The 262,748-nt window shown below is 42.3% G+C and overlaps 4 protein-coding genes and 1 non-coding gene across 9 annotated transcripts in view; 3 read left to right on the forward strand and 2 right to left on the reverse strand.

The window, feature by feature from the left end:
• Lysmd2 (LysM domain containing 2) overlaps positions 1–3,230 on the forward strand; it is a 7,386-nt gene extending 4,156 nt beyond the window's left edge. Inside the window, exons 2-3 of the mRNA XM_090358409.1 lie at positions 496–809; positions 2,398–3,230. Coding sequence (XP_090214535.1) covers positions 496–809; positions 2,398–2,440 — 357 coding nt within the window. The 3' untranslated portion in view covers positions 2,441–3,230. The remainder of the gene's footprint in view (positions 1–495; positions 810–2,397) is intronic.
• Positions 3,231–3,773: 543 nt separating this feature from the next.
• On the reverse strand, positions 3,774–23,545 carry Scg3 (secretogranin III). Of its 2 annotated transcripts, XM_090358408.1 has the most exons (13): positions 23,436–23,544; positions 23,160–23,306; positions 22,403–22,455; positions 21,858–21,903; positions 21,537–21,752; positions 18,231–18,373; positions 17,003–17,152; positions 14,596–14,776; positions 11,975–12,091; positions 10,525–10,608; positions 9,536–9,673; positions 7,192–7,272; positions 3,774–4,113 (listed from the first exon to the last, which is right to left on the reverse strand). In XM_090358408.1, the coding sequence occupies exons 2-13, from the start codon at positions 23,248–23,250 to the stop codon at positions 3,995–3,997; spliced, it is 1,419 nt and encodes a 472-aa protein (XP_090214534.1). In that variant the 5' UTR covers positions 23,251–23,306; positions 23,436–23,544; the 3' UTR covers positions 3,774–3,994. The 2 variants fall into 2 exon arrangements, with proteins under 2 accessions (XP_090214534.1, XP_090214532.1); XM_090358406.1 differs by having other exon boundaries at positions 23,160–23,545.
• A 16,408-nt stretch (positions 23,546–39,953) lies between these two features.
• On the forward strand, positions 39,954–142,206 carry Dmxl2 (Dmx like 2). 2 transcript variants are annotated; one of them, XM_090358411.1, is made up of 44 exons: positions 39,954–40,153; positions 54,286–54,411; positions 55,569–55,640; positions 57,307–57,385; positions 58,858–58,990; positions 60,928–60,994; positions 69,790–69,968; positions 72,520–72,703; positions 73,595–73,769; positions 77,788–78,027; positions 79,051–79,322; positions 80,817–81,513; positions 82,199–82,320; positions 88,484–88,573; positions 92,717–92,834; positions 93,723–93,842; positions 97,305–97,532; positions 98,002–99,678; positions 103,402–103,512; positions 104,037–104,206; positions 105,186–105,283; positions 106,598–106,763; positions 108,158–108,422; positions 110,219–111,288; positions 111,607–111,798; positions 113,505–113,581; positions 116,500–116,630; positions 119,935–120,183; positions 123,477–123,655; positions 125,133–125,263; positions 126,821–126,906; positions 127,963–128,164; positions 128,787–128,904; positions 130,531–130,593; positions 131,290–131,376; positions 131,455–131,576; positions 132,876–133,008; positions 133,453–133,513; positions 133,588–133,715; positions 134,149–134,226; positions 135,258–135,349; positions 135,958–136,010; positions 137,417–137,634; positions 140,922–142,206. In XM_090358411.1, the coding sequence occupies exons 1-44, from the start codon at positions 40,067–40,069 to the stop codon at positions 141,132–141,134; spliced, it is 9,159 nt and encodes a 3,052-aa protein (XP_090214537.1). In that variant the 5' UTR covers positions 39,954–40,066; the 3' UTR covers positions 141,135–142,206. The 2 variants fall into 2 exon arrangements, with proteins under 2 accessions (XP_090214537.1, XP_090214536.1); XM_090358410.1 differs by lacking the exons at positions 39,954–40,153; positions 54,286–54,411; positions 55,569–55,640; ... (4 more) ...; positions 72,520–72,703; positions 73,595–73,769 and having other exon boundaries at positions 77,940–78,027; positions 79,067–79,322.
• Positions 142,207–155,195: 12,989 nt separating this feature from the next.
• Gldn (gliomedin) lies at positions 155,196–218,997 on the reverse strand. 3 transcript variants are annotated; one of them, XM_090358412.1, is made up of 12 exons: positions 218,563–218,997; positions 215,071–215,187; positions 208,670–208,808; positions 174,597–174,648; positions 169,026–169,043; positions 168,515–168,622; positions 163,894–164,040; positions 163,267–163,395; positions 160,719–160,799; positions 160,383–160,508; positions 159,442–159,592; positions 155,196–157,342 (listed from the first exon to the last, which is right to left on the reverse strand). In XM_090358412.1, the coding sequence occupies exons 4-12, from the start codon at positions 174,637–174,639 to the stop codon at positions 156,865–156,867; spliced, it is 1,281 nt and encodes a 426-aa protein (XP_090214538.1). In that variant the 5' UTR covers positions 174,640–174,648; positions 208,670–208,808; positions 215,071–215,187; positions 218,563–218,997; the 3' UTR covers positions 155,196–156,864. The 3 variants fall into 3 exon arrangements, with proteins under 3 accessions (XP_090214538.1, XP_090214539.1, XP_090214540.1); XM_090358413.1 differs by lacking the exons at positions 208,670–208,808; positions 215,071–215,187; positions 218,563–218,997 and adding an exon at positions 196,181–196,237; XM_090358414.1 differs by lacking the exons at positions 208,670–208,808; positions 215,071–215,187; positions 218,563–218,997 and adding an exon at positions 184,404–184,781.
• On the forward strand, positions 179,889–179,995 carry LOC150046477 (U6 spliceosomal RNA). Its single transcript, XR_016532655.1, has one exon. It is a non-coding gene; the product is annotated as a U6 spliceosomal RNA (small nuclear RNA).
• Positions 218,998–262,748: the final 43,751 nt, after the last annotated feature.

The following is a 262,748-nucleotide window of genomic DNA, read 5'->3' on the forward strand; positions in this document are numbered from 1 at the left end:
TATAATTCTAGCTACTCAGGAGAGTGAGATCTGAGGATCACGGTTCAAAGTCAGCCTGAGCAGGAAAGTTCATGAGACTCTTATCTCTAATAAATTTAAAAAAAAGAAAGAAAGAAAGAAAAGAGCCAGAAATGGAGCTGTGGCTCAAGTGGTAGAGTGCTAGCCTTGAGCAAAAGAAGCTCAGGGCCAGTACCCAGGCCCTGAGCTCAAGCCCCAGGACTGGCAAAACAGAAATAACTAAAACAAAAAGTGGGAGTGCAGAAGAGACTGGTTCAAAGGGTAGAACACCTGTCTAGCAAATTTTGAAGGCCTTCAATTTACACTTCAGTACCAAAAACAAAACAAAACAAAACCCACTGAGTTGAAAACTGCCTTCCAGGGGAAATAGCAGTGTGAACATGAGTCAGTGAAGAGTTGTAATTCTGGGTTTTGTAGATGACTCTAGTGTTGGATGGGGTAATACGTAACTGTTTCCTTTTTTTTAATGTATTTTAGATAGAGCAGATTAAAAGGGCCAATAAACTGTTTACCAATGACTGTATATTTCTGAAGAAGACTTTGAACATCCCAGTTATAGCTGAGAAGCCCTTGTTGTTTAATGGACTGAACTCCATGGATTCTCCAGAGAGTGAAGTGGTAGATAACCCTGAAGAGAAACCCGAGGAGGAGTCTGGGATACAACTCTCTCCTCCCAGCCAGGACCTGCTCCCTGTCCAGCCCCAGGAAGTGTCAGCCAGTGATTTCCTGCAGAGACTTGACTTACAGATTAAGATTTCAACTCAGGCAGCCAAGAAACTAAAAGAAAGCAGGTAAACATTCCTTGGTATCACTGGGTGTTGTTCATACCTGTAATCCAGGTTTCTCAGCGGGATGAGGTCTGGAGGATCCTGCTTCATATCCAGCAGATATGGACAGGAAAATCTGTGAGACTCTTATTTCCAATTAGCCAGAAGGTAAAGCTGTGACTCAAGTGGTAGAAAACTGGCCTTAGATGAAAAGAGCCTAAAGGGTAGTTGCTCAAGCCCTAAGTTCAAGCTCCAGCATTAAAAAAAACAAGGCGGTGGGGGGGGGGGGCAAAAACATAAGAAGGGATATCCATGTGTGAGAAGTAATGTACCCACTATCTGGCGAATGTAACTGCAACCCCCATACATTACCTTGATAATCAAAACTAAAATGAAACAACAACAACAAGGGGCAGGGAGTAGAGTGTTTACCTACCACGCATGCAACACTGGGTTTGATTCCTCGGTACCAAATACACAGAAAAAGCCAAAAGTGGTGCTGTGGCTCAAGTGGTACAGTGCTAGTCTTGAGCAAAAGAAATTCAGGGACAATGCACAGGCCCTAAGTTCAAACCCCAAGACTGGCAAAACAACAACAAAACATCAACAACAAAAATCTGTACTTTGTTTTGATAGGATCATTGTCTGGCTTGCAGTTCTGGAAAGCAGCCAAGTTCAAGGCTATGTGGACACCTTCAAAGGCTGTCATATAAAATTCATTCTTTTCTTTTTTTTTATTATCACTTGTTTTTGTGTGTGCCAGTCCTGGGACTTGACTTTAGGGCCTGGGTACTATTGTACCTGAGATTTTTTTTTTTTGTTGGTCAAGGGTAGTGTTCTACAACTTGAGCCACATCTCTACTTTTGGTTTTTTGGTGGTTGATAGGAGATAAATCTCATGGACTTTTTTTTTTTTTTGGTCAGTCCTGGGGCTTGAACTTAAGGCTTGGACTTTGTCCCTGAGCCTCTCTGTGCTCAAGGCTAGTGCTGTTGAGCCACAGTACCACTTCTGCCTTTTTCTGTGTATGTGATACTGAGGAATTGAACCCAGGGCTTCATGCATATTAGGCAAACACTCTACCACTAAGCCACATTCCCAGCTCTCATGAACTTTCTTGCATGGGCTGGCTTTGAACCACAATCTTCATCCTTCTGAGTAACTTGGATTACAGATGTGAGCAATCAGTGCCCAGCTTGATTTGATTTTTGAAACACGTTCTTGCTAAGTGTCCTAGGCTAGCCTAGAACTCAAGATCCTTCTACCTTAACTTCCAAAGTACTGTGATTATATAGTATGGTAAAGTGGCATGAACCATTATACCATTGACAATTAACAAGTAGAATTTTATTCTAATAATTGAGGCACTAATAGGGAACAATAAGCTGAAACTTAATAATTTACCTTTCATGTAACATTAATTTTTAAATTTTTTCTTTAAGTAATTGAACAAAAGTCATGCAACTTTTGAGATATGCCCAACTTTTCAAGTTGATATAACTTCTTTTTTTAAGAAACTGAATGTTAATTATAATCTGTGTATGTTTTAATTTTCTGAATGCACTTTTAAACACAAATGTATGATCTGTTTTTTTTTTTCTTTTATTTTTTCAGAGATGAAGAAAATCCCTACGTGGCCTCACTCTACCACAGTTAGGTGATTCGCAGGCATAACTCTAATCCAAGAGAGATTTGAACCTGACAGGTGAAGATTTTGGATTCCCATAACATCATTGTAAAACTCTAATTCAGTAGTTCTGTAATTTTAAGTCTTTATTATGGCCTAACAGCAAAACTGTATTCTCAAACTCTCACTTTTTTTTTTCTTATGCCCACTTCTGGGTCTTGAACTCAGGACCTGGGCACTGTCCCTGAGTCTCTGTACTCAAGGCTAGCTCCCTACCACCTGAGCCACACCACCACTTCTAGCTTTTTTCTGAGTAATTTTTTGGCTATAAGAGTCTCTTGGGGACTGTTCTGCCAGAGTTAGCTTTGAACCATAATCCTCAGATCTCAGCCTCTCGAGTAGCTAGGATTACAGGTGTGAGGCACCAGTTCTAGGCTCGATGCTGTCACGTTTGTAGGTGGTTTTAGATTTGCTTTTGTAAATACTGGTTGACATAAAGTATCAGAGACTATTTCTATATTTAAGCTGAAGACTTCTTTTGCTGTACTGGGAATTAAACCCAAGGGCCTTGTGCTTTGAGCCACCTCCCCTGCCACTTGAGCCATGCTCCTATCCCTCGCCCGAAAAGTTTATCTCCTGTGGAAAACACCATGGCTGTTTAAGTGATGCTGAATTTGTTGTGTCTTTATAACTGAAATGCTATAAATATATATTTCAATATGTATTGCATATTCTATATTAATAAGAAACTAAATCTTGTTTTCTATTTTGTAATAAAAGAAAAAAAACTACCTAAGTATGAATGAGAAAAATAAAGAATGTTTTCACATAGGAGTGGCTTGTTTTTGTTTTCTTTTTCATGGGAAAATAAAATAGATTTTGAAATTCTATACTTTGAAATGCCCGGGCTAGCTTTGAACTGCAATCCTCAGATCTCAACATCCTGAGTAGCTAGGATTGCAAATGTGAGCCACTGGCACCTGGCTACTGCTTTGTGATTCTGAGTTCCTTTTTGTGTGCTGTTGGACCTAACACAGATCCAGGTATACAGCAGCTGAAACAGCACATGGTGCTCTAGCTAGCAAGGCCTTGAGGCAGCATGAGTTGCTTTCATCTCCCTGATAATAGGCCATGTTCTTCAAGGGGGATTGGCCTGAAAAAACAGAACCCATGACTTAAAAACAGAACCCATTTAATTCTTCCAGAATGTGCATGCATGTGTGAGATGGAGAAGAAAGGATTCTGTTTTCTATTTAGGTCACAGGCTCTTCTACACACACACACACACAGACACACACACACACACAGAGTTATAAACTGCAAGTCGAGGCTGAAATAAGAATTGTATATACAGAACAAAATCTCAGCTTGCTACAACTTTACTTCTCAGATCATGTCTGTGATGAGCAAGAAAGCTATGTTTACCCCTTCTAAAAGGTTAGCTATGTAAGTGCACGTTCTAATAATCCTTGCAGCCAAAAAAAAAAACAGCTTTAATTGTAGAATTAGAAGTGTTTTGAAGCTACATGATATTTTCTGGAATAGTCCAGAGACGGCTGGAACCTTGACAGCAGTCCTCCCCCTTTACAGGCTGCTGTAAATGCGCTTGATAGCATTGGCCTCTTCACGATCAAGGATGCCTTTCTCCACGTAAGCGTCCGCCTGTTGGTTGATGAAATCCCTCATCTTCGAAAGATCATAATCTGGAAACATATTGTTAGAGTATCATGAGCCAAGATGGGGAAGAAACAATCTCCTTAGGGTGAGGAGCATTAAAAAGCATTTTGATAGTAGGAGGATGGGAGATACTGAGATTTGAACTCAGGACCTCACGCTTGTAAGGCAGATACTCATCACTTGGGCCATGTTCCTAGCCACCTCCTCCCCCTCCCCCTTCCTCCTCCCTCCCTCCCCCCTCCTCTCCCCCTTCCTCCTCCCCTTCTCTTCATTATTATTTTGTGTGTGTATACCAGTTCTAAGGCTTGAACTCAGGGTCTGGGTGCTTTCTCTTAGCTTTTTCAATCAAGACTGGTGATGCGCCACTTGTGCTACAGCCCCACTTTTGGCTTTTAAGCAGGTTAATTGGAGGTAATAACAAGATTATGGAAGGTACTGAGGTTTGAACTCAAGGCTTTAACACTTGGTAGGCAGACACTCTACCCACTTGAGCCATGTTCTCAACCTTTTTTGCTTTTAATTTTTAAATTTTTATTTATTTGTTTATTTTGTGTTGGTTGTAGGGCTTGAACTCAGGGCTTGGGCGCTGTCCCTGAGCCCTTTTGCTCCGGGCTAGCACTCCACCACTTTGAACCACATCTCCACTTCCAGTTTTCTGGTGGTTACCTGGTGAGAAGCGTCTCTTTCCTGCCCAGGCTGGCTTTGAACTGCGAACCTCAGATCTCAGCCTCCTGAGTAACTTGGATTGTAGGCATGAACTACCAGAATCAGGCTAATATTTTGTTGTTGTAAAGGTGATGTATAGAGGGGCGATAGTTACATATGTCAGGCAGAGTATATTTCTTTCTGGACAATGTCATCTTTTGCCTGGCTCTGTCTATTATTATTATTATCATTATTATTATTGTGTGTGTATGTGTGTATGTGCCTGTACTGGGGCTTGAACTTAGGGTCTGGGTGCTGTCCCTGAGCTTTTTCACTCAAAGCTGGCACTGGAGGAAGTAAATACTATCTAATTAATTCCAGCTCTGAACCCAGGTCTGTCCGGTGTTGCTTTGACCACTGGAGAGGTTCTGCATGAAAAACATCTGACAGGTACAGGGCTCATGCAGAATCAATGCTCATTTCTATCCTTACCTTCTTCCTTTCTGTCACAAAGCGGAGCATGCATTAGCTGAGCATCTGTTTTGTGTGTAGCTCACAAGATGATTCCTGACTCAGAGGACACAAAAGGATGTTTCTGAGCCCTAGTTCACTAATCCTAGCTGCCCAGGACGCTGAGGTCTGGAGGGTCACAGTTCAAAGCTACACTGGGCAGAAAATTCCAGGAAACTGATCTTGAATGAATCACCAAAACAAACAAAAAACACAACCAAACAAGCAAAAATTCCCGTGGCTCAAGTGGTAGAACACTAGAATTGAGCACAAAAGCTAAGCTAAGGAACAGGGACAAAGCCCTGAGTTCAAGCCCCAGGCCCAGAAAAAAAAAAAAGATTATATATAATGGAGCTGAAAAATTCCCATTGCCTAGTGACATCAGTTGTCCCCTGCTGACAAAATGGCAAGATGGTTTAGGTATTTATGGCACTGTAGTGGAAAATAAAGCTTCCAGTCACAAAACAGTAAAGCACAGTCAGGTGCCAGTAGCTCTCAGGCCTGTAATCCACTACTCCGGAAGCTGAGATCTGAGGATTACAGTTCAAAGGCAGCCAGGGAAGAAAAGTTACCCACTCAAAAAACTAGAAGTAGCCTGTAGCACAAAGTGGTAAAGTGCTAGCTTTGAGCAAAAAGAGCTCAGGGGCAGTGCCCCTGTCCTAAGTTTAAGCCCCATGACCAACTACAACAGCAATAGCAACAACAACAACAAAACAAAGAAAAAAGAAAAAGGAAGGAAGGAAGGAAGGAAAGAAGGAAGGAAGCAGGGAAGGAGGGAAGGAAGGAGGGGAAAAAACACTGTTGGTTAAAAATATCCCAAGAAAGGGTGGAAGTAGCCAACATAAGGATGCCAAATGTTGACTATTATTAAAGATGGGGACTGGGGATTTAGCTCAAGTGGTAGAGTACATGCCTGAGCAAATGTGAGGCCCTGAGTTCAAGTTCGAGTACAGCAAAAAGTAAAAATTAAAAAAAAAATTATATAGGGACAAAAACATGAGAAGTGGTATCAATGTGTGAGAAGTAATGCACCTACTACCTGGCAAATGTAACTGTAACCCCTCTATACATTACCCCAACAGTAAAAATAAAATAAAACAAAATAGTGTGGTACTTATATACAATGGAATGCTATGCTGTCATCAGAAAGAATGACATTACCCCATTCGTAAGGAAATGGAACGACTTGGAAAAAATCATTAAGTGAAGTAAGCCAGACTCAAAGGAACATAGGCTCCATGGTTTCCCTCATTTGTAATAATTAGTACAAACCTTGGACTCTCCTAGCAGAGGATTACAATAGCTCAAAACCTAGATACACAAGGTCATACAGGATGAGACTAAATGAAAGGACTTCTAGGATATGGAAACAAGAGCTTTATCTTGTGTGATTGTTGTTCTTAATGTACTATGTTATTTCTCTTCTCTTTCTTTTGCCCTTTGGTTAATCTCATATTGTTATTGAATCTGACTTTGTTACGTGGTATATTGTATATAGTTTATTTGTTTTTTGAAATAGGAAAGGGAAGGGAGGAAAACAAGATGATTGGGAGAGGGAGGTGGAGGGGAATGGGGACAAAAACATGAGAAGGGGTATCAATGTGTGAGCAGTAATGCATCTACTACCTGGCGAATGTAACTGTAACCCCTCTATACAATACCCTGACAATAAAAAAGTAAGAAGTAAATAACAATAATAATAATAATAATAATCAGAAGAAGAAGAAGAAGAAGAAGAAGAAGAAGAAGAAGAAGAAGAAGAAGAAGAAGAAGAAGAAGAAGAAGAATGGTTGTGGTTCACTGTTTCCTCTACATTTCATATGAAAGAAGTTGATAAGAGAAATGGGTTGCTTTTCCCCCTGGCACCTGAGAGACAGCTGTTGTGCTTGTGGGTCTGAGGAGATAGCAATGCTTGGAACTTTGGCAAACAGAATCCACAGTAATCCTACCTTCTTTGTTGCCTTTTTTGTTGTGTTTCTTCAACCATTCAATATTTTTCCTTATGGCTTCCAAATAGGCTTCTGTTTTCCCTGGAAAAGACAAGTAGAGGCTCTCATAAAAACTCTCTCCTTGGGCTGGGAGTTTGGCCTAGTGGTAGAGTGCTTGCCTAGCATGCACGAAGACCCGGGTTCAATTCCTCGGTACCACATGCATAGCAAAAAAAGCCGGAAGTGGTGCTGAGGCTCAAGTGGTAGAGCTCTAGCCTTGAGAAAGTCCAAGGACAGTGCTCAGGCCCTGAGCCCAAGCCCAGGGCCGGCAAAAAAAAAAAAAAAAAAAAAAAAAAAAACCTCTCTCCTTCACCGGGCATGGTGGCTCATGCCTGTAATCCTGGCTACTCAGGAGGCTGAGATCTGAGGATCAAGGTTCAAAGCCAGCCCAGACACAAAAGAACCTGAGACTCTTATCTCCAATTAACCTCTACAAAATGGGAAGTAGGGGTTGGCTCAATAGGGCAGTAGCCTGAACTGAAGAGCTCAAGGACAGTGCCCAGGTTGAGTTCAAGTCCTATGCTACCAAAATAAATCAAGATACATCATTTTTTTTCTTTCAATCACTCACTCATAGGAGAAGAACAGCCATGAAATTTATTTTTGGACATTTCTAGAAGAATGCCTGTTTTTATTTAGGTGAAACAAGAATATCCACATACACTAGTCAATGATTATTAATTGCATAGGGAGACTTCTTGTCTAAAAATGATAAAGGTGGATAAGCTATTTAAGAAGGGAAAGTTAGCCCCAGGATTACTTTGGGTAGTTTAATTCCACTATCTGGCCATCGATATGACATGACCACACTGCGGTGATTTCATGAATGTTACTACACTGACCTCACCCTTTAGCTGATTTAAAAAAAAAAAAAAAAAGATTTCCAGTGACTCACACAGCACAGTGAACAAGTAAACATCCATCTGGTAACAGAAGCCACACTTAGATAATGGAATAAAGTTTTAATGTAATTTTCTTTGGTCTCTAGAGAGTAATTTGCTTTCAAAAAATGGAGCAAGTTAATAGACAGGGCTGGAATAGATTTTGTTTTTATGGCATATTCCTAAATTTTAGAAATGGGCTTTGAGTCATTCAAATAACTGCACTAATTAGAAATCAATGTTTAAGAGGAGAATAAAGGAAGGGGTGGCATGTTTTTTCAAGACTCATAGTACTCATAATCTGATACTTTTGAACAAATTACTTGAAATAAAAAAAATGCCAAAGAGTGAGGCCCATACAAAAGATACTACGCTTTTAGTAGAGTGGAAAAATTTAGATTAAATTGAAACTAGGGAAAAGTTATCCTCTTGAAGTAATCGAAAATTGTGAATATTATGAGTGCCTTTATGTTGTTTACTAGTTGACTGATTGATTTTGCAATACTGGAGATCAAATCCTGGACCTCTCACTAGGTAATTCAGACTCCAGTCTGAATTGGTTCATTGTTTGAGAAGTTTCATATACCAGAATATGGCCCAGAATTCCCAATCAAGTTTTAGATTGTGAAAGATAAGTGGTCTGGACCATAAATGTAGGGAGGGATATTCAAATAAACTCCTCCCTTCCTTCCTTCCTTCCTTCCTGCCTGCCTGCCTGCCTGCCTCTCTGCCTGTCTTGCCTGCCTTCCCTCTCTCACTTCCTCCCTCCCTCTCTTCTTTTTTTTCTTTCTTCCTTTTGTACATTTTTTTTGCCAGTCCTGGGTCTTGAACTCAGAGCCTGAGCACTGCCCTTGGGCTTTCTCAAGGCTAGAGCTCTGCCACTTAAGCCACAGCACCACTTACACCTTTTTTTATGTATGTGGTATTAAGGAATCGAACCCAGGTCTTCTTGCATGCTAGGCAAGCACTCTACCACTACACCAAAACTCCTGGCCCATTCCTTTCATTCTTTGTGCTATTCCTGGACTTTGCATTCAGGGCCCAAGTGCTGTCTCTGAACTTTTTTGCTTAAGGCTAGCACTCTAGCACTTGAGCCACAGGTCTACTTGTGTGTGTGTGCTACGTGTGTGTGTGTGTGTGTGTGTGTGTGTGTGTGTGTGTGTGTGTGTGTGCACGTGCATAACTGGAAAGAAGAGTCTCATGGATTTTCCTGCCCAGACTGGCTTCAAACTTCAAGCCTCGGATCTCAGACTCCTAAACAGCTAAGATTCTGGGTGTGAGCCCCGGCACCTGCCCGATAGTCTTTTTTAATGCCCCATTGGCCTGGATTGTGATCATCCTATTTGTGCATCATGTTTTGGGATCCTCTTTGTGTGTTGCAAGCTTTTACTCTTTCTGGCCACCCAAATCTGTCACTTCCATACCTTTTGGTTCCTCTGTCTTTCTGCCTGGGCTCGAGTTCTTGTCTTTTGTGGAATCCTTCAAGGTCCCATACTCCTTCTCCATCTTTGCAGCTTCTTCCTTGGTGCTATCTGTTTCTTCAAGAGTCTTCTCTGATGGTGCTATAATCAGATTACATGATGTTATTTCTTATCTAGGGTATTTCTTATCTGCATTCATCTTGAACTCAGGGTCTTGGGCTTGCTCAGCTTTCTTACCTAAAGGCTGATGCTGTATCACTTGAGCTACACCTCCAGCTCAGGTTTTTGCTGGTTAATTGGAAATCGAGTCCCTTGGACTTTCTATAAAATTAGCTTTAAACCATGACCTTCTAGGTTTCAACCTCCTGACTAGGTAGAATTACAGGTGCCGAGCAGCTAACAAGGACTTTGAAGATGGATTATTGGGTTTTGTGAGGTAGCCATTTTGTCTTTCCTATGAGCCACCTCATAAAAATCTCTGTAGAAACCTATACTAGCCAGCTGCTGGTGGTTCACACCTGTAATCCTAGCTACATAGGAACCTGAGATCTGAGGATCATGGTTCAAAACTAGCCTGGGCAGAGAAGTCCATGAGACTCTTATCTCCAATTGACCAGCAAAAAGCCAGATGTAGTGATGTGGCTCAAATGGTAGATCAGCCTTGATCACAAACGCTCATAGACAACACCAAGCCCCTGTGTTCAAGCCCCAGGAATGACACAGAAAGAAGGAGGAGGAGGAGAAAGAGGAGGAGGAGGAAAAAGAGGAGAAGGAGGAAGAAACACATTACTTTCAGTGCTTTTGGTTGGTTAAATTTCTATGCTGTAACTGGCCAAGAAACAGCTAAGGTTAATTCTATTCCTATGATTGAATTTGAAGTTTAAAAGTTTGTTTAAACCTGTATTTCTTTACTCAAGTCCCCCAAAGCTCATTATTCACTACTCAAGAGTTATTTTACTGAAAACTAGAATGAATAAGGCAGTAAATCTTACCTGGAGAAAGCTTGCTTTTATTGTCAGTAGCATTTTTTTCTAGCTTACTTCTAGTCTGAAGAGCAATTGTTTCATCCAAGTTTTCTACAGGGAGGAAGAGAAGAAAATATGATTTCATTTCCTGAGAGATGATATCATACTTTTTTACTAAAAATATTTAATCCTCACCAGAAATATCACATCAACAATTCCAAAATATTAACACTGCCAGTAAGAAGCTTCAACCTAAATTTTTATTCCTGTGAACCACAGGCTCTCGAGAGTGAAGACCTTCGTGTTTCACATTACATGCAGAACTCTCTTTTGCCTCCCATGTCTATTGCTCAGAGCATCTGTGGGTTTCACCTATATAACACTTCCTTATGGTTACTGCATCTGGTTTTTGCTTTGGGGAACCCTGCTTCCTCCTCTCCCACTCAGAAAATTTGAATCCAGTGGTAGTTGAACAGCTCAAGCCTGATAATCAGGAGTCTCCCATGGCCCTAGGTTTGGTCCATGGGGGAAGGGGGAGGGTTTGAGAATCATTTGACTGAGCAATAGTGATTGGTTTGAGGAGGAACGTGTGACTGAATCTCAGTCAATGAGATTTCATACTAGGACCATAGGAAGAAAGAAGCTCTCTTCCTGCTATCTGGTGTAGAGATGATATTAGGGCAGTTACACCATTACTGGTTTCCACAAGGGAACAGCCAGACTGGAATGAATCAACACACAGAATCCAGGGACAGACTAATTCTTCACATTACTGGTTGACTTCACAAGCTCAAAGCCAGGCTATCCACTACCTCTCTAAACAGTCTCCTCTTAGTTACACAAGGTCATTAATTTCCTTTTGCTTTTCTTTTTGTGTAAGCTAAACTAGGCTTAAACACAACAGGGATTTCACTTAGTTAAATTGTAATGAAATGTAGAGAAAACTACTATAGAAAAGCTTTTTCATTCAATGTCAATTTATGAAATCTTAAGAAAACAATTATTTTTTTGAGATAGGGCCAGTTCAAGGCTAGCCTTGAACTCCTGGGCTGAAGTTAACTTTCTGCCTCTGCTTCTTGAGTAGCTGGGACAATAAACATGCTGCCACAGGGCCACACCTGGCTATAGGAAATTAGTTTTAAAAAATCATACCTCTGCTCAGAGTAATTTCAGTAGGATTGGCGCACACACACACACACACACACACACACACACACACACACACACACACACAAAGTCTGTCTGGAGATTAGGAAATGCTAGCAAGATTGCATATAACAAAGGGGACATTTTTAAATTTAAGATGGCTCTCTAAAGAATTGAAGACATCTGGTTAATTAGACTTGTGTATATTACTGAGTAGGTTAATCTGGACTGTTCTGGCCTACATCAAAGTAGTGGGGTCAGGATTACCAAATGGCTAGTTTACATCACAATGAAAACCATCTCAGCAAAGTAGAGTGGGCAGGATTCTTACCCAGGTAGGAAACCCCTTCCTCTGGTGATACTGTGCCATACTTTACCATCATTTTCACAAAGTCAATCAAGGTTTTCATGATGGTGATCAATGTTTCTTTCTCTTTCGCCTCTTTTTCTGCATAAAAAGATTAAATAATTTAAAGAAAACTAGTACAAAAGGGTTTCGTTCCTTTCTTCTCTTCTTTACTGCCTCTTTCTTTTCCTTTCCCCATTCCTTCTCTTCTAGCCTTTCTTTTTCTTTTTTTTTTTTTTGTGATGGTACCGGGTTTGAACTCAGGGCCTCATGCTCTTGTGTGGCATTTTCACTCAAGGTTGTCACCCTGTCCCTTGAGTCACAGCTCCATTTCCAGCTTTTTTTTTTTTCCTTTCTTTTCTTTTTTTTTTTTGTGGTTAATTAGAGATTAGAGTGTCATGATCTTCAGATTTTAGCCTCCTGAGTAGCTAAGACCACAGGAATGAGTAAGCTACTAGCACCTGGCTTAATTTTCTATTTGCTTTCTTTTTTTTTCTTTTTATTTTGACAGTTCTAGGAGTTGAACTCAGGGTTTTGTGCTTGCTAAGCAGGTGTTCTACCACTTGAACCAAGCCCCCTCTTCTTTTTCCTCTTCTACTTCCTCCTCCTTCTCCTCCTCCTCCTTCTCCTCTTCCTCCTCATCCTCCTGTTTCTTTTTTTCCTCCTTTTCCTCCTCCTCCTTTTTTTTTTTTATTTTTGCCAGTCCTGGGGCTTGAGCTCAGGGCCTGAGCGCTGTCCTTGGACTTTTCTCAAGGTTAGAGCTCTACCACGTGAGCCACAGCACCACTTTCAGCATTTTTCTATGAATGTGGTACTGAGGAATCGAACCCTGGCCTCCATGCATGCTACACAAGCACTCTACCACTATGCCAAACTCCCAGCCCCTCCTTCCTTTTTTTATGCTAGTCTTAGGGCTTAAAATGAGGGGCTGGGTGCTATCCCTGAGCTTTTTCCACTCAAGGATAGTGCTCTACCACTTTGAGCCATAGGTTCACTTCCTGTTTTCTAGTGATTAATTGGAGTTAAGAGTCTCATGGGCTTTTCTGCCTCAGCTGGCTTCAAGCCTCAGATCTAAGCCTCCTGAGAAGCTAGGACTACAGCTGAGACCACCAGTGCTCAGCTCTCTCCCTGCCTTTAATTTCTCATTTGGTTCAGTCTTTGGGAGTAAAAGACATGTATCAACGAAGACTTCAATAGAGGTCATTAAAATGAAAGATAAAGGCAATAAGGATGGGACGTAGTGGTAGAGTGCTTGTCTAGCAAGCATGAAGCCCTGGGTTAAATTCCTCAGAACCACATAAACAGTAAAAACCAGAAGTGGGTCGGTGGCTCAAGTGATAGAACACTATCCTTGAACATAGACAGGCTCAGGGATAGAGCCTAGGCTCCCCCCCTCACCAAAAAAAGAGAAAAGTCATGGGTTGAATGAAGGCAAGGTGGGGAGAAGAGGTCCTGAGAAATAACAGAGAAATGACTCCCCTCATCACTTTGTTAAAGGTCGCAGCCATGAACTTGATATCCTGCTGATGCTCTCCTCTGATGAGGAGTGACTCCCTGGCATCGCAGCAGTGGTTCTGAGCTGGGCATCTGCCATCCACTGGGGCAAGATGACTCAGAACAGATCCTCTAGATATACAAGCCCTGCAGATACCAGCAGAGGGTTGGCACCACCTGGTCACTGTTGGGGACTTGAAGGACAACAGGATATTATCCAGAAATGAAAGCTCTCTCAGGCCGCTTCCTGAAGGTCATAGACTATCATTACAGAAAATCATATTTAAGATTTGCTCTAGGGCTGTGTCTTTGAACAGGGAGAAGAAAGCGCTATCTAAGGCAGTGCAGGACATCTGTCCTAACAATACCAATAAAGACAATTAACCAAAAGTAAACATGAACTGAAATCCTTCAGTTAACATAGTGCATCTGTGAGAGAGAAGAGCACATGTTAAGGTGTTGGTTTTTGTTTTCTTTATTTGTGTGTGTGTGTATGTGGCTTGAACCTAGGGCCTGGGCACTGTTCCTGAGCAGTTTTTGCTCAAGGCTGGTGCCCTTGAACTTGAGCTACATCTCCACTTCTGTTTTATATTTGGTTAATTGGAGATGAGCATCTCATGGATTTTCCTGCCTGGCCTGGCTTATTGAACCATGATCTTCAGATCTCAGACTCTTGAGTAGCTAGGATGACAGGCCCAAGCCACTGGCCACCTGACAAAGTCTTGGCTTCCCGGTGTGGTTTGGACTTCCTGGCTTCTCTTCATGTAGGGTGCATTTTGACTCATTTAGAAAGCTGAAAGTAGAAGTGTCTATGAGCCATTGGTGCCCAGGTAATCCAGGCTTTTTGAAAATAGCAATGATGTGAACTTTTCCCCTTGAAGTCCCTGTGGGCTCCTTGAGGGTTGTATTTGGAAACCGAAAACAGGAAGAGAAAACTCCACACAATTTCCTAGAGTCACTATTTCTAGTCTACATGGTAAGACAAAAGAAAAGCATGCGCGCGTACGCGTGCGCGCGCACACACACACACACACACACACACACACATACACACACACACACACACACACACACACACACACACACACACACACACACAAAACAGAGGTTACCTGAATCGATACTTTTCAGAAGTGCATAGAAGTTCGGGAAATACTGGAGTTCCTCAAAGCTGTCCTCAGCGTAGGTTTTAGTTCTCCTTTCCAAGCCATTTGTCAAAGTCAAGGCATTTGATACCGTTTCATCATCATCTCCATTACTGAAGCCATCTTGAACTGCTGCCATCGGAGGAGTCTCCAGCCAGGAAAGAGATCAATTACAAAGAAAAGTAAGTATGTGGACTTGGCTGTTGGTGGCTTGCTCATTCCTGTAGTCTTAGCTACCAAGGAGGCTGAGATCTGAGGATCAAGGTTAAAAGCTAGCCCAGGCAGGAAAGTCTGGGAGACTATTATCTCCAGTGATCCATCAAAAAGCTGGAAGTGGAGATGTGGCTCAAGTGGTAGAGCTCTTGCCCTGAGCGCAAAAAGCTTAGAGGGCCAGGAGTTTGGCCTAGTGGTAGAGTGCTTGCCTAGCATGCACGAAGACTGGGGATCCATTCCCCAGTACCACATACATAGTAAAAGCTGGAAGTGGTGGTGTGGTTCAAGTGGTAGAGCTCTAGCCTTGAGAAAGTCCAGGGCTCAGGCTCTGAATTCAAGCCCCAAGACTGGTAGAGACCCTACTCAGATCCTGAGTTCAAATCCCCCAGTACCAGCACCCAAAATTAAAAACAAAATAGTAAGCATTTGGTTAGAAGGAAAGCTTTGCTTATGTATTTGGAAGGCAAGGAATCTTCCTATTTTGCAAGTTTTGGGAGGATTTTTTCTGGACTGGCGTGTACCTAATGACTAAGATCACTGGGACTTAGAGAAAGATGCTCTATCTTTGCAAGACCCTGCCTAAAGTTTATGACATGATCCTAGGCTCTTAGCCTTCTGAGTGGCTAGGATTACAGGCATGAGCCACTGTGCCCAGCCATCACAAATTTTAAAGAGAAGTCAAGACAAGGGGCAAGGGGGAGAATTTCAGATCTTGGTTGATACTAAGAGGAAAAATAATGAAGAGTTGAAGAGTCCAGATACGAGAAGAAAGGATCAATGACCAGGGTGAATGAAAGATGATAGACAGGGGCAGGGGCAGGTGGAAGAACACAACCTGGAATTGAAATATATATATAGACATATTTGGCCAGTCCTGAGGCTTGAACTCAGGGCCTCGGCACTGTCCTTGAGCACTTTTGCTCAAGGCTAGCACTCTGCCATTTGAGCCACAGTAAAAGTTACGGCTTTTTCTTTTCTTTTTTCTTTCTCTTTCTTCTTTCTTTCTTTCTTTTCTTCCTTCCTTCCTTCTTTTTTTTTTTTTTTTTTGTTGTTGGCTGTGGGACTTGAACTTTTGGCATTCTCCCTGAACTTTTCAGTTCAAGACTACCGCCCTACCCCTTATGAGATCAGACGAAATCGGGCGCATTCAGAGTGGTATGACTGTAGACCGCCCTATCCCTTGAAACACAGTGCTACTTCTGGTTTTCTGGTGATTAATTGGAGCTAAGAGTCTCATGGACTTTTTAGTGACTGGGCTGGCTTTGAACGGCAATCCTCAGATTTCAGCCTCCTGAGTAGGTAGGATTACTGGTGTGAGCTACCTCGCCGGGCAGTTCTGGCTTATTCTGTGTATATGGTACTGAGGAATCAAATCCAAGGCATTGCGCATGCTAGACAAGCACTGTGCCACTAGGTCATGCTCCTGACTATGGAATAAGAATTTTTTTAAAAAATTGGGCTAAGTATAGAGATTCCCTTCTTGAATACTTGTTTGTTAAACACATCGTTTATGGTGGAGGGTGTGGGGGGGAGGGTAATGGGTACCAAGACATGTGAAAGGGTATCAATGTATGTGAATTAATGCACCTTCTATCTGGCAAATATCATGTAACCCTTTTACTAATTACAATAAAAAAAATCCCCTCCCCTCAAAAAAAACCACATCATTTGAGATATGATGTAAAAATCAATGTTAATAAATTCTTTATTAAAAAAATTGGGCTAGGAATCTTTTATTAGCTGTGGAGTGACTGCCCCCCATTATGGGGATAGTGGAGAGCAGACTGGAATAAGATTTTTAAAAAACATTTTTACTAAATTATTTTTATTTATTTATTTTTTTACTAAATTATTTTTAATAATTTAATTATTTTCCAAGCCAAGATCACTTATATCTTTGATCTTAATGGTATCTTGTGAATATACATTTTAAGTGGACTAAAAATGCTGCTATTCCAAGTTTCCTTTTCTTGTTCTTTTTCTCCCATCCCCACTCCCCGTCTTTCTCCCTTTCATTTTTGGTGGTACCAAGGTTCAAACTCAGGGCTTTGCACTTGCTCTCCAAGAGTTCTACCATTTAAGCCTACCTCCAGCTCTCCAAGTTTCCTTAAGTAAGGTAACAATTATGTACACACCATGTGCATCACACACATGTACATACCACTTTCTCTGGTATTTTTCCAGCTTGGTTCTCAGTCCTGCTTATGGATTTATTGAGCTCCTCCTCATAATTGGTGGCTTCCTTTGAAATTAATTGTTGTAGAGCTTCTGCAACTTCATCTTCCAGGGTGTGGGCCTGGCTTTCTGTGATCTATTAGAAAGAGGCAAAGCCATTATGGCTAGTATTCTCATTCTTGTGATTTAAAAAATCTACATTAAACTATGTTGTTGAACAGATTTTTTTTTTCTTGTCCCGGTAATGGAACTTGAATTCCGAGAATAGATGCTTTCCCTTAGCCATTTTTACTCAAGGCTGACATTGAACCACTTGAGCCACAGTTCCACTTCTAGCTTTTTGCTGGTTAATTAGAGATAAGAATCTCAGGGACTTTCCTTCCCGGGCTGGTTTTGAAGCATGATCCTCAGATTTCAGGCTAGTGAGTAGCTAGAATTACAGTGTGAGCCACTGCTGTCTGGCTCCTGAACACATATTTTTAGGAGGCATTCAGAGTGTTCTTTCTACGTTATCCTTCCTGCTATAAATTAAAGTAATTGTTTAGTCCCTTGGGAAGAAGTAACTTTGGGTCAGCCATGGTAAGCTATCAGTTCGACCATGTGAAGACCCATGGATTGGGTATTGTTGTTGTTGTTGTTGTTGTTGTTTTTGCTTGTCCTGGGGCTTGAACTCAGAGCCTGGACACTGTCCCTGAGCTCCTTTTGCTCAAGGCTAGCACTCTACCACTTGAGCCACGGGGCCACTTCTGGCTTTTTCTGTTTATGTGGCACTGAAGAATCAAACCCATGGCTTCATGAATGCAAAGCAAGCACTGTACCACTAAGCCATATTCCCAGCCCTCATGGAGTGTTTTAGAAATATCTTTAAAGTTGCTCCCTTTCGTCTGTGGGTCATGGTGGGGGAACCACTCTCCTCTATCCTCCTCCAGCTCTCTGTTTATATCCTCCCTGCCCTCCTAAGCTCACTCCAACATGTCTTCCTCTGAGGTCCCTTTCCTCCTCCTTCCTTCCAAATGGAGACAAGCCATTTTCCAGCCTGACTCATAAATGTGTGTGTGGGGGGGGGTCTGATAGATTATAAACTCCCCAAGGGAACCCTAGGACTCAAGACAAAGGAGATGAATTGTAAATACTTGGCTACTGGAATCAAGTGACTTAGTTTCATGTGGTTCTCCAAAGGGAGAATTTGGTTTCTTCTCATAAATACAATTTACCAGGCCAAGATTCAGAAGCTTGGAAACAATCTTGTCAAAGACTCCTCTGTCATTCTCCTCATAAATCCTGGTGGCAATTTTATGGACAATGTCTTCAGCCGTCAGAGGTGTTCCATCCAGTTGATGAAGGCCATCAGGATCATCTAGAAGAAGCAACCATGATTTCATAGCACAGTGGTCACAGACTCATTGCATAGATCACGTTGTAGTTATCTATATTTCACTTGTCTATATTCAGACGCGTCTGAGGCATGGTACAGTGGTGTTTGATTTTATATAAACTCTTGTTTGGAAATAAAATTAGGAGTTGAGAACTGGTGGCTCACACCTGTAATTGTAGCTAGTCAGGAGGCTGAGATCTAAGGATCACAGTTCAAAGCCAACTCAGGCAGGAAAGTTCATGAGACTTTTATCTCTAAAGCCAGCATGGGTTACATAATAAAATATTCTCTCAAAATATTTGTCACTAGTAATAGAAACAATGCTATACTTTTTTTACATAGTATGCAGTGTGCATATAGGATGTCATATTATTCAAAGCATTCTTTTATACATTGAATATCTTGATGATACATTTCTGCATTAGTTACAGATTGGTATTATCCCTATATGTCCTGTTTTTGCAAGAACATTTTTTGGGACAGGGGTGGAGGAACCTATCATATACCTGGAATCAGGTGAACTAAAGAGCTTTATGACTTACCTAGAATTAGTACTTTTAAATTTTAATTTAGTTTTTGGGTGATCATGGGGCTTGAACTCAAGGCCTAGGCACTGTCTCTGGTTTTTTTTTTTTTTTTTTTTTGATCAAAGCTAGTGCTCTATCACATTTGAGCCACAACATTACTTCTGGTTTTCTGGTAGTTAATTGGATATGAGTCTTAGAGGGACTTTTCTGCCTGTGCTGGCTTCCAACCACAATCCTCAGATCTCAGCCTCCTGAGTAGCTATGATTACAGGTGTGAGCCACTGATGCCTGGCTCCTGTTTGATATATTTTTTAAATTTCATTATATTAAATGGTCAGTTCAAAGTGATTAAATTTGTTTAAATTCAGTTATCCTAATGTTAGTCTATTTCTAGTCAAATTATTTTAGGTTAAAAAATAGAATTCAAGTTAATTTTTTTTTCTGAATAGCAAAATGCAAAACCTAAGCCTTCATCTCCAAACATGAACATTCCTGAACTCTCCTCTGGCTGTAATGTTCAATGAAAATCCAATTTAATTGGCAGTTATTTTCCAGCAGAGATAATTAGCGTAATTCTCTTGTTGCCATGGAACAAAATCAGGCATAGAAGAAAGCCTAAGCTCTGTCCTAAGCACTGGTCTGCAGAATGGAAAATACTCTCTCTTCCTCAATGCCTGGCTACAGCAATTCATTTGTTTCCTCGTGTTCTTTCGTTAGTTTATTCATTTAATTCATAAAGTCATTCACTGAATTCATGAGCATTCACTGGAACTGTAGTTTCTCTGTTCTTGTTTAATTCTCAATTTAGTTTGGAGAAAGACCTTCATCATTCACTTACACATGTAAAAATACAGTCTGCATTAAGAATCATGAAGGGAAAGGCCAAGATTTTTAAAAATCATATCTTGTGCCTTGGATGGACATATAACTATAGCCAGGAATCATGTTAAGGATTTTAGCTTTTATCCCAAGAGAAGTGGGAATTTACTAAAGGTTTTTATGAGAAGAATTGGCAGTTCAAACAGGCATGGTAGTGCATACCTGTAATCCCAACACTCAGGAGGTAGAAGCACAAGAATCCCAACGTTTGAAATCAGACAGGATTATTATGAAGTGAGGAAAAAGCCAAGGGATAGGGATATAGATCAGTGGTAGAACACTTGCACACACACACACACACACACACACACACACACACACACACAGAGAATGAGAGAGAGAGAGAGAGAGAATGAAAGAGAGAGAGAGAGAGAGAGAGAGAGAGAGAGAGAGAGAGAGAGAGAGGTAGAAGAAAGGCATATATTCTGGCTGCCCCATTAAAATAAGTTGGAGAAGGTAGGCCATTGGTGGCTCACACCTGTAGTCATAGCTACTCAGAAGGCTGAGATCTGAGAATCATGGTCCTTACTCAGCCTGGGACAGAAAGTCCATGAAATTCTTATTTTCTTTAACTGGTGACCATGACCTGAGTTTAAGTTCAAGGACAAAAAAAATGTTGAATAGAGACAAAAAAAGAAGAGGGCTTGGAGCCAGGAGTTTGGCCTAGTGGTAGAGCGTTTGCTTAGCATGCATAAAGACTGGGGTTCAATTTCTCAGTACCACATACACAGAAAAAAGCTGGAAGTGATGCTATGGCTTAAGTGGTAGAGCACTAGCCTTAAGAAAAAAAAGTCCAAGGACAGTGCTCAGGCCCTGAGTTCAAGCCCCACAATTGGCAAAAAAAAAAGAGAGAAAAAGAAAAAGAATAAGAGGGCTGCAAGAAGATGTGTAGATTTGGCAGTAGCTCAAGTGAGGTTTGATTGATATCAGAGAAGAATGATGAGTCTGAGGATAGGTTTTTTTTTTTGTTTGTTTGGTTTTTTTTTTTTTGTGCCAGATCTGGGAATTGAACTCAGGGCCTTGGCACTGTCCTTAGATACTTTTTGTTCAAGGCTAGAGCCTTGCCACTTGAGCCACAGCACCACTTCTGGCTTTTCCTGTGTATGTGGAATTGAGGAATCAAACCCAGGACTTTGTGCATGTTGGACAAGCACTCTACCACTAGGCTATGCTCCTGGCCTATATACTTTTTTTTTTTAAGAGAAGACTTGTTAAAATAAACCTGTAAGGCCGAGAGTTTGGCCTAGTGTTAGAGTGCTTGCCTAGCATGCACGAAGACCCAGGTTCGATTCCTTGGTACCACATACATAGAAAAAAGCCAGAAATGATGCTGAGGCTCAAGTGGTAGAGCTCTAGCCTTGAGAAAGTTCAAGGACAGTGCTCAGGACCTGAGCTCAAGCCCAGGACTGGCAATAAATAAATAAATAAAAACCTGTAGCCGGTACAGTGGCTCACGCCTATAATCCTAGCTATTCAGGAGGATTGAGATCTGAGGATCATGGTTCAAAGCCAGCCCAGGCACTAAAGAACATGAGACTCTTATCTCCAATTAATCACTAGAAAATGGGATGTGGGGCTGTGGCTCAAAGGGTAGAGCAGTAGCCTTGAGCTGAAGAGCTCAGGGACAGTGCCCAGGCCCAGAGTTCAAGCCTCATGACCCACAACAAACAAAAGGCAACCTGTAATGAAAAACTTCAAATCGGAGAAAATCAGTATTAAAATTATTTTTAATAATTTACCTTGAAATTTCTGCTCCAATCCACTCTTAGTAGAGTCATAATCATCAACCATTTTTCGATTCTTGGTTGAATCAACATCTTCCATATTCAGTTTATTAGCCAATAAAGAACTTCTTATGGACTGTCTGTTTTTCTCAGTTTTTTCCTTTTCTGTTATTGCTTTTAGTAGATTCAGATTATCAGAAACAGAATAATTGCTTTCACCTAGTTTGTTTTCTGTAAAAACAACAAAAAAAGCCCAAACTCAACACAACCACTTTAGTTATTAATGTTCTCACAGCTAACATTACATATTTTAGTATCAGTCAGATTCTTTTTTACCTGGAGGGGATGTTTTTTTAATCTTGTCTGCTTCCGCTTCAGCAATCTGTAATAAGAACACAGATTCTGGCTTTAAATCATCATTTCATGACTTACCAAGTACAAGAGCCAAATGGTTTAATCTCCATGAGATTTAGCTTTCCTGTTCATACAACATATCTAATAATGCTTATCAAAAGGCACTGTTATAAGGATTAAATAAGATTTAAAAGGGGCTGATGTGTTATAATTTCTTTCTACTATCATATTGGTTTAAAAAACTTTTGTAAAATTAAAAAATCAGGATAAATATTCTGTTGAACTTACTGGGTTATTTATATTGTCAATGCTATATATTATGCAAACCTCAATGTGCAGACTGTCAGGCATAGAAATGACCAAAACTTATTTTTTCATTCTCATTTCTATTTATTATTAGTTCCCCTGAAGTTTGTAAATTTGAAATAGATAAAAGGTCACAATACAATTACATTAATGAAAGAATTGCAATTACATTAATGAAAAGAAGGATGAAATGGATAATTATCATTTTAATTCAGACTTACCTGTTCATTCAAAGGCCTTTCTGCACTCAGTTCTCTATTATGTAAAGATTGGTCTAGAATCAATAGATACAAATAGCTATAATTATTTATTGGAAAGATACCTATAGACTTAAAATGTTCAAAAAACAACTTAAAATATTGAGAGAAATAATTCGGAATGCCTGTTAACAAAGATTGTTAATAGTGTACAATGGAGATGGAGATCCACTTTGTTTTAATATATTCTCTTGTCTCTGGGTATTTCAGGAGTTAACAGAACTATCTCTTTTTTGTTTTCTAGCCAGACATTAAATATAGAATCTTCATGCTTGACTTACCAGCTTTTCCTCAACTCAGAATAGCATAACTTGGGTTAGCATTGTTGGCAACAAACTACAAGCCCTGTCATCATATAGTCTATTATAAATAGAGTGGAGTGTCTGAGAAAGGTTATAAAACCTTTAAAAAGAATGAAAGACATTCCAAGCCACTTTAGGAGGAAGAGGCACCCTGGTCCCCCTTTCAAGATAAGATCTCAGAAAAAGAAAAACAACAAATAAACCCAAACGAAAACAGCCCGTGTTTAGAAATGCAAAGGGGAGAAAAAAATCCTGTCTCTTAATTCCAGCTGACTCTTGGTCAATACGCACAGATAGAATCTAATTGGAGAACTGGAGAACAAGGCAGGGTGATTAACAGCTCACAGCTTGTGTGGAGCATTTCCCTGTTCCTGGCAAAAAGGAAAGGGAGAGAGGCAGAAGAAAAGTGTGCACCTTACCTTGACTGCCTCCGGGTTTAGGGAAAGCTTGAATTGGGCTACTGTGGAATATCAACACCAAAATCCAAGTGCCTGTCCAAAGGAACCCCATTCTTTCACACTGGGCTTCAGAAAAAGAGCCTGGTGCCAAGACTCTGGGAGCTGTAGCTTTTGTTATGAATGAAAAGGGGACGGTGGAGTTGGGGGGGGGGAAGAAAAAAACACAAAGCAATCAACAAAACAAAACAAGAAGGACCAAGAGAATTGAGGTGCAGGGAGGGAGTGCAACAAGGATACCCGGCGGCCCGCAGGTTTAAGGAAGATGTCCCGGCTGGCAGGTCTGCAGGTGCAGGCGAGCGCTGTCCACCCCGCGGGTGCTGAAGTTCCTGTGACGCGGGCCCGGCCAGGGCGTAGCTTTATTCTTGCTCCCTCCTGGAGAGGAAGTGAGGAGAGAGCCCGCATGCGCTCTGCAAGCCAGAGGCGGGAAGGGATGGCGTCAGCGACTCCAATGTCATTTCCCATCCCCTGGCAATGGACAGGGCAGAAGGGAGGGGGCGAGCCTGTCTTGCCTGCCCCAGTCTTAGGTGGGTGGAAGGGGAGGGCGAGGAACCTTGACTTGAAGGACTAAGTGGCTATTTTATCCAAGCACCTGTCAGGGAATTAGATAACCTTGTGCAAGAGGTGTTTTGTTTTTCTGTGGTGTTTGTTTTGCATTGGAATGCTTGTTCTGCTATTTTTGCTCCAAAATCTCTTCCCTACCGAATCTACTCCAAAGGTAGATACAGTACTATGATCCTGACTTTCATCTTGTGGGATGATATATCAGCCATCCCTCAATGCTCTTTATTTGTCAGCTATGGACAGGAGAAATTGCATTTTTTCCTCCTCCTCCTCCTCCTCCTCCTCCTCCTCCTCCTCCTCCTTCTTTTGCCAGTCCTGCAGACTGAACTCAGGGCCTATGCACTGTCCTTGGGCTTTCCTCAAGGCTAATGCTCTACCACTTGAGCCACAGTACCACTTCTGGCTTTTTTATGTATGTGGTACCGAGGAATTGAACCCAGGTCTTCCTGCACGCTAGGCAAGCATGCTACACTAGGCCAAACTCCCGGCCAAACGTTCTTTCAAATAGTCCCATTGGGCCAACAACCCCAAATCATTGCCAGAAACAAGCACCAGTAGCTCACATATGTAATCATAGTAAGTCAAGAAGCTGTGGGGCCAAGAGTTTGGCCTAGTGGTAGAGTGCTTGCCTAGCATGCACGAAGACCTACATACATAGGTCTTTTGCTTCAGGCTAGTGCTTTACCACTTTGAGCCACAGCTCTCCTTCCAGTTTGGGGGTGGTTAATTGGATTCTCAAAGGCTTTACTGCCGGGGCAGACTATGAATCTCAATCCTCAGATCTCAGCCTCCTGAGTAGCTAGTTAGGATTACAGGCATAAGCTACCAGAACCTTGAGTTCAAGTTATAAGTACAGTTCAAATTATAACTACAATTCAAGTTATAAGTACCAAGTCTTTTTGGACCATGTCATCTTTTTCTTCACTTTTTCCCCAGTTTGTCCCACCAGTCCCTGCCTTCACATTGTGTAGCATATTTTCTACATAGTGTATACTGAATATCAGAGCTTTCATTTCTGTGTCCCCATTTTGACCCTACTTAAAAAAAACCCAAAATGAAAAACGAACATCACCAATACCATCACCATCATCAACAACAACAAAAATCCCATGTCTCCATTTCCTGGAATTCATGTAGATAAATAGTATTTTAATATTCAGATGTGTTATGCCTTTGAGTTCCTTCCCTAAGACTATTCTCCTTTGATCTCACTGTGTGTGAATGCGTCGAGCCCTGTGTAAGTGATCATGTCCAGTAGATCTAGCTTCAAAAAGCAGTTGATCATAGCAGGGGTATTGCACACAAGCTGCTAACCAAAGACTTCTTAAGTGGTAAATACAAGGAACATAATAATGTGAGCTGAGTGCTGAGTAAGCTCTTTAGTCCTGATTTTTAAACAGAACTTGGATCTTTTTCTTTGAGCTACAGCTTGCTGGGAACCAGTTTGTATAATGACCAAAGAGAAGGCTGGAGCACAATGCCGCCTTTGATTTCCGTGCCCCTCCTTTTGGAGGAGCAAGTTTGTTATTGAAATATCGAAAAACAAACAAACAAGCAAGCCTCAAGAAAACTGTTTTCACCCTGGAGGTTTGGAGGTCACGCAAACATCCCCTTTAAGAACCTAAAATGTACTTCTTGTTTGTTTGTTTGGATTGAGTTCTTTTTTTTTTTTGAATATTCATACAAAATTATGTTGGCTTGTGGAGTTATAGAGTACTTCCAAATGTAACCACCACTTCAAGATAAATAGCTCATTCTTGGCAGTAATAATGTAGTATTATTCCAGTATATGCTGTTCTTTTTTTTCTTTTTTTGCCAGCACTTGGGCTTGAACTCAAGGCCTGGCTGCCATCCATTAGCTTTTTTGCTCAAGGATTGCACTCTGTCACTTGAACCACAGCTCCATTTTCCACTTTTTGGTGGTTCATTAAAGATAAGATTCTCACACTTTCCTTTCCTGGGCTGGCTTCAAATTGTGCTCCTCAGATCTTAGCCTCCTGAATAACTAGGATTATATATGCAAGCTACCAGCTCTTGGCTGTAATACCTTTAACATATTTAACAATATGGACATTGTATGATCAAACATCCTGTCAGAGCTTCAGCTTTCCCATCCCCCTGGTAAATATATTTTCTGCATTATTAGGTGATTTTGTCACTGTGTGATCAGCACTGGGTCACTGGGGTGGTATCATCCCATGGGACCACCATCATACATGTAATTCATCTTTGTTCAAAATGGTGTCACACAACCCAGTATTTATTCCTGGTGGACTTCACAAGTATTGGTCATGCTTCATACGTTCCGTCTGTGTTAAGTTAAAACCATTCTTGCTACGTGCCGGTGGCTCATGCCTGGAATCCTAGCTACTCAGGAGGCTGAATTTCGAGGATTGGGATTCGAAGCCAGGCTGAGAAGGAAAGTCCCTGAGAATCTTATCTTCAATTAACCACCAGAAAACTGGAAGTAGTACTGTGGCTCAAGTGGTAGAATGCTAACCTTGAGCTGAAGAGTTCAGGGACAGCTCCCAGGTCCAGAGTTCAAGCCCCATGACTGACAGAAAAAAAAAATCTTGACTTCCTTAGCTAATATGGTGATTAAGCTATCCCTGAGTGGGACTACTCCAATTCCTTACAATTGTTGATGAGGATTATGTGTATTTCCAGAGAGGTGCTCTACTACTGGAGCCATATTCCCACCCCTTGTATGCATTTATTTTTTTTGGGGGGGGGCGTTGATCATGGGGCTTGAACTCTGGACCTGGGTGCTGTCCCCAAGCTCTTTCACTCAAGGTTAGCCCTCTATGGCTTTGCATCACAGCGTCACTTGTGGTTTTTTGATGGTTAGTTGGACATAAGAGTCTAATGGTCTTTCCTACCTGAGTTGTCTTTGAACTGTGATCCTCAGACCTCAACCTCTTGAGTAGCTAGGATTACGGGCAGGAGCCACTGGTACCTGGCTCTCTTGTGTGTTTTATTTTTTAATTATCTATTTATTTTTTATTGTTGGAATAATGTATAGAGGGATTACAATTACATTTGTCAGGTAGCAGGTGCATTATTTCTCACACATTGATACCCCCTCTGTGTTTTTGTCCCCATTTCCTTCCCTCCACCCATTTTCTTTCCCTCTCCCTCTCCCTCTCCCTCTCCCTCTCCCTCTCCCTCTCCCTCTCCCTCTCCCTCTCCCTCTCCCTCTCCCTCTCTCTCTCTCTCTCTCTCTCTCTCTCTCTCTCTCTCTCTCTCTCTCTCTCTTTCTTTCTGCCAGACCTCGGGCTTAAACTCAGGGCCTGGGCACCATCCCTGAGCTTGTTTTGCTCAAGGTTAGCACTCTACCACTTGAACCACAGCACCATTTCTGGCTTTTTCTGTGTATGTGGTACTAAGGAATGGAACCCAGGGCTCCATGCATGCTAGGCAAGCACTCTACCACTAAGCCACATCCCCAGCCCCTCATATGTATTTCTGAGCAGATGAGAGAGAATGTATTAGAGGCTGATTACTAGCTGCTGGAAGGCCCCCATCTTGGGTGTGTACAAAGACAGTGGGCCTTAGGTACAGTAGGCATTTTTCCTGGCCTCCTAAGGAAAGTTAGAGGGCAAAGGAGACAGGACATGAATTCCACTTACCTGTCCAGCAGGTCAGACAGGATGCCGCTTTGTAGCACAGGAGTGTGGAAGGGTCAGAAGAGTTGGTAACTCTGGCCCAGGAAAGTGCTTCATGAAACCACCATGGTTTAAGCCTCAAGTGACAGGAACCATGATTCCTTCTCTTACTACATGTGAGAGACTTGGAGCAGGAATTGTTTCTCACTCTTGGTCAATGTGAGTGAAAAGGACAGGTACCAGAGTCATATTCTAAAGGCCGTCACAAGTGGACTGGTGGAAGATAGTATAAAGTAGGTAAGCACACCAGGGGAGTCCCAAATTATGAGCCAAAGCTCAGGCTAAAAGCAGGAGAGAAACTGGGGCCCTAGGGAGCAGGAAGGAAGCTGGTCTGGAAGAATCTCTGAAATGTTCTGCAAAAAACTACAGTGTTATTGTTGTTTAATTTGATTTTTTATTTATTTTTTAATGTACTTCATTTTCTGGCTTGTGTGGTTGAGCTAGGCTCATTAAAGGAACTAAAACAGACTGGTCAGGAATGAGAAAAATGGGCATTAGTCTTAAGTGTTACCATGCGTGCGTGCACAAACCACACACACGCAGAAGCTGGAGACATGGTTTAGAAGGAGACCTCCAAACCTGAGGTCAAAGGTCACCTTCATATTGATATATTATTTAGAATTGCATCTTACTCTTCTGCCCCCTATTCTTCACACCCCTTATTCTTATACATCTGGGCCATTATTCTGGGGCCTTTTGTATCATAGAATACTATCCAGTTTAATCTGGCTCTTCTGAATTCTTGGGATGGTTGCCTATCATGTAAACACTTACTGAAAAAGTTGAAATGAATGCTCAGAGTCCTGTGTTTCTCAGCATCTTGTAGTCAAGGTTTTTCAAGCCCATCCTGATTTTAACTACAGTGCTTTCAAACTCTTGTCCTCTTGACCTATAATTCCATCCCCTTCGGCTCATGGTTTAAAGTAACCAGTAAGATAGGTACCAGTTTCCATGTAGGGGTGGAAGTGTTGGATTATATTGGATAAAAATGCAATCAAGTATAATTTTTAGAACCTTTTGTTAAATTTAAAGTAGAAAGTAAAAAAAAAACATTAAAATAAATGACAATCACAGGAAACCACCTCTCCCAAGAATAAGCACATTTGATGAGTATATATGTATATATATATATATATATATATATATTTCTTTTTTTTTTGTGAGTCCTAGGGCTTGACACATTTTGCTTAATGTGTCCTTGGACACATTTTGCTTAAGGCTAGCGCTCTATCACTTCAGCCACAGTACCATTTCTAGCTTTTGCTGTGTACGTGGTACTGAGGAATCAAACTCAGGGCTTTGCACATGCTAAGTGAGCACTCTACCAATAGGCTATGCTCCTGGCCCCATATTTTCATATATTTTGAATATATAAACACAAACATGTTTCATAGGCACATATTGCATATCAATATTTTAGTCTTTCAGTGTGATTGATGCTAGGAGGAAAATAGGAATCCATTTTATGTACAATTTGATTACATCTGTAAAAATGAATTCAGAGGAAAAAAGTAGGAAGGAATATAAAAAATATGCTAATAGGGTCTGTAAATACGTGAGTGAGTATGCTCATGTATTTGTGAGATATGCTAATGTTTGTAAAGGCATAAAAAAAAACCTATTTCCAATCTGATAAACAACATCTTAACAAGAAAAACATTACAAGCTTTAAGGAAAAAAAAAAAAACAACAAGCATTTGTTGTGGCCACCTTTAAAGGAAAGTTCTAGAATTACAAAGCCACTGTACTGACCCAGTATTAGTGGGAACAGTCCTACTTATTTTTCCATTCATGGGACATTGCCCATCGCTCTAAAGGATTGGATTTACATGGAAAGTAAATAACAGATGGTCCTAATTGCCTCCCAAACATTTAGAAAACACTAGGAAATATCGCCACCAGGTGGCTACTAGAAAGTTCATTTGGGTTCCAGTTTCTTTTTTTTTTTTTTTTTTGCCAGTCCTGGGCTTGAGCTCAGGGCCTGAGCACTGTCCTTGGACTTTCTCAAGGCTAGAGCTCTAGCACTTGAGCCTAAGCACCACTTCCGGCTTTTTTCTATGTATGTGGTATCGAGGAATCAAACCCGGGTCTTCATGCATGCTAGGCAAGCACTTTAACCACTAGGCCAAACTCCCAGCCAGGTTCCAATTTCTTCTAGACTGAAAGTCTCATGAGGCAGGGACCTGGTTGTTTATTGGGTCTCTCATCATTGTGATAATCACTCCTACAAAGGAAACATTCAGATATTTATTGAGTGAATAAATGATTGCTACTCATTTTGTAATCTCTTTGAAACTGTGGTGCCTAAAATGGCAAATGACTCCCCAGATGTTCCAGATCAATGCAGAATTTAAAAACAAACAAACTAAACAACCTTCTGTTACTACAGTAATATTGCCTATTTTTCTTTGTTTTGAGTGCCAGTTATGGGGCTTGAACTCAAAGGCTTAGATTACCGCTTGACTTTTTCTGTTCAAGGCTAGTGTTTTACGCACAACTAGTCCTATTTTGAACCACTTCTGGTTTGTGGTGATTAATTGCAGATAAGGGTCTTTAAAAAAAAAAATACGTGGGCTGGGGCTGGGAGTATGCACAAAGACCGGGGTTAAAGCCCTCAGCACCACATACATAGAAAAAAGCCAGAAGTGGTGCTGAGGCTCAAGTGGTCGAGACCTACCCTTGAGAAAGTCCAAGGACAGTGCTCAGGCCCTGAGCTCAAGCCCAGGACTGGCAAAAACAAAAACAAACAAACAACAACAACAAAAAAAACCTGGGCTGGCTTTGAACCATGATACTCGGATCTCAGCCTCCTATGTAGCTAAGATTACAGGTGTGAGCCCTTTCACCTCCTTTGAAGACCTGTGCTGTTGGAACATTCAGTCCTCTGACCATGTGATCTTAGTCCTTGTTGTTGATCTTAAGGTCGGTTGGTTGGTACGGTTAGTTTTTCTCTCAACAACCCAGAAAAAACATAGCGAGCTCATTTTGCTAAGTCTAGGACAAATTAGTGTCTTGAAAATGATATATTTTGGCTCCAGCTCCACAAAATTAGTCATTTCTCTAGAGGTATAAAACGGTCAGTTGATTAGTTATCAGGCCACAGGGAATGTAGTAACAATTTTCAACTTTTGTTCCGTTTTTACTCCCTAACTTCAATGCTCCCCCAAACTACCTTCTCTTTCTACAACTACCATCTGCCCTCACAACAAGATGAGGCCTTAGGAAGTTATGTGAGCTGTGAACTATTTGTGACATATTTACTAACTCAATTTCCATAATATATCCCTTGTACAGTTAATAAGTACTTAGCCTTGCCTAATAAATATTTTTTTTGAGTTCTTACTGTGGTCCAGGCACTTTGCCAAGCCTCAAGAAGTAAAACAACAATAACAATTGCTCAGAACATCAGGATTAGAAACTGACTTTAGTAGACACAGGATAATAGTGGCTTAAACAAGGCAAATGTATTTATCTCTCATGTAGTAGCCCAAGGCTGATAAGGGGGCTCCAGAGTTATCTTGAATATCTTAGTCTCCCTAAGTGTGTGTGTGTGTGTGTGTGTGCTGTCCCTGAGGTCCCCCCCTGCTCAGGGTTAGCATCTTATCACTTGAGTCACACCCCCATTTCTAATTTTTCCGTGGTTAATTGGAGATAAGTGTCTCATGAACTTTCCTGCCCCGTCTGCCTTTTAATTAGGACCCTCAGATCTCAGCCTTCAAAGTAGCTAGAATTATAGGCCTGAGCCACCAGCATTGAGCAGAGTTGTATCTTTATCCTCATGTTGCAAGGTTGAGTGTGTTGGGGAGAGAAATGAAGATCTAATAACAGATGTATTAAAGATCAGTATTAGGGGCTGGAGGCATGGCTCAGCTGGGTAGAATGTTAGCCAGTGTGCAAAAGCAGCAGGTACTCAGTTCAAGTTCCAGTCTTGGATTTTTTTTTTTTTGTGGGTCATGGGGCTTGAACTCTGGGCCTGGGAACTGCCCCTGAGCCTGAGCTCTTCAGCTCAAGGCTATTGCCCTACCCTAGGCCTGGGCATTGTCCCTGAGCTCTTCAACTCAAGGCTACTGTCTTACCTCTGGAGCCACAGCTCTACTTCCCATTTTCTAGTGATTAATTGGAGATAAGAGTCTTGGGTTCTATAGTGCCCAGCCTGGTTTAGGACTGTGATCCTTAGATCTCAGCCTCCTGAGTACCTAGGATTACAGGTGTGAGCCACTGTGCCGGTGGACATTATTTTTTTTTTTTCCGCCAGTCCTGGGCTTGAGCTCAGGGCCTGAGCACTGTCCTTGGACTTTTTCAAGGATAGACCTCTACCACTTGAGCCTCAGCACCACTTCCAGCTTTTTTCTATGTGAGTGGTACTGAGGGATTGCACCCCGGTCTTCGTGCATGCTAGTCAAGCACTCTACCAACAGGCCAAACTCCTGGTCCTCTTTTTTTTTTTTTTAAAGATCAAACATTATAGTATTTTAAGACTTATGAGCAGAAATGTTATCATTATTATTATTATTATTTTAAATTTTTACTGGTTCTGGGGCTGGAACTCTGGGCCTGGGCACTATCCCTGAGCTCCTTTTTCTCTAACATTCTACCACTTGAGCCACAGCTCCACTTCCCAGAAATTCTATCTATAGCCATAGTAAGAAAAAGAATCACACAGACAATTTCCCTTTGACTCTTGTAGAGAGCCCTATGGTGTGATAGACTCAAATGTGGTGCCCTGTATCACTTACTGAAACTCTTTCTCTTGAGAAATACTCTCCCACACTAAATTATGGCTACCTGTGTATCTGATAAAATATGGTGAATGTGATAGTCCTGACTTCTGAAGTGACGGTATAAAGGATATTGCAAATTCCTCCCTGACCTATCTCTTTTGCCTCCCTTTCTCTATAGGCTTAGCATCCATGACTTGAGGACACACAGGTATGTAGAGAAGATCACCAGGTAACAAGCTATGCGCTCCATTCAACTGCCAAGACCAACTTGCCTACCATGACAGTGTACTTTCTTGGAAGGTTCTTTATTTTTCAGTCAAACTTTTAGATGACTCTAGCCTTGGTAGACATTTCCTTTTTTTTATTTTAGACAACTTTACAGAGATAATAATTTATTTACTACAAAACTTACCAATCTGATATGTTTAATCAATGACTTCTAGTAAATTTACAGAGGCACATGACCACAATGCAGTTTTAGAATTTTATCTGGTGCCAAAATGCAACCTTATATCCATTAGTAGCTTCTTTCTGTTCTACTTTTGGATGTAGGAAACCATCCATTTATCTTCTGTAACTGGAGATTTGACTTTTTAGAAAAATGACATCATACAGTATATGGGGGTTTTGTGTGTGTGTGTGTGTGTGTGTGTGTGTGTGTGTGTCAGTCTTGAAGTTCGAACTTGGGGCATTGTCTTGAGTGTTTTTGATCAAGGCTAGTACTCTACCATTTGAGCCACAGCTCTACTTCTAGCTTTTTTTTGGTGATTAATTGGAGAAAAGAGTCTCACAGACTTTTCTGCTGGGTTTTTCTTGTTTTGTTTTCGGTAGGTTGTGGGTCTTGAATTCTGGGCCTGGGCATGGTCCCTGAGCTCTTCAACTCAAGGCTATTGCCCTTGAGCCACTGAGCCACTTCTGGTTTTCTGATGGTTCACTGGAGTTAAGAGTCTCATGGACTTGGAGCCAGGAGTGTAGCCTAGTGGTAGAGTGCTTGCCTAGAATGCACAAAGCCCTGGGTTCAATTCCTTGGTACCACATACATAGAAAGAGCTGAAAGTACTGCTGTGGTTCAAGTGGCAGAGTGCTAGTCTTGAGCTAAAGTGCCCAAGAACAGTGCCCAGAGTCTCACAGACTTTAGTGCCCTGGCTAGCTTTGAACCACGATCTTCAGATCTCAGACTCCTGAGTAGCTAGATTACAGGTGGGAGCCACCACACCTAGCCTCCTACTGATTTTGAACCATGATCTTCAGATTTCTTCCCCCTGCTTAGCTAAGATTACAGGCATGAGCTACCACTACAGCTGATGTTTAGATGGCAAGTTTATGGGAAACTCTGAACCACAACCTCTCAACTAAGCTACTACTGAAAATCCTTGACTCCTTCAGGAATTGTAAGATATTGGATTTATACTTATTTTCAGCTGCTTAGTTTTGGGATTTTTTTTTTGGTGCCATTCCTGGGGCTTGAACTCAGGGCCTTGAACTTTCTCAAGGCTAGTACTGTACCCTGGAGCCACAGCACCACTTCTGCCTTTTTCTGTGTATGTGGTACCAAGGAATGAAACCCAGAACTTTGGGTATGCTAGGCAAGCACTCAACCACTAGGCCACACTCATGGTCCTAGTTTTGGGATTAAGAAAAAATTATTTCATCAAGGCCTGGTAGAGTGCTTGCCTAGTATGCCTGAAGACCCGGGTTCGATTCCTCAGTACCACATATATAGGAAAAAGCTGGGAGTGGTGCTGAGGCTCAAGTGGTAGCTTGAGAAAGTCCAAGGACAGTGCTCAGGCCCTGAGCTCAAGCCCAGGATTGGCAAAAAAAAAAAAAAAAAAGCACAGTGTGGCTCATGCCTGTAATCCTAGCTACTCAGGAGGCTGAGATCTGAGAATCATGGCTCAAAGCCATCCTGGGCACTAAAGAACCTGAGACTCTTATCTCCAATTAATCACTAGAAAATAGGAAGTGGGGCTGTGGATACAGGGGTAGGGTGGAAGCCTTGAACTGAAGAGCTTAGGGACAGTGCCCAGGCCCAGAGTTCAAGCCCCATGATGCCCCCCCATATATATATATATGCATATATATATATATATATATATATAATTTTATTTAGTCAGTCATTGGGCTTGAACTCAGGATCTGGAAAGCTGTCCCTGAGCTCTTTCACTAAAGGCTAATGGTCTACCACTTTGCACCACAGTACCACTTCTGATTTTCTGGTGGTTAATTGGAAATGAGTATTATGGACTTTCCTGCCTAGCCTGGCTTCAAACTGTTATCCTAAGATCTCAGCCTCTTGAGTAGGTAGGATTACAAGCGTGGGCCACCAGTACCTGGCTAGGAGATAATTTGTATACATGGCTTTTGGATTTCTTTTGGAGAAATACATACTTCTGATATTTAATGTGCCCTTATATTTAGCCCAAATATTATGCCCTAAAGGTACTATTTCTGAACCAGAAGAGCTTTTAATTTTTTTTGATGTCCATACAAAAGGTTGGATGGATGAAGAAGAGATGAACTTTTGGAGTGTCAAAAAGTGGTTCTTGCTCAGTAGTAGAGTGCTTCTGAGCAAGCATGAAGCCCTGGATTCAATTTATTAGTACCACATAAACAGAAAAAGACTGAAGTGGTGCTGTGGCTCAAGTGGTAGAGGGCTAGCCTTGAGCAAAAAGAAGGTCAGGGACAGTATTTTTTTTTTAAATTATTCAGTGTCTCGAAAGGCAGGAAATGTGTCATATTATCTGATCAGAGCACCTGGACAGTAAAAGGCTCAACTAGTCAGTTGCAACTTTGAAATGTAGTCATTTGAGCTATGGGGCATCAGTAGTTCATGCTTGTAATCTTAGGTATTCAGGCTGAGCTGAATGGTTCAAAGCCATTTTGGGCAGACAGATTATAGGTACTCTTATCTCCAATTAATTAGCAAAAAGTCAGAAGTAAAGGGGTGGTCTAAGTAGTAGAGCACTAGTCTTGAGCAAACAAGCTAAATGAGAGTGGGAGATTCTGTGTTAAAGCCTCAATACCAGCACCCCACTCACCCTCAGAGTCACTTAGGGACACAGAAGGAAGCAAAGAACTGGTATATGCAGGCTTCCGATTTTGAGTTGCTACTCAGAGGAACAAGGAAGAAAAGGAGTTCCCTTGCTATGTGAATGAGTCAAAAACCTCATGGAATGCTACAAAACAAGAACTAGTTGTGAAATGGTTTAAATAATGTAGAATTAGCAATGTTCTTGGCAAGTTAATGGTTTTGTCTAATGTAGTGAAGGCTACAGATTAAGAGATTCATCCAGAACCCAGTGTTATCAATGTTTTTCCGGCTTCAAGACAGAGATTAAAAATCTGTATAAGGTTAATTTCTTGTTATATAGCTTGTTGTTGTTATTTTGTAGCTAAAGCACTAGTTCTACAATACACATTAAATTTTTCTCCTGTTATTTGGTACGTATTAACATATTGCCTTTATGTATGAATATTGTGTTGGAATTGCTCCCACTTTAATACTTCACTGTAAGTTTTTTCGTCTGAAGGAATTAAGCCTACTTATAAAGGAATTTATTAAATTTATTGTATTTTGCTGCTTGCTTTATATATATGATCAATGAGTTGCTCTGTGTCTTTATGTACATTCAGAATTTACAGATATGGTTTTTCCGTGATTTCCATGCATAGCACAGGGCCTCATGGTCTAGTGATCATTTTTCTCGCTTTTTATTGCTTGCTACATTTTCAGTATATTTCTTTTTAGCTATGTAGCTTAGTACATTTGTTCACAGTAGTAAGTCATCAAATATAACTACTGATTTCTCAGAATTCAGTACATTGAACATAGTGCAAAAAAGACAGAAATGAAAACATATTTAATTTAGGGAGCTTAATTGCCTTTTGCATTTGATTCTAAAAATCAGATAATGTCTCGTTCTATAAAATGGAATAGATTTTTTTTTTTTTGTGATTCATGATGCTTGAACTCAGCTTGTGCACTGTCCCTGAGCTCTTCAGCTCAAGTCTACCACCCTACCCTTGAGCCAAGCCTCACTTCCCATTTTCTAGAGGTTAATTGGAGATGAGTCTCAGGTCCTTTTGTGCCTGGGCTGGTTTTGAACTTTGATCCTCAGATCTCAGCCTCCTGCATGGCTAGGATTACAGGCTAGGTAGGATTATAGGCATGAGCCATCAGTAGCAGCTTGGAATGGATATTCTGATGTGATTGTCAGAGAATGATGGGCTCATAGAAAGAGGCTTAATGATTTAGAGCATGGGTCAAGTGGCAGAATGCTTGTCTAGCAAGTACAAGGCCCTGAGTTCTTTTCCTAGTAACACACACAGACAGACACACACACACACAGACACACACACACACACACACACACACACACACACACACACACACACACAGCCACACAAGGTTCTTTAGCATCAGTAACTGTTTTCAAAAATATTTTTTGGGCTGGGAATGTGGCTTAGTGCTTGCTTAGCATGCATGAAGCCCTGGGTTTGATTTCACTGTATCCATAAACAGAAAAACCCAAAAGTTGGGCCTGGAGTTTGGCCTAGTGGTTAAAGTGCTTGCCTAGCATGCACGAAGACCCAGGTTCGATTCCTCGGTACCACATACATAGAAAAAAGCCGGAAGTGGTGCTGAGGCTCAAGTGGTAGAGCTCTAGCCTTGAGAGAGTCCAAGGACAGTGCTCAGGCCCTGAGCTCAAGCCCAGGACTGGCAAAAACAAAAAAAAAACAAAAAAAAAAAAACAAAAAAAAACAAAAGTTGCAACTGTGGCTCAAGTGGTAGAGTGCTAGCCCTTAACAAAAGAAGCTCAGGGACAGTGCCCAGGCCCAAGCTCAAACCCCAGGACTGGCAAAATAAACAACAAAAGACACATTGTATGTGTTATATATATGCATGAGCCAGTACTAGGGGCTTGAATTAAGTGCCTGGGCACTGACTCAGTTTTTTCAGTTCAAGGCTGGTATGCCACAGCTCCATTTTTGGCTTTTTGCTTGTTAATTGGCAATGAGAATCTGAGACTCTCCTGCTAGCTTTGAAGTGCAATTCTCAGATCTCAGTCTCCTGAGTAGAACAAATACATTCTTTTTAGGATAAGTGTGTGTTACACAGGAGGAATCACAGGGTGTTAGGGGATAGTCAAGGAAGGTTTTTATTGACTTTTGAGCTAAAATATAGTTTGTTAGTCTAACAATGGGGGGAGAACATTCCCAACTGAGCAAAAAGATGTTAGCACAGCAGGCTGAAAGAACAGCCTGAGATAAAACTGGAAGATTAGGCAGAAGCCAGACTGAATGTGTTTGTCAGCCAAGCTAAGGAATTTGGACAGACAGGGAGTGGGAGCCACTGTAGGACTTAACATAGAGGAATTTTCCTTAAAAAAAAAAAATCTGGGGGTGATATAGCTCTGTAGCTGAGAGCTTGCCTAGCATGTGCAGAGCTCTGGGTTCAATTCCCAGCATGGCCAAAATAAAACATTTTATCAACAAGCCATATTTTTCTCTGAGTGGACTGAGAGTGGAGAGATTAAATCCTGTAAAACAAGTTGGAGGCTATTTATGGTAGGTAAGTGAGAAATAAAGACGGTAAATGACAGTGGAGAGGATGAGGGAGTGGATTGGACCCTTGAGCAGGGCGCGGTGGCTCACGCCTGTAATCCCAGCTACTCAGAAGGCTGAGATCTGAGGATCAAGGTTCAAAGTCCGCCCAGGCAAAAAAAAAAAAAAAAAAAAAAAAAAAAAAAAAAGACCTGAGACTCTTATCTCCAATTAACCTCCAGAAAACAGGAAGTGGGGCTTGGCTCAAGGGTAGGGTGGTAGCCTTGAGCTGAAGAGCTCAGGGACAGTGCCCAGACAGGTTCAAGCCCCATGACCCACCAAAACAAAACAAAACAAAAACCCAAGCCACATGACCCACAAATAAACAAACACACAAAATGGACTCTTGGGGTAGGGGGGGTATACAGAGAGCAAATGCCTTGGGCGGTTGGGAATTACCTTGGATTTCTCCTGCTGCTTTTCCCTGAGCTGATTACAGGGAAGTTATTTCTTGTTTGTCTTTCCTTGGTTTAATGCCTCAATGTGCTCCAAAGTTATTTTTCCTAGAGTAGTTCTGATTTTTATGGATTCATGCTCTGAAACATCTAACCTCCAATCCTCCCCCTCTCCCCCATGCAGAATGAAATCTAGACTGGGTAGAGATTTAAAACTCTCCATGTCTGGCGAAATAAGACAGACCTTCTGGTTATCTTTACTCCTTTCCCATTACTGTTTCCCATTCTAATCATCTGCCTCAAACCTTTAAAATTTGTGACTTTAGTTCATCTATTTAGCTTCTCTAAGCTAAAAGGGCAGGGCTCTTGCTAAATTCCCTATGAGACTGTAGCTTGCTTTCTTTCTTTCTTTCTTTTTTTTTTTGGTCTAAGCTTATTCAAAATTCTACCCGGTGTTATGTATCCACAACATTTCGTCCATCTCCAGGCAGTATTATTCCTCTTCTGCGACGCATGGTTGTTTAGCTGGCATTATCTTGGTACCCCCCCTTTTTTTTTTTTTGCCTCTGTGTCATACACAGCACAAGCTAAAAATAAAATAAAATAAAATGCGACGCATTGGCCTGCAGCAAAGATCTAATCTTTGTATTTAACCACTCAAAATTTTAGCAGATGGTCTGTGGAGAAAAAAAAAAAAATCAGGCGATTCTGCCACTCCATGACATCACCCATGAAAAAGTAGAGGAATCGCCTGTCTTTTTTGGGGGGAGTGTGTGTGAGGATTTTTTATACATTTAAAGCAAGCATGCCATAAGGTGGGAGCAAAATAATTTTCCGTCAAGGTGGCACAGCTTGTCTAACTCACTGCAAGAAGTAAGGAAAATACAACTGTACGCGCGGTCCTTTCTATTGGAAAAAAACCCTGAAAGGCTCTAAAATGTCCCCTACGTGGAATTTCGCAGTGACAGCAGTGTCCTTCTCCGGAGGTCGGCTGCACGGACCATCAGCACCCACGCGAGGAGATGAAACCCGCAGCCAAACAGGCGAGCACGGTGTCCCCGAGTCTGGAGCTGCGGCGCGGCCCCGCGCGCTCCCGGCCCCGCCCTGGCCCAAAGGCTCTGCTCCAGAGTCTCCCGGGGAACTCCCGCCTGCGCGCGCAACCCCGCTGGAGGGGAGGGGGGGAAAGGCGGAGAGGGGAGTGCGGCGCGCGCAGTTACCCTGGTAACCACAGCGTACGCATGCGCGCACGCGTAGCCGGCGCTGTCGGGTGAACCCGAGAGGACTGAGCGGAGAAGCTCCCCGAGCGGAGCGGGGTAGGGGGAGGGGAGGGGGGAAAAAGGAGGAGAAAGGCGTCAGGCCCCGCCCATTCGCCCTGCGCTTCACGGCGGCGGACGGGCGGGTGCCCGCGCGCTCGGACCCGTCGCTTCTCGGCACGCGCCGGGCTCGCGCGCACGCGCGCGCTTCCCCTCCCTGTCACGCCTCACCTCACGCCTCAGCACCTCCTCCCTCCCCCCCCCACCCCAACCCGGTCCGCGCGCCTCCCCCACCTCACACGCACCGGTGCTCTCCTCCTCCCGCATTTGTGCGCCGGTGCAGCTGGCTGTGGGAGCATCCGGGCATTTGCGCAGCCGAGCGGCGACCGGGCGGCGGCGGCGGCGGCGGCGGCGGCGGCGGCGGCGGCGGCGGCGGCGGCGGCGGCGGCGGCGGCGGCGGCGGTGGCGGCTGCGCCGCGGTAGTGGTAGCGGCCGCGGTTGACGAGGACCTTTCCCATGGCCGGGCGGAGGCGTTGAACCGGAGCCTGCCTCGGGGGTCGGGGGAGGGGGGCGGTGGGGAAACGGCTGTGGGGGCCGGAGGAGGGCCGGGACACGGGAAAGGTCCGTCGCCCCTCCGGCACCTTCCTCGGTCCAGCCGGGGCTCCGGAGATGCATCTGCACCAGGTCCTCACCGGGGCTGTCAACCCCGGAGACAACTGCTACTCGGTGGGCAGCGTCGGAGACGTCCCGTTCACGGTGAGCGGCGGGGTGGGGCGCCGGGCCTGGGACTCCCCCGTCCTGAGTGGGAGGCCCACGCCGCCTCCCTTCGCCCGGTTCCCCGCCCGGGCAGCCTCGGGGACGCGTGGGACGGTGCGTCCTGCGGCAGACAGGCTGGGGTGGCGGGACTGGAAGGTTCCTCGGGAGGGCGGCCCTCGCCTGGGGTGGGGCGGTGGGGGGGCTTGCGGTGGAGGAAGGTGGGCGGCAGCGGCTGAAAGCCCCCGAGCGTCGGGTTGGCATTTGCCCTGCGCTGCGGGGAGAGGGTGGGAGGGTGTGGGGGTGTCGTGGGGGGGGGCGACGCGGCGCGCCTTGGTTTCCCTAGGCGGGTTGAGCTCCTGTGGCCTTCTGGGGGGTGCCTAGGGCTTCCAATCCGGAATCTCCTGATAATGCTGGGTGTTGTTAGCTTCTGATTCTAGGACTTTTTATCCTTCTAAATCACCACCAAGAAAATAGAAAAAGAAAAAAAAAAATCAAGGTGTGTGTGTGTGTGGGGGGAGATTTCCGGCACGATTTAGGATAGAAAGGGTTAGGGTTTCACAGTGGCCAGGACTGGCTATCGTGTAACCCCTTTTAAGTTAATATTTTAAAAACCTTTGCAAGATAGTCTTTTTTTTTTTTCTTGGCGTGTGTGTTGTAACATACAAAAGTGTGTGTTAAATTATAACAGCAGCCCTGATTGTCCAAGAGGAAACAGACATGTTTCTTACTGAGATTGGGATCATCAGTCTTTAAAAAAAAAAAATTGGTTAAAGAATGTGCGATGAAAACGTAATGCAAACCTCTAAGGGTCTAGAGGAAACGGAATCATCAGTCTTTTTTGAGACTGAGATGTTCAAAACAAGCCCCAGAGAATCTTCTTTTTTAATCACACTCCCATGGTATAACATGAATTAAAACCAAATTATACAGGTTTCTCCTTATAAGGATGTATGGGCAGAGAAAGACTTTTATTAAATACACATTGTATTGATAATCAACCTTTCTGATCAAGTCAGAAATAATACATTTTTTTAGACTAGAGGAAACACTTTGATCAGATGTCTCCTCCTCACAGTGTGAAAACTGCAGAAACAGAAAACTCTGCAAAACTGCAGAATCATGTAGCAGTGCACACAGGAACAGACTATCTGCCTTTTAATATTTTGTGAATCATTAAGTAACCCTCACAGGTTGTTTCTGGTTTTATTAAATTTTTTTGTGGGTCATGGGGCTTGAACTCTGGACCTGGGCTCTGTTCTGAGCTCCTCAAGGCTACTTACTTAACGTTAGCTACCGTCCCACTTTCCCTTATCTAGTGCTTAATTGGAGATAAGAGTCTCACAGCCCTTCAGTGCCCCGGCTGCCTTTGAACCACAATCCTCAGATCGCAACCTTCTGAGTAGCTAGGATGACAGGCGTGAGCCACTGTGCCTGACTAAAATTTAAATTTAGCCAATTTGTTTTGGTTCTGGTTTAGAATGAATCTTTTAAAAACAGGATTTTCCTGACATTGTTACACATACCATTTTCTGTGGCTTTATCTGTTTTTTGGTGTACACATGACAACAGGCCCGTAGAGAAGTAAGCTTGGACTTGTAGTATGCAGAAACTCTTTTGGGGAACTAAGAAAAAAATTATTTTTAGTGTTACCTTGATATGTAGAGAGAACTCTTGATTAAAAGGGCAGGCTTTCTCCATTAAGAAATCTGTAGGGTTTGGCCATGGGGGTATTTCCCCACTGACAGGTGGAACGTTATTTCACCGTAGGGCTGGACTTCAATGCTTGGCAGGTGAGATTAGGCCCTAGGCCATTTGTCTCCAGATCCTGGAAATCATTGTGAAATCCTTCTCCACCTTCCTAATTCATTGTGTCATCAAATCTGGCTGACTTCGATTCTTACCACATTTACCCATTTTCATCTCTACTACCTCTTTTCATTTCCACTGTCACCACCACGGACTGTTGGAGAAACTTCTTTGTATTGCTTCACATAAAAAACTTCTAAATGGATTTCCTTTCACTCAGCCTTGATCACTTCAGTTAATCCTCCACAGCTGCTAGGATAATTTTCTTAAAGCACCATTTTAACATCTCTCTTGGTTTAAGAATGTAGTTTTCCTAATAGCTAAATTAAGACATTTAAACTGGTTGAATATTCTCCTGATGTCTGACTTAAGTTAGAATTCACGGACTCCTTTACTTAGCCCCTCTGCTCCATACTGGTCTTACTAAAGCCTCCATGTTTATGAAGTCAGAAGGTTTATTTTTCCTTTTTTCTTTCTTTTTTGGTGGGTCATGGAACTTGAACTTGACCAGGGCACTGTCCCTGAGCTCTTCAGCTCAAGGCTATCATCCTATCCTTGAGCCAAGCCCCACTTCCCATTTTCTTTTTCTTTTTATTGTAATTAATAGAAGGGTTACATTATATTCACCAGATGAAGATGCATTTCTTTATAAACACCATTTCCCATTTTCTAGATGTTATTTGGAGATGAGTCTCAAGTCCTTTTGGGCCCCGGGCTGGCTTTTAACCTGCTCCTCAGATCTCAGCCTCCTGAGTAGCTAGGATTACAAGTGTGAGCCACTGCTGGCTCTTTGTTTTTTGTTTTTTTTTTGAGGGTCATGGGGCTTGAACTATGGACCTTAGCTCTGTCCCCGAGCTCTTCAGCTCAAGGCCACTGCCCTACCCCTGAGCCACAGCCCCACTTCCTATATTCTAGTTATTAATTAGATATAAGAATCTAACGGACTTTTTAGTGCCCAGGTTGGCTTTGAGCCATGATCCTCAGATCTCAGCCTATGGAGTAGCTAGGATTATAGGTGTGAATCACTTCCTCTGGCAGATTTATTTGTCATTCCTGAAATATATTTGCCGGTTTCAGGATGCTTCATCTCGACTGTTATACTGTACCTTTGGCATATTCAAATACAAGCCCATTTGCACACCACCTCATTTTAATACCTCAGTATGAATGCACTAACCCAGTTATAAATTTGCTGTGAACTAGAAGTGACCTTTTGGACTTTATGAAAATAGATTTGCTTAAAACATGAGAGCAGGCTGTTTTCAAGTACTCTATAATCAACAAATTTAAAGACTAGTATTTGTGTAGTAAAAAAAAAATGGAACTCATTTACATAGAGCTTGCCATTTGCTTTTTATAGCAATCAGAAAGAAACAAAAATTAGTTCTAGATCAGATGACTGACAGGGGACCAGGCAGGACTGGAATGAGTCTTGTGACTACTCATCTGGTGGCTTTTTTTCAGTGGTGTATTTCCTTCTAAACAGAGTTCCCTCTCTGAACCCCTTCTGTGTCTGTGTGTATGATCTTACAGACACGGTTGGTATAAAAAGAAAAACTGGAGGCTAGGAGTATGGCCTAGTGGTAGAGTGCTTGCTTTAGTATGCATGAAGCCCTGGGTTCAATTCCTTAGCATATACGCAGAAAAAGCTTGAAGTGGCACTGTGGTTCAAGTGGTAGAATGCTAGCCTTGAGAAACTCAAGGACAGTGCCCAGACCCTGAGTTCAAGCTCTAGTACTGGCAAAACAAACAAACAAAAAAAACAAAGCACAAAAGTAAAACTGTTTTGTAGTGAGCCAGTTAATTCTTAGTTGATATATTTCCTGATAACTTGAGAAGCTTTTCAGAATAGGTTCATGTATCTCAAAGTGTATAAACTGGAAAGCATGGAATTGTTCCTTGTAATAGTTGGAAACATTGTGTCATATATTTAACTGTACTTAGTGGGTAGCACTCTTGGCTGGGTTGTAAATGACTTGTTTCTCGTGGTGTCATGTTGTCGCAGTTTGCACTGTATTGATATGATGCTGTTTGTAGCAGACAGGCTCAGTGGTGCCTGCAGTTTGAGTGGCAAAAGGTTAGCTATAAGCTATAATCATTTTTACGTGTGTTTTGGCATTTAACAATAGTTTTAAAGATACATCTAGTTGTGCTTTTGAAAGTAGTTGTATATTCGGTGTTAAAGCATCATTAAAGTTATGATTTTTCACTTGTTTTAATAGCTTTTTTTTTTTGGTTCAAGATTGGTACTTGAACTTTGTATCTGATGCTTTTGCTCATTGGCAGGCACCCTACCACTTGAGTTTTTGCTTTTTTAAAACATTCAATTGTGCCTGAAACCCCAATGGTTCAATCTGTAATCCTTCCTACTCAGGAGGCTGAAGTCTAGAGGATCATAGCTTGAAGGTAACCCATGCTGAAAAGTCCTGGAGACTCCATCTCCAATTATTGTTGGCAAGTGTGAAAACCTGTTGCACTTGTCTAGGAAGCAGGGAGGGAGGTAAAGGAGAATGGTAGCCTGGAGATTGGTTGTAATACATTGTAAACATACATGGATATGTCACAAAGAAATTCCTCTTGTATACCTAATGTATGTTAATCATTGTCCTTGAACTTTCTCAAGGCTAGAGCTCTACCACTTGAGCTTCAGCACCATTTCCAGTTTTTTTTCTATGTACATGGTACCGGAGGAATCAAACCCGGGTCTTTGTGCATGCTAGGCAAGCACTCTACCACTAGGCCAAACTCCCGGCCCAATAATCATTTTTTTAAATGTGAGATCTAAGTTTTGGAAATATTGTTTGTTGCTCTGAAATAAATCAGATCTTGGGTAGGCCAAGTTGATGATCTACTATGTCTAAAATTTATTATACTTTATTTTTTTTCTTTAAGCTATTTCTACTCTTTAAATAAGTGAATGATGTGTGAGGCTTTATGCAACAGGTAGTGTCAGTTTCTCATTTGCATTGACTATCACTTTCTTGAAGAATAATCCTTAAGATTTTTTGCTTTTCTATAAATATAAGATTACGTTTGGCCAGAGGTATCAGGGAGTTGGACAGAAGAGTGCTTTCACACTGCATGGTTATTTATATGTGACTCATACATGTGTTGAGGGCCTATACATAGGAAGGAGTTTAGAAGGGATTTGTCCAAGAGACATTGGCTCATTTACTCATGGAGGGTAGTTTCTTTTTCATTTAAACTGATACACAGTACTTCAAACTTCGTGTAAATTCTTACCTTCTTATAGATTAGTTAAGCCTTCCTGCTAATGGTGGAAAACAAACCCTGGTAAGGTCCTGAATACCTTTCCCAGATCAGAGTTTGAGTTTGTGAATCTCTTAAACATCTGCAATTGAAATTCTTAAGCTGGATGCTCTCTTAGTGTTTAGATCTTGAATAGCTGGATGTGGACTCCTTTAGATGTTTCTGGGGACCAAAAGAAAACGGAGCAGAAACAACGTGGTTGTGAAGTAGGACTGGAGACTATGTCAACTTGAGCCCCTCATTTGTGACTTCACCTGATCTCAGTCATCCACACCCACTGCACTTTCTGCCCCCTAAAGAAGTCAGTTCAGAGCATTTGTAAAGAGCAGTGAATCTCTGGGTGCTCAGCTGAGGAGGGGCTCTTCATGGGATAGGTTTTGTTTGCCTGGCACTGTCATAGGCAGTATAGGACAGAAAATAGAGCCATAGGGTAGGAAGGTACCCTACCTGATACCTTTACCTCTTAGTGGTATTTCCTTATAATTTTGGATAAAAATATTTTTTTAAAGAAATTATAATCAGTTTATCTTTTAGAACAAATCAGAGTCTCAGAATTCAGTCAACAAAAAGACCACAGGATGTTGGTTAATAACCACAGGCCATAGTGAAAAAATATGTCATGCCTGATCAGTTAAATTTCTGTGATACAGAGAAAAGCGTTTTTTTTTTTTTTTTTTTTTTTGCCAGTCCATGGGCTTGAACTCAGGGCCTGATAACTGTCCTTGGGCTTTCTCAAGACTGGAGCTGTACCACTTGAGCCACAGCACCACTTCAGGCTTTTTCTATGTATGGTACAGAGGAATCAAACCCATTTCTTTGTGTATGCTAGGCAAGCACTCTACCACTAGGTCAAACTCCTGGCCCCTAATTCACAATTTTTATCTTACATTGTTAGTGGTACAGGAGTCAGTAGGTGTAAAGGAGTTTGCCGAACAGAGCCGACTTCTCTTAATATTGGACATAGGAATTTGGTGGGGGAATTGGAAGGGGATAAACCAGATGCCTTTGTTAATTTAAGTTTTCTTCATTTCCTCTAAATACTGATTCCTCTTGGGAGTAGTCCATTTAATTATACTAAGTCATCAGTGAGGTTTTCCTACAATGACTTTGGGAGAAACCCAGGAAATGTGAGATCATAAAACCATTTTGCAAGCGGGTAGAGATAGGCACAAAAACACACACAGCAGGGCTTGGGGATTTAGCTCAGTGGAATAGCACTTGCCTGGCAAATGTGAGAACCTGAGTTCGGTCCTCAGCTCTACAATATAAAACAAAAGACCACACATGTAAACAACATTATTAGCTTACACTGAGTTCACAGATAACAGTGAGCTCCTGTGGTAGTTGTCAAGATTAAGGGTCTTGAGTTTTTCTTGGGTGTAGCATGTAGTGATGTGCTAGCAGTGCTAGCAGTTTTTCCCTATCAGCTCTGACCTTGACTCTATGTACATTTAAGAGAATCTAGTCAGCAGAAGGTATTCAAGCCAGTATGTACTCCTGTACCATGTTGTATCACTCTTTTTATGTATATGAATGTTGATCTAAACTGGAGGGATTTTGCCCCCAGGAGAGATTTGGTAAAGGTACATTTTTTTTTTTCACGTTACTACAGACTAAAGGCCTCACTCATCAAGGCAGGTGCAATACCACTTGGGCCACACCTCCAGCTCCTTTTTCCTTTGGTTATTTTTGAGAAGAGTCTTGAAATATGCTTAGGTCAGCATAGGCTTCTGTTCTGGTATTTGTGCTTGCCCGTGTGGTGGGTATGACAGGTGTACATGACTGGTCGCAGTCATTGTGCTTTCTCTGTACCTGGGATAACAGATACTACTGCCATAAGAAGCCTTATGAACTACTTTTTCTTCTTTTTACTTCCATCCCTGGATCTCCTGCTGAGTAGCTAGGATTACAGGCTTGAATTACCTTGCCTGGTTGACAGAATGATCTTAAATGATATCCCTGCCTTTTCCCCTTTACTCTATTTTCATTTACTTTATTCTCTTCATAGATCTAGTTAAAATGTAAACCTAATCTGGGGAATATTGTCATTGTGTTTGTGCTTGTGTATAATTTGTGTGTGCGTGCCCGCATGAATGTGTGCCCACTAGAACCATAGTGCTACTTACAGTTTTTTCTGTGATTAATTATAGATAAGAATTTTAGGAGCTGGGTGTGGTGGCTCATGCCTATAATCCTAGCTACTCAGGAGGCTGAGATGTGAGGATCAGGGTTCAAAGCCATCTTGGGCACTAAAGTGCACTAAAGTCCCTGAGACTCTTATCTCCAGTGAATCACCAGAAAACAGGAAGTGGGACTGTGGCTCAAGGAGTAGGGCAGTAGCCTTGTGCTGAAAGCTCAGGGAGAGTACGCAGGTCCAGAGCGGAAGCTCCAAGACCCACAAAACAAAAACACCTCAGGGACCCTCCTGCCTGGCTGGATTGCTTTTTTTATGAGTTTATTTTCCTTTTTTTTTGTAGATTTTTTTAAATACATTTTTTATTGTAATTAATAGAAGGGTTACATGATATTTGCCAGATAAATGGTGCCTTAATTCCCACACATTGATACCCTTTCACATGTCATGGTCCCCATTTCCCTTCCCCCCTCCCCCACCCCTCATCTTGCCCCCCCCCCCCCGTTCCCTATCCAATTTCAGATTTTTTTGTAGATTTTTAAACTTATTAGTCTGAAGTTGTTAATAGCTGCACTTGTCTGCCTCTTTAAAGTCTATAGCTTTTGTAGTACTGCCTCTTATCACTGCAGTTGGTTCTCTACACATTTATCAGCTTCTTTAATCTTTACAGAACCCCCAGGCTCATGCCTCTTATCCTAGCTAAGACCTAGAGGACTGCTGAAAAACTTTTTTTGGCAGTCCTTGGGCTTTAACTCAGGCCCTGAGTACTGTCCTTGGACTTCTCAAGGCTAGCACTCGACCACTTGAGCCACAGCACCACTTCTGCCTTTTTCTGAATCAAACCAAGGGCTTGATGCAGGTTTGGCAAGCATTCTACTACTAGGCTATACTTCTGACAATGCTGAATTTGTGTGTGTGTGTGTGTGTGTGTGTGTGTGTGTGTGTGTGTGTGTGTGTGTGAGTGTGAGTGAGATGAGGCTTGAACTCAGCCTGGGTGCTATCCCTGAGCTCTTCAGCTCAAGGCTACTGCACTACCCCTAGGCCTGGACACTGTCCTTGAGCTCTAAAGCTCCAGGCTACCAACCTACCCTTGGCCCCAAGCCCCACTTCCCATTTTCCAGAAGTTAATTGGAGATAAGAGTCTCAGGTCCTTTTGTGCCCAGGGTGGCTTTGAACCTTGAGTCTCAGATCTCAGCTTCCTGAGTTGCTAGGATTATAAGTGTGAGTCACCACTCCTGGCCCAATGTTGAAAATTTTTTAAAACATAAAGCGATCTTAATGATCATCTCTTGCTTTTCCTGTATTGATTATTAAAATTATAGATAACTGATTTGTGAAAGTAGAATCAGTCTTCTATTTATTTTTTCCCAGTTCTGGGACTTGAACTTGGGTTCTGAGCACTGTCCCTGAGTTTCTTTTGTACAAGGCTAGCATTCTACCACTTGAGCCACAGTGCCACTTCTAGCTTTTTCTGTTTATGTGGTACTGAGGAAGCATACCCAGGGCTTCAAGCATGCAGAGTTTCATGAATGCTAGGTAAGCACTCTATCACTAAGCCACATTCCCAGCTCAGCCTTACATTATTAGTATAAGTCCCACTTTTTATGGTACATATTTAAAATATTAAGTAGTTATACGAAATGGTTTCAGTTCCAGAAGTCAGGTTATGAGTACAATGCACTGTGACTAATGTCATCCCATTCTTCTTTCTCCTCCTCCTTTCCCCATTCCATCTCTACCATCAAGTTACATTGTTCAGCTTTTATATAGTGTACATCAAATATAATGCCTGTATTTGCTTATACTTTCTTCCTCCATATGCACCCTTGTTGCCCTTTCTCCGCAACTGAACATGTTTCGGTTTTCTAATATTTAGTTGAGCAGTTTTCAAAAGTTACACCATTGGACTCCTTCTAGGAATATACCATCCTGAAGTCAATTTATTTGTGTACATTTGCATTTAACCCTGTATATGTTATTAAATATATTTGTGTATTAGGTCTAACTTTCACAGTATGAGAGAAAATAAGTGCGGTGTGTCTCTGTGATCCTGGTTTACTTTTCTCTACATAATATTTTTTAAGCCTATCCATTCCCTAAAAGTACAATTCTAATCAATCAATATACCTATCTATATCAAATTTTCTTGGTCCACTCATCTGTTGTAGGGCATTTGGGCTCTTTCCATGTTATGGCTATTGTGAATAGTGTAGCTGTGAACACTGATAAATGATAGTAGAATTTGCCAGCAAAACCATTTGGGTCTAGAGTTTTCTTTTTAGAAGGTTTTAGAAACTTATGTGTCTGAAATGTGAAAACACAGTCATATAGTTGATCTTGGGTGTTTTGTGGTTTGTGACATTGCATTATTATTATTATTATTTATTTATTTATTTATTTTTGGCAGGGCCTGAGCACTGTCCTTGGACTTTCTCAAGGCTGGAGCTCTACCACTTGAGCCTCAGCAGCACTTCCAGCTTTTTTCTATGTACGTGGTACTGAGGAATCGAACCCGGGTATTTGTGCATGGTAGGCAAGCACTCCTAGGCCAAACTCCCGGCCCCTGCATTATTATTTTTTTAGTATCTACAGGGTATTGCCATCCCTGCTTCTGATCTGTTTTTCCTGACCATGTCCCCACCAAACAAATGAACAGCATTAAAAAAAAATTTAACTAGTAGGGCCAGGAGTTTGGCCTAGAGGTAGAGTGCTTGCCCAGCATGAACAAAGACCTGGGTTTGATTCCTTGGTACCACATACATAGAAAAAGCTGGAAGTGGTGCTGTGGCTCCAGGGGTAGAGAGCTATCCTTGAGAAAGCCCAAGGACAGTGCTCAGGTCCTGAGTTCAATCCCTTGGACTGGCAAAAAAATTAACTAGCATATATCAATAGTGCATTTTGTCAGGGTGCTGGTGGTCAATGTGTGTAATGCCAGCTACTCAAGGGGGTTGAGATTTGAGGATCATTCCACTGTGTTCCCTATCCTGATAACATGGCCAGTCTATAGAGGGCTGTTCAGAATATCTCCAATCTTTATATCAGTATTGGTTCTGGTCAGCACAAGCATAGAAGCTCTCTGAAGTAAAGGAAAAATCTAAACCAGGTCCAACCACTCAGGAGGCATATGCAGGATGATTGTGGAACTTCGGCTATATAAGGAGACCCTGTCTCAAAACAAAACACACTGAACAAATTAAGAAATGGGTTGGAGGCATGGTTCAGATGGTGGAGGGCTAGCCTGTAAAAAAAAGTGGCAGGTACTGAGCTTGAGTCCTGGTCTTGGACCTAAAAAAACCCCGTGTGTGTGTGTGTGTGTGTGTGTGTGTGTGTGTGTGTGTGTGTGTGTGTTTTGGTGGGTCATGGGGCTTGAACTCTGGGAGTGGGCGCTGTCCCTGAGCTCTTCAGCTTAAGGCTACCGCCCTATCCCTGGGCCTGGGTGTTATCCCTGAGCTTGTCAGCTTAAGACAAGAGGCCCTACCTCTTGAGCCACAGCCTTACTTCCTGTTTTCTAGTAATTAATTGGAGATAAGAGTCTCACAGTCTTTTAGTGCCTGGGCTGGCTTTGAATCTTGATCCTCAGATCTCAGCCTCCTGAGTAGCTAGGATTAGAGGCGTGAGCCACCATGCTGCTAAAAAAACCTATGTTTTGGGGGAGCAAAGCACTTTATTTTTAATAATTATGTGACAAAGTTTATTTCATATTTGTTGTCATTTTAAATGTTCTCTTTTGTCTAAATGTATTGTCTTTTATTAAAAACTAATAGCAATTATTAGTGCCTATTGGCTAAATATTGATGGCTTCATTGTGACATTTCTATAATGCACATACCATTCCTTAATCATATCCTCCCTCCCAACTTCCCTTTCTGACCCTTGCATTCCCTCTGCTAAGTAGTAGTCATTTTAAAAAGCAAGATATTGCTGCTGCTTCCTCTCCCTCCCCCTCCCTCCCTCCCTCCTTCTTCCTCATCCTCCTCTTGGTGAGGCAAATATTATATACCTCAAGCTTTAGACAACAAATTTAACATCAGAAGGTGATTCCAACTTTTTATACATGCTGGGCAGCTCCTGGGGCTGATACTTTTACTCATATTATTGTGATTTCCTTTAGAAAATTTTGATAATTAAGCTTTGGTTTATTTTTAGCACTGACACAAAATAGTTGCTTATAAGAAATGGCTTTTGTTTTCTTGTTAGGTCTACCTTTTAATGAGAGTATAGGCTAGTGGGAGACAGTTGTTTTTGTCATGGCTAATTAGAACAGATGAATTAATTACTGCACATTTGCTTTTCAGGGCTTCATTTTCCTTCCAGATGTTGCTAACATCAGTAAACAAATGATTTTCTGTTTGGGAGTGTGGAAGTAGGCTTAGTTTATACTGCCTTTTTTCTTTAATATAGTGTTTTGAAATTTGTTATAGCTCTATTTTGTTAGTAAATTATCATAACTTTTGACTAATATTGAACGTTGTTTTCTTACACTTTAATTAGTGCTCTTCACTTTTAACTTCCTGTATCTCTCTATTTTATCTTTTTATTTATGTGTATGTTTGTTCAATCAGCTATAACCCTAATTTAGGATTTCTTTGAAGATCAGTGCTTAATCACACATACAATATTTTCTTAATTTTTTTCTTTCCATTTCCCTGACAAAAGATTTTGTATATGTGTGTTTTTGTGTGTGTGCCTGTATGCCAGTACTGGGGCTTGAATTGAGGGTCTTGAATTCTTGCTTGGCATTTTTGTTCATAGCTTGCACACTATTACTTAGCCACACCTCTAGTACCGCTTTTTGCTGATTGAAATTTGTTTGCCTACTCACTCCAAATCTCAGTCTTTATTTGTGAGCTTTCTGAGTGGTTAGGGTTTATTGGCATGACCACTGTAACTCATACTGACAATAGATTTTTATTCTATGTATTTGTATTCAAAGAGCCTGGAGTTTGACCTAGTGGTAGAATGCTTTCCTAGTATGCACAAAGACCTGGGTTTGATTCCTTGGTACCACATACATAGAAAAAGCAGGAAGTGGTGCTGTGGCTCCAGGTAGAGCACTAGCCTTGAGAAAGCCCAAGGACAGTGCTCAGGTGCTGAGTTCAAGCCCTAGGACTGGCAAAACCAAATCAAAACAAAAGACACCATATTTATATTCAAGCTTTATCCTTTTTATTCAGTATATCACTAGCAGCTTTACTTTATTCTATGGTAACTTGTAAGTGTTCTATTAATCTCCACTATCCTGAGGTGAGGAGATTTTAAAAGGGCTGTCTCTTTGCTTACCACACAGTTGCCATGCCTCATTGGTCTTTACGTGTGTTGTTGTTTTTTTTCTATATGATTTGTGCATACTCTTTAGTTTCTCATTTGTTTGCTCGCTCAGCACTCTTGAGTGGACTCTAGGCTGTTAGTGTAACTATTCTTAGTCATGCAGAAAGAAGAGCTTATTTTCAGATTTGGTCTTTCAGCTTTCTTTTTTGGGGGGGGGGGAGTAAGGGTGGGTCATGGGGCTTGAACTAAGCCTGGGCCCTGTCCCAAGCTTTTCCGCTCAAGGCTACTCTGCTCTACCCCTGGGCCTGGCAACTGTCCCTAAGCTCTTCAGCTCAAGGCTACCACCCTACACTTGAGCCAAGCCCCACTTCCTATTTTCTAGAGGTTAATTGGAGATAAGGATCTCAGGTCCTTTTTTCCCCACATGGCTTTGAACCTTGATCCTCAAATCTCAGCCTCCTGAGTAGCTAGGATTACAGGTGTGAGCCACTGTGCCTGGCTTAGCTTTCTTAACTATACTGAGAAAGATTTATTTTGTGGGTGGTGGTGGCAGGCATTAGTTGACATTATGCAAGTGGTTCAGTCATACCAATTGTCAGTTTACAGAGAAAAAGTTTAAAGAATGATGAATACATGAACGGACACTTGTTTCCTTTCCATAAGAATAATAAAACAGGGGCTGGGAGTTTGGCCTAGTGGTTAAAGTGCTTGCCTAGCATGCATGAAGACCCGGGTTCGATTCCTCGGTACCACATACATAGAAAAAAGCCAGAAGTGGTGCTGAGGCTTAAGTGATAGAGCTCTAGCCTTGAGAAAGTCCAAGGACAGTGCTCAGGCCCTGAGCTCAAGCCCAGGACTGGCAAAAAAAAAAAAAAAAAAAAAGAATAATAAAACAACAGGAAAGTGCCTGGGCTACAAAGAGAGACCTTGTTTCAGACAAACAAAACCTGCCACCACCAACAGAATATAATGGAAAGCTTTTCAGTCATTACAGAGGCGTTTTTGTTTTTGTTTTTGTTTTTGTTTTGTGGGTCATGGGGCTTGAACCTGTCTGGGCATTGTCCCTGAGCTCTTCACAAGGCTACCATTCTACCCTTGAGCCAAGCCCTACTTCCTGCTTTCTAGAAGTTAATTGGAGATAAAGAGTCTCAGGTCCTTTCTCTAGGCTAGAACTCTACCACTTGAGCCAAAGCATCACTTCTGGCTTTTTCTGTGTATGTGGTACTGAGGAATTGAACCCAGGTCTTAGTGCATGCTAGGCAAGCACTCTACCACTGGGCCTTGCTCCCCGCCCTAAATTTTGAAAAAAAAAATTTTTTTTTTCCTGTGGGTCATGGGTACTGTCACTGAGCTCTTTAGCTCAAGGCTACCACCTTACCCTTGAGCCAAGCCCCACTTCCCTTCTTCTAGAGGTTAATTGGAGATAAATCTCAGGTCCTTTTGTGCCTGGGCTGGCTTTGAACCTTCATCCTCAGATCTCAGCCTCCAGAGTAGCTAGGATTCAAGGCATGAGCCACTGTGCCTGGTGTGCCTGGCTGAATCTTGAAAGTCTTACTTGGAAATATGTAAAAATGTGTCCAAGTATACCTCTTAGAACTAGCAACAAATTCCAAGATAAATGTCTTACATGCCCCCCCTTTTTTTTTCTTTCTAGGCATATGGCTCAGGCTGTGATATTGTTATTTTGGCAAGTGACTTTGAATGTGTACAGATCATTCCTGGTGCTAAGCACGGGAACATCCAGGTCAGCTGTGTGGAGTGTTCTCACCAGCAAGGACGGGTAAGAGATTTAATTCCTTACTGAATGTCATTTTAATGAACTTACCTTCTCAGGATATTCTTACCCTTTAAAAAAACTTGTCTACTCTTTTCTATAATGTAGCTTGCTTAGCTGTTGATAAGAGTTGGTCAAGTTGTGAGTGGTTATTAAAATTGTGAAGTGCCGTTTCCTGATACCTAATGGTTCTGTATTGAAAGACTTTGTTTGTTAAATGAAGTCTCACTGTATTGTTCAAGTTAGCATTAAGCTGGCCACTCCGGTGATATTCAGTGAATACATTTCTTGGAGTAAAGATTTTTGAAATATCTAAGATGAAGCTGGATACAGAATTACAATCTGTAATCTTGGGCAGAAAACGCTAAAGAGCTGTGCCTCTACCTATAAATTCCTACAGGAGGATAATTTTTCTTTTTCTTTTTTCTTTTTTGTGTGCTGATTCTTAAGGCCTGAATTCAGGGCCTACATACTGTCCCTGAGGGTTTTTGCTCAAGGCTAGCCCTATACCACTAGAATAATTCTCTGTTTCCAGCTTTTTGGTGGCTAATTGGAGATAAATGTTTCATGGACTTTCCTTCCTGAGCTAGCTGAATAGCTAGGGTTATAGTTTTAAGGTACCAGCACTAGACATGATAATTTCTTTGAAGAAGTAAGCATTATACTTATAAAGTTTGCTGCATTTTCACATAGAGAAGAAATTAGTTAATAGATTATTTAACTAATTTATTATTAATTAATAGATTATTATTACTTCCAGGTTTATTTATGGAAAAAATAACTGGAGTCATGTTAATTGGAGATAAGAGTCTCAGGTCCTTTTGTACCCTGCCCCCCCCCCTTTTTTTTTTTTGCCAGTCCTGGGCTTGAGCTCAGGGCCTGAGCACTGTCCTTGGACTTTCTCAAGGCTAGAGCTCTACCACTTGAGCCTCAGCACCACTTCTGGCTTTTATCTATGTATGTGGTATCAAGGAATCGAACCCGGGTCTTCATGCATGCTCGGCAAGCACTTTAACCACTAGGCCAAACTCCCGGCCAGCCTGCCTGGCTTTGAAGTGAACCTCAGATCTCAGTCTCCTGAGTAGCTAGGATTATAGGCAGGAGCCATTGCTCCATCTTATTTTCTGAATACTAATGCTGTGTTTACTATTAATATTTTTCAGGTTGCAGCTTCATATGGTAATGCTGTTTGTATTTTTGAGCCCCTGGGTATAAATTCTCATAAAAGAAATAGTGTAAGTATTAACCGACTTTAGAACTCTTGCAGAATCTTTTAGTTTCAATATTTTTAGTATTGGCATATTTTCACTTGACTAGTTAAATTTATAGAGTTTCATGATATCAATAAAAAGACTCCATAGTATCAGTGAGGTAGAATACCTGTAAAGTTGGTAAAGGCCTTTTAAAAAACGAGGTTTCTAGAATATTACTGTCTGCCATTTCCTGTGGTCACTAAAGTGTTAGGGAGTGTAGTCTGAACTACTTTTCATGGTTACTAGTCTGTATCTTATATTTAATATCTTGCTCTAATCCTTCTCAGAGAAGATGAGGATATTTCTCTTAAAACCTTTTTAAAAACTTGCATATTTCTCTCGGATTCAGTGTTAAAATGCTTTAAAATATGCCAGTCTCCCTCCCTCCACATTGTACTTAGAGTAACACATCATGTTGCTGTCCTCTGTGACTCATGCCAGGCATACTAACATTTCTACTGCCCCCTGTCACTTTTCCATTTTAGGAATTTCTTCTGTGTCCCTCTTGGGCTAGGTATTTTAAGTCTTTGCAATTTAAACTTTTTTTTTCTCACAAAAATATTTACCTGTTTGTTTTCTATTTAGAATGTAAGCTCCAAGGGTTTGTTTACTTTGTTTGCTGAAGTTCCCCAAGTATCTTAGAATAGTATCTGGGACATGGAGCTCCTAAATACAGATTTATTGGTCTAGCACACCACATTGAGAACCATTTTCATTTATACTGAATGTTGTATTTTCTTTTAGGTAATATTCAGAAAATGATATGGTTAGGATTATCAACTCTTAAAAATGACTATGAGCTTTTAATCTCAAGGTCTTGTTTCATTTGGCTTGCTTACACAAGGCGGCTTGTGCTCTTCTGCTTGAGTATTTTGCTGAGTAATTGGAGATGAATTCTCTTAGACTTTTCTGAATGGGCTAGCTTTGAACCTTGATTTTCTGATCTCAGCCTCCTGAGTAGCTAGGATTACTCTGGTGCCATGCTTATTTTTTTGAGACCAGTATCACTTAGTTGCCTAGTCTGGCCTTTAACTACTGGGTTTAAGTCAGAAAGGATCGCTTGGGAGGTATATCCAGTGTTCTTTTGGACCACGAGCCCTTAGATTATGACAATTTACATTTGTTTCTAATGTATACTTCCTTTGTTTTTATGAAATATTTTGACCATTGATATAGCAAGTACTGCAAATGCTGAAGATAAAAAGATTGTTATGACATTGTTTTTAATCCTTAAATTAAGAGTTACAGTTTAATAAGAGTCTCAGACATATCCACAAAGAACCCTGTGTGATGTACTTGTGATGCAGAATGAGAGAAGCTTCGGTGCTAGCATCATGTCAGAGAAGGTTTCTTAGCAGAGGTGATAATTGAGCTAGATCTTTGTGAAGCCTGGGGATTGGCTAATGGGGAAGGGAGGAAAGTAGGAAAACAGGGCAGGAGGGCTGAGAGAGTGTGCACACTAGTTTAGGCGTTGCCAAGACCCTCAGACTGGTAGAATGTGACCATTTTAAGTTACTTATACAGTATTTGAAAATAATTGTGAAGCATTTATATTTTATTTTAGATCATATGGTCAATTAAATAAAATGGTCAAGATTTTGGATATTTTAAAAGCATATTTTTTTTTCTTCCTCTCTGCCTGTTTTAGCAACTCAAGTGTCAGTGGCTTAAAACTGGGCAGTTTTTTTTGAGTTCTGTGACTTACAACTTAGCCTGGGATCCTCAAGGTATGTAGCAGTTATACTTAGAAATTATACAAATGAAAGCTCTGTTTTAAACGTGTGATTACTATGTGATTTCTTTTGAATAAGCAAATGATGAATGTTAAGTTTTCCTTTTGTTGTTGTTGTTTGCCAGTCCTTGGGCTTGAACTCAGGGCCTCAGCCCTGTCCTTGGGTTTTCTCAAGGCTAGAGCTCTACCACTTGAGCCACAGCATCACTTCTGACTTTTTTTTTCTATTTATGTGATACCGAGGAATCAAACCTGGGTCTTTGTGCATGCTAGGCAAGCACTATTACCACTAGGCCAAACTCCTGAAAAAAATTTTTATGGGGGCTGGGAATGTGCCTTAGTGGTTGAGTGATTGGCCTCACATGCACGAAGCCCTGAGTTAGATTCTTTAGTAGCACAGAAAGAGAAAAAGCCAGAAGTGGGACAGTTCCCAGGCCTTGAGTTCAAGTCCCAGGACTGGCAAAAAAAATTTGAGTTCTTTTTTAGTTATATCTTTTGTATATACTGAACTGCCAGAGTTTGGAGGATTTGCTATTTTGCTTTCTCTCCCTCCCTCCCTCCTTTCCTTTTTCTGTTATCTATCTCCTCTCTTCCTTTTTCTAGTCAGTTTCTCTGACTCAAAATTTTCTTACCTCTCTATCCCAAGTGCTGGGATAACTGATGCATACCACCATACCAGCTCCAATTTTATTTACTCTTTCATTCACTACTCATTGAAACTTGAACTCAGGACTTCAGGTTCTTGCTTAGCTTAGCCTTTTTGGCTCTGTCACTTAAACCACATCTCGGTTATTTTGAAATAAAAGTCTCATAGATTTGCCTGTCCAGACTGGGTCCAAACCATGATGGTCAGATCTCATTTTTTTGAGCAGGAGCAGGCAGATGTTTTGGGTTTTTTTTTGTTTTTTTTTGCCAGTCCTGGCCTTGAGCTCAGGGCCTGAGCACTGTCCTTGGACTTTCTCAAGGCTAGAGCTCTACCACTTGAGCCTTAGCACCACTTCCAGCTTTTTTTTTTTTTTTTTCCCCCCAGTCCTGGGCTTGAGCTCAGGGCCTGAGCACTGTCCTTGGACTTTCTCAAGGCTAGAGCTCTACCACTTGAGCCTCAGCACCAGTTCCGGCTTTTTTTCTATGTATGTGGTACCAAGCAATTGAACTTGGGCCTTCCTGCATGCTAGGCCAAACTCCCGGCAGATGTTTTGTTTTATACAAAAAAAAAAGTTTGATTGGATCAAAGGACAATCACTTTTTGCCTTGTAAGCTTTTCTTTTTACCTTGTAAGACTTTGCCCGAGTCTTTTTTTTTTTTTTTTTTTTTGCCAGTCCTGGGGTTTGAACTCTGGGTCTGAGCACCATGTGTTTCTCATAGACAGTATCGTGTGTTTTTTGCATAATAGTTCTCATACTTGAACAAAAGCATTTCTTTCCAAATAATCTTTATTTATTTATCTGAATGTTCTTTAATTTTCAGATAACAGATTGTTGACAGCAACTGATTCTATTCAGTTGTGGGCTCCTCCAGGAGGCGATATTTTGGAAGAGGAGGAAGAAATTGAGAACAAAATTCCTGTTTTAAATGATTGGAAGTGCATCTGGCAGTGCAAGTTAGTATTTATATCTTGTTATGTTCATTAGTTTGACACTTTCTTAAGTTATATTTCCTTTTATAAAGCTTGTAATTTTTGACAGTTCCATTGTATTTAGAAGCATAGAAAGTGGATTTTTTTTTTTAGCTCAAACCCATTATGCTGTCACTCCTCAATCTATGCTACAGATGATTGTTCACAAAAAAGGACAACAGGGTTTGAGCTAACAAGGTGAGCATAGGAATTGCTTCATGAATGAGATAATGAGTGGAAGAAGAAGTGTGAAGTTTTTAGTAGAAGGATGCAGATTTCCCAGCATTAGGAAGACTATTGAACTTTTTTTTTTTCTTTCTTTCTTTCTGGGCTTGGAGCTTGAACTCAGAGAGCTTGGGTGCTGTATGAGGTTTTTTTTTTTTTTTTTTTTTTTTTTTTTGCCAATCCTGGGGCTGGGGCTCAGGGCCTGGGCACTGTCCTTGGGCTTTGTCAAGGCTAGTGTTCTTCCATTTGAGCCATAGTGCCACCTCTGGCTTTTCTATGTATGTGGTACTAAGGAATCAAACCTGGATCTTTATGTGTGCTAGGTAAGCACTCTGGCACTAGGCCATGCTCCCATCCTGCCTTGAGCTTTTTTGTTCTAGCACTCGAATCACAACTCCACTTTGGGCATTTTTTTTTTTTTTTTTTAGTCCTGTGGCTTGAATTCAGGGCTTGAGCACTGCCCTTGGGCTTTTCCCTCAAGTCTAGTGCTTTACCACTTGAAACAGAGCACCACTTCTGGCTTTTCTATGTTTCTACCAAGGAATCTAACTTGGGTCTTTGTGCATTCTAGGCAAGCACACTACCACTAGGCCAAACTCCCCGCCTTGCACTTCTGGCTTTTTGGTGGTTAACTCGAGATAAGCATCTCATAAAGATCAGGGAATGTGGCTTAGTGGTAGAGTGCTTGTCCTGTGTTCAAGAATCCCTAGGTTAGATTCCCCAGTACCACATAAACAGAAAAAGCTGGAAGTGGCACTGTGGCTCAAATGGTAGAGTAGTAGCCTTTAGCAAAAAGAAAGAAGCTCAGGGATAGTGCCCAGGCGTTGAATTCAAGCCCCAGCATTGGCAAAAAAACAAAAACAAAAAATCTCATGGACTTTCCTGTCTAGGCTGACTTCAAACGTCAATCCTCAGAATTTAGCCTCCTGAGTAGCTAGGTTTGTAGACATGAACCTGAGTGCCTGGCTTGAGCTGGTTTTTTTTTTTTTTTGCTAGTCCTGGGCTTGAGCTCAGGGCCTGAGCACTGTCCTTGGACTTTCTCAAGGCTAGAGCTCTACCACTTGAGCCTCAGCACCACTTCCAGCTTTTTTTTTTTTTCTATGTATGTGGTACCGAGGAATTGAACCCGGGTCCTCGTGCATGCTAGGCAAGCACTCTATCACTAGGCCAAACTCCCGGCCCCGCTTGAGCTGTTTTTAATATGTTGTACTTAGGGTATTGGTGAGAGGTAGCTGGTGGTATCAGTGTCTGTATACTACATACATTCTTTTCTGAATGTATGTATACTATATACATTCAGTCCTGGGGCTGAGCACTGTCCTTAGGTTTTCTCAAGGCTAGGGCTCTACTATTTGAGCCACAGTGCCACTTCCGGCTTTTTTTTCTATGAATGTAGTACTGAGGAATCAAACCTGGGTCTTTGTGCATGCTAGGCAAGCATTCAACCATGAGGCTAAATTCCCGGCCCCCATTCTTATTTTTGTAAAGTGAATTTTGTATTAGTTTTGATTAATTTGATTAGCTGGTTTTTAATTAGTTTCCATTCTGGTAAAATATTTTGTTTGTATTTGAAGGAGGCAGTAACATCTTTGTTCTGATCATTGTGACTTGAATGTTCTGAAAATCTTGATCATTACTGACATATGTACTGTCAATTTAAAAAATGCTTTTTTATTTTTTAATCTTACTGCTTTTAGAACTTCAGTGTCTGTACATCTGATGGAATGGTCTCCTGATGGTGAATATTTTGCTACTGCTGGAAAGGTAAAGGGCCAGATAAAATCCAAAGGGGGGAAAAAAAACCACAACTGTTCCTTTATCGTTGTGTCCATTTCCTCTTCTGCAAAGCTTACCTGGGGAATAATAAAGATGTTTATGAGGCTGGGAATATGGCTCAGTGGTAGAATGCTTCCTGGCATGTGAAGATGATGGGTTTGATGCCAGCATCTGCCAAAAAGAAAAAGTAATTTATAATTCCTGGTATGTTCTCTTCAGATAGAAGGCACATGTAGTGGATACTGGTACTAGTAACATTAATGATGCTTTCTATTCTGATCAGTAGTTGTAGTAGGATTACTACTTTATCCTAGCTCATTTACATGAAATAACTAATTTGATATTTACAAATAGCATATATAGTTCTATTTAAAAAGTAGAATTGTATTACTGATTCTCCGTGGAAAGATGCTTCTCTGCCTCTTTCTTCCTACCTTTAAATGCTGTTTTGAAGTTTTATTTTTGAGGTATGAATCCCTTCGGAAATTTAGTGAAGCCAAGTCTATACTGTGATGCTTTTAAGACCATAGTGTACATAACAAATTATTAAAATAGATTTTCAGGGCTGGGAGTTTGGCCTAGTGGTTAAAGTGCTTGCCTAGCATGCATGAAGACCCAGGTTCGATTCCTTGGTACCACATATAGAAAAAAGCCGGAAGTGGTGCTGAGGCTCAAGTGGTAGAGCTCTAGCCTTGAGAAAGTCCAAAGACAGTGCTCAGGCCCTGAGCTCAAGCACAGACTGGCAAAAAAAAAATAGATTTTCAAAGTACTAAACATGTAGAATAATAGACATTCTTGTGTTTGTGGCTGTATGTGAATGCGTGTATACTGGTACTGGGGGTTGAAATCAGGGCTTTTATTTTTTTTTTTTGGCCAGTCTTGGAGCTTGAACCCTGGGCCTGGGCACTGTCCTTGCATATTTCTTTTTTTTTTTTTTGCCAGTCCTGGGCTTGAGCTCAGGGCTTGAGCACTGTCCTTGGACTTTCTCAAGGCTAGAGCTCTACCACTTGAGCCTCAGCACCACTTCTGGCTTTTTTTCTATGTATGTGGTACCAAGGAATCGAACCCAGGTCTTCGTGCATGCTAGGCGAGCACTCTACCACTAGGCCAAACTCCTGGCCCTGTCCTTGCATATTTTTTGCTCAAGGCTAGTGCTCTGCCACTTGAGCCACAGCACCACTTATGGCTTTTTTCTGAGTATGTGCTACCGAGGAATCAAACCCAGGGCTTCATGCATGGTAGTTGAGCAGTTTGCCATTAGGCTATGCTCCTGGCCCTGAAAGCAGGGCTTCTTACTTAGTGTTCTTATCATTTGAGCCATGCTTCCAATTCCAACATTTAAAAAAAGTTTCTTGTACAGAGGTTTTAACTCAGTGTGTCAACTCAGGCTTGCTAGTCTTTTTTTCTTTTTCTTCTTTTCTTTCTTTCTTTTTTTTTTTTTTGGCCAATCCTGGGGATTGAACTCTAGGCCTGAGCACTGTCCTTGGGCTTTCCTCAAGGTTAGTGCTTTACCGCTTGAGCCACAGCACCAGTTCTGGCTTTTTCTAGATATGTGGTCCCGAGAAATCAAACCCTGGTCTTCGTGCATGCTAGGCAAGCACTCTACCAGTAGGCCAAACTCCCAGCCCTTTTTTCTCTTTTTAAGGTACCATACCATTACTGAATTTACTATGTATGCACGACAAAAAAGTGTTAACTTTGAGAAAGAAATATAAATAGACATCCTGTCCAATGTCTGTCCTGTCCAGTTCAAATTTTCCTGGCTAATTGGAGATAAGCTTCTTAAGGATTTTGACTTAAGACTTTGAGTTAACCTTAAGCTTAACGTGGCTTTGAACCTTGATCCTCAGATTTTAGCCTCCTAGTAGCTAGGATTATAAGCATGAGCCACTGGTGCCTGGTTGTGTATTTGTTTGTTTGCTTAGTGCTGGTCCTGGGGCTTGAATTCAGGGCTTGGGTCCTGTCCTTGAGCACTTTTTTTGCTCCGGGATAGACTTCTACCACTTAAGCTACAGCTGTACTTTGAGCTTTTTAGTGGTTAATTGGAGATAGAAGTCATGGACTTTCCTTCTTGGGCTAACTTTGAACCTAGGTCCTCAGGTCTCAGCCTCTTTAGAAGCTAGGATTATAGACATGAGCCACTGGCACCTAGCACATTGTGCACGTTTTAGTAAAAGCATTTGGTAACAACAAAAAAATCCCATTTAAAATATGGACAAATATTGTGTGTAGAATTAAAATGTCCTTATCTCAGTTTACAAGCTGGATTTTTCCAGGATCAGTAGAATCCACCCATGGCTTTTTGCATTAATCTCTAGTTGTGAAAACACTGAACTGTACTTGTAATTGGCTAATTAGTGGGTATAGAGGTAATTGCTCAATGGTTGCATGAGCTCATAGACAGGAAAACTGCACAACATTGTAGACAGGAGGTTGCAATCATGTGCAGTTTAGTATTTCCAGTAGGTATCTATTTCCAAGTAAAGATGAGTATAAAAATACTTTATTTAGGGCCTGGAGTTTGGCCTAGTGGTAAAAGTGCTTGTGTAGCATGCAGGAAGACCCGGGTTTGATTCCTCGGTACCACATACATACAAAAAAGCCGGAAGTGGTGCTGAGGCTCAAATGGTAGAGCTCTAGCCTTGAGAAAGCCCAAGGACTATGCTCAGACCCTGAGCTGAAGGACCAGGACTGGCAAAAAAAAAAAAAAAGTTTTTAGCATCAGCCGGTAGTGTGGTCTACTGGTAGAATGCTTGCTTACTATGCACGAAGCCCTAGGTTCGATTCCTTGATACCATATATACAGAGAACGCCAGAAGTGGCTCAAGTGGAGGAGTGATAACCTTGAGTGCTTAGTGTCCAAGGACAGTGCCAAGCCCTGAATTCAAGCCCCAGGACTAGCAAAAAAAAGTTATTTAGTATTGTTGGTCCTCAGTTTTCCTCCCTCGTTAACATTTCTCACATATGTTCATCATAGTAACTGTTGAGAGCTGGTGAGGGCAGAGCATGGGTTCTCATCACTAAGCCTGCTCCTCACAAACTGCAGACAGAAGAGGGAAATGTTTCCAAGTTTTAAGTGGTATGACCAGAATGGTAAGGTCTGATGGAGTACAACTGATGTAGCCGAAGGATTCTACCCCTGAGGCCCTTGAGCCAGAGAATCTCAGCTAAGAAACCTGGTCTAGAACCTAGTCATTTTGTTTCCTTTTTTACCTGTCCCTAGAGCTATGTGAAATCTTAGATAGAGGTAAGATGAGGGAAAAGTTTATTTTTTTTCCATTCCTAGGGCTTGAACTGAGGGCCTGAGCACTGTCCTTGGGCTTTCCTCAAGGCTAGCACTCTACCATTTGAGCCACCAACACCATTTCCAGTATTTTCTCTGTATGTGATACTGAGAAACAGAACCCAGGGCTTCATGCATGCTAGGTGAGCACTCTACCACTAGGTTATGCTCTCGGCCCCAGTTTATTTATTTTTTAAATGGGTTTCTACTTGTTTTGAACAGTACATTGAACAGTCTCTTTTTTCTCCATTGCTGTTAGTCTGTTTGTTTGTTTGTTTTTTGGTCATAGGGCTTGGACTCAGGGCCTGGGTGCTGACCCTGAGCTTTTTGTGCTCAAGGCTAGCATTCTACCACATGAGCCAAACCTCCATTTCTGGCTTTTTATGGTTAATTGGAGATAAGAGTCTCACAGACTTTCTTGCTCAGGCTAGCTTCTAACCACAACCCTCACATTTTAACCTCCTGAGTAGTTAGAATTATGCACGTAACCACTGGTGCCCTGGCCCCACTTCCTGGTTTTTGAGTGATTAATTGGAGATAAGAATCTTACTGGGACTTTTATGCCTGGGGTGGCTGAGAACTGTGATCTTTGGATCTTAGCCTCCTGAGTAGCTAGGATTACAGGTGTGAGCCACCAGCGCCCCGCACTGCTCTTTGATTTTTGTTCTAATATACAGTTGAAACAAGCTCTGTGGGTTCCCCTGTGACAATCTAGTCATTGCTTCAATATTTATTTACTATGGATATTTGCCTGAGAAAACAAATGGAATTAGAAAGAACTTTCATATGTTCTTTTCAACAGGCTACTTCAGTTCACTTCCCTGTATTTGTGTATATACATTCTGTCCTCCCTTGTTTTACTGTGGATGAACACATAGGTCAATTCTTTGACTTGGGGGTATTCATAGATACTAGATCCTGTTCACTTTTGCTTACCAAGGGATATCAAGGCTGTGTTTGCCCCTGTAGGCCAGTTGCAGCTTTTCCACTGGGTCATCATCACACTAGCATATACTTACTCACTGATTGTGTTTCCTCCATATTCACTCATAGAAGCTCTAACCCACATTGTAGTAATCTTTGGAGATGGTCTGACAAGGTCATGAGGACAGGGCCTTCATGGAGGCACGTGTGAGATTCCTGTAACTGCCATGTGAGGGAGGCCATCTGTAAGCCAGAAAGAAGCCCTCCTCAGAATTTCACAAAATTGGCACTCTGATGTTGGATTTTCAACCTCCAGAACTGTGAAGAAAGACACTTTAGATGTTTCAACAATCATTATTGTATGGCATTTTGTTTGTTCTGCCTAATTTGACTCATACAGCATAACATATAAAATGTGCTGTAGCATCATCCGTTGTAAAACAAGTATCAGCAATCAGAGATATTTTTCTCCTAGCTTCTGCCACATTGCCTGGTCCTCTGGAACTTAGAAAGGGTTGTTTTGGGTTGTTGTCTCCATGTCCTTTTCTTCATTTTCAACTAGTCCATACAGTAGTAGTCTTCTCTGTCTTGAGAGACTTCCTGTTACTGAATCCTGTGGTTCTTAACCTGTCAACATGATTTAATGTAACTGGTTACTTCTGCCTTTTTTTTAAAGCCTTAATTTTAAGAGCAGTTTTAGATTGGCAGCAGAATTGAGAAGGATCAGAGAAATCTTACACCAATTCCTCTATCCCCAAATACACATAGCCTACCCCATATTTCCCTCAGAGCTCCCTTCTTCAATAGTATGATTCATTGACATTTGCAAAGTCAGTATTTTATATTAGGGTTCACTCTTGATCTACACTCTGCCTACTTTTAATTCTAGCTGCCTCTCAGTGTTTTGGTTATCACCTCATCTCTACTACTTGTAAAGGCTGGTACAGTATGCCCAGGGCTCATTTCTTGGACTATTCCTTAGCTAGTAATTATTCCCTTGGTCATCATATCTCAAATGGCAGTTTTATGTGCTGATGACATTCAGATTTTCATCTTTTTGTCTGAACCTCCCCCAATTACCAGTCCTGTTCCCACTATTCCTCTTATAAGGCTGAATGTTTACTTCTTTACCACTAGCATATTATCATGGTGATGCCATGATAATATTATATGGAACACCTTAATTTATCACTTGAACTATTGCATTGTTACAATAAGAATTCTCCCAGTTTGTGCTGTGCTGTTCTGGAAAGCTTTGGAACGTTTTTTTTTTTTTTTTTTTTTTTTTAAATGTAAGTCACACTGAGTCACTGTAAAGATGTCCATCGAGTTTCTGACTCTAAGCTATTGTGGGATATTTTTGCCACCCATGTGTTACGCTGCCTAAACTTTGTGTGATCTTTCTGATAGAGTCAGTACTTTAAAAACTAATAAAGACCCATGTGAGATAATCAGTATTCATTGTATAAATGTCTTCTGACTATTGAAATTCTCATCTGTAATGGATCTGAAAGATACTTTTAGATATCAAAAATATATATAAGACCAATAGCATATCTCATAGTGGGCACTAGTTTTCAGCTCTCAGTTCCCTTGATACATTCTAAATTCTTGTTTTCTTTCTTTGACTTTTTAATGCACATAATTTTAGCAGCCTTTTGAGTCTCCCTGAACTGCTTATGTCTAGTTGTTTCATAATTTTTATGGAAAGATAAAACTGCTTCATTGGTAAAAATCCTTTTAAGGTTGAGAAAAGTATCTTGGATTTAAGAAGCTTATTTTCTAGGTTTTTGATAAGCGATGCAAGCAATTAAGATTCTTTTGATGAAAAGGACAGAACTAATGGTGGAATGTTAGGCACTTTTTGTCTCCTCATCTGTTGTGCTGCGTTAATAAATCAAATTTGTCTGATTTGATTAAACAGATGGTTACTGTGTAGATCTCCCACTAGAAGGCCTTTCCACGCCTCTGCTGCTCATGACAGGATTTCATTTCAGGTGGTATGGGACTCAAATCCAATTATGGTCAGGAGTTTAAAAATTACAGTTAAACCCTTTTGCTGGTAAGATCCAGTTTTTAAAAATGTGGTAAATTTTTCTTGGGCTTAGGAGTATTTGGAATTTTTAATCTGGCCTTAAAGGAAAATCTTATATACTAAAGAGCCATTTCTTGCTAGACAAGCACTCTACCACTAGGCCAAACTCCCGGGCCATCATCTTCACAGATTTAAGAACTTGAATTAAAGCTGACCAAGAAACCCCTTTTTTGCCTGACTCTCCTTCCCCCTTTAACACACACACACACACACACACACACACACACACACACACACGCACACACACATGCACTCACGCACGCACATATATATTCTACCATAGATCACTGAGCCTGGGCCTATAATTTTCTAGTAAGAACCATTAGCAAGTATGAGGATTGGATTCCACTGGGACAAAATCCCCAGCATCTGGGCTGAACCCCAGCAGGTTTGTAGGTCTTCAGCTAGGAGCCACCTGCACGCAGCTACTTTTTTTTTTGTGGGTTATGAGGCTTGAACTGGGCCTGAGCTCTATCCCTGAGCTCTTCAGTTTAAGGCTACCACCCTACTCTTGAGCCAAGCCCCACTTTCTGTTTTCTAGAGGTTAATTGGAGGTAAGAGTCTCAGGTCCTTTTGTGCCTAGGCTGGCTTTGAACCTTGAGCCTCAGCCTCCTGAGTAGCTAGGATTACAGGGGTGAGTCCCTGTGCCTGGCTCCTATTTCATTTTTGATTAAAAGGTAATTTTTGGTGTTATATAAACGTTTTTAGTCCCAAGGTGCTCATACCTATAATTCTAGCTATTCAGGAGGCTGTGGATCATAGTTTGAAGCCCCAGTCCATGCAGGAAAGTCCTTGAGACTCTTATCTCTAGTTAAACAACAAAAAGCCAGAAATGGAAGTTTGGCTCAAGTGGTAGCTTTGAACAAAAAAGTTTAGAAACAGCAACCAGGACTGGAACACACCTAGGAAAAATCCTTTAGCAGTGTTACTAGTTTTGCTGATCTTTTAAACATAGCTTAGCCACTAATTTCTTTTGATTTTTGTATTTCATTTTTATTCATATTTCTATATTCAGTGAGTTCACAATGAGGTGTTTTTTTTTTTACTTTCTACAACATTGACTGTAGGCCTTTCTTTTCTCACATAAGTATTTAAAGCTATTCATTTCCTTATACACACCAGTGTACTTGCATCTGAGATGTACAATGTCTTTTCTTTTTTTTTTCAGTGTAACATCTTTAAAATTTCCCTTGCAAATTAGGAGTACTTTGTGTAGCTTAGAGCATAATTTAAAATTTTCTAGAAATTTTTTTCTTAATTGAGATTGAGTAATTACATATATAATCATTTTATATTCTAAACCTTTTTGGGTTTTTTTAAATTTTTTTTTCTTATCTTTCTGTCTTTAGATTCTATTAGTTTTTTTTTTTTTTTTTTTTTTGCCAGTTCTGGGCTTCAGCTCAGGGCCTGAGCACTGTCCTTGGACTTTCTCAAGGCTACCATTTGAGCCTCAGCACCACTTCCAGCTTTTTTCTATGTATGTGGTACCGAGGAATCGAACCCGGGTCTTTGGGCATGCAAGGCAAGTACTCTACCACTAAGCCAAACTCTCAGTGCCACCTTTTTTTTTTTTTTTGATTCCTAATTTCATTCTGCGATGGTTTTGTGGTTCAGACAGTATTAGGGAAGTGGAATGACTTCCTTGGGGGGAACTGATGTGGATGAGAGGAGGAAAAGGACTTCTTGTTTGTTGACTCTTTGCCTTTGCTTTGTGACTTCTGTGCGACTCTTAGGTACTATGGGATTTGGGATTACATGTTCTGAAACCATAGCCATAGATGGCACTGTGAATTTGGTTACATGAAAGTGATGCTAAGAAGAGGGTACTTAGGAAAAGCAAGCAGTACATTGTGTAGGAAGGCAAGCAGAGCAGTAAACTGTTAGGTAGTTGTTTCAGAATAATCACTTCAAAAGACATAACTGTGTAGAGTTAAAATACCCAGCTGAGTGCGGCATCATTGGCAAATACATGTCATTTAAGGCTTAATACAGTTGTCAACTAAGTAAATAATAAAATGTACGTATGGCTATATCTACACATAGTTTGTTGTTGTTGTTGGTCTTAGAGCTTGAATTCAGGGCCTGGGTGCTGTCACTGAGCATCTTTAGCTCAAGTGTAATCCTCTACCACTTGAGCCCCAGTGCTACTTCTGACTTTTTTGAATTGTTTATTGGAGATAAGAGTCTCAAAGTGGGCTGGGAATGTGGCTTAGTGGTAGAGTGCTTGCTTAGCATGCATGAAGCTCTGGGTTTGATTCCTCAGTACCACAGAAACAAAAAGCTGTAAGTGGCACTGTGTTTCAAGTTGTAGAGTGCTAGCCTTGAGCAGAAGAAGCTCAGGTGTTCCTGAGGCCAAAATAAGAGAGTCTCACTTAGCTGCCCCAGGCTGGCTTTGAACTGCAATCCTCAGCTCCTCAGCTTTACACCACTTTAATTTTGAATAGTATATGTACATATTTTATTGACCTATGTATTTTGCAGGATGATTGTCTTTTGAAAGTATGGTATCCTATGACTGGTTGGAAATCTTCAATTATACCTCAGGATCATCATGAAGTGAAAAAGAGACAAGCCTCTACTCAGTTTTCATTTGTTTACTTGGCACATCCTCGAGCAGTGACAGGTTTTTCATGGCGTAAAACAAGCAAGTATATGCCCAGGTTAGATAAATGTACCTTGTAATTTTGGTGTGTATTCTTAATGGGTGTATAAAAAATGACAATAAATCATTGTATTGGTATGCTAGATATTTAACAGAATCAATTCTGAATTGAGCTGTCTGAACTAAAGTACCACTGTTATCACAGCTTTATGCATTTGTGACTTCAATTCCCAAGCTCTCTATACCTCTAGGAGAAAAAGGGTCAGTGAGGAACAGGAAGGATGTTTGCACATAAACAGGAAAGCATACATTCAGGGTAATAACATGGTAATAAGCTGACAGTAACCTACATGATAAAGTGGCTCAAGTGGCTAAGTTGTGCCTTTTTTTTTTTTTTTTTTTAATCTGTCATCGGACTTGAACTCTGGGTCTGGGCATTGTCCCTGAACTCTTCAGCTCAAGGCTACTGCCCTACCCCTTGAGCCATAGCTTCAAAATGCTTTTAAAACTTTGAGGAGCTGGGAATGTGGCTTAGTGGTAGAGTGCTTGCCTAGCATGCATGAAGCCCTGGGTTTGATTCCTCAGTACCACATAAATAGAAAAAGCCAGAAGTAGCGCTGTGGCTCAAGTGGTAGAAAGCTAGCCTTGAGCAAAAGAGGACTGGCAAAAATAAAAATTTGATTACAGTGATTTGTCAGTATCTATAGGAGGTTGTTTCTGTGATGTCTCATACACACTGAACTGCAAATGTACTATTCCTTCATATAAAATGATGTGGTTTTTCCCACTAACTACACACATCGTTATACTTCAAAGCATCTCTAGGTTCCTTTAATACTTACTGCAATGTAAAGACCATGTAAATAGTTTTTACATTGTGTTTAGGGGATGATGACCAAAAAAATCTTTTATTTAGTAGGATTGTAAATCTTTTTTCTCACTAGTAATTTTGATCTGTGGTTGGTTGAATCTACAGATACGGAACCACGGATAACAGCATGTTGACTACTGAGGGTTTTCTGTCATTATTATGATGTCTCTTATAGGCATTTAGAAAAGTAAATATACTAGAAAACAGCTCACACAAATGATTCTTGCCTATTTTTCTGTTTGTGTTTTTTCCCCCATTGCTGGGGCTTGAACTCAGTGCCTCAGTACTCTTGCTTGCTTATCTTACTTGTTCATAGCTGATATTTAACCGTTTGACCCCACCCACCCTGACTCTTACATTTTCAACCAGATATATCTGTGGAGTGTTGTTTCCCCTCTTAAATACATGTGGAAATAGTTCATACTTGACAGAAAACAGCATACGTTATAAAGATAACATAGAAACAATTTACAAATTTTTAAAGTTCATGTATAAGGCCTTGCCTTCAAATTATGTGCATAGGTTGAAAATATTTTTCAAGCTTGCTGTCCAACTTTATGTAATTTTTTTTTTTTGGTGCCAGTTCTGGGGCTTGAGCTCAGGGTCTAGATTCTGTCCCTGAGCTTCTTTTGCTCAAGATTAGTGTTTTACTACTTGAGCCATAGCTCCACTCCTGGCTTTTTTTTTTTTTTTTTTTTTTTTGTAGTTTAGGTACAATAAGAATCTCACAAACTTTCCTGCCCAGGTTGGCTTTGAACCGTAATCCTCAGATCTCAGCCTCCTGAGTAGTTGGGATTACAGGTATGAGCCACCAGCACCTGCCCATGTAAGCATTTTATTTTTTAAGAAAAATAGTTCTATACAACTTGGGGGAGGGTTAATGGGAGGGGAAAAATGGTAGAAGATGAGGGGGGGGGTTACACTGTTTACAAAGAAATGTATACATTACCTGAATTATGTAACTGTAACCCCTCACTATGTCACCTTTACAATAAAAATAAAATAAAAAATAGTTAATATCTCCAACAAAAAGAAAACAAACTTTTCTTTTATGATAAGATTGATTATTTTATTTATTTTAATGGGAATTGATGTATACTTTTTTTTTTTTTTTTGCCAGTCCTGAGCTTGGGCTCGGGGCCTGAGCACTGTCCTTGGACTTTCTCAAGGCTAGAGCTCTACCACTTGAGCCTCAGCACCACTTCCAGCTTTTTTCTATTTATGTGGTACTGAGGAATCGAACCCGGGTCTTCGTGCATGCTAGGCAAGCACTTTAACCACTAGGCCAAACTCCCGGCTGATGTATACTTCTATACGTGTACTTTGTAAGGTTTTATTATGAAATAATAAAGTTACGCATTTCTATTTGGATTTTAAGAAGGATCAGGCAAACTGATAAAGCTACTACCATCAACTAGATAGTTTAACTACATTTATTTTATTAAGGTCATCCTATAATTGATAATATTAGATTTTCTCTTGCTGTTGAATTTGTTTTGTTTAGAAGGCACTAATGTTTCTTCAGAGCCTTTCCAGAGCACATGAATAGTCAGACACTCCTTTCTGTGGCTTTCATCAAGACTCTCCTAGTTTTTTATGATGTTCACAATGGTACTTTAATTACTTTTTTCCATATAATGTGTTTTATTCTAAGGTTATATTTATAGTAGCAAATAGTAGTTTTTAATTAACCAGAGGATATTGATGTTGGTAACTTTGTTTTTCTTTTTGTTGTTAGGGGTTCTGTGTGTAATGTTTTACTAACTTCATGCCATGATGGTGTATGTCGGCTCTGGGCAGAAACTTTATTACCAGAAGACTGTCTTTTGGGTGAGCAGATTTGTGAGACTACTACCTCCAGCGTTGCCAGTACCCTTTCCCATGCTGGAAGACATAAAGATAGAATACAGCATGCTCTTGAGGTATTGTACTACTTAAGATGCTGAATGAATTCTTCTGCTAGCAGTTCATAAGCTGAGGTGTAGATGGAGCACATGACGCATGCAGTAATGATATAACAATGATAAGTTCTCACTTTATATTTACAAGATTTCATTTTTTTCCAGTGAAGCTAGATAGAAAATAATCTTAGATTTGTAGTCTAGGTAAATAACGTAATTTTCACTTTTTCTTTTGCATATCAAATGTCAAGATCTGTGGGAATAAATAGCTATGATTACTAAAATACGTAAAAGTTCTTGAACTTTGTTATAGTTGACTGTCTTATTTTTGTATTTTGAGGATTAAGTTGTACTTTTATTATTCTGACTAAAAAGGACTATTCAGTTCCTAGAAATATATTGTTTAATAAGATTTAGTGGAACAAAGTACTGAAATATTAACTAGTTTATAACAGGTTTTACATACTTATGCCCCATATTTTTTTCCTTTTTTTTTTTTTTTTTGCCAGTCTTGGGCTTAAGCTCAGGGCCTGAGGACTGTCCTTGGATTTTTCTCAAGGCTAAAACTCTACCACTTGAGCCACAGCACCACTTTTGGCTTTTTCTAACTATGCGGTACCAAGGAATCAAACCTGGGTCTTTTATGCATGCTGGGCAAGCACTCTACCACTAGGCCAAACTCCGGGCCCACCATATTTTTTTATCTTTAAATTACATCTAAGCCTCTGGTAATAAAGGGCTTTTAGAGGTCTTTGTACCTTGTGGTGTGTAGTGCTTTGCCTAGTATGTACGAGGTATGGGTTTAATCCCCAGCATTGAAGAAAAAGAGAGGGGCCTTTTTTTTTTCTTTTTGACATTTATTAGCTATTCCAGAGTTGGGTTCAGCAGTTCTTTTTTTAAATTTTATTTTAGACAATACACCATTTGAAAAATCTAAGGAAAGGACAAAGGAGATCTTCTGTTCTCGTAACTCACACTGAATTAATGCATGACCAGATGGCAACACATGAAGTTCAAAGACACATTTCCCACCATGCCAATGCACTGTGTCATTTTCATATCGCAGCCAGCATCCACCCCGCTGCAGGTAAAGACTTGTAAGGATTTCTTTCTTACTAATATGTTGGAATAATGTAAATAAATTTGAAAAGTGACTGATTTTATAACCTTTTAAAAATTTTGTATTTTTTAAAAATATTTTTTATTATAATTAATAGAAGGGTTACATTATATTTACCAGATAGAAGGTGCATAACTTCACAAACATTGATACCCTTTCTCATGACGTGGTCCCCATTTCCTTCCCACCCTCCCCCAAAATTTTGTATTTTTAAAATAATTCCTAATTGGAATAGGAATATAAGGTACCCTTTCTTGCGCTGGGACTAAGATTCATAGGGTATATATAATTTCCATAGGTATTTTGGGGCATCTTTGTCTAAAATGTAGCAAGGGTTCCAAATCAGTAGACCTTTAGATGAGCATGTGAACACAAATGGCCCTTATTAGTGTAATTTTTCTCAATATTTTTACAATTCTTCACAGCACTTCTTTGCAACCTTATCTAAATAAACTTTTTATAAGCATTTCTTGTTTTCTACTCCTGTAGACATCATTGGCCTAAGTTAAGGGAAAGATATATTTCTGTGTAACCTTGATAGTTTCTTTCATCTTATCTTCCCATGTGACTGAGAAGTAATAGGAAGCATGTTCTATGTTGGCAAAAGCATATTATAGACTCGTGCCTATAATCCTAGCTACTCAGGAGGCTGAGATCTGAGGATCGCAGTTCAAAGTCAGCCCTGGCGCCAGAAAACATGACATTCTTATCTCTAACCACTAAAAAAGAGGAAGTAGGGCTGTGGCTCAGGGGTAGGGTGGTAGCCTTGAGCTGGAGAGCTCAGGGACAGCGCCCAGGGCCAGAGTTCAAGCCCCATGACTGACAAAACCTATTTAGGAGCATCTTTTAGAAAATATTTTCGTTTTGGGTGAAAATGTAGGAGAAAGGTTGTAAATTTCTTTTGATGTTGCTGGTAGAAATAATGCTGTTTATAACAGTTACTTTATTGAAGCAGAGGTCTGTTGCTTCAAGGTAAAGAAGGTTTTCACTTCTTTACCAATTGTATTCATAACATCCTGCTGTACCTACATGCTATTTAAAAAGTAATTTTGTTGCTATGTGCTAGTGATTCACACCTGCAATCCTAGCTACTCAGAAAGCTGAGATATGAGGATCATGATTTGAAGCCAGCAGGCAAGAAGGCTATTGAGACTCTTACTTCCAATTAACCAAAAAAAAAAGCCTGAAGTGGGGCTATAGCTCAAGTGATAGAGCACTAGCCTTGAGCACAAAAGTTCTGGGGCAGTGCCCAGTCCCCAGGCTTAAGCCCTATGTATGGTGGGGGTGTATCAGCATACACACATGTGCGCGTATACACACACACACACACACACACACACAGACACACAAATGTTAAAAAAAAATTTAACTATGTATTTATAGGCACTACATTATAAACAGAACTTTTCCATTTTTTGAGGAAAAATTTGAACTTATAGTATACCCAAAAGAATAGTACAAGGCACACCATACCCTTTGTGCTAATTTACCATGTGTTAGCATACCTGCTATACCTGCTTTTGTTCTCTCCCCTCAGTGTGCATATATACATATATGTATACATATAGACACAAACACTATGTCTTTACTCCTTCTTTGAATGGTTATATTATTTAATATTACTCTTTACTTGCCCAGTATTACCTAAATATTTGAGGATATACTTCCAAACAAAAAGAGAATTGGTCTCCATAATCATAATACTGTTAACTACATGCAAGGAACATGGATAAGGTCATATATACTTCATATTCAAATTCTGATATAATAAAATGACATTTTTCATTTTTCTTTGCTTTGCTAGTCATCCATCCCCACAGATGTCAAAATAAGTATTTGGATCTTAAAAAATACCTCTCATTTTTCTTTTAGAATGCTTCGCAATTTGACTGGACATTGATGGCCCATGTCTATAATCTTAGCTATTCAGGAGGCAGAGATCTGAAAATTGAGGTTCAGAGCCAGTAAGGGCAGACAATTAAGAGACTCTTCAATTACGCAGAAAAAAAAATCTGGAAGTTGAAGTGTGGGTTAAAGATCACAAGGCCAGAGTTCAAGTCCAAACACCAAGCACCATTACTCCCCTTAAATTGTTTTGCAATCTGGACTGTTGGTGTATTGTACTACATAGGGTCAATATTTTTAGCAAGAGAGCACATAGGCATATAGGTTCTGTAATGTTTTATGGAAGTATTAATCTTTATTTTTATCATAAAGCCATGAAGTTCTGTCATCTCGGAACTGGAAAAAGGTAATTTAGAGTATAAAATAATGATATTTAAGTAAGGTACTTCATTTTTTTAAAGTATATTTTACCTTTAGGTTTTTTGTTTTTGTTTTTTTTGGTTGGTCCTGGGGCGTGGACTCTGGGCCTGGGCACTGTCCCTGAACTCTTTAGCTCAAGTCTACTGCCTTATCCCCAAGCCAGGCGTTGTCCCTGACCACCCTACTCTTGGAGCTACAGTGCCAATTCCCATTTTCTAGTGATTAATTGGACGTAAGAGTCTCACAGTCTTTAGTGCCTGGGCTGGCTTTGAACTTGATCCTCAGATCTCAGGCTCCTAAGTAGCTAGGAGTACAGGCTTGAGCCACTGCACCTTGTCCACTTTTTTTTTTTTGTGGGATAAATTACTAGGTGAAGGTATTTTTCTGTTTTTCTGCTTCCATTATTTTTCCTTGGCATTATTTCTCCTTAACCTTACTAAAATGTTTCAGTATTCAGAAGAGTTGGAAGAACAGTATATTGAGATAATGAACACTTTTGTATTACATCTTCCAGTTGTTAGCATTGACAGTTGGCTTTGTTCTGTGTGAATATACCTGTATGTACGCATGTTCAAAATATGCATGCGTATGAGTGGAATTTTCCTCATCTTTTCAAAGCTGACTGTACTTAGGAGCTCTAAGAATAGAAAATTTAATCACAATTCATATATAGGAAAATTACCCGAGGTCTTGCTCATGTTTTTAGTTAATCATTCTTAATTTTTTTTTTTGCCAGTCTTGGGACTTGAACTCAGGGTTTGAGCACTGTCCTTGGGCTTTCCTCAAGACTAGTGCTCTACCACTTGAGTCATAGCACCACTTCTGGCTTTTTTTTTTTTTTTTTTTTTTTTGCCAGTCCTGGGCTTGAGTTCAGGGCCTGAGCACTGTCCTTGGACTTTCTCAAGGCTAGAGCTCTACCACTTGAGCCTCAGCACCACTTCCAGCTTTTTTTTGTATGTATGTGGTACTGAGGAATGGAACCTGGGTCATTGTGCATGCTAGGCAAACACTCTACCACTAGACCAAACTCTCAGCCCCTCGGTTTTTTTTTTTTTTTTCTATAATGGCATTTCTGCTTTATTTTTCCATTTCCCTTCTCTAAACCAGGATTTAATCAAGGTTTGTTCATTGATATATTTGGTTTTGCAATTAATACTATAATTTGGAACTGTGTACTATTCTTTTTTTTTTTTTTTTCTATGTATGTGGTTCTGGGGAATTGAACCCAGGTCTTCATGCTTGCTAGGCAAGCTCTCTACCACCAGGCCAACTCCCAGCCCTCAAGTGTGTACTATTCTTAACATTTATGTTTCCTATTAAATTTAGTTAAGATTGGAAGCAACGTTAAATCTTCTTTGTCAGTAGTAGGACCACCTTTTGTAGAAGTATTATAAATTTTGTAGAAGTCATTATAAATGTTTGTCTTTTTTTTTTTTGGCTCAGTCATGGGGCTTGAACTCTGGGCCTGGGTGTTGTCCCCGAGCTCTCCATCTAAAGTCTACCTCCCTACCCCTTGAGCCTCAGCCCCACTTCCCATTTTCTAGTGGTTACTTAGAGATAAGAGTCTCATGGACTTTAGTGCTTGGGTTGGCTTTGAACCTCAATCATCAGATCTCAGTCACCAGAGTAGCTAGGATTACAGGTGTGAGCCACTCCTGGCTACTTGTCATGTTTTTAAAGAATTAAGACTATCAAAATGTCACCTGTTTTGTTTGCACAGATATTCCAAATGCCCTAGTTGGCACTGCATTCAACATTGATGATGGAAATGGGGGCTTTGTGGTTCATTGGCTGAACAATAAGGAATTCCACTTTACATCATCGACTGAAATATTTATGCACCAATTAAGAAAACTCTCGGAGAAACAGTTAGATCATGAAAGCAATGATGCAGATAGAGAAGATGAGGCGCGTTCACAGGAGGAAAAAGAGAGGGGTTTACGTATGAAGCTGGACCATGGTTAGTATGCAGTATTTGATCTTTCTCTCTAAAAATACAAACTTTTTTCTGGTACTTCTTATAGTTTGAAATTCTGTTCTTTTTTTTTTTTTTTTTTTTTACTTTTCTACTGTTTACTGATCATCTTCCATAGACCAGAAACTGTGCTAGGTCCTGGAAATAGCATTTCACTATTTAGCATTTTTTGTTTTGTTCTTTTTTTTTTTTTTGTGGTGTTGTTTCAAACTTGGGGCCTTCTGCATGCTAGACAAATGCTGTATCACTGAGATACAACCCTATTTTTTTCCATATTACATTGAGACAAAGTGTTGCTAAGTTGCCCAGTCTGGCCTCAAACTTAGAACCTTTCTGCCTCAATAGTTGGGATTATAGATGTGTGCCCCCATGTTTGGCAAACAGTCTTATTATTATTGTTTTTGTTTTATCCCTTTTGCTTTTGGGCTTGAACTCAGGGCATAGATGCTGACCCTGAGATTTTTCACTCAAGGCTCTACAAGTTTGAGCCGCAGTACTACTCCTCCAGTTTTCTGGTGGTTAATTGGAGGTAAGATTCTCATGGACTTTCCTGCCTGGGTTGGCTTTGTACCAAGATCTTCAGATTTTAGCCTCTTTAGCAGCTAGGATTACAGATGTGAGCTACTGGTATCCAGCTCATTTTATGTTTTGTGACATGTTATAACATGTTTTGAGGGCCATTTTGAAGTCCATATCTTTTTTTTGGAAAGTAGCTTTTTCTAATTGTAATAATAAGTGAAGGCTTGGTTTATCTACAAGTCCTACAGTCCTTTTTTTTTTTTTTTTTTTAGTGCTGGTACTGAGACTTGGACTCAGAGTTTCAAGATCCCCCTGGGATTTTTCACTCAGGCCAATGCTCTACTATGTGACTTCACTCCAGGTCCCTAAATAGAGTAATTTTCAATTCAGACAAGAAAATAATTTGCATAAATTGGAAAAGGGATTTATAGTTTGTAAAGGAATTTTGTAGTATTAAGTATATTCTGATAAACATGTTTTCTGATTCAGAATTATCCCTGGATAGAGAATCTGAGGCAGGTACAGGATCATCAGAACATGAAGATGGAGAAAGAGAAGGAAGTCCTAGAACCTGCTCACAACCTAGCATCCCAATGCCACTGCCTACAGTCCTGCTCGACCGGAAGATTGAAATGCTATTAACAGAATGGAATAAGAATCCTGACATGCTTTTTACAATTCACCCTGTGGATGGTACCTTTCTAGTGTGGCATGTAAAGTATTTGGATGAATATAATCCTGGAATATTCAGACAAGTCCAGGTACAGTTTCCTGACTAAAACAATTACTATGTTTCTTTGCAAAAAACATGGATAGCTGTGTAGACTTTGAAGATTTTCAGAATTACATACTAAAAAATGTGTTTTGAGAAGTCACTGATAAAGAATACTTGCTTTTGCTTTCAAAGATGACCAGTGGCCATATATTTGCAAAAAAATGAACTTTGGCTTTTGTTAGCAATACTGAATTTTGGTTTTTCTGAAAATTGCTAGCCTTTCAGTAAAGATAAGAAACTACCTTAACAGTATGACTCAAAATGAGGCCCTCTTTGCTGTGTTTCTTTGAGCGATTCTGTCCAGTCTGACAGCTTGGGAGATGGGAGGTACTATATGTCTGGGTTGATATATGAGCCAGAGCCTGTTCCCACCCTTCTGCTCCAGCCTGGGACAGCCAGCCCTCCTGTCAGACCCGGAGCTTGCCCAGGGTCCTCGTGATCACCCACTACCCTCAGTCTTATGGTGTTCGTCTAGGCTGTCCATGCACAAGCCATGCAACTGCTGGGTGGAGCTGCCCGCCTGCTTCTCTCCCAGAGCACTCCAATTGTGTCTAAGCCAGCGCCTGAGTCTGTTATTTATGGTGTGACCCCCTACCCCCACCCCGCAGGGCACCCTCTCCTGCTGAGGCTATTTGTTGCCTAATTTATTCATTGAGGTTACTTCCTCTGAGTGGTGAGCTTGTGCAGTGACTGAGGGGAGGGGCTGCCCTGCCACCCTGCCAAAGCACTCTGCACAGGGCAGGGTTTAAGTTATTGACCTGTACAATCTGCTTGCTGGCTCTGAAAGCTGGGTGGGACAGAGTCTCAAGCCCTTAATTTATTTTAGCAGCTGTTCCTGACCCTGGTGTGATTAGGCACTGATGTGGGATTCTTTCAGTTCAGAATAGTGGGATGTCTGGAGATCATACATATATATATTTTTCCCCCAGTCCTGGGCTTGAGCTCAGGGCCTGAGCACTGTCCTTGGACTTTCTCAAGGCTTGAGCTCTACCACTTGAGCCTCAGCACCACTTCCAGCTTTTTTCTATGTATGTGGTACTGAGGAATTGAACCCGCGACTTCGTGCATGCTAGGCAAACACTCTACCACTAGGCCAAACTCCCAACTTGAGATCATATTTTTTATATAAGTATTTCATTATATTTCTTTCTTTTTTTGTAAAAAAAAAATAAGCCCCTTTTTCTCTAGTTTTATTTCTAAATTAAGGCACTTCTATCTGTTATTTTTCTTCAGCTTTATTGCCATTTGCAGGCATGATTATGTTTGTTTTGATATGGAAGCAGTGCATTTGAAACTTCTTTCTTCTCTTAAGAAATTACTAGTAATACACTATTTCCTCAGTTTAAGAAAGGAATTAGATCATAAAGAGATTGCTAGAGAGCTGGGATTTGGAGTTTTGAAAAATAGAAGTGTCTTTGGAAGATGATTTTTGAGAAGAAAGCAAACTCCTTACACTGAGTCCTATGTTTGTGTTTTCTAGGTTTCTTTTTCTTCTCGGATTCCTGTTGCATTTCCCTCCGGTGATGCCAGCTCTCTTAGTAAAAACATCATGATGTATGCTTGTATAAATGCCATGAAAGAGTCCCACCACACTCCATCATACCAAGAGCTGATGCCGGAAGACAGTCTGCAGGGTCCACAGCTGCACTCTAGATCACACAGTACAAATATGAACATTTTAGCTCCTACAGTCATGATGGTCTCTAAGCACATAGATGGATCTTTAAATCAGTGGGCGGTCACTTTTGCAGATAAGTCTGCTTTCACCACTGTTCTAACTGTGTCCCACAAGTTTCGATACTGTGGTCATCGATTTCATCTCAATGACTTGGCATGCCATTCAGTTTTACCACTGTTACTGACGTCCTCCCATCATAATGCTTTGTTGACTCCTGAATCAGATTGTCAGTGGGAATCAGATAGTAATTTAAATCGATTAATAGATCCTGTGAAACATACAAAAGGTTTGTCTAAACAACCTATTAGAAATGCAGCAACTCGAACGTTTCATGACCCGAATGCCATCTACAGTGAACTTATTCTATGGCGTGTAGACCCAATAGGACCTTTGTCATATACTGGAGGAGTGTCGGAATTGGCTAGAATAAACTCTTTACATACCTCTGCTTTCTCTAATGTGGCATGGCTTCCAACTCTTATTCCCAGTTATTGCCTTGGTAAGTGTTCATTTTTTAGTTGCAAAATTAATAAAAGTATTGAAGCTATTCTTATGCACAGAATGGGTTATAATTACCATAATAAGTGTTCAAATGTCAATGTCAGACTTTTAGAATTTATTTATTTATTTTTTTGTGGGTCATGGGGCTTGAACTCAGCCTGAGTGCTGTCCCTGAGCTCTTCAGCTCAAGCTACTATTCTACCTTTGAGCCAAGCCCCACTTCCTGGTTTCTAGAGGTTAATTGGAGATAAGAGTCTCTGGTACTTTTGTGCCCTGGCTGGCTTTGAACCTTGATCCTCAGATCTCAGCCTCCTGAGTAGCTAGGATTATAGGCCTGAGCCACAGGGCCTAGCTAGAATTTATATTTTTGTAATCTATTTTTTATTGAGTTTTTGGCTTAATAATTTTATATTCATCAATTGTATCTATTAGGATTTAGGCATAGTTATGCCTAAAAAGAAAAGAGTAAATATTAGTTTTTTTTCTTTTTATTGTGTGGATAATATGCAGAGGGATTACGGTTACATACATATGTTCATTTCTTGTCAAACGTTTTTAACTCTTCCCCTGTTTTTCTCCCATTTTCCTCTCCCCACCCCACTTCCAAATATTTGTTTCTTATACTTCAATTAGTAATAAAATAAGCTATGATTATAACCAGAATTTTTCTTTTCCTTTGTCAGGCACATACTGCAATTCTGCAAGTGCTTGCTTTGTTGCATCTGATGGCAAAAATCTGAGACTTTATCAAGCTGTAGTAGATGCAAGAAAATTACTAGATGAGCTGTCAGATCCAGAAGCTTCTGTAAGTACTTGCTAATCTTTATTAGTATGTTAGTATTGATATGGACATACTCGTTACTTTATCTGGGGCTTTTGTTAGTGGTATTCAGGGAATGCTAGAGTAAGAATATGTTCTTGGCTCAAGATGGCAAACTTGGCAATTTTTTTTTTTGTCTGTCATGGGGCTTGAATTCTGGGCCTGGGTTTTATCCTTTTTTTTTTTTTTTTGGCCGGTCCTGGGCTTAAGCTCAGGGCCTGAGGACTATCCTTGGATTTTTCTCAAGGCTAGAACTCTACCACTTGAGCCTTAGCACCATTTCTGGTTTTTTTCTAAGTATGTGGTACCAAGGAATCGAACCTGGGTCTTCGTGCATGCTAGGCAAGCACTCTACCACTAGGCCAAACTCCTGGCCCTGAGCTCTTCAGCTAAAGGCTACTGCCCTACCCCTTGAGCCACAGTACCACTTCCAGTTCTATAGTGGTTAATAGAAGATAAGAGTTCCAGGGTCTTTAGTGCCCAGGCTGGCTTTGAACCTTCATCCGTCTGCCTCCTGAGTAGCCAGGATTACAGCTGTGAGCCACTGTGGCTGGCTGTGGCAGTTTTGTGTGTGTGTGAGTGTGAGAGAGAGTGTGCACGCGCACGCGTGCCATTCCTGTGGTTTGAACTCGGGGCCTGGGTGTTGTTTCTCAGCTTTTGTGCTCAAGGCTAGCATTTTACCATTTGAGCCACACAGCTCTATTCCAGCTTTTTGGGGGTAGTTAGCTGATCTAAGAGTCTCAGTGGACTTTCCTGCCCAGGCTGGCTTTGAGTTATGAGTCTCAGATATCCTGAAAGGTATGAGCTGCCAGTGCCCAGCATAGTTTTTAAAAACACGGATCCCAAGACAGAAATTAAAATGTTAGTGACATACTGCATATTAGTATATATAACATACGAAAAAACAAATGTAATATCTTTAAACTATTATTTATTCTTAACATTTTTAAGATTCTTTGTTCCTTTAGTTTTGCTGTTAAGACATCCTTACCAAACTATATATTGTTACTGGAACACTTGAACTCCTGCAAGCTTGACCCTCCTTTGAAACAAAGGCCAGGCACACAACTTGTGCTTATAATTCTAGGTACTTGAGAAGCAGAGATGAGGAAGATTGTAGTTCAAGGCCAACCTGGGCAAAAAGTTAATGAGAGTCCATCTCTACTAATAAAAGCTGGGTATAACTCATCTCTCGGCTTCATGGAATGTGTAAAGGGGTAACTCATGGTCCAGCCTTGCCTAGGCATATTTGCAAGACTATCCAAAACGTTAAGTCCTGGTGTGGTGGTGGTGTTTAAGTGGGTAGAATACCTGCTTAGTAAGAGGAAAATCCTGAGTTCAAACCCCAATACTACCAGAAAAATATTTCCTGCTGAACTGAAACTTAGGGATTTGAACAGTGAATTTTTCATTTACATATCTCTTTATAAAACAATTATTCTAATGAAGATGTTTCCAGTATTGGACACCCAATAATGTTCTGGTGTATCTGTGAATTTCTTCTCTAAGTTTTAGTGTCTTCCTTTAAGAAGCTTTAGGGGCTGGGAGATTGGCCTAGTGGTAGAGTGCTTGCCTAGCATGCACGAAGACCAGGGTTCAATTCCTCGGTACCACATACATAGAAAAAAGCTGGAAGTGGTGCTGTGGCTCAAGTAGTAGAGCTCTAGCCTTAAAAAAGTCCAAGGACAGTGCTCAGGCCCTGAGCTCAAGCCCAGGACTGGCCAAAAAAGAAGCTTTAAATTTGACTGAAAAGAGAAATTGATTTAATGTTAAGTAATCATTTAAGACAGAAGATATAGCTAGAGGTGTTTTGTAGTTAATCACTACAGTATGGCTCTCAATGTGTTTTATAATTTAGAGAAGTGAGAGATCAGATTAGGGTAGGAATTCTTATTAATGCCAGCTACTATCTTTATAATTATGGGCAGCATTTTGGTTTGTTCTTGATGAATAGGTAAGATTTAGAACTTAGTTTCCAAGTGTTTAGAAACTCTCCAGTCGTTGATGCCTAGTTAGAATCCACTGTGAGCCCACTATGATCTCTCAGTCCTTTAAATTTCATTGAGGTTTGTGTTATTACTCAAAATACTGTTTTAGGGTGTGTTTCATAAGGGCTAGAAAGGAGCTGTTGAATTGTGCTGTTCTTGGCTAGAGAGCTCTGTAAGTGCCCGATAGACCCTATCATCAGTTCATCCTGTGTTGTTGACCTCTTAGATATCTTTACTGGTTTTCTGTTGAATCGTTCTGTCTGATATCATGAGGGGTGTTGAAGTTTCCATTGGTAATTGTGAAGGTGTCTTATTTTTTTCCTCAGTTCTTTTTTTGGGTGGGGGGAGGGGGAGAGGGGAGGTCTTGGGGCTTGAACTCTGGGCCTGGGTGTTGTCCCTGAGCTCTTCAGCTCAAGGCTACTGCCCTACCCTTGATCAGAGTCCCACCTCCCTTTTCTAGAGGTTAATTGGAGGTAAGAGTCACTGGTCCTTTTGTGTGGGGGCTGGCTTTGAACCTTGATCTCAGATCTCAGCCTCCTGAGTAGCTAGGATTAGAGGCATGAGCCCCCTCACCCAGCTTCTCTCCATTTTTAACAGTAGGAACATAGCATTTTCTTCTCCCCATTTTTAATAGTAGGAATATAGCATTTTCAAGTCTCTTGCCTCTGCGTTTGCTGTCACATCAGTTTCTTTGAATCTGACCCCACTGTTTCCAATAAGCAATTTTATGATTATATTGGAGTCCATCGTAATAATCCAGAATTTTCACCCACCTCAAGATTCTGAATTTATTCAGAGCTCTTGGATTGGAGCTTTGAGGGTGGGCCTGTTATCCAGGCTATCATGGTAGGATACTTGCACACGTGAAATGGAGATACAAGAAGTGAATAGCTGACCATGGGGGCTCACATCTGTAATCCTACCTACTTGGGAAGTGGACATAGTAGGTTGAGGTCTAAGACCACTAGGAACAAAATTAGTGTCTCTGCCTCAGAAATATAAGCGGTATAAAAATATAAGTGGTATAAAAATATAAGTGGTAGCACAATCCTAGAATGTGGCCTATGTCCCTGCCTAAAAAACAAACAAAGCCAAAAGGCCAAAGGCATGCCTCTAGTGGTAAATCCCTGCCTAGTGAACTTAGGCCCTGGGTTAGCAAAACATTAGCCTATATTAAAATTTTTATTTTATTTTTTTGTGGGTCATGGGGCTTGAACTCTGGGCCTGGGTGTTGTCCCTGAGCTCTTCAGCTCAAGGCTACTGCCCTAACCCCTTGAGTCTCAGCCCCACTTCCCATTTTCTAGTGGCTGATTGGAGATAAGAGTCCCACATTCTTTAGTGTCTGGGCTGGCTTTGAACTGTGATCCTTAGATCTCAGCCTTCTGAGTAGCTAGGATTACAGGTGTGAGCCACTGTGCCTGGCTTAGCTGATATTTAAATTTTTAATATTAGATTTAATTTAGATTTTTTGCAATATTTTTTGAGTTCCTAAAAAAATACTGCTTTAAACTGTTGTCTAGATTTTTTTTTTTTTTTTTTGCCAGTCCTGGGCTTGAGCTCAGGGCCTGAGCACTGTCCTTGGACTTTCTCAAGGCTAGAGCTCTACCACTTGAACCTCAGCACCACTTCTGGCTTTTTTTTTTTTCTATGTATGTGGTACTGAGGAATCGAACCCGGGTCTTCGTGCATGCTAGGCAAGCACTTTAACCACTAGGCCAAACTCCTGGCCCCCCCCACTTTTTTTTTTTAAGGTGTGTCTGTGTCTGCATCTGCTGGTGTCCCTGAAATTTTGTGCCTAAGGTGCATGCTCCATGCACTTAATTTTGGTGTTATCCAAAGTGCTTGGTAAATCCACTAGTTCTATCTATTTGTCTGTCTGTCTGTCTGTCTGTCTGTCTGTCTGTCTGTCTGTCTATCTGTCTATCTATCTATCTATCTGTCTGTCTATCTATATCTATGATGCTAGCCCAGAGTTAAGAGTTGTGAGCACGCAAGGTAATCATATTACACACTGTAGCTGGAATTTGTATCTATTCCTGTGAATGTATCTTAGTCTTGGCTTCATATTGGAAAAACTTTAAAATTTTCTTGTGATCAAATTGTACTGTAGACTAGTAAACGAATGTGCAGTTGAAATTGAGAATCAGTGGGTCTACAGCAATACTTAAACTTTCATATACCCATGAATGTGGAGATGATATTGAGTTGTAGGTGTATTACTTCAAGGCTGGAGTGTGCTTTTTTCCCCCCACTTTTTTTTTTTTTTGCTAGTCGCCTGAGCACTGTCCTTGGGCTTTTCTCAAGGTTAGCACTCTGCCACTTGAGCCACTTCACCACTTCCAGCTTTTTCTATGTATGTGGTACTGAGAAATTGAACCCGGGCCTTCGCGCACTCTACCAGTAGGCTAAACTCCCGGCCCTTCCCCCACTTTTTTGAAGACTGTGTTTGTTTGTTTGCCAGTCCTAGGGCTTGAACTCAAGGCCTGAGCACAGTCCTTGGGTTTTCTCAAGGCTAGTGCTGCTCTACCATTTGAGCCACAGCCCCACTTCCAGCTTTTTTCTAGGAATCGAACCTGGGTCTTCGTGCATGCTAGGCAAGCACTCTATACTAGGCCAAACTTCTGGCTCCTGGAGTGTGCTTTTAGAAAGCTTCCTGTTGCTGTTGGAATGTTCCATTGATGGCAGAGAATTGTGGTCAGACAAGGTGATAATGTTGCATATTGTAGCTGGAATTTGTATCCATATATCTATTGTATTAAATGTTCATTGATATAGCAGAACTTTACTATGTGTTGTGGAAATCTTAACATTTCAGTTTTAGAAACTATAGGTCATAGTTGAATCGAGATTTCAGTGAATGAACTCAGAAGACTGTCAACACTTTAAATTCTGAATTTTGGGTGAATGGCTTATAGCCATAGAGTTAGCTCTTCCCAGCCACTTATCTTCTTTCTTGATTTAATAACTTTAAAATCTGTTCCCATAGTACTCTCTGGCATACTGCTTATACAAAATGGAAAAATTCTACAATTCCATTGTACATGCTATTTCCTCTTAGAGCTGACAACCTAAGGGCTAAACTGAGAGTTATGCCCTGTTGTATTTTGAAGGTATGGATAAATAGTAGAGCCTTGTGCTGAGGGGAAATCTTTCAGGCATTTACTTTAGGTAAACTCATGGAAAGGTTTTTATATAAGAGTTCCTTGGAAGGTGGCAGAGGGAGGACTGCTTTTCTTTTTCAGCAGAAACTTCTGGGAACTTGAGGGATTCAGAGTTTGGCTTCATATGTGAGTTTAAATGTCCTTGTCCCAAGTGACTTCCACTTCCTGGTATGACTGCATTCAGTCTGGTCTAGATGTACTTCTCCCTTGGCACATTGAACAGATGCACATCGCATATTTAGGCATTGGACCTGATGAGCTAGATCCTCAGCTTTTGTCTGTCCTGGGCTTTAACCTGTAAAAATTAGATGCCTTGAAATTGTGTAGCATTTATTTATGTAAACATTGTCAATTTTTCTAAGGTCTTAGTTAACTTTTTTCTTTTTTTGGTCAGTTCTGGGGATTGAACTCGGGTCTGGACATTGTCCTTGGGCATTTTTTGCTCAAGGCTAGCACTCTGTTGTTTGAGCCACAGTACCACTTCAGGCCTTTTCTGTGTAAGTGGTATTGAAGAATCCAACCCAGGGCTTTAACCATGCTAGGCAAGCCCTCTACCACTAGGCTATACTCCCAGCCCTGTCTTAGTTAACTTTAAGAATGAGATACCATAGAAAGTTGGACTTTTTTTTTTTTTTTTTGGTTGTTGTTGTTAATCATGGGGCTTGAACTCAGGGCCTTGATGCTGTCCCTGAACTCTTTAGCTCAGGGCTAGCACTCAGCCACTTTGAGCCATAGCTGCACTTTTGGTTTTCTGGTACTTAATTGAAGAGTCTCATGGACTTTTCTGCTTGGGCTGGCTTTGAATCTCGACCCTCAGCTCTCAGCCATCTGAGTAGCTAGGATTACAGGCCTGAACCACTAGTGCCCAGTGAACTGTTTCTTTTGCATGTATTGCTATTATCAGCCCTTGAATATTTGAGGGACTTTTAATGTCTTAAGGGTACTATATTAGAGTGATAACAAAGTCATTAATTGGTTCTTTCTCTTTTTGTTTTTCAGAAACTTATTGGAGAAGTATTTAACATCGTGAGTCAACAGTCTACTGCTCGACCTGGCTGCATTATTGAACTTGATGCAATAACTGATCAAGTAAAATCATGCTTGTGAATTAATGGTGTTAACATACCCTATCCCATTTTTTTTTGTCGGTCATGGGACCTGAACTCTGGGCCTGGGTGCTGTCCCTGAGCTCTCTATTCCAAAATGGTTTTTTTTCTTTTTTTTTTTTTGCCAGTCTTGGGCTTGAGCTCAGGGCCTGAGCACTGTCCTTGGACTTTCTCAAGGCTAGAGGTCTACCACTTGAGCCTCAGCACCACTTCTGGCTTTTTTCTATGTTTGTGGTAATGAGAATCGAACCTGGGTCTTGGTACATGCTAGCCAAGCACTCTACCACTAGGCCAAACTCCCAGCCCCTCTATCCCAAAATGTTTTATGTACACAGGATATATTTCAGTCTCAGAATAATTCTTGCTTGGTACTAAATACTTCTGTTGATTCTCAGAATGAAAAATCTAGTGATTTAAGATTATTCTTTGGTCAAATAGTGTCTGTATCTTTCTTCTTTAAAGAAATCAATGCAGTCAAGGGCACTGTGACCCTGTTCTTGAGATGTAGAGGAAGAATATAGTGCAGCTGTGTGTAGGCTGGAGCTGAGGTTTCTTCTTTTATGCTATGGTTTCATCTCGGTGACCTCAGAGGTAGTTGCTTGTGTAGGCCTTAGTGGTTTTCTTGGTAGTTAACTGGAGATGAGAATCTCACAGATTTTCATGCCTGGCCTGGCTTTGAACTATAATCCTCAGGTCTCAGCCTCTTAATAAGCTAGAATTACAGATATAAGCCACTGGTGCCTGGCCTGTGTGGGTATTTTTATGAGGTCCATTACAGTGCACGTGAGATAACATATAAGTACACATTATCTCCTAATCACACTTTCATATAGTTAAGATTCCTTCTTAGCTCATACCTAGGAAAGAAAGGGATCCATTCTCTCTCTCATGATCATGTCTATGAACCACAGAATAAAACTAGCATAATTATTTCAATATTAAGAAAAAGATTACTTTGAGGAAGTAAAGAATTTTTTTAAGTAATGAAAAAAGGACTGGCTGTATTTCAAAGAAAGCACAGAGTTATGTAATATATTTTCCATGGTGTCACAAACACTACTAATGTAGAAAAATTACAGCATTGAGAAAAATGTAATAAATTCCAGTAATGCAGAAAAATTGCGACAGCAGTTCTTAGTAACTGAAGTAGAGCTACCAGACTTAGATTACTACTACCTCCTAGGAAGGCCTTTTTTTTGAGTGCTGGGGCTTAAACTCTGGGCCTGGGCTCTGTCCCTCAGGTTTTTATGTGGAAACCAGTTCTCTGCCCCCCTGATCCGCAGTACGACTTCCAGCTTTTTCTGAGTAGTTTATTGAAGATAAGCGTCTCGCAGACTTTCCTGCCCAGGCTGACTTCAAGCTGTGATCCTCAGATCTCAGCTAAGACTGAGTAGCTAGGACTACAGGTTTATTACAGGTTTGAGCCACCAGTGCCTGGCTACGGCCTTCATTTTCTTTTTACCCTCAGGCTTCATGCTTTTGTGTTCTGGAAGAGTAGTGTGTTGGCTCTTATCTGTAGACACCTTCATTTTTCTTTTTCACTTTTAAAGAATTTATTAATGTTGATTTTTACATCATATTTTAAATGACAAGTTTAACATACAAGTGTTCAAGGAGGGAATCTCTATTTACAAAAATAATTACTGGGACTTAGTATTTAGAACTTAATCACAACACCTTAATTTTTAATGGACTGGATATTAAGTTCATCCCTCATTTTGGTCCCATCTGTACCCTTCACACCAGATGTTATTATAGTCTACTCAGCATTCTTCCATTTCACATTTCTTCCACATTTTTCTTACTTCTATGTGGCTGTCTAATGCAAGGGCTGTAAACTATAAGCATTGTAAGTGACAGGCTTCATAAATGACAGTCTAGAACTCACTGTAGATTTGTTCCTATGTTCTCTATTTTTTTTCTTGTTATGGGGGAAGTATGTGGACAGAACTTGCAAGGCAAGCAAGGTTGTGTTATGTACCCCAGGCTGGCTTTTGAACTCATGATCTTCCTTCACCACCCTCTCAGGTGCTGAATTATAGGTGTGTACTACCATGCTTCTGTTCTCTGCTTTCTGTGTTCATAAAGATGTTACCCTTAATCCCTTCATTTATTCTTTTTCTTCTCGTGAAGAGGTAACCTCCTTCACTATGAATGTCTCTACCTGGACAAACATTTAAATTACTCTAACTTCCATAAAAACTCAGTGACTTAACCTAATATTTTAGTTCTTTTAGTTCCTTCTAAGTAGGAGCTGGCTCTCCTTTATTTTCTTAAGATTATAGATTATGTTCTTTTAGTGCCAAGATAATTATAGCTGCTTCTTTTCTTCATTTTCCTTTTTTTTTTTTTTCCCGTTGGTCGTGGGGCTTGAACTCTGGGAGTGGGTGCTATCCCTGAGCTCTTCAGCTCAAGGCTACTGCCTTTTCCCCTTGAGCCATGCAGCACCACTTCCTGTTTTCTAGTGGTTAATTGGATTTAAGAGTCTCACAGTCTTTAGTGCCTGGGCTGGCTTTGAACTTCAGTCTTCAGATCTCAGCCTCCTGAGTAGCTAGGATTGCAGCTGTAAGCCACCACACCCAGCTGTTATCTTTTCTTAAAATCTGTGTGGCAGTCATCTTGCTATCTTGACACACTTGCATAATAAACTTACGTTTGGATCTGTATTTTTCCTTGAATTTCATCTCTGTGTGTTTTTAAAATATGATCATAAAGCATAGCCCCTAACAGTGATGTTTCATGCTGCTTCTAGAGATCTGCCTTATTTCTATGTACATATATTTCTCTGGAGATGTCATATGAGTGGCTTAATAGAATGTCATATAATTAATGTTACATTGGTCTAGTAGGTAATTTTGAGCCAGTATTTCTGAGGTTTTGATTTTTCTGTTGTCCTCAACTGGAGTTGGAAAAATTACTTGTATAGCCATAGCCCTCCCCAGTCAGTCATAAGACGCGGCGTTACTTTGGGGTTGAAAGTCAGTAGCTCATTTTATTAACCATAGTTTTTGTAGCAGGGAGAGGTGGGCAAGGTTGATGGTCTTGGGGTTTGAAGTCAGGCCTTAAACTTGTTGGGCCACCATTTTCCAACTTGAGCTATTTTACCACTCCTTTTGGCATTGATGATGATGATGATTGCCAGTCCTGAGACTTGAACTCAGGGCTTGGGCACTATCTTTGAACTTTGTCAAGGCGAGAGCTCTACCACTTGCACCGCTTTTGGGCTATTGCACCACTTTGGGCTTTTTTTGTGTATGTGGTACCAAGGAATCGGACCCAGGGCTTATTAGCAGGCTAGGCAAGCACTCTACATCTAGGCCACACCCCCGGCTTGGCATTGATTGTTTTTGAAATAAGGTATCAATTTCTACTTGGGATGACCTGGACTGTGATCCTCTTTATTTGTGCTTTCTCATGAAGCTGGGATGACAGATGTGTTGCATCTAGCCAATGGTTGATACACTGTCTCTTGAACTTTTTTGATCAGGCTGATCTCAAATTCTGATCTTGTGATTTCTTCTTCCCAAATAGCTAGAGTTAAAAGCAGAGCCAATGTTCTGCCTTTTCTTTTCTTTCTTTTTTTTTTGTGGGTCATGGGGCTTGAACTCAGCCTGGGCGCTGTCCCTAAGCTCTTCAGCTCAAGGCTACCACCCTACCCTTGAGCCAAGCTCAAAGGAAGTAAGAGTCTCAGGTCGTTTTGTGCCTGGGCTGGCTTTGAACCTTGATCCTCAGATCTCAATCTCCTGAGTAGCCACCACGCCCAGCTTGCCTTATCTTTTTATCTGTCTGTCTGTCTTCCCTCACTTCCTTCCATCCTTTCTTCCTTACTCTTTTTTGTGGGTTGAGGAAGCGTTGGTATTGTTTGTTGTTTTGTTTTTTCTATTTTTAAAGAACCTGATTTTCTGTTTGTACTGGAGCTCCTCTGCTCTTGGCTTTGATGACATTGAAGTAATTTTTTTTTCTGAAATAGTTTTAATTTTTCTGCTACTTTGTGTTCTAGTTAGTGGACTAATAGAAAATTGTTTGATTCGTTTTTCTCTTCTCTGCCAATGTTGAGGAGGTGGTGGGCAGGAAATAAGAAATTTTCAAAGATGAAAACTTCATTTTTTTTTGGTGGTATTTATAGTGTGGCTCAAATACACAGTTACTTCATGTGTTTCAAGAAGACTTCATTATAGGATATAAACCACATAAGGAAGATCTGGACACAAAGGAAACAGAAGTATTTTTTCAGCCATCACAAGGTATGTTTTAAAATGAGTCTGAGTTTGCTTATTTTATTTAATTTTGTTGTGGGTCATAGGGCTTGAACTTGGACTAGGTGCTGTCTCTGAGCTCTTCAGCTCAAGGCTACCCCCCTACCCCTGGGCCTGGGCCTGGGCCTTGTCCCTGAGCTCTCCAGTTCAAGGCTACTACCCTATCCTTGAGCCAAGCCCCACTTCTCATTTTCTAGTGGTTAATTGGAGATAAGAGTCTCAGGTCCTTTTGTGCCTGGGGTGACTTTGAACCTTGATTCTCAGATCTCAGCCTCCTGGGTAGCTAGGATCACAGGCGTGAGCCAGCACACCTGGCAAGTTTGCTTATTTTAATCTTAAAAAATATTGCTAAAAATTATTGCTAAGCATTCCTTGAGCATGAACTGTCCAAAGTCGTGTTCTTATAACTCTTGGTTGAGAAGTCAGTTAATTCTGTCAGTTGTTTATAGATGAAGAAGGCATGTGGATGAAAATTACAGTTTGAAAGACAGCTCACTGGCATCAGACTTTTACCTAGAAAGGATATTTAAGAAACTTAGTTTTGAAAAGTAAGTGTATGTAATACTATAATTATTTTGATTGGCACTGAGACTCCTATTTTATATTGAGGAGAGGTTTTGAAAAGTTCCCAGTCAGTTGTCCCAGACCAGTGATAAGTATAGGAAGGAAGGTGTTACTTTATGGTGGTAGAGAATTAAAGGTCCGTCTCAGTTTTTCACTCTGAAGTATGGCTTTTTTGTTGTTGTTGTTTTGTTTTTTCTTTTTCATATTACACAGTATTCCCCTCCCAACCGTGGAACACATTAATGAGTATGTCTAGTGTTCATTTTTTAAATTTCAGTAGTAACACAGGTATTCTTTCCCTTTGAACAATAGGATATCGACCACCACCATTTTCAGAAAAGTTCTTTCTAGTAGTAATTGAAAAGGACAGGAACAATTATTCTATTGTTCATATGTGGCACCTTCATCTTAAATCTGTGCAAGCATGTTTAGGTAAGTAATTACATAATTTCATACAAAAATAAGAAATAGGGGCTAGCAGTTTATCCTAGTGGTAGAATGCTTATTCAGCATGAACAAAGACCCAGGTTCGATTCCTTGGTGGCACATACATAGAAAAAAGCTGGAAGTAATACTGTGGCTCAAGTAGTAGAGCTCTAGCCTCGAGAAAAAGTCCAGGGACAGTGCTCGGGCCCTGAGTTCAAGCCCTGCGACTGGTTTGAAAGAAAGAAAAAAAATTTTTTTTGTGGGTTATGGGGCTTGAACTCTGGGCCTGGGCCTGGGTGTTGTCAGTGAACTCTTCAGCTCAAGACTACAGCCCTACCCTGGAGCCAAGCTCCACTTCCTATTTTCTAGAGGTTAATTGGAAATAAGAGTTTCAGGTCCTTAAAAGCCAGGGCTGGCTTTGAACCTGGATCCTCAGATCTCAGCCTCTTGAGTAGATAGGATTATAGATGTGAGCCATGGAGCCTGGCTGTTGAGACTTAAAAAAAAATTATTGTAAATGTGACATACAAAGAGGTTTACAGTTACCTAAGTAAGATAAGTACTTTTCTTTTTTTCCCCCTTCTACAAAACATTTTTTTTATTGTAATTAGTAAAAGGGTTACATGATATTTGCCAGATAGAAGGTGCATTAATTCACATACATTGATACCCTTTCACATGTCTTGGTACCCATTACCCTCCCCCCCACACCCCCAGATAAGTACTTTTCTTTTTTTGCCAGTCCTGGGCTTGAGCTCAGGACTTGAGCACTGTCCTGGGACTTTCTCAAGGCTAGAGCTGTATCATTTGAGCCTCAACACCACTTCCAGCTTTTTTTCTATGTATGTGGTACTGAGGAATTGAACTCGGGTCTTCATGCATGCTACGCAAAGCACTCTACCACTAGGCCAAACTCATGTCCCCAGATGAGCACATTTCTTGTCAGTTTTACCCCCCTATCTCATATTCTTCCACTTTCCCTCCCCCTGATTCTCCACCCCCTAAGTTGTGAAATTTTACAGTGTGTTGTGAGTATTGCTGCTGGCACTGGTTCATCCTTTGTCCTTATAAATTGAGTTGCTGAATTGAAATATGTCTCTGCCAAACCATTATTCAAGATAATAAGCTTTGTGTATTCTTACCTTTAAAATATATACATTTCTCTCCTTCCTTCCCTCCTTCCCTCCCTCACTCCCCCTCTCCCTTCTCTCTCCCTTCCTTCCTTTTTTTTTTTTTTTGGCCATAGGCTTCAACTCTGGGACTAGGTTCTGTCTCTGAGCTCTTCGGCTCAAGGTTAGCGCTCTACCCCTTGAGCCACAGCACCATTTTCAGTTTTTTGGTGGCTAATTGGAGTTAAGAGTGTCATGGACTTTTGTGCTCAGGGCTGGCTTTGAATCTCAATCTTCAGATCTCAGCCTCCTGAGTAGCCAGGATTACCGATGTGAGCCACTAGCACCTGGCTTATTTTTATTTTTCTATGCTAGTATTGGGGCTTGAATTCTGGGCCCAGGCACTATCCCTGAGCTTTTTATGCTGGCTATTTCTTTATTTTTATTTATTTTTGGTGCTGATATTGTGTTTTGAACTCAGGGCCTGGTTGCTTGTCCCTGAGCTTCTTTGCTCAAGGCTAGTGCTATACTGCAGCTTGAACCACAGCTCCACTTCTGGCTTTCTTGGTGTTTAATTGGAGATAAGAATCTCTTGGACTTACCTGCCTGAGCTACCTTTGAACTGGGATCTTCAGATCTTAGCTTACAGAGTAGCTTGAATTACAGGCGTGAGCCACCTGTGCCTAACAGACTCCCCCCAACCCCATTATTTTAGGCCCAATTTCATGTTTACTTGTCATTTATCATCTTTGATGAGGAGTCTGTTTAATCTTTTGCCTTTATCATGGTTATGTTTTTGTTGCTAAGTATAAAGACTCTTCACTCATCTTTTTCAGATGATATGCTACATATGAAAACTGCAGATTATTGTGATATATCTCAAATAAACATAATTTTCTTTTGAGTTAGCCTTGGAATTTATATGTTATCACATTTCTCAAGCAGTCCTCCCCGCCCCCCCATCCCCAGTGGTGATACTGAGGTTTGAGCTTAGGGCTTTGCACTTGGTAGGTGGCTACTCTCTTATCTTTGCTTGAGCCATTTCACAACTTCTCAAAATCTAATGTGTATTAAGGGTTAACATTGACTGACATAACTGAAGTTTTCTTTCTAGTGATGTTAGTTTTTCAGTTTCCAGCGAAAGCGTTAGTCATGCTAAAAAGGGATGTAATAGGTTTAAAAATAGCTAACCAAGCAAGTCTGAAAATGGATCTTGCTTTCTAAAATGACATATATTTTATTAAAAGGTTTTATTAGCCCGATATTTTTACATCATATCTCAAATGTCAAGTATTCAAGAATGGAATCTCTGTATGCAATCACTGGCACATAATTTTTTTTTTTTTTTTTTGCCAGTCCTGGGCTTGAGCTCAGGGCCTGAGCACTGACCTTGGACTTTCTCAAGGCTAGAGCTCTACCACTTGAGCCTCAGTACCACTTCTGGCTTTTTTCCATGTATGTGGTACCGAGGAATTGAACCGGGGTCTTCGTGCATGCTAGACAAGCACTCCAACCACTAGGCCACACTCCCGGCCCCACTGGCCCATAAATTTAAGAACAAAATTAAAATTAAGCTGAGGCTTTGTATGTCCGAGATGCATATCAATCTATATATCAGTATGTCTATAGAGTATCCCAGCATAGATTTATATGTCTGCATAGTTATATTTATATCTCCAAGTTCATGTCAATGACTTTGAGTACCTGAGTATTGAGTCATCGCTCTTGTACTGTTTGCATCTAATATCCACATATCAAGACCATGCACCTTCTGTTCCTTTGGTCCTGACTTACTCAACATGATTTGCTCTAGTTGCATCCACTTCCTAGTGAATGCCATTCTTTTATCTTGGCTATGTAGAATTCCATTGTATATATGTACCACATTTTTTGTATCCATTCATCTGTAGTGGGGCATCTGTGTTGTTTCCATCGCTTGGCTATTGTGAGTAGTGCAGAGATGAACATGGCTGTACAGGTGCCTTATCATACCCTGGGTTATGATGCTCAGGGTAGATGGGAGTGGTATGACTGGATTGTAGGGAAAGTCTATTTTTAGTTATTTCAGGAACCTCCAAACTGCCTTCCAGAATAGTTGTATTGGTTTACATTCCCACCAGCAGTGCACTAGGATTCCTCTTTTTCCATGTTCCTGCCAGCATTTGTTGTTGTCCGAGTTTAGAATATTGGCCATTCTGATTGAGGTAAGGTAGTATCTTAGGATTGTTTTTATTTGCATTTCCTTTGTGTCCTTGGATGATGAGAATAAAATGCCATGCTTTAAAAATATTAATAAATTCATTTTAGCTTATTTGTATAGCTTATATGTGTATCATAATTTAGTAATTTCTTTTCAAAGCAAAATCTTCAGACAGTGTCCCATCTGAGAATCTCCTGTCAGTTCCTGGACAGAGGAATGTGGAGTCTTCTCCAGAAACCTCCCCTATTGTGAGCCCGATGCCACATTCTTCATCAATTGCCAATCTTCAGACAGCTAGCAAACTAATTCTGAGTTCTCGACTAGTATACAGCCAACCTCTGGATCTCCCAGAAGCGGTTGAAGTAATAAGAGCAACACCTTCAGCAGGTATAGGGTCTTAAGACGGAGCAGTTGTAGCTCTGAGGGATAAAATAGAATCTTCGGAAATGTGTTCTACATTGACATAAAGATTCATATTCTAGAAATGTATTTGTTTAGCAGCATATCTTTGTAACAATTTTTTATTTTATTTTTTGCCAGTCCTGGGGCTTGAACTCAGGGCCTGAGCACTGTTCTTATACACTTCTTGCTCAAGGCTAGCACTCTGCCACTTGAGCCACAGCACCACTTCTGGCTTTTTCTGTGTATGTAGTACTGAGGAATTGAACGCAGGGCTTTGGGCATGCTAGGCAAGCACTCTACCACTGGCCCATAAAGCATAGTTTTTGAAGGAGGGGACTGCAGTATTATTCCGATGAAGCTTATAATGGCTTTAAGTGATCATTACATAGTTTGGTGATTAGTATGTTAATTGTGCAGATACCTTATTGTAACAATCTGTTCTTTCTTTCTGAAGGCCATTTGAGTTCTTCTTCGATCTATCCTGTGTGCCTTGCACCTTATTTAGTGGTCACAACTTGTTCTGACAATAAAGTACGATTCTGGAAATGTTGTATGGAAACAAACCCACAGTGCAATTCAAGTGATGGGAAAGAAACCTATCATTGGAGAAGATGGCCCCTGATGAATGATGAAGGAGAAGATAACAGCAGTACAGTGAGCATTGTCGGAAGACCAGTTGCTGTGAGCTGTTCATACACAGGTCGCCTCGCAGTGGCTTACAAGCAGCCTATGCACCACAATGGTTTTGTTTCTAAAGAATTTTCCATGCACGTTTGTATATTCGAATGTGAATCCACTGGAGGGTCAGAATGGGTTTTGGAACAAACTATTCATCTTGATGATTTGGTTAAGGTTGGCAGTGTGCTTGACTCACGGGTTAGCGTTGACAGCAATCTGTTTGTATACAGCAAGTCAGATGCACTCTTAAGCAAGGATAGATATCTTATACCAAATATCAAGCACTTAGTACATTTAGACTGGGTGTCAAAAGAAGATGGCTCCCACATTCTCACAGTGGGGGTTGGTGCTAATATCTTCATGTATGGGAGGCTTTCAGGAATTGTAACTGAGCAGACCAACAGTAAGGATGGGGTCGCTGTCATTACTTTGCCACTAGGTGGTAGTATTAAGCAGGGAGTTAGGTCAAGATGGGTTCTTCTTAGATCTATAGACTTGGTGTCCTCTGTGGATGGTACACCTTCACTACCTGTTTCTCTCTCTTGGGTAAGAGATGGGATCTTGGTGGTAGGAATGGATTGTGAAATGCATGTGTATGCCCAGTGGAAGCATGCTATGAAATTTGGGGACACAGAATCTGACAGTCCCAGTGCAGAAGAGACATTACAAGATCATTCAGTCTTTAAGTCTGGCATGTTGGCAAGAAAAAGCATTGCTGAAGGGACAGCTATTGCCGACGACGTGTTTTGCTCACCAACTGTAGTTCAAGATGGTGGCTTATTTGAGGCTGCCCATGTCCTTTCTCCTACTCTCCCACAGTATCATCCAACACAGTTGTTGGAATTGATGGATTTAGGGAAAGTTCGGAGGGCCAAAGCCATTCTCTCTCATTTAGTGAAATGCATTGCGGGTGAAGTTGCAATAGTTAGAGACACTGATGCTGGAGAAGGAACTAAGCGACATCTTTCTCGAACCATTAGTGTAAGCGGCAGTACAGCAAAAGATACAGTAACGATAGGAAAAGACGGTACTCGAGATTACACTGAGATAGATTCTATTCCCCCATTGCCACTATATGCATTACTTGCTGCAGATCAGGATGCATCCTACAGAATTTCAGAAGAGAGTACAAAGATGCCTCCAAGCTATGAAGATCATACTGAAAATCAGCCAGAGGATCAATATTCAGAGCTGTTTCAAATCCAGGATATAACAACGGATGATATTGACTTAGAGCCAGAAAAGAGAGAAAATAAATCAAAAGTAATAAATCTTTCTCAGTATGGGCCAGCTTACTTTGGGCAGGAACATGCCAGGGTACTTTCAAGTCACCTCATGCACTCAAGTTTACCAGGCCTCACCCGCTTGGAGCAGATGTTCCTTGTTGCGCTGGCAGATACAGTGGCTACCACTAGTACCGAGCTTGATGAAAACAGAGATAAGAATTACTCAGGTAAATAGTCTCACTAAAAGTACATAAAGTTACTACTAGAAATGTTGTATGTTCTGCATAATTCACCTGTGCAATTGTGTTTTTTCTTTCAAATCTTGCAAGGAGAAACCCGCCCTCGTGGACAGTCGCTGCTTGTGATATACTTAGTTATAAAAGGACAGATGATTGAAACAAGCTGTCACCTGCACATATGATGCCACAGATTTGTGATAATCTGTGTGCATGCTCATTTGAGTTCTTACAGTGAAATCTTTGTGTGTTTTTTTTCAAACATTTATTTCTGTAGGGATTTTGAATAGTAATAATGGCTCATTTGTTATCATGAGACTTAACAGAGACCTCATGGGTTCAAATTACCGACTTCCCATTTCTAGACATAAATAACTTTTTACTATTTTATACATACACACACATATACACACACACATTTTTGGATCATGAGGCTTGAACTCTGGGTCTGGGTACTATCCCTCAGCTCTTCAGCTTGAGGCTTCCACCCTACCCCTTGAGCCATAGCCCCACTTTCCAATTTTTTTTTTTTTTTTTTTTTGCCATTCTTGGAGTTTGAACTCAGCAGATCCTGGGCACTGTCCTTGGACACTTTTTGCTGGAGGCTAGCACTCTGCTCCTTGAGCCACAGCACCACTTGCAGCATTTTCTATGTATGTGGTACTGAGGAATCGAACCCAGGGCTTTGTGCACTTGAGGCGCGCACTCTATCACTAGGCTAGACTCCCAGCCACCCCCCCTTCCCATTTTCTAGTGGTTCACTAGAGATAAGAGTGTCACGTTCTCTAGTGCCAGGGCTGGCTTTGAACCGAGATCCTCAGATCTCAGCCTCTTGAGTAGGATTAATTATAGGCATGAGCCACCGTACCTGGCTATAATTTTTTTCCCCCAGTCCTGGGCTTGAGCTCAGGGCCTGAGCCCCGTCCTTGGACTTTCTCAAGGCTAGAGCTCCACCACTTGAACCTCACCACCACTTCTGGCTTTTTTCTATGTATGTGGTGCCGAGGAATTGAACCCTGGTCTTTGTGCATGCTAGGCAAGCACTCTACCTCTAGGCTAAGCTCTTGGCCTATATAATTTTTTTTTAAACAAAAGTTCTGTCAAGTTTTCAGCATTTAATGTGTGTCTTGCCTAATTCATTCTATAACTAAAAAGATTTTGGCTGTCTTCTGAAACTGGATTTCATTCTCTTCTATGCAGAAAGTTGAAGGTAATGGTGTTGATTGTAAACAATGGCATTAGCAAAGGAAACCAAAAAATAATTGATCTTTCATTCATTCATTCAATAAATATTGTGGAAGAGTGAAGAATTACTGTGTGCCAGGCACTTTATGTACTTTATCCCATTTAATTATAACAATCTTCTAGTAGGTAGGTAGCCATTATTATATTTTTTTTTATAGATGAAGACACTGGTCCTTAGGAAATTAAGTGGCTCCTGTAAGAGTACATGGGCATTAAGTGTACAGAATGGGGTTCATATGTGGAAAAATTGCTGCTCTTAGTCTATCCTCCTTTTAAATGTTCAAAAGACTTCCAAATTTGGGGGTGGGGGGGAAATGTTCCTCAAAGCCAATTTGAAAATTTCTCTCTTTTATAGGTTTACATCTTTGCATTATATTCCTGACATATCCTATCTGTAGACTAAAATAACAAGGTCTTAGAGGGTTTTACCTTTGACCTATTTTCTAACTATATTAACGAGGGAAAAAGAAAAAAACAAAAATCCTCACAATTTCAAGGCTGTATATAATAGAACAAAAATTTCCCCAGAATAACCTTAATCCTTTTTTTTTTGCATACTTAACATATATTCAGTTTGTACCCTGAAATGTTAAGAAAGTGGGCATGCTAGCTGGGTGTGGTGGCTCACACCTGTAATCCTAGCTACTGAGGAGGCTAAGATCTGAGGATTGAGGTTCAAAGACCTGGAGACTCTTATCTCCACTTAACCACTAGAAACCAGGTAGTGCTGTGGCTCAAGGGGTAGCGCAGTAACCTTGAGCTGAAGAGCTCAGGGATAACACCTAGGTCCAGGGGTAGGGCGGTAGGTAGCCTTAAGCTAAAGAGCTCAAGGGGCAGCATAGTGCCCAAGCCTAGTTCAAGCCCCATGACTGACAAAAAAGAAAGAAAGTTGGCATGCTATAATCCATGAAAAATAAGTGTTATGATATAAACTATCATTAGCTGATAGTATAAAAACATTCATGAAATAGATAAGGCAGGAATGAATGTTTGCATTTCACAGGTAGAAACGGAAGCTCAGACATTAAGAGTTGCACATCTATAAGTTAAAGGAGCCTTAAATAAATCAGTTCTTCCATTTGTTCAGGTGAGACAACTTATAGGCATTCTTGGCTCTGCTTTCTCTCATACTTCATACTCACTCCACTGGTAAATGCTGTCATGTCTAGAATTATTTCCCATTACCTCTACAGTTCCTACCCTGGCTCAAGTGACTGGTGCTTCATGCCTAATTATGGACCCAGCCCCCCTCACTGCTTTGTTTGTTCATGGGAACTCAAATCTGTCTTCACATAGGAACCATGGCTCATATTAAATTCTCCTCTGCTCAGCACATACCCTGGCTTCCCATGTTACTTTGGGTAAAAAGCCCATGTGTTGACAATGGCCTGTGATCAGTTCTACTCCCATTGACTGCTTTGCTATCTTTTCTCTGAGTCTTTGCACTTATTTTTCCATTGCATGCAGTATTCTTTAGGTTTATACATGGCTCATTTCTTGCTGAAATTGCACTGTTCTGTGAAGTTATTTCCTGGCCACACTATATATAGTAGATAACTCTTACTTCAGCATATACTGTACAACCTCCATAGTATCATTTTCATATAATTTCTGTTGTTTCTCACTTTGTCCTAAAAAAAAAAACCTCATGACAGTGTTAACTCTGCCTTTTTCACTGCCAAATTCCCAGGACTTAAACTGTAGTAGATTGTAAATTTGTTGGGTGAATGAATGGATGAATGATTATAGGTAACTGGAAATATGGTGGAATTTAAGCTTGTCAATGGAAAATTTTGTTTTGTTTTTTGAAGGTGGGTTTTTTTTTGTCTGTGGAAAATACTCTGCTCTTTATATTATTTGTCATTTATTTAGTTGGATGCTATCAGTACTTTCCCCAATACTGTTACTCCAAAGTGCTTATAGTTTTGAGTAAGCTTCCTGTACTTTCAACTTTTGGCTAAGTGGAATAAAATTTGCAAAAGTAAATTTATGGAATCAAGGTTGAGGTTCAGTATAACATGTATCACTAGCTTTCAAGTGATAGTATTTTATTTCATTAAAACTAAACAACTAGATGGTGCTGTGTGCTTAATTTTTGTAACAAATGATTAAACATTAGTTACTTTAGTTATGTAATTCCTGCCTTTAAGTGTTTTCTCAATTCATATAGGAAATATTTTTAAGAATTATACCTGATTTACTACCGTGAATACCTATATTGTCAAATTTCAAGATTTCTTTCACTTGTTACAAGTAAATATAAATGCTATTGTTATCTGTCATAATGAGTAACTTAATTTTCTAAAAAAATTTCTATTTAAGGGTTTTAACATTTGCACAAAGTACTACATGAGAAGTAGTTATTTTGTGTAAATTGTTATTAAAGAATTTAGTGTTTATTTTATAACATATCAGTTTGTGGCCTGTTGAATTCCTTCTTGATAAACGTATTTCTGCTTAAAATTACAGGAAGAGATACCTTAGACGAGTGTGGTCTGAGATACTTGTTAGCTATGCGCTTGCACACGTGCCTTTTAACATCCCTGCCTCCTTTATACCGAGTACAGCTACTTCATCAAGGTATTCTAGTCCCCTCATTTGTATCTTTTTGCAGTTACTGTTTAGTATTGAAGCATGTGTGTGGGTGTGGGGGGGTAGTATTCCAGGTGTATATGAGCAGTTAAGTGAATCCTAGGCATACCGGTCTACACATTAAGACCTTCCTATCACATAGTGTCCTCACAATTTTGGGGGGGGGGAGGAAGTCCTGGGACTTGAACTCAGGGCCTGAGCATTGTCCTTGGGTTTTTTTTTTCCTCAAGGCTTGAACTCTACCCCTTGAGCCATAGCACCGTTTCTGGTTTTTTCTATGTACATGGTACTGAGGAATCAAACCTGGGTCTTCGTCCATGCTAGGCAAGCATTCTACCAGTAGGCCAAACTCCCAGGCTGAGTGTCCACACATTTTCTTGTGTATCCTTATAGTACAAAGTAACAATGACAGGTTTCACATTCCCCTTTCTACTTGAAAATTCCTTTCAGAATAAATATGTAACTATGCAAAAGATAGTTCCAAAGGTTATGAATTCATGTTTCCTGTCCAGGTGTGTCCACCTGCCATTTTGCCTGGGCTTTTCATTCTGAGGCTGAGGAAGAACTGATTAATATGATCCCAGCAATTCAGCGCGGGGACCCTCAGTGGTCAGAATTAAGAGCTATGGGAATAGGTTGGTGGGTGAGGAATATTAACACTCTTCGAAGATGCATCGAGAAGGTAACAAAATCTATCCTGAAGAAATAGTTTATATAGATTAAAATCTTGAAAACTGGTTAAATGAAATTTTTTGGAGATTCCGAAAACTCCTACAAAATTTTCATGGTAAATTTTTTTTTTTTTACTATACACTTCAGCATCTTTCAGGAATAAAGATTTGGTCTTCATGTAATAGTATTCAAAATATGATTAATAGAATGGTGATGCTTTATATTTGAACTTATAGAATTGGCTTATTCTGTACAACCTTAGTAATTTTAGCTCTATGATTCAAAGGATGTTACCATGTTCAAAGGAACAAACTATGGAAAATTGTATACTCATTAAAACTTTTATAGCCATGGATTATAGGGTGTAGCCCAGTGTCAAGGACATACTTAACATGTATAAAGCCCTGATTCAACCCTCAGCATTGTTAAAAAAGGGCAAAAGAAAGTAAATTTATAATTCCTTTAAAATAAAAAATTTTATATCATCTGTATTTTATTTACGTGCCAAAAAGAACAAGTTAGTCCTTTAGCATTAGCAAATTTTGATTGAAATATATCAGAATGTTTTAATTTTTTGTACAGAGTTGAAGTCAGAGTCTCAAGTTCTTACCTCTTTTGCTAACAGTTCTTGAGCCATGTCACCAGCCCCTCTTTTTATTGGTAAATTGGAGATACAGTCTCATGGACTTTTCTGCCTCAGCTGGTTTTGACCAGTCTTCACATCTTAGTTTCCTGAGTAGTGAGGATTACAGATGTGAGTCACTAGCACCCAGCTATATTTTCTTAAAATAACAATAACTAAAAACAAAAATGTTGTAATTTTATAGATGTGTTATAAATTCAGTTTGTATAGCAGAAAAAATGGTATTACACCACATAGAAAATATCCCATTCCCATGATTTTAGCCAGTCATGCATATAACTAGAAATCATTAGTTGATTAATTGTAATTATTTTGTCAAATACAATACTATTTTATTTACCACTAGGTTGCCAAGGCTTCTTTTCAAAGGAACAATGATGCCTTAGATGCTGCATTATTCTACCTTTCCATGAAGAAGAAAGCAGTGGTGTGGGGTCTGTTTAGGTAAGTTACCTCTACATTCATTGTGATTAGTAGATAAGGATTGTGTGTCAGATCAGAAACCTAATTGTGAAAATGATTAGCTATATGCGCTTGGACAAGTCAGTTTACCTCTTTATGCCTTGGTTCCTTTATCTGTAAAAATGATCAGAATATGTATTTCCAAATTAACTTAAAGGGTTGTTGTTGTCATCAGTCGTGGGGCCTGGGTGCTGTCCCTGGGCTTTTCCTCTCAAGACAAGCACTCTACCAGTTTGAACCATAGCACTCCACTTACAGTTTTCTGGTGGCTCATTGGAGATGAAGCTCTCTGACTTGGCTGGGCTGGCTTTGAACAATGATCCTCTGGTCTCAACCTCCTTATTTGTTTGTTTTTTTCTGTTGTGGGGCTTGTACTCAGGGCCTGGGCACTGTCCTTGAGCTTTCTCAGGTCTAGTGTTCTACCACTTGAGTTATAGTACCATCACCAGCATTTCTTTGTATATGGTACTAGGAATGAAACCCAGGGCTTTGTGCATGGGAGGCAAGCACTGTACCACTAGGCTACACTTCTCACCCCTCAGCCTCCTAAGTAAGTAGGATTACAGATGTGAGCCACTGGTGCCCAGCTGTGTTTTTGTTTTGTTTTGTTGTTTAAGTTTGATTTTTCCCCTCTCATCATGGTGTGCTGGAAACTGAGTGGCTGACACAGTTGGAGGAGGTTGATAAGGTCAGTGGGAAGCTCCCACTAGAAAGAGGATCTTACTCCTTTTAACTCCATTGATAAAGACTGTTTTTCCTCACAAGCTGAAGTTAATGCTTTGAACTTTTATACTTCTCATAGCAAAAATTTATTCATATGATGAACAAATGCCGAATACGGTACAGGCACATTGCTGAGCAATGAGAGCTTACTAGGAATAAAATAGACTCTTATTGTCCTGAATCTGTAATAAGTATCTCTACAAACAATTCTGTAGTTATTCTGCTAGCATCTCCATGATTAAACTTAGGAAACCCTGAAACTATATAATAGAAACTCCTTCACCTGACTTAGGCAAGAATTAGGAAAATTTGACCTAGAAAAGTGACATTCACTATAGATCAAAACAAGTTGGGATTAACTTAGGTAAGTCATTTCTAAGCAAAGAAGAGATTTTGGATATCATTCAAGGCTTTATATTTATATCCCAAATAATTTTATTTTCTTAGCCTACTCTTCAGAACTAGTGATCCTAATGATGACTGTTCACATTTGACTTGGTTTGAGCTTTTTCTATCCTTTCATGTTCTGTAGAGAATTAAAATGCTGTAATTTTAAATCACTCTGGTTCCTAGGTCACAACATGATGAAAAAATGACAACATTTTTCAGCCACAACTTTAATGAAGACAGATGGCGTAAAGCTGCTTTGAAGAATGCTTTCTCTTTGCTTGGAAAACAACGCTTTGAACAATCTGCTGCTTTTTTTTTATTGGCTGGCTCACTGAAAGATGCCATTGAGGTATACAGATCAATAAGAAGACATGCTATTAAATAAAACTGCAAGAGAGATTGCAGGTTTTGTCATGTTTGCAAGGACAGATAATAGCTATAGAAGTTGCCACACCTCTGATAGTGGAACCATGCTCAATGAAATTATAAGTAAATTAAGGGGAGATGTATAATTTTATATGTGCCGTGATGCATATCAAGATAATATAGAAACCTATTAAAAACAGTGAAGATAGTTTATGAAATGATTTTATTGGCTGTATTTGAATTCTGAGCCATTCGAGAAGCATAGGTCATAACAACCTTACTCTGTGCAGAAAGATATTTTAAGTTCTTTCTCTTCCAAATGAAATTTATAGACAAGACACTAAGATATGATTTATGTTGTTCTGTACTATCTTTGTCTTAGGTACTTGAAAATCAATGTTAAGAGGTAAAGGTTTTGTGTTTTTGTAATCCTATCAGGTGATCATGAAAGTAACGAATATTTTCATTTATATCTCCCTGTTAGGTTACTAGTATACTGGCATTATAAATAAACCACCAGGTGAGGGGAAAATGAGATTAAAAAATAATAAATGATAGAGCAGTCAGGAAATAGCTAACAGCAAAAATGCTGCAAGTTGGGCTGGGAATTTGGCCTAGTGGTTAAAGTGCTTGCCTAGCATGCATGAAGACCCGGGTTCGATTCCTCGGTACCACATACATAGAAAAAAGCCAGAAGTGGTGCTGAGGCTCAAGTGGTAGAGCTCTAGCCTTGAGAAAGCCCAAGGACAGTGCTCAGGCCCTGAGCTCAAGCCCAGGACTGGCAAAAAAAAAATGCTGCAAATTTAAAATTGTTTCACATTTATCTCAGGAATATTTGGTTTTTAAAATTATATGTTTTCACATTCTGAAATGAAAAATTTAGCTTTGAAGGTAAGCAAAGAAGAGAAATGTTGCTTGATGGCAAATTGCTTATATTGTATGACTGATATCATGTTCTCAGAATCCATAGTTGCAACTGAATAAAGGCTTCCAAAGAGTTAGAGAATACTTACTTGCTACATAAAAATGATTGTGTTTATATAAAATATATTTGGGAATTAAGAGGAACTGATATATTAATTAAAATGTCTTAAGTAGTTAATTTTGCAACGAATATAATTAAACTGATGTTAAGTTTGAGATAGTATCATACTTTGTTTTATGCCCATTTATAAGTGATTTTCTAGGCTAGAAGCTGTTAAGTTCTAGTGTTTTCTTCCTCTTCTCAATCTCTTACGTTCTCTACCATGCACTTACCTGCCTTTCACTGTTGCAACCTCCAGAGCCCCTCCGTCTGCTTCTAACTGTAGTTTCAGATGACCAGTGGGATTTTTCATGCCACTCAATAAAATTAGTACTTCCTGTTTACATTTGCAGGTATGTCTTGAAAAGATGGAAGACATTCAGCTAGCCATGGTTATTGCCCGTTTATATGAATCTGAATTTGAAACTTCATCTACTTACATATCCATCTTGAACCAGAAGATTTTGGGTTGCCAAAAGGATGGCTCAGGATTCAATTGCACACAGTTACATCCTGACCCTTTTCTGCGTAGTCTTGCCTACTGGGTAATGAAAGATTACACTCGGGCCTTGGACACATTACTGGAACAAACGCCAAAAGAGGATTCTGAATATCCAGGTAGGCCATTTTATGAGTTTCTCCTTGTGTTCTTTAAAGGAAGATAGTTTTTGACCTTCATTTTATTCAGATTAATAACATGATTACCAAATTTGCTTTTCAGCTTTGAGAAATAAAAGTAAAATTGTCTTGTGTCGCTAAGATTAGGCACTTAGGCATTTGTAATAAAATCTAGTTTTCTAACATAATTTGATGTCCACTGGGAAGTTCTTCAAGTTTCTGATCCTTTTGGCTAATAGCTCTCTTGACTTCTGATATGGTCCTATGTTTCCTGCCCTGGACCAGGACAGAATTGCTCCTTTCTGTTTAGACCCAGGAATATGTGGTACTCCTGACCTGGTCATTATTTCTAGGCTGTGTTAGTGAATGCAGTTAGCCTGGGAATTAAAGGCATCATACCATAGTCTGAATAGATTTTAATTGTTTCAGATTTGTGTCTTAGAATGGAAGATGTGGGTTCTTATGGAATTAACATGGCTACCTACTATCTCATATGCATGGGTATAATTTCAGAATAAGAATACAAATACATATTTACTAACAACATGATGACTAAGCTCTTTTTGGGGGCAGATATTTTTATATTTATGCAACATTCTACTAAGGATAGACAGTAAAATTCTTGTTTTAAAGTCACTTCTCACAATTAGCTCTTTGTGGTTATATTGTCGACTTGATATAAACATTCATTTTGTTAAGTTTTCACTTAACAAAAATCAAATTTTCTTTTTAAAGTTACATAAAATATTGACATGATTTTGAAATAATTTCCATAAAACCAGGATATTTTCAGAGAACTCTAGCTTTTTCCCCTGTTCACCTTTCCCCCAGTTACATTTTTTGTGTATACTGGTCCTGGGACTTAGCCCAGCCCAGGGCCTTGGTGCTTTTCCTGAGCTGCTTTTGCACAAGTCTAGCACTCTGACACTCAACCACAGCATTACTTCTGGCTTTTTCTGAGCTTTTTTTTGAGGTAAGAAGTTCATGACCTTTTCTACCCAGGCAGGTTTTGTTTTTTTTTTAAGCAAGATCTTCAGATCTTAACCTCCTTGAGTAGCTAGGACTTACAGGCGTGAGCCATTAGCACCTGGCTTGTATTTTCATTTATGTTAAAAAAAAAATATCTGAGCAAGCTGAGTCTGATGGTATCTGCCTATAATCCCAGTACTTTAGGAGATAAAGGAAGGAGGATTAGGGGTTGAAGGCCATTCTAGGCTAGATCCTATCTCAAAGAGAAAAACAAGGCCTGGGACTACCTCTCTATGTTAGAGCACTTGGTCGAGCATGAATAAGACTCTGCATTCAGGGCCGGAAGTTTAGCCTAGTGGTAGAGTGCTTGCCTAGCATGTAAAAAGACCCACGTTCGATTCCTCGGTACCACATACATAGAAAAAAGCCGGAAGTGGTGCTGAGGCTCAAGTGGTAGAGCTCTGGCCTTGAGAAAGTCCAAGGACAGTGCTCAGGCCCTGAGCTCAAGCCCAGGATTGGGGGGGCGGGGGGGAGACTCTTCATTCACTCCCATTACACACACACACACACACACACACACACACACAGTGAGTTTTATTCTCACTCTACTTTCTTAATGGAAAGGTAGTTATTATTTATTCTGGTCAACACATTGTAGGAAATAGGGGACTTCTTTTTATTTCGGCTGTATGGTTTTCATGATTATACGTATACACCATAGTTTAACCTCTGCCAGGTTAATATTTGTCTTTATTCTAACATTTCATTCTTTTGAAATGTAAGTACAGATTAACATAGTAACTTGTGCTTTTACCTGCTTTTTATAGTTATCGTCAAATCTTGTAACCCTGTGGTGTTCAGTTTTTACAACTATCTTCGAACACATCCTTTGCTTCTTCGAAGAAATCTTGCTTCTCCTGAAGGAACTTTGGCCACATTAGGTCTTAAAACAGAAAAAAACATTGCTGATAAGATTAATCTTATAGAAAGAAAATTATTCTTTACCACTGCAAATGCTCATTTTAAAGTTGGATGCCCTGTTTTAGCATTAGAGGTACTTTCCAAAATTCCCAAAGTAACCAAAATACCTTCCTTACCTGAAAAAAAAGATCAGCCTGAGTTCTTTTCTAAAAAGATAGATGATGGACCTTCAGGATCAGTAACTCTGAGTGATGGCCCAGGAAGTTCTGGTACTGACTGGTCAGCTCTAACTTCCTCACAGTTTGACTGGAGCCAGCCAATTGTTAAAGTTGATGAGGAGCCTCTTAATCTTGATTGGGGTGAAGACCATGATGATGAAGAGGATGAAGATACCGCTGGTTTAGTTATGAAAAGCCCAGATACCATGGGGAAAGATGGACAAGATCAGAAGGCGTCAGATCCTAACATGTTATTGACCCCTCAGGAAGAGGGTTATCCAGGCCATGAGACAGAGGTGGATGTGATCGCAGAACAGTTAAAATTCAGAGCTTGCTTAAAGATCCTAATGACTGAACTGAGAACTTTGGCCACAGGCTATGAAGTGGATGGAGGAAAGCTCAGATTTCAACTCTACAACTGGCTTGAAAAGGAAATTGCTGCCCTGCATGACATATGTAATCATGAGGCAGTTATTAAAGAATATTCTAGTGAAATGTATTCCAAACTGGAGAGTGATCTTTTGGATCAGGAAGAAATGGTGGACAAACCAGACATTGGTTCCTATGAGCGCCACCAAATAGAGAGACGGAGATTGCAAGCTAAACGAGAGCATGCAGAACGGCGAAAGCTGTGGCTGCAGAAGAACCAGGACCTTTTAAGAGTGTTTCTTAGTTATTGCAGCCTTCATGGGGCCCAAGGTGGTGGGCTGGCCTCAGTAAGAATGGAACTGAAATTTTTGTTACAAGAATCACAGCAGGTGAGGATAACACGTTTCTTTTTGCTAGAGGTTAGCTTATTAATTTCAGTAGCTCTTTCCAGTTAGGACTAGGTTGAGTTAGCTCCTGTTCCTTCCAGGCAGATAATAGTTAGAAGTACACTTAAAACTGGAGAACACAGATCTCATTTTTACACCTTCTGTATCCAGTGGGTGCATGATAAGTTCTTGTAGAATGAGTGAAAAAGCAAATGAACATACTGCTTATACAAGTGTTTATCCACTAATGTTTTATCAGATAACGTTTGTTTCTCCTTCATGTTAACTACTTTGAAAGAATTAATTCACTGTTACCTGCAGGAAACTACAGTAAAACAGCTCCAGTCTCCACTGCCATTGCCGACTACTCTACCTCTGCTTTCAGCAAGTATCGCTTCAACAAAAACAGTCATTGCGAATCCTGTCTTATACTTAAATAACCACATCCATGATATTCTCTACACTATTGTTCAGATGAAAACACCACCTCATCCCACTGTGGAAGACATGAAGGTAATAACAAAGTTCATGACCATTTGAGATCTGTACATACTGAGAAGTAAATATATTATGCTTGTATGTCCTGTACTTTGAACTTGTATTTCCCTTTTTACTTTTCATCAGTTCAAGACTATTTAAGAGTCTGTTGCTAGGAAAATTACTGCTTTCCTTTAAGGCAAGTAAATGCTTTTTGGTAACAAAACATTTTGTAGACAGAGGAAAATATTCCTTAGAGTCACCATTGCCTTAAAGGAACCACAGAGTTAGAAGTATTCATGACTGTTCACATGCCAAGGTATTGTGAAGCTGGAAGTGGAGGAGGGGAGGACCTGAGAGAGAACCATGTTGGGTCAGAAATGCTTCCAGAAGAAAAATCATTGTTACTTTTTCCTGTTTGCTGAAGGTGGGCAGTAGTTTGGGACAAACTGTGTTGGCAGAGTCACTACTCCAGATGAACCTATACCCTGTGCTGAAAACTTTAAAAATGATGGCTTCCAAGAAACACTAGCAAACTTGCAGGGAGTAGAGCATTGACCTGCTGTCCCTGCACCAGCAGGAGTATCTGACTCTGTGTGTGTGTGCGCGCGCGCGTGTGCGTGCGTGTGTGCGCGTGTGCGTGCGTGTGCGTGCGTGTACAGGGCCTTTTCTAATTTCAGGGGCATTACAGGTCTACAATTTTAATGAGTGGATATATTCAGGTTTGACAGGAATGCCTCATTGAGTCTTGTGAGAGGCCTATGATTTACGGGCCATGTTGTCTTTCTAGAGAATTCTAATGCATAGGGTGAATTCATGTGCATCATAATTTAAGTAGAACTTACTTAAATGACTAGTTAGGCAAAAATATAGAAAAAAAATGAAACATACAAGTTCTAGATAAATGTTTGAGTTCCTAGAAATCTAGATAAGCCATTCAAAGATTCTAAAACTTTCTAAAATCCCTTTAAATTTTAATGAGTATGAACTGGGCACTGGTGACTCATACCAGTAATCCTAGCTACTATGGAGGCTGAGATCTGAGGATCATGGTTCAAAGCCAGCCCATGAAAGTCTGTGAGACTCTTTATCTCCAATTAACTACCAGAAAACCAGAAATGGGGGTGCTGTGGCTCAACGTGGTAGAGCGCTAGCCTTGAACTGAAGAGGTCAGGGACAGTGCCCAGGTCCAGAGTTCAAGCCCCATGGCTGACCAAAAAGAAAAAAAAAATAATGAGTGTAAAAATACTGTTTTAGTGTTACATTTCAGATGTTTAGTGTGACATGTTGGCATTTTGTATTAATGTGAAGAAATTAAATTTCCAAAGTGCAAAAGTGTGTTTTCTGGATATCAGCCATTTCATATGGTGATTTATATTTTATTGATAAAATCAAATCCTATTTTCATCAAAGAAATTTCATAAGACAAGCTTAAATGGAAGTTGTAAAAATTCTCTGCTTTGTTTCATAGCACTATTGAAGCTAATGGTCTGAACTTTCCTTGGGCTGCTAAAGGGCAGGGTCACAGGGGGTGAATGTTAGATAAAGATCAGGAGCAGCCAGCGTTCTTATGGCACATAAAACGGAGGAAGGTTGCTAGAGAAGTTTTAAAGTAGTCTGTAATCTCACGCAGGATCTAGTCTTAATGGTAATGCTTGATGCATGACTAGTTCTGATTTTAAACTATTACTATTGTGTAGTTTTGTTAGTACAGAATGTAATTGTGGCTGCTTTGGTTTTAGGTTCACACACTTCATTCTCTAGCAGCATCACTCTCTGCGTCCATTTACCAAGCGTTATGTGACAGTCACAGCTACAGGTAAAGAAAACTCATCCAAATAGTATTCCTTGGTACCACATACATAGAAAAACCTGGAAGTGGTGCTGTGACTCAAGTGGTAGAGCTCTAGCTTTGAGAAAGCCTAAGGACAGTGCTCAGACCTTCAGTTCAAGCCCCAGGACTGGCCAAAAAAAAAAAAGAAAAAATTGCATTCTTAAAATGGAATTATTAAAATATAATTTCCATACCCATTTATGTATGATGAAGAAATGTTTGAATTTTTCTAAATGTCCAGTTGTCTATGTCAGTATGTACTTTGCATCTTCATTACTTGCTGGGCGCCATGGCTTAACCCTGTAATCCTAGCTACTCAGGAGGCTGAGATCTGAGGATCAAGGTTCAAAGCCAGCCTGGGCAGAAAAGGACATGAGACTCTTTTCTCCAATTAACCTCTAGAAAATGGCAAGAGGGGCCTGGGTCAAGGGTAGGATGGTAGCTTTGAGCTGAAGAGTTCAGGGACAGTGCCTAGGCTGAGTTCAAGCCCCATGACCCACAAAAACAAAAAAAAATTAAAAAAAAAGAAAAAGAAAAAAAAGAAAATCACTTGGGAAAACGTGACTCAGCTTTAAATAAAATATATTAGTAATGATGAAAGAGGTGATTATGATGCATTGTTCTTATAAACTGACATTGAATGGTGACCCCTTTGTATAACTACTTAAAGATAATTAAAAAGTCATATGAAATTTATCTTAAATTTATGCCTGAATAAATTTTTTTCATCAGTTGTGGGGCTTAAACTCTGGGCCTGAGCGCTATCCTTGAGGTCTTTAGCTCAAGGCTAGCGACCACTTGAGCCACAGTGCCACTTCCTTAGCAGGCTTTTGTGGGATCATTTGATGATATTAAATAAGAAGTTATTCTCAAAATGGACTGTGCTATAATATCTGCCTAATTAGGCCATGTCTAACTCAAAAGACTTGGCCGTGTATATAAGGATAAAAGCTCATGTAGCTGACATGATTATCTAAATGATAGAAAACTTGTTTGATATCAGTCACTAAAGTGGGACAAAGTTAGAGTTCAAATGCATTGTTTTCAGGTAATATTTAAGGACATTCGTTTTTGATGTTCATAAAATATGATTCTCCAAGTTTTGGTTCCTATTTTTAATTCAAAGTTAAACTTACACAACAACTTTACAACATTAAGAAAGAAGGCCGGGGAATGTGGCCTAGTGGTAGAGTGCTTGCCTAGCATACACAAAACCCTGGGTTTGATTCCTCCATACATACACAGAGAAAGCTGGAGTGGTGCAGTAGCTCAAGTGGTAGAGTGCTAGCCTTGAGATAGCCCAGTGACAGTGCTCACGCCCTGTGTTCAAGCCCTAGGACTGATTTAAAAAAAAGAAAAGAAAAAGAACACTTTGAAACTAACTATATCTTAGACCAAAAATAGTCTCTTGACCTCAGACTTGTATGTAAGTGCAAATAGAAGACCTGATACAAAGTGGTTACTAGAAAAGAATTTAAGAGATCTCTCAGCTTCTCAGAAGGCTGAGATTTTAGCATTGAGATTCATAGCCAGCCCAGACAGACAAGTATGAGAGATTATTTCTTCCAATGAACCAGTAGAAAGACAGCAGAGGGGCAGCTCAAGTGGTAGAGAGTGAGCCTTGATTGAAAACGCTAGAGGTAAAAGAAACAAAAATGGCCTATATGAAGAAATGCTCAACATCTCTGGTCATAAAAGAAATGCAAATCAAAACAACTCACTCCACCTCACTCCAGTTAGAATGGCCAGGATCAGGAAAACGAATAACAACAGATGCTGGAGGGGATGTGGCCAGGAGGGATCACTACTACACTATTGGTGGGAATGCAAACTCATTCAACCACTATGGAAAGCAGTGTGGCAGTTCCTCAAAAGGCTAAATATAGAACTCCCCTATGACCCAGCAATTCCACTACTTGGCATTTACCCAACCATCCAGAATCTAGGGCATACTAAATCCACTAGCACAACAATGTTCATTGCAGCATTATTCACCATAGCAAAGATATGGAACCAACCTAGATGTCCCTCAGTTGATGAGTGGATCAACAAGTTGTGGTATTTGTACACAATGGAATTCTATGCTGCTGTCAGAAAAAAATGACATCGACCCATTTGTTAGGAAATGGAAAGACTTAGAAAAAATCATATTAAGTGAAGTAAGCCAGACTCAAAGGAACTTAGGCTCAATGGTTTCCCTCATTTGTCATAAACAGTAGAAACCTTGGGCTCTACTAGCAGAGATCTGCAATAGAGCAAAACCTTGATACATAAGGCCATATAGTATGAAACTAATTGAAAGGACCTCCAGGATATTGAAACAAAAGCCATATAATGAATGATTGTTGTCCTTAATGTACTATATTATCTCTCATCTCCTTTGCTGTCCCTTGGGTATCTCATGTTGTTACAGTACCTCACTTTGTTATCTGATATATTGAATTTATTTGTATTTGGTTATTTGAAATTTGATAGGGAAGGGTGGAAAACCAAGATGGGGGGGTGGGGGGGAGGGTAAAGGGTACCAAGACATGTGAAAGGGTATCAATGTATGTGAATCAATGCACCTTCTATCTGGCAAATATCATGTAACCCTTTTATTAATTACAATAAAAATATTAAAAAAAACGTTAGAGGCCCTAAATTCAAGTCCCAGTACCAGCACACACACACACACACACACACACACACACACACACACACACACACACACACACACAAAAGGCATTTAAGAGACTATCGAAAAACATAACTAATTTCAAGAGCTTTCTAAAATTCTAACAGTGAATTAATTCAGTATTAACTTTTAGGCTTCTCATACATCTAAAATAGATTATTTGTATTAAGTACAGTTGCTAGCTACCTTTCTTAGCATGATATATTAATGACCTCTTTGTTTTCAGTAGTCAAACAGAAGGAAATCAGTTTACAGGAATGGCTTATCAAGGACTTCTTTTAAGTGATCGTCGAAGACTCAGGACAGAAAGCATAGAAGAGCATGCAACGCCAAACTCGTCTCCTGCTCAGTGGCCTGGTGAGATACTCATGGGCTTTTGTTTTTCTTCTTACCTCCAAAATACTTTTTTTGTGTGTTTGTGCCAGTCCTGGTGCTTGAACTCTGTGCCTATTGCTATCCCTGAGTTTTTTTTTTTTCTTTCTTTTTCTCAAGACTAGCATTCTACCACTTGAGCCACAGCTCCACTTCCAGCTTTTTTGGTGCTTAGTTGGAGATGAGTCTTTGTAAAACAAATTCTTGGCATCTATCATAAGGAAATCATTGTAGCAATTCACAGAGTAATTTTCAAAATCTTGGCATTTTGCATAGATATTTATTATATCTAGGTAATAAAATGTCAAGATAAGAATCATTTAATGGGATATGTGATAAAATACTTTTGGGTGCTTTTGAAATTATAAACATATGTTTAAAAAGCAGAAAATAAAAGGTTTCTGTGACTGAGTCCTAATGTTTTCTTTCTTCTTTTTCTTTTTTCTTTCTTGTTGGTGTGAGCCACCTGGCCCAAATACTTCTTTAAAAGGGAAATTTCTCTTTTAAAAGCTATTGTCTGAATTCTGTACCAGTGGTTCATACCATTGTGTAGAGCATTAATTAGTCTTGAACACAAAAATTCAGGGACGAGATTCAGGCCTTGAATTCAAGCTACAGGACTGGCACCAAAAAAAAAAAAAAAAAAAAAAAAAGATTGGAAGGAAGGAAGGGAAAGGCAAGGAAAGGAATTTCAGTTCAAAACCTAGTAATGTTGGAGCAGGGAGCATGGCCTACTGGTAGAATGCTTATCTAGTATGCATGAAGCCCTGGGTTTGATTCCTTAGTACCACATGTACAGATAAATCCGAGACTCAGGGTTCCAAGACAACCCTTGCAGAAAAGTCTAAGACTTTTATCTGCAAAAACCAGTGGAAAGTCAGAAATGGAGCACTAGCCTTGAGCAAAAGCCACTGAGTTCAAGCCCTAGGGCTAGGCCTCCTCCCCGCACCCCCCCCCACCCCCGGGGGAAAAAAGACGGGCTTAGTAGTATTCATAATCATGAGCATATCATCTTAAGAATTCTGAATGGAAGCCGCAGCAGACTTCTACACACATGTATTCCATAGAGTAGATGAGTATACAGGGCATGCGCCGTGTTCTGTGCTACAGGATCATGGTAGTAGTCATTCCTCTCGTCCTCTTTTTATCAGTTCCTTCAGACTTTTCCTTTCTTCAGGGCCCTATATATTAAAAATCAGTTGAAAATTGAAATTAGTTGAAAGCATTGAAATCCAAAGTCATTTCAGACTTAAGAAGCATTAGGAAGCAGTGCAGAGAATTTTTACATAACCTTTACCCCGAGTGGTAACATGTATTATGCTGTGTGTGTGGCTGTTTTTTCAGTATTTGGCCCTAGGTTGTAGAAAGGCTATCCTTTCTCTGTCTTTCTCTTTAAAGACAAAACAGGTACTTGCATCTCATTTGGCAGCTCAGTTGAGGCTAGCTTTTGAATTCTTTGTGTAGCCACTATGTGATTGGCCTCAAATTCATGTTCCTCCTACATCATCCTAAATGCTGGGACATTGGATGTGTGTGATACTCCAAGCTTTCTCTTTTGTTTTTATTTTTTGTCAGTCCCAGGGCTTGAACTCAGGGCCTGAACATTGTCCTTGGGCTTTTTCAAGGCTATAGCTCTACCACTGGAGCAATAGCACCACTTTTGGCTTTTTCTGTATATGTGGTACTGAGGAATCAAACCCAGGACTTCATGCCTGGTAGGCAAACACTCTACCACTAAGCCGCATTCCTATCTGGTTATGTATTTTTATCAAGGAATCCACAAAAACATTGTACCTTTCTTAGTACAAAGGATCAAAAAGCTTATCATGTCAACTGTTCTGTTACTTGTATGTTGACTTTGATCACTTGGTAAGGTAGTCTTGACAGCTTTTTCCTTGACAAAGTTACTGGATTTTTTTTCCCTTTGCAGTTAAGCATTGTGTGTATATACATTTGATGTATACATGTGTACATGTATACATGTGTGTGTGCACATGCATGTGTATGTGCTGGTCCTGGGGCTTGAACTTAGTGCTTGGGCACTGTCCCTGTGCTTTTGTGCTCAAGGCTAGGGCTCTGCCACTTGAGTCATACTCCAAATCGGTCTTTTTGGTGGTTCAGAGTCTTTTCTCCCGGTGCTGGCTTTAAACTAGGATCCTCAGATCTCAGCCTCCTGAGTAACTAGAATTAGATGTAATAGCTAAATATTGGTATCTTGTTTTTTCTTTAAAAAATATTATAAAGAAGCTGGGCATAGTGGTGGCAAAAAAAAGTCGGGTGCAGTGGCTCACACCTGTAATCTTAGCTACTCAGGAGGCTGAGATCTGAGGATCATGGTTCAAAGCCAGCCTGGACACCAAATGACCTGAGACTCTTATCTCCAGTTAACCACTAGAAAACAGGAAGTGGTGCTGTGGCTCCAGGGGTAGAGGGCTAGCCTTGAGCTCTTTAGCTCAGGGATGGCGCCCAGGCTCAGAGTTCAAGTCCCACAACTGACAAAAATTACACACACACACACACAGATATACACAGATATACAGTTATATAGGTCAGATGTGTTAGTATCTTTTGAGAAGATAGTTTGGGGTCAGAAATGTGGCCTAGTGGTAGAGTGCTTGCCTAGCATGCATGAAGTCTTGGATTTGATTCCTCCATACCACATAAACAGAAAAAGCCAGAAGTGGTACTGTGGTTGAAGTGGTATAGTGCTAGCCTTGAGAAAGCTCAAGCACATTGCCAGCCTCTGAGTTCAAGCCCCAGGACTGGCAATAAATAAATAAAATGCTGAATCTTAGCATCTAGCGATGGTTTCTGAACAAGTTAGGTATTACTGTGGAATGGATAGAGGGTGATTTTTCTGATTCTGTCATCCTAGGAAAGAGCTTTCCTTCCCCCCCCCCTTTTTTTTTTTGCCAGTCCTGGGCTTGAGCTCAGGGCCTGAGCAGTGTCCTTGGACTTTCTCAAGGCTAGAGCTCTACCACTTGAGCCTCAGCACCACTTCCGGCTTTTTTCTATGTATGTGGTACCGAGGAATCGAACCCGGGTCTTCGTGCATGCTAGGCAAACACTTTTACCATTAGGCCAAACTCCCGGCCCTCCTTTCCACCTTTTACTTAGCACTTCACTTACTGTGTTGCTTTAGACCCATAGATTCTTGGTTTGTTTCATTATAATCTATTCCTCTCATTTTTCTCAAGTTGTAGAAATAGTTAACTTTGTAGAATATAGATCAATAATTCTGGTTAACTTGTAATTTCATAATGATTTTTGGTATTCTGCATACTTACAGGTGTGAGCTCACTTATTAATCTCTTGAGTTCAGCCCAAGATGAAGAGCAGCCCAAACTGAATGTTCTGTTGTGTGAAGCTGTTGTTGCTGTTTACTTAAGTTTACTCATCCATGCCCTTGCTACAAATTCCTCCAATGAGTTGTTTCGGCTTGCAGCCCACCCATTAAATAACCGAATGTGGGCTGCTGTATTTGGAGGAGGTGTGAAGCTCGTTGTAAAGCCTCGAAGGCAATCAGAAAACATTTCAGGTAAGTGGATAAAGTTTTTAGAAACCTGACTTTGAAAATCAATTATGTGAGGTACAACTACCTCTGTAGGATGGTTATTGATTTATACTCGTGCTGGAATAGTAGTACAAGTTATTCTGTGTGGTTTGAAGAGTTGAAAAAGAGTGAGTAGAAAGGCTGGGAACTTGGCCCAAGCATGCACAAAGCCCTGGCTTCTGTTGCTTAGTACTACATACATAGAAAAAAAAAAAGCCACAAGTGGTGCTGTGGCTCAAGTGTTAGAGAGCTAGCTTTGAGAGAGCCTAAGGACAGTGCTCAGGCCTGGAGTTCACGCCCTAGGACTGACCAAAAAAAAAAAAAAATGAGCAGAAAGGTCAAGGTAAGTGAGGGAGGAGACAATGTGAGGGAATAAGGACCCGGGACAGGGGGTGGGGGGAGGGAAGATAGGTCTAAAGAAGAGAAAGCAGAGTTAAATAGCCACCAGAGCCTTTGTAGCACTCAGCTTCAGATTCAACTTATAGTCATATACAAGACAGCTATTTCAGCTGGCTTTTAAAAATCATCTCCCCCTTCCCTCCCCTTCCTCCTTCTAGTCTTCCTGCTGGGTTAGAATACTTTTTATTCCACACTAAGATGGAGGCTTTGGTAGAGTACAGACTGATGCCCAGGGAAGGCTGGAGTCTAGAATCCATTCTAACTCATGCACAGGCATGGTTCTGTTCCAGGTGAAGAATTGTTGCCCAGGGGCCAGGAGCATAGCCTAGTCATAGAATGCTTGCCTAGCATGTATGAAGCCCTAAGTTCAATTCCTCAGTCTCACATACTTAGAAAAAGCCAGAAATGGTGCTGTGCTTAAGTGGCAGAGCGCTAGCCTTGAGCAAAAAAAAGTGTCTTAAGAACAGTGCTCAGGGCCTGAGTTCAAGCTCCAGGACTGGAACAAAAATACTGCTGCCCAGTGCTACATGGTAGCACTCAGCAAATGGTGTCTCATGAGCTGCAGTAGAAGAGGTCTCACCAGCTCCATGACTTCTCCTATTAAATACCTTTTCTTCCTACTTAATTAATTGTAGTCCAATTCTCTCCAATAACTGCCTTTTTTTTTTTCCCAGTCCTGGGGCTTGAACTCAGGGCCTGAGCACTGTCTTTGTGCTTTGTCAAGGCTAGCTCTCTACGCCTTGAGCCACAGCACCACTTTTGGCTTATTTTTTTAATGTATATGGTACTGAGGAATCAAACCCCAGGTCTTGCATGCTAGGCAAGCACTCTATAATTAGGCCAAACTCAATTACTACCTTTTTTATGAATTTTATATTTTGTATTATTGTAGTTCTGTCCATCAAGTCATCATACTTAAAACTTCTGAGAATTGTGTTTTTGTTCACAAATGCACTTACTACCTATTATATAGCAGGCGGTATTGTAGGTTTTGGAGATGAGGGACTGAGCAAAAAATAAGACAAGGCCCTCACCCATCTGACATATCTATTGGAGCTAGACACACAGTAACACCTGAACCAGTGTTCAGTGTTCTACTAGAAAGCAGTAGATTGTTCAGTTAGGATAGACAGTTTTGAGCAGAGTCTCAGGAAGTGAGCAGCAACTGTGTAGATATCTGGGATCAGCATATACCACACAGAATGGGGAATGCCAAGGTCCCAAAGCAGTATTGAATATGGCTTTTTGCAGGGACTGTAAGAAGGCTATATCAGTGTCATGAACTAGGGGAAGAGGGTAGCTTAGAGAAGCAGAGGGAAACAGCCTCAGGTTTTAAGCAGAAGAGTGACACAATCTAGGTTTTCATAAAGAACCATTCTAGCTACATTGTGGAGAACATAAACTTAAGAAACCAGAACTAAAGGACATTTGGGCAGGAAGCTCTTGTAATTGTCTACTAAATGATAGTGGTAGAGCTGGGAATGTGGCTTGGTGGTATACTTTACCACCCTGGGTTTGATTCCTCAGTATCACATCAACAGAAAAAGCCACAAGTGGCACTCTGGCTCAGATAGTATAACCTTGAGCACATGGAGCCAAGGTTCTGAGTTCAAGCCCCAGGACTGGCAAAAAAATAAAGATAGTGGAAGTGGCCCTGTAGCTCAAGTGGTAGAGCACTTGCTTTGAGCTGAAGAGCTCAGTGACAGTGCCCAGGCCCAGAGTTTAAGCCTTACAACCGACCAAACAACAACAAAAAGATAATGGACTATAGAGTAGGACTGGAAAGCAAAATGGGGTACATCCATACAGTGGAGTGTTAGCCATAAAAGGGATGAATGGCCAGGTGCTGGTGGCTCACACTTGTAATCCTAGTGACTTCGGAGACTGAGACCTGGAGGGTTGGTTCAAAGGCAGCCAAAAGGCCAATGTATGTCAAGTGACAAGAGTGATAGGCCTTAAGCTCAAGTTCTGATCCTGGCAGCCACAAAAGGGAATGATGTGCTCCAGCCTTGAAATGATAACTGAATGAAACCAGACACAAAAGGTTTCATTTTGCATGACTTCATTTCCCTGAAATACCTGAGATAGATAGATCTATGGTGTGGGGTTTCCATTTGGAGTGATGATTGTTTGCTTGAAAGTAGCAAATTTTATGCTATGTATTTCATCTTAAAGATTAAAAAAGTAGTCACAGGCAGAATGAAAAGTGTTTTTATTCTGGTTATAATTACAAGTTATTGCAGTGTATTTGTCCTACTTTGTGGTCCTTCCTTATCCAGTTAGTTCCTGACTTCTTTGCTGTTCCTTTTATATATCTCCACCCATCTAACTTGTCCACTGGTTTATATTATCCACTATACTATATTAAGTTCAGCCTCTCTGCTTCTTGTCTGTTTGATCAAACAAGCGTACCTCATTCTGAGACTCCCAGCTTCAGTTTAACTCTGGACTTCGTCCATGTTACCTCTTCTCTTACTCCTTTATCCTTCACTTAACCACACCCATGGTCATTTATGTCTGTGTTTTTCCCCTTGTGCTTCAGCCCTTCTTACTAAGACTTGGCAGACCACATCCTACATGTTCAGTGAATCTTTCTTGAACCACATAGCCAGAAATAATCAGTCATTCTCTTGAACAGTTATCGAATATATAATTTATTTTATCTATTTTATAGAGAGTATAATCCTTATTCTATACAGCATATAGGTTACTCGATAGCAAGCTATCCGTCTTCATCTTTGCATGACTACTGGAAGGTTAATGGAAGAACTGGAAAGATAAGCAGCACCAATATGAGTAACTCAAGTCTAGAATAAAACATGGCAAAAGGAGAATGAAAATAAAGTGACCTTTTTTTTAAAAAAAAAATCTTTCTTCAGCACCTCCTGTTCCTTCTGAAGACATGGATAAACACCGTAGGAGATTCAACATGCGAATGCTGGTCCCTGGAAGGCCAGGGAAAGATGCCACCCCGCCACCAGTGCCTGCAGAGAGACCGTCTTACAAAGAAAAGTTTATCCCTCCAGAACTTAGTATGTGGGATTACTTTGTTGCCAAGGTAAGAGGTGTGAGGTGTGCAAGCTTTAAGTGTGTCTGTCTGATTGACTTGTGTTACCAGGGTCACATACAAACAACAAGCCCGCTTTTGGATTTGTTCTGTCATATCTAGAAACTGAATGGTCCTAGTAAATGTTTGTGTGAATACAGACTTGTTAGTGGGTGAGACCAATGAGAATCTTGTGGGACTTGGGCATAAATCAAACTCACGTTATTAATATATAACCCTGCACCACCTGTCTATGACTGGAATACTTGTGCTTACACTCTAGGTTCTCCTCTTACCAGTGTCCTGGCCAGCATAGAATTAAAAAATCATGGGGGTTGATTGGACTGTAGTAAGACCCTGTTTCCATGAAGCATAACTTGTCTAGGGAAGGAGTACTCATGACTTGGGGAAGGTGATTGCATCCCGTAGAGCCCAGTCATGCAGTGAGAGTATGTGCCAAAGCATATGTGGCTCCTTTTTTTGGGTGGGGGGTGCGGGGAGGGCGGCGTCAGTTGTGGGACTTGAACCCTGGGCCTGGGCACTTCTCCCTGAGCTCTTCAGCTCAATGCTATTGCCCTACCCCTTGAGCCACAGTGCCACTTGAGGTTTTCTAGTGGTTAATTGGAGATAAGAGTCTCACGGTCTTTAGTGCTCAGACTGGCTTTGAACCACAATCCTCAGGTCTCAGCCTCCTGAGTAGCTAGGATTACAGGCGTGAGCCACTAGCTCATGGTTCCCTTTTCTTGGTAAGTTCCTCTCCCCTTAACGCTCATGACACCTTGCTGTCCATCCCCAGAAGGACACACACCTCCCATTGTGCTTCTTCCATGGTAATATTTTCACAGCTACCCCTTTAAAAATTCTTGAGGCTGGGAGTGTGGCCTAGTGGTAGAGTGCTTGCTTAGCCTGCACAAAGCCTTGAGTTTGATTCCTCAGTACCACATACACACCAAAGTGGTGCTGTGGCTTGTGGTAGAGCAGTAGTCTTGAGGCTTTGATTCCATTCTGTTTCAGGTAAGCTGAGGTGCACTTCAAAGTCTTTCAGAGTGAGTTTTGAGATCTTCTTTTGCTACATAAAGACTGTTTATGTAAATGAATGATGTCAGTGGTTCTCAAAGTGTGGTCCCAGAATAGCAGCATCACCTAAGAACTTGACAAACACAAAGCCTTGTGTTTTAGCTCACACCATTCTAGTCACAAACTCTTGAGAGCAAGAACTTAAAAATCTGCTTGAACAAAAAAGCTGGAAGTGGAATGTTGGCTCAAGTGGTAGAGCATTGGCCTTAAGCAAGAACATTTAGGGATAACACATACAGATGGATGGGTGGATGTAGGGGTGTGTGTGTGATCACCATATATATGATGATCAGATTCACCTAGTGATATTTATAGGTATCTTTGTATAAGAACACTTTATCACATTCACACATGGCAAGATTATCTCAGACTAATGTATTATGTATTTATTAAACTATATCTTTTCCTGCAGCCGTTTCTTCCTCTGTCTGATAGTGGTGTGATATATGATTCTGATGAAAGTGTTCACAGTGATGATGAAGAAGATGATGCCTTTTTTTCAGATACACAAATACAGGAGCACCAGGACCCAAATTCCTATAGGTAAGGCCTTGCTTTCTTTGCTTTTGCAGCAAAACCTGATATTATTCAGTAAATTTCTAGAGGGCAGACTGTTTCCTTTACCTTCAAATCGCTTTCATGCAGATTGCAAGCAGTATTTTGTATGTATGTATGTGTATGCACCCATGCACACACTTCATTCTTGCTCCTATTTAATTAAATTAATTAATTAATTAATTAATTTGCTTGCCAATCCTGGGCTTGGGCTCAGGGCTTGAGCACTGTCCTTGGACTTTCTCAAGGCTAGCACTCTACCACTTGAGCCTCAGCACCACTTCCGGCATTTTGTTATGTATGTGGGGTACCGAGGAATCGAACCCAGGTCTTCTTGCATGCTAGGCAAGCACTCTGCCACTAGGCCAAACTCCCGGCCCCCTCTTGCTCCTGTTTAGAGCACACTTTGTTGTTCATGAGTGATACTTTATCACTTGAACTTGCAGCCTGGCTTTAAATGCTGGTTATTTTGGAGATAGTCTCTTGGACGTCTGCACTGGCTGGCTACAAAGCACCTCAGATTTCAGCCTTCTAAGCAAGTAGGAACATTAACTTTGTTTTTTTTTTGTCAGTCGTGGGATTTGAACTCAGGGCCTAGGAGCTGTCCCTGAGCTCTTCAGCTCAAGGCTACCACCCTACCCCTTGAGCCACAGCAGCACTTCTGGTTTTCTAGTGGTTAATTGGAGATAGGAGTCTCATAATCTTTAGTGCCTAGGCTGGCTTTTAACTGTGATCCTCAAATCTCAGCCTCCTGAGTAGCTAGGATTACACATATGAGCTACTGCTTTTAACTTAACACTTTTTTTTTTGCCAGTCCTAGGATTGGGTTCAGGGCCTGAGCACTGTCCTTGGGTTTTCTCAAGGCTAGAACTCTACCACTTGAGTCACAGCACCACTTCTGGCTTTTTTTCTATGTATGTGGTACTGAGAAATTGAACCTGGGTCTTCGTGCATGCTAGGCAAGAACTCTACCACTAGGGCCAAACTCCCGGCCTCAACACTCACATTTTTAATAAAAAGAATTATTGATATGCTACTGGAAATTTATAGAATATTACTTATGTGTTATTAGTTTCTATGTGACAATATTTTTCTAGAAGGTAATTTTCAGTACAATATAAATTGTTACATATTTTAAGCTGTTTTTCTGAGTTGACAACTGACGTAAACAATTGACAAATGTCACTTTGCTACCTTTTTTTTTTTTTTTTTTTTTTTTTGTGGGTCATGGGGCTTGAACTCAGCCTGACATTGTCCCTGAGATCTTCAGCTCGAGGCTACCACCCTATCCTTGAACCAAGCCCCACTTAATTGGAGATAAGAGTCTCAGGTCCTTTTGTGCCCGGGCTGGATTTGAATGTTGATCCTCAGATCTCAGCCTCCTGAGTAGCTAGGATTACAGGAGTGAGCCACTACCCAGGCTGCTTCCTTTCTTCCCCAAACCCCCATGGCTAGGTATTAAACACCGGGCTTTATTCACGTTAGGTAAGCACTCTTGTGATTTCACTTTCAATTATAACATTTATTTTGTCCCCCATTGAACAGCTGGGCTCTTATACATTTGACCATGGTTAAGCTGGTACTTCACAATGTCAAGAATTTCTTTCCCATTGCTGGACTGGAATTCTCTGGTGAGTTTGGAATTTGAAAATCATTGTTAATTAAATACAATTAAATAATGCTACAAAATCTGTGTAATAAGAGAAAGACTTTTTGGGCTATCCTGGTCCTCTGGTAGCAGAATCCTAGACATATACTAATTATACAAATGAGCCAAACCATGGAGCCTGTGTTTCTTAGGATCACAATAGCTCAAAAACTACGTACATATGGCCAAATAGGATGAGGCTAACCAAAATGAACTTCAGGATATGGAAACATGAGTTTTAAAAATCTTTGTGACTGTTGTTCTTAATGTATTATGTGAAGTTACTTCTTTTTCTTTTTTTCTTGCAAGTCCTGGGCTTGAGCACTGTCCTTGGGCGTTCTCAAGGCTAGAGCTCTACCACTTGAGCCTCAACATCACTTCTGTTTTGTTTTCTATGTATGTGGTACCAAGGAATTGAATCCAGGTCTTCGTGCATGCTAGGCAAGCACTCTACCACTAGGCTAAACTCCTGGCCCCATGAAGTTATTTCTTTTCTTTTTTTTTCCACTTATGGTTCATCTCAAGTTGTTACTGTATCTGACTTTGATACCTGGTATATATTGTATATATGTGTATTTGTTTATTTGAAATAGGGCAGGGGAGGGGAAGTAATGTACCCAGTACCAGACAAATGTAACTATAACCCCTGTATATATCACCCGACAATAAAATACAATAAAAAAAGACTATTTGGTACTTAAAATCTACTCCCTTGGAGATTCTATGAAGTTCAGTTTACTCCAGGCTTTAGTCTATGGTTTTAATTCCTCGCAAGAATCACGATATAGAAGATGAAAGAGCAGCAAACCAGACTTTGGAAGTGGGACATTTTTTTCAGCTCATTTTAGAAAGCTGGTCTCCTGTTCTATTGTAAGCATCCCAAATTTATTGTCGGAATCCCAAATTCAAATGTTATTAGATTAACATTTGCAGATTTATTTGTATTTTCAGAAGTCTTCTTTCTTAATGGGTTTTGGAAATATATGGATGACGATCAGTATATTTTATCCAAATAATGTGACCTTCTATTGTCTTTTAGAGCTGCCTGTAACTTCACCATTAGGCATTGGTGTGATTAAGAACTTGGAGAAGTGGGAACAGATCCTGCAGGAGAAAATGGATCAATTTGAAGGCCCACCCCCTAACTATGTCAACACGTATCCATCTGACCTTTCAGTAGGAGCTGCACCAGCTATTCTTCGGAATAAAGCAATGCTAGAACCTGAAAATACTCCATTCAAGTAAGAAGGCTGTTACAATGCCAGTAGCCTTCAAAATACTTATCACTTTGAACCTGCAATCCACTTTTAGTATTTTCTTAGGAAAATATTAGAAATCTGGTCAGGAAATTGTTATAACATGTCTAATTCAGTAGATATATAACATTATTTAACCAAGAGAAAATGCTTTTATATTTCTACATCTTCTATATTTCTGTAGTTATTTTCAGAACTCTTAGAAAACATTTTTTGGATGATCTGCATTTGCCAATAAGGTGTTCCTGACCTTTTTACGGATAAGTTAGCAACAGACATAATTAACTGCTTTGATCTTAGTCAAAGTATTGAGAAGTGGTGTAACTATTTCTCCTTTTGGTCTTAGTCAAAGTATTGAGAAATGATGATGTGTATCAGACTTTTGTTTTTATCTTCTGTCTACTATCTTACTCCCTTTGGATAACATTTTTCTTTAAAGAGTATGAGGCTCTTCAGATGGATAACATTTTTTGGATTGTAAAATAATTGGTAAAATTTTATTGGGCTTAACTGCTATCTCCTTGGTATTAGATTAACAACTTTCTGCAAGTATGCTATTCATTTCTAATGAACTAAAGCAGTGTGACAATGTGACTATTTCTCATAGGTCCCGAGAGTCTTCTGCACTTCCAGTCAAGAGGCTTTGGCATTTCCTAGTTAAACAGGAAGTCCTCCAGGAGACATTTATTAGATACATCTTCACCAAGAAAAGAAAGCAGAGCGAGGTACTGGGAGAAAAACATTTTTTTCTATTGTAATTTTGTAGTTTTAACATTTCTAGTTAATTTGCACTTGAGTTATTTCAAAACTTTTTTGGGGGGAGGGGGTCATGGGGCTTGAACTCTGGGCCTGGGAGCTTTCCCTGAGCTCTCCAGCTCAAGATTATCACCCTATCCCTTGAGCCACAGCACCACTTCTGGTTTTCTCGTGGTTAATTGGAGATAAGAGTGTCATGGACTTTAGTGCCTGGGCTGGCTTTGAATTGTATGTAATCCTCAGATCTCAGCCTGCTGCACCCAACTATTTCAAAACTTTTTGATTGGAATTTTCATATCTTCAAAACATGTAATAGCCAAAGTTTGCTACAATGAATTTTTTTTTCCCAGTCCTGGAGTTGAGCTCAGGGCCTGAGCACTGTCCTTGGACTTTCTCAAGGCTAGAGCTCTACCACTTGAGCCTCAGCACTTTCACTTGACAAGTCACATATAATCAAGTGCAAATTGGTAATTAAAACAAATAGTTGGTTTTAGAATTTTATAATTTTGCAGTGATACAGAATTGATTTTCTCAATCAATGTAGTCCTAATAGTATTGTACAAAAACATTTAATTGAAAATAAAACATAGCCCTCATTTAGAAATGAACAGGTTTAAATAAATACAATAAATTCAGGATAATTTTGAGAGAATAATTGAAAGTAAGGTGAAGTATAACTATCATTACAAAGCAAGACAGAAATTTGACACTACATGGTGATGTTAAAGCTAATCTCATGAGCAGTGTCATACGTGCAGGCGCTGGCGGAGTGGACTGAAATATGCTCATGTCTCTTCCATGAGCAGTGAGGTAGTGACAAGAACTCAAGGCTTGGCGAGCATAGTTTAAGAAGAGAGAAATTAATTACATTTTAGTTTGGAAAGTGACAGCTGTGCCAGTTCCCATGATGTTCCCCAAATCAGGCGTGGAACTGCTGCTCAGCCTCCTTCCACACACAAGGAGGCGGACCCTGCCACACGCAGTCACCCACTTTCCACACCCCTACTCGGTGTCAGCCCTGTGAGTACAGAAGGGGCTGGGAACATGGATTAGTGGTAGAAGGCTTGCCGAGAAGGCATGAAGCCCTGGGTTCAGATCCACAAAAAAAGCCGGAAGCGGTGAAGTGGTGCTGTGGCTCAAGTGGTAGAGCGCTGGCTCTGAGCAAAAGCAGCTCTTCAGTGAATCTCATTAGCAGCTGAAATCTAAAACCAGTGACCTAAAAAATGTGCTGAGAACCACTGGTTAGCATGAAGCTCAGTGGTGTAGAGCTTGCTTACATGTGCAGGACCACGGGCACAACCCAGACTTGCAACTTGGGGTGGGCGAGAAAGTAAGGTTGATCGCCATGTATGTTAAAAAGGTTCTATAAATGAAAAACTAAGTTTTATTTTGAAGTAGCATGTCTCTGTGTGTATGTAAACAGCCACAGTAAGTTCATCTTTTTTGCTGTTTATCTGATGGCATTCATTTTTGTCTTCAGTTTTCATTTTTGACATCTTTAAATGATGGAGTGACCATTCTAGCTTAAAATTTTTCTTTTATGATTTTGTTTTGTGCACGTGTTTGTTTTGTGTTGTGACGTGTGGTTTATTTAGTCTGTAGAAGAACATGTGGAGCAGGTCAAACAAAACCACGTATCAGAAGATTGCCACATCAAGGTAGTGTTCAAGCTCTATTTAGTGTGTCCTTTAAAGTTGAGGGCGCTGGCTCCTGGTGTCTTGTACTAACCATGACTGCCCGGCAGAACACTTGCTGCTCCCGGCACGGGCAGGACCTGCCACACTGCATCTGCTCATTGCTGCTTCCTTTCTTGTCCCGTCCATCACCTGCTCCAGACTGTTCTTCACCTTCACTGGGCTTTCCTCCCCCCTCTGCCTTGTCTCTCCTTCCTCCGATCTCTGACCCCAAGCTACCGTACCTTCCTCTCAGCCTCCTGCATCCCTTTCTCACCTTTCTCACCTTTTCCCGTGCCATTTCCTTCTGATTCTGTCCCATCACTTGTACTCTAAAGGGCTTCACTTGTTCAGTGGCTCCTGGGTCTTTGTATGACTTTACTCCATGTCTCTTAGCAATGCATATTCCTAGTGCAGGTAAAGTAAATGTGTACTTGGGAAGAGCTCGGCTACACATTTTCATTAGTAATTTTAACAGTAACAGCACCTTACGATCATCCTGGAAATCTTCGTAATTCGGTTGATTATAGTGCATCAACAACATTTTCAAATCTAATTCTCGACACATTAAAGTTCCTTTCTTGCTGCTACTACATCCTCTTACCCAGCTTGTAACTGTCATGGGCTGTGCTTCTCTGTAGAGTGGTGCTGCAGACACTGAAACCGAGTGCTGTTTTCCAGGTTGAAGCCGATCTGGGTTATCCTGGTGGGAAGGCGAAGGTCATTCATAAGGAGTCTGACATGATCATGGCATTTTCTGTTAATAAGGTAAAAGCTGGGATTATTAAAAACGAATATAGTCCTTTTACTTTTAGTAAAATGACTAACATCAACTCTGCTTTACAGGCAAACTGCAATGAAATTGTTTTGGCTTCCACACACGATGTTCAAGAACTGGATGTCACTTCGCTCCTGGCCTGCCAGTCTTATATATGGATTGGAGAAGAGTACGACAGAGAATCCAAAAGGTCTGTCCCCCACACAGAAAGCTAGCGAGAAATGTCAGGTTTTGTCAGTAAGCACCTGCTCTAAGTTGTTGGATTCAAAGACACCTCCTCAGTTAAGAAACATACATACATAACCGCAGCAGCGGCCAAGAAGAGGTTTTGCCTGCATTAATGAACAAGTCATTAAACGAGACATAGGAAGTTTTTTGTTTGTTTGTTTTAATGTGTGTCCTAGGTCTGGGACTTGAACTCAGGGCGTGGGCTGTCCCTGAACTTCTTTTCCTCAAGGGCTGGCACTCTGCCATTTCAGCCACAGCTCCACTTCTGGCTTTATAGTGGTTAGATGGAAATAAGAGTCTCAAAAACTTTCCAGTCTGAGCTGGCTTTGAACCTTGATCCTCAAGTCTCAGCTTCCTGAGTAGCTAGGTTTGTAGTATTTTCAGAGTAATCGCACATGAAACCCTTAAAGCTAAAAACTCTCTCTTTGGCATTTACCTCTCCAAAATGTCAGGAACTCTACAGTGTTTGGTAAATTTAGATGACTGAAGTAATTGACACAAAAAAATACGTAAGTACATTAACTAGATTGATTTATGAATCATAAAATAATGTAGTCACAGAATAATCTACATTTCTTGCGGGCCATGGCCGCTCACACCTGTAATCCTAGCTATTCAGGAGGCTGAGATCTGAGGATCATGGTTCAAAGCTAGCCCAGGTACTAAAAAAAGTCCATGAGACTCTTATCTCCAGTTAATCAATAGAAAACCAGAAGTGACTCTGTGGCTCACGGGGTAGGGTCATAGCCTTGATTGAGCTCAGGAACAGCGCCCAGGCACAGAGTTCAAGTCCCATGATGGACCAAAAGAAAAAAAATAATCTACATTTCTATCCATAAGAGACATGTCCAACTGTTCATTAACACTTCCTGGGAGTGGTACATAATGGCCTCCCCCTCCAAGAGTACATGTAAACTGTCACATTCTATCCTCAAGGTTACTTTCACATTTTTATGTAATAATACATTAGAAAAACTTGCAAGAAGTGAGGCTCAGTTTGCTTGCCTAACATGGATATGGATATATGGAAAACAAACACAAATTGGTTCCAGTTTGTACAGCAGTAGTGTTTCCAAACATGAGACATTAAGCTGGGTTCAGGTTAACCAGTCCTAAAATTGGCTACAACAAATGGATGCCTAAGTTTTTCTCAGTGGCTATTGAGTGTTTTAAAACTGTGAATCTGAATATATGAAGTCTCCAATCAGAGCTTGGGAAGAGAAAACGGAGCGTCCAGAGTGACCCTCTGTTCCCTCCACAGTTCAGACGACGTTGATTACCGAGGCTCCACCACGACTCTCTATCAAGCCAGCGTCGCCTCCCATTCCCAGGTGCATCCGCCTTCATCTCTGCCCTGGCTGGGCAGTGGACAGACCAGCACCGGGGCCAGTGTGGTACGTTCCTACTTGTTCCGCTCGCAGCACAGGAGTGCTGCACTGCCATCTGCCAGCACTGTGTGGATGCAGAGGGAGGCACAGGAGACCTGCGCACTCTGGTGCCAAGTGCCTCACAGCGCTTGTTACTTACCTGGGCTTGAAACGGCCCCCGTGCCACATCCTACCCTAAAGCCTCAGAGATGAGCTGGCACCGTGGAGTATGTCTGATTTCAAACAAACCTGGACGTGCTCCTGCTTGTCTTCAGGGAGGAACACACTCGATAAAGCAGCTGCTGGTCTCCGTCTGCAGCGGCCAGGCCCCGCGCAGCGCTCCTTCCCACACAGTCCGCCCAGACGCTCCTAGCAAATCCGTTGCAGGGAGTGTTAGCAGAAGTAGAGCTGCCCTGAGCACATCCTTCTTGTCTCTCCTGATACACAAACTTGCTTTCTCTTCTTTCAAAGCTTATGAAAAGGAACCTACACAATGTCAAGAGAATGACCTCCCACCCCGTCCATCAATACTGTAAGTGTTTCACTGCTGAGGTTTATTTCTAAGGATGGAAATACACAGCTCTGAGCTCTGCCGCTGCTGTTCAGATCTTACAGGTGCTCAGGATGGCAGTGTTCGGATGTTTGAGTGGACACGACCTCAGCAACTTGTCTGCTTCCGTCAGGCTGGCAATGCAAGAGTTACTAGGTTATATTTTAACTCACAGGGCAACAAGGTTAGTTCTTGGAAATCTACTAAATCATTCCAAAAACAATTGTAGCTATAAAGAGTAAATGATTATCAAAACTGTATCTAAAAGAGTTCAGTGATTCTGGATTTAAGCTGAGCAGGCAATTTGTTGGATTCCATTTCTGTATCTACCTCCAATTCAGTGTGGATCCATCCCTCATCCACTTAGTTATCCCCGGAGTGCTGTGAAGTAACGAATGCTGCTTCTGGCGCTGCTCAGCGCAGGGGCTGGGCCTGGCTGCCCGCTGTGCTTCTTGTAGAGGTCACACGACTGTGATAGCGTGCACGTGGAAAAGTACTGGCTTGTAGCAGCCATCCTGAGAACCCTGGGTGGCATCTGAGTGACTCCTTCCCACAAATGGTTTTACCTTTGGAGGGAATTGTAAGAAGCTGTGTTAACGTGCACCCTGTTGTTACAGTGTGGCGTTGCAGATGGAGAAGGGTTTCTGAGTATCTGGCAAGTGAACCAGACTGCAGCCAATCCTAAACCCTACATGGTAAGTGTCCCCTCGTGTACCCAGAGCATGCGTCGTTCCTGAAGCATTTTTCACACAGTGAATTCATGATGGTTCTTTTGAAGGGACAGTTCACCCTGAGTTATTTAGACCAAAATGATCTTTTTACCCTGGAGTACAGCCTTGACCTTCAACAATTTTTCAGGGTTTGGTTTTTCCTGCATGTGATCAAATTTAAGATACATTTTTTTATTATCTAAGTAAAAAGTATTATACTTTTTTCTTAATTTATGTAGAATTTACAAAATTTGGAACAGTTTCTAAACGTGTATTCACATTTACTCTGGAATTTTGCTTACTAGATTTACAATATAATCGTAATAGATTTCTCATTAATCCAAATTGTATTAAAATGCTTGATGTTGGGGCCGCGAGTTTATCCTAGTGGTAGAGTGCTTGCCTAGCATACACAAAGACCCAGGTTGGATTCCTCCGTACCATGTACATAGAAAAAAGCCAGAAATGGTGCTGTGGCTCAAGTGGTAGAGCTCTAGCCTTGAGAAAGCCCAAGGACAGTGCTCAGGCCCTGAGTTCAAGGCCGAGGACTGGCAAAAAAAAAAAAAAAAAACGATTGGTGTTGGGGTGAAAGGTAGTGCCATCGCGAGATGGAGGTTCCGAAGGCTCCCTCAGTGCAGTCGAGGTTACTAGCGCTAACATGGAGTGCCGTGGCGAGGCTAAGTTCTTGGTTGATTTGAAATCTAGATTTAAAGGGATCCTCTTGTCTCAGCCTCCACAGAAGCTAGGACTATGGGCACATGCTCCGATACCTGGCTAGTTCATGTATTTCAACGTCTTACATACTTTTCTAAAACACTGTAAAAATTTCTATCGTTAATCCCATTTTTAGCTCTTTGCAGTTTAGAACAAATTTGGATACTAGCAAAATAATATGCCACTTATTAGACTTGAGTTTGAAACTGTTCTTACTGTGGATCAGGATGTGACAGCAGAACTGTGTGCCTTGCCAGATGTTACTGGTTGAGATAACATCAGTTGCTCTTTGTCTTCCATAGAGTTGGCAGTGCCACACTAAGGCCACAAGTGACTTTGCATTTATTACCTCTTCAAGTCTAGTTGCAACATCTGGACAGTCCAATGACAATAGGTAGGTTGACAGAGAAGCAAAACATAAGAATGTTTTAGGCAGAAAGCTGTTTTCCTAGAAAATAAATTTCAAAAGTGTGCTCTTCCCTCATGTGTCATTCTCCCTACCAAGGAGAGAAAATCAAAACAAAAAGTGTGCCAGTGCGGTCTATCAGTAAGCATGTGGAGAGTTTTTGTTCAGGTCATCCAGCCTTCCTGTTAGCTGCTTGGCATCAAGGAGCACGTGGCGTGCAGCCTTGTCAGTGGCTCCCCACCTGTCACTGGTAGAACCTGTCTGGGAGTCACAGCTGTCATTTCTGCTCTCTATTCTTCCTGAGGGCACAGAATGTTCCTTTTACTTGGAAGTCATGCAGCCTCCATGGAATGGGAAGGAGATGGAGTGGCGTGGTGGGGATTCCGGGGCAGGTGAGATCTTGGGAGATAGCTGATGCTGTTTACAGTGGGCGAAGCCTTGGAAGGTTTCTACCCAAGGCCCTATCTCTGTCCCCATCCTAGCTAAGATTCTTGGCTCTGTAAATGTAAAATATATAGGTTTTGGCTTGAGGACACAACTTTCCCTAGTGATAACTTAGAGCAGTTATTTATGGAGTATTTTTTGTTTCTTTAAAGAAATGTATGCCTCTGGGACACGCTGATACCACCTGCCAACAGCCTCATTCATGGTGAGTTCAAGTCTATGGGGGCTCAGAATTCAAGCTGCATGGCTGGGGGAAAAAAATACTGATATTATTTAAATACTATTCTTTTTGTTGCCCCTAAAGGGTTCAATTCTGTAATAGATTTGGGTAAAACAAACAAGTCTTTTAATATGGTGATATGCACTCGTAAAGATGTAGTTATTCTCGTTTCTGTGCCATAGGAGCGCTCAAGTAGCATGTGAAGCCCTGCTCAGTGATAGTGTGCTGGGAGGATGTGGGGCTGGCGTCACGCCTCACACAGGGAAGAGTTGATGTGGGCTTACGGATTCAGCGTGTTTCAGTTGGTTGACCTTTTGAAGCTGCTCACCTCATGGTAGCCAGGGGTCACACGCGCACATACCTCCTCTGCTAGGCCCATCCCCTCCCACCATAGCCGGGCACAAGGAGCACACATACCCAGACTCCTTAACTTACCATGCGCAATGCTGGCAGGAGCATGGTGAGGAGAACTAATGGAAAGCACAGGGAGCGTCCTCCACCATGCAGCGACTGCTGAGCCACTGGCACACTTGCTCTGCACTAGCACTTTGTAGTGCAGCAGCTTTTAAATATCACATGTATTTGATGCAGATTGACATTATTTATAGTCGTGCTACAGGCATTTACTAACTAGGCAATATTACAAGGCACTACAAACATCCTTTTTCTATATGTGTTTCACTTGAGATTATGGGTAAAATTTCTAACTTTGCTTAATATTTTTCTTCACATGCTTGTTTGATTTTAGAAGGTCAGTGACTTTTTAATAAAAATGTGAGCCAAGCACTTGTGGCTCATGCCTGTGATCCTAGCTACTCTGGATGCTGAAATCCAAGTTCAAAGCCAGCCTGGGCAGGAAAAGTCCATGAGACTCTTAGCTCCCGTTTACCACCAAAAAATAAAAAGGCTGACAAGTAGAGGTATGGCTCAAGTGGTAAAGTGCTTGCCTTGACCACAGAAGCTCGCATCCAGGCTCTGAGTTTCAAGCCTAGTAAGTAGGGTGCCTTGACTTCAAACCCTAGTATTCCCCCCCCCAACACACACACACACACCTTAGACCTTTGTTGCTATGACAGACGTAAAGGAGGAACGTTGGTGTTGGCTAGCAGATTGAGTCCATGGGTGGCTGGTTTTGTTGTTTCTGGGCACTGAGACAGAATCAGAATATCATGGCTTAGTCTGAATACGGTTCTCATGAAGGACGCATAGAGCGCACACTCCACGTCACTCAGGAGGCCGAGCCTTCGCAGTTGCGTCACCTCGCAGGAAGGCTGGACTTTCTAAGCCGTCACTTCACGTGCAGTCATGGACACGCTTAAATGTGTGGGCTGCAATATTATTAGAATTGCCAAAAGGGAAACAGACTTTGTAAAAACCCTTTTCCTCTTCAGGGTTTACGTGCCACGACCACGGGGCCACGGTGCTTCAGTACGCGCCCAGGCAGCAGCTCCTGATCTCAGGGGGGAGAAAAGGCTGCGTGTGCATCTTTGACATCCGCCAGCGCCAGCTGATCCACACGTTCCAGGCGCATGACTCGGCCATCAAGGCCTTGGCGCTGGACCCCTGCGAGGAGTACTTCACTACAGGTTCCGCCGAGGGGAACATAAAGGCGAGTGCTGTGTGTGCCCACGTGTCTGTGTGACTGGAAACCCAAACCACTGCCATTTTTTTTTTTTTTTTGGCCAGTCCTGGGCTTGAGCTCAGGGCCTGAGCACTGTCCTTGGACTTTCTCAAGGCTAGAGCTCTACCACTTGAGCCTCAGCACCACTTCCAGCTTTTTTCTATGTATGTGGTACCGAGGAATCGAACCCGGGTCTTCATGCATGCTAGGCAAGCACTTTAACCACTAGGCCAAACTCCCGGTCCCTCCACTGCCATCTTTAAGGACATTAAAGACAGGCTGGCATTAGAAAGGATAAAGTAATGGCATTCGCAGGGAACAAGTCATGTTGAGTGAGGTAAACCAAGCTGAGAGAGACAAATGGGACACATTCTCCCTGATATGTGTGTGGAGGTTAGATTTAAAATGCAACAGGATTCTAGACACTCACGCCATGAGAAGAGCAAAGGAGGATGGTCTGAGGAGAAAAGCACCTCTTCATAGGTACACAGAATAATATACATACTGAAACGAACACCAAAGGTAAGCAAACATAGGACCTTGCCTTGTCTTCATGTTTTTAGATGACTATTTTTTTTCAGTTTTTGCCCCAGGGTACTGTATGGAGGGGTTACAGTTACATTCACCAGGTAGTAGGTACATTTCTTCTCACATATTGATACCCCTTCTGATCTTTTTGTCCCCATTTCCCTCTCCTGCCCCCTCCCAATCATCTTGGTTCCCCCCCTTCCCTTTCCTATTTCAAATAAAGGTATATACTACTATTTACCAGGTAACACAGTCAGATACAGTAACAATATGAGATTAACCAAAGGGCAAAAGAAGAGAAATAACATAGTACAATAAGAACAACAATTATATAAGCTCTTGTTTCTGTATCCTAGAGATCCTTTCATTTAGTCTCATCCTATATGACCTTATGTATGTACATGGGTTTTGAGCTATTGTGACCCTGTGCTAGGAGAGTCCTGGGTGTGTACTAATTATCACAAATGAGGGAAACTATGGAGCCTAGTGCTTAATTCTGCCAGCACCCCTTGTTGAAGAGGCTATTTTTTTTTTTTTTTGGCTCCCTTACCAAAGATTAGGTGCCATAGGTCTGATCTGCAGGTTGATTTCTCTTCAGTTGTCTTCCATTGGTCCTCAGGTCTGTTCTTGTGCTGTTTGGTTATAGTAGAGTCTATTCCACATTAAATTTCAGAATGCTTCTATTTCTTTAAAAATGACATTGGGATATTGATAGGCATTGCATTGAATTTGTACATAGCCCTTGGCAGGATTGCCGTTTCACCATGTTAATTTTTAAAATCCAGGAGCATGGGAGGTTTTTCCATTTCCTTGGTTCTGCTTTAATTTCCTTCTTCAGGTTTTCATCATAAAGGTCCTTTACATTCCTAGCTAATTCCTAAGTACTTCATTTTCTTTGAGGCTATTGCAAAATGAGCTGCTTTCCTGACTTCTGCCTTGCTCCTCTCATTGTTGGCATACAAGAAAGCAGTTATTTTTGAGGATTAATTTTAATACTTTTTTTTTTGCCCGTCCTGGGTTTGGGCTTAGGGCCAGAGCACTGACCTTGGACTTTCTCAACGCTAGCACTCTACCACTTGAGCCTCAGCACCAATTCCACCTTTTTTCTATGTATGTGGTACCGAGGAATCGAACCCAGGTCTTCGTGCATGCCAGGCAAGCACTCTACCACTAGGCCAAACTCCCAGCCCATTGAGGATTAATTTTATACCCTGCTACTTGCCAAAGTTGCGAATCAGCTGAAGCAACGTGGGAGTAGAGTCTATAAGGTTCCTTTTTTCTTTTTTGGCCAGTTCTGGGCTTGAGCTCAGGGTCTGAGCATTGTCCTTAGGCTAGAGCTCTGCCACTTGAGCCTCAGCACCACTTCTAGCTTTTTTCTATATGTGGTACCGAGCAATCAAACCTGGGTCTTTGTGCGTGCTAGGCCAAACTCCCAGCCCGATATAGGGTTCTTTAAATACAGAATCATGTCATCTGCAGTTTCACTTCCCCTTTCCCTGTTTGGATCCCCTTATGCTTGCTTCTTGCCTTACTGCTCTGGCTGGGAATTGTAATAGTTAATGAGGAGTGGAGAGATGGCTTTAAGTATGTACTGCTAGCGGTGGGCTTGTGGATGACTGTGTATTCTTGACAGCATCCATGCTGTGTGCTCGTGCACACTGGAGGAGGGGTGTGGGGAGGGTGCAGATTCAGTGGAAAGCAGAGCCCACAGGCTGCACTGCACATGGGAGAAAGTGAACCAAGCTGGTGGGTAGAGATGGGAGGGAATGAGAGAGAGGGGATAGATGACACCTCCCCCTTCCTCCCTCCCCTGTTTCATCCTCTCTCTCTTCCCCCACTCTTCTCCTCCCTCTCTCACCCCCCCCTCTCCCTGTCTCATTCTCTGACTTTTTTTTTTTTTTTTTTTTTTTTGCCAGTCCTGGGCTTGAGCTCAGGGCCTGAGCACTGTCCTTGGACTTTCTCAAGGCTAGAGCTCTACCACTTGAGCCTCAGCACCACTTCCAGCTTTTTTCTATGTATGTGGTGCCGAGGAATCGAACCCAGATATTCGTGCATGCTAGGCAAGCACTCTACCACTAGGCCAAACTCCTGGCCCCCTCATTCTCTGTCTTATCCTCTCTCTCTTCCCCCATTCTCCTCCTCCCTCTCTCTCACCCTGTGTCATCCTCTCTCTTCCCCCACTCCCCTCCTCCCTCTCTCTCATCCCCTCTCTCACCCCCTCTCTCACCCTCTCTCTCTTCCTCTCCCTTGTCTCACATCCTCTCCCTCACATCCACTCTCTAATCTCCTCTCATCCTCTTGCCTCCTCTCCCTTCCTCCTCCTCTCTCATCCTCCCTCTCTCCCATCTCTTTCTAAACCTGTCTTTCATCCCCTCTTTTCCCCCTCCCCCTCTCCTCTCTTTCTTTCATCCTCTTTCTCTTATCCTTTGCCATCCTCCCTTCTTTCTCTCCCTCTCCTCCTGTCTCCCTCTCATCTCTCTTATCTTCTCCCGCTGTCATTGTCTTCCTTTCTCTCTTCTCCTCCCCTTCTCTTCCTCTCTTCCACTCTCTCTCCCCTGCCTCCCTCTCCTCCTCTCTGTCTGTCTCTCTGGGGGTGGAGTTTCCGTGGGGTGGAGTTTCCGTGGCTGGCGTGGGGTGTCACCCCCTCCCGGCAGGCAGAGAGGGCGCTGCGGTGGAGGTGCAAGGCGGCTGTGGTGAGATTGGTGGAGCAGCGGAGCTCTCACCACTTTGCTGTCCTCATGACCTAGGTGTGGAGACTGTCCGGCCATGGCCTGGTCCATTCGTTCAGGAGTGAGCATGCCAAGCAGTCCATCTTCAGAAACCTCGGGGCCGGCGTCATGCAGATCGACATCAGCCAGGACGGCCGGCTCTTCTCCTGCGGCGCGGACGGCACGCTGAAAACCAGGGTCCTCCCCAACGCTTTCAACGTCCCCAGTAGAATCCTCGACATCCTCCAGTGAGCCCCGCCTTTATTTTTATAGACCTGTCCATTCCGAATACAATACTGCTGCTTTCCGAGCAGTTGTTCACACACTGGGTAGGAAAGTGGAGTCTGACCCCAGCCGAGCGATGCAGCGCGGCCCTCGGCAGGCAGAGCGAATGTGCATGCTCCTGTTACACTCCTCACCACCTACCCCAAGCCCCCAGCGTGTGAAGGGAAGCCCCTCTTTGCAGCATTTAGCAGACTTGATTCAGACACATTGAGGTTAGCTCACAGTTAAAGGCAGCGAAGGACCTTTATCCCAAATCAAGGAAGAACGTGATTCGGGTTCTGTTTTCCACCGCAGAAGCTTTGCCTGCTGCCCCTCCTGTGCAGGTGAGGACCGCCACCGGCGGTGGATGCTCAGACACTTCCCTAGCTGTGCACAGCCACCAGGTCCCCTCCATTCTTTCTTCGTGTTCTACTGAGCTAGTACTGTAACTTGCAAATGAGTGCAAATTTAAATGCAATGTTTTTTCTCATGATTTGCACCTTCACATTTTTTTGGACTGCTAGTGTTTTTTAAATTTAAGTATTTGCCTTCATGTTAGGAATGTAACGTGGACATGACATATTTGTAGTTAACCAAACATGCTTTCCTGATCCAGTTTAGTATTTTTTTTCCTATTTATGTACTCAAGGTTAGCTACAACATTAAGGCTCTGTTGAAGCTATTTCATATCAATTAAAATGAATGTTAGGCTTTTGTGGCCAGTTGATGAGATTGGTGATATTATTTATTGCCATAGCCTATTGTATAAACTATGCAGAGTTAACTATTATTTGCTTGTAAAATATTAGCAAGTGTCATCATATATTTTGATGTATTTCCTTGGTTATGACCAAAATTGTTCTTGAGATATTGAAGCCAATGTCTGTGTGTGTTTAAATGTTTACCAGCAAATTGTCTCATCATGTTAATGAGGGTGTTCAAAGCCTGTGCAGTAAAATGGTGAACTGTAATGGTATAAAAGCACCTTTCTCTGAAGGCAATGTGATGTTCATGCTGTGAAATACCTGTGTAAATGAGAAATAAATGTTATTTGTTTGGAGTTTTATTGTAGTTTGGCTTATTTAAGTAAACCAGTCTGTCGTCAGTAGTTTCATTTGTGCGGGGGGAGTTCCTGAGGCTTGAACTTGAGTCTGGGCACTGTTGGGGTGGTGTCCCTGAGCTTTTTTGCCACAGCTCTACAGCTTTTTGGTAGTTTATTGGAAATGAGAGTCTTAGTGTTTCTTACCTGGGCTGGTTTTTTACTACAATCCTAAGTTCTCTGTCTCCTGAGGAGCTAGGATTACAGGTACTCAAGAGCTTTCACACCTGACTAGAATAAAATATTTAGCTATTGAAGAATGTTTAAACGACTAGGTTATTCAGTCGCAAATATTAACTTATCACCTAAGTAGAAGCCATTTCAACAACATAGTTCTAGTCAGAACTCGCCTCCCTCTGCACCTTGCTTCATTATAGGTAAGAGTCTCACCCAGGCTGGCTTTGAAGCACAATGCTAAGATCTCAGACTCCTGAGTAGCTAGAAATTACAGATGTGAGCCAGGGCATCAATCGAGAGAGAGGAGAGAGAGAGGAGAGAGAGAGGAGAGAGAGAGGAGAGAGAGAGGAGAGAGAGAGGAGAGAGAGAGAGAGAGAGAGAGAGAGAGAGAGAGAGAGAGAGAGAGAGAGAGAGAGAGAGAGAGAGTGTGAGTGTGTGTGTGTGTGTACTGGCATCAGGATTTGAACTCTGGGCCTTGTGCTTGTGTACTTTCACAGTTGATGCTCTACCACCTAAATTCTGTATAATAACCTGTCATGTGTCTTACTAATAAGTTTTTTAGTAATAGATTCATTTTTGGTCAGTTGTGGGACTTGAACTGGGCCTGGGCACTGTCTCTAGGCTTTTCAGCTCAAGGCTAGCGCTCTTACCACTGAGCCACAGCACCACTTCTGGTTTTCTGGTGGCTAATTGGAGTCTCACGATCTTTTGTACCTAGGCTGGCTTTGAACCATGATCCTCAGATCTCAGCTCCTTGAGTAGCTAGCATTACAGGCATGAGCCACCACCACCTGGCTAGTAATAGACTTTTAAAACAGTCTTAAGTTTATGAAATACTAAACTAAGTTTGTAACAACTTCCAGTTACCTCCAGTATTTCCCTTCTTATATATAATCAATTGTTATAATCAATATATTAAGTAATATAAGTATAATATATAAGTAATTTACTATATATAACGATTATATATAAAGTAATGTATTATAAACCAGTATAAAGTCCTTGATTTCTAGAAGTTTACACTTTATTCTGTGAAGTCCTGTGGATTTTGCCAAATATGTAATGTCATTTCTCGAGCATTACCCAAGACTACATGTATGAGCCATCAGTACGGCACCCTTTGTGTTTAGCTTTATTTTTATATTCAAAATGGGTTGACAGTGTATAATTTGGTATTGTTTTGTTCAAATTTAAAATTCTAGCTCATGGGGCCGGAAACATGGCCTGGTGGTAGTGCCTGCCTAGCATACATGAAGCCCTGGGTTGATTCCTTGGCACATACACAGAAAAAGCCAGAAGTGGTACTGTGGCCCAAGTGGTAGAGCACTATCCTTGAGAAAGCTCAAGGGTAGTTAGTTCCCCGGCTCTCTGTTCAAGTCCCAGGGCTGGCAAAGAAATAAAAAATTTTAAAAATTAAATTCTAGCTCTTGGGCTGGGAGTTTGGCCTAGAGGTAGAGTGCTTGCCTAGCATGCACAAAGACCTGGGTTCAATTCCTCGATACCACATACATAGGAAAAGTGGTGCTGTGGCTCAAGTGGTTGAGCATTAGCCTTGAGAAAGCCCAAGGACAGCAGTGCTCAGGCCAGGAGTTCAAGCTCCAGGACTGGTAAAAAAAAAAAAAAAAATCTAGCTCTTTTGTTCATGTACTTTGACCATTTACATTAATTAAACTGATGTACTTCTGATGTACTTTTGGTTACACATTTAAGAACTTCCCCTTTTAAAACAGAATTGCACGGTACTGAAAGATCCTGATCATATGCTCTACAGCTTTCTCCCATAGTACTAGAGGCAGGGTGGGGCCTTTACATACTATGCTCCTAGCTCCAAGGTATACTTCAAAGGATTTCCGGGGAGGGTGTGAGACAGTGGAGTAGAAGCTGTGGGAGTCTCCACAAGAGCCTGCAAGTATGCTGGCCCCTGGAGGGGAGGATATAAGAGGAAGAAGAGCATGTTTGTGGGAAAAGGAGGAAGGGATGGAGCGGGGGGGAGGTCCCAGGCGCAGGGTCACCCAGGGGCTCTGGTGGACTGGGTCACTGGGGGTGTTACCAGACACACCCAAGTCAGGGAGCCCCAGGGCAGCTTGGCAACAGGGAAGGTCAGATGTGGGGCCTGCAAGCAGTGGAGCGGTAGGAGCTCAGGCTGTGGGGGTAGAGGGGTCAGGGCCCCCCCTCTATGGCCGCGAGCAAGCCCGAAGGCCTGTGACCCCCCTACACACTAAGAGTTCAAAGCTGGCTGGCTGCTTGTCGCCGCGCCGGCTGTGTGGCTCACTGTCGCCGCCCCCCCCCCCCCTCTGGGGACCCATCTACAAGTGGATCCCAGGCTCGTGAAATGGTGACCACACCTCTCCGCTCTTAACTATGGTGCCTGAATTCAAACCTGAGCCACAAGGCAAGGGAGAGGATGACACACACATGTGGCTGAAGTCCTCAAGACTTCACAGCCAAGGCCTAGATCTAGTAAACACCTTCAGCGAAGTAGCAGGACACAAAGTTAACACACAACATTCAGTACCTTTTCTGCTTCTGGTAACAAGACATCAGGAAAACACTATAGCAAAATAAATCTTGATAGTCCTCCATATTATATACATATATATATGTATATATATATGTATTTTTTTTTTTTGGTTATGGAGCTTGAACTCTGTCCCCGAGCTCTTCAGCTCAAAGCCAGCACTCTACCACTTTCAGCCACAGTGCTGCTTCCAGTTTTCTGGTGGTTAATTGGAGATAAGAGTCTCACAGCTGGCTTTGAACCATGATCCTCCTATCCCAGCCTCGTGAGTAGCTAGGATGACAGGCACGAGCCACACGCCTTTGTACAACTCTTTAAGGATAATTGTGAAAACTTGTTCAGTTCAGACCAGGTATCACAGAAATCTTCACAAGGAAATTAAAAATTACACTTTTAGCAGTCCACAAACCAAATAAAAAGGCATTTTTTTTTGCTTTTAGTATTGGGATTGAATTGGAGCTTCCCGTCCTTCAGCATCAATGTTGGTGTTCTACCACTTAAGCCACGCCTCCAGTTCTCAATGGAGATCAGAGTTGCTCAGATTTGTCTGTCTGCTATGGTTTCTACCCTGGATCCTCAAGTCTCAGCTTCCTGTGTAGCTCGGATCACAGGTATAGACCACTGGTGTAAGCCTCAAATGAAACATTTTGTAGAAAGAGCCATTTCCCCTGCTCACTTTCAGCCCCCCGGGTTCCCCAAGGAAGATGCAAGCGTCTACAATGACTGCAGTGGGACAGAACGACTGTGTCCACAGGCATGTATGAGCTCCACAGAGAAATGTAACAATATAGTGTAAGAAATCACACATCTGGCTGGGAGTGTGGCCTAGTGGTCGAGTGCTTGCCTAGCATGCATGAAGACATGGGTTTGATTCCATATAAACAAATACCATATAAACAGAGAAAACTGGAAGTGGTGCTGTGGCTCAGATGGTAGAGCTCTAGCCTTGAGAAAGCCCAAGGACAGTGCACAGGCAGGAGTTCAAGCCCAGCACTAGGGGAAAAAAAAAAAACAAAACCAACAACAAAAAAAGAATTGTAGCCTGACAGCAGTGACCCATACTTGTAATCCTAGTTGCCCAGGAGGATTGCAGTTCAAAGCCAGCCTGGGCAGAAATGTCTGCGAGACTCATCTCAGTTAAGCAAAATGCTGGAAGTAGAGCTGTGGCTAAAGTGGTAGAGCATTATCCCCAGACTCTTCAGTTCAAGCCCCACTATCAGCACCAAGAGAAAATAAAAGGAAATAAAAACTGCTTTGAAATGGAGAAGTGGTAAAAGATTAATAGAGTGAATTTGATCAAAACCTATCACATAGCCAGGAGCATGGCCTAGTGGTTGAGTGCTTGCCTAGCATGCATGAAGCTCTGGGTTTGATTCCTCAGTGCCACATACGCAGAAGAAAAACGTAAGTGGTGCTGTGCTTATGTGGTAGAGCTCTAGCCTTAAGAAAGCCCAAGGACAGTGCCCAAGCCATGAGGAGTTCAAGCCCCAGGACTGGCAAAAAAAAAAAAAAAAAAAAAAGCTTGGCACTGGTGGCTCACAACCATAATCCTAGGTACTCAGGAGGCTGAAATCTGAGGATCATGGCTCAAAGACAGCCAGGCATGAAAGTCCGTGAGATTCTTATCTCCAATTAACCACCACAAAACCTGAAGTGGTGCTGTGGCTCAAAGTGGTAGAAGAGTGCTAGCCGTGAACAGAAGAGTTCAGGGACAGCACCCAGGGCCAGAGTTCAAGGCCCAGTGACCGACTCAAAAAACAAAAACAAAAAACCCGGGCATGGTGTCTCACACTTGTAATCCCAGCTACTCAGGAGGCTGAGATTTGAGGATCAAGATTCAAAGCCAGCCTGGGCACAAATGAACCTGAGACTCTTATCTCCAATTAACCTCTAGAAAATGGGAAGTGGAGCTTGGCTCCAGGGTAGGGCAGTAGCCTTGAGATGAAGAGCTCAGGGACAGCACCCAGGAAGAGATCAAGCCCCCTGACCTACACAAAAAAAACGTATCACATGCATATATGGAAACTGTGTAATTAATGTATACTAATGAAGAGGGGAAAAGTTTTGTGCTGATACTTTGTAATTAAACTCAAGGCCTTACTCTCCCTTGGTCTTTATCCCTCAAATCTAACACCCTGCCACTTGAAACACACCTCCAGTCTGAGGGGAAAAGAAACTTTCAATAACCAATGGAGTGATAGGAAATCTGCCAGATAACCACCTGCCAGGAAATTGACATCCAAATATATAAAGAATCCAGAACAAAGGCCAGGTGTCAGTGGCTCACACCTGTAATCCTAGCTACTCATGAGGCTGAGATGTGAGGAGCATGTTCAAAGCCAGCCTGAGCAGGAAAGTCTATGCGCCTCTCATCTCCAATTAATCACACACACACAGCCAGAAGTAGAGTGGTAGTTCAAGTGGCAGAGTGCTAGCATTGAGCACAAAGCTCGCAGACAGTGCCCAGGCCCTGAGTTCAAGCCAGAAGAAAGAAGAAAGAAGAAAGAAGAAAGAAGAAAGAAGAAGAAGAAGAAGAAGAAGAAGAAGAAGAAGAAGAAGAAGAAGAAAAATCCAAATAAACACCAAAGCAGCAAATAACCCAATCAAGAAATGTAACAGTATTCATAGGAAGAAGTGCAGACGACCACTAAGTGTGCAGCAAAACATCCACCTTCCTTAGACAGTGAGGAAGCACATATCAAAACGATACTGAGAGCCAGGCACCACGGCTCATGCCCGTAAATCCTAGCTACTCAGGACACTGAGATCTGAAGAGCTCAGGGTTAAAGCCAGTCTGGGCAGGAAAGCCTGTGATTGATTAATCACCAAAAAGCCAGAAGTGTTTGTTCTTAATGTACTATGTTATTTGTCTTCTCCTTTGTCGCCCTTTGGTTAATCTCATATTGTTACAGTTTCTGACTTTGTTACCTGGCATATTGTATATACACCTTTATTTGTTTATTTGAAATAGGAAAAGGAACGGGGGGAAACAGGATAATTGGGAGGGGTTGGGGGAGGGAAATGGGGACAGAAACATGAGAAGGGGCATCAGTGTGTGAGAAGTAATGCACCTTCTATCTGCCATCTAGTAAATACAACTGTAACCCCTTTATACATTACAATACAATTATTTTTTTTAAAGCCAGAAGTGGTGCTTTGGTTCAAAGGATACAGCACTAGCTTTGAGCCAAAGCAGCTCTGGGACAGTGCCCAGGCTTAGTTGAAGGCCCAGAACTAGCAAAAAAAAAAAAAAAAATTAACAAGCAACAACCAACAACCACTCGGAAATGCCACATGCCCCCAGTCAGAATGCCACATCCAGAAATCAAATGTAAATGCTGGTGAGGCTGCGGAGAAAAACAAAACAAAACAAAAAAAATCCCGAACGTTTCTTCATTGCTCATGTAAACAGTTCAGCCACTATGGAAATTGTACAGTTTCCTCAAAATATTAAAAGCAGGACTTCCACATGAGCCAGCTGTACCACTTCTGGGGCATGCCCCCAAATCCAAATCAGTTTATGCCAGAGAAAGTGCTCACGCACGCCCAGCACTGCTCACACCCGCAAGTCGCCATCTGACTGCGGCCACACACAAATGAACAGATGAACAAATGGGGTTTACACTCAAATGGGGTTTACAGACACGACGGAGCATTAATGAAACGATGTCACGTGCAGAAAAATGGACAGAACTGCAAATCATCAGCTTAAGTGACATAAGCCAGTTGCACAAAGACAATGAGCACATATGCATTCTCCATTGTGGATGCTACGGGAAAGCCAAACCAATAAAACCAACTGAGGACTTATAAAGGGGAGGGAGTGCTAGGAAGGTGGAAAGGGGAAGAGAGACGGGAGACTGGGGGACTAAAAACTGCACCTGGGGACAAATCTGATCAAAACACATAATTCGCATGTCCAGAAATTGTATCATAAAGTATCTTAGCATATAAAATTCAATATATATACCAGTAAAAAGTATATAAGCTAATGCATATGCGAGTTAGCCTGATTCAACCATCGCACAGGACATCCGTATTTCAAAACATCATGGTACATGTCACAAACACTTACGACTATTTATTTGAATATCAGAACTTAACATTCAAAGGCTCCAATAAAAACAAATACATATTAAAAACCCCAAAATAAAGCAACACCAGAATTATAATAAGCCCCAAAAGCAATTAAGCAAACCACTGAAAAAAATATTTATCAAACCAAAAGGGAACAGGAAAAGAATACAAGACAACAAAGATGGAGCATTAAAAAAGTTTCAACTTTTCATCTAGCACATCAAAAATTATTTTAAATGGAAGTATTCTCAAAGAATCTCCAAATCTTTTTTCCAGACTAGAGATAAGTATTTTAAGCTTGTAGGCCATGAACTCTCAGAAACAACTGTGAACAAGAGGGTTTGGCTGTATTTCAACAATTTTTTTTTTTCCAGGGGCTTGAACTCTGGGTCTGGGCATTGTCCCTAGCTTTGTGTTCAAGGCTAACATTCTACCACTTGAGTCACACTGCCACTTCTGGTATTTTCTGAGTTTAGTGAAGATGAAAGACTCATGACTTTCCTGCCCAGCCTGGCTTTGAACTACCATCCTCAGATCTCAGCCTCTTGACACGAACCACTGACACTTAGCTCAACAAAACTTTATTTACAAAGAAAGGTAGCCTAGCAGGCCACAGGAGTCAATGTATTTAGTACAGTGCCCAATCCATAATAAGCACTCACCAATGGTGGATTCCAAGGATGGTATCCATGTCACTACCGTGGTTTTCTCTTCCTAGGCTCTTTAGAGTGATTCATACCTACAACCCTAGCTGCTTAAGGGACAGAGATCAAGAGAAACAATCTGTGAGATCCCCCTATCCCCCTCCCAACCAACAGAAAACAGGGAGCCAGGGCCAAAACAAGGCTCTCCTCCCTCAGGTCACCACCCTCAGACAGAAGGGATGAGCAGGACGTAAGGGGCCTGGTCTGACTCCTGCTCGCTCGAGGCCTGAATGAAACACAAGAATCAATACTTGGCACCTAGTGAGGAATGTGCCCATTGGTAAGGAGAAGCGAGTCCCAGGGAATGGCTGGGACCCTGGACCGTCCAAGCGCGCCCCTGCCCACCCTCCAGATTGTCAGCCAATCCATGGAGGGCAGGCTGGACTTCTGGAGGGTGGTCTCCTGAACACTAGTGCTGGGCACTGAGAAATTGGAAGGTCCTTTATTGAGGCGTTAGGGCCCAACCAAGAGGGGAAGTTAAGCAGCAGTTTTTAAAGGCAGAAACTGCAAATTTTACTTATGTTTCCTTCGGACCAGGGAGATTAGGTACCGACCAGATAAGGAGATATCTCAGGCTACAACAAGAAGGTGGCATATCTCTCTTAATCTAAGTAAAAGTGACAGTTCAGGGGTTCATGACCTAGACAGGTCGTGAAACAAGAGTCACAGGGTATGTTCTTTTCTTAACTTTACACTTTCCCTTACTGCGAAAATGCATGGCTCTCTGCTGTAATGCTGGGGCCAGGGAGAAGTTGTTGATTTCAGTGGGAGAATCATGATGGAGGTTCAAGACCTTATTTGCAAAATTAAAAAATAAGGGCTGGGTACATGGCTTAAGTGGTAGGGTGCCTGGCCAGGAAACACAGGCTCTAAGTTCAACCCCAAAGCTGCCAAAAATGAAAGGAGAGCCAGTGTGTTTTCACCGTGTGCCCCAGCAGTGATTGGTCTCAGGCCCTAGATTTGTGTCACCTGTGTTGGCCACATAGCAGCCACGGCCTGGAGATGAGTGCTGGCCTGCCTCTTGATTGTGATGATTTGCAAGCCTGTGATAACAATTATTATTTTTAACCTGGTTAAAGCAAAACAAACAAATAACAACAAAAACCCCAAGCATTTCGTGGCACATGAAAGTTCCATGAGATTCCAATTTTGGGGAGCAGGGCAAGTTCCTAGAATGGAGCCAGGCTGGCACCTTTCTAAATGTTCACACTGTTCTCAGAGACACTGGCAGAACTACCCCGCCATGGCAGAGACCCTGTGGCCCATACAGCCTGAAATACTTATTGCTACGTCTTTTGTAAACCAACTCTTGCCAACAAACTTCATCTAACCCACCACTCGAGTCCTCCTTTATTTCCAAATGCATGAACTCTGTCCCCATCAAGTCCACCCGGCCCGCCTGGCACAGCCATGTCTTACCTGGCCCCGCTCTGGCTTTGTCCCCGCACACCTCCTTCTGGTAACAGCTGCCCTTCTCTGGGGCTGGGGTCTCAGATCTTCAGGTCCCCACAGGAGGGGAGAAAGAGGGAGGGAGGCTGGCCCCCTAACCCCTGTGCAGCCCTCCCTGGGCTCACCCCGTCCAGCTTGTTCTTGTTCCGCACTCACCCATCATGCCCCTTCCCACCACATGTCTCTGCAATTAGTCTGCAAATGAGTTTCACTCGTGGCCTACCACGCCAGTGTGTTACCACCAAACTTTTAACGCTGGGCTAGCCACTGCCCCTGCGGCTTCCTGTGCTGCCAGGCCTGGGGTTCTGACTGCAAGAGGGGGACACCGGGGGGAGACTGGGTGCCCCTCTCCATTAACTGCTTTCCCCTTGGGGCTACACCTGGACATTGCTGCCAGAATTCGCTGTCAGCCATCCAGGACTGCCAATTATGACCTGGATTTTCAAGAAACAACATTAAGGATGTTTTCTGAGCCCTCTTTCCACTAACGTTTTCTTTGTGTGGACCTGATATTAAAATGTACCTGGGCATCCAGTGTGCTGAGGTATCACCATCCTGGGCGGGGGCCTGTGTCGAAGCCAGCCAGCAGGATGTTCTGGAAGGTTCTGGGGCCACATGGCAGGAGGGAGGCCTGAGCCAGGCTGGCTCTGCATGCTACAGGCCAGGGACGCAGCCAGCACAAACCTGGAGGGCTCTGGAGGGTTCTGGGGGGCTCTGGGAGGCTCCGGGGGGCTCTACCACGAGGATGACCTTTGGGAGCCCTTCCGAGCTGGGCTGTGACGTCCAGGGTTTTCTGGGGTCACTGGCAGCGGGGGGCTGACAGCAGGAAGAGTCTTTCCTGAAGTGCCATCCTCACGCCTGCTCAGGTGCCAACACTGAGGGAAGATAGTTAAGGGCGTTCCACTCGCATGTGGATCAAGTCAGGTGGGTGTGTGAGTAGCCTACCAGAGACCATGGCAGAGGGCAGGTGAGCACCAAGTGGAGGCTGCTTGGAAGTTTCCAGGAACCGGCCTGACCAGGCTGGGTTCAGCATCTTCGTCTAGATGGAGCTATTCGCTGGGCTCTACGGCCATGCTCAACCATGTAACTTGAGGGTGGAGACAGGAAGGGGCTGTGGGGAGGAGAACGAAGCAGTGTGTTTACAGCCCAACTTCTGGAACGACAGCCCCATTGTACCACCACCTAAGAACTATTAACAACAATAACAAAGGAACATCTTGGAAGTGGGGCTCTGACTCAAGTGCTGAGAGTACCAGCTAATAGCAAAAACCTGAGTGATACTGCGAGGCTCTGAGTTCAAATCCTAGTATCACACACATTCACACACGGAGTGCTTTTTACAAACACTTTCTAAGTTATTTTTGCCTTCCAACAGTAACATAGCAGAGTAGGTGCAAAACAAAGTGAAGAGACAGTGCTCTTGGCTCTAGCACCAGAGCTGTAGGGGAGGTGAGCCTGCTGTCTCACTTTTCTTTAACTTTGTTGACATGGATGGCTGCATATCGTAGAATGTGCCATGACAGTCTCACCACGTGCTGACCTACAACTGTGTGGTTGTGGATTTGCCTCTTGGTAACAGTGAACAAGGTTGTAGACTCTCACAATACCAGACAGCTACAAGAATGGGAACTGACAGGGACTTTTTAATTACAACTTAATTATTTAACTTAATTACCCAGTTACAACTTCATTTGGCTTGAGGTTGCTTGGAGAAAAAGTGGTGAGGCTGACATTAATTTTATCCTTCTTTAAATAGACAATGAAGAGCTATAAGATTACCTATCTTAAAATAGCAGGCATGCCAGGGGTCTGTGTCTGAAGCCTGTTAATCCTAGCTACTCAGGAGCTGAGATCAGAGAACGGCAGTTCAAAGCCAGCCGGGGCAGGAAAGTTCACAAGACTCTTATCTCTAAAAAAGCAAAGTTGTAGAGCACTAGCCTCAAGTAAAAGAGCCTGAGTTCAAGTTCCCTGACCAACAAAGGAAAATGCTAAAATCCTTGAGTTCAAGGTCTGGTACTAAGGTACTAGCACAAAAAAAGTCACATGCAAGGTCTGAATTGTGACATCCTATTTTCCTTCGGCACTTTTTGCTTCGCATCATTTCAGTCACGGGTACCACAAACAAGGCAGGCTTGAGCTGCAGGGTGGGAAAGGCTTCAAGGGCAGGGGGTCAGCAGCCCCGGGGTCAGAGCAGAAGACTGATGAACTGTCTTTCCACTGGGGCGTTTCATTGCAAACTCACTGTACAAGTAAGGGACTGACACTATCACTTACCTGATCCCCCAGAGCACACGGAAACTATAGGCCCTGTGTGTCCATGCCAACTTCTGCAGCCCTGGATAAGGCTGCAGGGACAAGGTCAGTATGATTCCCTGAGGAGATGAACTGGAGAGAGAACGTGATCATTTGTCAAGAACGGTGTCATTTTTAGAACGATGCACATCGAAAAGTCAAGTGAGGCAATTCTATTACTCACCTTTCACAAGTGTACAGGAAGAACCTACTTGGTAAAAATTGTCTTCTTCATTTGGTCGAACTAGGAATTCAACTCAGGGCCTCACCTTGCGAAGCAGGTGCTCTACCACTTCAGTCATGCCTCCAGCACCTCTTCACCTTGCTTACGGCCCTGCCCGCCCAGCTATTTGCTATAAGGATGGCAGGTGTTGCCCCACCTCACCCGGCCATGGTACCCCTCGGTAGCCAGGGTGACAGGGGTGCAACACCTTGCCTACCCATTGGTTGCGATGACGTCTTGCAAATTTTTTGCCTTGGTTGGCCTCAAACTACCATCCCCTGGTCTTTGCCTCCCGAGTCCCTAGGATTACAGTCTTGAGCTGCTGCAGCAATTGACAAAGGGTGACATTTTTATTCTTAGCCCCCAAGCTTTGTGTTTAGTTCCCTTGACCACTCTGATATATCAGCAAATCTGCACGGTATTTATGTATCTACACACACAATTCTAGCTACTAAAGCAACATTGTTGAGGTTTTCATGTAGCAAAAACAATCTATACCAATGATTTTGCAGTATTTAAAGGAAGTAACAAATTATGAGTTTCTATAGAGTAACTAACCTTCACTACATTTTTACAGTAAGATTGTTTTGGTTTGTTTTTTCCTCTTAAAGATCACCTATACATCAACAAGAGGTTAAAATAAATCATTTTGCCATGGGATTGTGATAAGCAGTGATTCATTTATTTGACGAAGGAAAGTTAAATTACAACCAAAGAGACATACATCATATGCATCTGTCATTCACAATCGGGACAAACTGGAGATCATGGCTCTCGATCCAAGGTCTTGGAAGAAACCTCCGAAGCACTAAAATATTCAATAACTAAATTCTTTTATTTTCTCTCTATAAAATTAGTACTGTATATGTTATCACAAATACTATTATGTTATGTTCACATCCAGTCTTACTGTGTTCAGAAACAGCAGCACAGATTTAAGCGCTCTAAAAGAACACTATCACTCATTAGATATGCTAATCACAATGAAACTTACCCTCATAAAACATGAATCTGAAAGAGCATCTGCTAAAAGCTGGGACACAACCATTTGCATTACAAGTGGAAGAGTGAGGGAAGGAGCAACATTATACAAAAAGACATGTACTCACTACCTGACTTATGTAATTGCAACCCCTCTGTATACCACCTTTAAAAAGAAAAAAATGGAGTGGCGCTGTGGTTCAAGTGGTAGAGCACTAGCCTTGAGCTGAAGATTCAGGGACAAAGCCCAGCCCAGAGTTCAAGGCCCACAACCAACAAAAAAAAGAAAGAAAGAAAAAAAGAAAATGGGAGAGTTTAACAATAATATACTCGCATGGATGATGTTAGAGGGTGGGAGAGATTGAAATATTCAAATCTGTAGAGTCCCTAAGTTTTAAAATGCTTTCATTTATGTGGTAGCAGCCAGAACTCAGGGATACTGAAAATGGATGTGGTCCAGAGAGAAAACATTCCAGATAAACTGCTGACCTGACTTTACGGAAGAGTGCCCCAATCCTCTTTTCTGAGCACAGTGATTTTTTTTTTCTTCAGCTTCCTCTCTATGCAGTGCTGGGCTGTGGGCCCTGTGAATAGCCAAGACAGCAGAAGATATGCATGTTCAAGTGCACTTAGAGGCAAGTTAATCTGGATCCTTGTTCTGGAATCCTCAAGAACTAAATCATCCTTTAAAGCTATTTGGGAAAAGCCAGGTATCTGTGGCTCATGCTTGCAATCCTAGCTACTCTGCAGGCTGAAATCTGAGGATTTCAGTTTGAAGGATGCCCAGCCAGGAAAGTGTGAGACATATGGGAAGTGAAACTGTGGCTCAAGTGGTAGAGCGCCAGCTTTGAACGAAAAAGCTAAGAGATGGTGCCCAGATCCTGAGTTCAAGCCCCAGTACCAGCATGTGCGTACTACTTCCCAAAGTCTACCCCCCCTCAATAAAAGCTGACTTGCTTCTGAAAACTAGCAAGTTTTTCTATGGTTCTAATAGGTTAGTGCCACTTACTCAGAATTTAGTACCCTGAGAATGCGTTGCAGTTGTGGCAAAAGCAGCCTGAGGATCCAGCCATTAAGATCCCCAGCCACATATGGACATGCTGAGAAAGTATAGGTGCCTCGAAGGGCCTGACTGTGTTTCAATAAGAAACGTGAGCCTGCGCCTGTCCTGGCTTTGGCTAATCTTGAAGCGGCCAGCAGGAACTGAGGACAACACCATTTTCTGGCGGCAGGTGCACATTCAGAGTAAGCTATAAATGATGGCCAACAGGTACTCCAGAAGCCAGTGGTGGTCCTGAAGAGAAGTCAGCGCCGACACATTCACTGCTCAAGCAGGAGGGACTGTCAACTCAAAGGGGGACTTGACTCACACCCCACTAACCCCCCACAACTTTTATTCTCATAAAAGTTACCAGAAAAGCTGGGCGCAGTGGCTCATATTTGTAATCCTAGCTATTCAGGAGGCTGAGATCTGAGGATGATGGTTCAAAGCCAGCCTGGGGCACAAAAGACCATGAGACTCTTATCTACAATTAACCATTAGAAAACCGGAAGTGGTGCTGTGGCTCAAGTGGTAGGGCAGAAGCCTTGAACTGAAGAATTCAGGGACAGTGCCCAGGCCCAGAGTCTAAGCCCCATGACTAACAACAACAACAACAACAAAAAGTTACCAGAAAAATAACAGCACAAAATGGAGCTGTGGCTCAAGTGATAGAACATCAGCCGTGAAAGCAAGACTCTGAGTTCTAGCCCCAGTACTGCCACAAAGAATTGGAGAGAAGAATCATAGGATTTAGAGAAGATCTTGCTAATCATCTCAGCCAATCTGTGAGCAGAAAGAAAAATGCACCAGGTACTCAGTGATGCCTGCTTTCTAGAAAATGATGGCAAGTCCTAAAATAAAACTTGACTTATCAAAAAAGAAATCATCTCAGCCAAATGTCCTATTAGCAATGAGGACTTGAGGCCAGAGAGCTAGTTGGTGGAGGAAGGACTACATCTTAGTTAATCTAACTTCCAACCTGTGGCTATCTTACTGAGCAATCTGACTTTGAAGGAAGTTCACTGACCAGATAAACTCTCATGTAGGAGGTTTGGGCTCTAACTACCTGGCTACCTTTTGAAGACAAGTTTCCTGTTTGATTGAGTCTCAGGAAACATGTAACATGTCCTGTAGGGAGGGCAGGGTGGTCAGCACGTCACTGGTGTAATGTGGCTGACAAAAACTGCACAGGATAGAGCATTAACTGGCCATCTTCCCACGAGTACAAATGCTGGTCCCTCATGTTGTAAGACAGCATGGCGAGGGCAGACTGGGAAGTCCTTAGAGCAAAATTTGCATTGATCTGTTTCCCTCCTAGCAGATCAAAAGCAAACGTAATCCTCATATCCTTGGTGTCGGTGACATAGAGGATTCCTTGGGCCACAAAGGCATTGCCAGCCTTGGATTTGGGGTAGGTGGTGTTGATATGCTGGACCACCGAGAATGTCCTCTCTTCCAGCTGTGCAACCACAATGCTTGAGCCATCCACACTGGAAGCATAGATAATCCAGAGACCCTTCTCATCCACAGCCAGGTTGAAGTAAGTCTTGGAATTTGCAAAAAGATATTTTCGATCAAAATACAAGGCATTTTCAAGCTTCAGAGTTTGGGATGTTTCCTTGCCAAATTCAAATCTGCATCATGTTAGGAAAGAAAGAAAAGTAGAGATGAGGTACTATTTTGGTAGACAAAGATAGTATGTTAGACTACTTACTTCATTTGATTTAGGTCTAGGGATGCAGGCCTGATGTTCTGCATTGCTAACCAATTCCAGAAAATTCTTTTTCTACTTGTCCTTAAAACATCAACAATAACCACAAAACAAAAACAAAACAAAGAAGCCAATTAACTACTCAAAAGTGGTGGTGTTGCTCAAGTGGTAGAACACTAGTTTTGAATAAAAAAGCTCAGGGTCAGTGCTTGGGCTCTGAGTTCAAGCCCTAGGACCAATACCAAAAATAAATAAATAAACAAAGGAAGGGAGGAAGGAAGGAAAGAAGGAAGAAAAATCCGGAAGTGGTGCTGTGGTTCAAGTGGTTGAGTTCTAGCCTTGAGAAAGTCCAAGGACAGAGCTCAGGCCTTGAGTTCAAGCCCCAGGACTAGCTAGCTAGCTAGCTAGCTAGCTAGCTAGCTAGCTAAATAAATAAATAAATAAATAAATAAATAAATAAATAAATAAATAAATAAATAAATGGAACACCAGATGGCGCAACTGAGCAGCAGAGGAAGCATGGAATGTGGGAATCTTTCCTCAGCACGAATGAGAAGTTACTAAGAAACCTTTTAAATGCTTGAAAAGAAGCTGGAAAAGAAGGGCCCTGTCCATCACAGCTCACAGGAGCCAACCTTCCTCTGAGAGCTTGTAGTTCAAGACTATCCTTGACTAACAGGTCATACCTGTTACCTGTACCTGGCAGCTGCATTTCTTGGGTGGCTTGTCTTTCCCAGCCAGGGCAAGCCGTGATACCAACCTGCTCTCCTTCAGTTCCCAGCCTGTGACTTAGCAAAGAGTAGCCCAGCTGACCTTTATTGGAAGAAGCATGTTCTTCAAGAAGCCAACTCTCATTCTGGGCTCTTTCACCCAAGAACTCCCCTACTTCTCTACCCTTTGATCAATAGACCCATAGGAGGTGGCATCAAGGAGCCACAGCCTAAATGAGAAGCATCAAGCACAGCAGTATGACCTGAGATGACTTCTAAGCAAGAGGTAGACCAGTTGTCTTTCCCTACTATACAGATGATAGGTACCCAAAGAGGTGTAGTTGTCATCTGAACGTCCTGTGGTGGATCTAACTGCTCATTATCCAAGAAAACATCCCTAGCCCTTGAACACTCAAGTGCCCAAAAGACTGTGAAGCTAGGATCTCAGTGAAGGGATGAGGAAGAGAGAAGGGACACAGTCTCCCTCCAGGCTTTGGTCTTGAATGATTAGGACTATGGAAACCTTAACACTGGGATTATGTTTCACATACAGGTGGAGCTAGAAGGAGTTAAGAGGCTTCAGTGAGGTCATGGAGGCCTCCAACTGTCCCTTTTTTTTTTTTTTTTTTTTTTTTTTTTTGGCCAGTCATGGGCTTGAGCTCAGGGATTCAGCATTGTCCTTGGGATTTCTCAATGCTAGCTAGAGCTCTACCACTTGAGCCTCAGCACTACTTCTGGCTTTTTTCCTATGTATGTGGTACTGAGGAGTTGAACCCGGGTCCTGCTAGGCAAGCACTCTACCACTAGGCCAAACTCCTGGTCCTCCAACTGTCCTTTTAACAAGAAGGCGGCAGAAGAGTTGGAATCGGGTACCGGGTGTCTTGATGGGAAAAAAACTTTGTGGTTTCAATGGTTTTTAATTCTTGTGGGAAGATAGGCTCAGCTGCTGACCTAGACTCATCTGCAGATGTTTTCCCTGGGGAAAGACGAGGCAGGAGGTGAGTTGGCCTCAAGTGGGCTCCACTTGCATGACAGGTCAATCTGATTGCAGAGATACAGGTTTGGGGGTTGCAGTCTTCATATTCAATGATTTTAGTTGTAACATGAAACTCAAACCCAAATCTTTTCTAAAACAAAACTAGTAACAAGAAGCATGGTTTATGCCTATAATTCCAACACCTGAGAGGCTGAGAAAGAAAGATGAAAGTTCCAGGCCAGATTGTAGCTCAGGCAACCCCATGTGATAGAAGCCATCTATGATGGAAGAGCTGGGACTACAATCCCAGGAAGGCACATGGTCTGGGTGGCTCACCTCACTATGGTGTTGGAGCCCCCTCTGTGGTAGTAGAGAGAGTTGTTGTGGACAGCATGCCCACAGCCATGGAAGTAATGTGGGAGGTGGATGAGTGAGTAAGTTCCATTCACAAGTGCTGCTTCATCTTTGAACTCCTTTACCATGATGCCTGTGGGAGGAAGGAAGTGAGAAAAGGCTGTTACTTGCTGCCGTGGGCAATCCCATTTGGGCAGAGAGAAAGGCGAAGGGGCTGGGAGAAGCCATTCCCTTTTTAAGGCCCTTTGTCCATTTCAAAGAGCCTGATATTCCCAGATACAAAGTCCAGACCCCCCTCTGGATTTTTTCAGACATAGTTACCATTATTCCCTTGAGAACACATGCCCCTACCACCCCCTGATAGTGTTTATAAAGTTTTTGAGAGTTGAGCACTGGTGGTTAACACCTATAATTTTAGCTACTCAGGAGGCTAAGATCTTAGCATTGAGGTTCAAAGCCGGCCCAGGCAGAAAAGCCATCAGATGCTTATCTCCAATTAATCAGCAAAAAATCAGAAGTGGAGCTGTGGCTCAGTGGTAGAGCACCAGACTTGAGACTAAAAACTTATAGAAGACGGTAGTGCCCAGGCTCTGAGTTCAAGTCCCAGTACTGGCAGTAAAATAAACATTTTACAAAAGAACAGCCAGTAATTGCAGGGATTAAAAACCCATAGATAGGGCTGGGGTTGTGGCTCAGTGGCAGAGTGCTTGCCTAGCATGCATGAAGCCCTGGGTTCAATTCCTTAGTACCACATAAACAGAAAAAGCTGGAAGTGGTGCTGTGGCTCAACTGGTAGAGCTCTAGCCTTGAGCACAGAGAGGCTCAGGGATAGAGCCCAGGCCCTGAGTTCAAGCCCCAAGACAGACAAACAAATAAAACTACAGATGTAAGCCTGAGGTAGGCTTATAACTTATTGCAAGTACCTGAGAAGTGTTCAGTCACCCAAATTCGGTCATCACTCTTATTAGCAGTCTCTCTGATCCAAGTTCCAAATGTCTCTTTCACTTTCAGTACTCGTGTTGGGTTGCCAATGGACGTAATCGTGGATTCTGCAAAATAATCCCCCAAACCAAAAACCAAGTAACAAAAAGCAGACATCTCCTTACCTGCCAATCACAACTTGAAGGCCTCAGTTTCTGAGTTTCAGAATGAGGTCTTATGTATGTTTTGTGGGGGGATGGAACCCAGGGTCACTATCTTCCAGGGCAGGGCAGTTCCATGAGCTCTTCCCCACTTCCCAGCATGCTGTGTTTCAGTACCTGCTTGTGGGGGCTGGTGGTCGATTTTCTCGTCAGTTTTGCCCACCAAGGTATCATCATTTGGTACGGCACATGTCTCACCTACAATGACAACCACAATTGGAATAAAGCACAGAGCTTTTTGTGTGAGTGGGTGTGAATACATGCACGGGTACCAGGCCCTAAACTCAGGGCCTTTCAGTTTTTTTCACTCCAGATTGACATTCTACCACTTAAGCAATACCTCCAGTATTGACTTTTTGCTGGTTAACTGGAAATAAATATCACAGATTTACCTGACTTTGCTCTTCAGATTTTAGCCTCTTGAGTAGCTAAGATTACCTAGAGAGATAACACTGCTTTATAGCCGTAATCCCCGCCTCACTTCAGATCAAGTCCCATGAACAACCCTTTCAACAGGCCACCCGTTTCCTTGTTTTGCTTTCCAAAACCCACAAGATATGTCTTCAATTCCTCCTCTCCCCAACTTGGGTGCTTTCCAAGAAGCTTCCCATGACCATAGCTGTTAAGATAGTAAAATTCTAAGAGGATGTCAGAGGCTTACTCTGGGTTTTTGGTTTTTTGTTTGGCCAGTCCTGGGACTTGAACTCAGGGTGTGATCACTGTCCTTGATCTTTCTCAAGACTAGCACTCTACCACTTGAGCATCACAGCATCACATCTAGATCTTTCTGTGTATGAGGTACCAAGGGCTTTGTGCATGCTAGGCAGGTATTAGGCCACATGCCCGCACCTGGCGAGGAGCTGCGCTTTGGCGCAGCACGGCAGAAGTCCTTCATGGTGGCAGAGAGTGGGAAGGGGATGATATTTATTCCTTACAAGGAATCCTCTCCTGTGCAATGATGCTCATTCATTCAGGGGGGCAGAGCCCTCATAACCTAGCCCTACTCAAGAGACCCCAGCTCTCAACACGGCTGTGCGGAGGATGAAGTTTCCCCCACGTGAACTTTGGGGGACACACTGGAACAGGAATGGATAAATGTGGCCCATGTCAGCCCACTCAGGTCCTCTGCAGTTTGAGAAAAGAGAGGTTTTGGACACTTCCTGGGCCTCCTCTCAGAGTTGATGGGGAGATGGAGAGGCCCATCCCTCTTCCTGGGATTGCACAGGGAGTGGAATCATACAATCTCAGAGGAGGAAGGAGCCTGCAAGAAGTCCTGCCCAGAGACACTCTGCCTGAAGGCCTGTGGGAACACAGGGTTTGGGCTGATGCTCAGCTCCATTTGGTTCTTTAATGAAGTGGTGCCTTTGTGAGTGGAAGCAAAATTAGGAAGGAAAAACTCTAGTGCCAAAATGATTAAGCAGGGTGCTGGTTTCATATAGAGGCCAGGAGTTGGTATAGGTTGGATAAATCATCAGGCTTTGGGGGAAAAGGCAGACAAGTCCTGAGAGGTTCAAATCGCCTTGTGCTTGCTAGATGGAAAGGGGAGCCCTTCTCTGCCATCCAGGGGAGCTCACAGGGCCATCTGAAGGTTCTCAGGTAAAATAATGGGGCCAGACCCTGCATATCTCCTCTATGCTAGCTGCTAGCTAGATGAGTCGGGTTTCTCAGAAGTCCTCTGACACTGAGGATCTGTTACAATGCCTACATGCAATCCTGCCACCCCTCCCTTACATCTGGAATTTCCACTAAGGAAATTAAAGGGAGCTACAGAAAGGGAAATGGATTAGAAGAGGCCAAGTTGTAAGGTCAACATCTGGCAAGCGAGGACTCATTTTGAGGAGGTACTGTAGGATATAATGGTCTCTCCTTTAAAGGTGTTTATTTCTGAGCTGGAGCCTTGCTGACCAGCCACTGGAGAAATATCACACAGCAGGGATACTTCTCCATACTGTGGCAAATTTTAATTCTGCAAGAGCTCCAACCAGACCCTCTTTTCCAGGGAAGGCCTCTGCTGCACTCACTGAAAGGAAGAGAAAGGGCTGATCCTGGTGGATGGACCCCCAGGGAAGGAGCCAGGATGCTACTCTGGCTAACTCCTGGGCAGAGGTATTATTAGGCACGGTGAGGATAGATGGTGTGTTAGGATTTGAACTGAGGGCTTCATGAATGCTAGGCCAGCACTCTGCTACTTAAGCCATGCCTACAGCTGCCCAAATTAACTCACACACATGGAGTTATTATTTGCAGGCTGTTACCCGTGTAACTACCTGTGGTCTCCAGCATATCCATGAAGCTCTTTACTTCACAGCAATGGATGTAAAACATTTACAACTTAATAGCAAGACTAGCTGTGGCTGGAGTTGGAACAGGCTGCCAGGGAGGGGAAAATGAAGGTAGGGGTGAAGAAGGGAGGAAGAAAAAGAGTAGTAGTAGGAAGAGGATGGGGGAGAAGGAGAAGGAAGTGGAGGAGGAGGAGGAGAAAGAGGAAGAAGAGAAGGAGGAGGAGAAGGAGGAGGAGAAGGAGGAGGAGAAAAAGGAGGGGGGGAGGAAGCACATTCCCCTTAGAGCAAAATCTTCCCCCTCTGTGTTTCTACATGTGATCGCAAGGTCTGAGGAATCAGGAATTAGTGCCAAAGGGAGCTTCCCTGGGCCACAGCTCGCTGACCTGGGCACTGGCCGTTGAACACATTTGGCTGGCGAAAACCTTTGGATCTTCCTCTTCCAGGGGGCCCTGGAGGACCTGGGGGCCCAGGAGGTCCAGGTGGGCCAGGTGGGCCTGGGTCACCTTTGGCACCTGGAAAGAGGTTGGGGGAGAAAGAGACAAAGAGAGGCAAGTAAAGAGCTAGCCACAGAGCTGAGGGCTGGTGGCTCACACCTGTAATCCTGTTCACAAGGCTGAGATCTGAGGATTATAATCTGAGGCCAGCCGGGATAGGCAAGTTTATGAGATTCTTATCTCCAATGAACCAACAGAAAACCACAAATGGACCCATAGCTCAAGTGGTAGAGTGCCTGCCTTGAGCAAAAAAGCCAAGTAATTGAGTTCAAGACCCACCACTGGTGAGAGCATGCATGCATGCCCATGCATACACACGCATACACACCACACACACACACACACACACACACACACACACACACACACACACACACACACCTGTACAGAATTCTAGAACACACTACAAAACACATGATTGGCCACTAAAGGCCAATCAGGTGGCAGAGCAGCCTGGACTGAAAGCCAGGTGGTCTCTCCCTGGCCTGCCTTGAAGGAAGCCCAGGCTCCCCTTACCTGCTGGTAGGACATCGTTGGACACGTCTCCTTTGTCTCCTTTCTCACCCTTCTGTCCTGGTGGGCCCTCATTTCCAGGTGAGCCCAGTTCCCCAGGGTCTCCCTTCTCTCCTTTTTCCCCAGGATTTCCTGGGGCTCCTGGTGGCCCTGAGGGGAAAAAAAATAACGTATTAGCCTATCGTGGAAAAAAATGCTGATATGGCATTTCACTTGGTTGTATTCATACCTTTGGGGTGCAGCAACCTTACAAACCACATAATTCTTTGCCACTGTTTTAGTGTTACAACATGGCATATAGTATCTGAGCCAGGTACCAGTGGCTCACACCAGTAATCCTAGCTACTCAGGAGGCTGAGATCTGAGGATCCTGGTTTGGAGCCAGCCTGAGCAAGAAAATCTGGGAGATTTTTATCTCCAATTAATCAGCAAAGAAGCTGGAAGTGGAACTGTGACTCAGTGGTAGAGTGTCAGCCTTGAGCAAACCAGCTAAGGGACAGCAGCTGGGCCTTGAGTTTTTGAGGCCTAGCAAAACAAAGCCAGCCTTGGCAAAAAAGTACCCAATAAACTACTCAAAAATAGCTGGAAGTAGCTCTGTGGCTCAGGTGGTAGAGCACTAGCCTTGAATACAAAAAGGCTCAGAGACAGTGTCCAGGACCTGAGTTCAAGACCCAGGACTGGCAGAGACGGGGGGGGGGGGGGGGGGGGAGGGGAGGGGGGGAGGGAGGAAAGAAGGGAGAGAGGGAGAGAGAGAGAAAGAGAGAGACAGACAGAGAGAGAAAATAGGAGAAGAAAAGAGGTATTTGAGTTCAAGTATAGCTCCTCATGCCTCTAATCCTAGTTACCCAGGATACTGAGCTCTGAGGATGACAGTTCAAAGCCAACCTAGGCAGAAAAGTCCCTAAGACTGTTATTTTCCATTAGCCACCATAAAGCTGAAAGTGGAGGTATGGCTCAAATGGTGGAGTGCTAGCCTTGAGCACAAACCTAGTGAGATTTTGAGGCTCTGAGTTTAAGCTCCCATAGTGGTATACACACACACACACACACACACACACACACACACACACACACACTCTTTTTTTTTTTTTTTTTTTGCCAGTCCTGGGCTTGAGCTCAGGGCCTGAGCACTGTCCTTGGACTTTCTCAAGGCTAGAGCTCTACCACTTGAGCCTCAGCACCACTCCTGGCTTTTTTTTTTCTATGTATGTGGTACTAAGGAATCGAACCCGGGTCTTCGTGCATGCTAGGCAAGCACTCTACCACTAGGCCAAACTCCAGGCTCCCTGAGCTCTTTTGCTCAAGGCTGGTGCTCAATATTTTTGGGATGAAATTCCATTTCATTTTTGGTTTTTGAGTGGTTACTTAGAGATAAGAATCTCTTGGGAACTTTTCTTCTAGGTCTGGTTTCGAACATCAATCCTCAGATCTCAGCTTCCTGAGCAGCTAGGATTACAGGCGTGAGCCACCAGCACCCAACCCCACCTAACTCTTGTGCTAGAGAAGTGTTGCTTTGCTATTTTTTTCTCCTGCTGTTGCCCACTCAAAACACACAGTGCCACCAGCATTAGATTAAGTTGTGCAGCAACTTTGGGCTGGGGTTGGTTCCAGCATCTTCACAACAGGGGGTGAGGGAGGATAATTATTTTGGATAGATACCATCTGTCAGTGACGAATGCAAAGAAAAGGGACCTGAGACTGTCACATAAAACCCACTCTCAAGACATGAATTGTGACAATGGCATTATATTGGTTGTTTTATTATTTAAAAATAAAGATAGGGATTTTTACGAAAAGATACTGCAGCATTAATTCTTAAGTGAGAAACAGAGAGGCAGATGGCAAGAAAGGAAATACAGATTGCCAGGCTTCATAGAAGACACGAGTTAAATGCCTAACAGTATTTAAGTGTCCTTTACTCCAAGCTCCTTCCTCCTCCTCCCACTCCTCATCCTTAGTTTCTTAGACAGGCTCCAGCACTGAAGGAAGGAGAGGACCATTTGGGGGTCTGCAGCAGGGTTACAGAGAAAGTGTGGCTTTTGCTCTGCGATCTGGGCTGGCTCAAGGCTGAACAATGCTTTCAGAAACCTCTTCCTCTAGACACAGGCTGCTGAGAACCTTTGGCCCTCTATAAAAGGTTGCCTAGAGTTGGGAATTTAGCCTAGTGGTAGAGTGCTTGCCTAGCATGCACAAAGACCTGGGTTCGATTCCTCAGTACCACATACACAGAAAAAGACGGAAGTGAAGCCAGAGTCAGGTCCTGAGCTCAAACCCAGACTGTCCAAAAAAGAAAAAAGAAAAAAGAAAAAAGGTTGTCTAGGGGGCTGGGAATGTGGCTTAGTGGTAGAGTGCTTGCTTAGCATGCATGAAGCCCTGGATTTCATTCCTTGGTACCACATACACAGAAAAAGCCGGAAGTGGAGCTGTGGCTCAAGTGGTAGAGTGCTAGCCTTGAGCACAGAGAGGCTCAGGGACAGTGCCCAGGCTCTGAGTTCAAGCCCCAGGATGGGGGTGGGGGGGAACAGAAACAAGGTTATCTGTAGGTCTTTATGCCCCACCACTTTCCCTGGCTGGGTCACAGATATCCAGTCACTGGATACATCAGTCAGTCCAATGTCTTTAGCCAGGATCATAGACATGACCAGCATCTAGTCCAAAGAAAAAGTGTGTGTGTGTGTGTGTGTGTGTGTGTGTGTGTGTGTGTGTGTGTGTATGTACTCAGGGTCTCATGTTCTACCACTTGAACCACACCTCTGCTTCCAGTTTTTTGGTGGTTAATTGGAGATGACAAGTCTTTTTTTTTTTTTTTTTTTTGCCAGTCCTGGGCTTGAGCTCAAGGCCTGAGCACTATCTTTGAGCTTTCTCAAGGCTAGAGCTCTGCCACTTGAGCCTCAGCACCATTTCTGGCTTTTTACTATGTGTGTGGTACCGAGGAGTCAAACCCAGGTCTTCATGCATGCTAGGCAAGCACTCTACCATTAGGCCAAACTCCCAGCCCCGGAGATGACAAGTCTTATATGAACTCTGTGGCCCAGGCTGGCTTCAAACACAATCCTCAGGTCTCACCTCCTGACTTAACTAGGATTGTAAGTGTGACTGGTGCCCAGAAATCTGTTAATTTCTGGCAAGGGCCCATTTGTTCTCCCCAATTATCATTAAACACGTTGAAATGGTCACATTTCTCATTCTCCCTTCCCTACTGGCAAAGGGGTTGGAAACTTCTTGTTTGGAGACCTCTTGTCCTAATGAGGGTACATGCCTTTTCTCTTAGTGTTGTCCTCAAGGTATACCTCTGACCCTTCCCAGGGTGGGGGAAGAATGTCCCTCTGTGCCTGCAGGGGCAAACTTCATCCTGAGTCTGTCCCCATCACCCTCAGGGATCAGAGGTTTGGAGTCTTCTGGGGATAAACTAGTGTCTGCCTGCAGGTAAGTGGTATGGCTGAGGATAATTTCTGATGATCTTCATTATCCCACAGGCCATGGCCCAGCAGGGCTCTGTAATCCCCATCTTAACTGCTAGCTTCCTGAGCCCTGGGCTGACTATGATCCCCAGCGCTCCCCAAGAAACACAAAGGGCAGAGGTGCTCAGGTCTCTTCTTCTCCCGGGCTCTCACAGAAACTGACCATGGTTACAAAGTAACAGTGCTGTTTGGGACAAAATCCCAGCATCTACCCAGGTGACTTTGGGGGACAAGAACTAAGAGGCTGAATAAGACTGTGTGATGGAGGCTCCCTGCCTTCTCAGAGTGGCTTTGTCTTTGTCTGGTGTTAAGAGAATCAGGCCTTCTAGAAGCTTCCAGAACAGTCTTCCACTCCGCCCCTCCACGATTGCCTAGTGTTTCTCCACAGACAATGCTCAGAGTTCTTCTAACATCCATCCCCATCTTGGTCCTAGCTCCTGTCAGGCCCTATATCTGTCTCATCACTCCTTGATATATCATATACCTTTGGCGCCTCTGGACCTTTTCTTGGGTGATGTCAGACTAAGAGGGCACCCTGCAGGCTGAGGGCCAGCCCTGGGGTCTGTTACTTCCCTGTTCAGACACTTGGAGCTACTCCTCTAGCCAGGGAAATCTTTTAGTCCACTCTCTGATTGTTACCAAACCTAAGGACTGGCAGGGAAGAAGGTGACAGAGGGCAAGGCAGGAGCAGAGCCTTGCAAGGACATTGGGTGTCACATCTATGGCTGTCACACAGGCCCATGGAGTGTTCCTGTTTTTGCCCATTTCCATTAGCATTAGAGAGAGCTGTAGACAGCTCCTCAGTCAGACAGAAACCCTGGTCAGGGTTGTACTAACCCAATGCCTTCGTATCCCAGAATGTACAGTTTCTAGCTGAGATTAAAAGATGCCTTCATTCCCACTGTCCCATCCTACCGCATTCATGGAGACAAGGAGGGCTGGGAATGCGGTAAGTGATAGAGTGCTTGCCTAGGATGCACAAAGCCCTGGGTTCAATTCTTCAGTAATACAGAAACAGAAAAGGCCAGAAGTGGGACTGTGGTTCAAGTGGTAGAGCACTAGCCTTGAGCAAAAGGTCAGGAACAATGCTCTGGCCATGAGTTCAAGCCCCAGGACTGGCAAAAAAAAAATAAGGAAATTCATTACAACAATTGTTGAAATACCCATTTTTCCTCTCTTCCCAGTGGCTCCTTTTTCGCCTTTTGGGCCCTGGAGACCAGGCAGTCCATCTGATCCATTGTGTCCTGGTAACCCACCAACCCCTGGAGGGCCTGTGCAAACACAGAACAGGAACAGTTAAAAAGGTTTTTGTCTTGGAAAGTTTTTATCTTGGCTAGGGTAGGTTTTATGGGAGGTAGAGATAGGAGGGTCAGCCTCAAAGTGAGGGAGAGGGAGTAAGACCTCTCTCAATAAAGAAGCCAAGTGTCATTATTCTATACACCTTACTCCAAACTCCAGGGTTGTTATGTGAGGCCAGCCCCAGGCAAAACCATCCTCCCAAAGCAGTGACGAGACACGGGCACACAAAAGGACCCAGGAGAGGAACACCAACAGGAGAGGCAGGAAAGCAGCCCAGATGCCTCACCGTCTTCCCGCACTCTGTTCCTGGAAGGACTGTGGGGATCTGGCCACCCACATCCTGCCCTTGAACCAGGAAAATTTGTGAGCTCTTACCTGGTGGGCCAGGTGGTCCTAAAACAGAAAAAGAAATTCAGTTGGCAATCCACAAGGGGAGGGAAGAAAAAATCCATACCACAGACCTCTCCCTCCCCCTTAAATGTCACCTGCTCACCCTAAAAAACCAATCCCTTATCTTTTATATTTGCCCCAGAGATACTTAACAAAACCCACTGGAGACTCATTCACCAAGGAAAGCATTTTTGCTTGTTTGAATGGGCCAAGACAACTTCAGCACTGGCCTCACTGCTGATTCACAGACCAGATATCTCTGAAGTTGTCAGCTTAATTAACTGAAGGTAATGAAGATGGCCCCCAGGGAGCCCAGGCCAAGACAGGTGTCCGTCCATGGTGGTGCTGTCACCCTGGAACATGAGACCAGTCCCCAGAGCTCTCACCCAAACAGCTCATCTCCTCAGGGCTGGCTTGCCATAAATTTTATTCTATTCCATGAAACAGCCTGATAAAACTTGAGGGCCCAGTGATGGGAGTGTGGCCTGGAGTGCTTTGCCTAGCATGCGTGACGCCCGAGGTTTGATTCTTCAGTACCATACACAGGAAAGGTGGTGCTGTGGCTCAAGGGTAGAGTGCTAGGCTTGAGAAAGCTCAAGGAGAGTGTGCAGGCCCTGAGCTCACGCCCCAGGACTGGCGAAATAAAACAAAACAAACTTGAGGGCCCAGGTCAGGTAACGAGTATGTTTTACTCAGGTAACGGATAAAATTACCCAATGGGCCCGAGCAGTTTGGATAAATGCTTTCCACAGAGTTTTCTCTTTTTTATTTTTATTTTTATCCGTCATGGGGCTTGAACTCAGGGTCTGGGCACCTGTTTCTGAGCTCTTTTGCTCACAGCTAGTGCTCTACCACTTTGAGCCACAGTACCACTTCCTGTTTTTGAGTAATTAACTGGAGATAAGAATTTCAGGGGAACTTTTTTGCCTGGGCTGGCTTCAAATCATGATGTTCAGATCTCAGCATTCTTAGTAGCTAGGATAAAAGACATGAGCCACAGCACCAGGTTGAGTTGTCTTACATTCACTGGTCTCTGAGCACTGAGCAGCAACTTCTCAGAGGGTCAGATCTTCCAATATTTAGGGTGGGAGAAAGGAGGAAGCATGGCCAGGATGTATGGGTAGAAAGGAGATTGAATCAGATCATGGGTGGAGTGAGTAATAAAAACAACCAACTAACAAGTCAAGAGGTGTAAACTGTATCTGAGTGGCAACAGGGAATAACAGTAGGTTCCTTAAACAGAATATCATGATATAAAATCAAAAGTTTGAGATCTTGTTTGTATTTTGAAGATGAATAGAAATGGCTGAACCAAAGTGAGAGAGACAGAGTTAGAGAGACAGCAGGAGAGACACAGAGGGTGAGATTGGAGAAAGTATTGTAGAAAAAGAAACCAAATTTTTTATAGTTAAAACCAGGCAGGTAGTTGGGCATCAGTAACTCATGCCTATAATCCTAGCTACTAAGGAGGCTGAGATCTGAGGATCAGAGTTCAAATCCAGCCCAGATAGGAAAGTCTGTGAAACTCTTCTCTTTAACTCCCAGAAAACCAGAAGTGGTGCTGAGAACTAGCCTTGAGCAAAAAGAGCTCAGGGAAAGCACCCAGGCCCTGAATTTAAGCCCCACAATTGACAAAAAAACCCCACAAAAACTAAAAACAAAAAAACAAAAAAACAAAAAACCAGACACATTATTGTGGATATGTGTGTATTTAGCATTCTTTTTTTTTTTTCTTGCCAGTCCTGGGCTTGAGCTCAGGGCCTGAGCACTGTCCTTGGACTTTCTCAAGGCTAGAGCTCTACCACTTGAGCCTCAGCACCACTTCCGGCTCTTTTCTATGTATGTGGTACCAAGGAATGGAACCCGGGTCTTCCTGCATGCTAGGCAAGCACTTTAACCACTAGGCCAAACTCCCAGCCCCTGTATTTAGCATTCTATACAACTGTAGAGAAAGCTAGAAATGTAAACAAGTACTTCAGTGGAATGAGCAAGCCTTGACATGTGATTAGAAGGAAACCTGTCAGATAAATAGGGAATGTCCAATATTGACGCACAGAGTCTACAGATGTAGGGGCTCTTAGAAAATAGGAGTCTATGCGAAATGTTCTATTTTGGCCCACTTTGGCCAAAAACGATGTTACAAATTAGGCTCAGTCCCAGGCTTGACCACCAGAGGGCGCAGGCTCATTGGAACAGGCACTGAGGACAGTTACAAAGGTCAGCAGACAGTCTATCAGATTGTTCACTACAGATGGCGCCACAAAAGAGCCACCCACATGGAGATAAGGATGATTTTCCTGTAAGAAGCAGGCTGATTGTGCACCATGGGTTTCAAGACACTCCTACCCCCCAGAACTGTGTCCATGGTGGGACCTAGCAGAAGCTGTACAGTGTGGGACACATTAGCCTTGGTCTCCAGATTTTTGGGGAGAGTCACATAAATGTAATTTTATGAAGTGAGTGATAAACTTTTGCTGGGTGAAGTCACTGTGTGTATTATTATTATTATTATTATTATCTTTTCTTTTTTGGGACTGGGGACCAAACCCAGGATGATGTACTTGCTAGGCAAGTGCCTTACCAATGAGCTATAGTCCAGCCCACCCCTGAGGTTTCATATTCTTAATTACCCAAGCATGGCCTAAACTGTGTGTTATGTATGTGTATCTGTGTGTGCATGTGTATCTGCATATGTATGCATACATGCATACATCAGAGCTTGAACTCAGAGAGGCGCTCTCTCTCTCTCTCTCTCTCTCTCTCTCTCTCTCTCTCTCTCTCTCTCTCTCTCTCTCTCTCATGGCGTTTTCACTTTTGACTGGTGTTCTACCATTTGAACTATGCTTTCATTTGGAATTTTTACTGGGTATTTGGAGGGGAAATCTCATGGATGTGCCTGCCCCAGATAGCTTTGAACTACCAACCTCAGACATCAATGTCCTGAGTAGCTAGGATTATAGGAATGAGCCACTAGCTATTTATTTTTGGGTGGCATAGGGAATGGCACGTAGGACATGCTAAACTGATGCCACATCAGTGAGTTATAAGCCCCAGATCCTATGTGTTTTGTAAAAGACAACTTTTATAAAGCAAGACTCTCAGGAGGCTGAGATCTGAGGATTTCTGAGGACTGAGGTCAAATCTAGCCCAGGTAGGAAAGGCCATACAACTCTTATATTCAATTAACTATTCCCTCATCACCATCATCCAAAAAAAAAAAAAGGTAGAAATGGAGTATGGCTCAAAGTAGCAGAACACTAAACTTTGCACACAAAACCTTAGTGGTAGCACCCAGCACTGAGTTCAAGTCCAGGACTGGCAAACATATACAAAAAAGATGACTTTAATATAAAACTAAATCTTGCTTTAAGGGCCCATGTTTAGGCTCTAGAGAACCTTCTGCTTCGCAGTGTGTGTGTGTGTGTGTGCGTGCGTGCGTGTGTGTGTGTGTGTGTGTGTGTGTGTGTGGTATGGGTGCTATCCAAAGCTATTTTTTTTTTGCTAGTCTTGGGGAGGGAACTCAGGGCCTGAGCACTGTCCATGGGCTTTCCTCAAGGCTTGAGCCACAGCACCGCTTCCAGCTTTTCTATGTATGTGGCACTGAGGAATCAAACCTAGGTTTCTGTGCATGCTAGGAAAGCACTTTACCACTAGCCAAACTCCCAGGCCATATCCCTAAGCTTTTATGCTCAAGGCTAGTGCCCTACTGCTTGAGCTACAATTCTACTGCTAGTTTTTCTGGTAGTTAATCGAGAATAAACGTTTCACAGACTTTCCTGACCAGATTGGCTTTGAATTGCAATCTTCAGATCTCAGCCTCCTGAGGAGCTGCGATCATAGTTGTGAGCCACTGGCACCTGACTTCTTTCTGCCTGGCATTCTTTTGGCTCTGTGGATCAAGGCTCTCAGTTGACTTCTGAAGTTGCTCAATTCAGTTCTGGGTCCTGTCCTTCACTCTCTCACCCTCATCCATAATCCAGGAGGTATAGGCTATCCCAAAACGTTTGGCGACATGATAGTTCTGATGTTTTCTAAGAGAATATTCTGGACTCACTTTGCAACTTGTACTGCTCACAAGTAAGTTTTTAATTGAAGAACTGTCCATGTTAAAAAGAGGCCCAATTTCAAACTGGCATGAAAAAAAGAAATGTTAGCTTTTGAAATGCATTTTGAAGAGCCAGACAATCAGCTATTCTCAACCCATTTCCTACATGGATGCAATCTCCACTCACAGTTACTCCTCCTAAGAGGTCTCAACAGCTCTGTCCAGCACATCCATTGTGTGGCCTGGCTCTTGGGAAGTGTCACTGTAACAATCAGAAGGGAAGAGGCTTTTCCTGGGCCTCTCAACAGGGCTTTTGTACCTGTCTCACCATCCATCTGAGTATTTCTATAGCACTCATTACAGTCTCTCATGGGAGCTCTGAAAAGGGACCTCCAATGATAGATAGGAAGCTCTTGAACTTTGAGAGTTTCAGAATAAAGGACCAGGCTGCCCCAAGATGTTTAATTCTCAGGAAGGGCTGAATGTGGCTTGAGTAATTTGATAGCATCTCCCCAAAGCTATGGGGTTTTACCGTCCCCCTCTCTGTGCCTAAAATAAGGAGAGTCAGCCCGGAATCTGGGATTCTGTTCACTCACTTATTGAGCCCAAAGTATATTCTATTAACAAAATCTGATCCACTCTTAATGCACAACAGGAAGCAAGAGCAATTGGGGAAGATACTGAAGAAAATGGCTAGGCCCTACCAGGAAGGGAGGGATTGTGTTAGTCTTCTCTACCCTGTGAAGTGCTCATGTGACCTCCCCAGGGCTGGGGATCAGAAAGCAGTGAGACAGCAAAAGTTTTGGGTGGTTTCAAAGCTGGTGGTCAACTTTTAACATTCAACAAGGCCACACACTGGTTGCTAGTCAGAGGCTGAGATCTGAGGATCACAGTTCAAAGATAGCTTGGGCAGACATACCCAAACCCCTTATCTCCAATTAGCCAGCAGGAAGGCGAAAGTACAGTGAGAGAATGCCAGCCATTAGCAGAAGTGCCGGGCCCTGAGTTCAAGCCCCAGTACTCAGAACAAAACTAAGCTAAAAAATAATAAAGGGGCTAGGAATGTGGCTCCATGGTAGAGTGGTTGCCGAGCATGCACTAAGTCCCCAACTTGATTCCTTAATACCATATAAATAGAAAAAGCCAGAAGTGGTGTTGGGCCTCAAGTGGTAGAGCATTAGCCTTGAGCAAAAGAAGCTCAAGGACAGTGCCTGGGCTGAGTTCAAACCCCAGGACTGCGGAAAAAAAAATAATAAAGCTCAAGAGAGCTTCACCTTTACCATGTACTATTTTAATGTGGATCTAATCTCCCCTTTTCCTCAGAATGCTGCCCTACCTCCAGCTGCTTTAAGGCAAAAGGGGAACAGGATGTCTGGAGTCAGGGGTAGAGGCCTCACACTCAAACCCACACACAGTGTCAGTGTTCTTAGGTGTTTGCCACTGGCCCTTCAGCTGGCTGTTGGCTGTAGGGATGCTCGTGGCCGGTGGTCAGCGGCCATCAGCCATCCTACCTGTCAGACAGATGCCTTTGGTGCTGTTGCAGAGGTCAATCATTACCCGGATCTACAGAGAGACAGCAGACAGTAAGCGATGAGTCTTGAACTTCACTTGTATGCAGACTAGCAGAAAGCAAGCAGAAAAATGAACCAGGCAATATGCCAAAGCTTGATGGAAATCGTCAAAACAGAACAACAACCTGGACAAGATCTAAGGCTATTTTGTATAAATGCTCGCTTCTTCCCATGATCAACATGATTGCATTGATTTCTCCCACTTTTTGAGGTGATAAAGGACAGTGAGAGAGTGAGACCCATGAGTGACCTCCTAGCATCCCACAGGCTCCATGGTCATGAGCAAGTACTTACTGATGAGCACAGCCAAGACATTTAACACCTTGACACCCTCCTCCACTTTTCAAACACTTCCCTTGATGGGGCCAGAAGTTTGGCCCAGTGGTAGAGTGTTTGCCTAGCATGCACGAAGACCTGTGTTCGATTCCTCAGTACCACATACATAGAAAAAAGCCAGAAGTGGTGCTGAGGCTCAAGTGGTAGAGCTCTAGCCTTGAGAAAGCCCAAGGCAGTGCCCAGACCCTGAGTTCAAGGCCCAGGACTGGCAAAAAAAAAAAAAAAAAAAAAAACCAAGAACAAAAACCTCTCTTGAGGGGTAAGCCCCCCCAAGCGCAGCACAAGGAAGCCTCCTGCATAGCTGGGATCACAGGCATGAGCCACAGGCATCCAGACTTTCTATCTTATTCTCTACACCACTACAGGTTAGCAACCATACACATGGCACTCACACTTTAGTAGGTATTGTAAGAAATCCATAGAGACTTTAAAGTATGCAGGAAGATATGCATGACTTTTTTTTTTTTTTTATAAAAGGAACTGAACAGCTTCAGAATTTGCTAACTCAAAAAGGTACTGAAAGTCTGCCTCTGTGGATACTGAGGGAGTATAAGTATTACCCTACAATACATCTCGACAGCAAGCCAAGCTGAGGTACTGAGAATGGAAGCAGATACTGGTAGATCACATTTGTAAACCTGAGATGTAAAGACTGTGGTAAAAAAGTCTGTGAGCCTCTTATTGTCAATTAACAACAAAATATTAGAAAGTGCACTTGTGGCTCAATTGGTAAAGCTTCAGTCTTGAGCAAAAACAAAAACAAAAGATAAGGGACAGCACCCAGGCTCTGAGTTCAAGCTTCAGTACCAGCACAAAAATTAAAAAGGAAAAAGAAAAAAAAGTAGACAATGTAGAGGTTAGTGGGTGCACACAACTCAGCTCCAGGCCAGGAATCCTAACTCCAGATTCCACTTTCTCCATGACTACTTTGGTGATTATGTCAACCAAGAAGAATTTTTTTAATTCACTGCTTTGGTAGTGGTCATCTTCATAAATGAGTGTAATCAGCCACACTACTGGACAAAATTTATTAACTTAACAAGTAGGTAATTGCTCATTGAGAGGAATAGAAAAGACTGCACAATGCTTCGTTGGTTGCCTGGGGTACTCCAGCAGAAGGGGTCTTTCTAACAACGGAAGCATCAATAGGGAAAATTAGCCTTTCTTTTTGCTACTCTTTACTGGCCTTGTACAGGCTTGGGTAGAAGCCACAGGGAAGGATTTTCATGTCCTGATTCCCTGGCTTCATTGACAGGCTCAGTGTGGACATAGGCATTCTCCAGTAAATTACTATCTTCACTTTGGAGTGTTCTCTGAACAAATTTTAAACTATGTAGGATTTAAGTGAAATGTACAATATGAAATTGTATACAGTAGATAAGACCAGAAACTTAACTTTTCTGATCTCGTGTGTGTGTGTGCGCGCGCGTGCGTGCGTGCATGCACATGTGCATATCTATTACTGGGATTTGAACTCAAGGTATGAGCACTGTCCTTTAGCCTTTTTGTGCAACAATGGAACTCTTCTACTTGAGACACACCTTTACTTCCAGTTTCTTGGTGGCTAATTGGAGGTGAGAGTTTCATGGACTTTCCTGCCAGAGCTGGCTCAAACCATGATCATCAGGTCTCAGCAGGTAGATGACAGGTGTGGGGGCGGAGGGGGGCGGGGGGAGGAATCATCACAGTAGTGAGAAATGAGGTCGGGTACCCTGGATCCATCCCTGGAAAGGGGGTGAATCTGCACACTGGATAAGACCTGGTGAAAGCAATCTGCTAATTTCAATAGGAATGTGGAACTTTGCCACCCCCCTGCTTTTTGTTTCATTTTTTTGGTTTGTTTTTTTTTTGTCAGCTGTGGAGCTTGAACTCTGGGCCTGGGTGTTGCCCCTGAGCTCCTCAGCTCAAGGCTTTCACTCTATCACTTGAGCCAGTTCCTTACTTTGATTTGTTTTTTGAAGTTTCTTTAGATACCTAAGGCCAATCCAGGGTCATATGACGAAAACATAAATATTTCTGATTATTCCCTCCCTAAACACTACTCTAAATATAATAAAAACACAAGCATGCTTTGTGTCCTTGTCAACAAAATTCAGTGATAGCAAACTCAGTAGCTACAGTAAATACTTTACCTTACTTAAGTTATCTGTAATCACCCATCACAAAAAGGTCCAAATACTTCCTCCTCTCTGTTTTAGAAACTGCTGTAATCACTGTCAAATTGAGACACACACACACACACACACACCCTCCACCCCCACCCCCACCAGGGTTGATTGCAAAGGGAATTTTAAGCAATTAAAGAAAAGGAGATAGAGACAAGAAGATAACAGTTTCAGGCTAGCTAGGTTAGTGTAAAACCCTAGCTGACACACTAAAGAAAAAGGACCAGGGGTGTGGCTGAAGTGCTAGAGTACTGCCCATAGCATTGCAGGGTGTTGTACCCAAGAGCAGCAGTAGTTACAGAAGACAAGTAGTCTGCAAGATCTTCCTGGCAATGCCTTCGGAAAAAAATTTTTTTGGCTAGGTCAGAGCCTAGGGACCCTGATTAATATTGGAGGCATGCAAAAATGTCCGGCTAAAGTTCCTGAAGGAACTTTGCTTCTCTTCTAGGATCTGACCTCAAGTCACAAAGGCTGAGTAACTTTGGCAGGGCTACTTGTTTCTTCTTATGAAATGCAATAGGATCTAGAATAAGTTATCTAGCCCCTCTGACCAATTAGAAAACACAAGATAAAAGATAACATATTCCAGTTTATATGTTTCAAAAAACAATGAAACCTGCTAAAAAGTGTTTTAAGAATGGAGGAGGGCTGGGAGTTTGGCCTAATGGTAGAGTGCTTACCAAGCATGCATAAAGACCTGGGCTCAACTCCTTGGTACCACATACATAGAAAAAAAACCAGAAGTGGTGCTGAAGCTCAGTAGAACTCTATCCTTGAGAAAGTCCAAGGACAGTGCTCAGGCCCTGAGCTCAAGCCCAGGACTGGCCCCCCCCGACAAAGAAAAATAAAATAAAAAAAGAAGGGAGGAAGGTGTTAGGGAGAGTGATAGGGATTGGTTGGAATACATTTGTACACATGTAGAAATGCTACAATGACACCCACCCCTTGTACAACTAACATATGCTAATAAAAAGTTTTTAAAAATGAGGCTGGGAATGTAGCTTAGTGATAGAGTGCTTGCCTAGCATTCATGTAGTCCTGGGTTTGATTCCACATTATCACAGAAACAGAAAAAGCCACAACTGATGCTGCAGCTGAAGTGGTAGAGTGCTAGTCTTGAGCAAAAGAAGCTCAGGGACAGTGGTCAGGCCCTGAGTTCAAGCCCCAGGATGGAAAAAAAAAAAAAAAGAAAGTTAGTTTGTAGTAAATTGCCTATTTGCAAATCCTGCCATTTTACAACTTATTCTGGCCAACTGCTTCTTTTTATCTCTGCATATTTTTAACATATATAAATAAACATAACAGCTATGCGATGAAATTATATTAGCTATGACAAAATATAGGTGAATATTTGATTTGTGTTGTTATTTTGTCAGTGGTGGGATGCCTTTTTTCCCCTTTGGTTGGTGTTGGGACTTGAACTCTGGACCCGGGCTCTGTTCCTGAGCTTTTCAGTTCAAGGCTATCACCCTACCCCTTGAGCCATGACACCACTTCCAAGGTCAATATTTGATCTTCAGAAAGAACATACTTATTATAAAAGCAAAAGTGAAACTCATCATTGAAAGGCTTTATAACATTTGACTATATGAACATAAACAATTTTCAGACACTATCAAAGATCTATAAAGTTAGAAGGAAATACCACCCAGGTCAAAATTTGGTGCAAAAAAACGTATCCTTAGTCATATACGTCTGCCTGAGTTCCAGATTCTTCACTCTGGCTGTGTAACCTTGCACAGGATGCTTAATCTCTCAGTAAGCTCCAGGAATCTGTATACAAATGGGAATAACAATGACTCCCTCACAGAGCTATTGGTAAGACCTTCTCATTGAAGTACATAGCTAAATCTCCTAGCACAACGTCTGCCACACTGCATAACTTCTGTAAAGACTTTTTATTAGTGTGTGCTAGGTGTAAATGAGACTGCTCCAATGTGACCTGTACCTGCATGCATTAATTTCAACCAGTCTCATCCTTACTCTGTCTCCCTCTATCTTCTTTCTCCTTCTTTTGTGCTGTATTGGGGTGTGAACTCAGGGTCTCATTCTCTCCCTTGGCTTTGTTAGTCAAGGTTAGTGTTCTACCATTTGAACCACAGTTTCACTCCCAGTTTCCAACTGGTTAGTTGGAAATAGAGTCTCATGGACTTTACTGCCTGAGCTGGTGTCAAACCACAATCCTCCTCGCATGTCAGCCTCCAAGTAGTTAGGATTACAAGTATGAGTCACCAGAGCCAGGCTCCGAGAGAGCATTTTACTTGGAACAGTTTTCTATTACTTTAGGTACTTTATCATAGGCACGGATCCCCAAACTCCAGCACTCTGGCAAGCACAAGAAACATGTGGAGTGGCAATGAAGGGGTGACTCTATCAACTGCATTCAGAACAAACTCTTCAAATTGCATCTGAATGATCTTTCCTTGGCCTCTTTGAAACCAAGCAAATTATGTCTATTTCAAACACAAAGCAGTTAAAACTCAAAGATCTTCATAAAAGCAACTGATGGATGAAAAATGCTCCTTTTGTGGCTGAATCACAACCAGAGAGCTTGAATTTGTTTCATACAAATGACCTTTAGTCTGTACATAAAATACATGTAAATTAAGCTTGAATGTCAGCTATCTTTAGTAAAGGATTTTTTTAGGTGTTCATTTCTTTTTTAAGTGGTGAGGAGGAGGGAGTTAGAGGAATGTAGACAATAAAAAGAAGTCTTTAAAAATCATGTAAACTGCTCGCTTCAGCAACATATATACTAAAATTGAAACTATTCAGAGAAGATTAGCATGGCCCCTGTAAAAGGATGACACACAAATTCGTGAAGCATTCCACATTTTTATCTGTTTAAAACTGAGTTTTAATAATGACAAATAAAAGGCCTATTTGTGAAAAAAAAAAAATCATGTGCTTGTGGCTCATGCCTGTAGTCTTAGCTACTCAGAAGTCTGAGATGAGAAAATTGGGGTTCAAAGCCATCCAGGGCACAAAAGTCTGTGAGACTCTTATCTCCAATTAACCACTAGGAAACCAAAAGTAGTGCTGTGGCTCAATGTGGCAGACCACTAGCCTTGAGATAAAGAGCTCAGCGACAGCGCCCAGGCCCAGAATTCAAGCCCCATGACAGATCAAAAAAAAAAAAAAAAAAAAAAAGTAAGAATGGCATGCGTACATGCACACCAATACTAGGATTTAAACTCAGGGCCTCATACTCTCCCTTTCTTCCACTCAAACTGGCATTCTACCATTTCAGTTACACTTCCACTTCTGGCATTTTGCTGGTTAACTGGAAACTGGAGTAGTCTCATAAGACTTTCCTGAACCACATTCCTCAGATTTCAGTCTCCTAAGTAGCTAGGATTACAGGCGTGATACTCTCCTCACTGCTCATGCTCCACCCCCTCCCCTCCCCGCCCCAGCCTCCAGCCTCCAGCCCCCAGGCTCCTGGCTGTTCTTTGTTTGCTGGGCACTGGTGCAAAAGGAAAGCTAGAATGATCAAGCTACCAGGTAAGATACAAAGAGAGAGATGGGAGACCAAACTGCTGTGAAGAGACAGAACACAGAGACTGGGAGAAAGAAAGATAACAAAATCTGTGTCATACAGGAGTTGGAAGCAGATAGGCAGAATTTTCTCTCCTTCCTACCACTCATGGGTCCCCAAATGCCTGCTCTCCTTTTCTGGTCTGATTTTCTAAATATCTCTCCCTCAAATATACTGTCCCTTTTCACATTTTTGTTCTAAAGACTCACTTGCATTCCAAAGATGCATATACTTGGCTATAATTACACTTTGGGAATAATTAATTATCTTGCTTTCTGTTATGGCCAGTCCTTGGGCTTGAACTCAGGGCATGGGACTGTCCCTGAGCTTCTTTCACGCAAGGATAGCACTCTCCCACTTAAGCCAAAACATTACTTCCCACTCTTTCTGTGGTACTGAGGAATTGAACCCAGGGCTTCATGAATGCTAGGCAAACACCACTAAGCTACATTCCCAGCCCCTATCTTGCCTTCTTAATCATTTACAGTTGCTGGCCAGCCTCTGGTCAATATATGCTGATCCAGAATCACCATGCTGAATGATGTGCTTTGGTCATCTTGGATAAATGACCCACTGTGGAAGGTTCGTCTATTAGTCTGCTGTCAAATGCCTCTGAGGACATACAGACTCCAGAGTAAGGCCTTTGGATTGGTACTGGGATCTCACACTAACTCAAGATCTGGTTCTGTAGAACAGGATCCATGAACGGGGACTGGGAACTCACATCTGTAATCCTAGATACTCAGGTGGCTGAGATCTGAGGATCACAGTTTGAAGCCAGCGTGGGCAGAAAAGTCTGGGAGACTCCATCCCCCAAATAATCAGGAAAAAAAATCTGGCCTGGAGGTGTGGGTCAAGTGTAGAACAACAGCCAAACAAGCAAAGGGTGGCCATGGATTCAAACTCAGAACCATCAAAAAATAAAGATTAAAAAACAGAGGAGTGTGGTAGAGTGCTTGCCTAGCATGCATGAATCCCCAGGTTCCATTTCTCAGTATCACATACACAGAAAAAACAAAGTAGTGCTGTGGCTCAAGTGTCAGAGCACTAGCCTTGAGCAAAAGAAGCTCAAGGACAGTAACCAGGCCCTGAGTTCAAGCACGACTAGCAAAGTAATATTAATGTAGACCCTGCTCTTAAATCTCCATGCTGCAGGTGCCAATGATTTCTAATAAGTTAATCAGCAAAAAGCCAGAAGTAGGGCTGTGGGTCAAGTGATAAGAGTATGCCATCCTAGATAGGAATGTGAGGTCCTGAGTTCAAACCAATGTACCAATACGCGCCCAGACACATACACTCATGCATACACACACACACACACACACACACACACACACACACACATTGGAGTCCCAAACCCTACTTTAAGGCTTCTGAATCATATCTCTATTTGAACAAAATCTCTAAGATACTGGAGTTCACAGTCAAGTTAAAGCTGCAGTGTTAGTGTTTGTTAAAGGGTATTACTGGGGCCATCTGCCATTTGATTCCCAGAGGGAAGTGAGGGCAGGAGAGGAATACCAGGGACCTCCTGATTCTCTGAATCTTCTCTCTGCAAAAGATGATTCCAGGGCCAGGAGTTTGGCCTAGTGGTTAAAGTGCTTGCCTAACATGCACGAAGACCCGGGTTCAATTCCCTGGTACCACATATATAGAAAAAAGCCGGAAGTGGTGCGGAGGCTCAAGTGGTAGAGCTCTAGCCTTGAGAAAGTCCAAGGACAGTGCTCAGGCCCTGAGCTCAAGCCCAGGACTGGCAAAAAAAAGATGATTCCATAGTTTTGAGGGAAGGAAGTCTAGAATCTGCATTGTAGTATGAGAACTGCTCTGAAGAAGAAAGTCAGTCGTGGGATAGCTATACTTTCCAGGCCTTTCCTTGGCTCCCTCAGTGACTCAAAGAGTCAAACAAAAGCCAGCATCGCAGGGCTTGCCTAATGTGTTTGCCTTGTAACCATGAGTTCAACCCCTAGTACCTCCAAAACATATTCAGCTACTAGAATGAAGAAATGCTTCCCAGTCAGGCAATGGGGCTGCTTCTGCTCTTTGGTCAGTGACAGCTGCTGGGGACTCTTGTTAGGTCACCTAGAGTTAAATCTAGCTTTTAGAGAGACACTGAAAGGAATGTCTCCATTCTCTGGCTAGTGGCTGAATAGGCCACAATTTGGACACAAAGCCTCTACCTTAAAAGCAGGATTAAAAATATAAAACTTTGATACAGGTCAGATGGATTTGTTTGAGCATTTCAAAAACCCCTACAAATGCAGAGTGATTTACCAAGATAGAGGACAAGTGCATTCTTCTAAGTAGCAATTTCATGGGGAGGGGGTGTCTTTTTTTGAAACCTTTGCTTGAGCTTAGGTTTTGAAATGATACTGTGAGTAAAAGTTAAAACAACAACAACAACAACAATGAAGCCGGGAATGGAAAGCTTGAACTCTTCAAAGTATGCAGTACTTGATTGCACTTTAAAACCATTCTGCTTCACATAAGGTATTTAAAAGCTTGTGGGATAACGGATGCTCTAAGTAGATTTTTCTTCAGATAACTAGGCTTCCAAAGTGTGGAATCACTGGACTTGAAATGACAAATATATATACATATATATATACATATATATATATATAATTGTAAAGTGAAACAAAACCATACCTATTGTAGTGGATGAGCTAGAGAAACTGGAACAGGATCTAAATGTATTCATTTACTGGGTACACGCCTGTAATCCTAGCACCTCAGGAGGCTGAGATCTGAAGATCTCCATTGTACTCAGACTGAGCAGAAAAATCTCTGAGACTCTATCTCAAGTTAACCAGCAAAATTCTGTGCTAGAGGCATGGCTCAAGTGGTACAGTGCCATCCAACAGGGGAAAAGCCCAATTAGAACTCCAGACACTAGTACTAGGGCATATTCTAGGGCACATATATATGGGCACGCATGCACACATGCATATGCACACACACGCGCATGCGCTCCCACACTCACACACACATGTCAGCAAAAACAAAGAAATTGAAAAACAAAGACTTGGAGGTGGTGGTGGTGGTGTGACGGGGCTGGTTTGAAAGGTGCTGGAGACTAATCTCCAAAATAACTAGCAAAAAGCTAGGCTGAAGCACTCTGGTTTTTTGTTGCATGTTTTCTTTCTTAATTGCTTGGTATTGACTTCTCCCATTTGGCACAACCTGACTCCCAAAGACACTTTCCTCAGCAGCGAGGTCTCAGGTGGGCTACAGAATTAAGGCAGGTTGTTCTTAAACAGCAACAAGTAGGTCAGCTATCTCATGAGGATAAACTCAGGTCAGGCCTGGTGAAAAGTTACTTGCCCACTAGATTGAGTCAGGGAAAGAACTGCTTTACTGAAAAGCATGAACTCTACCAGAAAAGTTGCCTCCATCCTTCCAGAAGGCTCCACCCCATACCCGACCCCGGCCCCATGTAGAGAGCCAGGAGACCTTGGTGGCCCTGCTCCTGCTTCAAGTTGGGAAGCAAGTAGGGTCTGAAAACACTGCCCACACCCCTCATTAACCTGCAGGCTTAAAAGGCTCCTTCCCGCTCTAGACCAGTCCCTGACCCAAGGGTTACCACCGACTCCTCTGCGGGCTGCAAGGCCCTCTCCAAAACTCCTGGCCACCAGGCCTGAGGAGCCCCTGCCGGCCCCCTCCCCCCGCCCTGGGCGGCGGGGGTGCGCCGGGCAGCGAGCCCCCGCCTACCGGCACCATGGAGTAGGTCATCAGCAGCAGCGTGTCCTGGCTCTCGGCTCGGACGAGAGGCGGCGCGGGCTCCCCGCCGAGGCTGCCGTGGCTGCGCCTGTGGCGCGGGGCGACTGCGGGGTCCGGGGGCGCCTCGGGGGACCTGCGGGGGGCCCTGCTCAGTTCGGCCAGGAAGGCGCGGAGGGCGCCGTCCTCAGGCCGCTCCCCGCCGCTTCGCTGAGCCTCCAGCGCCCGCAGGGCTGGGCTCAGCCCGCGCCATTGGCACAGCAAGAACACGGTGCCCGCGGCGTTGAGCGCTGAGAGCAGCGCCACCAAGGCCAGGGCGCTGCGCAGTCCCCAGCCTGCTGCCCCGCGGGCCCGCTCGCCACCGTGGGCCATGTCCAGGGCTCCAGCCAGGCCGGGCCGGGTCGTCTTTATAGGCCTGGGCGAGCCGTGGGCTGCGGGCAGCGCCGAGTCACACCGCCCTTTGGCCAGGCTAGCGCAGGGGGTGGGGGACAGCAGTGGTGGCGCCCGGGCTGCCCAGAGGGACAGGCAGGCAGCGAGGGGGAGAGACTCGGTGGAGACAGCCCGCGGAGGAGGGGCGCGCAGGCCTCCCGCTCCCCGTCCCGAGCAAAACAGCAAGCCGGCCTCTCCCTCTTGTCCTGTCCTGACCCGTGGGCACTGCCATGGCCCAGACAGGCAGAGGAGGGTCAGACAGAGGGGGAGGCCAGGAATTCTGATGTCCCGAGAAGTCCCCAGATTCCATGCCCTTCTCCATCTCCCCCCCACACCACCTTCTTTTGGAGAAAATGATCAGTGCTCTCAGATACCAAAGCGTCTACTGAAGATCCTCAGATATTTTCCGGGAAGGGGAAGGGCACTAGAGGTTAGAGACTCTGCAAGAGCCCAGCTTGCTTGGCCAGCAGTTGTCATCCCCAAAGGAGACTTCCAAGGACGCTCCCTGAGACCTGTGCCCAGGGGACAGCAGTGCTCAGTGGGAAACTGAGGAGTCAGGAGAGCTGGTGCTAAAGCCACTCTGCCTCTACCGCCACCTGGGAGGTTTAGAACATGTCCTGTGATCTTTCCAGGCTTCCCATGGCCACTTCACAATACTTGCTACCTTCCATGTTTTAACTGAAGAGTCTCATGGTCTTTCCTGCCCCAACTGGCTTCAAACTACTATCCTCAAATATCAGCCTCCTCAGTAGCCAGGATTACAAGATTGAACCATTGGCACCCAGCTCCTGCTGGGCTTTTCTTTATCCCCACACTCTTCATAGTTACTGTGAACCCTCTGCTATGATACCCACCCTCTGCAAATGTGCCCTGGGACATAGGGCTCAGAAAACTTGAAGTATGGCTATCTGGGGTCAGGAGAGGAGCAGATGAAGAAAGGATTAGCCAGATTTACTTTCCTACAAACCCTCTCTCAGATTTCATCCCAAATCCTTCCAGGTAGGACAGGAAGGATGGGCATACTAATATCAGCGGTAAGAATGATGTCAGGCCAGGTGCAGTGGCTCACGCCTCTAATCCTAGCTACTCAGGAGGCTGAGATCTGAGGATCAAGGTTCAAAGCCAGCCCGGGCACAAAAGGACCTGAGACTCTTTATCTCCAATTAACCTCTAGAAAATGGGAAGTGGCACTGTGGCTCAAAGTGGTAGAGTACTAGCCTTGAGTTGAAGAGCTCAGAGGCAGCACCCAGGCTCAGAGTTCAAGCCCCATGACTGACAAAAAAATGACCTCTAACCTCACAGTGTCTCTAAGCTTTCTCCTTTGCTCTCTCCATTTCCCTTTTTCTCTGTGTCTGCTGTCTGGGACCTTCTTTGTGCCACACATTCATTTTCCTCTTCCACTGCCTAGCTCATTGGGGCATCCTTCCATATAGAGACTTGTCTTTTAGGCAGCTCCAAGGGGTCCCTCTCCCAGTCTCTCTGCAAGCCTCAAGAATAGCTAGGATTACAGGCATGAGCCACGAGTACCTGGCAAAACCAAACTTTTGTTGACATGGCAAATAAGTATTTATTTAAGTGCTGTGGCTTGGAGGTTGGCTTGATGGGACTCTCCAATCTCTCTTTTCCTAAGCCTTTCTAGTCTTGTTGAGAGGCAGACGTGTCTGCCTAGTACTCTTTAGGACAGGCTGGTACTTTCCACTTATTAACAATAATAAAAGTTAGCTATCAGTCTCGCTTGCTTTGTTGACTTAGAAAGTTCAAGATCCAATAAGGACACAGAAGTGTCTGGTTTCCCTTTTCTGGAGACTAAAGAAACCAAGAACACCATGTGCTGCCTTTACAATGAGCAGAAGTTTTTCCATTAAAAGGCAGATATTCTATTTCCTAAGGTTAAATAGATTGATCCCTGTAAATGATGCTAGCTAGTTAACTTTAAGGTTTTAGAGAATTAAATCCAATTCAAGAATATACACAGACTATAATTCTACAGTGGGTCCTCTGGATGGTGACATAAATCATTTCCATGTCCCCTGAGGGCCTGGGACTGGGCATTTTGATCTTCTGTGATGAGCGCAGTGTTGTTGTGACTCCTGATGGTACTTTGTTGCCTGCTCACCGCAGCCCTCATTCCTTTCTGGAGAAAGTCTCTCTAAAAGTTTAAAATTTGAGTATATATCTATCATTTGACCTCCTCTGATTTAGTTCAAATTACTATTTTGTTTTATCTGCTTGAGACTTGCCTCAAATTCACCATCTTCCTGCCTCAGCCATGCAAATGCTTACGTAATCAAACACAATGGGTTTATATCTTGGTGGTACAAGGCCATCAACAAGTAGCTAAGCCATCCACAACTGGAGAAAAGATTTATTACCTACATGGGAGTTGTTTCTAAAGCGCTGCATAGGAATTTTATCTGAGAAGCCTGGGCATAGTCATATGGGAAAGCACTTTAAGGGTGGGCACATTCCTGAGCATGCACAGTTGAAGCCCATAAATTTAAGAAGAAGGTAGACACATTTTTGGAAATGCTTAGCTCAAGGTCATAGAGCACATGTCCCACAGATTAAAGGGGACAGAAATGCCTTAGATTACACAGAAGGTGTGGCTGTCCCCAGGTGGGTGTGACACTGGGTCAGGTGGCTCTCTACAGCTCGAGTATGTCCTAGCCTTAAGCCTGAAAACAGATAGCAGTCTTTTCTTGAAGGACAAGCTTGGGGGCATTTCCACATCGATCACATGTTCCCCTGAGTACTGTGGGAGACAGATCTGCCGATTTTAACATCAGCAGACCAAGCCTGACCTCAGAGAAGTCTGCTTCCCCCCACCCGCCACTGCTCCCCGGCCCTGTCTGGAGTTACAGCCTTTTAGGGAATAAAAACCTGATGATCTTCAGAAACAACTGAAATAGGAATATATGTGCCTGGAGTGGGTTCTCTACCATCATGAGAATCACTCATGCACTGGAAATTGCTAATGCCACTGAAGTAAGTTAATACTGTAAAGCCCTACTTACGCAACTTGAACCATTGTTTTTGAAAAAAAACAAAGACTTACATGAGTAATGTACTTCAGTTTTCAAAGTGTTTTCTTGTGTCATTTGAGTCCCAAAATAAGCCTGCAAAACGAGAAACTTGGGCCTTTATTTACTTATTTGTAATATTATGCTGGTGATCAAACCTAGAGCCTTGGACAAGCTTTACAATGAGATAGCCAAGGGTTACATCTAACAGCTTACACGTCTAGCCCCTCTGAATGAGTCTTTTAACTTTTTTATAAAGCAAATCAAATCTCAGAACAGTTGACAACCAGATGTCATGGTTGACCTTAATATATACCATCACCATTCATCCATGCCTGGCTCACTGGAAGACAGAACCTTCTTGTCCAGAAGGTAGGACTAGTCAGGAATGTTTAAGACAATGGGAAGTAAAAGAATACGGCAAGAAAAGAGTTCAAAACTGTGAACCTGAAAAGCTCAGAGTATCACTTTGCTCTAAGATTCAAAGCAGAATAGAGCAAACAATGAACACGAATATATGACAAGGAAAACCAGACTCTGGTATAGCACCATTTGAAAGGTGTTGTACATGCAATGTTGTGAGGACGTGGTGTCCTAGAGACTTGGCAGCAAAGCTATGGTCATCTCTTTAGCTCAAAGACCAACGTAGGTCCTGCAGCAAATGTGCCTTTGTAGCACATTTAGATCTTCTCTCCACAGTTCAGGGGCCAGAGTGACAAGCAAGATTAGACTGGCTTCACCTCTCCAGAGGCTGAGTGACAGGGCACAATGGGAGTTTCTGCTAGTCCTCAACCTGGGGATGATACGCCCATATGAAATGCCTAGAGATTCTGACTATGCACTGGGGCAGTCTCATGTTCTGATATGGCACACCTATAATGGTACCTACTCAGAAGGATGAGATCTCAGAATCTCAGTTTGAAACCAACTGGTGCTCAGGAGGCTGAGATCTGAGGATCACGGTTCAAAGCCAGCCTGGGCTTGTAACTCTATGAGACTCTTTTCTCCAATTAACCACCAGGGTGCTGCGGCTCAAAGTGGTAGAACAATAGTCTTGAGCTGAAAAGCTCAGGGACGGCTGCAGGCTCAGAGCTCAAGCCCCACCACCCACAAAGAACAAAAGAAAAGAAAAACTCGAAGCCAAAGATTTCTGGGACCTTGGCCAGGCGCCAGTGGCTCACATCTGTAATACTAGCTACTCAGGAGGCTGAGATCCGAAGATGAGTATTGCAGCTCAAGGCCAGTCTGTGCAGAATTAACCACCAGAAAATCAGAAGTAGAGGGAGAATGCTAGCCTAAGCAGAAATGCCCAGGGAAAATGCCCAGGCCTTTAGTTCAAGCCCCCAGAACCAAAAATAATAGTTAATTTATAAAGAAATACTATCCAATCTATGTTGAAAATAAAATAGGAGAAAGCAACAAATCCAAACCCCACATGACCTAGCACTTTTTCTTTCTATACAACATCTCATCCAATCCCATCCATAACTAACTATTCACAGTCATATAACACATACACTCTTGCAAAGATACAGTACTTTATATCCTTCTAGCTCTGTGTGATTTATTCCACAAGGAGGTGTTTTCCTAACGTATGTGTCTTATTACTTTCTTCCCAGAGAGGAGTGTGTTAGTCTTCATTCACTATGCTAAATAGCTGAGAGTAAAATGAAATCTTAGAGGAGAGGTTCATTTGGCTCTTGGTTCCGGAGGTTTTAGTCCATGGTCCCTAGGCCTTGCTGCCTTTGGCCCTGTGGCAAGGCTCTACCATGGTGGTGGAGACTGTGTGGTAGAGCCAAGCTTCTCACTTCGGCCAAGAGTCCATTATTCCATTCAAGGACCTACTCCCCAGTATCTTAACTTCTTCCAACTAAGTCCCACCTCCTAAAGGATCCAACATATTCTGATAATGCCACCAAGTAGGGCCTAAGCCTTCAACACACAAACCTTATAGGTCATTCAAGATCCAGATCATCTCAGGGAGAATTTCTCAGCTGACTTATCTTCCCTCTTCTTTCTTCCTCCCTCCATGTAGCCCATCTTTCCTGAAAAAGCTCTTTCTTCTCTGTTATCGTGTAGTTTCAAATCTCTAGGGTTGGCCTCTGTATACAGAAGCCTGGGATTTGAAGGTCTATCTCGAAAATTGTTGCTCAATATCACGTTTTCCTGACATCTCCCCTGATAAAGATGAGGTTTCTGTGTTTTTTGTTTTGTTTTTTTCTTTTTCTTTGGTTGGTCTTGGGGCTTGAACTCAGGGTCGGGGTGCTATCCCTGAGCTTTTGTCCCTCAAGGCTAGTGCTCTACTACTTTGAGCCACGGAACCACTTCCAGTTTTCTGGAAGTTAACTGAAGATTCCTCCCCTCCTCCCCACTCCCCGGTGGCTCATGCCTGTAACCCTAGCTACTCAGGAAGCTGAGATCTAAGGATCATGGTTCAAAACCAGCCTGGGTACAAACGTGTCTCATGTGTAACAGCCTAGTAAGGGCAGTCACAAAATTTAATTATGTGCATCTGTGTGATTTATGTCATCATAGTCACAGTGACTCCACACCTTGGTACAGATATCCATGTTCTCATTAGTCATGCCAATACAAGTTGAATACAAGTTTTTTGTTTTAGAATACCTGTTATTCTATAAAATTGCTTTTGTTCATTTCTTGATTATAACAAAGTAGAAGTATCATATTGATTTTTTTTAGCCAGTCCTGGGCTTGAGCTCAGGGCCTGAGCACTGTCCTTGGACTTTCTCAAGGCTAGAGCTCTACCACTTGAGCCTCAGCACCACTTCCGGCTTTTTTCTATGTATGTGGCACTGAGGAATCGAACCCGGGTCTTCATGCATGCTAGGCAAGCACTTTAACCACTAGGCCAAACTCCCAGCCCTCATATTGATTTTTAAAAATCATTATTTTAGTAGTCCTAGAATTGGAACTCAGGGCTTTATGCTAGCTACGCAGGTGTTCTATCCATTGAGCCACATCTCTAGCCTTGCTTTTTTTTTTTTTTTTTTTTCCTCATGCTGGAACTTGAACTCTAGGTGTTCTATCCATTGAGCCACATCTCTAGCCTTGCTTTTTTTTTTTTTTTTTCCTCATGCTGGAACTTGAACTCTAGGTCAGGGCACTGTACTTAATCTTCTTTGGCTCAAAGCTAGTGCTCTACCACCTGAGCAACAGCATCATTTCTGGCTTTTTCCTGAGTAGTTTATTGGAGATAAGAGTCACAGACTTTCTTGCCTGAGCTGGCCTTGAACTGAAATCTTCACACCTAAGTCTCCTGGGTAGCTAGGATTGCAGGCAATGAGCCATCAGAGTCTGGCTTTCTAGCCATGCATGCGTGTGTGCGTGTGTGCGTGTGTGTGTGTGTGTGTGTGTGTGTGTGTGTGTGTGTGTGTTATGCACATACATGCTGGTACTAGATGGAGCTTGAACTCAGAACCTTGCATTCTCGGCTTTCTTTTTTTTTTTTTTGCTAGTCCTGGGCTTAAGCTCAGGGCCTGAGTACTGTCCTTGGATTTTTCTCAAGGCTAGAACTCTACCACTTGAGCCTCAGCACCACTTCTGCCTTTCTTTTTTCTTCTAAGTATGTGATACCGAGGAGTTGAACCCGGGTCTTCATGCATGCTAGGCAAGCACTCTACCACTAGGCCAAACTCCCGACCCCATTCTGGGCTTTCTTGTTTTAAACTGAAGGCTTGTACTCTAGCAACTGAGCCACACTTTATTCTTCCTTTTTCTCTGGATAAGTAGAGATAAGAGATCTCTTGAATTTGTCTGCCTAGGCTGGTTTCAAACCTGGCTCTTCAAATCTTAGCCTCCTGAGTAGCTATTACAGGTATTAGCCATAACCACCCTGCTTGATTTTTTTCTTATTACCATGGATTTGGAGAAATTTTAGTGTACACAGACAGATTTTATAATCTATGGGCTTCATTTAAGCACAGTAAAGCGAGAGACACAAATTATTTGTTCTAAGAAGTATTGGATCTGGGTCCGGGAGTGTGGCCTAGTGGTAGAGTATTTGCCTAGCATGCATAAAAACCTGGATTTGATTCCTTGGTATCACATACACAGAAAAAGCCAGAAGTGGTGCTGTGACTCAAGTGGTAGTTAGCCTCGAGAAAGCTGAAGGACAGTGTCCAGGCCCTGAGTTGAAGCCCTGGAACAGACATAAATAAATAAATGAGGAAAGAAAGAAAGAGGAAGGAAGGCAGAGCGGTGGGGGGAGGAGGGGAGCAACAAAGGAAGGGAAGAAGGAATTGGATTTGAGCCAGGGGTCAATGGCTCATGCCTAGAATGTCAGCTATTCAGTAAGCTGAGTTCTGAGGATCATGGTTCAAAGCCAGCCTGAACACAAAAGTCTATAAGACTTTTATCTACAATTAACCACCAGAAAACTGAAAGTGGCACTATGGCTCAAAGTGGTAGAGTGCTAGCCTTGAGCTGAAGAGCCTAGAGTTCAAAGCCCTATGACTGATGATGAGGATGGAAAAAAAAAAGAGATGAAGACGAAGTCGATGAAGATGAAGACGACGAAGACGATGAAGAGGAAGAGGAAGAGGAAGAAGAAGAAGAAGAAGAAGAAGAAGAAGAAGAAGAAGAAGAAGAAGAAGAAGAAGAAGAAGAAGTAGTAGTAGTAGTAGTGGATCTGAGGGACCTAAGAGCCTCTATTTTAACTGAACCCATACTTGTGAGGAAACACTCCTCTGTCTGTTGGGCAGGGGCTGGGCTTCATGGGCCTGTGTACGGTGATATTACGAGGTTCCCGAAAAACATTATCTCTCACTTTGAAATACACTACTGTCATATTTCTTTCTTCAACTAAAGCATGGCAGGAATGAAGGCTTCACACAGACCCTACAGGAGCTTGCGGATTTGTGTGCTCCATGACCCCATCAACTGCGACGTCTTGAAGAAACTCTTCCCCCTTCCTCTATGCTGCCAGGACCTGTTTACCTTGGCTTTTCCCCTAAGTTTATTTTTTATCTTCTCAAATCAACTGCAAATTCCCTGAGGGTAGAGGTTGATGTGATCTATGTCCTAAGGTAATCATTAAGGATGTTGAAATCCAGGCTCTTGGTGGCTCAAGCCTGTAATTCCAGCAAGGATCTAGATAAAATTCAGGGAAAACCCCTCATCTCAACCAACAATCCAGGCATGTTAGTACAAAGGTTGGCTATGTGGGAGGTATAGATAAGAGGATCACAGTCTGAGGCTAGCCCAGACAAAAAAACTCTCTCTGAAATATAACCCAAAGTAAAAAATGTTGGAGATGTAGATCAAGTGGTAGAACACTTGTCTAGTAAGTATAAGGATCTAAGTTGAAAGTCCAGTACCTCAAAAAAATCATATATATACATATACACTCATGTATACATACATAAAAAAGGAGCCAGGCCACCAATGGCTCATACCTGTAATCCCAGCTATTCAGGAGGGTGAGATCTGAGGATCATGGTTTGAAGCCAGCCCAGGCAAAATCTGCAAATCCTCCAGCAAAAATCTGCAAGTGGAGGGAGGTATGGCAGAAGTGGTAGAGTATCAACCTTGAGAATAAAAAGCTAACAGACATTGCCTAGGCCCTGAGTTCAAGTCCCAGTAGCAATAACAAAAAGAAACAATACTGAAGGAATAGTTGGCTGAATGATTATTAAATGGATCTACTCCTTTAATCCTAGTGTTTGTGGAAGTCAAATAGAGTGCTTTATGCTTCTCTCCAGCCAGCTTGCCAGCTGAGCCCCTAATGGTGCCTTGGGCTTTAATCAGGAGTTTAATTAGCCCTGGCACATGATTTCAAAGTAAATGGGGAGTAATAATGAGCACAAGCAATAGAGATCTGGACTGTCATATGGCATCATATGTCACCCTCCATCTCCATGTGGGGCTGGACTAAGTCTTAGGTAACTTCTAAATGTTAGATGTGTTTATTCTTTCGAGATGCTAGCTGCTTAAGATTTAATATTGACTACTCCATAGCAAAATTAAGAGCTATTTTTGCATGATCAGTGGTCCATGGCTATACAGGGGATAGGAGGAAAGCAGGACTAGATGGGGATTAAATGTACTAGGCTTGCCCCTGACTTTCACCAACTACCTGTATGATCAAAAACAAGCCAAGTTTAAATGTCTACAATTAGCTGGGTGCTGATGGCTCGTGTAATCCTAACTACTCGGGAGGCTGAGATCTGGCTGCAGTTCAAAGCCAGCCAGGTTTGGGTAGGAAAGTCTATTAGATCAAGTCACACATATATAAAAACCAACAATCTGGAGGTGGACATTAGATTTGAGCAAAAAGCTAAGGTACTATTCCCAGGCCCTGAATTCAAGCCCTGGTACTGGTGTACCTGTGGGCATGTAATTGGTGTGCAAGGTAAATCATCCATGAAGTATTAACTTAAGTTTCCTGATCTTCCTTGTACTGCTCGTCCCAGTGCTAGGGGCTCACTTTTTTTCCCCCCCAATCCTGGGAATTGAACTCAGGGCCTGGGCACTATCCTTGAGCTTTCTCAAGGCTAGTGCTCTATCATTTGCATCACAGCACTACTTCCGGCTTTTTTTTTTTTTGTCTTGGGGCTTGAACTCTGGGCCTGGGCACTATCCCCGAGCTCTTCAGCTCAAGGCTACTGCCCTATCCCTTGAGCCACAGCCCCACTTCCCATTTTCTAGAGATTGGAGATAAGAGACTCTCCGGTTTTTAGTGCCTGGGCTGGCTTTGATCCTCATCCTCCCGAGTAGCTAGGATTACAGGCGTGAGCTACTTCTGGCTTTTTCTGAGTAGTTTGTGATGTCTCATGGGGACTTTTCTGCTCAGGTAGTCTTTGAACTGTGATCCTTCTGAGAAGGCAGGATTGGCCTGAGCCTCTAGTGCCTGGGGATGGCTGCTCTCTACAGCGTACCACTCGTCTATCAACTCTTGTTAGTTGCACTTATTTCTTTGATAGCATGTTAAGACCATTTCCAAAACTTACTCAGAAAAAAATCATTATCCTATGATCAGAAATATCTAACTGAGGAAGAATACCTTCCCTCAGGGGCAAGAAAGGCCAGACAGCTTCCTTCTATGTGTTGCCTGGCTTTCAGGTTAAGACCCAGCTTGTCATGCAGCTCACACTTTTTAAGGGGGCAGGAGATACTGTGATTATGGTCAGGAGGATATCATACTTTGGGAGGGAGGGACATTGGCTTGAACTCAGGATCTGGGCCCTGTTCCTTAGCTCTTTTGCTTGAGGCTAGTGTTCTACCACCTTGCACGACAGTGCCACTTTTGGTTTTCTGTTGGTTCAAATACCAGGACTGGCAAAAAAAAAAAAAAAATCCCAGGAAGATCTATATGTCCTTTGGTTTTCTCCATGATATAGAAAAATCACAACTTTCTTCCTTTCTATCCCATTAGTCTTCCTGATGTCCTATTACAGTTGGTGTGAGGTACCCTGTAGTGCGAGATTCAGTCCATGGGGTTCAGAAGTTTGGAGGGTTTCCTTGGGAGGAAAAATACACATACAAAAAAACAACATTTGGGATCTCTGTGGTTAGTTGGGAGGTGGGGAAGGCGGGGAGGGAACATGCTGGCAGCATATTTTCCTGTACTCTTTTTCTCTGCAGGACTCTGGATAACAGAGCTAAGGAAGCAACAACAGTGTGCGTGCGTGCGTGCGTGCGTGTGTGTGTGTGTGTGTGTGTGTGTGTGTGTGTGTGTGTGTGTGTGTGTATGTATGTATGTATGTATGTGTTGGGGAGAATCCATACACCATGGTGGAGGAGGAAGCAGAAATCTGGGGCTGCAAGCATTGGTGTCTGTGTGGAATTTTACAGTTTGAAACGTATTGCTTAGAGGGACATCAGTGGCTAAAGGCCATATTACCATGTTACAGTACGAGAAGTAAAGGTTGGAAAGGGCCAAATAAATGTCCCAAGACCACACACACACACACACACACACACACACACACACACAGAGAGAGAGAGAGAGAGAGAGAGAGAGAGAGAGAGAGAGAGAGAGAGAGAGAGAGAGAGAGAGAGAGAGAGAAACAAAAAAAGTAGAGCTACACCCAAATAAAAAAAAATGGTGTTGGAAGGTTCCCTTGCCACAAAATAAATTTCCCTCTTGGTTGGTTCAAGTTTTCAAAATAGTTTCTCTAGAAACTTAGTTGGGCTGTTTTTCCTCACAGGATATCTGCAGTGTATGTGTATGTGTGTGTTGCTAGCGACTGAACCCAGATCCCTGAGCATGCTATACAAACGTACTATTACTAAGCCACATTCCCAGCCCCTTACACTTGAATTCTTTAGGAAACTTTATACCTAAGCATGGTTATTTCCTACCTGAGAGCAGCTTCTGTTCTTACAGAAGTTTCTTAGCAGACAAGGAAGGAGAGGGGATGTGAAAGATCAGGTGTGGTGAGCAACCCCAGGGCCTTCACTCTCAGGGTAGCGATGCCATGGTTTTGAAGACAGATCCAGAGACAGCAGTGCTGGGCATTATTGCAAGGGAGGGAAAGGGAAGGGCAAAAGGTCAGTTGCCTTATCACTGAGCCAACAAGGCCTCTTCAGCAAAATGTGGAAGAAAACTAATTCCCTAAAGAAATTATTAAGGCTAGAATGTGGCTTAGTGGTAGAGTGCTTGCCTAGCATGCATGAGGCCTTAGATTCAACTCATTAGAACCATATAAACAAAAAATTAAAAAAAAATTAAGTGCATTATTGAGGCTTGGAAGTTAGGAATCTGCAGTAGAACACTTTAGGAAACAGTCCAGAAGTGAGATATAGCTGGGCACCAGAGGCTCAATTCAGGAGGCTGAGATCTGAGGATCACTGTTCAAAGCCAGCCAGGGCACAAAAGTCCTTCAGACAGACTCTGACCTCCAATTAACCACCACAAAACCAGAAGTGGCACTCTGGCTCAGTGTGATAGAGAGCCTTGAGTTGAAGAGCTCAGGGGCAGTGCCTAGACCCAGAGTTCAAGGCCCAGAACTGGAAAAAAAAGTGAGATATGAGTGGATGCTGGTGGCTCATGCCTGCAATCTTAGCAACTCAGAAGGTTAAGATCTTATGGATGAGGTTCAAAACCACCGCAGGCAGGAAAGTCTATGAGACATCTCCAATTAACCAGCAAGAAACCAGAAGTAGAGCTGTGGTTCATATAGTAGAACATGAGCCCTAAGCTGAAGACTCAGTAGTGCTGCATGTTGGCATGGGCCAGGGGTGCCACAGCTAGAGAGAGTCTTAGAAACTCTGTTATGTCATTGAAAGGGTGGTGATTTGCCCAAAGCCACACACTGATTTGGTTTTGCCCAAGGTTGTTTCAGTCAAATGCATCTGCAGTACTCTCTTAGAGTTTTTGTTTGTTTCTTTGTTTCTTTGTGCCACTCCTAGGCCCTGTCTTTGAGCCTTTTGCTCCAGGTTAGTGCTCTAGCACTTCATTCACACTTAACTCTGGCTTTTTTGTTTGGTGGGAAATAAGAGTCTCATGGACTTTCTTTTCCAGGCTGGCTTTGAACCCTGAGCCTCTTGAGTTGTGAGCCACCAGCACCCAGCGAAAAATATGTGATCAAGTATCAGGTTTATGACACATATGAATCCAGAAATTTCAAGATGTGACAAGGGCCTTGGGTATATTTTTTAAGCTACTTGCTGATGTCAGTGACATTGAGTATTTTCATTTTGCTCTGTTTAGAGAATTAACAGTACTAGAGTAGTAGGAGCAAACACGAAACTCTCTAATTACCAAAGCAGTTCTTTTCTCTAAATATATGAAACAAAAGAGACATTTGCATGAAGAGCCTGTTATTTTTTCCATAGTGCAGAGAGAGTATGAAAGGCTTGAGGGGTTCAGGGAAAAGCCCTGCGTGTTGCTCTCTCCGCTGGTCTCATGAACACATGCGCATGTGTATCCTTCCTGGTCATTATATTAGGACATCGTCCTCTGCAGAGAACAAGGTTTTTGGGCGGGGGTGGGGGGAAAATAGGGACCAAGACATGAGAAAGGGATATCGATGTTTGTGAAGTAATGCACCTTCTATCTGGTGAATAGAATGTAACCCTTCTATTAATTACAATAAAAAATATATGAAAACAACAACAAAAAAAAACCCCAAGGTTTTCGAGCTCACTGACCGCTTCTTCTTCCTGCACTGTGAGGCTCAAGGTTCTTGCAGGTCTTCATTCAGTCTACCTGAGGTCTGGCAGCCCCTGTCTTTGTCTATGGGGCCCATGTCTGGCCCCTAGTATGTAGTGAGAAGGCCACACCAGACAGGCACATGGGAATAGACCTATACCTCCATCTTCTTCGTGTCTTCCAGAAGAGGAAAGCACACCTAGATTTTGCTGTTCCTCTCAGGAATTTTATTCATTGGGCTTTACTGATAGTTTATCTCCTCTCCCCAGAGCTCTTTTTCTCTGCTTAAGTGCCTAGGCCTTGCCTTCTCCCAAAATGTGGTCAGCTTCTTCTAGGGCCTAATGTCTGAACAGTGTGATCCATTACTACTTGTCTTCCCCAGGTGCTTGGCAGATAAAGACTGGAAGGACTTTGGTCACTGGGTGCTAGGAATAGGGTGAATGATTAGCTTCCTCTGGTACTTCTCTTCCTATCACAGGGCTCTAAACTTGAGGCTAAGGGCTCGATGGTATGATGCTTTCAGAGACCAGCACATGCAAATGGTGACCAAGGATGGAGGCTAGTCCTAGGGAAAAAGGATGGAAGATGCTGGGTTTGGATCAGTGATAAGATGATCTAAGATCTTTGGTTTTCACCACAGCTCCTCGCTTATAATTCCCATAGGATGTTATTTCCTATGTGACTAGAAGTGTTTTGTTTGTTTGTTTTTGTTTTTTGCTAGTCCTGGAAACTGAACTCAGGGCTTGAGCACTGTCTGTGGACTTCCTCAAGGATAGAGCTCTACCACTTGAGCCTCACTACCACTTTCCGGCTTTTTTTTTTTTTCTATGTATATGTTACTGAGCAATCGAACCTGGGTCTTTGTGCATGCTAGGCAAGCACTCTTCAGTTAGGCCAAACTCCAGGCCCTTGAAGTGTTTTGGGACTCTGGAAGAAAAGACTCCTTTCCCCTTTCCTCTTTTCTCCTCTTTTCCCTACTTCTCTATTTACCTCAAGACAGGGACACTGCAAGCAGAATTTATTTTATTTGCTGTTTTTTTTTAATATATTTTTATTGTAATTAATAGAAGGGTTACATGATATTTTCCAGATAAATGGTGCCTTAATTCCCACACATTGATACCCTTTCACATGTCATGGTCCCCATTTCCCTTCCCCCCTCCCCCACCCCTCATCTTGTTTTCCCCCGTTCCCTATCCAATTTCAGATAACCAAATACAATTATATCCGATATATCAGATTGTTTTTTTTTTTTTCCTTTTGCCAGTCCTGGATCTTGAACTCAAGATGTAGGTACTGTCGCTGGGCTTCTTTTTCGCAAGGCTAACAATCTACCACTTGAGCCATGGCACTACTTGTGGTCTTTTCTGTTTATGTGGTACTGAACCCAGGGTTCATGCATGTTAGGCAAGCATTCTACCACTAAGCCACATTCCCAGCCCCTAGAATTTGTTTTTTCCTCAAGTAGGTCATAGAAATAAAGAATCTGCTTTAGATCTAGGATGCCGCTCTTGCCTCACAAGCAAGGAGGAGTTCAAAGTCCCTAGCTACCCAAACAAACAGACACACATCTTTTAATCCACACTGTGTTTAGCCTGAACAAAAAAGCAATCCTCTATCTTGACAGTAGATCATAAGACCCTCCTTTCTTAAGGGGTCCAGCCCTAAGTCCTTCAGAAAAGAATGCAGAAGAATCTGCCCAGACTAGACTACCCAGATGAGAGACTTTCTCCAATCAGAGTACTTGAAGTCAGAGCCTCTGTCCAATCACATTTCTACTGGTGGTCTTCCTTTTAATAGTGAGGATAAAATGAGGTCTGCTTAAAAACAAAACAAAACATAAAGACCAGGTTCCAGCTTCAGGATCGCTGAGCTTGTGGAGACTTGCAGGAAGGAGAAGACCAAGTGCTGGTAGGTACATGTACCCCAACTCACAGGGTCAGAAGCCTCCGCGTGGGACCTCCTTGACCTCACTTCCCTAAGTGTATCTTAATTTGGCTACCTTTAAAAAATAACTCTTATCAAAACCTATATACATATGGTCATACAGAATGAGACTAAACGAAATGAACTCCAGGTTACGGAAACAAGAGGTTTATCTTTGTGACTGTTGTTCTTAATGTATTATGTGAAGTTATTTCTTTTTTTTTTCCATTTATGGTTAATCTCATGTGGTTACTGTATCTGACTTTGTTACCTGGTATATTGTATATACGTTTATTTGTTTGCTTGAAATAGAGAAGGGAAGAGGGAAAACAAGATGATTGGGACAGGGAGACAGGGGAGGAAAGGGGGACAAAAACACGAGAAGGGGTATCAAGGTTTGAGAGGTAATGTTCCCATTACCTGATGAATGTAACTGTAAACCCCTCTATACATTATCCTGACAATAAAATACAATAAAAAATCTTAAATTTTCTCTTATAATAAGCCCTATAAGATTTTTCTGAGTTCTTTAAGCTACACTAGTAAATGAATTGAATCTGAGGGGAACATAGGAAAGAATGCTGCTGGTCATCAGAAATTTTCAAAGCTCAGACCACGGCTTACTCTTGAGTAAAAAAAAAGCTCAGGGAGAAGTGGTACTGTGGCTCAAGGGGAAGGGTGGTAGCCTTGAGCTGAAGAGCTCAGGGACAGCACCCAGACCCAGAGTTCAAGTCCCACAACCAACAACAACAAAAAAGCTCAGGGGAAGAACCCAGGCTGCAAGTTCAAGCTTCAGGATTAGCACAAAACCAACCAACAACAACCAAAAACCGGGGACTATCTAAAAAATAAAATAGTGAAGGCGTTTGCTCAGCTGGTAGAGCACCTGCTTTATAAGGCTAACGCTCTGAGTTTAAATTCTGGTACCATCTAAACACAAGTTTTGGTTTTGTTTTTGGTGACTATTCACAGGTTGAACCAAGTCTGGAGCCCAGTTTGAATTCTGATAGTGTCCTTCTCCGTGTTAACACTTTGGACAGTGACATTCAAGGTCCTAAGGCTTTTTATGTACACCCTCTGCTTCTTGCTAGAGGACTAACCTTGAGTGGACAAAGCTCAGGGACAGAACCCAGGCCCTGAATTCAAGCTCCAAACCAACAACAAAAAAAAAAATATAATATGCTCTGCTCAGATCTTTCACACTTTAGTGTCTGAAAGCATAAGAACCACATGGGCTTCTGTGTCTGACAGACTCTATAAAAGCTGTTTTTGCTATCAACAATGAAAATGACTCACAACTCTCAGGTATTTTTGTACATATGAAAATGGGAACCCTGGTTTCAGTGTTTATAAGGAACTGGAGGGATATCTGACTACTAACTTTAAAATCTGCTAGTACTTAAGCCAAGTCCAGTGTAGTTCTAATCTACTATGGTGAACACATGCTGACTTCTGTCGTATTAGGGGATAGAGCACAATGGTGAGACACAGAGGCTGAGCTTAGAAGGAAATGGTGATGAGAAGAAAAGCTGTGCCAGAATGGACACAGCCTAGCAAAGTGCATGGCCCTGCCTAGTTTGACAATGAATGTTCTCCCCCACCAAACCCCCGGTCCTCGGGCTTGAAATTCAGGGCCTTAAAACTATCCCTGAGCTTCATTTGTCAAGGCTAGAACTTTTAGAGGCACAGAACCACTTCTGGCTTTTCTGTGTATGTGGTACTGAGGAATCAAACACAGGTCTTCATGCATGCTAGGCAAGCACTCTACTACTAAGTCACAGTTCCAGCCCCAGTGAATGCTTTTGAGATTCAGCTACTGACGTCAGCTCTGCAGGGTATTTCTCATGGACATTTTGTGGAAGAAGGCAGAGTGATATTTGGTGATAGTAGGGATGTGTGGTTCATGCTGGGACACTGGACAGACCACATTACTGAGACTATGTAGCCTTGAGGATCGACAAAAATCTACCTTCCAAATGTTGGCAATGAGAGGAGTTTAGTTCCAGTGACCAGCTGTTTCCTGAAAGACTGTCAGCCCAATCATAAATGCATTCCTACTAGGAGAATAAGAGGCAGGACACAAAAAAAGAGTATCCCTGATCCCAGGAAAGAGCCCACTGGAATCTGTAATCTAGCTTACAAGAACTCTGAGAGCATTGTCCCCACCCTAAGAGATCCCCACCCATTCTTGTGGGGTCATGGGCAGAGTGGGGCTCTTATAACAAGATGGGACACAAGCCATGGCTGTAAGGATTGTACCCTACTGGAACCTGTCAGGAGATCCTTATTTCTTGCCAGCTCACCAGTCCAGGTAAGTCCTTGGAGTCAGGAGTTTATAGAAATAGTTGAAATTATAATATTCTTGAACTTGAATACATTTTTAAAAATTTTTTATGGCAACACTGAGATTTGAATGCAGGGCTTTCACACTTAAGGTACTCTACTACTTGAGCCTGAATGAACGAATACTTGGTTAATTGGTGACCACTTGAACAGAAACAGACAGCACCTGGGAAGATTAAAAGGTATGGTGCTAAGATCATGGCTTTTTGTGTTCAGCAATCATGACATCAAATTGGCTATCAACTAAGTAAGTTTGCATGGACAGTTTCATTTCTTCCAACCTGTTTTATCTGCAAAACAGAGATGGAATTAGATTTTTATTCTAGGGAAGAAATAAATTGTCAGTAACTGATACTACAAAGCAGCCAGCACTATACCTGGAACTTCACTCTTTCTAGAAAGCAGAATAGTGCCCTCGCTACTGCCGTCTTATAAGAAGGGGTCCAGGAAGTGTCATCAGAATTGAAGATAGGTCTGGATCCCAGATTTCTGGCAGATTCTAAAGGCTCTTCTGAGAGGTAGAAGGGTGTGACTGGGGTTGTGGCTTTCTGGTTGCCTCAAAGTACAAACCCTCATTTCTGCTGGTTCCATTCCAGGTTGTGTGGGAGGCAGCCCAGGACTGTGGTTCTGCTACTTCCTGCCTGGGTGATCTTGGACAAGTCCTATATGGGGAAAAGTCTATTTGTTACAGGATAAAATCTTCAATCTCTTCAGCCTGGAGTTATATTCCTTGCCTCCATCTACAACTTCTCTTTTGCTGCCCACATGGTCCTGCCATACTCTGCTGTGCTTCCTCTAGCCTGACACAGAACCACCTTGCCCAAATGTTACACGACTTTGTCTCTCCTGTGGTGTTGAGCACAGGGGCTTCTCTAAAGCAGATGTCTTTAATCAGGGAGATTTGGTCCCATGTTACAGAAAACTGAAAGCTGTACACATTTAAACAAAAGTACAAGGTCCAAAAGAAGGCCACTCAGCACTGGGCAATGGCTCTAGATGCTGGGAATCCAGCTCAGGATCCAGTAGGGCTGCCCAAGCTTCAGGGATCTTCTGTTCCCTTCAGCCAGCAGAAAAAACAAAGAGGGCAAAGGATGTGTTCTCTTCCTTGAAGGAAGTCTCACACATGAACTGCCTATATCTTAGTGTCTAGATGTTAGTCCCAGGGTCATTCTTAGCTGCATTTAAAAAGAGCTCTAACTGATAAAGAAGGAAGAGTGAACACTGGCATATTCAATAACAATAATGTAGAGAGACAGATGAGACAGGAAAAAGACATTATTATGAACAAATATGAAAATGACTTGGACGGCTAAAACCAGGAAGTAAACAGAAAGGAAAAGAAGTGCTTTTCTCATACCTCTTTTTTGGTTGATTGTGGGGCTGGAACACAGAGCCTAGCATTGTCTCTGGGCCTCTTTGTGCTCAGAGCCAGTGCTCTCTACCACTTGAACCACAGAACTACTTCCAGTTTTTGAGTGGTTAACTGGAAATGTGTCTCATGGGGCCTTTTTTTTTGCCTGGGCTGGCTTTGAACCACGATCCTCAGATCTCAGACTCCTAGCTAGGATTATAGGCTTGAAGCACCAGCCCCTGGCTCTTGCCTTTTTTTTTTTTTCTTAACATCAAGTTACAAGATGAAGAGAGAGGAAGGGCTGTTCAAATCTAGGGACAAAGGATAAAAGGCATACCTGGTGAAAAGGAAGTCCTGCCAGTTATCTAGGTTTTAGATGGTGTCCCATTCACCTTACTCATCTAAAACTGTTGTCTAAGGATAAGGAGTTACTGCACTGAAATTAAGTTATTTGTTCAGTTAAAGTATAAAAGCTTCAGGTAGAATCTTCACTTTTTTATGGCTTAGAAAACACATAGAGAATAGAAAACATAGAGAGAAATCTTTATGTAGAGTTGTATTTCTACTAAAGTTGTAATCAGTCATTTTATGAAGAAAATCATGTAACAAAGCAAATAGAAGTGTAACATCAAGAGCAGATGTTCTATTACAAAGACAATCAGTGCAGAAAATATACTTTTAACCCTTCTAGTATGAAATTCACTGATTTTTTTTTTTTTTTAGTAGTTCCAGGGACCACATTCTATTTCACTATAGTTACTGCTTTTGTGTGAGACTGTTCTTGTAGTACTTTCCTTAGTACTTTCTTTTTTTTTTTTTTTTTTTTTTTGCCAATCCTGAGCTTGAGCTCAGGGCCTGAGCACTGTTCTTGGACTTTCTCAAGGCTAGAGCTCTACCACTTGAGCCTCAAGCACCACTTCCGGCTTTTCTATATATGTGGTACCAAGGAATCGAACCCGGCTCTTCAGGCATGCTAGGCAGGCACTTTAACCACTAGGCCAAACTTCCAGCCCAAACCCTTAGTACTTTCTTAATCTGTACTCTTTTATCATGTAGCATAATGATTAGAAGCTGCTAAAAATTTTAAGTAGGAAGAGAAATACAAGTTTCTTAAAAGGCAATTAAGAGTCTAACAGCTCTTGAAATGTTATGTGACACATATGTTAAGAGGGAAACCATACTGGAACAGGAATTACAAAATATAGCAAGTAAAAAATGAAAGATCTGGAAGCATTAGAATAGCACAAAAAAGAGACGGGAGAAAATGCTAAAAAATAAATACCAGAACAATTAAAGAAAATCAATCTCATTTTACAGATGAATATGTCTATAGTAGATATAAATTAATTTACTGGAAATTATATATTTTTTGTCAGTCCTGAGGCTTGAACTCGGGGCCTGAGCACTGTCCCTGGGCTTTCTCAAGGCTAGATCTCTACCACTTGAGCCACAGCACCACTTCCAGCTTTTTCTGTGCATGTGGTACAGAAACCAGGTCTTTGTGCATGCTAGGCAAGCACTTTACACCTAGGCCAAATTCCTGGCTGGAAATTATATTTTTGACTACATATTTTGTTTTATGTATTTTCTTTTTTTAAACATTACTTTATTGTTATAAAGATGGTGTACAGAGGGATTACAATCGCATGGATCAGGTAATAAGTACATTTTGAGTGGTTTTCTTTTTTGAGGGTCCTGGGGCTTGCATTCAGGGCCTGGGCACTGTCTCTCAGCATTTTCCCTAAAGGATAGTATTCTACCACTTGAGTCACAATTCCACTTCCAGAGTTTTGGTGAATAATCAGAGATAATTTTCCTGGCTTCAAACTAATTCTCAGATCTCAACCCCTTGAGTAGCTATGATTACACGTATGAGCCACTAGTGCCAGGCCAATTTGAGTCTTTTTTTTTTCCTTTGGTGGGTCATGGAGCTTGAACTTGGCCTGGGCACAGTCCTTGAGCTCTTCAGCTTAAGGCTAGCTCCCTACCCCTGAGCCTGGGTGTTGTCCCTGAGCTATACAGCTCAAAGTTATCGTCCTACCCTTGATCCAAGCCCCACTTCTTGTTTTCTAGAGGTTAACTGGAAATAAGAGTCTCAGGTTCTTTTGTGCCCTGGCTGGCTTTGAACCTTGATCCTTAAATCTCAGCCTCCTGAGTAGTTAGGATTATAGGCTTGAGCCACTGAGCCTGCCCAGCCTATTTTGAGTCTTTAATTCCCAGTTCCTCTTTGGGAGGTCAATGCTCAGTGAGATAAGATGGACAACTGAAGAGGAGTATGTGTGGGCCAGGCTTACAAGCCTTGTGTATGTAAGTGTTGGGAAGGGTATTGGAGGGAAGAAGAATGTTCAAGATGGAGGGAGAATTTTTATGTGGATATAGAGGGGAGAAGAGTAGGGGATGCTGGGAAATACTGGGACCAGTAAGTGAAAGATTCTAGAAGGCTTATTGAGTTTATGTTTTTATTTCCAGGCAAGAGAGAAAGAGAAAGAGAGAAGTGTGTGTGTGTGTGTGTGTGTGTGTGTGTGTGTGTGTGTGTGTGTGTGTGTGAGAGAGAGAGAGAGAGAGAGAGAGAGAGAGAGAGAGAGAGAGAGAGAGAGAGAGAGAGAAGGGAGAATATTAAAAAGTCCTGTGGTCTTGGGGTAGAAGCTGTTGCTTGGCTTAAGGCTGGAAATGACCCCTATAACAGAGCGGAGTTGATGGGTTTGCCAGTCCTGGGGCTTGAACTCAGGGTCTGGGCATTCTCCCTGAGCTGCTTTTGCTTAAGGCTAGCATTCTACCACATGAGCCACAGTGCCAATTCCAGCCTTTTCTGTTTATGTGGTACTTAGGAATTAAACTCAAGTCTTCATGCATGCTAGGCAAGCACTCTACCCCTAAGTCACATTCCCAGCCCAAAGGGTTTTTTTTTCCTTCTGTCTTTGGAGATATTAGTCTTTGAACTCAAACCTTGAACTCAGGGCTTTGGATTTTGTAGGCAAGTGCTCTACCACAGCTCTGAGAGATCTTTGAGATTGATTTCCCAACAGAAATGAGGGCAGAAGAAACCAATATTCATAAAGGAAATATTTCAAGTAACAAAGACAGAATAGAATTGTCTTGGGAAGGAAATGGCTGTATAACCACGAGTTTGGATGTGGGCTAGAGGTTTTGGAGGGCAGAATAGAAAAGTTGGAAATGGAGTTGGGCATTGTAGGAGTTGGGTGGGTGGAAAGTACATTCCAGGCAGAATAATGATGTAAGTTCGAGCTTTCAGGCGGCACAGAGTGTGACTAGTCATGGCTTTCTTGGGAGAACCCTGTGAGCTGGTTCTGGGGAGCCCTGTGAGTGGCTACTAAATTCCTGTGAAAAGGAAGATGTAACCCAGCACACTAGTAGTTCATGGACTACTAGACAACCCAATATGACTGAAAACAGTCTTCTATGACTAGAAAGACAAAAGTCCTTTTTCCTTCATAAGAAATGCTCTCCTCATGGATCTTCTGCTGTCACCCATGAAGATCTGTTGCTCTTGGGTATTACTTCACTCCTCATGGTCTCTGGAGAGCTCTGCCTAACTGCAGCCTTGGTAAACAAGGTCTTCAAACTCATCATGACAGCTGTTAGAATCTAAGGCTGTGGAAGACACAGCAAATGATGTGTGTAGAGGGATGTATCTCTTGATAGATGCCATCTCCTGACTAGTATCCTGTCCCATACTTTAAGGTTTAGGTCTCTGACTGCATCTTCATCCTAAATTTTCTGCTTTACAACCCACTGGTATCTCCTGCTTTGACCCATGTTCAGCCACTGGCTCTGAGCTAACAATATTTGTAGCCTTCCCAGATATACTATATTAGTCTCTTGGCACTTGCTAGGGTCATCTAAAAGGAGCACAAAGCCGGGCGCAGTAGTTCACGCCTATAGTCCTAGCTACTCAGGAGGTTGCTCACGCCTGTAGTACTAGCTACTCAGGAGGCTGAGATCTGAGGATCAAGGTTCAAAGCCAGCCCATCACAACAAAAGGACCTAAGATTCTTACCTTCAATTAACTTCTAGAAAATGGGGAGTGGGGCTTGGCTCAGGGTAGGGTGGTAGCCTTGAGCTGAAGGGCTCAGGGACAATGCTCAGGCCCAGGGGCTGGGTGGTAGTCTTGAGCTGCAGAGCTCAAGGACAGCACCCAGGTTGAGTTCAAGCCTCAAGGACAGCACCTAGGTTGAGTTCAAGCCCCAGGACCCACAAAAATAAATAAGCAAATAAAAGGAACATAATTATATCACCTTAGGGATATAACTCAGTGCTTTGTTAGACTTTTAAAATGTATCTTGTGTGTGTGTGTGTGTGTGTGTGTGTGTGTGTGTGTGTGTGTGTGTGTACTCAAGCTCTCATACTCTGCTCTTTTGCTCAAGGCTGGTGCTTGGGCCATACTGCTACTGCCAGCTTATCTATTGGCAAATTAGAGGTAAGAGTTTCCCTCTGCCTGAGCTAGCTTGGAACTGGAATCCTCAGACCCTTTTAAGTTTCCTGAGGAGCTACCAGTCAGTGCCTACATTATAATGTTATGTCTTAACAAAAGTCTTATCACTGCTACTTTACCAATGAAAACATTAATTAGTAAAATTGTCCATGTCCAGGGTAACCCCATTGACCTGTCCACTGTCCTGTGCATCCTGCATAGAGTTATGGGCTAACAATACTGAACTGTGCCCTTTGTGGTTGGTGCTAGGCATTTCACAGATACGTTTTATTCTGACCAGGGCCTTTTTGAGATTAAGTACGAATATTCCCTTTTAACAAACAGGAATACAGGGGTTCAGGGAGGATAAATATTCACAAGTCATACTGCCCAAAAGGGGCAGAGGTGGTACCCAAACTTTGACAACAAAGCTTGCTGCCTTCTCTCTAAGCCATGGAAGGGTGGAACTACCTTTCTGGAAAAAGTTCCAATTCTCAAGCAAAAAGGTAGAGGGACTTCGGGAAATAGCGACCTTGGTGTCATGCACCACATCCTTTCCCAGCCCTATGTAATTCTTTGGAGATTCTCACAGCTGAGAGAACAAATCCAGGTGTGACAGAGGGCTTATGATGCCCTGCTACTTACCTCTCCATTTTCTTGGTCTCTTTTGTGCACTTTGTCACAGGAACATGGCCCTGCTATAGATGTTATGGGCTGCTCCCCCAGCCCCAGGCTCCTACTTGAAGACCAGGGCTGCTCGACTTTGCTTCAGGTTGTACAGTCCCTGAAATTGAAACAGAAGAGAAGGCCTGATTCCTTGTCGTTGAAATGAACCAACCTATCTCTTTGTTCTGAAATAGCATGCAGTGACTCGGTTATGACAGAGACCTCTTTATATTTTTTTTAAAAAAATCAAGAGTTACTATGTGAATAAACGAGCTCAGTATGGCTCATAGAGGGAGGAGGGGGAGGGGAAGCCGGGGTTGGGGGGGGCATTGTTTCCAGCATTGTTGACTTGAGCTCTGGGGAAGAACTAAGTGAAAGTACATATTTGGTTCATACAACGAAGGCCATCAGAGCCACTCAATGGCAAAAACTAAGGAGGTACCTATAATCCCCAAGCTCATGTGATCAGCGTGAGCTAGCACACTCCCAAACAGAGGGAAAAATGGGATTTTCCTATTTAGGGTATGGGGACTGAGAATTTCCTGTGTCTAATACTATTATATTGGCCTGTCCTCCAAGTCAAGTGGTCTGATTAGGGGCAAAGGAAGGGATGAAAAAAATCACAAAAAGGTCTTAAGAGCCAGCTCTCCATACTAGGCTTCTGTCTAGAAGAACTGAGAGGATGTGAATCCTCCTTAGAGGGGGTTCCTGGCTGCTTGTCCAAAGGCTGAGGTTCATGGCTCAGCCCCCGTGTTGCCCAGGACTCTGTATCTGGAAGTGGGAAAGAACATGACTGGAAGCAAGGCAAGTGCACTCATCAGCAGTGTTGGTCTGCAATAAAAATCATCAACCTATCTCAACAGTATTTCCTGTAGGGAAACAGATGAGCAGACCATCACTGACTTCCTGGCGTGTCTGCGTGCGTGCATGCATGTGTGTGTGTGTGTGTGTGTGTGTGTGTGTGTGTGTACACGAAACAAGGCAATGCACAGGGAAGCCAAGTTCTGTTGACTGTTGAATGCTCTTCAAATGGTAATTATTACAGACACACGCGCAATTGAATGGCCTTGCTGACTTCACTTCAAACTTAGAATCACAGGTAAGGGGGCATTTTTCATCTCTAAGAGTTTGATAAACATGGGGACACTGAAAGTTGGCTATACTGGGGTTTGAACTTAGGTCCCGATACTTGCTAGGCAGGTACTCTTACTGAGCTACTTGCCACCCTTTTTATCACTGGCTCTTTTCAAGATCGGAACTTGCTTTTCTTTGCCTGGCTGGTTTGTACTGCAATTGGAATGGAGGTACGTATCACTGTGCCCAGCCTTCGGGCCTTCTCCGTAGCTTGGATGTCAAGCACACACTACCTTTCCCAAACATTGGTTAAGATGTGAGTTCAATGAGCTTCCCTTCAACCTCCCAGGCTGGCAGTGAACTGAGATCCTCCAATCTCAGCCTCTCAAATAACTAGGCGGCTTGAGCCATGGTGCCCAGTAAGAATAAAAGGTTGGGTTTTGAAACTTTAGTTTTTCTTAGATTACATTATGCCAAAGAGTGAGAAGTTCTCAATAGAGCTTCTTATCCTTTCTGGCGATGCCAGGCTTCCCGTAGTGCTTACAGGGTTCTGTGGGCAGCTCTGGGAAGGCTGGACCTCCCTACTTGGTTATCATGAACCTCCATTTTTGGTTCTGTTCTGTGGCCATTGTCATTTCAGTCAAATCCCCACTATAGGCCCTCGGTGGGAAAGTACTAAGTTTCTCCTTTCTCATAGTATTTTTAAATTTTGACTGTTCATCTAAAACTGAACAAGTCCACACAGAGGACCAACTGCTTTACCTCTAGAGAATTTTCAGATGAGGACATGAGATGCAAGCAGAAGAAAACTGTTTTTTAAAGAAGCACACACTTAATCCTCGGGGTGACACCTACTCCTGTTTCCTTTTATATTCAGAGGCGTGGGAGTCCCAAATCCAGAAATCTTCACGCAGGTATCAGCAGGAAGGAGAACATTGACAGTAAAGATGCTAGGAAATGGTGGGACCTTCATGCACATGTGTGTGTGTGTGTGTGTGTGTGTGTGTGTGTGTGTGTACACATGCATATGTGTGCACATGTGTATATGCATGTGTGCCCTGGTACAAAGGCTTGAACTCAGGGCCCTGTGCTCTCACATAGCTGTTTCCACTCATAGTTGGCACTCTACCACTTGAGTCAGAGTTCTACCTCTTTTTGCTGATTCATTGGAAAAAGAGTCTCAAAGAACTTCCTGCCCTTGCTGGCTTTGAACTACAATCTTGAGATCTCAACCTCCTGAGTAGGATTACAGACATGAGCCACCAGTGCCCAGCTCTAGTGTTTTGTGTTTTTAGAGAGTAACTGTTATTAGGCAGAAAGATGGAATGCAAATGTGCAGCCTTTGTTTTAAATGGACCCATATTTCTAGAATATACTTGGCATCCATTTCTTTTGGTTGATGCTCCCCTAGAACTTTCACTGTCAGAAACTCAATGGTAAAATGTTTATGCCCTGGCTTGGTGATGTCAGGTCCTAGGAATCTTTTTTTTGGGGGGGGGTCATTTGTGGGGTTTGAACTCTGGGCCTGGGCTATGTTCCTAAGCTCTTCAGCTCAAGGCTAGTGCTCTACCACTTTGAGCCACACTGCTACTTCCCATTTTCTGGTAGCTAATTGGGAGATAAGAGTCTCATGGACTTTTGAGCCCGGGCTGGCTTTGAACCAAGATCCTCAGATCTCAACCTCCTGAGTAGCTAGGAATTTTTTTTTTTTTGTCGGTCCTGGGCTTGAGCTCAGGGCCTGAGCACTGTCCTTGGACTTTGTCAAGGCTAGAGCTCTACCACTTGAGCCACAGCACCATTTCCAGCTTTTTCTATGTATATGTGGTACCAAGGAATTGAACCTGGGTCTTCGTGCATGCTAGGCAAGCACTCTACTACTAGGCCAAACTCCCGGCCCAGTACTAGGAACTTTCGATTCCAAGTTTTTCTTTTCTCTTTTTCCTATTTCAAATGTCATGTTTAACAAACAAAGATTCAAGAAGGGAACCTCTATATGCAATCACTGGCCCATAGATTTTAGAATGTAATTAAAAGTAAGCTGAGGGTTTGTGTGTCCTAGATACCTATCAATCTATATAACATTATGACTATAGAGTATATATCCCATCATAGATTTTTATGTCTATGTAGTTATGTTTATATCTCCAAGACCATGTTTCTCTTTTTTTTTTGTGGGTCATGGGGCCTCAACTCTGGGTCTAGGCTCTTTAGCTCAAGGCTAGTGCTCTACCACTTTGAGTCACAATGCCACTTTCATTTTTCTGGTGGTTAATTGAAGTTAAAAGAGTCTTACGGACTTTCCTGCCAGAGCTGGCTTTAAACCAGGATCCTCAGATCTCGGCCTCCTGAGTAGGTAGGATTATAGGTGTGAGCCACTGGCACTAGGCCATGACTCCAAGTTTTCTATCTTTTTTGAGCAGACACATTGCATGGACATTCACTCTACAAAGATACACAGGTATCCATTATGGGCTACATGGTGTCAATTACAGATGGCTCAAGACACGGCTTTTATCTTCAAGGAGTTCACAGACTAATGGAATTTAAAAAGTCTGGACTGAGTCCACACTTGCAAACTTCTTTCCCAAGGCATTTTGTAAACCCCACAGCCCTGCAAGGTATTTCCTAGCTTAACTTCCAGGAACATCTTTGACTGCCCCAACCCCTTTCTTCTGAGTGGATGTAATAGTGAACCACACTTACAAGATATTACACAAAGTACTATTTTCATTTTTTTAAAGAATTCTACATAAGCCTCCATGGCTTCATGTAAAAGTCTTCATTGCCTACTAAACATAGTTTTTGCACGGGGTAGCACTTGATGTGGAGAAAGGGATGAGTCTGATCTTAAAAAAAATAGGGGAAGCTAAGTCATCTATTAAGGGAATAATAATTCTTCACAAACAGATCAACCATTTACTGTTTTTTTCTTTTTTTAAATATTTTTTATTGTAAATAAAAGGGTTACATGATATTTGCCAGATAGAAGGTGCATCAATTCACATTATTCACATTGATACCCTTTCACATGTCTTGGTCCCCATTACCCTCCCCCACCCCCCCATCTTGGTTTTCCCCCCTTCCCTATCCAATTTCAAATAACCAAATACAAATATATCCAATATATCAGATAACAAAGTGAGATACTGTAACAACATGAGATAACCAAGGGACAGCAAAAGAGATGAGAGATAACATAGTACCTTAAGAACAACAATCATTCATTATATGGCTTTTGTTTCAATATCCTAGAGGTCCTTTCAATTAGCTTCATACTATATGATCTTATGTATCAAGATTTTGCTCTATTGCAGATCTCTGCTAGTAGAGCCCAAGGTTTCTACTGATTATGACAAATGAGGGAAACCATTGAACCTAAGTTCCTTTGAGTCTGGCTTACTTCACTTAATATGATTTTTTCTAAGTCTTTCCATTTCCTAACAAATGGGTCGATGTCATTTTTTCTAACAGCAGCATAGAATTCCATTGTGTAGAAATATCACATCTTGTTGATCCACTCATCTACTGAGGGACATCTGGGTTGGTTCCATATCTTTGTTATGGTGAATAGTGCTGCAATGAACATTGTTGTGCTAGTGGATTTAGTATGCCCTAGATTCTGGATGATTGGGTAAATGCCAAGTAGTGGAATTGCTGGGTCATAGGGGAGTTCTATGTTTAGCTTTTTGAGGCACTGCCACACTGCTTTCCATAGTGAGATCAACCATTTTCTAACTTAGTACTTCACACTGCTATTACGAAATCAAAGAATGAATAGTTTAGTCAACAGACATTTACTTTTCACAGTTCTGGAGGCTGGAAGTCTGAGGTCAGGAACCAGCAGGGACCGAATCTGGGGTGAAACCTCTTCAAGGTTGTAAGCTTCATTTTTTTTTTTTAAGCTTCACATGGTAGAGAGACAGCTAAAGTTATTTGGAGTCTCTTCTTACAAGGGTTCAAACCCTCATGGCCTAATTACTTACTAAAGGCCCCATTTTTCAAATACTACTGGAAGTGAAATTTTAATATGTGGTCTAAAGAAGGATGGAACATAAAAGCATTCAATCAATAATAGCATTTCTTAAGCTCTTTACCCCTTGAGAGTATTAACTTTTCTCTTTCTATACTGAAGCACTGTCCAAACAATGAACTTTGGTACAGGGTTGAAGATGGGAAGCAACAGAGCTCAGATCATTTAAGCCAGCATTACCAGGTAAGTAGGTACCATGCTCTAGCACTAGTAGGTGCCATACATCACCATTACAGGTACTATACACCAGCACCACAACTACTGCACATCACCACCAGTACATCGATAACAATGGTACTACCCATCATCTCCAGTAAATGTCGTACATTAGCAACAGTAGGCACCATACATCAAGCAACTGATTACCTATTATCTTACCAGGTTTAGGATATCCCTAAAGGCCTGTGTGATTAGTGCCATCCTTGTTGTATGATACCTGGGCCTGCCGAGACTTGGAGGTAATGTGATTTTTCTCAGATTATTAGCCTTTAAAACATCAATTAGAACCCAGTGTCCTAAGTGTGGGCTTCTATTGTCTCTACCATGCCACAGCCTCTAAGACTTTAGGGTCTGAATATGCTCCTTTTCCCATCTCTATACCAACACAATCTTCTATGATATGTGGGTGATACGAGGGAGGAATGGAGGGGAAAATGACTCTACCATCACAGTGGCATATGGATATTCATAAGAGGAAAATGCCCATTGAAAAGTCAATCTTAGCTTCTCCAGATCTAGATTTTCTTGGAGTGCAATTCAAGGAAGTGTTTATTTTCTAAAAAAAAGAATGTACAGAAAGTCACCATGAGACAAAAACAAGAAAAAGGGAAGGAAGGCCAGGGCCACTTTCCAGGGTATGTTCCTCTGACCAGGAGAGTAAGCTGGTGTAGAAAGTTGTATGTATATGATGGGGACCAGAGGCAGCCAGGTCACTGTACCTTGCTCCCTACCTTGCTTGTCCTCAGTGCTGGCTCTGGCTCAGAACAGAACTGGGGGCAGTGACACAGAATAAGGAGCTTTTATCCTCCATGGTCAGGGAGGGGTGATATTGCTTCTTACCCAGGGAGGGTAGTTGGGGGCGGGGGGGGGGAACAACCTGCACATTGCATTCCAGAGCACCAAGGTTTCTTCCTGTCAGTTCCCCACCTTTTCCCTGGTCTTTCCCTTCCATCAACTCCTATCTAGTCTCTAATTTACAATAAACTACTAAATCCTGACTGTTACACTTTGAGCAAAGATACTGGTACTATAGAAGTCAGTAGATATTAGTTCTTACCCTTGGTGTGTCAATCTCCTCCATGTCCCTAATTTCTAGGCACAGACAGCAGGCAGGGGATCAATCTGACTTACAGGTGTTACAGAGAAGTGGCAAGGACGTCAACCTGGCATGAAACTGGGGTGAAAATGAGACTAGGTTAGAGTTAATCACATCACTTGATGCTCCTTTTTTGAGGCACTATTTCCAAAAGGAGAGAACTAAGGCATCCCAGGAACTGGAAGTATATCCCTGGAGACCAGCAAATATATGGAAGCCTGTAGAAATTCAGGGCTGAAGTAGCACCTTCTGGAGCACCTCTAAAATTTGGCTTTGAAAGTGGTGCTGTGGCTCAAGTGGTAGGGCTGTGGCCTTGAGCTAAAGAGCTCAGAGACAATGCCCAGGCCCAGAGTTCAAGTCCTACAACTAACAACAAAAAGTTTAAAAAAAATTGGCTTGTATGTACCCCTAGAATAAGTCTTTCACAGCATTACAACACATTGCTCCAGATTTGACTAATTGTTTAATTTTTGTAATTCTCAACTAGTTTATGAGCTATTTCTACAAGAATGCCAGTGTAAACCCACAATAACTATAGTCTTCTGAAAAGAGAAAGGATGGTTCCTGGGTTCACTTCTCCCTGCCATTATCTTTGAGGCCCAGTGATTCTAGCAGACTCTCTAGAACAGACCCATATCCAGTTGATTATTCTATGTACTATATTTTGAATGCCTTCAAATCCTCCCCCTCTGTTTTTTATATTGCCATTGCCCCAGCAATGGGTCTTTTATCATTTTTGTCATATACTTTCATCAGGCCCTCTGCTGCCCCTTCCAAATCAAATACTACCATTTGTGGGCCTTCATGAAAACATTGGTTTCAAAGAAAAGTTTGATGCAAAAGCCTTCAGGCGCTTTCCACTGAATACCACAAGTGTGGACTTGACAATTAAAATCCTCCAGTCAGCTGTTGGTTCTAAACATTTCTCCTGCTTCCTGCTGCATGTCCTCCTTGGACCTAACTGGTCTTATTGCCTCCTAATCATGCTTAGATGCTTCCGTTGTCCTCAGTTTTTATCTGCCCTCCTTTTGAGCCCTCTCCTCCTCATTCCTCACCACTCAGGGAGGCTCATCCTTGCTTCCAAGATGGGCTCACATGTCATCACCTGGACTCGAGGTGATTCTCCTTGTCCTGGGCAATAACACTTTTGTTGGACCAATCATGCCACATACACTCTGTATTTTCAATAAGCATGGAGTGTACTTCCATGTGTACATATGACAGTACCACTATCATTTCTTCCCTACAGAACAGGAACGCACGAACTATTGCTCAGTCTACTTTCTAATTTCATATAGATACCTTTGTTGTTAAAAATGGGCCAGGGACTGGTAGCTTACACCCCTGATCCTAGCTACTGAGGAGGCTGAGACCTGAAGAATCAGTATGAAGCCAGCCTGAATAGAAAAATGGGACAGGAGCTATGGCAGAAAGCTCAGAGTACAAGACCCTGGTTAAAGTCCTCCTACTGGCCCTTACAATGACTGAAGGATAGTAGATGGAGGGCTTTTCTTTCTCTTTTCCTTTTACCTTTTGTTTCTTGTAGTTTTTATTTCTGAACATGTTATGTAACCTCCAATTATTTCTAATGTTTTTTTTTAAAGTTCCTCTTGTTCTTTTAAATGATTCAAGCATTGAAATGATTCCACTAGTTCCATAAAAAATGCTACAACCCTTCCAAAAATTGAAAGGTAGAGAAGGAAAGAAAGAGGGAGCAGTCCGGGAGCGTGGTCTAGTGGTAGAGTGCTTGCTTAGCATGCATGAAGCCCTGGGTTCAATTCCTCAGTGCCACAAACACAGAAAAAGCTGGAAGTGGTGCTGTGGCTCAAGTGGTAGAGCACTAGCCTTGAGCAAAAGCAGCTCAGGGACAGTGCCCCAGGTCTGGCGCACAAACTAACCAACAAAGAGAGAAGGACAAAAAAACTACTGGCTCTTTTTAAGGGAAGGACAACCAAGTAAAACAAGGCTGTCTCTGCTTTTATTTTTTCAATATTTTGCAAGAAGTAGCAATGCATCACAAGAATTTTCTTTTATGTCTTTGTGAACAAGTAACAAAAAGTCTACAAAAGTAATTTGAGCCTAAAATTCAATGCTTTCTAGGATAGATGTAAGTCATTTGCCTTAACACCTTCCTTAGAATGTGAATTTTATCTCAGCCCTGATTCTGGTCTCCCCTCTAGTCTCTGTGGGGCAGAAGTAATAAAACCTGCTCACTTGAGTCCTCTTCCAAAGGGAAGGCTTTAGGTTTGAACTCCACGGGCAGAGCACCTGAGGGGAGGGTTGGGCCACCTGGCAGGATTTTCTGGCCATGTGCTTGCCTCCTTCCAGCTTCTAGCGCTCTAACATTTACATTCACCTCCACTCTTACCCTCTTCCTTCCTTTGCCTTCCATAGTTGTTATCACTAACTTAGTAGCTTAAAGCATAAATGCATTGTCTGCTGTAGATTCTCTGCTCAGGGTTCTCCACCAGATAAAAATCAAGGTGTTGAGCTGCAGTGTTCCCGTTTCCTGTCCCTGCCCTGTGGCTCCAACTTCTGGGAAAGTTATGGCTTTCTTTTTAGAGTTAGGCTGATTAGATCTTATCCATCAGGAAAATCTCCCTTTTTAAGTCAACTGATTAGGGGCCTAGATAATAAAAAGCCACCTGGATATTTACATTGTTGTGGGCTTGTTACATTACTGTAGGCATGGATTGCATTGCATCCTCTTCACCCATGCCCATTATTTTTTTTTTTTTTGCCAGTCCTGGGAAGCCCAGGGCCTGAGCACTGTCCTTGGACTTTCTCAAGGCTAGAGCTCTACCACTTGAGCCTCAGCACCACTTCTGGCTTTTTTCTAGGTATGTGGTACCAAGGAATCGAACCCGGGTCTTCGTGCATGCTAGGCAAGCACTTTAACCACTAGGCCAAACTCCCGGCCTAGGCCCATTCTGCCCATTCTTACGGGTAGGGTGGTTGTCTGGGGTCTTAGGGGTCATCTTCAGATCCTACCTACTACACCTACCCACTCCTCCTCTATTATATCAACAAGATTCAGTTCTTTAATATTTTGGGACAATGGGCTGAAAAATGGGTTCGCTTTTCCCTTCTGGGTCCTTCTCTCCTATACGGCCTTCTGGCTTAGGTCTCCCTGCCTTACTACTCTGTATCTCTCATCCCTGCCTCTCCAATTTACGTGGTAAATCAGTGCAAATGTGTATGATTAGTGGCTTGCTTCTCTTCTCCCTACCCTCTGCCACCAAGCAGAATCAGAACCTTAAGTCTGTTTTCTGTAACCAAATACCCGAGACTGGGTAAATCCTTTTTCTTTTGAGTGGCACTAGGGTTTGAACTCAGGGCTTTCTACTTGCTAGGTAGGCACTCTATCATTGATGCACACCTCAAATGTTTTTTGCAGTGATTATTTCTGAGCTAAGGTCTTGTTGCCTACCCGGAGTGTGCTCCTGGACTTACCATGACAGGTGGGGCTGCCAGCTTCTCTCCATTAAGATGGGAGACTCACAGACTTTTTCTGTCTGTGTTGGCCTGGAACTGTGATCTTCCCAATCTCAGCCTCCCAGGTAGTTTAGGATGACAGATATGTATCACTGTATACAGCTGTGGGTTGAGAAGGGGTCTTGTGAACTTTTTGGTCTGGGATAGCCTTGAACTGTGATCCTTTTGATCTCAGCCCCCCAAACAGCTCAGCTTACAAGCCCTAGACTAGAGGCTGGCTCATGGCTTTGGAGGCTAGGAAGGCCAAACATGGTGTTAGTGAAGACTACATACTGCTTCAACTCATGGCAGTAAGTAGGAGAGGCGAGTAGGTGCGCACAGCAGGATAATGTGAGGAGGGGTTGCTTCACTTTTTAGCAACCCAATCTTGTGGTAACTAATGTAGTCCCACATTCCATGAGCACCACAACAACAATCCAATTTCACCATGAGTTTCAGTGCAGACAAGCTATACTCAAACTAGAGCAGAAACTATATAGCAGGAAAACTCTGTCCTCCTTACTGACCTATCTCAGTGCTGGAAGTGATGTGCTGACTTGTGGGGTTAGGATGGCTCCATGTCTTCTTAGCTACCACGTCTCTTCAGGCCAGGGCCTCTGGCTCATCCATGCCTTTCATGTCAGAGTTGAAGCACGGGGAAAGGCCTGGGCCTCACCACAGGGGCTCAGGCTGGACCTGAGCATGGCATGTAGGGTGAAGATAAACACTGAAGACAAGGGAGAAGCACCTTGTCTGAATTTGTTTTTTTTTTACCATCAGTACATTCTGGCTACTGTGTCCATTCTTTTCAGGTAGCTGAGTTTCTCCCAAGCATGGGACATAAACCTTGGTCTCTTATCTCAGTTCTCAGATAATCTTTCAATATTTTATTTCTTGTAACACATGGAAGAGTTTTCCTATATTGAAAGGAAGCAGGAAAGCAGGAAATCTCTGTTTTGGGAAGGGAGTAGTAAGTGACTTACTTTAAAATGGAATGCTCAACCTTTGTAAAGATGAGCAACTTGATTATTCGAGATTTTCTCTTGAAAGACACAAAGGCATTGCTAAGTCACTGTGAATTTTGTGACTTAAGAGGGATTCTTTTAGATTTTTCGAGTCATAACTCCAAGAGTCTTGAATGTACTTGTCCTCCTTTACAACTTAACCAAAATATGGAGGTGATATTTGGAAAATGAAGCAAATGTATAGGAAGCAAACATTTTGTATAATCTCACAAGCCACTGAAAATTATCTCTGGGTGTGCGCTTGCATTGGAAAAAAAACCAGAAGTGGTTTACTCCTTGTAAAGCCATCACTACAGCCTCCTGTCCACACTTTACAGCAAACACTATCTTAATGATGTGCTGGGTAGAGACATACAGTCATGCGGAAATGGTTTTATCTGGTTAAGACTTGCTACCTGATTGGCAGCTAAAGGGAGATGAATGGGGGGGAGAGTAATGATTCCTACCATAACTCCTGAGAAAAGAGTAAGCACTCATGCAAATCAAGCAGGAACCTCATCCCTTTAATTATGGAGCCCTTGGCATGTCTCCATCTCCAAAAAAACAATATGTTGGGTTTTAAAAATTGCCAAGCAAACATATACTGATAGTTCTTTTAAACAAAGAGCTCCTTACAAAAGCTTGGAAGGGCTGAAAACCACTAATACCCTCCATAAACTCCGCTCACCCTCTTTTCCACTGGAACACTTCGCAGTACACAACTTTTTTTTTTTTCTAATTTTTTACTCTAGCCGCTTCACATGATTCTTGTTAGCCCTACGTCCCACCTCTCCAGTCTTCAGGCCCTAGAAGCCATTTCCTCTTCCTGACCAACCCCACATGCGATTGTAACCTGAGATTGCCATCCTTTCTTCCTTCAGCTTGCTTCCTCCTCCGTGTTTCCCTGTTTCCTGCCATTTAATCAGCTCCATTTGGTTCAGTCTCTTAGATGAACCATTGCTACTATTAGTAGCTAGTCCCTGAGATTGTGTGTGCATGCGCACACATGCACACAGGCATACACGCACACACACACCTGCACACACATACACATACATACACATACACACACACACACACACACACACACACACACACACACACTCACACACCTGCTGGCCTCCCTTTCCCTTCTTTTGTCTTGAGCTCTTCCCACTGCCAGAGAGGTTGGGCACCACCACAGCTCACAGAATTTCTGCTTAAACTCACTCATGTCTCTCACTTGGTATCTCCAAGTGTGTGTGTTTACTTTGGGCTACAGGTGCTTTCATCTGTTTATGCTGTTGATGACCTTGCCTTTATAGTAATGAAAATAGTAAGAACAATTTCCTTATTAAAGGGGCTTTGATGTGCCAGGATACATTGATGTGTGGTATACATTAAAAGAGGATAGGCAAAGGGGCAGACAAGTAGCTGAAAGTACTAAGGGGCTATGGTTAAAGAGGTATCAACAACTAGTTCCCCCCCACACACCTCCAAGTTCCCCTTTTCCTTATGTTTTCTGTCACCAAGGGAACTTTTTAGTTCTCCTCCACCCATTACTCTCATTTCCATACTGTTCTCCCCAAGCACATGGGGCTAAGCAACCATAGACTATACCCTCTGTAATTATGAGCCAACATAAATCTTTCTTAAGTTGTTCTCTCAAGATAATTTTGGTCAAATCAATGGCAACCCTAATACAGCCTGAATATAAAATGCAAAACCACTAGGAAGTAACATAGGAAAAAAAAAGCCTGAGAGGATCTTGGGGTTGGAGGCAACTTTTTGGACATCATAACAAAGACATCATTCAGGAAGGAAATATGGATAAGCTAGATTTCATTAAAATTGTAAAACTTCTGCTCTGTGGAAAGACAGCAAAAGAATTAAAAGACAAGTCACAAACTGGGGAACTATATTTGTGACAGGCCTGAGAAAGTCCTGCTATCCAAAATGTGCCAAAAATTCAATATTAAGGAAGTGAACCATCTGACTGAAAAATGGGCAAGGAATTTAAGAGGAACCTCATCAGATAGCAAACAAGCATTTGAAAAGTCTGTTCCCCCTATATCACTTGTCAAACAAGGAAGTATATTCCCCCTCTTCCCATGGTCAAAATCCTGACAACATGAAATGCATACAAAATATAGAGCCAAGGAGACTCTCATTGCTAGCAGGAATGCAAAATGGCACAGCTACTTTGGAAAACAGCAGGCAGTTTCCTACCAAAGTGAACATAGTCTTACCATATGACCCAGCAATCACATTCCTTGCAACTTACACAAAGGAACTGAAAATTTTTCTCCATATAAACACTTGCTCAGGGGCCTGCAAAGTGTTAAGAGCACACCAAATTCAAATCTTTTCCCTAATATTTGCTCTTATTCATTAACTCCTCAAAATCTAAATCATAAGGAAAAATCTGTGATACCACTTCTGGTTCTCAGGTCATATGAACTGACTCCGAAAGGGGAGTATCTGTATCTGACAAGAAAGTGCTGATGCTGGTTCCAAGAGGTTGCGGTATGAAGTCTAGATTGTTTTTTGAAGAAGAGACAGGGCTATGAAGAGAAAGATTCTGCCCCAAAGGGAATTTTGTGTCCAGTGATCTCCTTATACCCCTTAGCGTCCTATAAAAGCCTTTCACAGGGGCCTGGAGTTTGGCCTAGTGGTTAAAGTGCTTGCCTAGCATGCATGAAGACCCGGGTTCGACTCCTCAGTACCACATACATAGAAAAAAGCCAGAAATGGTGCTGAGGCTCAAGTGGTAGAGCTCTAGCCTTGAGAAAATCCAAGGACAGTGCTCAGGCCCTGAGCTCAAGCCCAGGACTGACAAAAAAAAAAAAAAAAAAAAAAAAAAAAAAAAAGCCTTTCACAATGCTGAGCCTCCCTGAAGACAAGAGATCTGAGAGAGAAAGATCTTCATTTTCCCAGGTCAAGCTGGCCTTGAATAAATCTATTTCCTTCCACTAAAAACAAAAACAAAACAATCTAAGAAAAAACACCTAGGTCTTTTTTTGCTTAGCTTGCCTTGTCTAAATCCTCTCAGAGAACATGTTTTTGAGGAGCAAGGGTTTTTCCACCCTCACCTCTTACAAACCCACAATCCCTAATCTCATCTCTACCCTTCAGTGCAAAGACTGCTGGGAAAGGCAACATTCTAAGCTGTTAACAACTGAAGACTTCCTGGAGGATTCTATGGGCAGTGACAGTTAGCAGAAGATAGGGAAAGAGAGAAGTCCTTCGGGAATGGGTTGGAAGAGGATGAAAGGGGCATGGCAAGCTTTAGGAGGAAATAAGATTCCCCCAACCTAGGGCCAACCTCCTCCCAGCTACCTGGTAGGAGGGATAGTTCCACAGTTTCACTACTTAGCCAGTCATTCCTGCATTCCTCCCAAGGGATCTCTTGGGCTAAACCCTGCAGAGGACCAAGAGATGAATCAGACATGGATGCTGCCCTAGAGGAAGGAGCTTACTGTCTAGTGGCTAAAACGTGTCAAGTACATAGCAAAGGCAATTTCCAAGGGTCATGTGACTTCAGAAGAGCAAAGGATGCAAGCTGGGCAAGAAAGAAGCCCGGCCAAAGGAGGTCACATTTGAGTTGGACCTCGGAAGATGACAGGGACCCTTTCTTGGGGTGAATTAGAGTTGTCTCTTGCTCTTGAGCCAGACATCTGCAGGTCATGGCTGGAGTCTTGTGTGTGGGTATGTAGGGGGAGCGGTGACAGGGTGTCTAGAGGAAGGGACAAGACCGAAGGAGTCTATGGAACTGAGGATTTCCCCCCCAGATTTCCCACATCTCCCACCCCCCCCCCCAAAAAAATAGGTCATTGCTTACAGGAAGGAATGGCAGAAAGTTGAGAACACAGTCGGATTTGATGTGTCCTCTTGAGGGCGCTTGAACCAGCTCTCTCTACTACACCATTCTATAAGTCTCTGACTCTCAGGGGGAGTTGTGACAAGTCTATGGGCCTAGGCAAGGGCCTCTTGATGGATTTTCTCCTTCACAGTAGAATGAATGATAGGATCCCAAAGAGTGAAATGTGCTCAGCTGTGATCACTTGAATTTACAGTAACAGTCCTAATGTTTAGTTCACATCTGCCAGCAAAACCGGTGTGCACCCCTAATTTGAAAAGTATATGGCAGATAGACATGATCAAGGGGATGAACAGAGATGGCAATAGTGAGGATGGCAATGAGCACTTTGAGACCCCAAAATGATGGTCAAAAAAGAGCAGTGGGGTGACAGAGGGAAGAATATAAGAAGTCTAGACTTTTTCTCTTGGTTGACATTTTGTGGAGCAGACAGGATTTTGTAGAGATTTTTCATTGGCAGAAATATTATTACAGAAAAATCTTAACTGCTTTTTACAAATGTCTGCACTATTTTCAAGAATAATTTTTCATTAATATCCCCAGCAGCATTATACCCCCTGAACCTTTTGTTTTAAAATATCAGCATCACCAGTATTTTCCCTGGAATCAAATCATTCCCAATGGGTACAATCTATCCAGCTATTAACCCAAGTCTTGCAAAGACAAAGCCACCCAATAATATTGACAGAAAAATTAGGTTTTGTCAATCAATGGACAAAGAGCAGAAGATTCAGACCAGAGAGTAATAGGATGTTTTGGAAGGCCAGATAAAAGAGAAGGTCAGGCATGAATGGTGGATGGGCCAAAGTAGAATCAGTATGCAAGACTATGGTGTTCCCTGATCCTACAAAGCTGAGAGAGTCTAGAGGGACCTTTATTCTGTTTGACCTTTTATACTCCCAGTTTGGTGAGGGGATCTTGGGGCCTTGGAGGTGTATCTCTTACATCAAAATTGAAGTAAAGCCAGCCTCTGACCAAGTCAGCACCAGAAAGGTTAAATTGTCTTAGTTTGGAAAAAGTATTTTTTGTGCCATCTCAGTTTTATTCTCAGTGTTTGCTCCTATGGGGCAAGGACCGAAGAAGAGTAGGGATAATCTCAGAGTAGCAGAGAGAGGAGACAAATTACAAGAGGCAAATTACAAGTCCAGTGTAAGAAATGATCTTTGGGGGACTTCCCTATATGAGGGTATTATTTCAGCCTCAGGGCTCAGACTTGCCAGATTCCTGTCTAGCAAACCTCCAAGGAAGCCACTTCAAAAGTTCACTCTATGCCTCTTCCAAGCCCAAGCAAAGGCCTGCTTTAAAAAACCCTTAGTGTGGCAGGTTCCTTGGGATCTGATGTCTCTTCTGACAGCTTCCCCTCACCTTGAACTGGCTACATGGTCTCCTCTGTGGAGGTAGCTTCATTTCTTGATGGTCCTGGGGTTTGAACTCAGGGCCTCAAGTTTGCTAGGCAAGCACAAGGTTGATTTCGTTTCTTAGCTTTCTGTTCACCTCTTTCTCCTTCTCACTGCTTCTCTGATCACACTTGGTTGGCCTTAAACTGATTTCATGTCCAACTATTTGCTTTCGGTCTCCAAGGATAATGATTTTCTTGGTGGATATGTCCTTGTTACTGTATTATTATTTTTTTAAATGAATGCCCATGTGAACAGGGATTTCCAAGCATTTGGGTATCTGAAGAAAGGAATAAAGGATGATTCCTTTGGGGGAAGGTTTGTTGTTTATAGGAAAGAGAGTTGGGTCCAAGATGGGTGCTAGAGGAGAGTACAGTATTCCGGGTACTGCTCAGAAATGTATGGACCAGGTTGGGCAAGTGAGGGAGGAATGGGCCCTTTAACAGCATCTTCCTGAAACTCTGTCCTGTCAGTTGCAAAAAGAGCAAGGGGGTCATTTGCACTCAGTGCTCCCATGAGTGATTCAAACCTCTTTCTGTCTCACCCTACCATCTCCCCTATGAAAAGCAGTCAGTCCACATGAGACAGTAATAGACTACTGGAAGCCCTCTTGTGAGCTGTAATTTGTGCTATAAGCATAGAACACTTAGTAACTTATGTAGAAAAATGTTGGAAGACCCCAAAGAAGCCAAGTCAAAACGCTGAGATGAGGTCAGGAAGTTACCTTCTTTTCAAAGAATTCTTAAGAGTCATTTGCCTCGCAAATGAATTTTGCCTGCAATGTACTTCTATGAAGAAAATAATTAAAATAAGACTTTGGCTGAAAGTGAACTAAATACTTCCTGGTGGCTCAGAGCCTGAGAAGCAGGCTGATTAGCAAACTGGAGGAGTATATGTGGGGTGACTGATATTGCCTATCTTATTGCGTAGACTGGCCCTGCATCCTGTGCAACGGCATCAATGGAAGTCTCCCATCTCCCCTTCTGTCCAGGGACTCCTTTTCCTGTGGGACTACCTCAGATGCCTCCACCTCTGCAGACCCTTCCAGGAATGTGCTGAGGGTGCTCAATGTCCTTGTCCATAGCCAGCCTCAATAACCCTTTGGTCTGGTGTTTATCTAACGCTAGACAGCATGTTAGTGAAGGTCTTGTTTCGCCCACCTGCCTCTGAACTAGAGACTGCTGAATTTTAAAGATAGAATTACCAGAAAGGTACTACTTGTTTACTCACCAGTTGAATTAGACAGATTCCCTGATGAGGCTTCTGTCTGTGTATGTGAAAGCTCCTTAGGGGCCTTGTCTTTGTGAAGGCACAGCCAGGGCTACAGATGTAGTGTTTGAGAGCTGTGGTTAAAGCAATGCTGATACCATGACCCCCTGGCCTCATCTTTTTTCCTCCCTCCAGCTGACCTTGAAGAAAAGGCCACGTTGGAAACAGCTCTGTCCTAAGAATGACTAAGAGCTGTGGAGGCAGGAATTAGGAGGAAAGACAAATGTCAGAATTCTGACAAGCAACTAGCCAGCTTGCTGGGGGGTGGGGTGGGTGGGTAAGAATAGGTGATGGAGCCTTTCGCCTTTTGGGGTCCGTGTATGCCTGGCTGGAGAGCAAAATAGCCAAACATTTTGTCAGCAAGGCAGTACCCCTTATGAATGAACTGCCTTTGTTTTTTTCAGAGAATGGGGATAAATGTGTGTACTGGCTCAATAGAAAACCATGTAAACCAGGAACCAGGGGGAAGAATTGGGAGTAGCAAGGAACTCAGCTACTCTTCAACTAGAAGAGGTCATCAACGAACAGAAGTACCTAGGGATTCCAAAAGAAGTAAAGGTGTGCCTTGGAAGAAGGTCCCTGACCTCCCTCTGAAGTCATCTGAGGTAGAAGATTGAGTGAGTCTTTGCTGGCTCCAGCTAATTTACCCAGAGTGAAAGCTAGCAGATAGAATTCTGGCACCAGCCACCTCCTTTTGCCAATTTTCCATTAGGCTGGTAAACTCACAGAAGCTCAGGCCTTACCTTCTAAACTGCAAAGAAGCAGAGATTCCCATTATCACCTCTTCTCATGGTGATTCTTCGCGTTGACTCAGTTCCTCCAACCATCCGAGGTAGCTCCCCAGCCACATCTTAAGTGGGATAAGATGATGATCATTAGCAGTAGAGAAACTTTTGAGTCAACAAATCACCAAAAGATTCAAGAGTCTCAAACCTAATGGAGAGGCATAAAAAGGAGAAGGTTCTGAACCACTTTTCATTCTCAACAGGGACACATTGGATCTAGTCTTCGAAGTGCTACAGAGCTGGAAGAGTCCTTAGAGACCAGCTATACTATTTTCCCCATGAAGAGGCAACTGCTTCCTTTCTACAGGTTTAGGGCTAACAGTAGCATCTGGAGCTAAGCCAGAGCTAGAAGCCAAGTCTTCCTGATTCCCACAAGAATGTTGTTTCCACAGAGACAGAGTATGTGTCTGGATTCCTTTGATACTTTCAGTGAATTTTTTCTTTTCTTTTTTTTGGTGGCACAAAGGTGAATTTGGGGCTTTGTGCTTGCTAGGAAAGTACTTGACCACACATTCCCTCACCCTACCCCAGATTTCAAAACATTTTGAGAACAGGCTCATGATCTGTTTCCAACAGAAGATCTCCCAATGTGTGCAGCATCAAGTGCTCAATAAGAATACAACTCATTAATCTGGTCCACGTAATAGTTAAAATATTCATTTCATAGGTTGTATTTCTCATAGGTTTCATAAAAGCAAATTATCCTACAAACGCTAAACAAGATGATAACTTTCGTCTGAGACTAGCAACTTCATAATTTCCATGGTGGGCTCAACTGTTTTAACAGTTCATTGAAACTAACAGAGGAATCCAGAAACATATTCTCTCAATAAGGAAGAAACACGTGGTTCTTATCCAAGTCCTATCACAGAGTAGGTACATCCCAGCCACTGAGACCTTTCTCCCCTCTGCTTCTAGGGTCCATTCTATAGCAAGAGGCAGAGAAACTGGCCCTATCTCCACCTCTAACTCAGCTTCAAGGCTCAAATGTCTTCTGTAAAGCTTTCCTGGATCTTCCTCCTATTCCTCAGAGTAACCCCTAATATCCCCCATTAGATTCTTAAGTCCTGTCCATAATATCCATACAGTCACAATGTAAGGTCACAGACAAGCCCTAAAGATAGTTCTTACAAGTTATGATCTGTGAGCCTTGCCTCCAAGACTACAGTGGACCTTTTGGTGCCAGTATCGGAGAACTGGGGCTCACACCCAGTTGGAATGACAAAATACTGGGGTGGAGGGGATGTAAGAGAGGAAAGCACAGAAAATAGGGTATGTGTTTGCAGGAAAACCTTGTTAAAATCAGATATAATGGAGTCAACTTAAGAGCTTGGGCTTGCTCACTAGAAAAGAATGTCCCTTAGAGGAGCCAACAGGTAACCACCACAGCATTGTTTGAGGCAGAAATCCACCATTATAAGGGTCAAAATTTTTTTTGCCACTCCTGGGGCTTTAACTCAGGGCCTGGGTGCTCAGCTTCTTTGGCTCAAGGGTAGTACCCTACCACTTGAGCCATAGCACCACTTCCGGCCTTTTCTGTTTATGTGGTACTAAGGAATCGAAACCAGAGCTTCATGTATGCTAGGTAAACACTATCACTAAGCCACATTCCCAGTCCAAGGTCACAATTTTCTTATCCTACCCTGTGAGGCTCTGTGAGTAGTAGGCATGTTAGACAGAGGTTGCCATAGCTTGGTTTGAGGCTGATCTGTTGAGGACAGGTGGCTGGTCTAATCCTGCGTGTAGACACAGGGGAGAGGGCTGGTTGGGAGTGTTCTCTTCTGGTTCTGCTGCCAGTTGGCTGTGTGGTCTTGGGTAAACCTGCTCCTTTTGAAAGAGCCTCATAAGCTAACCTGACAGGATAAATTCTTCAGTGAGATGATCCTTCCACAACCCTGCTCACTGGTGTCTCTGGAGAGAGGGCTAGCCAAAAGCCTAACACTCAGTCATTTTTAATTTTTCATGATCTTTGAACTGTTCATAATGCAATTGGTATCCTGGGATAAAATTATATATACATTCTAAGCGAGGACAGCTGGAATGTCTTTTCTGTAGGTGTTCAAAAGATAGCTTCAATTTTTACATTTTTTTTCAAACTGTATTTTGGAGGTGTAAACATTAGTTTCACAATAATGGGTTCCAAGTCATTAATTTTACAAAAAAAATTTTTTTAAATGGTATGGGGATATACTAGAAATCCTGCTGTTAAATTGTGCTATGTACGGACCAGTGAGGGAAAACCACAAACTCTGGTCAGTCAAGGACATTTTAACAGGTTAAAATCTCAACACGAAGGACAGTCATTTACACTGAATTTGGCTCTTTGCAGAAGACTTCACTGTCCATTTGTTTAGCTTGAACAGACATTGATGAATGATTAACACTGAAGATGACTTTGTCATCTGATGAAGGCTAACACTACTGCCCATTTGTCCTTTCTAGAGCCTAGCCCTCACTGTGAAATGACTTGCAATTTCTGGCCTGTTATACTCTGTGTACCTTCACCCTGGGAGAAGGCCAGTCACAGAAGCCTATCATTTCTGCACCCTTGCTTTTCTATTCCCCCTCCTTTGTTCCTCAGATTCTTTCTCTCAAGGCCTCATCTATCAGAACCCCTGCCATTTTTATGGGTTGCTGAAAATATAAAACCTAAATATCCATCACTTTGGGCAAGCCCCACTTTGAACTACAGGCCTCTCCTAGGTACTATTTCCCACCTCTCTCTACCACAGCCAGTCAGTTCTGGAAAGTGTATAGTCTTAGTCCAAGGCCCTTAGATCTTCTTGCCTCTCTGCTTTACCTCTCCAGGAACTGGAGAATGGACAGGCAACTTTCTGAAGTCTAGGAGTCTTTTTCTTGGTTGTTGCTGACCTCTACCTCACTGTGCTCTTGCAAGTAAGCGCATACTTGGGCTCTCTGCACTATGCTTTCACCGGCCTTTCTTGGTCTGGTCACGTTGGACTGTGTCACCCCTCTCTTTTCTCACTCTTCTCTCCACTCCCCCAACTGTTGCCTTTGCTGCTATTGTGGCTTTTGTAACCATAGGGTGTGGAGGACCGTTACAAGGCCAGCCAGGCTGGACAAGAAAGGCCCTGGGTTGTTCCACACTTAATCTATCTTCCCAGAAGACTCTGGATAGAATGGTGCAGCAGGAATGTCTATTGGAATGGAAGAAGCAAGTATCTTTCTGAATTTGGACTTGGTTTCCCCCATCTTTATCGTACAGTCTCTTACACGTGGTTCTAGTACAGCCTCCCAGGAGCCCAAGTATTCTCTCTTTATATGCTTAGATACTGGGGTATTAAAGCACCAGCTTTGTACTCTCAGGGCTCTAAAGCTCATGGTATCATGGGGGCTTCAGTTACAGTAAGATGAAGCCATTGGCAGGAGCTCCATAAAACAGAGACTATGGGGCTAATGGAAGATCCCAAGAAGACAGAGGAACCTCGCTGTTCTGCACATCAATGTAAGGCTTTTATCTTTTTCAATCACATCACCATTACCAACAAAGAATAGTGTGAGATCATTCTCAGTAAAAAGCACTTCAGAAAAAAATATTCTATTGTGAAATCTGTGCTCCAACTCAACATTTTTTTAAAAGAGGGTTGTTAATTCACTTCAAGCCCACTCAGCTGCTGAAGAATTTTGAGTATTCAGCTAGAGATCTTTGTAATGAACAAGTAGCTCAATTATTCTAGTCTCATTATACAGTGTATCAGACATTCTTTGGCATCAAGGAATTAAAGCTCATTTGGGGGCAAATGGCAACAATCTTTGACTTGAAGACTGGGTATTCTACACAAGTAGTTCTTGACTAAATGTAGTCCCATTTAAAAAGAGTTTCCACATGATTTAACCTCTTACAGTCTGGTTCATTCAAGTGGGTCTTTTAAGCTCAGACTTGACTAATAGTGTATTTAAAATAGTTTGTGCCACCAATTCTACAGATGACAAGCATTTACATTGGGCAAATTCATGAAGCTGTTACCACAATCCAGCAGCTGGGTCTCTGCTCCTCTCCCTGTTTTATCCAGTGTTTCCTCCAGAGGCTGACGTTTTTCACTCAAGACACCCATGGCCAGCAAGGTGGGGAAGGGCTTATCCCTAGTCATCCCAGGCACTCCCCCCCTCAATGTTGAACAGAAAGCCAGAGAGACTGGAGTCTGGGAATCCAGACCTCAGTTTGAGAGAAAATAGTTTTCCTTGAGAAGAAAGATGCTTTTGTCCAAGGCAGAAGGACCTCGTCATTTCTCCCAAAAGAAATGGGTAGCAAGGAACACCCACTGGCCCATACTCCTTTGTGCAGTTTAGAACAAGATTTCCCATCTGGATGGACACAGCCAGCTTGGCAAGAGAGCAGAGGCAGGGTTCCGCTCCTTGAAACCTATGACCAGTGGAAAAGAACTATTGTCCTGTCCCTGACTGTTCCTTCCCAACTTAAAAGCTGAAGAAAAGCGCAGAGGCCAGGTGACACACTGTATCTGTCCATATTAGGCATTATTTACCAGTTGATGACCTTTGGTTCCATGCAGCTCTTGGCTGTCACATTGGGAGCTACTCGGTGGCAGGCAGCACAGGCTGCAGGAAATGATCTCCAGGATTCTACCATACGTGTCAAAGCAGATAGGTGCTCTGCAAAAATCACTTACTGGCGAGGGGTTGAGGCTAAATAGGCATTTTAGTGTCTGTTCCATGCCAATAAGTAAGTCAATAAGGATGATCTCTCAAATAGCCAGGGACTAAGAGCTGAGTGATTAAGTGTACATGACTGGGTTTCCCCCCTTCTCAACTCTCTCCCATCTCCCCTCATTGTTCTATTGCCAAATATTCTTAATGTTTCAATAACTGTCCCCACTAACTGGATGGCTAACTTGAGCTGAAGGGAGATCGCATGGTGCTTCTAATTGCTGAAGCCATTGGCCTTTCCCTTCCTTACCTATTCATCACTGTGAGGGGTTATAAGCAGGGGGTTTCTCCATTGTTTATCACTGCCCTCCCTGGACTCAAGCTAAATGATATCTCCTGATTTCCCTTGTGCTCATAGATTCCTTTCTGCTTTATTAATTCATCAGCCAAAGGCATCCATCATAACTCTCTACTCAGAGTTTTGTCCCCAGATATGTCTTCGGTCTTAGAGATCTTTCCTGTTCCTGGGCTGGTCCTCAAAAAGGTTACTGCATTTGTCAGATATGTCCCTTGTGCTCCTAAACCTCCATGGCATTTCTAAGTGTTCTCTGGCAGTTTCTCAATGGGTTCCAAACTGCAAACTCCCCTATACTTTGCTCCTCCTTTTGGCTTCTCTAGAGAAATGAATATTCAAGACTTGGAGGCCAGTGAGTGGTGACACACCTAGGTTGGAAGACTGGTTCTCTTACATTTTTCTGTGTAGTCTTTGAAGCCAAGTCTCTCTTTTTTGGTGCTAGTCCTGGGGCTTGAACTCAGGGCCTGAGCACTATCCCTGATATCCTTGTGCTTTTTTTTTGCTCTACCACTTGAGCCATAGCTCCACTTCCAGCTTCTTTAGTGGTTATTAAAGACAAGAGTCTCATTCACTTTCCTGACTGGGCTGGCTTCAAACCATTATCCTCAGATCTCAGCCTCCTGAGTAGCTAGGACGACAGGGATAAGCCACCAGTACTTGCCTAGATCCTATTTTTTTCCCCTTCCTATTCTAGAAATGCTACTAAGCTCATGGTACATGCTGCTTCCCTGTCCCATTTCTTACTATTAGCATGAATGTTTCCTCTCTAAAGTGGGTTTAAAATGTCTGGTTATCTTAATAGTATTTTTCTTTTCCTTTAGCCTCCCCAAATTGACGTCAGAAACATCTTTCTCTTTGTCCCTCTTTCCTTCCCATTTTGAAGGGGAGTTGTCTGCCCTCCCATGCAGTCACCCTTACTAACCACACCACCTGAAACCAGTTCTCATCAGGTCCTGCTCAGAAACCCTCCAACGCTTCAATCTCTCAATTTCATACCTTTTTTTTTTTTTCTCAAGGCTTTTGGAAAGAGTGGTTGCTTTGGTATTTCTTTTTATATGTCTCAAACTTAATTTTTCTGCTAAACTTAAGTTAGCTCAACCATCGGATATGCCGCTTGGACCTGGGTGATAATTGGGGGGTCTGGGGGGAAGAATGGAAGACAATATAGCCAGAGAGCTACATAAAGGTATCCAATCTGGGGGTAGGGGTCATTGCTCTTGGTAATGATACTTAAAGTGGGGTAGTGGGGTGGATCTAGGTAGGTGCAAGGCTCTAGCCTTTAGGGAACAAGGGGTGATGACAAGTTCCAGGCAGAGGATCAAAGTCTGACCCGGCCACACAGAAGTGAAGGCAACACTAGAGGACCAGTGGAAATGCACAGTATCTTAGGAAATGGGTACAAAATCCCAACCTCTCTACCTAAAGCAACACAACAAAACAATGTGCTAGTTCTGGGTTAACCAAGGCAAGGTTAGATCTACACTCTGATAATGGACCATCAGCTGTTTATTTCTCTGTTCCCTGGCTCTCTTTTTTTTTTTTTTTTTGCATGTTTATTACAAACAATTCTGGGCTTCATTGGTTTGAGTTTGCCAGATTTGCCGCTTTCCACAGAGGATGGCCAGGTCCCCCTAAGCTTTGTACACTAATTGCCTGGTTAATTGAAACTTTTCTAGCTAAGAGGAGGCAACGGGTTGGGCAGCATCCATCTTAGCCACTGAGCAGGATGCTCCATGTGTGGAAAATCTTTCTCACTCATGAGAGATATAGGAACCTTAAGAGTCTCTATCATTGCCACTTGGCCATAAGGTATTCTTTTGTCACTTTAAAGAGCTGAAACTCCCTCTAGTGCAAAAATAATAGATGTATGATATCCTATCATGTGTGTACTGAGAATTTAGCAATGCCACTCATGTCTCTTGTCCTAGAAGCTTCTATATAAGCCTCCTATGGGCTCTTGTTAATTAACAGTTAACATTTACTGAGTGCTTACTATGTGCCAGGCACTGTGAAAGGGAAACACATTGCCTCATTTCTAGGTGGTTCCGGGGAAACTGAGCAGGAACCTAAAGTAAATAAACTTTTGGGAAATTAGGGAATTGCGTGGGTTCCTGGGGGCTGGGATTAGCCAGGGAACACTAATGTATTCAAGACATGCTATTGTAATTTAGCCTGAGTTAGGCTTGCTGCAGCCGGCCAGCTCTCAGCCTGCATTTCAGTGGACAGCAGGGACACAGGGGAGGCTTGACTCTTACCAGCTCTTGCTGGTCTGCCAGCATAAGTGTTGTGTGGGACATTCTGGGATACCTGGCCATTTGTACCTAACAGAGAGGATTCTTCCTCTGATATTTTCCAAGCCCCTTCTGATCCTCTCTACCTCCAAGAGCTAAATGTTTACATTTCTTTCTAAGCTTTGTAAGCATCTCTAGAGAGGGTAACAATTTCCTTCCTGATAATAAGAGATGAAAGACTCAGAGCAGTTTTTCCAATATGGAGTGTGAAGAGAAAGACCAGAAGTCAGAGCTACTGAACAGCAGGGAGAAGAGAGGTACAGAGTTGCTGAGAGCCCTATAAGCAAATTTCTGCCCTCAAAGCATCGCAGAAGGCCCCATACACCAGCTTAGTTGTAGCCTCTGATGGAAAGGAACCAAGAATGACTGACAAGCAGACCCAAGGTCATGTCCCTGTTAAGGATTACATTTTTTTGAACAGGAAGCCTGAGAAAGGAGAGCTTCTCCGTGCTCATAATTGTCCTGAGTGTGGCACAGGCAAGTGGACCAGTCAGCTCATCATGGGTCCCCCTTGTCTGCAAATGTAGGATTTTTTCAAACAAGACTATTTTAAAATGTTTTTGGAAATTTATGTAGTATTTTTTAAGGGAAATTTGGGAATGTAACTTTCCCGCTTCAAAAGATATATATATATATATCAGAGACAGCAGGATTGTTCCAGACAGCATCTGGTTGTCAGAGACCGGTATCTACCCATCCTTTCCTCCTGTAAAGATTGCAATGAACCCAAACTCTTAGCTCTTTAACAAAACTCCTAGCTCTCTAACGATTTCAGAACAGCCCCAGCACACAAATAGTTCAACTTCCACAAGTATGTGTTTGGATGGGACGTGTATGTCAGTGCCTTAGTATATTATTATTCACGGAAGGTTGGCAAGGGAGTCTGAAAGATGGCAGGCAGAACCTTTTCATCAGTAGTGGGGTAGATCCTAAGTCCATGGGTAGTGTGAAGGGCAAAGAACTCTATAACCTGCCCCCCCCCCCCATCTATCTACAAACGAATGGTTAGAAAAAGAGGGGAGAAGAGGCCGGAGGGGTATCTCATCCCAGGAACAAAGCAGAACCAGAATCTGAGGCACAGAGGGGGCAGTTGTAGCTGAGGGTAGTGTTTAACAGGAAGCTAGCTATGGGCCAGGGTTCAGGTCAGGAGTTCTGTTTTGGGGAAAGAGGTGGGACAGAGGGAGGCCAACAGAACTTGAAGGCACTTTCTCCATAATGGGTACAGTTGCTCTCCAAGGGGTTAGGGAATGAATGGCCAGAGGATTTTGTAGATAATATGTCTTGAAGGTGGAATGAGTAAACAAGCTCTGAAGAACTGGGGGTGTCCAAACGTGAGGCTTGGGCATAAGACTCCACATTTCATCTGGGGAACCTAGAGCCAGTGAGATAATGATAAGAGTGGTGGGCCATTTGTGACCAGCTCTGAATAAGTAGACAGGAGAGTGGTCACTTGAATAGAGTTCCTATCTCAAAATATGAGTGGGCTGGGAATGTGGCAGGATTGGGTGTAGAGGTTAACTCAGCTGTCAGGACCTCAGAAGGCCCTCGAGGGACTAGGGACAAGAGGAAGAGAGTAAGTCATTCATTCATTCCTGCAGCTACCAGGGATAGGAAGGTGGGTAAGACATGGTCCTTACTCTTGAGAGGTTCATGGCTTTTTAGGAGAGACAAGGATCAAAGGCCTTAGGATGGACACTTAGTCAAATTTATGGTGCTTTCAAATAAATAAGCAGAAGCAGCTTTCCACGACTTGCAGCGCTGTTCATTCGCTCCGCTTACTAGTTTTAGTCATCCACAGGTATTGTTAGGCCACTGATCTTTTTCACACTCCCCGTTCAGTTCACCTCCAAGAAGCACACAGGCTTGAATGCCTTTCCAACCCCAACCCCACAAGTCAACTAGAATTACTTAAAAAAAATCATTTTGAAAATTGGGTGCTGTTCAGGAAGGCCCGTGAAAACATAAAAGTTGCCTTCATTACATGAATAAAATGCCACCAAAAGTAAGCTTGACTACTGAGCCAGGCCAATGGTGCTGCTCTCCTGTAAAGAACACAATGAACAAGGATCCTTCCTTCTATAGCAATGACTCCATTTCAGAATGGCCCCCTCTATACACACACACAATCCACTTTCCATTCTCTTGACAGTGCAAGCAAGAAGCTAGATGACCAGTATGTGTGTAGAACAGCTCTAGTTCAGAAACAGCTTCTGCTGCATTCCATAGTTTTATTCCAAAATTCAGTTTTAGCCCTAAGAATGGAGGGTTATAATTGGACACCTAGAGGGAGAGAAGGCAGATGAGGGCATTGAAGAGAGAAGTGGAGACCTGGCCAGGGCACAGTTCCAGGAAAGGACTGGGTACAGGAGACAACACAGGGCCTGGGGATACCACCTAAGAACAGCAGCGCCAATGGTAAGATGTAGTTGCCTGAGGACCCTGGTGAACTCTGAGGACACTCCTCAAGGAAAGAGCACCGCCAGAGGGTGACATGACATGATGTGGATACACTTCACTTGAAGCAGGCTCCATTTTGCGATTGCTTCCTTGTCCTGATTTGCCAGAGAGCAAGCCCCTCAAACACAGCATGACATGAGGCAAGTGCCTCTTGGGAACAACTGCACTTAGCCTGTACCAGTCTTTACCTTCTAACTTTGTGGAAACTTTCTCATTTTTTCTTATTTTCTTGAAGGACATAATCTCCATTATTTTAATGGAGACTGGGGCAAAAGAAGGATGGGAATGACAGGATAGGTAAGGAGGAAAATCTAGCTAGTCCCCAAAAGCCTATGTTTAGTTTTGAGTTCATGCCTATACACAGTGTCATTTAGGTAAGTAATAACCAAATGAGGGGAGGGTATATCATGGTCAGACCCTCTCCTATCAATCCTGTCCTTTGTAATTTGCTACCCCAGGGACTAAAATGTTGACTAGGGTTGGTCAAATCACTTTCTCAGAGCACTGTCCTCTGTGAAGCTGGAGCAGTATGTTTGTCCCACACAGAGGCCTTCTGTAAGTACACTCTAAACCCCCGAGATTGCCTCTCTCTGCGTCTTAAGGTGAGGGAGAGGGTCAGCTTCTCCCTTGTACCTTAGCCAGTGTCTGCCTTTTATTTCCTGCTGTGTGATTTTCATCAGTCTTCCACTGGTTGCCTGCAATATATAACGGGCAGAAGAGAAAGAGGTGGGAGCCCCTGATAGTGGTTGGAGTGTGTGGGTTGGGGGCCTGGTGGGCAAAGAAGATGGTATCCTCTTGAGAGTACCCAGATGGGGTTGGGCCTTTACTTTCCTTGAGGATGATTCCTTTCTTGCTATCTGAGGACAGTATCCTTACATAATGGGCTTTGACCATGCCTGGTAGTCAAGATATACTTGGCTTTGAAATGCACACTATTTGCTCAGTGAAATAAGAAGCATTCTGTAACCTGTTGGTTGAAGGGTATGGATTGAGCAAATCAACCCTAGAGATGGGAGGGAGGGAAGAGAAACAGCACACACAAAAAACAGGCAAGTTCCTAAAGATAGAGCATTTTAGTTTACTTGCTGCTTGGCCTTCATTTCAGCATCCTTCATTTAAAGATGTATACATAGATCAAGCTTTCATGATAGTGCGTGGAGGTTGGTAAAGGTAGGGAGTGCTTGTGTGCAGGTGAGAGATGGCCAAGAGGAATATACAAGTAGACAGCAGAGACTAATATGGAGAGATGGACTCTACAGAGTTCAGAGAAGAAGAAAATGAAGGCTAGTTTGATTTTACAAGTGGAAATTTTGCTGGTTTTAAGTGTACTTTGCTAAAATGTGCATCTGGGAATTATAATTAAATTGCAATGAGTAATGACTTCCATTTTCTCTTTTAGGATTAGAAGGTACCAGTTAGTAGGTTCCTATTCAGTTGTAGATATTAGTGCATTGCATCTTACGAGAACAAATCCATTTTAAGTCCAAAAGGACTCTTTTCTTTTCATCTACATTTTCCCCACTGCCTCATCATAGTTTTTCCTATTTTCTCTCTCCCTTGTTTTTCTTTTCTCCTCAAGACAACTACTTGCTGATGGGCACAATTAATACCTGAGAATTGTCAGGCAGAAACTAGATGTAAATTACCAGCTGTGAAGAGGGTCAACCAGGGTCAAACAAGAGGAACATTGTGGTTCTATCTATCTCCAAGAAAAGCAATGAAATTGGACTGTGCAGGGGTGCTTATTAGGCTCTGATCTTTTGTTACATTCATTATCACATAAATTGCAGTACAGGAGCTTCCCACCTTGAATGTCTAGTATCTACCAAGACAAATTGGACCTGAGTGATTGTCTTGGAGCTCAGAGTGCTTGCTGTACTCTTCACTGTGGTCTTCGTCAAAGGGTATCTCAGAGTCTTTCTGGAAAAAAGAGTTGCTGTTGCTTCCCCAGTGGCAGGCTGGCTGCCACAATGCTGGCATGACTTGAGCTATGGGGATATAGAAGTGGAGAAGGCAGAAGACATATTTCCTATGGCAGGGTTGGAAAGGAAGGGACAAAGAAGAGATGCTTTTCAGTAGGAGAGATAAAACTGCCACAGGTCAAGTCTCCTGGATAGTTGATCAGGCTTGCTGTGGGTGAGATGATACTCCCAAGAATTCAAAGACTATGATCTGGCCTTGCTTTTGAGGTAATTACTGGAGAACTGGTTGGCATTCCTATGGAGAATAAGTGGACCTGAGATACAATCTGGATGGGGGAGCAAGGTGGTGAGAGGCCTTTTGCCTAGTAAAGCTGAAGTACAGAGTCTTGAGGGCTTCATCTGTTATGAGGATCTGGTACTACCAGATACACACTATCACATGGGCTGAGATCAGAGAAAGCAACTCTCACCGTGTGTTGTGATGTCTATTTACTTCTTGTGGACTCCTACCACCAGCCTTGGTGTCTCGGGTCTTAGCATGCCAGAGATCCTTGCAGACTATGACAAAGATTTTTCTGAACCCAAGAGGAAACTAGTACTGGGAGGAAGCTTGGTTGCAGGACTCTTGGCTGGGAGATTCTTGTCTCTCCCCCATCTTCCAGAATTATCCTCGAGTTCAATAGAGGCAGCTGTATCTTGCTGGCCTGTTTACTGGTAGCTGCTGGGCTGGATGGACTTCTCCAGAGCAGGTCCTCCTCCTCTTCTCCCGGAGCTCCAGCCTCTCAGAGTAGGTTTCAGCCCAGCAACAAGGCATCTGGCATAGTGAAATGGCTTGGAATAAGCAGCCAACCTTGTATGGCAGTAACCTAGCTCCTACTAGCTGCTTTGGGAACCTCTGGACAGCGGCCTTCATTCTCATGCTTCTCTTCAGGCCATTTGGCCTCTTCTGTGATCCACTTTCTAGATGAATTGTTATTTGTTATACAAGTGTCTTCCTATAACTAATGAGGGATGTCTGTAAGCCTTTCTAGAAATGGTTTTTGTTGGACTGCAGCCAGGACAGGCATTATCCTGGAGGGATTACTGGCAAATGGGTAGTAGTAATAATAGTAATAGATGGCATGCATCCATATCTAACCATGAGAAGGCACTCATTTTCCTCCAGCAAGAGGCACCTACGGTAGCAGTCACTTCTTCAGAGGATGCCTTGGGACTTGATGTATCTCTGAGTATCATCTCTTTGATCTGGGTTCCCATGGACACACATGCAGCACATCTATTCCTGAGGCTAGAAGAAGGAGCACATGGGCTGGGTAGCTTCCCAGGAGTGGTGGGGGCGCTATAGTCCAGGTACTGTGACCCCTGCCATACTGTGGAACCCAAAAGGACGTAGAAACATACTTCTTGGTCCAATTATTTTGAAAGCTTCAAGTAAGGATATTTGCAAGAGAGGATTTCTGAGCCCCAGACTATTACCTTTACTACAAACAGTTATGTTTATGATTTAAATTTATTTTTATTTGGAAGCTTCGCTGGGATATTTGAAGCAGAGCCTCCATGGATCCAAGCTATTTCCCTTAGCAACACAGAGAACGGACAACTGGGTCCTTCCCTGACAACTGCATCTCCTCTTCTATGAGGGCAGACAAGAGCCTGCAGCCTGCCAATGCCTAGAATCCAGAATGGTTCTTGACTTAGATCCTGATAGGCAAGACGTGGTCAGAGGCAGGTGTAGACAATAAGAGCTAAGCATCTGAAGCAAAGTAGCCCAGGGCAGGAGGTAGAGAGCAGGATGGATGGATTCAAAAGGGCAAGCTTAGGCCTCAGGGACTAAGACTTAGGACATCAGTCCTAGGTCACAAGTGCAAATGTCTTTCCAGAGCTTGCTTCAAAGGAGGGAAACCAACTACAAAGGGTCTAAGTCTAAGGGGTGGTTTGATTCTTTTAGATTCACCCTTTCTCTTTCATTTTCTCCCTTGACTAATAAAAAAACATGTTGAGGGCCAGGAGTTTGTCCTAGTGGTAGAGTGCTTGCCTAGCATGCACGAAGACCCGGGTTCAATTCCTCAGCACCACATACATAGAAAAAAAAAGCCAGAAGTGGTGCTGAGGCTCAAGTGGTAGAGCTCTAGCCTTGAGAAAGTCCAAGGACAGTGCTCAGGCCCTGAGCTCAAGCCCAGGACTGGCAAAAAAAAAAAAAACCCACAAAAAAACAAAAAACATGTTGATTGCACTGTAAATGCAAAATCCCTGTGCAAGTACTTGGAAGTGAAAAAGAAAGGTACTCATTGGTTCCTGTTCTCACAGAATACAGTCATGTTCATGACCTTTCTCCCTTCTCTCTCATTTCTTTCCCTGTATAGCCTAGGTATTGATATTGTATCATACATTTCTTCCATCTCTGATCTCTTCCCATTCTGCTTCTGCAGCATGTAGAGAATCTGAGGTTTTGCAGGAGGACAGAGACTGATATTTGGTTGTCATATCTAGAGTTCTATGATACCCTGATAGCTTGGAGTATCGAAGTCTGTTCCAGTTCCTCTTGTAGCTATTTTTTTATATTTCCCCTATCTAAATTTCAACTGACTGTGAGTCTTGCATTTACTCCAAATCTTTGAGTTCTTATTTGCTTGATTTCTTCTCACCTAAGATGAAGTCAAATGGACTTAGAAGGATGGAGGAAGCAGAAGAAGAAGAGGTGTGGGAGGAAGCTGTGTAGTGGAGCTAAACGAGGGTTTTATGTCTAGCTTTCATTTTCCCTAAACACTTTAGATTCTAGGAACTTGAAATGCTGCCGTGCCTTTGAATATTAAAGAGATTTAAGATTCTTTGCAAGCATATAGCAACCCTAAAATGTAAATGTTCCTAGGAGGGGTCAGGAGTTTGGCCTAGTGGTAGAGTGCTTGCCTAGCATGCACAAAGACAGGCTCAATTTCTCGGTCCCATATACAGAAAAAAGCTGGAAGTGGTGCTGTGGCTCAAGTGGTAGAGCACTAGCCTTGAGGAAAGCCCAAGGACAGTGTTCAGGCCCTAAATTCAGTCCCTAGGATTGGCAAAAACAAAGCAAAATAAGATAAAATGTTTTTAGGGAGAGGTTACATTTAGTTGATAATTAATTTGAGGGGTGGGTCTCATGAACAGGTGACAGACTTCCAAAGCCACACCACACCTACTTAGCCACTGTATTTATACCTATCCCTTGACTAATCTATAGCTGAGAACAAAAGATACTGTTTTATCCAAGCATCTCCAACCCCCAGAGCCAGTACACACTTTGTCCTGAACCAGCTGCACATTAAAAACATTTGGCTAAAATCACTTCAAATTTCTGACTTAGGCACAATAGTTTTCCCTTAGTTTTCCTTTGAAAAGGACTAATAATACTAATAATGAAAAGCTCCACAATATTCACACGTGTTAATATTCCACGCTGCACTCAAGTTTGGGATGAGGGAGAGGGAGAGGGAGATAGGGAGAGAGGGAGGGAGAGAGGGACAGAAAATGAACCTGAATTTGCAGTGCCTTTTAAAGGGCTACCTCTCCCAACAGAGAGCCAAAGTTTCAGGGAATCTAACGAATCTAGCGAACTCCATCAGCATCACTCCCAACTGGAGAGAGTACGCACAGATCTCTTCCTCTCCTCATGGTCAGTTTTCTTTTTGTGATTTGTAATTGGCTTGGCTTGGTACGCTGTGATCTATTATAAAAAAAAAAAAAAAAAGCCCAAACATTCGGAAGGCTAGCTTCAATGACACAATTTGGTTATAATTTATGTTGGCCCCTGACATATATATTTTTTTTTAATGATTTGGTCTCTAAGCAACTGATCTCTTAGCAACAAGAAGCACCTTTATAAAAGATGGCACACAAAGAGTGATTGCCAGAAAAGCTACCCGGTTCTTAAATCAGCCGTGCATCATTAGCAAAACTCACCAGCTTCGAATCCAAAAACTAGAAGTGACCAGCAGACCCAGGTAAATTTGCTATTTGCACATTTTTCCTGGAAAAAAAAAAAGACAACTCATGCAACTATTGAAAAGAAACAAAATTCTTTGAAATATGCTCATTCTTGAGATCTTACTAGTTTGTTTTGGCTAACTTTTTAATAATAGGATGTATTCTTTGAAATAGCTGCTTTTGGAGTTGTAAAAAAAGTTGGGCATAAATTTTGTGATCAGGAAAGTTTACTCAAAAATTATTTTGCTGTCATGAAAAAGGAAGCTTTATTTCTGTAGAGTTTCAATTGAAGGGATAAAATAAAATAATAAAATCAACACCGTGGGGAAAAAAAAAAAGAAAAATGTTATCCCAAGTGGTATGCATTGTTATGGAGATAAGTGTATTTTTTCTAATGTATTTTTAAATTGCTAATGTATGTTAAGAGAAAATAATTAACTTTCAAACTTTAGCTGTTTAATGTCAACTACTATAGCAAATGTCTGTTGTTGTAAATGTTCAAGGACTGAGTATTCTCTTTCTTAGCACAAAACCAAGTGTTTTTCTACTCATTTTCATTGCATTAAAAAAAAATCATTCCCAAACTAAAAATAAGAGGAATTACAATCTTTTATACCCTTGTGAGCCTTTTTTTTCAGGTACTTAGAAGTTGAAGTTTTAAAATGCTTTTCTAGAAAATTGGAGCTAGAAATAAGAAATAATTATCTCTACCACTCAATTAGTACTATGTAATTATAAAACCACATAAGGGGTCTCAAAGCCCAGAAATGATTTCATGGAAAGGATTTACAAAGATCTTCCTAATTGAACTTGGAAACAATGTTACACAAGAGATATCACAGATCTAAAAACAGACTTTGTAGAAGAACGCAAAGACAAATTTTAGATGGTGATAACTTTTATGTATAGAAATTGCTGTGGTATTTTGTTTAAACAGAACCACACGCTGATATTATCTCTCCAGCCAAAAAAGATGAGGGGTACTTTGTTTGAATACAAAGCTTGGGGATTAGGGCAGTAACAATCAGGGCAATTCTAGAATTCTACTAAGAAAAGTCACCGTTATAGTGCAATATAATTACACTCAATTTAAAAGTCAGCTTATGATTTGTATTTCTGTTATCAAGAATAACTTCAGACAGAATTTCTTCTTGTATCGGCTTTGCATAGCGTTAATAAATTAATCTACTAGAGAAGCAGTGGAACATACATCTTTGTCCTTTAGAACTAACTAACTAATATATATATATATATATATATATATATGTCCTCATACTGTGGTGATAGTTATGCAAAGGTGTTGATGACTTTAAAAGTTAAGAAAATTGGTTAAATAACTGTCCAGTTTGTTGGCTGATTGGTTGTACCCAGATATGTTTCCGTTTAAGGCATACCATATCCTCCTACATATTCACAAGGATTAAAGGCAAAGCAAAATCAGGGTAACATTTGTATTTCAGGTGGAACTTAATAATTTCATAGTGGTTCTTGGAGAATTTTCATATCTAGGCACTGTCCTTTGAGGTTCATAATCTTTTGAGTTGTGTTCATAGATAAGGAAGCAAAAGGGCCAGTGAGACTACAAAGCTTGTCATTTGGCTGGCTTTGTCATCTGACCCAAATGGACAAATAATTGCAAGATTTGAGATGATTCTATGAAATACTGTCAGCAGACTGTCCACAGAAGCCTAAGGCAATTCATTCTGTAGTGTTAGGATTAGCTATGTCTGAGACTCATAACATATGAATGAATGAAATGAGTGAATGAATGACCTCATATTAAATAGATGAATTAAAAAATAGCCTCTGAAGCAGGAAAAGCTTCCCAGGGAAAAAAAGGAGAATTTTCATTTCACAAATGACACTGTCACAATTCTTATTTGGTATCTATAAAAGTCCTAGGCTCTTTCCGGCAAAGCTTTGGCTACAGTCAGGTTTGAAGTAGAGTAAGGGTAGATAACAGTGGGTGGGTCCACTGTCAAAACAGTCCTGCTGGATGGGAGTTTCATGCTGCCAATGCCTGAACAGAAGTGATCAGGCAGGATCCTAATCCGTTCTTACACAACTGACATGTTGACAGAAATGTCTTGACCAGAGGGAATGAGCCATGTTTGGAACAATGTGGTTTTTCTGTAGTGGGAGGAAAGTAACACTGGAACAGCCAGCCCCTCTGGACAGAAAACTTTCCAAGTGTAGAACAATTTACAGAGTACACTTTTGTTTAACCCTCACAACTGTGCAAAGAGATCGGTATCTCTCTCTTCTATATGTATTAACAAACCAGGTTTTGCAGTTTGCCATGATGTTAAGAGTGAAGAGCAAAGTTCGGCTACAAATACAGTACAGTCTGGCTCCCACACCTGTGAGCCACAGTGGCACATATAACGTCTTAAAATGATACATGAAACGGCCCCTTTGGTGTTAGTAAAGAATAATGGTTAAGGACTGGACTCGTGTTGGAACGACTCCGATCCTGCATTGTCAAAGTTGCCACAGTCTAGTAACTAGAGATGACATTCCATTAGGCTGGGGCAGCAGTGGTCAGGTGGCAATGTCACATGATGCACATATTAAATGAAGTCCTTCCAGTGAGAACAGTCTGAGATGGGCCTCTTGGGACATTTATAGGGGCTGAACTGGCAGAGAGGAAGCCACATTGAAATGCAGTCAAGTGACGTGCCACTAAGGAAAAGTGGAAGAGCTGAGAGAGGAGGTTGGGGTCTGGGGGAGGTGGTGAGGGGAAGAGGGGGTGTTAGTGGTAGAGAGCGTGGAATGGCTGAGAAAACAAGGATGTCTTGTTTTCTCCCAAAGATGTTGCTTCCAACTTGCAAGGCCCTGTGCCTACCCTCCTCCCTGTCTGTTGCTCCTCTCGGGGCAGCAACACGGGAACGGGGAGGGACACACAGGGCCAGCCTGTAGTCCCCCGGCAGCCGAGCAAGATGGTAAGTGTTGAAGACCCAGCCCTCCCCCAATCACCGGGGAAGAAAAAACCACGCTGAGTCAGAAGCAGTGTTAACCATGAAAGCGCATCAGATCTCTCTGCTGATCTCTGCTGATCTCTTGTTCTCTGATGCTCTCCTCTCTTTATTGCGTCAGACAATTAGTTATATACTGTTAGGGTAGGAGAAGGTGGGCACTGGGAAGCTAGCCAATAGGAAGAGGGCCTCTGTGCTACCACTAAGGGTCTGGGTGGGGCTTTCAGGTACTGGGCAGGACAGGTGCAGGAAAGCGCCCGAGACTTGAGCTGCTGCGAGACCCGCGAAACTGCGGGGGGGGGGGGGTTCAATCGAGTCACGTACACAGAGATGCCTTAAGAGAGGTATGCAAAAGACCGAATGCCTAGACAAAGCCCTTTAATTGCAGTAGAGCCAGAATGAGGCTTCAGGGATGGAGGCTAGGCCCCAACACCTGCCCAAGCTTATGGTGTTCTCTGACTAAGGAATTAGCCTTAGATAAGTTCTTTAATGTTTTCCTGAAACAGGATTTCAGTAGTTGAGTACTTGTGGAGTCATGAATGAGTATCAGGGCAGTGATACCTAGCCTGGAAACAAACTCCTGCAAGCATCCCTCTTCCATGCTTAGATCAATCAGCTCAAAGACTTTATTTAAAGGGTCTTCTTACTCAAAGCCAGGCAGTTTATGTAGATATGGTACTTGAACTCAAGTCTTTTTTAGGGGAGGGGGATATGGAACTCTGCAGCTGTCTATGATGGCGCCGTAGGCAGATACAGACCGCCTCAGGTGCAACGTCAAGGTAGCTTGTCTTGAACCTGGCATGATCATCGGTGAACTAAGACGCAGAGATTTACTTGCTACAGTGGAATCCATCTCTAGAAGAGGGACTAACACCACCAAAAGGTTTAAAAGACAAATTCTTCTTTCCAGTCCCTGTAATTAGACACTAAATGGCTGATGGATAGTTTAGGAAATGAACTTATTGGTTGGTTCCATTTTAGTACAAAAACGAGTGTAAATCATCAAAATCCCCATGCCTCTGACCCCTATGGCTCTAATGTACAATCAGATGTGCCTACTCTTGTGCCTTTCCTGCCTAGTGTGCAGTGCCATGACATCCTGATACCATGGAGGACACATGCCACATCCCTCTCCCTAGAGAGTACACACAGAGTCTCATAACTCTAGATAGAAAACCAAGGGCTATCTAACCTATTTCATTTCTTTAAAAGCCTATCATAGAACTGAATTGAGGTTGCTTATTTGGACATCCCATTTTGGAAAGATGTTGATTTTCTCAAGTCTATGCAGTTTAGTCAGAACTGAGGATAGAGCCAATTCTCTCAGACTCACAGACCAGTGCTCATTCCTCTGTTATATAATAGTTGTTCCTAAGAAAAAGGTGAGTCTGCACTATTACCCCTATCTTGCAGAGATAAAAACTGACAGCATAATGGTTTGGGGCAAATGCCACTCAAAAGTACATGAAAATTATAAATCTGTGTAATTGACTTAACGTCTCTGCAAGATTAACAATTTTTATTCTCCCTGCTGACTACAAAAAGGCAGAGATCAGTGTTAAACACAACAGAGTATTCAAAAGCTGTTTCTATCCTGTTGATCACATAGTTTCTCTCCTGTATACAAAACTAGGTATATGAGGGGGCTGGGGAAGATATCCCTACCACTTTTTTATTTGCTAGTCCTGGGGTTTGAACTCAAGTCTGAGCATTCAAGGTTAGCACTCTACCACTTGAGCCACAACACCACTTTTGGCCTTTTCTGTATATGTGGTACCAATGAATCAAATCCAGGGCTTTGTACATGCTAAGCAAGCACTCTACCACTATGTCACACTCCATCCCCAGCCCTACCATTTTGAAACCTAGTGTCCATATAACACATTTGTGGAATCTCTGAAAAATATAATTCACTGGACACCTGTATATCTAAAACTGCCATAGTCAAACCCAACACCAAAATAAGTACACTGCAGTACTAGTGGATTATTCTCTTGTTGGAACAAATTGGTATTTAGCCTATAGCTAATAATAACCTCTCATCATCATACTTGATTCTGGTAATAGTTCAGAGGACAGTCTAGTTAAAACACTCCTGAGGAGTAAATCTGAAAGCTACGATTCTACTAACAGTTCTAGTAGCTTAGTGAGAAGTTGGGATCTCTTTGATACTGAGTTCAAATTCGGTGCCAGAAAATGTTTAGATGGATCTTATTTGTATCCATAACGTGATACTGGAATTTTGGGTACCATTTTCCAAGTTCAAATCCTTCTGCACTTAAGATACCTTGCCAAAGAAGGGAAGACTATAAGGTGTTCATATATACAATATCTTGATTACACTCAGATAAGGTACTTGGTACTTTTGTCTAGAAGCTAGTGATATAAAGTTAAATAAGACATGGTCCTTGTCTTGAAGAAGCTCACAGACTAATGCTACTCATTCCCAGTTAATTTGGGAACTTCTGCTCTTTAGGGATTTAGTTTAGCAATAAAGTACCAAATAAACCCTAACAGATTTACTCTAAGACATACATCTTGAAGTTGGAAAAGGTTAGGAAAGAAACAGTAGGATAGGGAAACATAGTTATGGTTTGGAAAGAGGAGAAAAGTCAAAGATGGACTGAATATGGTCATTTAGAGTAGGCAGAATAAAATGGCAAAGTATGTAGTAGAGAGAGAGGCAAGGTCACCTAGAAAGAGTAACAAACCCTGAGTTTCTTCTCCTGTTTGAAGATGTTCTCCATGGAAGAATGATATAAAAAGATGAGGTTAGAAGTATTCAATGCTGATAGAAAACCCTAAAGACTAGATAAAGCAGTTGAATTTAGTGAGTGGAAAATAGGGAGCTCAGCACCATGTTATCTGCTAATGCAGATTCCTGAGTTGTTTGGGGGTTTTTTTTGTTTGGTTGGTTTTTTTTTTTGCCAGTCCTGGGGTTTGAGCTCAGGGCCTGGGCACTGTCCTTGGGCTTTCTCAAAGCTAGAGCTCTACCCCTTTGAGCCATAGCACCACTTCCAACTCTGTTTTTTTTTTTTTTTTTTTTTTCTGTGTATGTGGTATTTAGGAATCAAACCCAGGGCTTCGTGCGTGCTAGGCAAACATTCTATCACCAGGCCATGCTCCCGGCCCCTGATTTTTATAAGAGTATAGATGCTTACAACAAACATTGTATAGGAAGAGATTTTTTCATGTATGATACTGTTCCTCTTTGGGGAAATAATTTAGAGACTCAGTCTTTGAAAATTGCTGAAATAAAGGGAAGGGACAATAGCCACTGAGGACAGAACTCAACTTGAGACTAGTACTAAGAACCCCATGCACTAGGCTTGGGCTTAAGGATCAGACAGAGGCAAATAAATGAAAAAAAAAAAAGAGCAAAAGCTTGGTATAGAAGTAAAGATAAATTAGGGGATTAGCTACTTTTTTGGGTAGAGAATGACAGTTTGTCCATGAGGTTTAGATTTTCTAAATTTGCCCATTCTTGGAAACATTAAATATGCGCCCTCTGTGACTACAAGGCACACCAAATCTATTTTAAAAAAAAAAACAAAAACAAGAAATGTGTTCTCAAGAGGAAATGGAGAACAATCTTGAAAACATCTTGATGTTAAAATCTTAATTCCTAGGGTATTGGAATGATTTCATGGGAACAAAAGGCCCACCCTAAACAATCCAGGAAGCCTGCTAGCAATAGCAGTTAGGTAACCGGTGGACATGGCAGGAGGGATCTTTAGAGTCCCAGCAGGTGCTTGAAAGGACATCTCCTATACAGAGAATAGGGCAAAACAGAAGACCTTCAAGAACAGACTGGATAGATAAGTCATTAGGATCAAAGATGGGGGAAAAGATAGCTGACCATTTAGAGGTGACCCAGAAGCATACCTGGATGATTTGGTTCTCAGAAGATGCAAAGACAGTAGCAAAATATAAACAACATTGATTTGCAAAGGATCATCAGATAGAGTAAAAGAGTGGCCACTGCTACCTACAGAGAGCAATTTCGGTAGAACACGAAGCTAGAAAACTGAACTGGGTGGCAGAAATGATGGAAGTCTACTTCCATGTGCTGAATGAGTATATGACAATCTAAAGACCTGAGCCTTAGCAGAGACCTAATTTGGACTCTGTTTGCTTTAGAATAGTCAGCTTGAGGTGGGAGGAAAAAGCATGAACTCTGGAGTCAGACAGATGGGATAGAGGCCTTCTTTAGAAAGAAATCAACTGTGAGATCCTAGGGAAACGTTTATTCTATTTCACTTTTTATAGTCAGAGATTAAAATATGACAAAATGCCTAGCAGATAGGAGGGAGGTGCTCATTAACAACCCTCCCTCCCCCCAGCATAATTAACTGGTTAATCTATGTGCCTTGGAACCTTAGAGTTCTCTGAAATTAGCTGGAAGCTAGTTTTGAACACGAAGGTGTCCAAGAGAGGAACTTTGGATGACACTGTTGCTCTGAGCACAACAGGATTCCTTGGAAATTTTTGTTAGGGAGAGAGAAGGGAGAGGCAGAGACAAAACTATTAAGAATAGTAATAAAGTCAGCAAAGCTTCAGGAGACAAAATTCAGTTGTATTCCTTCACTAGATATAATTAAACAGGAAAGAAAGTATTTAATTCCAATATTGTAGTCCCCCAAACCCAAGAAAATACTTAGAGGGGTGCATTCTGAGGAAGCTTTCAGCCCTCCAATGCAGGGGAGACCTTGAAAGAAGAGAAGGAATAACTGTGTAGAAAGGGTTTCTGGCCACTGTGTGTGGTTTTGAGAGCTTCAAGCAGTAGTGAGGAGTGACACAAGACTGCCTACTGTAAGATCCCATTATTGGCTGGAATGGGATACCTTAGATTCTATGTTTTCATGTGCCTTCCCCAAATGCGAGTAAAACAATCCAATTTAGAAAATGGGTAAAATATAATCCGTGGCCAGTAAGATCATATTTAAATAAGCATAATAATTAGATAACCAAGGAAATGCAAAGTGAGAACACAATCCATTATTTCCCATATGGCTAAAATTCAGACTGGGGAGAATATGAAGCAACAGGAACTCTCACATACCGTTGTTGGAAATAGAGTATATAATAATTTGGAAGATAAGATGGAAGTTTCTTAAACATTTAAACATGGTCTATGTGACACAGCCCTTCTAAGTCTTGGGTTTTGTTTCTTTTTAAACCCCAGAACCAATAAAACATGTGCTCACATAAAAAGCTCGTGCCCTACTTAGTGTATTAGTGTTCAAGGCTTTATTTGAATTAACCAGACGTGGGGAACAACAAAATGTTCCCTGGGTGAACTGTGGGATCACTGTACAAATGCTAACCTAGGAGACAGGTCAGTCGTGGTCTAGGGCTGGGAATAGAGGAAGAATGGATTGTAACAGGTTGATGAATCTTAGCTGTTGGCCATGGTTCACAACTGTGACTATATCTATATATATATCTCTATATCTCTATATATCTATATATATGTGTGTGTGTGAAAAAACAAAGTTGCACGGGTTAAATATCAGGAATTAATGTTTGTTAGTTATGTCTCAGTTAAGTCATCCAAATGGGAGAATGTGAAGTGTGACTTACCAAAGAATATTCTTCCTTTGAAAAGTCTCCTGGAAGAAAGCACAGGGGGTAGTGAATGTGCCACTTTATTGTCCTACCATCTACTTAGTATCTGGCCTGGTCCAATCAGAAGTGTCACTAAAGTGCTTTAGTTCGTTTGGATTGGGTCCTCACATGAGGGCCTCTACTCATGCACTGGCTTTAGGGTACAGGCCTCAGAAGGGGAGTGCTTACAAGTTTAATTATCTGCAGTCCTTATACTGAAAATTTTAATTTCAATCTTTGAATTTGTGTTTTGCAAGCAAAGTCCAATGGGACAGTAGATGGGCTCGTCCTAGGTGGCCTTTCCTAGTTTCCATGTGACAGGTTCTCTGGCACTGGTTCTTCCTCTGCCAGAGCCTGTGCCCCTTGGCATAGACATGAGGAAACACTAAGGCTAGGCATAGAGTCTTGGGACTGAGTAGCAGGGTAGTCATTTGTCCTAAGCCCCAAAGAACAAAACATTAAGTAGCAAAAGCAAGCTACTTGTACTAGTGAAGAGGGATGCTACTGGAAGGAAAAGGCTCCTTTCCTGATGTTTAAATCAGAGAATCCACTTTTGCAATTTGCAATTGTGCAAATTCTGTGGGAATCCTGGCTGCATTGTGGCCTATTTCAGACCACACTGAAGCTCTTACTTCAAAACAGACTAAAAGCTTCCAATAATCTCAGGGGAGAGGGCATGAGAGAGATGACTTAATTCACTCATTCCTGGAGTGAGAGAGCACTGGAAAGAATATTGAAGGCTAGGCAGGCTTGTTCTCTGGGGCAATCGCCGTGTCCCAATAGAAGTGAAGAAAATAGTGCTGTTCTTATCAGATTTTCTTCTTGATGCTGACCTCTCTGTTCTTTGGTTCCCTATCCAGTGCAGAATAAGTGTGAAGGTAGAGGAAGTAACCACGGCAACAGCCAAGTTCACAGGGAGTAGTAAAAGTCAAGAAAGCTTACTTTTGATCCCTCCTAGCCTTTTCTTCCACAATTAAGTACCTAGTCAATGACCCACAGAAACAAGAGAGCAAAGGGCAGACCAGACATGGAATCCCCTCCTTGTGTCCTCTTGATAGTGGCACCTCTTGATTTGTCAGTTCTTTACCTCCAGCTTCCTCTACACTTTCAGATCCGCTTAAGAAACCTCATCAAGGAGGAGAGCAGACATGTTATGTTCCCCTTTTTTCAGGAAACATAGCCTACAAATTTACTAAAATTCAGAGCCTGATAGAAAGCTTGTACGGATCCTTGACAAGCAGACGCTATTCACCTCTGTTCTGGTGAGAAGGGCAGTGCTGCTTCCCCTTCTAGGCAAGAGGAAACATGTAATCACTGAGAATATTTCACTCGGAAGAAAAGCTGGTGGCTTGGGTTCTAACTCTGTCACTAATTAGCGGTGAGACAGTGGGTACATTAGTCAAGCCTGCTCTCTGCAGGCTATGCAAGTGTCTTTCCAAAACGCTCGACGTGCCTAACGTGGTGGTCATAGGTGCATTTGCACATGCTCTTCTTCTCTGCTCTTCTCCCAGCCTCGTGGCTTTGTGAGCAGCAAAAACTAAACCATTTCCTGTGCTGTATCCTGGCTGTACACCTGACCTGAGGATACTTGCCACTTCCTTTAATGGTGGATGAAAATAGAATAGCTGTATCTGCAGGTGTTCGATTTTTCAAGACCCCAAAGCTCAGGAAACTTGGCTCAGTGAAATGAAGCTCAAAGAGTTAAAGAGGAAAAGATTGTCACCAGGGAGATGACATTCAAAGTGTAATAGACAATGGGAAAGAGTCGGTGCTGAGGTGAGCAGAGTCCCTTCCCAGTGGAAAGGGAACAGTCATGGCTTAGCAACAACTGATTGCTACAAGGGAATTGGGAATTCTGTGTGGCCAGATCTTCTTTCTCCTCTCAGGAGAAGATGGAAATTGAAGGGAGGAAATGAAGGGTAAGGAAGACACATAACTTCCTTGGAGATAGAGAGGGCATGGAACCCTTGCTAGCCTGCCTTGCCCTGGGGAAGCAGGTTCCAGGTTATGACAGTGTGGTGGCGAGGGGGGGGGGTGTTGAAGGAACATCTGCACATCGTCTTGGAAGTCTGGATGGAGGTTATGTGCTGGAGCAGCTAAAGAGAAACTGGGATAGGGCAAGAGGCAGTGAATGATGCTGCAAAGACAGATGAAGTAGGATTTACTATAACTAAATGTAATTGGTTCGGATGCCTGATTGTTAGTTTTGAAAAGTTAGTGACCCAAACTCATGTATGCTTTGTGTAATTTATTAAAATATGTACTTTCAAGAGGCATAAGGCAAGAGTCTTCAAAGAGCCTGAGAAACCATGCCCTGGAAACCAAACCCATCCTAATTTAGTGGTCAGTTGTCCTTACCTGGCAAGAAAAACAAATCCTGGATTTATTCACACCTCTACCTGAACAGACTAGAATGACTGGAGAATGTGATACAACTCAGCCTTCATCACTGCTCAGTTACTCTTTACCATGTTTTTCTAGAAGCTCCTTTCACAATCACTTCTCCCTTTAGAGCTAGATTGTTTCTAACCCCTTTATTTCTAAAGAAGCAGCTTCAAAGGGAAAACTAGTGGGTTTCATTGTACCACACTGGACTAGTTCACACACACACACCCACACACACCACCCAGCCAACCCAGCCCTCCACTGGTACCCGACATCATCCTACTCCTCCCTCCCTGGCCAGGGATCTGGTTCCAAATCTTCAACCTCTTCCTCACTACTGAATATTTTTCATTGGATGCTCAAGTGTTTGTTTTAAACAAAAGCAAGCAAACAGAATTTCTTCAACTCCACAAGCTCCCTGCTGCTCTCAACCATTCTATCTCCTAACCATTTGCAGCCCTTTTCCAGACATCGAGGCCAAGGCACTGTCTTGTCTTTGGCTTTCTTCTTTCCATTCTGGCTTCCTGTATATATCATCACTTAGAGGACACTTCTGCTCGTGCTGCAGTCACCAAGAGCATCGCTGCCATGGCTAGGGAAAGTGTCCTGCCATCAAGTGTCGTACAGCACTAATGCAGATAACCACATCTTCCTTCTGAAAACACTCTCTCCTCTTGCCTTCAGTGAAGAAATAGGTGTTTAATGTGCCTATGCCTTCTGACTGTTCTTAGAGTTTTAAATTTTTAGTTTATTTTGCCATTTCTTCCTCCTCCCAAATCCCTAATCTTTGAGCCCTTTGTGAGCACCTCTCACACCACACTTTCTCTTTGTATTTCAGTTTCTCCCGTGGTCTTAAATACATCTCCACAGTGACTGCAGTTAGGTTCCTGGCTTAATGTTGACTGAAACCCTTACAGACCTAAAAATATTTAATCTGGGTGACTCTCCATAGACTGTCTTTCCTCTAAATGATAAGCTTTAAGGACAAGAATGTATAATCCCTTGATTTAGCTTACAAAAAAAGAAAGAGATAGGAGAAGGGGAGAGGGAGGGAGAGATAGAGGGAGAAAGAGAGAGAAAGAGAGAGGGAGAGAGAGGGAGAGAGAGAGAGAGAGAGATTGACTGGGCATCACCATCAACCTCTACTTGGTGAGCCAACAATGTGCCTTTACGGCATTGTCTAGTGCTAGGGTGTGTCGTGTTCGTTTTCACTCTAGAAGGTCTTTAGGGATTCTCTGAGTAGGCCTGGCCATGTCCTGGCTCTTCTCACTTCCTTCACTGGACTCCTCTTGAGGTATCATTGTCTACGAAGCTCTCCTTGACTTCCCCAGGAAAGTCTTTACCCAGCTCCAGTACTTGGTTCAAATGGCCAGGATCATGAGCTGCTTGCAAGTACTTTTGCAGTTGGGTATATAAAGGCACTGTGATGAAATGGCTGTTTCAAAGTAGAGCTGGTGAAGAAAAACATCCTGTCCTTATTTCTCTGACTTGTAAGAAATTGATCAAAGGATCTTCTCATCCTCCCTGCTCCCCAGTTTTTTTAAGACACAGTTTTTGGAAGCATATGTTAATAATAATGCTCATTTCCCTCTCTCTGATACAAGTTATTAAAGTCTTAGCTAACCCTGGTCTGTTACTTCCTTTAATTTTGGAGTAGTTTATTCACTCCCAAAGAGCCTACCACTAAGCTTCTAACCCCTGACTTCATACCCTGAGAACCATGAAAATCTTAAAATGGTTCAGATGGGTCCAGTTAACCACTTCTCAAGTTGTGTGTGTATACGCGCATGTGCTTGTGCATGTGTGTGTACACACGCAGGCATGCACACACAACTTAGAATGTAGGCTTTTAAATAAGAGTAGACATTTTAGTCTTGTTAGGTGCTTGGTTTAAGGCAGATATGCTCTGGGTTGGCTAAAACAGGGTTTTCCTTATTTTGTGCCTCTCCTGACTTCAAAATTAAGGTTTCTAAGATAACCCGGTAATTCTGGGAAGGATTCAAAATGTTTGAATTCATGATCTATGCCATCACCAAGATGGTACTCCACTATCTAGTTCCTACAGGAGCCTAAAGATTGCACATAAGGCAGAACGACTGCCGGTTTTGGAGACAGTCCTGATTCCCATGGACCTTCTCTGAGAGTCAACCCCTCCACTGCTACTCCTGATAAGTTTCTTATGGCAGTCCTACACAGTTTATCACATAAAGCCTTACTGTTTTTAGTTGTATTCATGTCTATTTCTCTTTGGCTATATTATACATAGACATAGGCTCTCTCAAGGATCACCATCTCTCTCCTAAAACCTAGAAACAATATGGTATATTTCATTTTGTTGGAATCGGGGGTTCTAGAAACGTTAGTGAATAACTGAATCATCAACATAATTTAGGCCACTTTTTTTTTTCACAAAAAGCACTGCTTGTCCATGCCCACACTGGAAGTCCTCAGCCTCTTCTCTGCCTACTCACACCGGCTTCCTGTGGTTTCTCCCCATCTGTCTGGCATTTCTCTCTACCTCTAAAGAGCTTTCCAGTCTGTGCAGTCCAGGCACCTGCACCATCCATCACTCTTCCTTTTGGCTTCTTTTTTAAAAATGTTGCATCAGGCTAGTTCTAGAGTTGAATGCATTCCATTTGGAGAACTGTCCTGACACCCCTGGTCTCGCCAACCCTGGAAGACTGTGCCCCAGAAGCAATCTTTACAGAGCTTTCCTTCCTTGGCAAAGGAAGTGTTTGTCTTTATTAAAGCCAAAGAAAGCTATGTGTAGCGAACAATTCATCCCTTCCCCTTAAAAAAAAAAAGGAAAAAAAAATCTCCCTGAGAAATTAAACACAAAGGAGATACTGGGTTCTTTTATTGAATTAAATTTCCTTGCATGTGGCCAAACCAGGCACCTATTGTTCAATGATACCTAAACATAGTGTGCATGAGAAACATCCTTGTGTCATGAGGGAGTGCACTATTTTCTTTCAAGCAGAAAAGGATATGTATATATTTTCATTTCTGTGACTGGCTCCAGAGCCGTGTACCCACATATTAGGTAGGTGCTTTGTCACTGGAACCACATCTTCAGCCCTTGATTCGAATACTTGACAGAAATTCTTAGCACTAATAATTGTACTATGTCCCCACTCTTCCTAGAACTTTGTTCAGTTCCCTGGGGATTTCATTGCCCATTCTCTCCTTTAAGGCTGACACCATTCCCTCCCCCCTAAATGGTGGGAGGCACAGGCCATTATCCCCATTTTACAGATTTCACAATCTGAGGCTGAAAGAACAATCTGACTAAACTGTCTCAGATGGTAAATGGTAGTGGAGTGGTTGGGGTGGTACTTAGTCCATGGCTTCCTACCACTTTCCTTTTCCACTTTCTCAAGCTTTTGTCAAATTTGTTGTGAGCACTATTTGCTGCAGTTGACTTTTATTCCTTGGAGAATATTTATTTAATCATTTGCTTATGGTGGCTTCCCTGTATTTTGGGTTAAAATCTTCAAATTGAATGTGTTCACTTAGAAACTTCCTATTCACATTTTTTAAAAAAAGAAAAACTGCCATTACTGTTGTTTTAATTTTTGTTTTCAATTTCAACAAGGGCTTACCTTAGAATTTCAGGCAGCAGATCATATTGTGTACTTCCTCTTTTAGTCCTGCTAGATCTGTGGGAAGACTGGTATAGAGGAGTGATAGGAGTAAGGGAGTTGGGGAAGGAAAATAGGAAAAGAGGGCCTGAACTGTAGCAATTTCTCCACTGAAAGGGAGCCTTTCTTAAAGTTTATCCTCTCAAGGACAGAGTCTTCCTCTTAATTATACTGTGTTCTTCACTGGCCAATAGGGATTCTGCAAGGAGGGGCTGGAGCAGAGATACAAGGTAATTTACCAAAGTCAGTTCACACACATGAAGATTAGACAAGCACCTGGGCTACATGGGAATAAAGGCATGCTGGAAATATCACACCAAGCGCTGTAGATAATGGAAGCAAAAGGATGGGGGGGAGATGCATAAACTTTGTGGAGAAGGGGCCATGGTTGAAAAAGTGTACAAGTTTCACTAAAATCTAGAAGCAGTCCTTCCACTGGCAAATATACAAAGTCCTACCTAGAATCTTCTCAAGGAGTCTCCAGGCCCTTGGAAGTAGGTAGGATATTATTATAGTCTTAGCTACTCAGCACAAAGAAGAGGAGAGAGAAGAAAACAAGAAGCAGGGGAAATTATGGGCCTGGAATTGACTCCTGCTCCCATCCAATCGCCAGCTGATCTTGAGAAAGCTGCTCTTATATCCTGAGTGCCTTATACCTTCTATCTCCTAAAAGTTGATGTGAGAATAAAAAAACTCTCCCTCTAAAGTGCTTTGTACAATGCTTGGTACAGAGTAAGTGCTCAATAAATGCTCTTTATTATGGTCATGCATATAGATTTATGCATATTTCTTAGTATGTACACAAATGTACAAAGTACCTCTTTTGATCCTCAAGTACTGTCCAGATGCATGAATTGAAAGCTAATATATGCTATCAGACACTAAAAGTCAGGGGGGAAGAGATCTTTTTTTCCTCACATTGCTGCTGTTTACACAGTTTAGCACTTTGCGATAACATGTGGAGGAAAGCACTGTAACGGGAATGCTATGTGGGTCTGACCTTGGGCCCATGGACTCAGGTGCTCAAATACAATTTCAAAAAGCTGAGAACTGTTTGGACTCTTCAAACCATGGCATAAGGCAAAATGCATGTTGACTACCAACCCAAGAATCTCTGTCCTCTGAGTTTCTCCCTTCTTAGAAAGGCTCACAGTTCAGACTCTAGAGACTCTGAAGACCATTAATAGCTTTACCACTATGGATATTGAAAAGGCTCCTCACAGACTTACACAAGTTCACTACTTTTTGCCCTGATCTGCACTTAACAAGATGGTCTATAATACGTGCAGTCCTACATTGTAGTACACTGGAGCCATTATCCCAATATCTACAGTTAGTGAAATTCAAACTCTAAAGTTAAATTACTCCTGTTATGAAGACATGTCTACAAAATACTCTTAGATAATAGAATAAAATCTATCTCCTGGACTGATTATGGCCTTTAGATGCAATTCAGGAAGGCTTGGCATCCCAGTGAAGGAAGCTACTGCCTTTATTCATATGGAAACCACTATGGAGTTGTTACTGGGGGTAGATCACAGTGGGAAGATACTGCTGAAAGCACACTTGAATGACCATACATGTCTTGTCTAAACTGGGGCACTTCTGATATTTAAGAAATAGTTGTTAATTATGATCTGCCCATCATTCTCTATCCAATGTTCAACCTGCATCTGACCTCTTGTGTTGGAAACATCATTCTTGTGGGATTTTCATCTGCCTCAATGTCTTTTTGTTGCTTTGAAAAATACTATTATTTTACCATGGACCTTGGCTACTGGAAATTGGAGAGAGTTGTTAGCAGCTGTACTTAGGAAATAAGCACTGAGGAGTCAGACCTTGGGCTGAGATCATACAACTGTGGCAGGAAGATATTACCCCCCACTTTATATGAACAGTTATGGAAACTGAAGCTCTGGGAGGTTAAGTAACTTGCCCCAAACAAGGCTGAAGTTTCCTTAATCCAATCTCTGGTGATTAGTTTATTTGATGACATAAATGATTTGTAAGTTGTGTAGAAATGGTTCCCCCAACAAGCTGACTCTGATTCTGCTGGTGTGTGTGTGGGGGGTGGCATACGCAGATGCATTACCTGGGCCATTCTGCTTTTGTTGGTGGAAGGTACAAACACTGACTGCCTAGTTACATTTGAACAGAGCTGGTATTCTCATAAAGTTGGGCAACGATACTCTGAATTACACGGAACTGTGAGTAACTTTATCATTTGGGGGCCATAATTTCCAGTAGGATAGTTTCCACAGAGCCAGGAAATCAATGTTTCCTCTGATACCCATGTAGGTGAGACGAGTCCTCCTACTTATCATCCATCCTTAAAGAGTTTGCAGCTTGGTAGGGGGGAGGGGAAGTGGAAGAAAAACATGGGAAGGGGTAACAATGTTCAAGAAGTAATGTACTTACTACCTTACGACTGTAACTGTAACCCTCATCACCCTGACAATCAACTAAAAAATAAAAAAAGTTTGCACTACCACAGTGTGTGCCCATGCCCACAAGTAATCCTGCTCCTCAACCATGAGTAAGGGCTCATTCTCCTCTACACTCCCCTCCTCCAGATTTCTTAGGGCCACTGATAACAACTTCTATGGAGAGATTAGGATCCATATTTTCAAATCACAACATTTACCTTGAGTGACTGAGGGGGGGAGAGTGCTTCCCTAAGATGAATCCAGATATAAGAAGTACAGAAAAACCCACCCACTTAAGCACACTGGACTAAAAATGAAGTCTGCTCCCAAACATTCTGCTTTACAAAGACCCCTTTGAGTGACTTTCTTTAACTTCGTTCCTATGGAGGAAGGTGCTTCCCCTGTTTGCCATCTCATAAAAGTTAATAATTTCTTTTTAAAGGGCAAGCTGTGAGAAAGCCCAAGGACAGTGCTCAGGCACTGAGTTCAAGCCCCAGGACTGGCAAAAAATTAAAAAAGGGCAAGCTGTCAATCAAGCTATACACTTCTGCATATGGGGCTGCCTCTGTAGGCCCCCTTGGTCAAGAAACTGTGTGGTCATTTGCATTCAGCTGACCCTCAGGACAAGTAGTATCTATTCCAACTTCTACAGAAGTAAAAGATGGGGCTTTCTTATTGCTGGTAAGATTCTACCTCATGGCTATTTTAAACTCCAGAAAGGGAGAGGGCCTTGGCTTCATGTCCCTCTATAAAGGACCTCCAAGAAGGGGGGACCTTCATGCAAGCTCTGGTCTCCCAGGAATTTAGGGCCCCCCAGGGACTCCTGGATGCTTCCTTGTGGTTGGTGATGCTTGTTGTCAATCTCTCTAAAGACATTACATTGTTGAGTATTCTTTATAAGCTTCAGGAGTGGTGGAGTGAATCTCAGACAAAATTATGCTTATTATTTATATCATACGTAGTTCATCAAGCTATCTCAAGGAAAAAAGGTATGGTTATGTCCACTTTATTGGCAAGCAAACTAATGATTCAGTGTGGTAATAGTAACTTGCCCCAAGTCACACAATATAGAGCAGAGCAGGAAAGAGAATTCACCCCCCACACGAAATATACTACAAGTAACAATACAATGGCAAACATTAATAAAACAATGACATAAAAATTATAGCCGTGCTAATTTCTAAGTTCCAATGGATCATTCAGAGGTTTTTTTTCTAAACTACCTCTATTGCCTTTGAAGGATTCCCTTATTACCACTTTTCAAAGTTCACACCTTTTTCTGTAGAAATTTTGATTATTTTAATAGATTCCTCATGACTAGCTAAAATATTATACCCTATCTTTGGAGAAACACTGTAAGGAATTTACATGTCTGCTTGTTTCTCTTTCATCTTGTCATTGATTATCTGGGTGGGCTTAGGTTAGCACACTTGGGTCTCCAGGTGTGTCCTTTTTCATTTTCTGTCATCTCCCATGTTTATCTTACCTAGCTTTGGATCAGTTCTTCAGATATCAAAGATAGTGCATTAACATCATCAAGTAAGGTCTCATGTGATGGGTGAGCAACTAAAACATCACAACCCTTTTTAGAGTTACCATTTAAAATCTGTTACATTGAATTTAATGCTGTTCAGGAATTTCTGACTTAAGATGGGGGTCTCTCCTAAATCTCTGCAACTGGCCCATGCACCCCCCCCATAATTGAACTATAAAATGAAGAACCTTCCACAGGCCACAATTCTAGAACCATATAAATATTGGTGGAATAAAGTTGGTATAAGAAACAGCACCATATATACAGGAGAAGCTGTATTTCTCCAAAGGTAGGACAAAAAAATCCAAAAAGGCCCAACACCTGGAAATTGTGAATTATGAGAAAGGAGGAAAATGTGTGGCAAACAGGTTGAGGAATTAGCTTTAGAGTCCCTGTACTTCTTCTTCCTTCCTCTACCAAGCCTACCTGCAGTTGAGACTCTGACCAAAGAAGCTGGGAGGTAGAGTGGGTTGAAGCTAGAAACAGAGTCATATACATAGTAGCCTCAGTTTATGATACTCAGACCACTTCTTCCTGGGTCTGAGGAAGAATGTTTGTTATTCTTTTTTCCTCTTTCCCTTGAAAAATGGGCTAACAGAAGCAGTCAAGTGACTCATAAGACAGCTGAACATGGTGGCTCACGCCTGTCATCCTAGCTACTCAGGAGGCTGATATCTGAGGATTGCGGTTCAAAGCCAGCCCAGGCATTAAAGTTTGTGAGACTCTCATCTCCAAATAACCACCAGAAAACCCAAAGTGGCACTGTGGCCCAAGGGTTAGGGCAGTAGCTTTGCGCACAAGAGCTCAAGGACAAAAGTCCAAGCCCAGAGTTCAAGCCCCACATCCCCCCCCCAAAAAAAACCACATACTTAAGAATCAGCAAACATTTGATGAATACCAAAACTATGAAAAGGAGTCACAAACTCTAAAGAAGCAGAAGTGTTTAGATTTGAGTCAAGTTGATCAGACTTATTGATCGATTAATACAGGATTACTGCATAGAATACACTGACTTAGCATCAGAAACACCAGCAGACAATGAAGCCAAGAAAAAATGAGCAGACTGACATTAGTATTTCAATACTTAAAATAAAAATCTGAACTGATGACTGAAATGACCAGTAAATAAGCTGACAAGCTAGGAGATCCAAGAAAAAAATGCAGTACAAAAAGAAAAGAAATGAGGAAGTGGGGCTGTGGCTCAAGGGGTAGGGTGGTAGTCTTGAGCTGAAGAGCTCAGGGACAGCACCCAGGCCTAGAATTCAAGTCCCACGGCCAACAAAAAAGCAAGGGGTGGGGAGGTCTGAAAAAGAAAAGAAATAAGAAATATGAAGAAAACAGTAAAAAGAAATCATAAAGGAAGTCAGGTGCCAGTGGCTTACACCCACAATCCTAGCTCTCAGGAGGCTGAAATCTGAGGATTGCAGCTCAAATCCAACCCAGGCATTAAAGTCTGTGAGACTCATATCTCCAATTAACCACCAGAAAACTAGAAGTGGCGCTGTGGCTCAAGTGGTAAAGTGCCAGCCTTGAGCTAAAGAGCTCAGCGCAACAGTACCCAGGCCCAGAGTTCAAGCCTCACCACTGATAAAAAGAAACAAAAGTTAATGAAGATGGAAACAGGGACAATATTCAAAGAAATATTAACCAAGAACTCAGAGGAAAAGAATGCTTA

This window comes from Megascapheus bottae, chromosome 25 (genome assembly GCF_031878675.1).
Source record: "Megascapheus bottae isolate mThoBot1 chromosome 25, mThoBot2.hap1, whole genome shotgun sequence".
NCBI classification, from domain to species: Eukaryota; Metazoa; Chordata; class Mammalia; order Rodentia; family Geomyidae; genus Megascapheus; species Megascapheus bottae.

Bases quoted from the DNA above. Each gene is read 5' to 3' on its own strand.
- Scg3 (XM_090358406.1), bottom strand. From the start codon at position 23,250: ATGGGGTTCCTTTGGACAGGCACTTGGATTTTGGTGTTGATATTCCAC. The intron at 7,273-9,535 runs GTATGGAAGTGA...TGTCTTTTCCAG, and splicing joins AAAGACAGAGGAACCAAAAG to GGAAAACAGAAGCCTATTTG. The intron at 4,114-7,191 runs GTAGGATTACTG...ATATGTTTCCAG, and splicing joins CAAAAAAGGCAACAAAGAAG to ATTATGATCTTTCGAAGATG.
- Dmxl2 (XM_090358411.1), top strand. From the start codon at position 40,067: ATGCATCTGCACCAGGTCCTCACCGGGGCTGTCAACCCCGGAGACAAC. The intron at 130,594-131,289 runs GTAGTGTTCAAG...GCTGTTTTCCAG, and splicing joins CAGAAGATTGCCACATCAAG to GTTGAAGCCGATCTGGGTTA. The intron at 135,350-135,957 runs GTAGGTTGACAG...GTTTCTTTAAAG, and splicing joins GGACAGTCCAATGACAATAG to AAATGTATGCCTCTGGGACA.
- Gldn (XM_090358414.1), bottom strand. From the start codon at position 184,781: ATGGCCCACGGTGGCGAGCGGGCCCGCGGGGCAGCAGGCTGGGGACTG. The intron at 174,649-184,403 runs GTAGGCGGGGGC...GTCTCTCTGTAG, and splicing joins TGACCTACTCCATGGTGCCG to ATCCGGGTAATGATTGACCT. The intron at 164,041-168,514 runs GTATTTCAACAA...TTTTCCCCTCAG, and splicing joins TGGGAAGAGAGGAAAAATGG to GGCCACCAGGAGCCCCAGGA.